General features: G+C 36.1%; 2 protein-coding genes and 1 long non-coding RNA gene across 6 annotated transcripts; all 3 read right to left on the reverse strand.

Moving 5' to 3' along the window:
* Positions 1 to 684: 684 nt before the first annotated feature.
* SCFD1 (sec1 family domain containing 1) lies at positions 685 to 44,745 on the reverse strand. Of its 2 annotated transcripts, XM_072338186.1 has the most exons (26): positions 44,588 to 44,743; positions 40,910 to 40,980; positions 40,050 to 40,138; positions 38,621 to 38,711; positions 37,779 to 37,901; positions 37,410 to 37,497; positions 35,012 to 35,101; positions 33,902 to 33,957; positions 32,854 to 32,939; positions 31,468 to 31,567; positions 28,011 to 28,150; positions 27,081 to 27,171; positions 26,671 to 26,744; positions 25,549 to 25,630; positions 18,053 to 18,149; positions 15,035 to 15,105; positions 14,053 to 14,132; positions 13,477 to 13,539; positions 12,586 to 12,661; positions 10,536 to 10,589; positions 7,508 to 7,560; positions 5,982 to 6,015; positions 5,503 to 5,568; positions 3,172 to 3,240; positions 1,236 to 2,207; positions 685 to 1,106 (listed from the first exon to the last, which is right to left on the reverse strand). In XM_072338186.1, the coding sequence occupies exons 1-25, from the start codon at positions 44,616 to 44,618 to the stop codon at positions 2,184 to 2,186; spliced, it is 1,899 nt and encodes a 632-aa protein (XP_072194287.1). In that variant the 5' UTR covers positions 44,619 to 44,743; the 3' UTR covers positions 685 to 1,106; positions 1,236 to 2,183. The 2 variants fall into 2 exon arrangements, with proteins under 2 accessions (XP_072194287.1, XP_072194286.1); XM_072338185.1 differs by lacking the exons at positions 685 to 1,106; positions 1,236 to 2,207 and having other exon boundaries at positions 3,100 to 3,240; positions 44,588 to 44,745.
* Positions 44,746 to 45,561: 816 nt separating this feature from the next.
* Positions 45,562 to 66,216, reverse strand: G2E3 (G2/M-phase specific E3 ubiquitin protein ligase). 3 transcript variants are annotated; one of them, XM_072338904.1, is made up of 17 exons: positions 66,109 to 66,165; positions 63,601 to 63,652; positions 62,802 to 62,916; positions 62,093 to 62,190; positions 61,256 to 61,357; positions 60,614 to 60,738; positions 59,008 to 59,173; positions 57,969 to 58,075; positions 56,560 to 56,676; positions 54,979 to 55,100; positions 54,740 to 54,872; positions 53,967 to 54,092; positions 52,574 to 52,884; positions 51,692 to 51,873; positions 51,330 to 51,502; positions 50,319 to 50,518; positions 49,377 to 49,731 (listed from the first exon to the last, which is right to left on the reverse strand). In XM_072338904.1, exons 3-17 carry the CDS (start codon positions 62,809 to 62,811, stop codon positions 49,499 to 49,501), a joined length of 2,205 nt encoding a protein of 734 aa, XP_072195005.1. In that variant the 5' UTR covers positions 62,812 to 62,916; positions 63,601 to 63,652; positions 66,109 to 66,165; the 3' UTR covers positions 49,377 to 49,498. The 3 variants fall into 3 exon arrangements, with proteins under 3 accessions (XP_072195004.1, XP_072195005.1, XP_072195006.1); XM_072338903.1 differs by lacking the exon at positions 62,802 to 62,916 and having other exon boundaries at positions 45,562 to 49,731; positions 66,109 to 66,216; XM_072338905.1 differs by lacking the exons at positions 53,967 to 54,092; positions 54,740 to 54,872; positions 54,979 to 55,100; positions 62,802 to 62,916 and having other exon boundaries at positions 66,109 to 66,216.
* A 37,184-nt stretch (positions 66,217 to 103,400) lies between these two features.
* On the reverse strand, positions 103,401 to 219,823 carry LOC140253588 (uncharacterized). The gene is made up of 5 exons (XR_011903907.1): positions 219,777 to 219,823; positions 178,262 to 178,361; positions 114,314 to 114,410; positions 103,871 to 103,991; positions 103,401 to 103,462 (listed from the first exon to the last, which is right to left on the reverse strand). It is a non-coding gene; the product is annotated as an uncharacterized lncRNA (long non-coding RNA).
* Between the last annotated feature and the right edge of the window lie 22,382 nt (positions 219,824 to 242,205).

Consider the following 242,205-nt stretch of genomic DNA (forward strand, 5'->3'; position numbering starts at 1 on the left):
TGCTCAGGGACATGATTTAGTGGAGGGTTGTTAGAGTTAGGGTAGTATGATTGGGTTGTGGTTGGACTTGATGATCTTGAAGGTCTTTTCCAACCTGAGCAATTGCTTTTTTGAACAAAAAGCTACCAGTGGGTTTTTCTCAGGACTTGGTTGTCAGCTGTGAAGTAAAAATGCTGTGTAGGAAGAGTATCTCCACTGGTGGCCATTTGGTGTCTTTCAGTTGGAAACTCTGGTCTTCCTAAAATTCCTTCTGGGGATGCTTTGCTGGGAACAGCACTGAACAGCCCTTCCCATCTCACTGGAAACATTAACAGCAGGGGGACAGTTGGACTGGATGATCTTGGAGGCCTTTTCCAACCTTGGTGATTCTGATTCAAGCCTCTGGCACAAACTGCCCCAGGAAGTAATAGTCATAGAGCAGTGTGGGTTGGAAAGGACCTTAAACCACCGAGTTCCAACCCCACTGCCACAGGCAGGGATGACGCACCCTAGATCAGGCTGTCCAGGGCAGCAAACCTGGCCTGGAATGCTTCCATTCAACTACATTAAATGTCATTTTTCCAAATGCTTTTGACCTTGTTCCCCTAACAAACAGTGTACGTACAGGGAATGAGAAGATGAAGGAACTGTGATGTTGGGTACTTACTGACTGATCTGTGGGACAACATTCACTTACAACAACTGTTATCATTAACACCACAATAAATGTATTTATTGAGCTGGCGAAGTTGGAAATATAAAGAAGTAATGTGGATTATCTTACAAGACTCAGCTTAGATGATTAAGTAACATTTTGAGTTTTGATAACAGAGTCCAGTTTATGTACATCTTCACTGACACATTTATTGTGATGTTTAAGGAAGAGCTCAGCTGTATTGCTCGGGTAGATGTTCTGAAAAAATTCTTTCAGGGGGGAAAAACGTACTGCTTCTGAAGCAGAGCTGGCATCAGCCATTGGAGAACAGTACAAAGAAATGCTGAAAAACATATACAGTATTTTCAGCAATTCTTAAGGCGTCACCATTTGTTAATACACACACAATAGATGCTTCCTTGTTCCTTATGAACATTGTAGACCTCTCTTTGAGAGGCAGAGGTGATGTTTTCTGACCCCAACCCCCCCCACCCCAATATCCTCCCACCCCCCAGTGCCACCCTGACCCCAAACCACCCCCCTACCCCAACATCCCCCCCCAGTGCCACCCTAACCCCCCCCCCCCACCCCAACATCCCACCCAAGTGACTAGAGGCAGAGACTCAAATCCATTACACAGAAATCCTGCTGCTGTCTCTCAATTCCTGCTCATGCTCTCTGGAGCTGTAAGTACTGGCAAACATTACTTGTATAATGAAAACCCTTGAGCTGCTGCCTGCTCCTGCGCTGGCTCTACCGAAAGCAATTGTTAAAAGGTGTTTTAAATGTGCTTATTAAACAGTTACTCAGCTGCACTATGAGTAGGGCCTGGTTTCTTCCCAAACATAACAGGCAATTACAATAAAAAGTGCAAAAGGAAATTATTGAAGGATTTATGGTTTAAACTGTATGACTGTTTAGACAATTGGATGAATATAAACACACAACCTTAAGAGACAAAGCGGAATTACTGTATCAAAAACTTGTACTGAAGGTAACTAACTTCAAAAACGTCTTCAGACCATCAAGCAAAGATGGCGCAGATCCCAGCAGGACTTTGGTAAAGAAAAGGATAACAGCGAGGAGCTGTAGTTGCCGTGCACTGAGGCTGTTTGTCTGTGGTCCTGAAAGGCAGTTTTGTCCATTTCAGTTTTGTTAAAGGAAGATAGCTGGCCTTCACCAGCACAGCTCCTGAAGAAAGACTTGACCTTTACTTCGAAATATTGCTTTGTTTGCTGGAACAGAAATTGTCTGTGAGATCTTGAAAACGCTGTGCTCGTCAGACGGCTCTGTCCTAAGCCACAGTTAATGCTGCGTTTAGAAAGTAATATGACTTAATGCTGAACAAAATATCGCACATTTTAAGGTTTATTTCAGAAATGTTGGTATACACAGGACTAATTACAGAGTAGAGAAGTTGCATTAAGGAAGCTGTTGGAAGTTTTAATATTGTGACAAAATCACAGATCTGAAGTTATCCGAATGCTCTCTGAATGCTGCAGCAGTTCCTTTATTTGTCACGCTGGCATCGGGTCGTGGTGTTTCAGTCTTAATTCTGGCCAAGCTGGGACAGCTACACGTGAAGAGACAGAAACGCTGAGGTTGGTAATGTTATTCTTTCAGTACATTAATATTCTGTTCATACGGTAAACATGTTTGTCCTACAACCCTTAGTTATTTCTCACAATCGAAAGCCTGCAAGCAACAGAATGCTTAATGCAAACCCTGATACAAGAGCTTCCGGGTTTCAAATCCTAAGATTTGAATACATCCAGCGTTAAGGCTGGTATGGACACCCAGAGCTGGAGGAAGAAGGAAATGAAGCTCATTGAAAAGCTGGACGATGACAAGCACCATTTGTTTTTCCTCCTTCAAGTACAACAGAACTTAGTGACTTTAGTTCTTCAAAATGTAGGTCTGAGTAATAATTTCGGGAGGAAGTAAAGGCACAGCTGGTGACAGCTACTGCAGGGCTGAGCACTGTGAATAACGTGTATTTTGCAGCTTTACTGGAGAGGGGCAGCAGTAACGGCATCAATGCCTTTCTTTTGAATGCTGTTTAAAAAAAGCCAAAACAACTGGGGATAACCTGAAGCTCCCACAGTGCCCGTCCTTCTGAACAGCAAAACTCAGGATGCGGATTTCAAGACTGCATTGAACAGCAATTTTTAACTCGGGGAGTAGCTGGAATAGCCTGGAAAGCTCCTATTTGTGGAGAGGTGTCAGAATTTAAGGACTAATTATTATTTTTCTCCCCCTCTCTAGGAATTATGTTAAGCCAATTACAAAGAACTGTTCCAGCTGCATTACCTGTTAACTCGCACAGACAACACAGGCCTTCCGAAGCTAACAACAGTGCCTCCAACCCCCCTACTTAAATCAAGCGTAACACAGGTAACAAAACCACATTATTTTTTCACGTCCATTTGTTTTTACAAAGACAAAAATCCATAGAGAGATAGAAGTTAAAATCCAGTCACAGAAGTTGTAGTCATTACAGTACTAAGTATTACAGAGCTACTATTAAATGTACCTACCTGCCTTATAAACTGTGCAGCATTGAAAAGTTCACTGCAGCCATAGAGGACGTGTTTGCCTTGTTTACCCTAAGGAAAAGAAAAGATGGGAAGAAATCAGCTGTGTAACAGAGTAGCAAAAGTGGCTTCAACTAAGGGCATTCCAAAACGTGTATTTCTCCATGATCTGCAAGTCCTGCAGTTCTGGCTGTGTTTGAGCAAGGAAGTTTTGGTCATTTATTCCTGTATGGCAAAAACATTTGAAGGAGCTTATTTTTAAAAAACAGTTGGAACAATATGATGTTGGATGTAGTTGGATTTAATGATCCCAGCATGTAGTGAATGGTTTGATAGTGCTTGTCTGACAATACAGCATTGCACAAGTGAAAAAATGGTGTAAGTAAGACGTAGTTTTAGACTGAGTTTATGCCCAGCATTGGTTAATAATCCCGCAGCTCCCCAGTCTGTCTCACTGTTGAATTACTTTGTGCTTTCCTTTCCTAGTCAGAGTGGATTCTTTTTGTTTGCTTTTTGTCACTGATGTGATTTTAAAACAACCACCACCACCAGAACACACCTTACCAGCTCTATGTGAGTGGTAAATGGTAGCAGTCAGGGAACTGGCAGGACAAAACCAGAATAGAGGACTCACTTTTTCTGATACCAAATTAGAAGCTGCTTAAAAAAAGGCAAAAAAGGAACACAGGCCTCCTCAAAATGATTCTGTTTCATAGCCGTTAACAGCTGTGCTGTTTCAGCAGACAGGCATGGAACTGGATTTTAACAGTCTGTGGCTGGTGGGCACATGCAAATTTGGGAGATGGAAATTCTGCTTCATCTCCTCATCTTTATTAATTTGGAGTGGTTTGTGACAAGAAGCTGCTCTTATCACTGAGCAGAGGCTTGAGCTTGGTTCTCCCGACCTTTCAGCCACGGTATTTAATCCAGAGGCCTGAACAGGTCTGGTTTTGATCTCAACTGGAATCTTAACACTCTATTTTCTGTAATATGAACAGATAGCACTTACTGCTGCGCAGTAACATAAACAAACACTAGAGATAATTCTGAAGTGAGACTGTTGCCTTTTTAGGCTGCAAAATACACACTCCTGTACAATCCCGGTCTTAAATGAATTCTTCTAAAAGTGTAATTGTAATGAAAGCGTACACCTACTCCACGCTGATTACTCTGCACACGTGAAGAGATGTATCACCCAGAAGTTAGCAGAGCCAGGTTGAAAATGCTTAGTTAGCCATGTAAATAACACAACAGCAGCGCTCTTTTAAGTTGTGTTGTATTTAAAAGCTGTACAGAACTTGATTTTCTTGTGCTAACTCGTAACGCCCAGCAGAGGCAGGCTGTCAGGCTGTACCTTTTCAACAATATATGAAAGGAAATGGGCGGACAAGCTTCATTTCTGTACTTTGAGATTTTGGTGACGCACTTTCTGTGCACTGTTGGCTGATGTATCTGTTCCAAGGCACAACATTCCTAACTACCAACAACATTTGATCTATCATGAAGTGATCCCAGCACAGAACTGGAAATAACTGGGTTTGAGGGTTCAGTTTCCTACAAAAACCCCCCAAACGCCGGAGCTGAACACGCTGCTTCCTGCCTCACTATGTTTGCACAGATTTTCTGTTTTCAGAAGCAAACTGGTAAAAACAGACTGTGCTTAACAAAATAAAGCAGTGAATAAAATCTTTGTTGTATCCGCTTGCGAGAACAGACCTGTTGGGTTCTTTCCTCCTTTTCGTTCTGAAGGAAAACTGATTGAATTTTAGAATAATTAATAAGCTACATCTGGTGAGACAACAGATGCTGGCAGTGTACCACATGCGTGGAAGGGTGCCAGACTGCACTGGCTAAGCCTGGAAGAGCCACCTGGGCAGCCTGGGCAGGCAAGTCTCCTGGGAGCAGGGTGAGGGGAATTAAGTTTTCCATAACTTCTCTTGCTTTTCAGAAGCAAGGGGCTGTCTAAGTAAAGGTGAGGGAGACTTCCCTCACAGAAGGTCACACCCCACTGCTGAAATAGCCTGCCTGGAGAACTGTACAGCACGTTTCTGCTTTAACCATCTATGAAGAAGAAACCACTTTCCAGAGATTCCAGAACAACAGCAAAGAAACTGCGTGTCTAATCTGTTCGTGTCTCTAAAAGTTTTGATTCCTTCTGTCCCCTCCTTGTATCCCTTCAGCTTCAGCTCTCCTCTTCCCAATTCTGACCAGCTTTGTTCCAATGTAAAAGCTAATTTAAGATTTCATCTTCCAAATACTAAATGTTACAGAAAGCCTGCTAAAACTCGTTCATAGCAGTAAGTTAGGAACTACAATCAACAGAAGCATACATACCTTTATGTAGTCAATAAGATTTTGATATTCAATATAGTTGCCTCCACCAACTACGAAGACTATTGCCTAAAAAACAACATGAACATAATCAGAACATGTAACCAAATTCTTCATATTACAGCAGTGAAGTATATACACCACATCAACACAACACAACTACCTTTGTCATGCTTCAGCTAGTGAGAACCCAGCACAGACCAACTAGCTCTCTGCCTGCCAGAAGATAACATGAGAGTTTTACTGGGATGCTAAAGTATTTCTTTTAACATGTTTCTCTGTCCTACTAAGGAAGAGGTGAAACAGAGGCAGTTCCAACACGCTGCATTTTTGTGTGGAGGTGTCTCCAGTGAGTTACTAGAGGTAAGCAGACTAAGCGATTCTTGCAAACCAAGGTCTCTCCTTTATTACCAACAAAATCTATTTTACTTACTTGTCAGTGTGCGTGTATTAAAAAAATAACTTCTACATGACTGACTTACCTCTTGGAATGGATTTTTGTTTCGTGGAACAGAGCTAGAAAAAAAGAAAACACCTACAACTTAATAGATAATTCTATTAGTATTTTCTACTGTGTACCCATGTTTATGAAATACTAAGTATTAGACAAAAATGTACGGTACAAGGCAGAAAGGCAAGTATTGTTCGGCAGAGCTATTATTTAAATTATTTTTCATGGAAAATCATCATTCATTTGGAAGGAACAAACACACAAGTACAGGACATAGCTTTACCTTCCTCAGTTTTAAGGTTGCTGTATGAATATCAAGAGTTTTATGACAACACTTCTTTTATGTTCAAACTCCAGTGCTGCTAGCTAGGAGCATAACCACAGGGAGAGACACAGCAGTCACACCTGCATCAATGTGATCAGCATCTTTGTGACGCCTGCATTTCTGCTTATGGATGCTTCAGAATCTCAGAAATGACTATCAGCAGCAGGTCCATGTTTTGCTGTCAGGTGTTACAGCCACGCCAGAATTAAAGAGACAGAAGGAAGAAGATCAGGTGGCAGAGAAACACCCCCAAGTTGCTATAAAAGCAGCACAAAAGAAAGCTGCAGTACAAATGAAACAAAATACAGTTTTTCCTTTGCTTTCAAAATTAAGTAACTTTAAAGGCTAAGTCAATCTGTGCTAATGCTTTGCAATGAAACATTCATGTTCTCTGGAATTTGCTTCCCATTATTACTTAATGCCATTGTAATTTACTTTTCATGATTCAAGAACAGATGGAATCTGGACACATTAAATTCTTATTTAAATGCGAATAACTAAAAGCAGAGGTATATAATATTCATTCAGTAATAAACCTCTAGAATTAAATGAGCTGGCAGCTCTCCCACAGCTCAAAGGAGTGTTGCTTTTAGAAGGTATGTTAGAATTGCCTTCTCTGTTACTGTGCTATTGGAGGTGAGGTTATCAGCCGTGGGTGCTGCTCCCAGAAGCAGGAGATACAAAATGAAAGCTTCAGTGCAATTCTTCTTTCGTTCTTACTGTTCACCAGTGAAGCAACTGCCCCTTCACGTACATGCACATGAAGTTACACGTGCACCTGTCTATACAAAAGCAAACAAAGCCTGTTTTGTTTTCAGAAAATCTACTGAATGGTCACAAGCCAGACTTGTTCTCAACCTGAAATCTTGGTGGGCTACTCAGGGACCTTTTAATTTAACAGTGTAAAAACATTTGCAAAGAAACCGAGCAGTATTATAAAAAAACCCACACCATTCTAACATGAATTACTGTTACAAGTCCTCACCCAGTCCTGTGACTGGTGTACAAATCAGCAGCACGTTCAGTCACTGCAACAAGAATTATTATTAATTTTTTTTTTTTACAGAAATGTATCTGGCTGATGGAGGCACCAGCTGTGATTTCCTTCAACATCAACCATCTCGTCTTAAAACGAATAATTAGAGACCTTACAGTATCAGCAATAACGTAAGAATTACTTCAAGTTTGCCTTTACACAGAGAAGGAAATGAGCAACCCCCCCAGAAACTCACCTGTCACTGCCTCGTAGCATCTTGGGGTCAAAGTATCGGTAGTCATCTGTCTCCTATGCAAAAGGAATGTTTAAATCTCAAAAGATGTGGATTTTGGCTCACCAATTTCTGCATTTGTTCCATGAAATGACAATCAATCAAACCGCCGTGATTTCCCAATTCAGCAGATACATCACTCCAAATTAACTGGGGTGTGCACACATAATATTTATATCTAACTGAACCAGCGAAGCATAAACAGAGGGACAGATAAACTGTTTCTGATTCAGCTACAATTGACTGTTACACAATTTCCAAAACACACTTGGGTTGGTTGCATAATAAATCCCAGCAGAAGAGCAATATGGAGAAAGAAAGATTAAGCTGTCACCAGCTTTAGAGGAACATCAGGCGGTTCGTTATGACTTACTTACAAATGCTAACATTTTCCAGGTTACAGAGATCTGCTTGTGATTTCATACCATGAACCAAAACACTTCTAAGGCAATGAATACTAAATACAAGATAGATCAAAATCTGCTACTGTTACGAAACTTACCCTTTTCATTTCATGATTTATGACTGCTATTAAACCAAAATTAAGTTTGTGAGGAAGAAATGAGTTCCACAAGAATTTGAAAAGTTTGACTGTCTAAACTATAAAGTTTTTTTTGTCCTTCATGCAAAACACTGAGGCACTTCCAATATTTTTACTGGCAACAAGGAGGGTTTTTACCAAGTCTTACAGATGAAAAACAAAGCTTCTTAATAACTGCTTCTGACAACTGCTTGGCTTTAGTCTGTTTCTATACTACAGTTTCATCCAGGTATTTTACTATATGGATAAAGTGTATGTGAGACTGAACTGGACTTCAGCTGGGTGCTTACAAGCAAGACCTCCATGTTCTGAGAATTCTGTCTAACAAATTATCTTCTAGTAGTACAAATTAGCTGGGGGATTTACCAGCTCACACAAAGCATAACTATACATAATGTTACACAATATTTTGTATACAGGTTGCCGTTAGACATAAAGAAAATATAATTTGGTATTACTGACCTCTGCCATTACATAAAACAAATATCCTATCCTCACATGTTATACTACAGTATTTAATCTCAATCTAATTTCACACCAGCTATAAATATAAAAACATTTATACTTTCTGCTGGAAATTTTAGCAGCGTTTGCCAAGTCTGCCCCCATTCATGATCTTGGAGCCTGGTTTGTAGTGGTAGTACAGCAACTCTAAACAGCCACAGCCAGAAACACTTGGAAAGCACTAGACAAGGCTGACAGGTATTTTAGAAAGCTTCAGCAGGCAATCTCTGATTTTATTTAGGCATTAGTCCATAATTCATTCTAATTATTGGAGTTAATTAAGATAAAAACATTTTTCTCATTATTACCTCTGAGTATTTCTCCTGTGGGAATAAAATTAAATAAATACTAAACTGACACTGGAAAAGTGGCCAACAAATAGCCATGTGTTATGCTTGTTTTCCTTCCTGAACTTACTCAAAGAGTATGTGTAAGGACTCCTCCTTAAAGGCTTGCCTGGTCTCCCATGACTTGCAAAGTAGGACTCCCTGTTCTGGATCAGGAATTCTCATGTCTGACACGGTAGTGAAACACAAAGTCACTGATAGAGAGACTGAAACAATCTCTCCTTTTTCAAGTGAGAAGATCAATGTTTTCTTGAAGTCAGCTGTAGCAGAAATGCTACATGGCAGCCTGAAGCAGTGACTGAGCACCTGGTGGGAAGGCAGGGTCCATCCAGGGAAGCTCTGATCAATGCAGTGCACCTGAGTGACCAGAAAGGGTGGAACCAGAATCCACCTCTTCCCAGACCTCATTTAAGGGTCAGCAGTGGAGGTGTGGGCATCTCTTGCTGGAGATCCCTGCCTACCTGAGGCCTCCTAAAGGTAAGAGCTTCTTGCCTTTGTTTCTGTGCCTGTTACATTTGATTAAGTCCTCACTTGATGCAGCCTGGGACCTTGCTGCTCTGCTGCTATTTGCTGTGCTTCCCATTGTACTACATTAGCAAAGTGATCTTGGCTGTCTTCTCCAAATACAATGTAAGAATGTCATGTCAACAAAAAGAGAGCACATTAATTGTAGGCTCCTCCAAATACGTTCCTAAACTTGCAGCCTGAGGAATCTAGCACTTATTTTCAAATTTTACGTTTTCACCTACTTCTGAGTTACCAGTTTTTAATCTCTGATTTCCATATTAAGTGTTCTGAGTGACCTCTGCTGGTTGACCAGATACATTAACCCTGTGCATCTATTTCAAGTCCTACAAACGGGGACAACAATCCACTTATTTCCACCTAACAATCTTGACTCACTACCTATAAGGTACAGTTAAACAAAAGCTACTTGCCAATTGGTTATTTTACCTATGCTTCTATTATTTATCTGCCTTTACGTGTTGTTAATATCTGAAGCAGCAAGTAGACTATTCTAAATCTACTCAATTTTGCTACTTTTCCATGACATCTACCTATGCTTCTGTCATAACCACTGAAGTGCAGAGTAGAGCCCACCATGAAATCTGTTGGCCCTGGATGCTCAGAAGAGCTGACAAGTGAATTGCTAACTCATACAAGCAAACTCAATTAAAGATGGATTGCTGGATTCAAATGGTATTGGCAGACCAGCTCTGGATAACACGAAAATTCAGCTGGAATTGCAAAAATCCATGTGTTTATTGTGCTACTTTTGTTGTTGAACTATTTTTCCTTAACAAATAAGTAAAGTTTCTGTTACTGAACTAAAACATTGTTCACAAGATGAATTCAAAGGGTTTTATCATACCTCTAAGTAATACAGATGAACAAATACCATTACCATAGATACTACTTTTATGCCAATTAAACTGTATGGAATTGTTACGAAAATGTTTCTGCTTGTGAGATTAAAGCAGTGCATCATTGTGAACAAAGAACAGGTATGGAATATTACCATATCTATTTCATTTGACAAATTATCTCTCTGACAATTACCTACTTGACAATTCTCTCTCATACTCTCAGTTATACTCACTGGGTTTGACTTCATCTCCATAAGGTTGTCCAATATACGTGTGACTGGCAGATTCTGTGAGACAAAACATGAAATTAATGGAATGCTCAATTGCTTACTAAGCCTTATTCAGGGGATTATCAACAGAACATTTGAAGCACTACTTTAGACTGTTTCACTGTAGTATTTTGAAGAAGCTGAACAGTACAGCAACTGTCCTGTACAGAAGGCAATTCAGGCGATGGTACTGTATTTTAAGTCACTACTTCTCAAAGCTAAAGAGCTTCCTTAGCACTCAACACGAGACCCCCTTCACATCAAATTCATTTCAAGAAGCTTCCAGCTTCACTTCAGAGTCCTGGAAGTTCAAACATGAACAGGTGCCCTGGAAGCACGATGTTGCATAGCTGTACATATACTGCTATCTCAGAACCTTCCAACACTGCAAACACAAGAAAGTTTACTTCAGTGGGCTTCAATGTTACACAATGGAAAGGTTTACCAACATGGCTTATTTGATATCGGCTCTTTTCCTATCACATTGGAACAAGCTGCCATTGCAATAGTCAACCACAACAGCATTTCTGCTGCTTACTGGAAAAGGAACTCCAGGAGTTTTAAATGCTAATGGTCTGTACAATGTACTGGTATGGACATAGCAGTACAGTTAGCAAACTACTGTTATTTCTAACAAGTGGGTCCTCAAGTGCTCTGCCTTCATTAACTCTTGTATTAAGTTATTTTGCTAGTTCCTGGGAAACTTCAGTTTCCAAAAGTGTGTGTGGAATTCAAAGTAATGCTGGGAGATCACAGAATCATAGAATGATTTGAGTTAGAAGAGACCTTTGAGACCATCCAATTCCAATCCCCCTGCTATAGGCAGGGATTCCTCACACCAGACCAGGCTGCTGAAAGCCCCATCCAGCCTGGCCTTGAATACCTCCAGGGAGGGGTCAACCACAATGTAAGATGCAGTAACAGATAGGGCAGACATAACATTGCATGAGGTTCATGTAGTGAACAGTGCTTTCCGTAAGCCAAACTAGCCCTCTGTTCAGCCAAGAAAAGTCTCACATCTAGAGGTGTTTTCTAGTGGCCAATACAAATACCAAGCCAGACCAGGAAAGTCAACAACTGCACTTGCCTAGAACGCCTTAAGGATTTAACTTGTAATGCAAAACAATATCCTGGAATCATGCTGGCAAACATTATTTTTTGCTACTAGTTCCAATTCAGCTTCAGTAGCAACATAATACTTCCGAATCTTAGAAAATATACTTTTCTTTATCCAGTTTTAGTAGAAGAGTGACTACCACAACAAGTGCTATATTCTGCTTCAGTCCTTTTCTTACAGCAATAGAAAGCCTTCCTGGAAAAACGTTTTTCCTCTTTAGTAAACATAAGTAGAGAAGTGGAGCCTCAGTATGTTGGACTTTTGTCAGCTGGAGATTTCTAGGACACTACTTCTTAATTATACCAGTAAAGCTCTAGATGATCTTAGATCTTAATGAGACTGTGATTCTAATTGTCCACCTATGATGCTTTCAATAAAAACTCACCACATAAACCTAATTTCACATTATGAATTATTCATCTGCATCATAAACATAGGTCACCCTGAAAATGGTGTCTCCTATCAATTTCCCCAGAAACTACAACAGATACTAAGAGAAGAGTAACTCTATTAACAGAGGAAATTCTCAGCTACAAAGCACTATTTTCAACATAGTTGACATTAGGTCTGCATTTTTGTCAGCCATGAACGAAAGCCTTCATGCAACACTTGTAAAAATCCACTGGAGGGGACCCACTGTTGCTGTGCTGAAACTGACAGCCCACAGCCCCATTGTGCTCACTCACATCCACTGTTTGGTCCCCATAAATATTCAGCAAACATCACTGAATGACAATGGTTGCCATTTTTTCCAGTCTCCTCCTCTTCTGTTGTGGGCCACCATAATAAAATAGAAGGCATTACTTTCAGAGCAGGCCTCATAATGTGACAGAGGTAACAGAAGGTGTTTTTCTCAGTGTTCACAACTGCTTGGCAATGCATGGTCTATAAACTTACTTGTTGCTTCAGTACCAAGTTCTTCACACCTTCCATCACAAACTGTGATCCTGTATTCATAACACGTGAAAACAGACTGAAAACCAAAACAACATTGCAAATGAAAAAAGAACATGTTACATACAATCTTTAAGCTTAAAATTAACATCCAGTTCCTATTAAAGCCAATGCAACTGAGGTATTAATTCAGTTTTTCATGAAATACGCTATTTTCCAAAGCACATGGCAACCAAGTGTTTGGGAATACACCTATAATTCAGCAGTTAAGATTCTCAGCTATCAGCAGGAGCCTCGTGTTCTACTCTCTGATCCACTGAACAGTTACAGCCTTCAGAAGTAGAAGGAGTTGAAGGCTCCTAGTTTTTATTCTTCCACAACCAACCTAACAAAACAGAAAGAATTCTGGTAAGTCACAGTACGGCTGGTAACAAGGAATCTCTGTGGCTTATGTACAGCCAGTTCCTTCTCATTGGATGTCTTAGAATAACTACCTACACTCTCTCCAGGAGATCCTAAGAAAAATACGTGTGTTCTTGTTGCCTGCCATGGATTAAATAGGACTAAGCATGTTGGTTGTCTTAGTTTCTCTCTTAATTCTCCTCCTGCGAGAGCCCATACACTTCACATGCAGGTACAGGAATTAAGTAACATTAAGTTACTTTCTGAATTCTGCCACGTTTTTGTTTTTTTTTTAACGCAAGTCCCACGCACTGTTAACAGGAGATAAGTGCTTCTCATTTGGCCTGTCATTTTTTAGGGTTTTTTTTTTTTTTTTTTCCCAAATAGGGAAATAATTTATTCTGGGCTACATACAACATGAATTACACTTTCAGTGCCACTAAAATAAACCAGAAGAACCCAAATGTTTACTGACAATTAATCAAAACATACCCCAAAGGTTTAGGCGTAGAGTTCCCATAGCTGGTCGGAGCTGAAGCCATCTTAGTGAAAGCCCTATGAAAGCAGGGGTAGAAATCAAATGCTTCATCTCACGGCACATCCCGCTGTACAGCATTCCACTCCAGTCACTTGAATGTGAAAATACTTATGCTTCTCAAACTGCTTCTGGAAGAAACTATCTCTCACATGCATCCCTCTTGTCTACATCTACAATGATTAAGGAGCTGAAAGGAATTAGATTTTGTATTTAATAGGAATTTATTGTGATAAGATGTACAGTCACTGATAGGCAGCGCAGCCCTCTGGCATGAACCACCAAATCTGGAGGCTGAGCAAACCCAACTTTTCACCAAATTCAATACATTTTTTCTGTCTTGGATGATTAAGAACACTGATATGCATCGCACTGAATAGGGTTCTGGCATTATTACATTACCGTAACAATGACAGCAACGATTTTGCCAGAATAAATGTTTACGGATAACTCCCGCTGTGTGATACCCACACTGAATTCTGTAAAGTTACCCAATTACAGCCTCACATAGGAAAAAAAAGGAAATTACTCACTTCCACTGTTTTATGTAGTTCAGAGGAGCAAGATTACAACCCGCATCCATCAGTGCTTTTTTATACTGGTCCAAATCAATCTGAAATCATAAAGTTGAGAACTGCAACAGGTTTAAACTACTCTTAACTCTCTCCACATGGAATACAAGATTACATTCACTTCATCATTGATAATATAACTTATTTAATATTTAAATAAAAAGCATTTATTAATCCCATCCTCTACTGAGTATAAAAATACAAGATGTAAGTGCACAGGATTTAATTCCACAAATACAGTTAAATTTAATGCAAGCTATTGATACAAATGCATTTTAAGGAAGTGGTTTGCAGTATCTGCATCCTTCAGAAACCTGACTGCGCTGTGGTTTATGTGAAGCGTCACAACAGCAGCCAGTGAAAATGAAGCACATCTTTGCCCAACCCAAGATCATTTCTTCTACTAGTTTGAATCAATATAATATTTCATTGTGAAATGTTTCCATGCTAACTATATTAATTTTATATTACAGTACTTCCACAGTATCATAGAGAACTTCCTTAAAATTAATCATGAGCTCTAAAGAACTATTAATAAATTGCTTCCTGAATTGTTCTGATCACAGCATTTCTACATCATGCATCCACTAGTCAACTAACCAAATTATCTTTGAACATACAAGGATGGAGTGAAAAGCGTCACATGAACTTTTAAAATCTGCTTATAGTGGAAAGCACGCCAAGATGAGTTTCATCTCATCATCTCAGTAACTCTGAACTGAATGTTCCAGAAGACGATCCTCTTCTTACTAGCCATGCTTATCCTTCGCAGTAGTAGCTAATGCTTGAAGTACAGATTCCTTGGCAATACCAGAGTAGTTTCTGTATTAGCTATGCTATCATACTTCTGTTCATAGAGAAACAGAAATACCTACTTAAGGTTTATCAAATACAAAAAAGCCTACTTAGTAAAATGCAGTGTCATGAGCTGTAGAGCACATACCTCTGATGGTGCCTGAGATGAGCTGATGTAATAGATAAGAAATAGTCGCATTTTGTCTTCTGGAGTTCCTGCTGCAGTGAAACACACAATAAAAACCCTAACTATGCAGCATTAAATGCCCTTCGATGTACGCATATAGTAACCATTACTATCAATAAGGGTCTGAATTATACGTGTATTATCTCTCCTCGTGGCTTTGTTCACTATACACAGCAGTAAAAGACATTCAGCAATTGTATTTAAAAACTATTAATAAGCTCACTGTTTCTGAAGGAGTTACACCTGCCAGATCTGTTCACAGCAAACACTGCTCTGCAGGTACAGGTAACATACAAAGTAAGTTACCTATTGACATTACCTCTAACTTTAAGAGGGAACTGCAAGCATTTAATAGGCAGTAGAACTGTGAAAGAGACTGAGAAAAGCATGAAAGTGTAAGCCGGGGCAATTATGGTTTTTCAGCTCTAGAATTTGTTTCTGCATCTCTGGAGTTGGCTGTATAAAACAGCTGAGGGCTGAAAAAGCACTTCTGTTTGAACCTTTGGTCAGGAAAAACACACTGAACTTCCAACTTGTCTTTGGGAAGGATTCCACCTCCGGAATTATTAGCACACCACTTCCTTGGAGAAAGAGATTACAACAAATACTCGGGAAGCATCTTCAGTAGGAATCAAAATTCACCTCTGCCAGATCAAACAGATGATCTGACCATCCTTGTGTTCCTTAGACTGTAACCAACTACATCAGACTTCAAACAGCATCTATTTTTTCTCTAGAAGAGAACCACAAATAACAGAGAACGCTTCTCAATACAAATATTTCCAATCTGTAATCCAGAGCTTCATCAGAAAAACTTGCTTGTTGTCTTTAGATGCAGCTCAGGATTTTCAAAGAATGTTCCATACTCATGGGGAAGAAGAAAAATACTGTTGTTTTTTTCCCAGCTACGGAATACAGATCATGACAACAAGGGATCACCTCATCCAACATGCAGCTTTTGTTTGTAAGCAAGCACATATTTAGTCTGGCAGAAGCCTCTCTCTTAGTAAATACTGTCATAATGAACATTCATAACTTGATTCAGTTGTTTCCAAAACAAAGTTTTAACAACCTTCAACAAATACCAGTAAGCTGGAAGATCAAAAACTGAAGAAGAACTTTGTATCATCAACAAACAGCTTTCATGGTACACATCCCTTTGGAGGCAACTTGGGTAAAAAAAGCACTCTGCACATCCTAAAGAAGATACTGTAAGAGAACCAGGTCTCTGTAACTGACTCAGACACTTGGTTTCCAACTTGCCAGTTTATAACTTGTGGCAATACCTGCTGGAACACGACAGCATTTCCCTCACTGAGCATATTTACCATGCCTGCAAAACTCCTGGGAGGTTTGTGCTCACAAAAGTGTCTTGCTTAGACATGAGCAGGTGATATTTTCTCCTACCAAAAAAAATAAATAAATTGAAAATAAATGCTTAGGTTATATCACGTCCACTTATCTAAAATCTTAGGAAAACACTTTTTTTTCCTGGCAAAAATACTTGAAGTGTAGTGCTGGTATAAAACACAGCTGTGATAAACAGCTGCAAGACCCAGCCAGGCTGCTTATAAAATGTTTCCCTATTTCTTCCCCCTAAGCCATGGTCTGTGACAGCCTGGGAGGAGGACGGGGATGATAAACGTTCTATTTGAGGTTTGTCAAGTTCAGTTTCCTGCAGAACAACTGTATTTTCAGTGGAAAGCCCTCAGGGCTACTGCTTCACTAACAGGGAAAAGCAAAATCAGTAGCTCTGGTTTCAGCATCACTCCAGGATATTATTATATCCACTGAACTGCGAGACAGCAAATTGCCATGAGTGGTAAGCTACTAACAAACTGCAAAAATAGGGGGACAAAGCAGTTAAGTGCTCAAGTCTGCTGCTGTGAAGAGCTCTGCAGGTAACACTGTCCGTAAGGCAGATGTCCCACGGATCATACGAACACATTCACCACTGAGTGTGCTAGAAGACTGCATCAAAACTAAGTGCTCCTTGTTGGCATCTAGCAGCAAATCACACAGCTGGAAGCTATCTAGTTTTGCAAGACAGCATACACTGAAAGAACATGGTATTTAAAAGTTAAATTCTTTTGGTTCATCAGTGTCTTTTATCTAGGCAAAGTATATGAAATGTTAATTAGTTACTACAAACAACTGAACAGCTTATAAAGAGAAGTCTAGCTTGGATATCTCATCTTTTTCTTGTGCAGCCCCATGATATTCATTGTTAAAAAGCTCCAGTGAAAGTTATGTGAGGCCACTGCCTCTATGCTACAGGCACCATGACAAGCTGAGAACACATTCTGGTCTCGGCCTTTTACAGACAAGCTCCCAGTAACTCCTGCTGATAGAGAACACAAGCAACAGCCAGTGTGTAAAGCTTTAGTATGCAGTAAACAGATATCAATCATTTGGGAAGCTGTTGCTGGGTGCTGATAACAGATCTGCCACAGCTGTGTGAAGGCACATCAAACCCCCATGTGCCTGTCAGCCAGCTGGCCAGTTTACAGATTGATTCCCTTTTCTCCACCACCTCCCACCCATCTTCCCCTGCCCCATCCCCCACAAGCTAAGTTACCTGCCTATACTACTGCCCCTTTAACTAAACAAATCCCTGTTCTGTTCTGGCTTTATGATGTGTGGGATTCTAAAGAACCAGCGCTGTTCACAACACACTATTCCATGCTGTATGAATCAATACTTGAGAAGCATGAAAGCTAAAATCTTATGGCCTTCAGCAACATAGAATTGGAAACAGATTATTGTGGGAGATGTAAAAATCATCAATTCTTAAAAATATATTACTCAGCCTATTAATAAACACTCTAGAGCACTACTGGAATTAATGACAAGCTGTTTCCTTTACAAAGTCGCACAGCTTGCAACACACTTATGCTCTTTACCATCCATAAGGTTATAGCACGTGTTTATTGCATCTCTAAAGCATGCTGACACCAAGTCCAAATCTAAAGTACTCACCATCTGGGTCAGAAATCATGTCCAGGAGAGATTTATCCAGAGTAGATTTGCTCATTATTTTTTCCTCGTATTCAAAATACACATCCAGCTTTCTAGTCTGTGTAAGAATAAGTGTTAGAATTTAGTAACTCTGATTCTTCACACTGTGACAAACAACTCTTTGCTCTTCAAAAGGTTTTAGTTATCACGACTGTTTTAAAAAATTACGTTTTTAAATAAATCGCCAGGAAAAAAAAAAGTTAATGCTTATCATTATCAGCCACAGAAAATGGACACTACTCAAAGCAGAAGTGAAAATGCAAGTTAAGCAAGGGAGCTCCAATGTACAAATATTAAACTGGAAAAGGAGCTTTGTTTTCAGCTCCACTTTTGCTGCAGCTGCAAACTTCATGCCTTCATACAGAGCGTCAAATTTATGCTGAACATGAAGTCTCTCAGTCAATGAGACAATTATTCAATGCAGACAAACAGGAAATTCCTAAATCCACTACAGCATCGTCCCATAGAAGACTGGGAGCTTTCCTTTCAAATCTGAAGGGTTGTTAGCATCAATGAGCTATTTCAATAAAGATGGAATAATTAGGTCACATGAAAACACTGGAAAAAAAAGTCTGATTATACAGCGTCTTATTGTGGCAGATTTCTAAAGCTACCGCATGCAGACCAAATTGTGAAAATCCTTTTTTAGGGAGGACACCACAGATACCACATGAAACTAAGGCAAAAGCTCTATGGAAGACATCACATGGCCACGCAACTGGTGACAGCAGTACAGTGCATCTGCACGGACAGCCAAGCTTTGCACATCTGATCAGTTTCAATCTGAACACAGAAGAATGCACTTAAGCACTGATTTAGAAACCTAGTGTTCCATCGCAGTTTTTGAGTTTAATATTAAAATGCAGCATTACAACAAATATTACAACAGGTCAGCTTACAAACCCTTAACTTCTGGACACTGACTAAATTCTGTTGCACACATTCAGGTATGCAACGACTCCAAAAGGAGGCTGGTAGAGTGGATCTCCATCTCACTGCCTTGGAAGCATTTCAGCTCCACATTGAGGTCACTGGGAGACTGAAATGATGTTAGCAGAGTGAGGCACGAGTCACCAGTTTTTCTCAAGTTAACAGATTCTGAACATTTTGCCCAACTGTTACTGAGGCATGAAAAATGGCTATGGCACCTTCTAACCCAGTGCAGTGCTTGTTCTAATGGCAGCAACAGAAAAACACGGCAAGTCTCACTTGCTTTGGAATCCTACTACAATGATTTCTAAGAACACAAATAAGCAGATTTAAAAAAAAAAAAAAAAAAAGAAAGAAAAAGAAAGAAAATTAGGATATTTCACATGTGAATATCGTAAGAGTTAGGGATGAGAGTACAAAATAAGAAGTCACAAGGATATTTTACTATTGAAAGTTGCTGGCGGTCAGCTTATGCAGGAAGCCACTTGCTTTACAGAACCGTACACATAACACTCCTATTTCTCATTTATTATCTATTCAACACCTTGAGAAGAGCTGTTTCCTGCAGAACAGCACCTCAACTTCAGTCACCCTTTGTAGAGGCTCATACTCAGGGATATTTTTATAAGTTCCATCTCTGTAGCAGTTCCCATTAAGTGGGGATCAGAACTGATCGCTTCCTGCTTCTAGAGCTAGAAGGATATCTTATTTTGTCTCCGTGACCCTCATTACACGAAAGCTGTATGGAGTGAGGAGAAAAGATTGATGCAGAGCTTTTCTCAAAGCTTTATTTGCCTTGTGCTCACATTGGGAGGGCACTCACATCCACAGTTACACCGCTGTAAGGCCCTGCGTTAATCATACCTCACTCAGCTGAAAGGTAAACTGACAATCAATGGCTGTGTTACACTGGTGCACAGTCAACAGAGAGGAACTGACAGCCTCTTTCCAGGTTTCTCATTCAGATGCAGTTTGGTACCTGGTGTGCCAGACTGTTCTGTGACCCATCTCCACAGTACTGGACAATGCTAATTTGCATTATAGTTTCCTTAACTGTCTCTAGAGACAGAAAACAACTGCAGAGAAACCACTACATTTTTTTCCCAGCCTTTGCATTATATTCACTTCCTTTTGTGTTTTAAGTAAATTCGAGTTCCTTACAAGGAGTTAAAATCAAGGTCTTTAGGTTTCAAATACTTTTCTCAGACAAAAGGCATCCTGCTAACAAAGGACTGTCACGAAATCTGGAAACTTCATCTCATTAAGATAAATATATTATTGTTGAATTTGGCCGTGCCTGTATTATCTTAGCTGGTGTTTCGTTTAAGACAAATTTATTCAGACGGCATGTAAAATTCTACAATGTAAAACAAATATGTTAATTCAAAACATTTGTCTACAGATGGATTTCTAAATAAAATAACTTAAACATGAGATACTTCAAATTGTACAAGTGGATTTACAGTTCTTAACTCATTTTCATTGCAAACTGCTTAAAATTCTTTGCAACACTGTGCTACTTTCTGACTGTCTGAGTAAGGTGAAACAGTAACTGCAGCAAAGAAAACTCACTGGCTGCAATACAGCCACAGTACTTCGAGCATGGACAGAAATATCACTGGCAGTTCCATACTTACTCTCCAAGATTTGGGACAATGGTTTTTGAAGCATGAACTTTGCACTCTTCATGAAAAGAAAACAGACTGAAAAGCCTAATAAACTCAGCTCCTTTATGTTTGCCCACATTACCAGCACACACATCGCCTACTGATAAGGTTCACTGCAGTGAGTCCATGCAGCTTCCTCATCAGCAGGCGACAAACCAATGTTACTAGAGGAAGTGCTAATTAGGGCAGTTGTTTTCTTATACAGGTACGTGAGGAATTAGATGGACACCAAGTAAAATTTCGCAGGATTACTGAATAGCCGCAAACACGACTAGTTACCTTTTGACAGATTTCCCAGATATGTCACATCAATGAGACAGTTACTTCCCAAAGAGCCAACTATTCCAAAAAGTGCTGATAAGAAGCAGATGTCCCGGTTTAGAGGAAAGTGCCATTTTTCTCACTCAATGACAAACTCTCAGACATGCCAAGAGTAAAAGCTGGGGAACGGGAGCTAAACAATCCTGTAGATTCAACAAGACAAGACAGCAAGAAAGAGGTCCTTATGGCTGCCAAGCTGGATAGCAAGGTGAAGAAAAATAAAGATGCATTTACATTTACATTCCTTCCTGCCTCCCGCTCTTTATTTCCTAATGTGACATCTTATTCCACACTAACACCATTCAACGACCTTTCTCATTTCTAGTTCAGGGACAGGATCTTCACTGTAATTAAAGCTCCATATTTCAGCTTTTTTTTTTTCCTTCCACATTTGTGAAAGCTTTCAGCTTAGCATCTTTAAAAACAATTTGTTAGGAAGCCAAGATTTATTACAGGAAAAGCTACCGAAATGCACTGAAATCTCCACCTGAACATTGGACCCCAAAACAAGTATAAAATTCCTTCATTTTTAAGGCAGAGAAAGGGAAAAGCAGGATTAACTGAAATCTCTCAGAAGGTCCCTTAGGAGGTTCTCCTATCCTCTTTACTGAGGTAATTCCTTTTAGAGAGAATGTGCAGAAAAAGGAAAAAAAGAAAAAAAATCCCCTTTTAACTTACTGGAAGGAATTTCTCAAAGACACTGACAAAAAAAAACCTGAAAAAAACCAGCCCCACAGAAGTCAATGGAGTGAGTGAGTCTAGCCAGGTGACTGAAGTGTGATGGATGTCATCAGGCCTATTGATGACAAAGCTCAGAGGGAAATAATGAAACACATGGGAGGTGTTCTGAATTCTATGAGAAATCACGTTACTTTAGTAAGTACAACAGCAGGAGAAAGCCTGATTTGAGCTCTCCTTGCATAAGCAGCGTGCTGTGTGGTAGTGAACCCCTCGGGTCTGGAAAGCCTCTCAGGGTTACTCCTCAAGGTTGAGATGCTGACTGACCACACTTGCTCCTGAGAGAAATATGAATTTTGAAAGGTACCTGATTTATGTTAAGATTCAGCAAATTGAACAGGTGGTGAACTAATCACTGCAACTCTCATAATGGTAATGAATTAATGATATCAATCTACCTGCCATAATAAACCAAATTGTGGCAGTATCATTAGAACTGTGTAAGGGTTGGATATCTCATGCAACAAATTGGCTTAGGCTAAGTCTGCTCCTTTCAAGTGGCAGAGGCACTCTAGAAGGCTGGGAGCAGCAGCTATACAGCCAATTCCCTCTTACTGAGTTTACAACAACAAAGTAATGATGGAAAGATCACGACAACTGAACTCAAAAAAACCTTATTTGCTGGGCAGTTACATAATTGTCTGTGCTGAATTAGAGAAAAACGACCTGGACCACTCTGACAGATATATTAAACTACGTACACATTTTTTGTTCATGTGGCAAGACAGAAATGTGACCTGTTTTAGAAGGGAACCATTAAAATAGTGAGATGCCATTGCAAAATATGAAATGGTTAATTTGGAAGGCCATGCAGATAATGGAATCCTTCACAGCATCAGGTCTTGAGATAAAAAAGAAAGAAAGAAAAAAAAATAAGGAGAAACATGGTAAGAAAATTACATGGGGATTCAACAAAACCCAAAGCAAACAAGGGTCAGTAATCTACGGCTTATCATAATTTACATAAAAATTCAATACTTAAAATTGTATGCGTAAAATTCTAGCAAGATGTTATCTAACACAGCCCTCTCGCTAATGAATCATTTTAGAAAAGCATAAGTGTACGTGCCATAATTTAACATACTTCAGTAACGCGAGCATTTGTGTGAGGCAGATGTGCAAAGATATGCATTACGATAAGCATTACTTGAAACTCTACGGTAGCTAGAGAAAGATTATCTGCAGTTCTAGTCTTAAATCTACCCTACCAGCTGTTGGGCACAATCCCTCAGTTACCAGCTTTTTCAGGGAAGAATCAATGCCTAACAATAATGCATTTGTTCTAAGTGCTGACAGTAAACAGTTGATGGTTCACTTGGTGATAAAAGTAATGCATTCTTTCCATCGTTTCACTAAACATTTAGATATGCCAGAAATGTGCCAGGACCCTTGAGTATGTGATTCATTTCTGGTTTCCTCTGGCTGCGTCTTAGAAAATGATCCAAGACCACATGGAAAGAAGATGTAAACTGAGCACTAAAATATGACCGTAAGAGAAATTGAACTCAGGCTAACTACAGCTGGTCTCATAGCACTTTTTGCAGTTATTCTCACACCTGAAAGAATAAAAGCACTCATTTACTGTAGTAAAAACTGTAACGGACAATGCAGAGAATCTATTTTAGAATCTGAATATGCTTCCAGATCACTGAAAAAGTGAAAGCGACTGGAGAAAAAGTGCAGTATCTCACTAGATCCTCATGACCTGTACATGCACCCAAATATGTATCTTTCTCTTATCCTAATCTGGTTTCTCATTTAACTCACATAAAACACCGTGCACCACAGCCTCAAAGCATCATGAGACTTCAAGTACTGCCTGAGATTATGTTTTTTTGTGGTGAAAGCACTTCTGAGAAATGCATGCAGTAAATCGTTATCCTGCACTTTAAACCCACCCGCCTTGCACGAGATATTTTTTGTAAAACTGGAGAGTGAAAAGGGGAGAAAAAAACAGCACAACGCAACTGAGTGGTATTTTACATTCATTTAGTGAGAAGGCTTTTGTGTAAGTAAATTCCAATGGAAGAAATAATAAAACTTGTTTCTGCGTTAGCCCGAGTTTATTTAGTTCCTAAGCATTTGGAGAAGGAAGTGATCCTTTCTAAAACAAAGAAACAGCGATAGAGACATGGATCATCAATGTACTGAAGAAATTACAAGCTAATTTGTCTCACAGCCTCCCACAGCTACATAACAAGAAGTAAGGAGCCAGAGCACTTTGCAGGGTGAGAAATAAGGATCAGTTATGGATAAATTGATTCATGCTCCCTGGGAGCTCTCCAGGAGCCTGCTCCTATCAAAGGAGTGAGACTAAGGCTAGCAGAGGGCTGCTGCAGAAAGACACCAAGGTAAATCCTTCCATCTTAAGGTGACAGGAAAAGTGTGTCAGAGACACCTAACCAAGTATGAACAAGTACATCTCCATTCAGTCTTTTGCCAAGAGCACACTGTTCATTAAAACTGCTGTTATTTCTATTCCACACACTGCTCTGAAATCTGGCTTCTGTCCTAACAATCCTATACATCATAAGTCCTGGTGCAGGCCTATGCTTCCTGTCAAACCACTGTTTGTTAAGATCAGCCTCCTTTTATCCAAGCAGGATTTTCTCCAGGATGCCTGGGCATGGCTCAAAATCATGTTGAAGGAAGTTCAGATGAGACACTAGGAAGAACTTACTGAGAGGATAAGTCAAACTCTGGAACAGACCTCCTGAAAAGATGGCTGATGCCCTCTGATTCTCTGTGTTTAAGAGGCAGTTGAATAATACTTTTAATGGTATGCTTTAAGTTTGGATCAGGCCTAATGCAGTCTGATAGTGGATTCAATTTTTGTAGGTGCCTTCCAACTTAAAACTACTCTGTGTTTTGTTCTGTATCTTAAAATTCAAAATGAATTCTTCATTTGTTTATGGAGCTTGGTTTAGAAAAAGTTCAGCACCAGTAATAACTGAGGATGCACCCTACACACTTGAGAAATGCAGAAGCAGAACGCAACATGTTTTGAAGTCTATCTCTTCTAAATAGCATGGGGTATAATTTTCTAAACTACTTTTCAAGGACACTTGGTGCTTGAATCACTTTCTAGAACAGAAATGCAATGTTTCTTGAAGTCTCATCTATAATTTCTCTTGGTCTACTGTGGATGCAGATGTATCTTCAAAATTCCCTGAGTAATAGCTGAGATCTCTACTTGATACCAAAACTATCTGCAAGTTTTCTGATAAAAGAGCAGCAGACAAACAGAAAAGTGAAGAAGCATCTTTCCTAAGAGTATAAATAACACAGAGGAGACATTTAATGCAGATCCTGCTAGAAAGACTTGTTTGGTAACTTGCATCATTACTGCCACATCTCTGGGTATCACTTCCATTTGGTGAACAGTAAACAGTACTCTTTTGACAAGTGCATAAAGCACATAATGAATGTAACATCAGTGCTTAGACTTCTGTCGTAATTTGCCATGACATGTACTAAAAATAAACACTTTTGTTGTAAACTTAACTTCGAAACAACTTAGCCCACAATAAAGGTTATGGCCATCATAACAAAGAACAAAACAGGAGTGTAGTAGTACATTCCAAAACAACGAAATGGGTGTTTACCTCTCTTCTCATGCACCGATATGCAAAATTCATTCCTCCTCACCCTTCAACACCAGGTAATGCTACATTGTGATTTACGAAAAGGATAACATCGTTGAAAAGGCTTTATTTTAATCCCACTTCACTTGCTCAAGCATTTTTCTCCAGGTAAGGAACACTAACTCATAGAACACTGAACTCAAGAGAGCCAACTTACCTTTATATGCTCCAAAACAGCCGTTGCAACATTTGTATGAAGATCAATGAGCCTCTTCTTTTCCAGAAGTTCTGGAAGAGAGCTGAAAAGATTAAATACAAACTAACCTGCCGAGCTGCAGCAATTAGTCGAACTATACATACTTGCTACAGAAACATTATGGAATACAGTACAGTTGTAACTAAAACGTTTCAAAATATAGTAAAAAATATAGATCTAATGATTCTCAAATAGAACACAGTAATCCACACACTCTTATCTTAGTAAGTAAAAAATACAAATAACACAGGTAATTTAGTATTCCTACCAAAAGCTCATCATCAACAACAGATATTTGCTCTTCTTACCTAAACAAGTCATCTACTAAAATTATGGCTTACATCATCAGCATTTGGTTCATTTTTGGTACAGATTAATGTTTCAATATCTGTCAAATAACCGCAAAAGAATATTAAATAATGTCAAAGAATCATCAAATGATATACTAACTAACGGAATGAAAAACAGATTCACAATTAGGAACAAGTCCAAATCTCAGATTTTTAGTGTCATTCATAAAGTTAAGCATCCAGGAGCAGGGAAGTAAACTTCCCATGTATTATTCTTAAGAAGGAACTATAATTTTGCCAAGAGATGTCACAGTAACTACATTACGCAAAATGTAACCAATTCCACTGTACAAAGCAAGGAATTAATTTGGGAAGTGGACTTCTTTTACTTTCTTTTGAGGAAGGAATGCAGAGATAATTGAGGTTTTTGTCATGAAAGAAAGCAAGCAAATCTATGATGTACTTTGGTTATTCAGCACTGCTGATGAAACTTTTCAAGGGCCCGAGGCAGGGGGGTTGAAGCAAGATGATTTTGGAGGTTCTTTTCAACCTAGGCCATTCTATGTTTATGTTTAAAGGCCTATCAAACAAATGCTACCGAAGCTGAACGCAGAAGCACTTGCAGTGAATATGCTGTCTTGAATCAAAGTAATGCAGCATCTATGTTTTATTAGTGAGCTGAATAGTCAATTTTGAAAAACATTTGTTTAAAAGGATATTATGAATGAAGTGACAGAAAGAATTAAAACCAATTCCCAACCAATTAAAAAATTATGCATTACTGATTACTTACCTAACAGCTGAAGTAAGCTTAGCTGTATTGTCAGAAAGCATGCTTATTGCTCCTTCATCCTCCCCTTCTATGCCCTGTGTTTTACGCAATGGTTTGGAAAGAAAAATGAAAGTAATTATGAGTGTGAAGATAATATACAGAAATACAGTCAGTGCATTTAGAACCAATTTTCTCATACTGATACTAATGTCTGGATTGTGTTTTACTACTAAGGACGTTACATAAATTTAATGCCAATATACACAAGAAGTTGAACTTCAAGTGAATTACGGTACTCCTAGTCCTAAATCTAAGTTCACATTATGCCTAAAACTCAGCATGCACTGACATTTTTGATCGCTGGCAGAGGGGGATGAGCACCTGTGTAAGTCCTATTAGTCTTTAAATGAAATGCATGAGGTAAGCCATACCATTATGCTTTTTAGTCTTTTGACTTCATCTTCTTGGGCTCTGTAGGATTCCAGCTCTTGTTGGACAGATTCAGCTACCTCTGGAAAAGGACTAATGCAATACTCTGCATTAGGTTCAGTTAAATCCACAATTCATGCCAAGAACGTTGTATAACCAAGGCGATGTTGAAAACACCTCAGAAGTACCAATATGTTAGTATTGTCAAACATGTGAAAATAACGATGTTTTATGATTAACTTTCCAAGCTAATTACTTAAAGCAATAACTATATACACATATTTTGATAAACAGTTTTGGTGCTCTGTAACAAAAGCCAGATACAATGAATGATGGAATGAATATGGACAATGATCATTCCAATAAAAAGAAATCTCTAAAGATATTTCCAAAGAAACTTAAAAACAGCATTACAACAATATGAAAGAACACTAAGAATTTATATTCACCTTCTCATTTTTACCTTAAAATTCAATAAAGGAAGTAATTTTACATGTAGAGAATCCTCCCCTTAAAATTTAAAGCATAAAAAGAAAACCACCACACAGTACAAGCCGTATCAATCACATTCTTTCTTTAAAAGCAATAACCTTACAGGCAGGCAGAACTCCATGCAGGTATTCGTTATCTGAGTAAGAGTAAGGACTGTGTACATTCATTTTTCTTCTTGCTCTTCCTAACTAAGGACAGTAATGTCTGTGCTCCAATCCTGCTATTTTTACAGGTCAAGTTAGATTAAAATAATTAAGTCTATTACAAAAAATGAACAAAATTAAAACCCATCACACAACTCCTAGGCACACACCCTAGTGTGTAAGCCTTACGTGTAGTACTTAAACATATGTCATCACAGTCAAACAAACTCAAGAAAGTCCTGCCATAAGAGCTGATCAAGCAAACCACACACGCCCTTCATACCTAATACTGCTTACCTGCCCTTATGCTTCTGCCAGAATTTATCAGATGCAGTTAAATCATAGGATTTCTTATTCTTTTTCTTAGGTCTGGCACCTGCGGGAGTACCTTCTGTTCCTGTTGATTCTTCCAAGTTAACTCTATTCAAATGGAAATCCTAAGAGAAAAAGAAAAGTTCTGTAAATATTTGACAGTTTCAAATCATTTAACCAGTCTTTTATATTCAGACAATTACTTTCAAGATTTTTTTTTAGCAGAAAAACTATTAATAAAGTTTTAAAGATTTCCCAAGATGACAGCAAACAGGTTGCTGGTAATAATGACTGCAATGCAAGATCTCCAAAATTACTTGCACTACTGAAAAACTATCAAAGGCAACAAGAAGCCTTCTTAAAACAAAATTACAGGAATACTGTTTCCCATACAGAAAATAAATTCTTTGGCAATAACTAAGTTCTAAATACTCAGGTCAAAACCTTAAAGTAATGGAAAGTTTATGTTGTAGACAAAAAATCCAAGGTTGAATTCCACTTACACAGTTACAGCACAATTAACAGAGTTGTGAGGAAGCTCACAACAGCACCTACTCACAAGTAGACTGGGGGGGGACTATTTAGATGAACCTTTTTCACACATTCTCCTCTACTTCTTTTTTTCCTAACCACCAGTGAAATAGCACGCATGTAACATAATGACAGCTTGCAACAAAATGACTATTTCTCCATGTAGCTTCTACAGATGTGCAGATCTAGAATCTACATCTTTCAGGTAGATGACAGAGTTACATTTGCATACAATGTTATCACTGCTTGCTTCCCTGTATGCCTTTTGTTCGTTTTCCCTTCTGCCAAGGACAGCTCTGTGCTTTCTGCAGCATAACCCCTAATTTTTAACAGAGAGATGAGCAAGAACCCTGCATGCCAACTTTATACTAACCCCTCTGAAGTACATTTGCGATTTCACAGGTGATCTCTTCTTGTGAAATAATGATTAAAGGAGCTAAAATATTGACTTCATAGTATCATAGTATCATAGTATTGTGCGAGTTGGAAGGGACCTTAGAGATCATCGAGTCCAACTCCCGGGATTCGAGCCCTCTGTGTAGCAGAGCGGCACTTCTACCCCCTGCTCCACAGGGGGGGATTCGAACCCAGGCCCCCTGGTGTTGCAAACGGGAATTCTACTTCATAGGAAGTGTCAATAATTTTTTTTTAATCCGTATTTTTTCCAGAAATAAAACTTATTTTCATTACAGTAGATCACTGTAAGCACAACTGTCAAATAAAAACCATTTAAAAATGTTTCTAGTTATCAGTTGGCACAGCTCACACTTTCGGAATTCCATTTCATGTCATCCATGCCAGAACAGAAGCAAAACTAAGTCACTTCCCAAAGGAAACACAATGCAGCCAATGGGCAGAAACCTCATGTTAGGCAGCATGCTTAAGGTTTCAGTAAAATAGAATATTTTTAATGTAAATTCGTTCACTACAAAGTTAAAGGAAAAATAATCATTTAACTGAAATCTCAGCTGTAATTTTTAATGGAGATCTATGTTTTGGCTCAATTTAACTCACCAGTGACCCGAGTTTCCATGTTAGGTTTGGCATTTACAAGTTTTACCAAAATGATTCTTATCGATTCCAGTCCTCCTCATTTGACCTCCACATTCTGTCTTTAAAAAGCCTTCTATCTGTGCCTCCCACTTTTCTGTAACCACTCCTGAAGGGTATTTTAGTCCGAAATGTGGATCTCTGCATACACATCTGTTTATGCGTAGAAACACCACCATTATCATCTCAAAGGACACAGAACTCCACTTTTTTGTGGCTTGGTTAGCATTTAGTTCAACACCCCACAGAACTCCTGGGATATTTTAACCAAAAGCTTCAAACGTGAAAATAAAATGTCCATAATTAACACCACAGTAACAGTTACAATTTATGGCCTTCTGAGTGGCTACCGTGGTCATTTAATAAAATCTTATGCGCCACCAGTGAAGAATCTGACATGTTTGAATTCAATGTGAGTAACTTGACTGGTTTTGAAATTAAACTTCCGCCCTTGACATGGAATCACAGGCCACTTGATTATCATTTTATTAAAGAAATACATGATCCTATCAACTCAATCAAAAAAGAGAAGCAAGATGCAATATTTAACAAGTTGCTCCAGAAACGTATGTATTACAGATAAACATTCAATGATTCTCAAACCATTCTTGTCACATTATTCCAGTATCTCTCCATATTTGTAAGTGTTCAGTTTTCACTACATCTTTAATCCCTCTGACCTCCTGATGGACCAAAGTCCTACACCAGTGCATTTCTGAGGCCACCAGACAACTTTAGCTAGCAGCTGATGAGGAGGCACAAGAAGGTGGCAGGTATTTACCAGCCAGTCACTGAGCATTTGCTCATTCATAGACGTGCAGACAATGAGCAGAAATAAGTGCTGACTCCATGCAATAGCATCTGCACCTGTAAAGTTCTAATTTGATTCTCAATTCCTGACTCTTTCACTCATTCTCCAAAGTAACCTGAAGAAATGCAGTATTTTTATTTGCAAGTCTTCAGTGTTCAACACTTAATGGAAAAAAACAGCACAAACCACCTTTTTTGATATCAGCACGTCATACAGAATGGCAAAAAAGTGTTCACTTGCAACAAAAAAATCCCATCCTTTAGGTTAATAGGAAGGGACTTCTCATGAGGGATAAAACAAAACAGAATTTAAAGGTGCACACAAACAGATTACTATATCTACATAGGTGCAGGTGTGTATTTTACACCTCCCTCTGACAGCCTCAATAATAAAAACATATTATTCCTCAAAGCTACGTACCAAAATGATTTGCATGACTAACTATACAACCCAAAAAAGCCTTCAGATACTAATTATTCTTACTTTTTGTATTATTAATAATATAAATATATATGAATTGCACAAATCCCAAGTAAAGAGTATTTCATTCAAATATTTCATTCAAGTATATCACCAGTACTGGTTTTATAAAATAAACCCAAGGAACGGGCTTAAAAATGATCTTTGTTTTTAGAAAAACAAATCTATTTTAGGTTTCTCACAGTAGGGTCAGGTACCACTTGGCACATCGATACTGAGCATCCACAACATCTTGTGAAGTAAAACAGACACGTTTTTGGAAATTCAAACTAATACTAAAATATAGTATTTCTCAAAACAAACGGAATGTCCAGAATTTGGAGTTAACAATTAAGAACTACTGAGGAATCATCTACGACTGCTGAGTTACGTGTAAGATCCCAAGTTTTTGACAACTTTAGAACTTATTGCTAAGGAAACCTTCTTAAACAATCCTCCAACCTCCCACCTACCCTCTACTTTCAAGTAAAAGAAGTGAAATTGATTTTGGGTTAAGAGAGAATCTGCAATTAAGTTTAGTAACAAGCTGAGTGAAAAATATTTTTGTTAACAAATCAGATTTATTCTTACCAGAACATCATGCACTAAAGCTTGGTATGTCCAAGTATGGTGTAGAGGAGTTGCTAAATCTATGTTTCTGTCAACAAGGACTAATAGGGGCCTTTGGAAGCTGAAAAGATGACACTTCATTAGTACTTCTTTAAATACATTCAGACCATCCCAGTAATACCCTGAGTGATATCAGCCACCTTCTACATTGCTTACTAAGTTAAAAGCCTAACTTCCTACTGAAGGATTCCACAAGCCCTCCCCAAAACTTCTGGTGCTGACCACTGCCTGTATTTTGTAGCAAATGACCAAATACTAAGCAGAAGTCAGAACACTACAGAATAAATAGCCTTTTAATATTAATAAATACTTCTTTGTGTGGATACACAACTGAGCTTCAAACAAGTGTTCAGTGTTATAAGAACCTAAGTGGGTCACATTTGACCTTATTAAGTCAAATTATCATATTATGTAGCTCAAACATAAAATCTCCTTCTCAACTTCTATTGCTTCATTTTATCTCTTTGCTTGCATATAAGTCCATAAAGAAAAAATCACTTTCTGAGATGCCTTGTTGTAACTGCATCACTAACTCAATTTTATGAGGAAAAAAACAAACACCAAGACTCCAAAATATCTTGGGTTATGGCCACATAAAAATTAACAATAGAGATGAAATACAACAGGTGTAACCATGTCCCTAAAGAACATAAAACTTACAGTGACAGCTACATAATTTGAAGTAATAATTCCATGCTCTGTGTAAGTATTTACATGCAGATATATAACCTCAAGAGCTGGTGTCATTGGGAAAGCAAACCAATCAGCCACCATTTAACTGTTAGAGGTTCCCATATTTTCTTTATGTTGCATCTTGATTTTCTGAGGGCAATAATGCTATCTTAACAGGAAAGCAGGCTACCCTCCTGAAGGAAGTTCACTGGTTACAATTCAGTTCCCATAAAAATAAATAAACTGTCTAATCATCCAAGTGGCTTATGCAGTCTTTCTCTGGTAGATACAGAGACCAGCTGACGTAATTACAACTGGTAACTGCTCAGAAATGGGAAAATGGGTATTTATTTCTTTTTAATGTCCTAAAGCTTGATTAACATATGTTCAGAAAAATAGCTGCATATAATGGTACTGCAACGTGACTATGATGAAAGGGCAAACAAAACTGTCTGCTTCATTGAGTAATTTCTGTCTCACTGTCTCAGCCATGTAAGTTTCAACCCAATTATACTAAGAGAAGGGCAATCTTGCTTTGGAGTACAACTACTTTAGTTAAGAACCCGAACCTAATCCTTGTGCTTTTCACCATACAGTGGTGACTTACCCTAGTGAGTTCTTACAGACAACTGAAATATGAAAAATAAGAATATACAGCTATTACTAACACCTCACCTGAACTGGCCAGCTCCAAGGGTATCACCTGTGAAAAGACTGTTTCTGGCATCTCTTAGATTCTCTCTGAGCTTCTTATCTAATTTCTGTGTGGAGAAAAAAAACCACAAAACAGTATTTAATGAACCAAAGATTTCTTAACCTATTTACTTCAACATTTAAAGATCATGCTGGATCTGCACTTCAGCACTTCCTATAGCTAAGACATTTATGGTCAACTTCACATTAGATCTGGACCAGGAAATCTCTTCCCTGTTTTTTTTTCTCCCTCCAGTTCTTATACCCAGACCCAAGACTCTCCAGAAGATATTTACTTTATATCCAGCAAAATTGCTGTTTGGTAATTAGCATCCTCTCTCTAAATGCGTGAATAAAAAAAATAAATACCAACACCCGCAGGGAACCAGAACAGAAGCAGCAGATATTGCCATAGTAAAGCATTTCATAACATTAAAAGTAGCCCTGATATGAACACATGCAGACTGAACATTTACCCAACATTAAGGCTTCAGTGATGAGGAAAGCGATGAGGAATACAGAAGAAATGAAGCACAGTGACCCCTAGTGAAGGCACTGCTGTAACAATTTTTAGTTGTAGTTTAATTTGGTAATTTCATTCCTATTTGACTATTGAGACCACTTTAACATTAAAAAAAATGTCTTGCACCTATGGAGTGTTTCAGTAAGAGAAGAAATACCTACATAGACACAGAAAAACCTCAGGCTAGACAGCAACTTTTTATACAATTTATTTATACATTCATGGTTCTAATTTCAACACCTGTCAGCAAACCAACAAGAACTCCAAAGTACGAATGATGCTTCAGATTTAAGTTTCTCATCAGCTGATTTCATAACATTACAATTTCTACATATGAGTTCCAGGGAACTAAAATCCTAACAGAAGGCTGGGGTACGTCTTTCCAGTTTTATTTCCTTCAGTAAGAAAAAGAGACAATGCCACTAGATCTATGTGGCAATGAAAAGAGCAAACAAGCCGTTAAGAAAAAATTTACAACAGCAGTACTATTAGAAAATCACTTCTTACCACTGCCACCATTTCAGCTGCAGTTCCTCTTGAGCATCTGATTATAGGAATAGCTCCTAATAAAAGATACATTGACTTCCACTTGTATCACAGTTTTAAGAATTTAAGTTAACGTACTTTGCAGAAAATTATTCTTTAGTAATATTTTGAAATTAAAATTCTCAGACAATACCAAACCTTATATTAATTTTTTCTCTCACACTCTCTAAATATGAAACCAAAAATACTCCATACCTGAAGTTTAACAAAACTAACTCTCATGCATGAATTTACGTAAAAGACAGCACATTCTAGAAATACAGCATATCATGTATTGGTTAAATTAACTCCAATAGGGAAGCACTAAAGCGTAGTTTCAGAAGATCAGAATTTACTTCAAAGCAATAGCAAGGAATATAACAAGAAACGCAAAGTAATGTATCAGGAAATGTCATTTTCAAAAGCATTTCCCGTAGGAATTCAGGTTTAAAAATCTTTAGCTCTGTATCTCACCTATAAATATGAAATAACTTTTTTTTTTTTTTGTCTTTTAAAATATGACAATCTAAACACCACAAGACTGCACCAAAGAGATCCCACACTCTCTTAAAGGAATACCATCTGAGATTCAGTGATCACAGCGAGAACTTACAGTAGATGGCATCACTACAAAAAAGAGTATGGGTTAAGCAACAACAGAATTCACAATAATGAAATTAAATTTCTCTTCCTATTCCAAGAAGTATTTCAGTTAAGCCCTTGCAAGGGTTGTGTGATGCTTTTCTCCTTCTTTTGAGATTACAAATCCAAACTCCCAGCGCTGCCGACCTTCAGAGCAAACTAGTATTTTCTAAAAAGAATGAATCTAAAGCCTTCAGTATTCCTCACCCATCAATGCTGAAGACTAAATATATCACCTCTCACATGGGATAGCCTTTATTTTCTTTGGCAGTGATGTACAGGAATAATTCTACGAGGTGCAATAATCCATTCAGCAAACCATCAAGATACCTGTCATGCACCTACTTCTGCCTTAAATTAGCTACATAAAAATAACAAAGTTTCTGTATCTTACTGAGCATAGGTCTCTTCCAAAAGGAATGGAAAATATGCTAGAGTTCGAAAACTTACCAAGTGTAACGAAAAAACAGAAGAGGCTATCAACAATAGTGTCCATTATCGTTTCCATTTCAGTGTCTGTTATGTCTGGTCTGTTAATGGCTGAAACAGTGTGGAAAAGAGTTAAAAACAGAGTGAAAGAAGGAAGTTCATGCCACATCAACACTAAGAAAGCAACTCTCTTCTTACGCAAAGGCCGTCAATTGCCAACAGCTTTTATAGCTGAAAAGATCAAAACATAAAACACACTTCTATTACTTCCCCCCCTCCCCATATATATATATATAATTTTATTTTTTTAAAGATTGAGATTAACTATTGGTCACGGTATTAGCCCAACATCACAGCCTTTCCCCACTGTCTCTTTCCAGATTATCTTTGTATAATTAAAAACCCCTCACAGTGAATCATGTGTTATGGAACAGGAATGGCCGTCTACTTAGAAACCATTTTTCAAAGTAACGAGTATTCAAATAGCGTCAAACAGGATGTCAGGTACAAGCACTTCATGCTATTAGCCATTACTCTCTCCTCTACATCATAGAAAAATAGAACTCTGGCTAGGAAAACCTTTTACGTAACTGAACAACGTTACCATCTTCTCTTTTTCATCTCCATCAGATTTATATTGACTTGGCAGATTATGCAACTATTTACAAAGTGGCAGTTTTCTGTTAGGACTGTCTTCTAAAAAAAAAGAGTTCACTCCTTCACTGCCATGCATTCCTTTTGCCTCCCTAGGTCAGACAGAGCTCAGAGATGATCAGCTCAGTAGATCAGTGCTCTACTGGAAAACTAATTACTTCTGTATGGGAGATTAGATTTCTGTTCCATCAGTGTTTGGAAACAGTCCACTTCTATATTGGTTTAAACATAGTGTGAAACTGCAAACTTCAGCAACCCAGGAGAGAAAAAACAAATCACACGAACTGACAGGTGAAAACATTTTCAGTCATTTCAATGCAAATTTTCTGTCAGCTAATAGAAATCTTATGAGGCACAGTCAAGAATCTTTATATATGCACACAACCCACTGCAAAACAATTATTACTAAAATTGCTAGCAATTGGTTTTAGTTTAAAGCAATTAAAAAAAAAAAACAAAAAACAACAGCTTTTCAAACAAAAAAGCCCCTCATTCCCTGACAAAGAAATAAGTTCCCAGTGTGAGGCCAAGTTCAGTACGATGGATTCAGCTTGCAAGGAAGACCTTGGAAATTGGACAAAAGAACCTCACTGATAAATGTTAAGTATACAGAGACTCCTCATCTCTCTACCCAGTCATTAGCGAGTACCCTGTGAAGCCAAATATAGAAATTGTGTGGCACTTGTGTAGACATTGACTATAGAAATGTAACAAGAAGCTGCTGCTAAAGAAAGCGCTGCATTGCCCCTGACTTGCATGCATCTTCTGTTGCCTTTGCATTGGATTTGCAGATAACACAAATGAGTTGCTATCTTTCACAGAATGAGTCAACTGAAAGAACGGAATACTCCGCAGCTCCAAAGTTACTGGTTCTGATGTAAGTTACTCTGCTAGTTTAGCACACTAAATGGCTCAGAAGTGAAAGAAGGGAAGAAATTTGTATGGATGATGTTATCAACTAGCATGTATTGTCAACTGAGACTGCTGCAGTAACAACGCTATAGAGGTGACTCAAGAGCATCCTCACCATTTTTAGACTAGGTTCCAAAAAGGTTCAGCAGAAGCCCCATAAGACAGCAAGAACAGTCCCATGAGACAGACTTCATTTTCAACTTGACAAAGAAGTGGACAAAAGTACATGGGCCTACATGCTTGCAGAAGCCATCTCCTTTCATTTTCAGTGATGCTTTTTCCAGATTCTTCCCTGTGCATCTCATCCCTGATCCTAAACACATCCCCTGCACACTGGTCACTGTCTAGACGATACATAAAACTCTACCAATTGAAGTTAACTTTCGTGCTTTGCATTACCTAAAGTAACTTGCTAGCTGACCATTCACAAAAAACCAAAACATTTACTTAAGAACTGTATATAGACTGTGACTGAACAGTGGTGCTTACACAAAGCAGCCACCCACTGTGCTGCTACAAGTGTAAATGCACCTACAAGTGTAAACGCAAACGCTTTTTCTTTGTATTGTCACACATACAAAAAACCCTAATCTGGGGTGAAGTTTTGGTTTCCTAAATTTGTTTTTTAAGAAAAACAACTATTTTTCAATATTATAATGGCTTTGCAGTAAAGATGACTAAACTAAGATCTATAAACTGCTTATTTCATCATACTTAACTTCACATCTGACAGATTATCCTGAAATCTGAGTAGATCAAAACTAAATAATCATTGTTAGGTGTTAACTGTAACTACAAAAGTAAACTTCAACTTTAAAACACTTTATCTTTCATACAAAGAAATTTTACTTACCACGATACGAAACAAGCTCTTTGTTTTGGTTACACAATACAAACATATCATCTTCTAACGTAATAAAATTAAGATACTGATCAAACACCTAAAAATAAAGGAAGAATGGTCAGAACAGTCCAGCATGAAGTATAAGAACACCAGTGATTCGTTGCAACTTCCTTTTGGAATTTATTTAACATTAGTGAGATGGCTGCAGATACTTTTCCCCAAGTAAATAAATCCATGCCTGTCATTGAACCTAGCTAAACTTCTATTTTGCTCACACTCCAGTCAGAAAAGCTGTCTGTGGCACAGATATGGTTACATAAGACTGCAATAGCTGTAACAGTAGTACCCTATACAGTACAGACTGAAGGATTTTCTTACCTTAGCCACTTGTGCTACAGCATTAGCACCTATGGCAGCATTGGCAATATCTTCCAGTTTACTTCTTGAAATGGCGGAAATGAAGTTTAAATAATAAGATTCATAAAGCTGGTTTCGAAGATCCTAAAAGAAAGCCAAACCATAATCTTTTTGCCTGAATAAGTACTAACATATATCTTAATTATTAAAGAATACAAAACCCTTTAATGTGCAACGTTCCAATAATCCAGTCAAAATTATTTTTCTGAAGTGCTTGGCTGTCTAAACATACAGCCCTATATGAAGTGTTTTGACTAATCTAACACAGAACTGAAGAAAAATGAGGAAATAATATTTAAGATACCATACAGCAGCTACTATTCCACATATTGCCAGCAACAAGAACTACCTTTTACTGTTTTCCCTTCCTTTGGTGAATATGGCTACCTGCCATCTGTTTCTCTCATAGAAAGTAAACAGCTGAGTCCAGCCCCTATGCTCAAGGCAGGGTCAAACAGGAGGTGGCTCACCACTGTCTCCAAGGAAGATGATTCCATGCAGTCCCTGGTCAAACTGACTGCCTGTATTTCAGCCTGTGCCTGCTGACTGTTGTCTTTTCACTCCCCAGCGAGAAGACATATTTATACTTCTACTTTCTGGGAAAGAGTTTTACATGTAAAAATTTTGGGTATTATGACAGCGGTGTGCTGACATGGATAAAATGCAAGCAAAAGTGTTCAGACATGCACAAGAACCAGATGTTCTTGTGCAGACATAAGTCATGCTGACATCAATGCAGGATTATCTCAAACACACTACTCCTGCTGCGCCCACTCATCTTAAATATTAACTATGCAAGTTACCTGGCACATTCTGTCAATATTTTCTTCTGTTGGCATTACAAAGTAAACAGCTGGAACATCTGGAATAGGATCCCGATCTGAATGCAAAAGCCTAAAAAGAAAAAAAAAAAAACATAGAACAAAACATCTCCACTCTATTCCTCTTTTGATTCATATAAGATTATGTTAATTAAATTATTTATGCAGACACAAATCTAATTTGCCAGAATGTATTCTTATGTTTAGTCACGTTTTAGCAAGAATAAAACATGAAAAATTATCAAAATCACATCTGCCTAATTTTTGATAACTGAATGTGTCAGCAGAGTTCTCTGAAGTTTACTTGAAGCTTAAGAAAAGGCTTCACAAATCTTAAAAAACAGATGATTTCATTCAGAAGATGATAAAATACTGCACCCATGAACTTCATACACTAATTATTAATTGACGTGTGTACTATTAACAAACATGCATTTAGAAGTGTGGTGTGGTTAGGATGTCATTTTACAGGTTTACAGTTAGAAAGATTATCACGGTGGAAAAAAACAATCAAAAATAAATGCTCTGCTATATCCTAGGCTCACAGTAGAAAAGCTCTAAAGGGAGGAATCTCCAGAAAGAGATCCTTTCCCAGTGGCAGTCAGCCCTTAAATGGTGTCTAAAATGTGCAGCCAGGCTCCACACCTTCTGGTCACACAGCTAAATCACCTTCACCTGTGCTCCCACAGCTGACTCAGTCCTTGCCTCAGGAGATCAATCAGTGGTTCAGGCCCCAACTCAACAGTTTCCATACAAAATGATAGGACAAAAAAACCTGCCTATATCTCACACAATTAACCTCTTCTTTCCTGCTCATTAATACAGATGTAGGCAAAGTGCTTACCTGTTTCTCTCACATTACTGCCGATACATGAGATAACTGTACATTGTGTTTTGATTTCCAGCTTTCATTTAGCTGAAGTTAATATATTTACAAAAACAAACAATCAAAACAAAATATCTTCCAACTTCCTTCCTGTCTATCACCACAGCTAAGGAGTGCCAGTGAACTGACTAAACATAATATGCAGAAAGAGAAATGGGGAAGCTCTTAAATTCACACTTAAAACTCCTTATCACAGACAGAAGACAAAGTTCTGTGTGTAAAAAGACGAGCAAAGATCAAGCACTGTCTCACGTAGCAGTTTGTGCCAAGATCATTTTTTAAAGATATAAAAGGAGACAGGGATTTGTCCAGGCATTCTCAAAAATCTTGACTAGATTTCTCATTTATTTTCTGAGCAAGAGCCTCCTCTATACAACAAGAAATCCTACTGAACACTGAATAATTCCTATTTTAGCAGTTACTCATTGAATAAGTTTCTTTTTGTTGTTGTTGTTGTTCATGATTTCAGGGAAATATTAAAGTTATTTAAATAATAAAAAAATTTGGTTTTAGAAAAGTACTTACAGATGCAAAGTGATCCCCATATCTCTCAGCTCTTTCACTGACAGCAAAGGCGAAATGATATCTTGGCCAAATCTGTCATAAATGAGAACCTGAAATAGATACACTTCTTTTAGTTTTTGTTGTTGTTTTTTTTTAAGCAGTAAACTGTGGATACAGGAGTTCAGGCTTAAGGAATTACTATCCTAACCTTAAAAGTGATAAACATGTACCAATTTATTACTTTGCTGTGACTTTCCATTTGTACAAAAATCAGAACGATAAGAAAATCCACTATTAAGTGAAAAAGACGTAAGTCAAACAGGAATCCTCTGTCAGAACTTGGTTACTATAAATACAGCATTTCTCTGACTACATGTGGGGGGAAACAATGGGAGAAGCACAGAGCAAGAAAGACACTAACGAAAAGAGAAAACAAGGAGCACCAATTTTTCACAAGTGACAAGTTATTTACTTTTTAAAGTTAACAAGGGCAGCCTGAACTCAGCTTGTCCTAAACTCAAGGCTCCCAACAGTTCTTCCTTTTCCACAGGCTTCTTTTTTTTTGGAACACACCTGTAAGGTATCTTGCAATTTCTTGCCACACACGAAGAATAGGCACACTTCAAAAACATCCTTTTTAGTTGCTCATTAATATATTGCCTAGAGAATCAATCAGTCATAGCGTACTTAACTAGCCAACACGTCAAATGTATTTTTCTTATTAACTCTGATGTTTAACTCTGTATTCATCTCACAAGGGGAAAATATTCTGTATGAGTTAAGGACACAGAGAGCGTACGTGAGTTAGTTTAAATCTGATAATCTGAACTTTTTTTTTTGACATTGTAAAATTCTCCTATTCCCACTCATGCAGCCCTTACCTTCCATACCGGCTCCCCTGTGCTGTTTTTAACAGGAGGAACATTGAAATTCAGCATACGTTTCAAAGCCACTGGAAAAAAAAGAGTAGAATAATGCTTTACCCTCTTTATACTTCAGTAACAGACACTAAACATGTGAGTCCTAAAACATGAAGAATCTCTGTCTTTGATTACATGGGCTATATTCTACTATATTTTGCCTTAAAACTCTTTTCAGACTCTTCCTGAAGGGTGTGTTTTGTATCCTACAAGTTAGTTTGCTTTACTGTAATTGTGCTTCTTCCTACCTGATCGGAACAGCACTACACACGCAGGATACCACAGAAGTACCTCTCTGACTGACTAAAGCTGACACATTTTACAACATTTTGAGCACTTATAAGAAACTGCTGCATAAGGCAGCATGAAAGCACCCCTAATTCACAACAGGAAAATTCTGTCCATGTGTATCCATTTAACTTCACATTCAATACACAAAACAAGGCTGATTTTTCACCTACCTCCACTTTCTAAGGGCTCCTAAGGAGCCATTCCTCATTCATCTGACTAAATACACCATGCACTGAGGCAAAAAGTGAAAAACTAACTGCATCAGTATAAGCTGGCAGCAATTCTCTCCAAAACCATCAACGCAATTGTCATAGACTTTTGCGAAGAGAAAAAACTTTCAGAAATCAGGGCTAACTAATCCACTTTACTCATAAACAGAAGCAGATAATAGAATCATTTAAACTGGAAAGGACCCTCCAAGGACATCTAGTCCAAACCCCCTACAATGAAGAAGAGAAACATTTAAATCTCCCCTCTTTTATTCTGAAACCCTTTCCCCTTGTCACATCAGAACAGAGCCTGCTAAAGAGGCTGTCCCATTCCTTCTTACAGCTCCTTTCACATACTGAAAGGCCGCTATCAGGTTCCCCAGAGCCTTCTCTTCTCCAGGCTGAACAGCCTCAGCTCTCTCAGCCTGCCTCACAGGAGAGGTATCCCATCCCTCGGACCACCTTCATGACCCTCCTCTGGACACTGTCCAACAGATCCATGTCTCTCCTGTACTGACTCCATATCAAGACACAGTACACCAGGTGAGATCTCACCAATGCAGAGTGGAGGAACAGGATCACCCCCCTTAACCTGCTAACTATTACTTTTTTTAATACAGTTGAGATCCACTCAACTGCAAGGGCACACTTCTAGACACCCTCAAGATCTTTTTGTCAGGGCTATGCTCAATCCTTTTGTTCTCCACATTGTACCAATAGCAGGGGCTGCCAGCCCCAGGTGCAAGACATTGTAATTGGACTGAACTCATGAGGTTCACCTAAGCCCACTGCTTGAACCTATCTAGGTAAAGATGGGTAACTTCTAACTCTCAGGCAGAACAGAGCTTGTGAGAGCACTATTGGGCAGCCAATGCAGGAAGGAACCCCAGGGGCTCTCAAGCCCAACCTCCTCAAGAAGGATGAGCTCAAGGCCAGGTCTTGTTGCTTACGGGGCAAGATACCTAGCCAGGCCTTAAAATCCTGCAAGGAAGAAGATGGCACCGCTTTCCTTGGCAGCCTGTACAGCATTTGACTTGTGGTAGAACATTTTTCTCTGTATCCAATTCAGACATGTCTTGTTTCAGATTATGCCCACCATTATGTCACCGCATGATCTCTTTCTTCCCAGACCCCTTCCCACACATTTCCCCTAAGCCCTTCCTGCAGGCAGGCTGAACCCCACTCCTGCAGCCTGCCTGCCTGAGGTGAGAGCTCTAACCCTGCCTATCACAGTGGCCCTCTGCTACCAACCCTCCTGTACTGGTGAGTACAGGACACACTCAGGCATGCCTCAGCCTGCAGGGATCAAGCAGATAGGTGCCTGTTCCCCTCCATCTGGCTCCGCTCCTGAGAAGAGTGCTGTTGCACAGGGGCATGATGCAGGCTCATGTTCATTTTGCTGCCTCCTGAGACTGGTAGCAATTGATGGGTCTCCCTAGAATCAAACCTTCTATGTTACTTAATACTTTAAAAACAAACAAACAAAAAAAATCAAAAGCAAAAACAAGCAAACACAGAGCAATCTCAGAAACTGCTTACAGACTGTTTCTGAAGCCTTTGTTCCCTTGCTGCCATAGCATCTTCCATCTCTCGTTCAGCTGTACAAGCAATTCTGTATAGCACTACGTGGTTATGTACTTTGGAACTACTAGATTTGATGCAACTTCCTTGCAGAGGAATTTATATTTAAATTAAAACTCGGCTTCAGCTATCTACAAAAGAGCAACAATCAGACTACCAACATGCTGTGACCATCACAAAACCTAGAGATGTACTGGCTGCTTATCTTTTCTGTTCTTGCTCTTCCACTTTATGCTAAATACTCTATGGGGCAAGGACTGGGTTTTCACAGTGGGGCACAGCGATACACTCTGATTATGGAGCAGGGCCACAGCACAACAGACACACACACACAGCAGTGTTCATCCTGCTGAACACCTCTTACTTGTTTCCAACTACCTCCTTGCAAGTGACTGCCCCAACAGGAGACAACATGGGTATAAATGCCGGTTGAAAGAGGGTGAGAACAGTGAAAGAGAAAAGAATAAAGTCACAGGGAATAAAGGCTCAGTGACAAGGGGCTTTATCAGGAAGGTTTAAGTGTGAGAAAAAGTACTGTAAAGGAACATGAATCAGTTCCATCGGTGGTAGATGGGCACTGGAATGTGATCAGAGAACATCTAATTATGGTACAGAAAAGCTGGAAAAATATTAAGTTCAAAAAGGAGGCTCGAGATGAGATTTTTAAACAGATGACCATAGGTATCCTATGTTAAATGAACACACCCAGAATCCTCTAAGCAGCTGTCAAGAGAAGATGACAAGACTGCAATTAAAACTTGAGACAAAAACTCAGTGAAGTGTGCAGGAATACAGAGCTGACTCACTCTGTGTTTTAGGGGTATGTCCACATGGGTGGCTCAGTGCCCCTGTACAGAGCAGCAGCAAGAGGGAGATGAAGGAATCTATTACGAACTCAGCAGGGCATAAGGAGGGACTGAGTAAACAACCCTTTTACCCACAGAATACCTCCCCCAGGGAGCCTGAGTTGGTAATATCCCAATCTTAATTTCTTAAAGGTCAGTAAACACTCCACGACCTCAGTCGCGTCTGAACAGGGGCAACAAAGCAGTTGTTTTACTTTTCCGCCTTTAAACGTTTCTGGCTGACCCTTCCCACAGCAGAGAGGAAGCCGAACAAAGGGAAAGCACAGCCCGGTCCCACGAATACGGCCACCGCTCCCTTCCCGGCCGCGCAGCCCCACCCTGGGGGTGATTTCCACATCGCAGCGGCACCTGCGGCCGCGTCCCTGGGCAACTGTGTTCCCTGGGCCCGGCGGGGGACAAGAGAGCCCCGGTCCCGCCACCGTACCCACCGCTGAGGAACACCGCGGCGAGAGGGGTTGGGAGCTGGAGAAAGCCGCCGCCGAGTGACCCAAACCGGCCGAGGATCCCCAGGTGGACCGAGGCGGCCCGGAGACGCCTCCATCTCGCCCGAAGGAGCCGTCAGGGAAAAGGCGGGGAGGAAAGCAGGCTCTCAGAAGAGCCCCCAGCTACACCCTGAGGCCTACCGCGCTCTTTCCCCGCTGCAGGCAGAAAAGCGGCCTCACAGCGCAACAGAAACCATAGGAACCGCTCACCTATCTGCTTCTCCCTGATACCGGCCGCCATCTTGCCTCGCCGTCAGCCCGGCCGCAGCTTCCCGCCCACTGCCGCGCACGCAGCAGAGCGGCGACGTGGCGGCCCGGCACAGCGGCGGGGCGGAGCCGTTTCTTCGGTGTCGTTGCTGGGCGGCGCGCGATGGGCTCCGCGCGGCCAGCGGTCGCGAGCGGCTGCAGGGCTGCGATTTGCACGTCGCTCTCAGCGTTAAACCGAAGTTTTTAGGCAAGGGGAGGCTGCACCTGTTTTTGTCCTACCCGCACGTTGCGTGCACAAACGGCAGCCGGGCAGCTGTGAGGCAATTAGGTCGTCACCTGGGGACGGCAGCCGGCGAAGATAAATTCATCAGCGCTGACTACGTTTGTGCATCTCTCTGCTCTTTGCAGTCTGTTGTAGTTACTATGCTCTCAGCTGTTCTGTGCTTAGAGAAAGCATTGAGGAGGAACAGCCCCGTGCAGCTGAAACTCTGACAAAGGTTTGAGGGTAAATGCGCACCATCTACTAGGGCTGCTCCAAAAGTAATACCTCCCATTTTATTATGTTGGCCTATGATGTCAGAGGTGGCTGCTGAGTTGGCAGAAGCTGAACTTTCCCACCAATATTCCATTCCATTTTGTTGCTATGCAACACAGGGCAGCAGGAGGTCAAAACGGCCTATGGCATGGAAAGGCAAAGAAAGAACTGCAGCCCCTTTTCAACTCTAGCAAAAATGCACAGCTAATGGTGGCGATTATGTCGAAAAATAGTGGTTTGTAGCAGATAATTTGCTCTATCAAACAGTGTTAATTGTGCTCTTTTTATCTGTTGTAGCCTCCACAGAAATCAACAGGAGGCATTACTTTGGGAGCAACCTACTCAGCATACAGAGCAAAAGCTAATGCAACTAGAAGAAAACAGCAACACTTCTAGAACTAAAACCCACCGAACAAAAGAAAAGCAGCAAAGAGTCACATTTAAATTACCACGTTGTATTAACTCTTTATTGCACTTTCAAACATATGCATGACATTTGTCTCCCACAATTGAGTATTTCAACACTGATGCTACATCTGTCACATATAACATTGCTTGAAGCTGCAGCACTTCAGGCACTGATTCTGCAGTTGATCGCGCTGGAGTTTTAAGTTTTTACACAGCTCTAATTAATTGCATGACATTCTAACAACAATAACTTTTAAACAGTTTATGCAAGTACAAAATATGTTTTTTTATTTTAAAAAACAAACAATATTATGACTATTAGTTTTCCATATACACTAAGAAACTTTATTTTTTTAAACAATTACGCTAGATTAAAAAATATATATAAAATTAAAAAAAAAGTAAAACCTGAGTTGTAAAATGCTTTGCTACAGAATAAGAATCAATATAAACTTTAAAAGCATATTTTGTAGCCTCCGGTCTCACGTGAATGAGATTTTGGTGTAATTTTTTAATGCTATTTCTAAAACATGCATGTGGAATATGACAGAATTATCATAGAATTGTGGAATAGAATCATATAATGGCTTGGATTGGAAGGGACTCTAAATACCATCCAGTTCCAACCCCACTGCCAGAGGCAGGGCTGCCACCCTCCAAAACAGGCTGCCCAGGGAAACACCAAACCTGGACTTGAATGCCTCCAGGGATGGAGCATCCACACACCACAACCTGTTCCAGTGACTCACCACTATCTAAGTAAAAAATTTCCTACTGAAATTAATGACTCAAACACTCTGCTCAGCATTTTAGTTTTACCTCCCAAAATTTCGAAACCTTCCAGCTGAGAAATGAACACATTAGTGGAAAAATAAATAAATAAATCAGGGCTTTAGATTTCAAGTAGAAACTGCTATCAATTCCTTCTCATTTTGCAAAGCATTTCTTTCACAAACCTATTTCAAATGCTGACAGTTTGTTCTAATTAAGCATCCTTTGCATAAGTGAAGGCATGGCCCTTGGTCTTCAGATACTAAAATATTTGTGTGGTTTTGAAGTCATATATGCTATATTAAGAGACCATACTAAAAACATGAGTACTAACCTAGAATTGCTTACTAGAAAAAATGATCACCCTAGAAAATAGCTTATTCACACAGATTCCAAAAGGAATTTGGGGGGAAAGGAGGGATGTTTGATGCAGAAATGGAGAAGTTCTTTGGCCAGTCAAACACAAGACAGGTCTGTAGTAGTTCTCCTAAGGCCCTAACAAATCCTACAAGATGAAACTCCTATTAAAACAAAAGAACGTGCAACCACTAATGCATACATGTTTGTTCTTCTGTGACAGTAATACTTAAATTCCCTAATTTCCAATGTGCCACAAGCTAACATTTTTTGTAAAGTAAGGAAATAACTCAATACTATTGGACTTCAGTGACCTACTCTACCAATTAAACTCTGGTGGTCAGTAGAGCGAAAGAAATTGCTCCAGAAGTTTTCAAATAAGATAGACTTTTCTGTGTTTTTGTGGATTAGAAGTCAGCTTGTTCAATGACATAATTTTAATTCGAAGTAAATTTAAGATTGGCATCTATAAATGCATGGTGAAAAAGAGCAGAAAAAAAGAAATTCTTCTCTACAATAGAATTTAGGAATACAATTTGAATAAAACTAGGACTCTATTGAAGTGTCTACAGAGCAAATCTCACCTACAAGGAAGGGAAGACAACCTTAGATATGCACACCAGTATTAGAAAATGACAATAAGAACAAATTATCCACCAGAAAAATGTTTACATGAAATATTAAAGACCAGACCAGTGCATTTTGTGAAAAGGTCAATACTTCCAGTCCAGAAAAATGCCATAAAATTACAGAATATGTTAATTTCTAGATTAGTCAAGGAAAAAGAATACTGCATTGAATACACTCATTTTTAAAGTAAAATACCCTATCTATAGGGGATTAATTGTGTTAAAGAACAGAAAGAACAAACCCAACACAAGCCGTCATTAAGCAAATCAGTTTGCAACAGATTGCCTTATTTGTGCTGGTAACAGATTATTCTGAAACTAAGTAAGAATTTGGTGGCAATTTAGCATTCAGAAATCCAGAAGAAGTGACAAACATGGCATACTTTTGGAGGAAAAAAGAAATCATAAAAGAATGATTAAAAAAACACTTGGAATGTAAATGAACCAAATTATATTCTCCAGGTCATTAGCACCTTCAGGTTTTATATAACTTTATAACACTTATGTTTCAGAACCAGGAAAGCACCAATATGCCTGTGTTATTTTATAATATTCCTTAAATTCAAATGAAAGGATTTTTATAACATTACTTTTAAAATAGCTGAAATAAATGAGAAATGTAATAATACCTGACCTAAGCTTTGGAATACTTTATTTAGACTGTGAAATGCAAAAATAGTGGCATACACTTTATCCAGTGAGTTAAATAGGTCCGCGTAAAAGCCAGAAGAAATGAAGATAGTATAGGAATTTAAGAAAGGTTTAAAAACACCCACATGATGTTAAATGGACTGCGTAACATAAACACCTAGTCTTTAACCTTACAGTACAGCCCCACCATATTTAGTGAAAGCAACTGCCATTTACACAGGTCTTCAGTTGCAGCACACTGCCACATAATTGGCATTCAGTAATTTATTAACGAGAGGAAAACAATGAGGAACCAGAACTTCAAACTGGATTAACTCAGTTTTTTTCTTAAACTACCTGTCCATTTAAGATCAACTGTAAGTGTACTTTCTGGCCAAGACACTGAAAAAGAAAGCAATCCTGCAATACAGACATATCCATCTATATACATATACAGAATGGCCTTTGCTAGGGATGCAGTTTAAATTACCAAACTGACAGTAAAGAAAAATGTAATTCTGAAGAGACCTGCATATGTTAAAAACAAATTTGTACTTTTTTTTCCCTCCAGTTTCATAGTTCTAGCATCACTGTGATAGAGATTTCACTACTTATCATTTATGGCTTAATGTTAATTATACAAATACTGCAGAATTACAACATCTCACACAGTTGCTTAAAATGCATCTAAAAATTGAAAAGGAAGCATTTAAAATAAAAGCTAGAGAAGCATCAGGCACTACTAACAGGCCTGACTATAGACTGCCTGCAATTCAAATAGCTTTAGTGCACATTCATTTGAAAATACTTCCATGGAAGAAAATTCAGTATCTTCTTCTAGTAAGCAATTTTTTTGTATTTAATTTTGAAGGATCATTTATAGTTGCATGTTAAAATCTACTTCAAGCTCCTAATTATATGTATAGTCATAATAGAAATGGCTATCATAAAGCAGCAGGATCAATAAGGGTGCAAATGCCAAAGATTTTGTTCAATAGCAGAAACTCAAGTTCAGCCAGACTTCTTTTCTTGCTCCTTTATTTTGCCTTAATCTTCTCTAAATTATCGCATTTTAAAGCACTGAACACAACAGCCTAAACCTTAACTTTCATAGGTTTAAGAATCAAAGCATAAATGAATCAACATGAAAGCAGTCAACTGAAAATAGTAACACAGAACTGAAACACTCATCAGTTTTACTTGAGACAAAACTTTAACGCTGTAACCTTAAAAAAACACATCTGCTTTGACTGAAAGAAAAGTGTGTAGGAAATTACTAAAATGCTCCAGAGTTCAGTAACATCCCATGTGTGTCTAGAACAAAAATACCCATTCTAAATAAGACTGCTGCTTTGAAAAGCCAATTTCTAACCAAGGAGATGACTGAAAAAACACCACCACCCAAACCAAATGACTTTGCCTGAAAACAGCTTTCCATTTTACAAGATTAGGACTCCTTTCACCATATCTTTGGAGGACAAATGGTAAAAAGCAGAGTATTCCATCAAAACATAAAAGGTACCTTGCCAGCAGACACTCCCACAGAAAACTGGTTTCCAGTGATCGGGTTAGTAGCAAAAATATTTATTCTCTCACGCCTCTTAATGTGTTTCTGATAGTGAATTCCATTTTATTTTTAAAATTCTCATACGTCCTTGTTATTGGGAGTTCTAAGCAATTAAGGAGTCTGTTTCCAATGGGATAATGTACAGGCAGAAATTTAACAGTGGGTTTAGGATCAAAACCAATAGGTGGTATAGAAAAACAACCAGTTGCGAAGAATAGAATATCCTGTAATGTCACTATGGACTCACCACCTAAAAAAAAAAATTAAAAATAAAAAAATAAAAAAAGAATTAGATTATATCGATACTTGTTTTTTGTTTTACCCTTAAATCCCATCCCTCCATGTGCTAGAAGGGAAAAAATGAAATCAGGGAACCTCAGATTAATATACTGGGTGAATGTTCAATACTGTGGCCAAAGAGAAAGACTGTAGCAAAACCAAAACACAACCAAACAAAAACCACCCACGCAAACTAAATACAGAAACACAACTAAGTCTGCTTTCATTAATTCTGAGAAATCTTAGGACAACAGAAGAGTTTTTTGGTTGTCACTGGTTTGTGAGATTAGTTCACAGCTGAGCCACAGAAAGGTGGTTAAATTTTCTTTTATGAACTGATCTCAAGTTTTACTATACGTGGCAAATGGTTTCAGAAATTAGAATCTGTTTGGAAGAGGCGGTGAGGGGGAAGAATTAAGAAGTGACAGTCAACTGAAAACTTTCCTCATCTTACTGCAGTAAACTCTGAAAAATCAATCCCTAAGTTTATCAGGGATTAAATGCTCAGGAATGGGGAATAAAGGCTGGGGCGTAGGGGGAAAGAAAGGGGTTACTCACTCTCCACATCTTGCAAATAACCCGTCCAAAAATCAGCACCTCCAACTTCGTTTACATCTGGTGAGCAATGGATTGTGAAGAGATCACTGAGAGCTTCTGCTGAAAGTTTTTCAGGTTTTTGGCAAAATAAGCTAGAGAAAGCATCTGGATACATTTCCATTTTCTCTAGTAAACCAAGAGTTTTCAAACCTTGCCTAAAACTAAGAGAAGGAGAGGGGAAAATAAAACCAAACAAGCATGCATCAGAAAGCCGGTAAGTAACTAACTGTACTCTTACCATCCTTAAGTTTATTAAAAATACAAACCCTCACATTCAAAATTAGTTTTTCACAGGTCTCAGAAATTCAGATGATTAAAATTTGTCAAAGATAACACTGTAAATCTAGATGTACTTATTCAAAAATTAGCATCCAATGTCTTTTTACTGAACAGATGAGTAATTTAGACCTATCAGGCCAGAGACCAATCAAAAAATAGTCAACAGTTGCAAGTGTTCTCCTCTAGCTGAATTCACATCGGAACATGAATGCAAGCAGCGCTTACACGGTAAGTCAGCCAATTTGTACTTGCACACGTTATCACCACTGTAATGGCATGCAGAGACTCCCTAACTGGAATTTTAAAGAACATTAAAATTCTAAACGTGTTTAAGCACTTCTAAAATTCTAAGTCTCTACATTTGAGTATTTATGAATTACAACTGAGTATACTCTACAGATCTAGCAAACTGTAGCAAAGACCTTTGCACCACAGCTGTCACCCTGTCCTCTTCATTATATTAAAACAAAGGACTGTGACTAAGTAGCAAAACAAACTAGGCTATCAAATATTTGCAACAAAAATTAAACAGATATGTAACTGATTCAGTCCTTCAGGTAAATTAACAAACTAGTGTGTTTCATTCATTTAAATGGAAAATATTCACAGACTTGTGAAATTTAGTTTTAGTAACATACGTTAGTTTCAGTGCGAAAAATAAAGGGAGCTTAAAAATTCACAAACAAAACAAACCTTTCTAAAGGTGAAATAATTCTTTTGATTACATGATGGATCAGTAAGTCATTCACCAGCAAATCCTTATCACCCAAAGCTGTTATGGGTCTTAAACATCCAGCAGCAGCAAGGAAGTCATAGCAGTCATGCACAGTCGACTGTAGGCTGGACAGACTCTCTGAATATTTTATCTGCATCACAAATGAAAGTAAGAATTTGTTTACTTCATGCCCATATATGTATATACACATATTTTTACGAGGGGAGGGGGAGTGAGAACGAACATTTTACTTTAAACTGAAGTCATATTCTATAAGCTCTTCTTCATATCCAAATATAGACTTGTAAGGGAATTCTCCAGTAAGTTTAGATTTATTTACCTTTTTTATTGTCTGCATTACACCAGCATCAGCAACATCATCCAAATTTGGCTTCACATTCTCTGGACCATAGACAAGACAATCAAACAATGTTTTGGAAAAGAAACCAGGAGATGGGCCACCATGAACTAGAGAAACGGCAATCATTTTGCCGGCTTCAAAATACAGGTTCTCTTTTAGAGCTGCAAATGAAACACAATATGCTTTACAATGTATCCCTAAAATAATTTATGATTTTTTTAAATTAAAGACTCAATCTAATTCAGTCTTACTATATAAGTATATGGAGCACTAGAGGTTTATCATCTGCTGTTGCCTGAGATAATAAAAACTACCTCTTTTACTAAAGAGTACCAAGGTTCTTTTACTGCAACTTCTCCAGCTGGCGTCAAGACTGGAGATCTAACTACAATTTCCACTTTGCATCCAATGCACATTTAATTATGAAATGCAAGAACTCAGGGTGGCTTTGGATCTTTAGAGATAAATGTTCTAGAAATTTCAAGGAAACAAAAGTAAGTAACAGGAAGAAGTTCACTTACAGAGAACAAGACCCAAGAAGTGTGAAGTCTATTAACATGCTGTATTTTTCTCCTGACAGTTATCAAGTTAAAATAAGGAAACACTTGGCTTGAAAAGCCAACAGTAGTGAATTGAAACATTTACAATTCCAGCCTCTCCAGCTTTTAGAAATGAAAAGCAAAAAAAACCCAAAAAAACAAAAACAAACAAACAAACAAACACAAAAAAAAAAAACAACCACCCCAACAAAAACTATTTCTATCCTTTCAGGGCTACCATGAATTAACAATCACACAGGCTGGACATTCAGAAACCTTTAAAGTAACACAGTTCTTCATTCTGGAAAAAGCATTTAATTACCTTGAGGGTCAACCAACAAGTTCTTTGCAGAAGAGCCCTCAAACAATGATGAATTCTGAATATGAAGCATTAGTAACTGGAAGAAAAGGTGCTTTGACCCAATAAGAGAATCTGTTTTTATTCTATTTTTGCAGTTTGTGAACTTCACTTCAATGGTGTTTGTAGGTCTGAAGTTACGCTGTCTAAATCCTTTTAAAGCGCTCTTCCAGATATTTTCTGTATTGATGTTAAGCCTTGTAGTTTTTGTAGTAATTTGTTGCGTTAACTCCTTCAGTATATTAGAAGCTTCCTCTCTTTTCATTCTTAAATGCCTACAAAAAAATTGCATATGTTTCCAGATCAAATCTCTGATTCCTGAAGAACAAGTTTTACAGGCAGCAACCTAAAGTCTTTTAAAGAAGAAAACCCTCTAAACATTTCATCACATTTAGGTACTGTCAAATTATACCAATAAAACATCTGGAGTAGATTCTTAAAATTTTAACTCTGGAGTGGCAAATTACTTTAAGCTATGACTAAGAGCTAGGGAAAAAAAAAAAGGTAGAAATGACTACCTTGGCATAACGCAACTGGTTTTCTGATTTCAGTTACAACAATGAGGCATCAAACAACTCTCATATTATTATTTTATGTTTGAACAATGCAGAACAAGTGAGAAATTGAAGAGCGTACCATGTTTGTGTTAGAGTTAGAATACCGTGAACTATTAGCTAATATACATCTTTGTCACTATGATCAAAAATGCATTTGGGTAGAGGAGGAAAAAAATGTTTCAATTCCCATATTACTGCACAAGCTATATTTTAAACTGACACCAAAACTACTTAAATGTGCACTCTCCACTGGAAGTAACTGGTTCTTTCATGAAAATTTGTGGCACATACAGGTAGAACTCACATGTACAAGCAATTTTGTATCATTGAACTGAATATTCTCTGTTAAAACATGTTACCTTACCTCTGATTTTAACAAAATGACAAGCTACCCTTACGGTGTAAATGCAAAAACACTAAAAATTCAGGATGTTTAATTTTATGGAAGCAATTAGAATTCTTTTTACTCCTTAAGTCTTTTCACAAATGGCTTGTCACGCTTCCTTAAGAGCAAATATATATTTTCAAGTTTTGATCACCTTGCTATCTTGCCTAAAAAAACACAGTAGGTTAAGATTCTTCCTTATCTGTCATCTAGCATTTGAAAACAGCAGAGGGCATTATGAAGTCTTCAGTGTACTCACTCCATCATTTCAGTGACTATAAACAAACATACACCCACATACACTTAACCACTATACATACATAGAAACACACGCAAGCACACCATGTTTTGCAGGAAATATGTATAAAGTCATGTGCTAGATTGCTTTTTGATGTACAAAAAAAGAAGAAAATACTTTTTCCTTAGGGAGTAGTTCCTGTTTGACATCAGTGGAGATAAAGACATTGCCACTCTATTGGATGTTGGAAGTTCTAGGAGTGAGCAGGGTGACAAGTTGTTCTGGCACATTATCTTTGGTGATCTATAAGCAAAAAAATACTTTCAGAGCTACAACCAAAGAATACATCATCACTTCTTACTTGAAGGCAGCAATATACTTTTCCCATTGTTTTACTACCAAAAACTCATTTGTTGTCTCAGTCAAATGAAGTCCACCAGTGCCTGAGTAACAATTTTACAAAGAAGAATTCAGTGTTTTATTATGAGGCGGTTTTAAGTTCAGTTTTAAGTTGCATCCTACATAAGAGATGGAAGTCCTGATTCTACAGTCTTTGGAAATTTTTATTACTGCAGAAGAAAACAAGATTTATAAACGATGTCAGTGAACTAGATTTCCAGCACACTTAACACTGTAAGATACCAGTAAAGAACCTTAGCTTTAACTTTTGCCATTTGTACATACAAAGTGACCTCTAAATTTTAAAGATTCCTTTTATAAACGTTTAATTTAGTCAAACTAAGAATTGATTTACATGCCATCCAACATGAATTACTGTAGAAAACTTACAGAGTTCATAGCTTACTCAGAAAACTGCAGTCACAAAACTTTGTGTTCAAACTTGAGTACTTTGCATATTAGTATATAAAGTCTCTCCTACAAAATAAGCCATAACCTCCTTATGTTTAAATACTATTTTATGTTACAATCTTTGCTATAAGATTACACACTGGAGAAGACAGTTGCGTTGAGATCCAGGTGACTGCCGCGGGAGCTTTGGAGATGGTTCTTCCAGCAAACAAGTTGTGCCATCCATCTTTTCTGAGGGAGCCAAAGAACGCGTTTTCCGTTTCCTATATTTCCCTGCATGGTGAAATATATCAAGTTAATCAGTTTGCTAGCTGTAAAACATGTGCATGTATTATTAAAAATTACTATTAGCAAGTCGCCATCACATTTATAACATTACCTTTTGCAAAGATGCTTCTGCATTCCATACACTCCCAGTTTTGCTCCCATGATTTTATGGATGAACAGGCCAAGTGAGTTCCACGGGAACCACAAGACTGACAACGCTTTATTTCCCACTTACTAAAATTAAAAACTTATTTTAGAATTATACGGAAGAATGAGACTGATGAAGGAACATTCAACAGGAAAATTCAACAGTAAATGTAATCGAGGCCGTAAATTCAGAAGGCATAATCCAGCAATCTGGTAAGACTAAACCATAAAGGGGAACTTCTTCAGACAACATGTACTTAGTTCCTAGATGCAAAGAAAAACAGTTATCCATGTTCTAGCTTCACGTATTAAGTGCCTATGAGTGGATGTGCTCCCCAGCGCTGCCTTGAAAGTCAATAGCTTGCTGCCATTATTTTGTCCTCAAGCTGACAGTCAGCATTCTCTGAGGACCCAAAGTTTAACTTTCCAAAATGTTGAGTTCTATATCTGTTGAGTAAATTATCTGATTATTTTTACACATTCTGTAACACTCTTCATTATTGACAGTATTTAAGTATCTGCTAGAATTATGTCTAGATTTATTCACATTTGCTTGAACATACTATAATGGAACAACATGACTAATACTAGTTCAAACACTGGAGGCCAAAAGGTACAACTCTTGAGGACTATATAAGGTATATGTACATTTCAGAACAAGAATGAACCAAGCGAAGCTTGACCAAATCTTCACTAAGTAAACTTAAAACACCTATGGGGAAAAAATCTGCCACAAAATAACATCTTCAAAGTAGAAGCACTGCCTGACATTTGAGTATACCCATCCCAATGAGAACATACATGTTACACAAGGCAATTAAAAAGAACACAGAAAATGAACTTAATCAAAAGTTAAGCAAGTGGTAGAACCAAATAATGCCTTTCACAGTATCACTCAGGCCTCCATAAGCTATTATCAGTATTCTAGCCATCTGCATGCAAAGGGATAGCACATAGCCTTTCTTTCAGGCTATAAAGTTTAGAACCATCCCCTGTCCGTAAAAGGAGAAGCAGAATCACCAGCAGAAAGATTTATCTGTTCACAACCCCATTTGTAAAATATCAGCTAATTAAATGAGTCAAATGCCTGGTTGTCACTTGAGAAATAGATTTTATAGGTAGATCTTATTTTGGTTAATTTTCACCTAGTTAATACTTTAATAAGTTTCTTGTAAAGGCATTAAGTTATTAGATGCAGTTAGTAAATTAAGCCGTGAATAAAAGATGTAACATTCAGCTTAGGCGCATGCTATTCCATTTTTGTAAATATACAGATTCTACTATAGCTTCTTTATGAAATGAGAATAGGGATAACTGATAATAGATAGGACTGGCTTTTATAAGCTGATGAAACCTGAGAAAACTGGTATTTAAACATTGCTATTACCAAGAAGAAAATAAACTTTATATATAAATAGTGTTGACTTGAAATTAAAACCCAATGCTGAAAATACTACAGCTTCTTTGTTTTTTGTTTTTTGTTTTTTTTTAAAATTTTTAAATAAGAAGTCCATCCCAAATTATCTTCCTGCAAAAACTACCATACCTATCAGGTTTGTTATAGTCTCTTCCATTCCTGCAGAGACATCTTCTAACGTCACAGTGTTGATAACACTGCAGTAGGTCTTGATAAGCGTTGTCTTCAAGTTCCCAAGATGCATCCCTAAAACAAGGCAGAGAGTCTGTTATTACAACTTTGTTTCTGATTATTAAAGTGCGTTATTTCATCTTTTGGAAAATGTGTATGTAATAACCATGTGAAATGTTCCAATTAGGTAACATTTTAGGCAACAACTAAACAAGTAGAGAAGGCAAAATAAAAAGTCTAGGATGAAAGAGAATTAATTGATGTCATTCAAGATACTAACTACATACCTACAAAAGAGCCCCTAAGTCCATAAGTGTTCACTTGATTTGTATTACTGCTACCACCTCACTATCTAGCCCAGACAACCTGACACCACATACACTTTTTTTTCCTGTTCAATTTCCTTTACCACTTCTTTGGATTCTTACAGCAGAAACACACTACTGCAATTATTCAATATCCAGGGAAATCCTGAAGTAGGAATAACAAAAATACTATTGTAAATACAAAGTGACAGACTGTTCCAGTGAAATGTTTCTTTGACTGAAGTGCTTCTTTATTTTTGTATGACCCTGGCGTGTATTTGCTCTGTTTTGTATTACTCTGCTTTCTCACAGCAGACAGAGGTACTTGTTCTGGCAATTTACTCAACATGCTGTTAAGAAAAACAAGTCACTATTTTCCAAGCCATGAAGACACATTTCATCACGTATTCTGACTCTTTGTTCTCTCTGACTCTTTGTCCTCTCCAAAACCTGGAGCTTGTTTCAGAGAATTAACAGTAGTCTCAAAAAAGATGCTAGTAGTTAAAGAATAATTCTTTCAATAAAGAAAAATTCTGATTATTTTTATATTGTCTTATTTGGGGTCCCAGCAAATGGTAGAAACTTGTGAAAAAGCAGCCCAGAATTTTAGAAGCAGTTTTTATACTAAACATACCCTCAGCAGTCCCTGAGAAGAAATTGCTAAGAAATCGATGGACTATATCACTGTTTGGTCAACAACTCAGATTAAGAACTTTGATAACAAATAAATTTTCTTATCTGTCTCCACATTAATGTCAAATGATCATATTTAAGAATTGTTTTAATCTTTTAGGTAGGTCCTCTAGTTTAATCACAACATTAAAAATGACTCTCCAGAGCTTCCTGCTCAATGTTTAACTAATCAAGCTTTTGATAATTTTGCTGCATAACTAAAAGGAAATGTGCTACTTCTTACCAAAACAATTCTACCATGGAAGGTAGACCTGAAGTTTCACTGATACAACTCTACAGAACAGCAATAAAAAAAAAAAAATAATTAAAGTTTCTACTACTTGTGAAATAAGCTTGCATAAAGCAGTGATTATTTACCAAGTTACTTACTTCTCTGGAATGTGTATGCCCATTCTCAACATTTCTTTCTGAAATTTGTCCTTGTTATTACATACTGCGCACCTAAAGAAAAATATCCCAGCACTCAAAGCTTGATACTGTGATGGGAGAAAAAAAAAACAAGAAACAGAAAACCAAATTAATTATTGATTATATTGTCATTCAGAGATTGGTAATGTGTTGTCTTGATATCTCAACCATATTTCTTACATCATTAATCCATGGACAGCATCCTAACACAGATTTTAGCTCTGATTACAGTCATGATGTCATTTAACCTTGAAGCAAATGCTATTTCATCTTCCTTTAAAGGACAAATGTGCAACTCTGGTGGCCTTTTATGATGGAACAACAGCACTGGTAGACAAAGGAAGGGCAATTGATGTCAAAGACCTTACATAAGTCCAGGTACAGGACACAACCCTACACTGCACTTTATCTCTAAATTGGAAAGGAATGAATTTGAAGGGACAACTACTCAATGCATGAACAAAAAAATTAAAAAAAAAAAATCATTAGGACTGTCACAGCCCGTGGGTTGTAGTCAACAGCTCTATGTCCAGGTGGAAATCAGCAATGAGTAATGCTTCCCAGGTCAGTCTTGGAACCTGTCCTCAACATCTTTATCAATGACCTAGGCAGTGATTCAGTAGGCTTGCTGATGATAGTAAGCTAAATAGTGCAGTTAATAGAACAGAAGGGATGCCATCCAATGCAACTTGGACAAACTTGAAAAGGAGGCTCACAAGAACCTCATGATGTTCAACATGGTCAAGTACAAGGTATCCAGGATTGCCCCATCCTGATATGTATATAGATTACTAGAAAATTCCTTGAGGGCAGCCCTTCACAGAAGGACTTGGAGTTGAGTCCTGCTGGACCAAAAGCTGGACATGAGCCAGCAACGTGTGCTTGCACACTATCCCCAAATAATTTTACATGATTTTAAGCAGCTGCTTGATTATTTTCAAAAAATCAGACTGTGACTTCCATGGATGCAAAGGAAAAAGAACATAAGAACCTGTGTTACCTGCAAGCATTCTCGATGAAACCAAGTATTTTTACAACAAGGACTTCTCAACACACTGTACAGTGGAAGATGTTCAACCAAATCCAGGCATATTGTACACTGCGAAGGTTCTCTAGACTCATTATCCGAAAATATTTGAACTGGTTTATGTTCCCAACAGTACGATCTACAAATGATAACAAAAGGTCCCCTCAAAAAAATATTTTAAGAACTTTCTTCATAAAAATAGAAGATAACAAAATGAAATTCCTATCACACCTGTTATTCACAAATAAATACACTGTTAGACAAGATGAAAGGCAAAGATAAATTGTTTAAGGCATCAAGGCGATAGAGCAACAGAATGGAAGAAACACATTGCCAACTTATACCTGCTATAATATGAAGATGCCATATTCCTGTCTGTCAATATTTCATTTGGTCCAAATATCATTTTTGTTGACATCAATGCATGATGTACAGGAAACAAGCAGGAGAAGTTGGAAGCCAAGGTGCAATCAGAAAACTATGACCTACTTACTACATCAAAACGGTGGGACAAAAATCTCACAACTGGGGCACAAGCTTTTCAGAAGAGACAGGCAAGGCACGAAGGGCAGAGGAGTTGCCCCCTATGTTAAGAAATAGATTGTGAAGAGATGCCTCTAAAAAACAACCACAACAAAGTTGAGAGCTTGTGGGTTAAGTTTTTGGACCAAAACAATAAAAGACATCTGATGGATAGAGAATACTAAAGGCCACCTGATCAAGGAGAGCCTGTTGATTTGGCATCCCTGCTTCAGCTTCAAGAAGCATCGCATTCACACGCTCTCATTCTGATGAGATCTCAACCACTCAGATGTCTGCTGGGAAAGCAACAAGGTAGGCTGCAGGCAATCCAGGAGACTCCTGGCGTCTGCCAAGGACAAATTCTCAGAACAGATAGGTAGTGGACAGACCAACCAGCAGGGAAATGTTACCAGACCTGGTACTGGCCAGTGCAGAGGGGCTCATTAAGGAGGTTAAGATAGGAGGCAGTCCAGGACATAGTAACATTGCCCTGGTTGAATTTGTGATCTAGAGGAATTTGGGCCAGGCAAAGAGCAGAATCAGGACCATGAACTTCAGTAGAGCATGAAAACATAAACACACAAGCTGTTGCAAAGATAATAGTAAAAGAGCATAGAACCTAACTTGAACATTTGACTCTAAATTAATTTCTTCTGCAATCAAATCGCAAATAAGTGGACTTACAAGTTTTGTTTGGAAACACAATGGAATGGCTTCTAACATACAAACAGTACAAACCAAGGGAAGGAATGAGAGGAAATTGCTATTTCCACACACAGGAGGCAAACAAAAAAAAAAAAACAAAACTAAAAATACACCCCAACCATTTTACTTCTTTAATAGTGCTGAAAGTTTACTTGATATATACTTTTCATGTACTGTACTTGCTTGCTTTTCATGTCAAGATTTTTTTAATTTCCTCAGATAATTAACATAATTTGCAGTTCATACAGACTATTCAAAGGTGGCAAATGAAAAAACAAAGGATCTCTAGCCTAAAAAGAACTGAGAAAAACAACAACAAAACCCCAAGCCAACACAAAATCCCCAAACTTACCTGAAGTCTTCCATGAACTGAAAAACACATTCCTTTTGTAGCCCACAAGGAAAATGGTAACTTCGCTTACATTTGGGAGCCACACACCCAATTGAAGCACCCTTTTTCCTGCAGATATTACACATCTGGGAAGGATATGTTTTAGAAATAAAAACATTAAATATCTGAAGCACAATAACTATTTTCTTATGTGTTACACATATTTCAAAGACAAGTCACATACTTATTAAATATAATTAGGTTTTGTTTTGTATGTATGTTGATTGTAACCTGCAAGCTGAAATGCAAATTATTCTATTTGTAGTTAATTTAGTTGCATCTATAGAATTACAGCAGATGAGTCTGAGACTCTGTATAATGTGATAAGAGATTATATGAAATGCTTTGCTCTCATTAGTTCATCTAAAATACACAGGAAATAAAAATATTAGCAAATTATACAAGATTTACAATCTCTTTGGCTCCCAAGAACCTAATACCCTTGATACTGAAATGTAAAATTCAGATGCTGGAATGGATTCAGGACATTGCTTGTTGGCAAAAATAAACCCCACAGATGATACTACATATATGTATAATGAAACACTACTCTTTCTTCCCTTTGTCACAGGTTACAGGTTATAAAGAACAGATCATTCTTACCAGTCTTGCAGCTCTGTTGACTTCTTTCCTAATATCTTCAACCAAGAACCCATCTACACCTTCATCTTCTTCCCCTCTCTGCCAAATGCCACTTGACATCAACTACAAAAACAAATTAATTATTAAAACCACTCATCTACGTAAAGACTTGAAATTATCTACACAGTATTGTCAAGAAGAAAAGACAAATTTAGTCAAAGCTCACACATAAACATTTGTCAGAGTAGAATAGCCTCTTTCTGGCCCCCAGTTCACTGCTATTTGTATGCCACAACTAACTCATATTACCAAGTAATATCTATGCTTTATATTATATACATCCGACCTGAAACAACAGGGAACAGTAGCCAGTAATACGAAAATAAAGTACTGATACTATGTAAATGTTTATGCCATCCTGCAAAGCCCAAGACGGAGTCTTATTTTCCATCCCAAAACACAGGGCCTACTTGGATAACTGTCAAGTAGATTCATCAAGCAAATTTTCAGAAGAAATTAAATTAGTTCAGTTACTGTGAATGACAATTTTGTTGGAAAGATAATTAAGCACAGTAGGAAGTATTTGTGCTGAAATAATACGTGAAGTATTATATAAGTGAATATATAGGTACAGTCTGTTCTCTTTCTCTTAAGATATAACTATTTTGCTATGACAGGTTGGGAGAATATACTAAGTAATTCATTGCAGTGTAGCAGTTGGCAGGTACAAGCATTCAGGGCTACAATACTAACAGTTAAAGTTTGTCAACAAACTGTTTAGCCAAGTTGTAGCTATTTAATACTTGTTGTACTTCCTATTCTTCAGCTAAAATAATAATACTACCACTACATACTTACCAAACAGTAATTATGAAGAGTGAGATTATATTCTACATAGGTCCTTTTTTCCCCATACTTTTCAGGGCAGTTATCTGTCCATCCACAGAGAACACAAGCTAAAACACAGAATCATGTTTAGGATCAGCGAGTCCTGGAATCAACATCAATCAGTTATAAAGCAGCAACTTATCGCTTTTAATCACATGCATCCTCAGGTAGCTTATAAGATAAAGGACAGTAGGTACGTAATGGGAAACTCAGAAATGGCAAATTGTGACCAAGGGGTGGTCAGAGAGGGGAAGAAGGCCTGGCTGCACAAAGGGTTAAACTGGCTGGAAGCAAGAATGCCAGAGACAGAATGACTCCTTGCTAAAGAAGTAGTTTCCCTTGGTGATAGGAAACACTCAAGGCACTGTCTGGTAGCATTTGCATTCCAAAATTACTAAGAGGCCACCCCTGGGCAGCAGAACTGAGGGGATGAACACACAGCTAAGGCAACTGATGCTGAAGTAAGTGTAAAGAGTAAGAAGGCATCTTTGCAGGGCTATTTACAATGGTAGGGATCTGTCCACTGCATAATTCATTACATTTGATTTCTATACTTCAAACATTTATTTGTCTCAAGTCATCCAGTAACAATTATCTATTAATATCTCTGTCTCAGAGAAATACTGAATTCAACTGTAAACAAAGAAGTAATGAAGTCTACTATTTATTCCTTCCTTACTTCCTAGCATGAAAATACTCCACTGGTTCCACCTGCCCGCTGATTTGGGAGAAGGCTATCGCCAAAGCAAACTCAGAAGATTTTGCTCACAACCAAAATGTTCTTCCCTGAATACCTGCAGAAGATTATTAAGCAGACAGCAATGTGCAAGTCTGTGAAATATATGACATCTAATTTTTTTAGTACAATACACAAAGATGCCACCACATTAGAATTCATGAAGACTTCTTTGTATTTCTATGTGATAATCTTCATGAAGAGAGTTAACAATATCCAGACTGCCAAGTTATAAGCAATACTTCAAAAACATATTAGTTTCAAAACATTTAAAAACTTGAGACATCAGTGTCAACCAAAGCCTTGAGGATTTCCCCATCTCTGAAGTTCCAAGCTCATCAGAATACTTGAGCATGAATAGGCAGGGAGTATCTTCCCTTCAACACTCAACAGATACATAAAATAGATTTTCAGTACACTAATATTAGGACCAATCACAGTAGTGAGAAGAAAAGAGATGCTGCTTCAGAGTAATAAAGTATCCTGGATGACACATCTCAAACGGCTGGATGAGATTTGGCACCCAAATTCCCAAGGTTATTTTCTCAATACATCTGCAGAAAAGGCTTCAAATATTCCAATTATAGCAAAGAAATCCAAGGAGGTTAATAAGTTATTTCTTTTTCATTCCAAGGCAAGTGGTTCCCAACACAACTTGATTACACAAAACACACCTGCTCTTTTAGACAAAATAAAGCAATTTATAATTGATGCTCTATATGCAGACTAAAGCCTTACTTACGTGGGCTTTGAATGTCAAAATTATTCTCACTCATTCTACTGAGTTCTTCAAGCTGTTTATCATGAAAGAGAAATGAAGAGTTAAATACGTCTAATGCATCAAGAATTAACATGATGTACCACTGCTACAGTTTATTAAAAAAAATAAAATAATAATAATCCCAAAGCTCAGTAAAGTTCTTAAAATGAAAACAAGAACAAAAGAACCAGTATTAGGATTCAGCTGTTATAGTGAGAGATGGACACTGAAAAAGAAGGATGCAGAATAAATACACCCATATCACTGGAATCTGTGTTGGTTATTTTCTCAAAATACCAGCAAAGTATTTTCTCTTTAGAAAGTAACTAGCTGCTGAATTGGAATTTTATACACAGACATAAATGTACACTCATAGTTATTTTCAACATCAACAATAATGAAGTAATGAGGAGTTCTCCAAGGAGAACTAAGGCAGTGGCAATGACTCCTGCTCAAATAGAGACAGCATTGACACAAGAAATTTAGGAGAAAAAAAAACTGGTGAAGGATAGCAACTATCCTTTGGATAATGAATGTAGTTCTTCACTGTTCCCTGACTTTATTGACTTTCTTGACTGTTCACTGACTTTATTCAAAGAAATCTTGATCAAACACTAAAAAAAAGTAATGCAAGGAATCCAAAACAGACAGCTATGCAGGGGAGTCGGCACAGGGCAGAACTACATGTTTCACATTTTGAAGCAGAGTATTCCATTTGGAAATACTGACCTGATCTAACCTGCGTTTCTTCCAAAGCATAACATACTCCTAAAAACCAGATCTGCAGGAAACATTAACACAGACAGGTAGGGAGCTGGCCTAGCCTTCCCCGAGTTCCACACTTCCTGGACTACATGGAGGTGAGTGGCTCATGAAGAAAGTAAAGGTAACGTGTTTCTTCAAGGTAGTCAAAAGAATATTGCTCTTCCTCTAGTGCAAAGCTGAAGGCTTACACAACTTGTAAACACACTGATTGCCTTTTCTCAGTAGCTGGGGAATGCTTTGTGTGAGATTTGCAAGGCAATCGAGGCAGGACAGTTGCCCCCAGGCCCACACTTGACCTCACAGGAGGGTGCACAACCTCCTGAATCTGTGCCAAGGGAACAAGGAGGCAGCTGATAAAGTCCACCTGCAATCTGGAAGTCTGATAGGCTCTGAGCTATCAGAGCTTTGTTATTTATAGTTTTGTTTGAACAGCCCTTATACAAACTTTCACAAATACAGTACTGCAGCCACGTGGTTGAAGTTGCAGGTTAAGACGTGGTATCAAGCAGCAAGAAAAAAATAATGGATAGCAGAAGTCTTGGGTTTGACTTCTGGTCTATGCCACTGCCATTAAACATGAACAAAATACTTCTGCAGGAGGTAGTCTAAAACGAAAATAAACATCATTGTAATCAACATAGGTTATGGCAAGTGGCAATTATATAAAAAAAAATAAAGACACTGGATTAGGGTCCGAGTGAAAAGAAAACGCAGCTTATGCATTTTCCCTGTTCTCAGCTTACTGCCAGTTCTCACAGTTCAGAACCTACGACAGGGTAATGCAGCCAACAAACCCTCCACATAAAGCCACACAAGACCGGTTTTACACCTTTCGTATTGCACAGAGCCATCCGAAGAGGAGAAAGCAGGTTTGGCTGGAAACAAGCGCAACTCCTTCCCCCCTCCCCTTTGTGCTGGTTCCAGCAAAACCAACCAACAGTGCTGCTATCCCTCTCCACATCTCTCGCACTCCTACAGGGAACCGAACCCCGCAGTTCTGATTGCAAGTCAAAGGAGATGTAAAGTCGGAATAAAAAGGGCTGACACGTGGCTTTCCCAGGGAATAAAGCGATCTCGTATTAGTCTATCTGCAGGACAGGAACACATTGTCTCCCATTGTTTACAAGAATGAAAATGTAAATAAAACATTTGTTCTGCCAAAGAGGGCTTCCGAACGACAGTAGTTCTGTTAAGGTACAGAACTTAACGGTTCTACAGAATGTCACGTTTTTAATTTTATTTATTTATTTTTTTAAGTTAATGGAAGAGAGGGAAACAAACAAGCACAACTCCGTGAGGGTGGATTTCAGGTACCCAATTAGTACGGAGTACGAACAAAGCTGCAAGGAACCCCCCCAGGTACCCTCGGCCTGCGCTCTTTGCATTTATACACGACAGAGCTCGCGGTTCGTATCACAGCACAGACCCACCACACATCAAAGAAATATAACTCTGCATCTCACGGGAACTCATCCCCGGCCCCAACACGCCTCTCCGGGCTTCGGACAGCTGAAGGCACGACGGGCAGCGCGGCGCTGGGCCAGGCTTAGCCGCACCGCTTCGCTCGCGGGGAAGTGAGGGGCTCCGGCTCTACGGGCGGCGCGTTTTAAATCGCCCTAACGCCCCTCACCCTGCTCTCACCGCGCCTCTTTACCCCCGGCAGCATCGTGAGGCCGGCGGTAGCGAGGCGAAGGCTTCGGCCTGCCAAAGAAAGATGTTACTTACCCCGAAAGCAGCGCGGCCGACAGCGAGACCCGGCGGCGGCCGCCCGCTGGAACCGCCCGCGGTAACTGACGGACAATTCAAACCACAACATCCGCTGACGTACCGGAAGTCGGGATCCCGCCCCTCGCCCCGCCCACCATCCGTTCCGGCGGCTCTCGGACGCGTTCGGCGGGAGGAGACTCGAGATGGCGGAAGGCGGCGCTCGGTTGGGGCTGCCCGAGGAGGGCTGGCGGCGGCCGACCCCTGTCTCGAGGAGAGTTTGCAGCGGGCATCCTGTACCTGATGGAAAGCTTGCATAGACATAATTATATTTGTGATGGCAAAATGGAATTTTTCAAATAAAGTTTTGTATTTAATTTTTACATGAGTTCTTTGTTTGAATGCTGCCGTCGTGGAACAGACTCACGCACTGTTGACAGCAGTGAACACATCAACTGTTAGCACATGCAGTAATAGAAGCAGTGACTACAGGTGGTGCATACATGCACACTGCAGCTGCACAAATGTGAACAATAGACGTGGCCTGGTCCTATTCTTAAACAGTGGCTAATTAGACTTAAAGCAGCTAGCAGATGGCCCACCTCATCCCACCATCCAAAATGGTCTCCCCAAATTCATATTCTCCCTGGTAACTTACTGTCAAACCTGGAGTCTCTGCAGGCTTCAGTCCTAAGCTCTCCCCACTCACCAGGTCCCCTATCCTCTTTGCCAGCTTTCCTGGCTTGAAGTTTGCTAGCCATGCACACAAATAAAGGACTTACTCAAGGAGGTGGGCTGGGAGTAGAGCTTAATAACTGAGAGGCTGAAGTGACTGGGTAGAGAACTTGGCAAGATGGCTGCTATGTGATAAATCAATTATTTTTAACAAATTATGTCAGTTTTCCTAAATACTGAGCATGGTGGGTATCCTGTTGTATCCGTACATCCTCCTGCTGTATGAGAAGTCCAGAACAAATTCCATCCTTCCCTGTAAATTTGAACATACTGTAATTCTTCCTGTACTCTCTCTGGCATCTTGACTATTCTAACACTTAAAAGGAAGTGAGGAAGTGGCATATTGCCAGTGGGAATGGTGAGCTTTTATTTTGTCTTTTGCGAGTCAGGAGTTAAACCCCAGCTTCCCACACTCAGGATAAACATCCTAATTAGTGATCTACTGCGTGAAGAAAGGAAGTTGTTATGTTACCCACGTATTTTGTAATAAATACATCCATTTCCTTTGCTGTATGCTGATAACCTTCAAATACTAAATATTCAATTTTGAGTCAGCTGACATGTTCTGTTTATTTATTTATTTTTTGTTAGGTACTCCTATCCAGAATTCTTCCTTCTAAATAAGGAATAGACATTTAAATGTGGGTTCCTCCCCCCCCCCCACACACACACTTTTATTTTCTATTCTTTTTTTGTTGGTATTTTCAAACGATGGAGCTGCAAACATTTTTCTATACTGATGTAAACGTCTGAAAAATAAACTCTAATTATTTGAATTATGGTGGCTGTCTAGAACTCCAGCCCTTGTATGGAGGTGCACAGACATGGCATAGCTTGTTAAGTTTTTAGAGTCTAACTGTGATGGATGCATGAACAGGTATTAATAACAAAATAATAAAGCTAATCAGTTCCTTATTTTTTGAATTGGCTTTAGAATAAGAGTGGACAAATTTTATTTACTTATTTATTTTACGATGGACTCTCTTTGTTCCTTTGCTTTCATGTAACCCTTTGAAAAGTATTAGCTCACTATTTACCACCACCAAACATGAGGTTCTGTTTCTGTTGTTGTTGCTGCTGTTGTTTTTCCTAGTTCTCCTGTTCTATTTTTCTGTTCCTTGTTTGAATGTTTTGATCCCAAATCACTTCTGACTGTTCTCAGTGTCTTTTAAAACTCAAACAGACCACCTCTTGGCAGCAGGAATTTCCTCACAAAACAGCAATTTCAGGTCTCCTGGTACTGGGCTGCTCAGATAATAAGCAGGTATGTGAGCTGCAGTTAGGAGTGATACTTCTCCTGCTGTGAGACCATGTGGTTCATCCAGCTGAGCTCAAATACTGCCTGCATTGCTGTGATCATTCTGGGTCAGGAGTTTAATGTGTCTATATAAGTGCAATACTACTCTGTTCAATTCCTTGACCTTTCAAACAGGGCATAAGTTGAATTGCTTATAATTTTTCTTCCCTGCGCTAGAAGTTTAAATGGTACTTTCCTTTTTATATATCTGAACACTGTGATCCATGGATAGTGCTTTTCTAAGGGTAAAACAGATGTATTTAGTAGACAAACCCTGGGAGTGTAACTGCAATATTGAGGTGAAAGTGATTATGTCAATTTTATCTTTTATCCTTTATGAAGCTGAGAAAGCACTTGTGCAGCACTACCTCTACATGTAATGGCCAAAAAATTGTGGTTAATTAAAGAAGCTTAAGTTTCTCCTTTATCATCTTGTAAACTGAAGGAAGGAAAACTTCTGCTTATCATCTCCCATTCCAACCGAGCAAACACTAGCCTGTGGGTATAAATGTTCAGTTTTGCTTGAATAGCTTATGTTTTGCTTTGTGTTTGAGTTCTATTTATTGTCAGGAAAATTGCTTTGCAGAAAGTATTTTGTAGAGTTCTTTATTGCAAACTGTATGCAACGATGGTGATTCTTCAGGAAGTCTTTGATTAAAATGCAAACAACCAGACACAATATCTTTTCAGCAGTGGGATGCATCCTCTTTTTTAAAGGGCAGAAAAACACTGCCCTGGCTTAGAGAAAAATGATTTTTTACATGATTTATTCAAAATGCAAGCATGTAATGGTTTTTGTTTTGTTTATTTTAGAGACTTCTATATAATCCGATATAATCCTATTTATTTTCCAATATAATCCAATATAATTCTATTTATTTTCCTCTACAGATTTCTGGGAAAAATGTTGTTAGGAAAATGCGGTGAGGCTTTACTCCTGCTTTGTTCTCTGAAGGTCAAGGGTTTCAGTATTTCTTAACTCTTTAAAACATTTTACAGTTTCTTGTGATGTTCATTTTTGGTCACAAGTATGGAATTCCTAAGTAATCTTAGGCATGTATCTTATGTATATAGGTTAAGTAGAACATGGGACATTTTCTTTGAGCATTTAAATCAAATACTTATTTTAAAAGAGGTCAGGGGATGTTCCTTTAAAGGGATATTTTCTGTTAAGTTTACTGTGGAAATCTTAAAGATTCTGTAAATAAAAGAAGTAAACAAGCTACTGAAGTCTACTGAACAAATGAAAGTTCAGAGTTAGGCAGACCATAGTCAAATAATTCATGAAGTAAAAACGAAGCAAGTCAGAAAACTGATTGTATGAATACTCTAGTTTACTTCAGTACCGCATGAATCAGGTTATCTTCAACCATGACCACTCAGGTGAGGAAGTAGTCAGTGGATGCAGAAAAAACAAATTCTCAAGCACCTGAAAGTCAACAAAACGAGTACCTTAGGTGATGGTTAGCTTTATTTGAAGACGGTTTTGTCTTTTCAGTTACTTGAATAGCATGTTATTTATTGTAAAAGCTCACGGAGAATCCTACTGGAGATATGATTGTTAAGAAAACAAACAAACACATGAACTCTGGACTTGTTGTTCTGCTTCTAGCCTTTAACAAGAATGTTATAAAGAGCTTCAGATATTGGAAACAATGGAACACATCTATGAACTGGCATTGGCACTTAACGATCACAGTTTACTTTAAATGCCTTTGCACTAATATCCACTTAGTCATATTTTCCTTTAATATTGATGCTGTGAACACCATTCACAATGAAGGCAGTTAAGACAATCAACATTCATAGGGACAGAAGGTCAAAGCTTCACTCACCAAAAAGGAAGCCAGCCTGATGAAGGGTCAATTTAAAAGCAAAGAAAACAAACAAAAAAAAAGGTTTTAAAAAGTAATTTGCTTTTAATTGTGATAATACAGATGCTAATTTTGTCTACTCAGACAACTGTAGATCGCCTTTCTTTGTATTCATGAGATGCAAACAAGAAAAGTGGAAACCGGGTTCCATTCCCACATGCAAGGGTTGTTGTACTCTTCGGGAAGAGTATGTAATTGTTCTGTGTTCTGCACAAATGCCTTTGAATTACATATAAATGAGGATGCAGATCATACTACAATTTAGTTAATTTCAAACACTTTATCTCTTTTCAAAAGATTTAGATGCTAATATAGGAATTTCAGCAAGAAGGATTTGTTCTGGAGTCAGACAAAAGCACAAGAAAGGTGGTGATGGCCCCATTGAACTCTCTCATAACATACTTGACTTAAGTAAAAGACAGGAAGATCTCAGGGAGTTATGATTTTATTTTATTTATTTGTTTTCGTTTATTTTGCAATAAAAACACTGGGAGGAAAAAGCCAGTGCAGTGCTGCACTGAGTTTATGTATAAATACAAGGAAAACGCCAGATGAGCCAACAATATAAGGGTCAATTATTCACTGGTGGCATACGAGTAATTTTTATGTTTGTTGTTACTGAATTGTTTTGCATTTACAGAGATAGTTAAGAGGTTTCAGAACAAATTTCCTATTTCTGCCTGAGCTCGGAGATGCCTAGATAACCTTAAATCTGGTAACCTTAAATGATGGTTGTAATTATTGTGAGATTTGAATTCAGCTCTGCTGTCTTCTCATTCTACAGAGGAAGATTTTCTTTGAAGAACAGAAATAAGTTTGGCTGAGTGTTGTCTCATTGCAGAAATTTAGAGCTGAAGCTCACTAACACAATCCATCCCTAACTAGACTTTTCTCATTTTGCAAATTGCCGAAGATCTGAAACTTTGTTAGACAAATGATTAAAAATAGCAGGAGATGACTTACTGAGTGCACACTTTTCTTGAATCACTTTCAAGGGAGTACAACATTTATTATTTTCAAATATGCAAACAGTTACAAATGAATAAATCTCGAAGCTTGGAAAGTTATTCCTATTAAGAATTATTTTTTTCCATTCAACATTTTTTCATTCTCTAAGGTAGGAATGTAATAGGAAGAAGATAGGAGAAGGTTCTAATATATAGCTGTAAGACTACTATATTAGAATTGTGTGTGGGGAGCAGCTCAGGAGTGTAATCTAAAATACAAGTGGAAAAGTTCAGTACTGGTCTTTTAAATACATTTTTGTAAACCTGTGCTTCTTACAACTCTGCTGCATAACTTGTAGGAAACAATATAGTATTCATTTATTTCAAGTTCTGCATTTAATGTGCTGATCTACAGCTTATTTAGGAAGAGTCAGAAAACAAGTGCAGCTGCAACTTGGGTTTGTATCAAAATACACATAAAACTAATCATAGCAAATGATTTTTCAGATAGAAGAGAGGATATTTCGAATGGTCGATCTCCTGCAGTTGGATCATATATGAAAATCTGAAGCCATTCTTGAAAATTCGAAAAGATGGACTTTTCTTCTTTTGTGGTTATGGAGTACTCCACAATGTATTGCTAGCTATTAAGTTAATAACTGTGATTTTTTTCTGTATTTGATTTTACATAGAATACAACTGAATTTTTGACTTTATTTATTTATTTATTTGGCTTGTGTTGCAAAAACTGGAGGTGAATATTGGTCCTACTTCCTGAGTTTCATTATGTTGCCTGAGCAAAAATAGGAATAAAATAGAAATTAAAATTAAACTTTTTTTATGTTCACGTTTCTCCAATGACCCAAAACAATATTAAAATGACTTCCATCTCTTGATCCTTTGCTTTTGATCACTGTAGTTTTCATTTACCCGTCACAGACCCTGTATAAACGTGCAGCATCCCAGTGCATACTGCTTTCAAGTGTCTAAAACTTCACAAGAATGATTACTTAGTATAAACATATCCAAAAGAATATCCAAAATGACTTCATCTAGATTAAAGACTTCCAGAAAATGACAGTAATTGCTCTGGAGACTTGGCCTGTTTATTTTCTTTATAATATGGTAGATCACTGGGGAATGGCAGTGTAAACTTCATGCCATGCTGCCACTTTGGTTCTATTGTACACCAGTGGGGACTGAAGAAACAGATTTGATTTTTTATGAGTGTTTATATTGTCTCAGTAGAATGCAAACAGGACTACTTGTAATGGCTAAGGTGGTGGTTGCAGTGATATAGCTTACTCCTCTAAATTATAAGACTTGTGGCATTATTGTAGCATGCCAGTCACTGTCAGTTTGTAGCTGATCCAAAGATAACAAAGGAGAAGGAGCCACTCTCATCTTGTTTCTTTGTGGGGAGAAAACTGACCTGAGCAGCTGGTGAGACCAGGGCTCTTTCTACATTCTAGCACTTGTTGAAATTGTCTAATTTTCCCCTGCCTCGGCTTCCCAAGCTGTACTGTGTGAGGAGTGATGCTGACTTTCTTTACAAGATATTTTGAGCACCATTCTTGGAAGAGATGTGGGCACTGCTGCCGAATGAGTTTCCTTAAATAAAATCTAAACTCTCAAACATAGGTTTTGAAACTAACTTCAGTACTACAAAATAAAATATAGCTTTTCTTTAATCAATCAAGTGGATTTCTGTTTGTTTTTGTTTGTTTGTTTGTTTTCCTGTTGTTTTTCGAAGTGTAACAAACTAGAATCATAGCTTGGGGCATACTCCCCTATGGAAGCGTAGTTGTAAGTGAAAATTTCAGAAAATCGCCACTAGATGGAGTTAATGATTTTCTAAATTATTCTTCTAGCTCTGTATAGAACAGAATTGTAAAATGATTATCATCACTGAGTTGTTAAGTGGAATATGGTAATTTAAGTAGCTCACCTGTATCTTGTTATAATTGCATTATCTGTTCTTCTTTAGGCTTTACAATTCTATGATTTTTTTTGACACCTCATCTAAAAATATTTTTTATATAATTGATGCACAATAACAATATTTTAATAGATTTCTTTATCAGATTTGCAGCATCCTTTATCAACGCTCAAACTCTCTCTAAACAATTCTTACTATTCTCTTCAAGTCTATCATTGTAAAGGGTAAGTTCAGATCTAGTAGTTTCATGCTTTTCAGTAATTATAAATGGATAAATAAGGTGAATTACCATACCTATAATTTTCATTTCATGCTTAAGATACACTGTTCTGAAAAACAACTCAGAAATCAACAACAATTATGAAATCTTATTTGTTAGGAAGTAAACTCTGCTAAATATACAAGCACAAAGATTCTTGTATCTTGCAGACTTCATCTTTTGATTATTTTCAAGTGTCATCATAAGGGAAATGCTATATATATTTTTTTTCATAGTACAGTACATTACTTAGAATAGTCCAGGTCATTCTTTTCATTGCCAAAACTTTAATCCATTTTTGTCCCATTAAATATAACTAGTTTTTACCAAAGAATATTTTAGATGTGGAGCCCCTTGCCATGGACCATTACTGACATGCCACTTCTGAAGTTGTGCAGAATATACAACCATTCTCAATTCAATGATTTTCAGAGTTTTTTGCCCTTCAGGACGATGCATTATGGCTATATTTTGTAGCGAACAAAAAAGGGAGTCAATATTTTCCTTCAGCAACGTTGCTTTTCTGGGCTTAGAAGTACCAGACAGACTTCTAGTGATTTGCTGAAGAAACCCACTTCATTTTTGGCAAAACAAACATTTGTCAGTTTTTCGAAGGGGAACTCTCTTACTATGTAGTGAATATAATCACAGGTTCACAACACTTTCAATACTATATCTTTTCTAACACAGCTGTAATGTTAAATTTTGTTTCTGCTTTTAATAATAATAATAATAAAAATCTGATTTTAAGCTTAAAGTTTCTGTTACAGGACATATTCATGCTTTCAGACTATTTTACTCTGATTATTAGAATATTAATTAATACTAATAAATGGGTTATTAATGCTGCTGAAAATCCAAGATAACAATTTCAGGAATGCATGCTACATAGTGAAAGTCAAAGAGAGAAATAGACATTATCTAAATATTTTAGAAAAAAAGGTGAGAAACGTATAGCTGTAAAATCCATTGTTGTCTCTAACTATAAAAAAATAATAACTATTTAAGGATTCAAGATAACATGCATCTTATTTCTAATTATTCCCAGGAAAACGAGATACTGAAAATAACTGAAGAGATCCGTATGAATCCATTAGTCCCATGCTTGCTTCATCTTGTTTTTACTGCCAAGTATAAGCAAATATGATATAAGAAAAGAAAAACAGTCGTTTTGAACCCAAAGTCTGTGTTTGGTTGTGTATCTATAATCTGAGCTCTATTATGTCTGTATAATATGAGTGTAGAACACAAGCAGTCATATTCAAGCCCATCTATAGATAAATTTTTCTATTCAGGTTGCTGAGAGCCAGAGCGAGAATTTCTCTAAACTCTGCTTATTACTTCTGGTCAAGTATTGTCCAAAGCACAATTAGTTTGCATAGTGAATTCATATTCTTTTAATCAGCTACTACTGCAGGGTGATAGGTTTAAAAATACACAGTACAATTACTTTCATACATAATGATGTAGCTAAGACTTTAATAGTTTGTGGTGCCTTTTCACATCTAAACAAATAAATGGGTTTATGCAACAATTGTGTTGAAAAAAGGTCACATACTAACAAATGAAATGCAATAAGCAATTCATATATAAGCTTTTTTAATTCTGTAGAGTTTACAAAGATTATTTTCAAACCGTGTGTAGGCTCAGAGTCAGCTATATTATGTATCAGATGATACCATCATTTCTTGGTATAGTTTTTTTTCACTATCCAATTAATTTCAGAGTTATACCATATGGATTTGACTTGTATGCATTTGTAGCTGTTATCAAGAACTTTAATGGCTTACTCTCCTATGAATAAAGCCTTTTCCTTTGTAAAACTAGAAGAATGTGGCAGAATAGAGAAAAGAAGAGTTTTTACACCTCCTTTTGTCAGTCTGAATGATTCACTAGTCACGGTAGGCTGTATGCTCTATGTCAATACAATTAAATAATCAGTACCTGTAAGTTAAATCACTTCTCACACCCACTAGTAAAAATATGACAATAAAGCTATTCCCATTATAGTTTTCTTTTTTTCATTGAACATAATTACATATAGTTTAGAGACTACAGCTATAAGACATAAAAAGATACCTAAAACTTTTTTCTCTGTAGGTGACATATTAAACAAAAGGAAAGATATATTTCTGCAGAAGTACAGTTTGTTATTTTTACAGGGACAAGACATTGAGGCACAGTAAAGTATCTTTTGTTTATTTAATTATAGTCCCTAAATTGTCATTAGCATACTAGAAAAATATTACTTTTGACTTGATAATTAACTACATGATGCAGTAGTTTTAAAATGGACATATATTTTTATATATGAAATGTTGGCTTAACACTTGCACTGTTTCAGTACAAAAAGGATACTCATTCTTATTATGAGTTGCATGGCTAGATCTTTCAAGTACCTGTAATGGATCTTGAAAGCTCAATGGATCTTCTAGCTTATGCATCTGTGATTCTGGAACTCTTTAAGAGAAAAGATTTTAAGCTTTCTTTAGGGAAATAATTATGGCATTTAGATTTTATGTCTTTTTATCCAATTTAGAAATACCATAAATTTCTAATTAAAAGGCAGATGACATTCAGTCTTAATAAGGATGAGTACCAGTTATTCAAGCAGTGGAAGTATTATATGAAAGAGAGGTGAGGGCAGTGCAAAGAATTATTAGGAATATACCTAAACAGGTAAATTTTGTTGGTTTGCAGTGAAAGTGACTTCAGAATTTATATACTGAAGTTTGTAAATAATTTAGCATTTGTCAACAAATGTTATGCAAGTTACATTGTGTGCCTCCGGTGGCGCAGCGGTAGAATTCCCGTTTGCAACACCAGGGGGCCCGGGTTCGAATCCCCCCCTGTGGAGCAAGGGGTAGAAGTGCCGCTCTGCTACACAGAGGGCTCGAATCCCGGGAGTTGGACTCGATGATCTCTAAGGTCCCTTCCAACTCGCACAATACTATGATACTATGATGATACATTTATTTTAGAACATAATTTGATGTAATATTAGAATGCACGATAGATCTTCAGTATCATAGGAAAGGAGATGGTCAAACTGGTGCCTTTTGAGACATGTTTGATACCCCATCCCTGGAGACTTTCAAGGTGAAGCTGGATCAGGTCCTGGGCGACCTGATCTAGCTGTAGTGTCCCTGCTCATTGCAGGGAAGTTGGACTAGATGGCGTTCTGAGGTCCCTTACAACTCTAAGGATTATATTTCCCCTACAGCAGGAATCCAGGTCATTAGTCCTAAAAACACAGAACAGGCAAGATAACTGACTATAACTAGTGAATTTCGTGAATGCAGTATTACAAACTGCACAATTGGCAGTATCTCTCTCTTTCAGTAGGCAGATCTCTGTAATTCTGCAGTTTCCGGGGGTAGCTAAAATTGTACTTTGCACTTGGACAGTTTTTTAAACAATAATTGTGATTTTTCCGATATTAAGTATGAGCCACGTTTACATCAATACATGACTCTTATCAATAATTGTATCCTTACTCATACAACTTATTGAGCACTCTGCTTGTAGTATTTAAATCAACTATTTCTTTTCTGATACAGAAATACACTGTGAACAATTCTGCCATGTAATTTGTGATCGTAATACAGGTTTTCAAAATAATTCCTATTTATTTATGGTTCGGATACTTTTCCCAATGCATTCCAAAATTCAAGGTATGTCCTTATACATTTGGGCCATATACTATGTATATATATTTTTGCCGTTTGGTTATTCAATAGTTAATATAAGCAGAAGGATACAAATTAAGTTTTTAGCTGGAGTGCCGACTGATTAGTTTTTCATGAGAAAGAAATCTGTGGTTTTACATATGGTTTTAAGATCCACAGCACCAGTGATATTTATGAACACATAGTAGGTGTTCATAATTGAGTATGTTTGTGTGCATGTAAAGTGGAATTTTATTGAAGAATCTGAGGTAGGTTGTCATGGAGATTAAAAGCTTTGAAATACTATTCGTTGGTTCTAGTTGTGTTTGCTGGGCTTCAGGATATTTGTTCCACTTATTGAAACTTTCATTGTAAGAACAGTTACACTTTTGTCTTCATTGCAAAAGCTACTCTAACAGGCTTAGTAAATAGGGATGTGGTAAGCATATCCCACTTAAAGGAACTAAATGCTGTAGTTTATTTTGGATTAACATTACAATTTTAGTTTCCAGACTATTTAGTTTCCAGACTATTTTTTTTTCTTTTTCTTTTTTTTTTCTTTTTCTTTTTTTCTTTTTTCTTTTTTCTTTTTTCTTTTTTTTCCATGGTAGTATTTCAGGATATTTAAAAGCTGTCAGAAAATTGTCAACTTCCCAAACTTTCTGAAACCCTACCAAGAAAAAAAATAAAAAGGAAGTTCTGATGATCAGCAAATGAAAATATTTGGTTTAGATAAAAATGATAAAGAAATGAAAAGCATCACGTATGTTTAGCTAGAGGTTGCTTTTACAGTATTATGTACATTTTCGACTTTATTTGTATGAAAAGGTAGATAATTTCTTAAATAATTAGAATAAAAACTTATTGACAAGTTTACCTTCAAAGAGCATTGTTTTCTTTATGAGATCATGGATGTTTTGTAGTTAGTATGGTTGTTTTCCTAACCAATAAATCAATGAATGCTGCAACAAATGCTACAGATGTACATAACATCACACACTCTTTGAATGAGTAATACAGTTTTCATAACAGACTTGAAGTGATGATTATTAACCAGAATTATATATATTTATATTTAAACTGACACTACAGAATTCTTTTGAGTCTTGACAGATATGTGGAATATTTAAATGGAGTAATTGTAGTTACCAGACCTCCTGGGATTAACCTGCTGGAAAGAAAGTGACATTTTGCAAAGAGAAAAATGAATTTATAATGTGGAAAAAAAAACCTGAAAATGAGGTTATGGCTTGCCTGTTTATAACCATTCAGGAGCAAAATATGTTTACATGGAGTAACTAATATGCTGTAGTGATATACTTCATTTACACTTAATTATGGAGGTGCTTTAAAAATATCTTTTTGGGCTTTGTTTCCCAAAATAGAATAAGTTGTCTCAGTTGTTTTGTGATTGTGTAGGTTCATGTTTAGAGTTGATTATATGCTTTTTTTTTTTTTTTTTTTTTTTTTTTTTTTTTTTTTTTTGTGAGATATAACTACTGAATCAATGTGCTCCGTGCCAACGCAGAAAGAATACATCCCAAAGGGAACAACTGCAAATTCTCTCTGGCACAAACTACTTTCTGATATATCTCACCCTTTCAATTTTTCTCTCAGTTTTGCTCAGATTTTCTATTAGTTTCTTCAATGACAAACACTGCCTTCTGATACTTTCCTTAACTGGAGTCAAATAAACTTTCAGAATCATCACATAATTCAGGTTGGAAGAGATATCCTAAGGTCACCTGGCCCCACTCAAAACTACACTGAGTTAAATAGGTTACTTGTCTGAGTTTTGAGTGGTGGTGATGCCACAACTTTGAATATTTTCCTTTGTTTGACCATGATATAAATATTTTCCCAAACACCTAAATGGAATTTTCCATGTTACAATTTGTGCCCACCACCTCTCATTATATTATTGAACATCCTGAGAAGATGCTGACTCTGTTCTCCCATACTCTCCTATTAGGTAGCTGAAAAGAGAAATAAGATCTCCCCTTTGCTTATTCTTTCCAAGACTGTCTGCACCTGCTTCTTTCAGCCTCATCATGTGGCCTGTACAGGTTAGAAAAATTCAGGATTAAGTGGAAAGATGTATCTGAGTATCAGTATCTAAGTAGAAGAGAGTTACTTCAGCAGTTTGTAGAGTCTCTAGTGCCAAGTCTATGCCTAATGCAACAAGATAATACCATCCATAAGCCAGCAGATTTTACAGAATGTTAGTTCTCATAGATCATTTCTCAAAAGAAGTCTTGTGGAGAGCATTACTTTATGGGATGTGAATCTTTTCAATCACTTCTGTGTTTTGGGCAGAGGCATGCATAGCTGCTAATGCCCTTATATGACCTGGAAAGCATGTTTTCAACTCTCCATCATAACCATACTCACAGTGGACTTGTTTACTCCATAGTAGTAGCTTGCTGACCTATAAAGGTAGTTGGGGTAGTAAAGGCAGAGAAGGTGATGACAATCCTCCATCCAGGTGGACTTGCTGAAGAAGGAGGGCTGATACAGCGCCACCTTGGAGAGATCTGTGATGTTCACTCTGTATTTGAAAGTTCTTTATTTGTCATTGTTCTTCCTTTTAATGTACAGTGGATTTCCATACCTAGAGCTCCTGTCAGCTGTAGAGGCAGCAGATGAAAGAGGCAGATGAAGAGACCTTCCAGGTCAGTGCTGACAACCTGAGTATGGTAACTGTTTTGTCTCTACCACAGAATTTCTGTAATACCATTTTGTCCCTGACAAAAAACAGACTCTCTTGTCCTGTTCTGGAAGATAAGGCAGAACTTTAGAAAACTGATGCAAGGGTAGTTTAATGAGGCCTCTTTAATTTTTCTCCCATCTGGAGGTGTCAGTTAGTGCACATGGAATATGCCCAGTTATATGTGGAAAAATGTCATTGCCAGACATTGTGGTGTTGTGCCTACAGAGGCTATTGTTGTGTCCAAACTAACAGACAAATCTGGAAAGATGCAACCTTGATGTCTCTTGAAGAACTCTTGCAGAACTCTAGAACTAAAGGAAATAATAAAAACATACATCCGTAAAAGAAGTAAAGCTGGAAAAGGCTCTTTGTAAACTGTGATTTTGACAGTTATTTTCTAACCTCCAGTTAAACCTGATTTCAAGCAGTGATGACTGGATGACCTTATAAGTATCCTAAACAGACAATGTTGTAACTTTTTTCAGTCTTTGTTCCTGTAACTGGAGCATATTATATCCTGTCCTTTCAATCATGAGAACAGAACAGTCACATCTCCACTGTAATAGTCTTCCTGTTGCAAGACTGGTCATTTTTCTTTTATTATTTTTTTTTTTTTAAATGAAACAACTTGTAGTCTTGGCAGGTGTTCTGATGATTCTTTCTGACTTTCTACAGAGGAAAACAAAATTCACTCTGCTTTGATGTGGACTCTTAATGCTGGAGACAATATTTCAGGTGAGACCTTTCCAAAGTTCAGGAGAATGGAAGAAATAGTCAATGTATCTTATGTCTCATACCTCTGCTGATGCATCCTAGTATGATGTTTGCCTTTTATGCAGCCAGACAACTTGTTCATAGCTATTATTTTTTGTGATTTACTGTGTTACAAATAACCCAGTGTAAGTTTGTGTATCATTTATATGATATACTTTGACTTCAATTTGTAATGTGATTCCTGTTTGCCATAGCTTGCAGAAACACATGCTGAGATAGCTAGGTTTTGTAAGTAGTCCATACAGTCTTCTGATTCTGATGATTTCAGGAGTTTGGAGCATTTTATTCTATGCTTCCTAGAAGTTTTGTTTCTTTTACAGAAAAATAATTATTATCTTTCTGTAGGCTAAAAGGAAAATTTAGACATAAGAAACTATGAAATACAGTTCAGGGGAAACTGCACTGATGAGTACCAAGTTGATCTCAACTTATGATCTGCAGCATAAAAGATACATAGTGCATGAAAACACTGTTTTCCTATGCTATAGAAGTTTCACTTCATTATAACTTCATATACAGTATTATATTTTTAAATTAATTTGTTATTTATGTTATATTTCCTTACCATCCTCCAATTACTTAGGAGAAAGTAAGCAAAGTTATTTTCATCTCTTAAATGCCCTGGATGAATAAATTTATAGCATATGATTAAAATTAGGTGAAACTCACACAAGACCCTCCTTCTCTTTCTTTTATAAGCCATTTAGGAGCTAAAACCTGAAGTTACTACCGCTGCTTTTCATGTAACTGTGGTTATTAGTTAACTTGAACTACTATTGGAAGGGATGAAAATACTGTCACCAATTTCTTTCAAGCAGCAGAAATATCTTCTGTTTTTCCCACAGCACAGTCATTTCAACCTTTACTTGCCCAGAATGAGAACCTTCTGCTGTACTCTTTTGTGATCTTTTCTGCTGACACAGGGAGCAAAAAGGGATTTCTGAGAATGTATCTATACCGTTAATTGCTGCAACAAAATATACCACCTTTTAATCAAATAGAAACATTTATTTGCAAAACAGTTGGCCAGATATTTCTTGAAGGTAGTTTCATGCAATTCCAATTATGGAATGGTTCCTCTTTTCCTCACAAAAAATTATAATATATAAATAAACTACCACATACCAAGTCCCCTTTAAAATATTTGATTCTGTTATCTGTTATCTGTTATCATTTACCTTCATAAGGCTAGTGTCAGCATCTTGTAGTTGTGCATTAAGTGAAGTATATGATGAGTGATTCATTCTCTTTCTTAGCTCCTCCTCAAGGGGGAGAATTAAATGTGCAGTCATATAACCCGTTTTGATAGAGATTTATGTTTTAATTTTTTGGAGTTTTGTTCAGAATGTGACTTAATGATAGAAAGTTTTTAGAATGAAGGACTCAAGGGACAAAGAATTACAGAACAGAACATTATTATGTATCCTAGTAACTATTCTTCTAATCCCGTCTCAGCCTATACAACCACAAAAGAGCATAAGAAGGAATAAAGACCTATTTTCCTTATCTCAAGAACAGTGTTGGCATTGAGATTCTTATATGTTGGAAGCCATGCTGGACAGTGAGGTCTTCTTCCCGATGTAGAGAAAGATAGGTAGTGCAATCCCAATTGCGAACTGTCCTAGGGGTTTTCTTTTTGAGAGCTAAATGTGGAAAAGGGACTGCAATATTCTTTGCTATTCAAGATGCTACCTACTAAACAATAGGTGACAGGTTGTATTTTTGAATTCGCCTTGTTTAAAGTCACTTTGCACAGATACTAATTTTTCATTGCTGATGAGAAGTTGGGCAAGTATGAGAATCAATGGGTTGAAGACTGCAGATAGTTCTGCAAAATGCCTGTCTGCCCAGGACCTGTTTTTAAGTTTTACTAAGATTTCTGTCATCTTCTGTATTTTGTCTTTTTTCATATCTTTGTCTTTTGGATTGTCACTGTGAAAGAAAGGTAATATTCCAACTAGATAGAATCTTTAGGTAAAGCTTAATAGATGTCTGTTTCTTCTCCAGTTTAATCTTACATGTTTTGCTGAATATTGGGAGAATAAAAAGAGAAGGAAAAGAGGGAAGTATTTGCCTAATATGAAAGAGAGAGTTACAAAATGAGCATTCAACTTGAAGAGAATGTCAGGGAACAACAGTACCTTATACTGCACTCTAAAAAATTGTAAAAAGTACAAAGGTTCATAACATATTGTAAAGAAAATTCTTTAGAAATTGCTCTGTTATCTTGGAGGTAACAGACACACCATATGCTGTGTCTGGCAGTTGCCATGGCAACCAGTTTTAAAATTTAACATGGGGAAACTGTTGCCTAAATTCTCTATGACTTGGGGCCAAATTTTCATGATGCTGAGCACCAAGGAAGAGTAAAAACGACATAAAGGGAACCTTAAAATATCTTTCCTGCTTTCTTTTGAAATTTTATCTTGAAATACTTATTCTTGCTTGTTGCGGGAGTTCGCAAGTCCTGGATTCCTGAGAGCATTCAAAAAGGGATTAATGGGTATGGTGCTTCAGCTTCTTCTGACAGGAGGATGATTACTAAATCTTTAATACTGTGCAAACTACATACAGTGAAATGTAGAAAAACATGAATTGTTCATTGAGGAATTCTGCGTATGAATTGTGATATTTATCTATTTGTCATTGTTTTTTGTTCTCTGAAGTTCTCACATTAAAGTCAGAGAATAGTAAAAATCTTGAAGGAAGTAGAAGTGAAGATAACACATCTTATTACTCTGCCAGTACATTTTCTTTGGACAAAGTTTCAGGCTTTGATCTGTGTTAGCGCCATTCCACCAGCTGTCTGCATAGTGCACTTCTGGAGGAAGAGGCTGAAAAGAACAGATAAATACATTTCTACAGAAAAATTAATGCAAGTTCAATTGAAAAGATATTGCTTACCTTCCCTAAAGAATCATAGAATCATAGAATTACCCAGGTTGGAAAAGACCTTGAAGATCATCAAGTCCAACCGCAGCCTAACCAGTACCCCAAATGCTGTTAAAAATAAGTCCAGGACCTCAACAACTGGGTTTCTGCAGCCAAGCTACATCATCAGTTCTACCTAATCCTCATACCTTTTACAGCACTTCATAGAGAAGTCTGCAAATGCAGGACATAATTTAGCCAAAATACAATAGTAATGTACCGTAGATGTTTGCAAAACTATTCATACAAATTGCATAATGTAGCCTGCAATAATTTATTAATGGACTGAAACAAAATTCACTGAATTGGATGGATTTTGTCTATAGACTTCACCAGACTTTGTTTCATGCTCTGCTTATGATGTTGACCTTTTACTGATACATACCAGACTAATCATTACTAAAAATATCTCATGTTTTGAGCACACATCACATAACACCAAATTTTTAAAACCAGATCTTTTTAAAAGGACTTACACATAAAAAACCAACCAAACAAGATACAACTTAGATTATGTTAGATCCTTGAAAGAAAGCTTAATTGGTCTCAAAGGGATTTATTTCATGCTGTTAGGTCACACAGTGTTAAGTACTTTCTGTAAGTTCCCTCTCCAAAATATTGTATCCTGAGAGCTATTATACTGTGATTTTCTCCATCACAAGCTGTCACAAAATTGTCAGTGTGTTTATTCACTAGGAAGAGTTTAAACTTCAGACCTATGTAAACAGTCCACTCAGTGTTCTTGGAGTGGGTTAATTTTTTTACATTGTAAATAAATGCCTGTCTTTAAATGCACACTGTGGAAGGGCATGGATTTTTTTTTTCCCTGTCTTCCTCCCTTCTTTATTGATGGACTTATTGATGACACCTTAACTTATTGCAACTTTTAAACTTTATTTTATTTTATTTTGTTTTACTTATTTATTTGTTTGTTTATTTTATGAACAGAAGCAGTGGGGAAGGATAGACTGGCTTGCAAATAATGTGATACTGAATAGATTATGAAAATGGCACACACTGATAAAATCTTAATACAGAAGAATTAGAAATGAGTAGCAGAAGTTGTGAAAAAGTATGGAAAAGCTTTTTCTTTTCTGTTACAAATCTTCTTTACGTTTTGGGCATACAGCAGTAAAAGGGCTGGAGCTTCACTGAAGGAGACTAGATTTAATGTGGCAGAGCCAGCTGTTAAAATCACAGCTGGTTTCTGGACTTATTAATAAAAAAGTTTAGCACATTTTGTTCTCTGCTTCTGCTTCATCTGCAGGGATACTGTGGTTGGCTCCTTTTCCTCTTTTCCCTGCCCATGTAGACTTGGATCTGGAATTTCCTGCTATTTCTGTGAGAAATATATTCCTTGCTGACTGCTTGTTCCTAATCCTGACCTTCATCTTTCTCCCCGTACTGTGGGACCTTCTCTACAGTAATGCTCAGAATTTCTGAAGAAGTTTACTCCTTCAAAAATGAACTGCAGAGTTTCACATGATTTTGCCACAGATCTGGCAATTCTATAAACTGCATCTAAGTATTTACTTGCAAATGCCAACCCACCGCTGAGTATACATTAAGGCACTGATGTTCACAGTATAGCTGATAGCTAGTGGAAATGAATTAATCTGTATTGACACATTTGGAAGTTTCACATCTTTTTCCACTTAACATGCTAACGTGATAATTGCTAGACTGATGATTTTTCCAGTGACACGTCTCCTTTTGTCAATATTTAGACCTGTGTATAGAAAGCTTATCTATCACACCTGGCTAATTTTCACTTAATTTAAAAATAAATGGAACATGTTTAGTTTGCAAGGTTAGCAGAACAAAAAGTGGTTTTTATAAACATCTTTCTTGAAACATTCTTTGAAGGATAGGAACAGATAACGACAAAAGGATACAAACTCTGGCTGAAATTAAGCTGGATTCCACAAAACAGTCAATTATTTTAATGCCTAAATAAATCTAATTGAATGTTGAAGTTGAAACTTCATTTCATTTACCTTTTAATGCAAATGAATGCAAAGATAATATCAAATAAAAATAGCAATAAATATCCAATAAAACCTATACAATTCATCTGGCATTCTTTTGTAGCATTTATTTGCTGTACACTGTTAGTGATTAGATAAGGTTTTGTCAGGGAATTAACATAGTAGTATTTTGAGTACTTGAAGGAACTCCAAAATTATTAGCCTTAGCTTTGTTCATCTTTAGTGCTATTTGCAGGACTGATCCACAGGAATGAGAATGACCCAACAGACTTGTAAGAATAGGTATCACAACCTTGAAATGAATAATTTAGCCACTAATTAGAATGGCTAGATAATTTTTTACATTAAATACAACATTTCATCTACATGCAACTCTCATTCCTGCCATAGTTTTTCACATTTGTTTTGGGTTTATATTTATTGGAGTAGAAGGCTTATTCTCTTTATTCACTTCTAAGATGAGTTGTGTTCGCGTTACTTAAGGCTTTTATTCTAAAGTAGTACTTAGATAATTTTGCTTTATTGTGGTAAACACTGATTTTCTACTCTGAAGACAGAGAATTCAGTCACAGTCAGCTTTTACTTATTTTAAACAGCTGTGAAATCTTGCATGAAATACAAGGGTTTCACAGGATTTTCAGTGTTATACCTATCATGTATCATAAAGTTTTGAGGTCATTGAGTTAGTTAAGAATTTTTTTCCCAACCTATTTCTTCAGATAATGAGAAGCCAGCCGCTTCTATATTCTGCTTTGGTCTCACACTCCGAAAGACAGCTAATATTTAACAATTATGCCACTGCAAATTGGCAACATGCGTCTATACATGAAAGATGCATTTGTACTTCTACCAGACCATTATTATCCGTAGTCCTTCTTTATGATAAATCATTTCCAATATTACGAACTTAAAACCTGAAAAAAACTTTTTGTCTTATGTATTTTTATGAAATCCGAGAGCCTTTCTTTGCATGACCATTCGTTATGACAGCCTTGCTGTCCAACTACATGCTTGTTGATATGCTGTCAACTTGCTTTGAAGCGCTTGGTGCAACTTGTGCTGAAATTTGGAAACTGACTGCTTTCACTGACACTGCATACTTGACATAGTGTTTCTTTGCAAAGCTCTTCATTGATTTGTAGCTAATTCCGTATGTTTTTGAAACTCTGAGCATTGCCATTTGCCTATACTCATATCCCATCTTAATTCCCATTTATTACTTTTTTATTAACATGTATTATTTCAGATACTACCTCCCAGCAAATTGTTTTAATTCAAAGTGTTGCATTTGCTTATGAAAAGTCTCAGACATCTTGTCTTTTATCAGATGTCAGACATTCTGTATGTCACTATTTCTGCTTGTGCAGAATAGGAGGGCTGCCCTGAAAGTAATGCCTCCTATTTTATTATGTTGGCTCAAGACATCAGAGGTGGATGGTGGTGGTATGGCAGTAGAAGTTGAACTTTCCCACCAATATTTCAGAGGCATTACTTTTGGAGCAGCTGACATACTTCAACATTATTGTGCAGGCCTTAAAAATCAAAAATGTCATTAAGTAGAAAGAAAATGTACTTTTGCTGTCAACAGTCTTGACCAAAATATGCTGAACTGTACTGAATTATTCTGTCTTGCTAATCTTGCGAAGGACTTTGCAAGTCTTTTTGATCCTGCTGAAAGGTTGTGTTGTAGCTTTACTATACCCTGCAGACACAGCTGAGTATTTGATTTTCTGAGCGGATAGTACACTTCTTTTTCAGAAAACTCTGAATTTCTTTCAATTCTCTGCCTGTTTACAACCCAGACTGAGAGATTCAGATGGCTTGTTTTTGACAAAAAGAGCACATTTTCCTGATCCCACCGATTAGAAGTGCTGGAATATCAGCAGAATGCAGGTTACTTAAAAGGTCAGGATTAGAACTGATTTGTAATATTTCACAGGACTGTACCCATAATCTTCTAGAAGCAATGAAACTAAACTGCAGCCCACACAATCATCTTTCAGATTTTGTCACAGTCCTGTGATAAATGCTTCATTTCTGTGTGTTTTATATGCTAAAATTATTTTCATAGGTGAGAATCTGAGGATTTGTTGTAACAAAGATATAAATCCTTAGTTTTCATGATTCTCACATAGATTTACCATTTCATTTAGATTTTCATAAGAGAAATGAAAATTAAAAGTCTAAAATGTATTTTAAAATTATTGCAATTTTGATCCCAAGACCAAGTACAGGGAACATTTGATGATGCTTGAATGCCTGTAGTTGGTAATGCTGTGAAGCAGGATATAGTTTTGCCAAATCCATGCTGCTTTTGGAATTACCAAATTTCTTCATGGGTTTGTTCTTCTGTAGGTGTATTTATACAGAAAGAGAACATTAGGACTCTGGTGGAGAAATACATAAAAACAACAGAAACTCGCTTTGCCTTAAGACTGGACAGTGTTATAATTACCCTCTACAGCTTTGGGAAACAAAACTCTTGGTTTTGCATTTAAATCTGTTTGGCAATATGCACTCTGTCTCCCAGCCATTTGGCTATTTGTAGAATTTGCTGTATTCAGGGGTTTTGAAATACTTTAAAACAAATTGAGCTGAATGGGGATCTTAAACCATTTCCTGATTGGTGTGTCTTCTAGCCCCTAATGTGCTTTTCTAGGTCTTAGTTATTTCCTTTTCATAAAAAAATAATTGCTCTTAAAAATGTCTGGTTGGATTTCTTTTGTAAAGAGAGCTGAACTGAGGAGCTCTAGGCAGATTAACTGGACTGCTTCGTTTAGTAGGCTCTGATCTTTGAAGAATGCTTCAAAAGTATGGAATAAAGCTCTTTTTCTTCCTATTTTTACATGGGCTAACAACTTCCCAGTCTTTTAATTTGCTGTCCTGTTGCATTAGAGTTCATTATCTTTGTGTTACAGTTTAGTAATTCTGTCTGAGTTCCTATCCTTTCTCTCTTCTGAGTCCCTGCTGAAAATGGCAATACAAGTAACACAGCAGAAGCTTGTATACAGACAGAAGATATAATGAGAATAGCACTTCTCGTGGGAATTAAATGCTGCATCGCAGGGTTTCATTTGCAAATATCTCCAATGGAAAAGCATATTTAAAAGTGCATTCAGATTCACTGTTTGGAGTCTCTTCTCTTCTGTACTGTGCTTGCACTGTTCACATTATAAAATAAGGGATGCAGTTTGAAGCTGGTTAAGGATTAGATATGTAAAATCAGAGGATACAAAGTCTGAATGTGGTTTTAAGGTACAATAAGGACAAGAGTGACTTTAAATTTACAATGGAATTCAAAAGTAATTTGCAAATACTGTTTAACAATATCTTTACTTCAGAACTGAGTAATTTAAAGAAGAGAAACTTCACGTGACTTTAAGTTGTCAAATGTTTTTTGGCCAGATAACGACAAACTACAGATCTTCTAATAACAATTCCTGAGATGATCATATTGGCTCTGAACGCACAGATTATGTTATGAGAAGTCCAGATGAAGATTTTTGCAACATAAAAAAGGTGGAGAGAATACATATGGAGAGCTTATACATGAAACTGCTGTTAAATCAGTGAAATGGCTAGCTATAATTGTACATATTCAGAGAGTTACTAACTGGAAAAAATAAAAATAAAATAAAAAAAAAGATAGATTATGTGGAAAAATTACAATGGCTCTTGTGTGAGATGAGTTCCCCGTGACCTTCAAAGGATTTTCAATCAAATCCTTTGCTTTTTTAATATGAAACTTTGGAAAACCTTAAAATGTCAATGTAGGTGTTTTTTCTTTTAATGACAAAGAATGCAAAACTTCCAGAGAGGTAATCTTGACTTTCAAAGAGATCTTGTCAGTACTGTTGATGTCAGTATCAAAAGAAGTTAATAATTATCTGAAGAAAACACATTTCTCTTAGTTACTTTTTTCCTCATACAGAATTTCTCAGGTTAATCACAGAAGCAGATCTGCAGGGGTATGTACTGTACACCTTCACTTTTGCAGCACGCTGTCTAAATGCTACCAAGATTCATACAGGCAATTATAGCATTTTACCTTCTCTGGCATGACTAAACTTACCTTTGATAGGCTGCGGAAAGAAAAACCTAGTAGTTATCTTAAACATATATTTCTTGTTCAGTATAATTATACCAAAGTAATGGGCTGCTTTTTTGATATCTATAGGTCACATGCTTGGCCATGTTGTATAGCAGAGACTATAGCAGATATTGAAAGTAAGCAAGAAACCTATAGAAAATTGTGAGTGAATTTCAGTTCTATGTGATTAGTTTTTGCTTGAGAGAAATAAATCTCAGCATTGCTGTAAAATGTCATGGGCATTTATTTAAGCCAGAATGGGCTCTTTTTTGTGGAGTACTGGTACTGATTTTGATCTGTATTCCACTTCTGAAAGCTCTGAACTCTTGAAGCTTCTTGAGGACTTCCCAACAAGAGTTTACTTTCTAAATGAATTGCCATCAAGATCATTCGGAAAATCTAGATGATGAAAGAACTTAAAATGCCTTGCTGCAAATGAAGCAGTGATCATTCTTTCTTTTCTATGAGGAAGAAATGAAATTCTAATACAGTAGTTCCCTTTGGATGCTTTTTAAAATTTCCTTCAGAATGCAATAGGATAGTTCTGCCTACACACCACTTTGGTTGGAATTGTTCGTGATGACGGAGACAATGACATCTTCGATTCTGCTCAACAGGAATTATCAGTGGAATAGAGCACAGCAACATTTATTCATTTATTTATTATGTTCCATTTTACAAAATTTTTTATGGTTTTAAAGCTTAAAAAGGCACATCTTTTGCCTATTATGTTTCTTTCAAAGCTACATCCATGAGAAGTAAAAGGAGCTTGAAAATGCTATAAATTCAAAATTTTTCACATACTAATTTTCCCTTCTTTGGATTTTTCATAAAGACAAATTAGGCAGCATATTTCTGTGCCTTAGTTTCCTCAGCTGGAAAAGGAGGGGAAAAAAGATGCTGTGCTGACTCCCACGTGTATTTGGAGGATAAATGCATTTGAAGAGCTTGTATAGAAATCTTTACATGAGGATATTTACAATAACCATTGCTTTATTTTGCCTGGGCTCTCATCAAAAGAACACAGGGTTAATTCTGGAAGTTAATTCTTCGAGCTATGCTGTTGTATGAATCTAACCTTGGTATTATTCAGTGCTATGTTCTAAAAAACACCACAGTTTTTTCTGTTTTTTGTTGGTTTTTTTTTCTTTCTTTTTTTTTTTTTTTTTTCTTTTTCTTTTTTTCCAAATAGTACTGCACAGTAATTACAATTGCCATAGAGGCAGGAGCTAAGCAATTAAATTCTCCATAGGTGTCGCATATAATTGTTCCTAGCGAATCAGAAGATTAAACAGGGCAACAATGCACAGCACAAGATAGCCTAAACTTAGTTTTTCCTGCAGAACTGCAAATAGTAGCAAATCAAAAGGCTGTTCTCTTCAATTACCACTGTATGAGGCATCAAGCTAAAAGCAGGCTCACTCTGTAATGTTTTCTATACAACTACAGTATGTACATACAATGCAAGCCTTTATGCACTACCTAATAGACAATATTATACACACAATTATTGCTAACTTTCATTTTACAGGAAGAAATCACTGGTGAGCCTAGGAAATTGGCCTCTCGGCTTCCCCAGCAAGCAATATGTTGACTAAACTAAGGGAACAGTTTTACTTCCTGAAGCCAGTAGATACTATTTATACTTAAACACATTTCTTCACAACTTACAGTGTGTTGTATTAGGTGAGAGTTTGTGCACTGGATGGACTGCAGCCTCTGTGAGGTTTGCAAGCTGGAGCTTGTGGAGCACTTCAACAAGTTTACACATTTCTTCTCTCTCTTTATTGGGAAATCAGCTACCCTGCTGATCAGGAGCCCAACTGGGACTTGAACTGAAGTTGTCAGAAGTCAAAAAGCTGGAACAATAAAACTGATGTAGGCTATGGAAAGAAAATGGACATTCTTGTACTTCATTGTAATGTACTGGTTCAGTCAGTAAATTTACATATATGTATTGCTCTGTGCCAAAATAAGTACTGGTGCAAGACAAAATATCTGTCATCTGCTTTTGCCAGGATTTTATAGTTTCTCATCATTATTTCTTTAATCAGCTTTTCAAGAGCTGTAAGGCAGCAAGCTATCCCAGTAATGAGTTTCTTCCTATTGTAGGTTAACTGCTTGTTGAGATTCCCATTCAGCTGGAGAAACCATCTTGCTCTCTGACATATTTTTACTGATTATCAGGGTTACTGGGTGCACTGTGCACTGAATTATAATTGGCAGCTATATATTTTTAGTGAGAAAAATGGGAAGTGCTTCTCATGAAATCCTTGGGAATTCAAGTGCTGTCTATGAGGCAAAACTGATTCATAAGATTTAATGATTCACAGATCAGACAAAAATTACAAATCAACTTTCCTATTTATGAAATGCTCACCTGAGGTATAAACAAAGGAAATGAAGTTGCAAAAATCCTCTGAACATACAATTATTCATGTTGTTATACTATTGTTTTAATTACTGTACAAAGTCACCAGCTTACAAATGGATTTTAACTTTCAGCATATTAACTTGCTTTATCTACATTCTGAAATAACTCAATTGTACTAAAAAAAAAAAAAAAACACCTAAAAATTGCATTTTATAAGTCTTTCTCTTCGGAATGCCAGTAACCACAAAGATGCACAGTATCAGATTCTATAATGACAGAAAGAAATACAATAGAGTACATCAAACTTTTATTAATTACATTCCAATAGGCAATCTCACTCATCTAAAAAGTATAGGTGCTATCTTTGCAGTCATAGTTAGGAAATCTATTAATTCAACGTCTTGAAAAGACAGGAATTATAGTGAGAGCCCTCAAATCATCACAGTCAAGCCAGCTGGGGGGAAAAAATGAATTCTCTAAAGCAGCAGATATTTGCTGCCAGTTAATTAAAAGGTAATGTCCACAATCCACAATTTCATTAGTAAAAGGCAGGTAATAGGATAAAGAGAATCATTAAGGAAAAGAGAATCATCAAGAAATACTGTAGCCAAGGTAACATCAGGTTTTTGTGGAAATGAGATGCATATTCTTTGCAACCATTTTATTAGTGATGACCACTCTAAGCAAAACAGAGTCTTCATTAAATGCATCAGCAATGAAATTGCATCTATATTTATTCCACTAGAAATGTTTTAAACGCTGGGGAATGATCCAGTCTAAAGATTAAATGCAATGTAGATTCTCTTCCTGATTTGCATGAGATGATAAGCCACTGTTAATCTAGAAATAGTAGAAAGAGAGAAATGAGAAATATACTAGTAAAGATATTGCAGTGGAACAATCTCCTCAATAGCTCAATGTTTCAGTCTGTTTTCTTTCAAATATAGCTTGATTTGTAGTTGTTTGTACAGTTATGAATAGAGCAATTTTATTAGTTCACTGCTGAAAATTCTGATTTACATCTTGTACAATTAAGTGATGAGTTAGATTCAATCATATATTAGTCACAATTATCCTAATGCAGAATTGAAGGTGACCTCAATGCATTTTTGACATTGAACATACAAAAGGCATTCTGAAAATCAAAATTTTGTGCTGTGTCTTGAGAAAAGAGACCTCAAAAGACATAACATCACTCAAACTTTCACTCTGAAAGCTGGTGGTATGACTAAATCCTGTTTCCAGCAAAACCATAACTAATTCTGGATTTACACCATCATACATTTTAGAAATGTAGCCTGTAGCCATCTGATAAAAAAAGGTAATCCTGCAAATACAGAAGGAGTATTTTAGGATGAGAAATAGTCTAACTTGTGTGCTGAATAGCTATGTGGGAATTTGCTGCAGTAATTACCCTCCTATCATTAGTGACAAGTAATTGCTATAGCAACCCCACTGCCACCTGTCTCACACACTCTTTCTCTCTCTCTCTCTTTCAAACACACACACTTGCACACTCTCTCTCTCTGCATATTCATAGTATTGAAACAAAAGCAGAAAAGCTAGTAGCTTAATGTCATTTATTGAATCACTGTTTTTTCTAATCAACAAAATATAACCTCCTCCTCCCTTGCCAACTCCTCATAAATATTTATTAAAAATAAAATGTTTGTGTTGTAGAAAATAGTGCTGTTAACCAAAGTATCTCGATTCAGCATTAATTCTCTGAGGGAAAGAAAAGAGAACTCTCACAGCTTGAGTTCTTTTTTACTTTATTGCTTACACTAGGCCTGAGACTGATTTCACAGGTAAGGACGTGAAGTCTAACAAAGACAACCATATAATATATGTAAAACTGCTTTAGTATTCACAGCCAGGGCCACTGAAATTGGTTCTCTTTCCTTTAGACTCATCTAAAAGACCACATAAATCTGTTTTCTGCGACATTCTGTAAGCACCAGGCATTACATGCAAGCACTTGCAATTTGTACCAAATACTTTAATCTCTTAAGCAGTAGGTGGGGACTGAAGAAGAGATAGCAAGGTTTCCGCATAGCATCACCTCACCCTGGTTCCAGTCCTCTGTTTTGCTACTGCTCTTGGCAATATCAATGGAACCTGATTTTGAAACCTTTAAATAATCTACATAGTATCAGTTTGTTGTGTCTGAAAACACTAGATATTTCCTATACCCTATATTTGGGCAGTGAAAGAAGAGGTGAGGACTGGTGCTGATCCTTCTCTTCCATAGCATCCAAAATTCCAGTCTTACACCCACAGTTACAAGCACTCGCCATAGCGTGATGCTCCTGTTACATCAGCATAGGACATAAAACTGGCTAAGAGCTTTATCTCCACTAGATGTCCCCAACATACCAATAAACAGTTTAGATGTACAAAATTAACAGCGCTAGATCTCTCTCTAACCCTATCACTCAGAATGTACAAATGTGAAGATGAGATAAAACAGCATTTTAAATACGAAAGAACTGTAAGGAAATGCAAGAACAGCATGCCTTGACATAAGCCATTTGTATCCCACATGCTTATTCTACATCTTTTAATCAAAGGAGACTATTCATATGTCATTCTTAATGTATATGGTTTTGTTTTTGTGTGTGTATGTGTTTTTTGTTTGTTTTTTTTTTTTTTTCCTTAATTGAGGACATATATGTTCTCATTTTGTTCACTCCTTTTGTTGTTAACACCACTGAAGAAGAGAATGGAAATCTCTACAAAATTGCAGTGGCATTCTTTTATTTTTGGGGATGAACAAGTCATATGAAATATTATTTCAGATAAGATCTTGATTGGAAAAGTGAATCTATGCTATTTATGGAAATGAGCCTTACAATTTCCAGAGTTTTGCTAAATAGAAAATGGATTTTAAAAATATCAGATCAATGTAGTAGTCTCCATTTTAAGATTCTGATACAAGATTTCAAGAAGAGCACTGTAAAGCGTGTGCCCCCTAACTCCACAGACCAACCCACAGACATCTGCTAGCCATCTGAATGTTTTGTCTATTTTGTTTAGAAACAAACAAGAGGAAAATTGTTTGCAGTCATCTTAGATTTTAGAGTGGAATGGTTGGCTTGTCTTGTGTAGTATAGGCAGCTTTCAATAAGGAAATCCATGTACTGTCCCTTTTATTTGTCTCACCTATATCTGATTAAATTATTCATTCTTCCTATCTCTAGACAATATGGCCTGTCAAAATACAGGGTTTGCAAGCAGAAAGTAGTATTCATTTTGCAGACACTTGCAGTTGTTCTGTGCTAGTTCTTCAAGTAGTATACATTAATCATAGAAATCCGTTGGTAAATGAAGTCCTATATTTGGTCACCCACGTGTCTTGAATTATTTCACGTATTTGAGAATTAGATGGATACTTATACTGTAATTTAAAAAGTTGTACCCTTTAACAGTCGGGAATAATTTAAAGACAAATGAACAACAACAAAAAAGAAAACATGAAACTTAACACGTTGTCTCAAAAACTTTACAGTAAGAGTAAAATTTTAGTAATGTAAATTGTTACATGAAACACTGATATCCCGTAAGAATTTCTTTTCATCAGAGTACTGATAATGTCATCAAGATTAAAAAAATAGATTACTGAAATTCACCCCCTTTTAAAATATATTATGTGTTGTTATTTATCAGTTTTACACATTCTGCTCACTGAATATCAATACCAAGAGGTAAAAATGTTAAATGTGCTGAAAATCATGTGTTATAAAAACTGAATTTTAACATTAGAATACATTAAACTAAAGCTCACATCACCTCATATTATACCACATTCCTATCAGAGCAACCTTGTATTCTTTACACTAGGGCATGATTTTGGATTCATCAGCCTACAGACAGGAAATGAATAGGTTTTCTACGTATTTTGCTCTACTCCCCTTCCAGTCATCTCTCAGATTCCCACCAATGACAAATCAGAACTTAATCCCAATAGATGCACATTGTTTTAAAATCATTTGATGTTCATTTCACCCTTGTAGCTATCTATTAACTGAAGATGAAAAGGAGATAGAGAGTGTTTAAATATCCATCAGAAATAATACTGCTGTATGAATGAGTTGCAAGAGATATATAGCACCCTACCACTGCATTCTTCACATTGTCAGTACATTCAGCCATTTCCCAGTGCTGTGACACAATAAGAGCTTCTTGTGACACCGCTCCATGATAAGTTGAGACTGTTTAACTTTTAATGAAAAATACCTGTCTTCTTATGGATTCAGACCCCTACCTGGAGTCCCTCACAAAAACAAATTCAAGATATTCTCCTGAAACTAACTTGAACAATTCGTTCCATTATTTCTGCTCTCATCTCAGTAATGAAGATGCATTTATAAAATTTACTTCCAGAACATCGGTGCCCAAATGAAGACAAAAACATGTAATGGTGAGCATTAAAATCCAGTAACTGGTGAAGACTCAAGTATTTAACAGCACACAAACTTGTTATTTTTGCCCCTCCAGCTGAAAAGCTTGACCTCATTCTGATTGCACTAATGTAACAACTCCTCCCAGAGGAAGTGGCAGGACTTTCCTAGGGTTTATTCTAGGAGATTGTACTCTCATATCATCAATCGATGCTTGCAAGAAAACTGACAACAGTGCTTCCTTATTTGTTGACAGAGAAAGTATTTGCAGCTTTTAAGTCCATGGGCAGAAAGGGTGGTTATTTCTCTAACGTAATAGAAATAACAGAAGAAAATATCCAGTTCACACCTGACTGTGGGTTCTGCAGACCTAAGGATCATTCTATTAAAGTCAAAGCCCATTAGCAGTGTGTAAACAACATCTTAGACACTGACTGTTCATGTTGAATATATTTTTAAATGTTTTCAGTTTTCATTCAAGGCAGAAATGTCAACACTTTTGCCAGACAGTAAAGGGCAGACATTAAAGGGTGCTACAATCTTGAGGCTGCCATCTGGTATGTTTGAGTGCCAGTCCTGATGGAAAGGAGAGGTGATACTTAAGAAGGATGCAAAAGGATAGGCAGTGGGAGGAACTGAAGGGGGAGAGTCTTTGTCAGGAATTTCTGTTGCTCTTTCACATTAACTTTTCACTAAAATCTTGCACATAGATGATAATTTTTTTTTTTTAATTTTTTTTTTTTTTTTGTTCTGGAGTTGAAAACTGCTGACCTCTCAAAATCTGTTTGTTATCTTATAAAATCTCAGTGCCTTATACATGTGATTCAAATACAAATAAAGGATTCATGGCATTTATAACATCTCCTACAGAAGGCATATTGATGGAGATTCATGAGTCACAAACAAATTGCACATGCGAAAGCAAACTGTATCGGAACACATTGCACTTCCATCTAGAGGCTGCTTTATGAAGCTAAATACTATGGCTTACTTATTATGGAGAAAAATTGTATTTTAAATGGTAGTGAACTATATCCCCTGATACAAATGGGTGAGGAAAGTTCTTTCCTTTTCCTCTGTTGCCAAAACACAGGAGAAGTACCACCATCCCAGTAGTATAGAAAAGGTTTGAGAATCCCAGAGAATGCAAATTGTGTTCTTTCCTCATGTATTGGTTGTTAATATACAGATGGTAGCAAAGATGGTAACAAATGTACAGAAGTAATAAGCAAAGGGAAACTCACCAGTGGTGGTGCCTTAGCCAAAGAAGCTGGGGCAGTCCTCACTGGAGAGCAATCTCCAAGAGATGCTGCCTCAGTGGGAGTCAGCCCTTAAATGAGGTCTCAGAGGAGGTGGAGTCGAGCTCCACCCCTTCCGGGAGCACAGCTAAATTACTATCACCTGTGCTCCCACAGCTGACCCCACACTTGCCTCAGCTGATTAATCAGAGGTTCAGGCTGTGATTACCAATCTCCCATACACTTCACCACCGTACTTACGCTTATAGTACATTCCAAAATCATGCCCAGGTAAGTAGGGACAGGGAAGTCAGAATGTATTTTACTTTTTCTGTTAGAGATCAGTGGTTCTATGTCCCTTTATGAACAACCACTTTCATCCTTAAAACATCAAATCTACATTTATATCCAGAGACATTTGGTGAGCTTCTGGAGTTCTAGCTGTGATGACAGATACTTGGAATAATTTTGCCCAAAACTTGGAAATTATTTGCCAGATATTAACCATTCATTCTGCTAATGAAGGCAGATGGATACCTAAAGGCTAGCCACTTTCTAGAAAAGAGCTGTCCCTTGCGATATGGTTGATCAAAATTCATAATAAATTGTACTTCAGTAGATTGATATACTTAACTGGATACTAGTTTATTTACTGTTATAGCTGAAAGAAAAGGTAATTAATATGGGAAACAGTAGGCCAGGATGTTAGTTTTATAAATCAGATCAAAAGTAACAGGCTACTTGGTGATGCAAACTTAAGCATTAAAGACAGATGTTTCCATTTGATTTTTACCTCAGAAACTAAGTTTAAATATCTCTCAAGACAGATCATTTAGAAAATGATGCAAAATTGACTGGTAAGTTAGTTACAATCTGCATATTACTTCCATCTCTTTGCAGACTGATCATATTTTTAAAGTGCAAATCTGGGGCGTTGTGTTCAGGGGTTCTCAGGGAAACATTCTGGCGCTGGGAAAAGGAAGCTGCCCAGGAATTTAAAGAAAAAAAAAGGCCACTCTTCATCTCATTTTCACTGCTAAAATAGAAAACTGGGACAGTTTGTAGTAAGGACAAGTTGGGATAAATTTTCATCACTGTATCACCTCTTCTATGTCTCCACTCCCAATCTCGTTCATTCACATCTAGCTCAAGTCTTGCCCTCTTGTATCAACACGCATGCAAACAATGTCAGTTTTGACAACACAAGTCAAACATTCTTAACTCAGAATCTCCTGTAATTTTCTAGTTATTAGCTTAAAGATCTCTAACAGAACTTAAGCTCTCACTTCAGAAATACGTCCCCATTTCACAATATGATTTTTTCTTCCTCTTTTTCCATCACTTGACACTTTGAGGCTCAGCATACTATTTTCCTCTGTCCTTTCCTATACCTCCTTCCATGATGAAAGCCTTTCCTTAGGCTTCTAAATTTATTTTCCTTTGTTATTAAGTCCATAACTCACCATACCTCTACATCTCACACATGTACACCCACTGTCCTTTACTTCCTCTTGCTGACTGAAAAGTCTGAACAAATGGCTATAAAAACAATAATGATTTTCATGTACAGGGAGGTTACCTGTGTAACTTAGATTTTATCTTTCTCCCCAACTCTCTAATAATCTGTTGTAATATGTTTCAGAGATTCCACAGAATTGGTGACTCTGAGATTCACAGGAAGAAGAGCATACACTTTATTACCAAATTCTAATATGTTCTCAAGGAAAAAATAGTAGGCAGCAACAAAAGGATTATCTGCCAGGAAAACTGACTAGAGCAGTAACAGCATAGGTATACCAATTTTTCTCCAGCTATAACTTGGAAAATGTATTAGACTTGAGAAGAAAATAACTGGCAGCCCACCACAGAAACAGCATCCATTTATAAGTTATCATATACAATAAATGCTCAAAACTTAGACTTTCAGGAAGAACATGATATTCAACAAAACATGATATTCAACACAACGTTCAACAAAACTGCAGAAAACTTTGATGGATTCTCAGAATACAAACACAGTCTCTTCAGTGCAGTGGCAGTACAGCCATTAACAGCAGAAAACCTGGATGCCTTGGAATTCAGCAGAGATAAAAATCCACTGACTTTTGTAACATTTTACATCTCTAGTCTCAGCACCCAGAGTAGAAAATGCAGACTTTAAAATTTAAATTTAAACAGTAGATGAAGAGCTGTGAAATCAGGGAATTGAAATCACAATCAAAATCATTGTAACTTTTATCCAGTTTTTAATCTGCTCCTTTTAATATTTGCTATTAGTTAACTAGTTTATTTGGAAAGTACTTCATTTAGTTTGCATTCAATTTAATATCGCAGTTGTCCTAAAAGTCAGTTGCAGGTTGATGAAAGCTGATAAATATTTATCCCAACTGTGTTGATATGGTTTAAACATTTAGCAAGAAGGACTTTTAGGAAACTTAAGAAGTAAATAAAATATAGAAATGAATATAAGCTGATCCAAATACAGGCATGTTAGTACAAGGAAGTTATGGAGTCTCCATTTGTGGGCATGATCAACTCATGGCTGGATACAGCCCTAGGAAACCTGCTGTAGCTTACCCAGCTTGAGCAAGGATTAGGACTTGAGGTCCCTTTTGACATCAATTATTCTGAGATTCAGCGATCCTCCTGTGCTAATTCCTTCTATATCGCTGATGACCTGAACAGGAAATCTTTGGTGTGTTCCTTATTATCTGGGTCTTAACATATGTTCTTGTGTGGGGCTGTTTGTAATTTACTGAAAATGATGAAGACACTACATTCCCAGCAGAAACAGGCAAGGAAATGAACTTCTCAGATGACACAGTGAACTGAGTGTCTCTAAGTGCCCATCTGAAACTTCATTTAATCAGCTAAGGTTTAGAGTTAGTTTACAATTACAGTAATCAATTCCTTTATTGGCTTTTTGCAAGTGAAAATAATATTGAAAGCACTGATGACATTTTTGATTCTGCCATTACACATAAATACTTTGGTGGAACAGAAGCTATCTGAACCTGGGCTTTTGATTGTACCTATGTAAAGGTATATCAAAACGATGAAAAAAAAATATGTTAAAACCATTAGCTGATTAAAATATCAAGAAGTTGTGAAATAATTTTGTCAGTATTAAGGAAGTCTATACAAGAAATTAAAGTTTTGAAAGAAATTAAATTGATCAAATATACAAGAGTAGCTAGGGAACAATGATTTTACTAATTTGAAAGAGTTTGGGCCTGATTTTTCAGAGCACTTAAAATAACAAGCAGAGATCTAACTCATTTCAGTCACAGCTGTGATCATTTGGCAGTTCTATGTATCTGCCAAAGATGACTCAAATAGGTACCCAGAAATGTGGCCATTTTTAGCTGCCATTAGCAGCCATATGACAAAATTTTGGTTTGAGCTACTCCATCACCATCACATTAGAATTCTGTGGTAGATTCAGTTCACACTGTCACAATTCAGATTCCTCATCCTTCACCTACCAGTTCCATGCTCCTATAGGCCTTCCCAGTTGCACGATGGATAAATCAGTTTTCTAGTGATAATTCATTTTCTTTCATAGTTTATCCTTGATATACACCCAGAACAGAGTGTAGTGTATTTAATCAGGCAAAATGTGAAGAAATTCTACCATGAACAGGTAAGTAGGGGCTATAATCTAAAACTTACACATCAGGACTGAACTGAGTGCTAAATCAATCTCATTTACTGAGTTTCCTAGGGTTGTTTTTACTTTTTTTTTTTTTTTTTTTTTTTTTTTTTTTTTTTTTTTTTACGTTTCTAGCTTAGAAAGTCATCATCCTTGCATGTAATCACCAGCACAGAAATTTAGTTAGCTACTGTCCTTCAACTGATGCCATTAGCCATTGTCTCAGCATGCTCTGTAGATATTTTTTTCACATTTTTCACAATTCTGGAACAATTAAAAAGGAAATAGCATACTTATGTCAGTGGATTGCTACCTGGTAGCTAATGAACTTGTGGTCTTAGCACACTTGTATGCAGTTTGTTTCTGGCATACCTGAACTACTTCTGGCATTGGGCTTGTCACTGTAAAACAAGTGCATTATACTATTTGGGCCTACCAGCTGCTGGGAGGAGCTGAAGCATGCCTAGCACTCACAGTGCCCTGCACTAAGAAGTTGATGTTTAAATTATATTGCCCAATTCTAAAACCTTTCTTCCTAAGATCTAGAATGTGATATTAGTTAGTTTATTTACATTTATTTACATTATTTACATCACCACTTTTTGGCACTATGTACATTATGAACAACTATTTCCAAAATCCTTGAAAATAGATCCTTCCTCCTTATTCTTCCTTATTCAAAGAAGGGTAAAATTTCATCAAAAACCTTTGAGCCTTGAGAGCTCACTAAGAACTGCAGCCACTTACAGTGAACTGGAATAATGTATTGGTTTCACAAAAACAAGGTAAAATATTCCACTAGTTTTATGGGGTTTTTTTGTTTGTTTGTTTTTAATACTTTAGTACAAAATATTTAAAAAATACTTTTTTTTTTTTTTTTTTTTTTTTTTTGCTTAGATACATTAACTGTATCATATGTTTTATATGTAGCCCAAGACAATTCCTCTTCATTCAGTGTGGCCAAGGAAAGCCAACACATTGGACGCATGATCTACAGGTTCATATACTGACTGTATCTACCTGAAAAAAAAACAGGTTTCTGCTTCAAAGCATGTATGAGCTAGTAATTTCACATTACATGCTGTGAGATTTTTATAATGTTAACAACTATTTCAAAAGTACTTAACATTCAACTTGAGAATTTCAGTCCAGATTTTTAAAATTAGCAAATTTAAATGAGAATCAAAATTGCATATTAAAAGGGCAGCCATAAGTCTTCTAAAATTATCTTCTAAAAATAGTGTATTTTATGTATAGGAGCACATGTGAAAACTATCATGTACAATTACTACCTTTTTGTTAGCCTACTTCTTATTCACTTTTTTTAATGTGTGTGTGTTTATGTGACTCCATATTGTCAAGGAGCTACTCTTGTATAAGTAATTTCAATAAAATATTAAAGAAAAGATTGAGAAACCTCTTGACTTTCCATATGGAATAGATACATATTCTCAAACAGAAAAATATGACTTTCTCAAGTGATGAGTAAACCAAAGACTGGGGAAGAAGTTTGGTATTGTTGTCTTTCGTTATATTAATAATATTTTATAATTTATGGTAGTGATGCATAACCTTTCATGCGTGTTTACAAAGTAATGACATAATTGTTCATGCTTACATGATAATTAAATGTGTTGGTGTTTACAATTAGATGTAATAACATAAAGATGGTCTGAACATTTGCCAATGTATCCTCTATCTGGATCTTTTAAAAATAATATACAGTAGCAACTAATTAGGTGACTAATCTTTATGGCAATTTACAAATGGTCTGTACAGTACACACTCTAGCAGACATACATAAACACATCAACATTCTTACCTTTCTAAACCTAATTAGATGGATAAAATCAGCACCTTAGTTCTATCTAAGGTATACTATCCTTACAGAACACCTGACTAGATTTAAATTGAAATATAATGTAACTGTGAAATACTTCATAATATCTTTTACATTATTTGACCTTACAAAATTTTTCTTAGCATGGTGATTTTTATGTACATTTTAGACTAGTAGCATGAATCAATCAACTCCTGTAGTGGAACAACAAAAAAGGTCATTTATATGTCTGATATAAAATTTACATAAGAATAGATGTTTTTTTGTATTTCAATAAAGAGAAAGGTGTTTCTTTTTCTCTCAGACAGAAAACTTTGAAAGATTTTTTTCTTGCAGTGACAGTATAAAGAACAAAACACTGTAAGTATTGTTGCTTCAGAAAAGTGTACAACACAATCTTTAACCATTGCAATTAGTCACAATTTTGTTACAGAAAAGGGATAAATCATAGGCTATTTAAATATCTACAAGTGAATACTAATATATTTCTCTTTTCAAATGCTCTTTTTGCAAAAGCTTGGTTTAAGTTTTCAAGGGTTGGAGATTAACGTGGCTGCTGCACATTTCTGAACAAACAAACAGTTTATTAAAACTGACCTGTAGGAAACTTGAACACAGCAGGAACTTAATAACCTTTGTTCGTTGCAGCTTTACGGAACCTAGGAAAGAGGACAGTGCGTAAGTACTGCTTAACACATTTGATATGTTACAGTTGTAAAACTGTAACCATGAGCAGCTAATCTAATTTAAAAAAAATCAGAAGTGATTATTAAGCTTCAAGGGAGCTGTGAACAAGTGTTAGTGATTGAAGAATATGTGGGACTTCCATTCAAACAGTCAAATTAAGTGATCAGCCCCTATTTAGGAGCCTTTTCAATATATTTTATGCCCCAGGGAATCTAAATCCAACCAAGAGCCATGGCCTGTGGTTGTTCTGCCTACATTTGCAACAGCTTGAGGTATGCCATCTCACATGGCTTAGGGAAATTGCTGCCAGCATAAACCAAATAATTCCCTCCCTCTGGTCCTCAAGAATAGCTGGAAAGTGTAATCTCTCATTATCAAACCTTCTGCTTTATTCTGTCCTGTTATAGCTCAGTGTCATTGGCCTTGTTCACAGTCATCTCATCTTATTTTTTTAATGTGACAGAACTGCATTCAGCGATCATGAGCTCGACAGATACATATCTGTAAAAGAAAAAATATGAAGGGTAAATATGTAAGGATTTCATTCACGTTTAATACAAAGATGTATGCATTTTTGCCCAAGCATGTTCACACATCTCATCTGAACAGAGAAAACATTCATTATGATGTAACTCTGTATATTCTTCTTTAGAATAAAAAAGGTGTCATTTTCCTTGAAATTACCTTGTACTTAATGCTCATTCTCTTAATTCTAATGATTTCCTCAAACATATTCTTTACACTACCTTCAAATTTCATCAGTAAGATCAGACCTTGAATTTCAGCTCTGTCAGGAACATTCTATCTGGAGCTAAGTCTACCGTAAACTAATAAATGAGTAACCATTTTCTACTGTCATAAACCAACCCAAAAGCATTATTTTATTGTTCACTGTTCATACAGACAATCTAGCATATATTTTCCCAGATAAGGACTTTCAGATATAATTACTTAACCTTTTTCAATTTACTTCACCTAAATCTAATTAGCAACAGGAATGTCCTGGTTTACCAATCTCACAACATCTCAGTAACTTGAATGCATTAGGCTTCACACCTTTTCTTCTCCTGTTACATAATCCTGAAAACACTGGAATGGTACAGGAGAACTAAGTTTGTGAAGCTTCATAACTGTAAAGAATGATGACTAGAAATAAACAGGAGAGAAAAAAGAGACAGCTGAATTTAAATACCTCAAAATTTATCCTGAAAGTTGACCCAAGTGGCCACCACAAGAAACTCAGTTCACTTAAACAAACTCAGTTGCTCTTTTCTTTGCAGTTGGATGCAAGTATTCAAGAAGATATCAGATGAAAAAGAAACAGTAAAAGATTGACAAACTCAGTGCTATCAGATCCCTTGAACACAGTGCTCTCTACCAAACATATTTTGGAACGCATCAATGCTAGTTGCTTCCACCTTCGTCTCTTTTGAGTAAACTCATTTAGTAACAACTAGGGTCAAACCTCTCCCTTTTTCTCTACCTCCCCTAAGCCATGACTGATTTTGAATGAGCCCAGCTTACTTTCCCCCAACAATCAGCATCTAGAAGCTATTAAGATGAAGTGAGTAAATGGAATGCCCGGGCCAGACCCTCTTCCAAACTCCAATTATTGCACATCAATTAATTTCTACTATGCATATCTGTTCTTCCTGCAGGACCAAGGCCATCTGGTGTTGTAGTCTCTGTTTACTGGAATAATTTTAATGTGTATCTATACCTTCCAAGTTAACTTATTGGACTTATTTGACTCATCATTCATTTTACTGCATTTAATCAGATCAGAGACAATGATAAATGAAAAAAACTTTAAGTACAGTAAATAATTTTATTATTCTTCTATTAAACATAATTTCTTATTTTTCTGTCCTTATTGGCACATAACTGATGTCCATTTACATGGTGGAAAAGCTTTCTGAAAAGCATAAATATATATTGCTGTGTTTTAAGTGTCAAATCACACTTTAAGGTTCATTAAGGGTTATGATATATTTTCTGTTAAAACGAAAGCATCGTTAAAACCAAAAATTGCCAGTCTGTGAAGCAGGATTATTAAATCATTTCAATTTCTCCATGCTGATTTCAGCAATAAACAGAAGGAAACTTCTGTAGGAAACAGTAGTAGTTGCAATCAAATGTTTGTTCCATGTCCTCAGTTTTATTCTTTGTTTTCCTTTTTAAAATTGCATACACACAGACAAACATCACGAGGAGCTACCACCAATGCAGGCAGTGTGATTAACACTCATCATATTATCTAGGACTGTTTAAACTTTCCCTATTATGCCAGTCATTTCAAAGTGGCTATTGTGGAAAGTTATATATCTTATCTTTAAATCAAAAGCCATTTAACCAACACATTCACTATTTTCAGCAATTGTGCAGAAACCTGTAGTGACATTTCACCAGAAATAAGATTTAATTCAGTAGCAGAAAAAAAGTTGGTCTCTGATTAATACTCATTTTGAGGAAGAACATATTGATAGTTTAATATTGGGTTATATTTAATATTTAGGTTATACCTGACAAAGATGTAGTTTGATGGCCCCTATAGTCTTTGACCATGCAAATATGCCTGGGTGAAGATATGTATTATTTAGAAATGATCTCTAGATTACTGACCTCTCTGTTACAATTTTTTTTCCTTGGCAACAGGAATTTTGTTTCTATTCTGCTACTTAACCCCATCACATACTTGCATAGCAAAGTAGATGATTTGTATGGATTGCCGGACTACAAACAAGACCAAAACTCGTCTGGTGTAATATCTCATTTTGACACTCTCCTTGCAATATTGTTACATAGAGCTATATTTTGCAATGACAACTGCTTCTATTCCCAAATGTCTGTGTTTCTCTATGTGAATTTTAAAATCTATTATTAACCAAGTTTTGGAGTGTGAGAACATGGCTATATGAACAACCAATGCTGTAGACATGGATTTCATGGGCTCATGTAAATCCATTCTGTAATTCAGCTTTTATGCTGAGGTTTTCTACTTGAAGTTGTGTGTGATTTTAGAGATTTAAACATTTTTTGGTCTTACAGTTTTTGTATGCATCTTTCAATGCAGTTGTTTTGGAGTACAAGGGAGAATCTGAAGAGCTCAAACCTCCATCCTATGTTGGATTAATAGTTTCTGCTTTTACTGACTTTTATGCAATTTTTAAATAAACCAAAATTTACAACGAACCTGTATAATCCTTGATGATTTTCTTATAATTGATTCTTTCCATTCACAACAATAATGTGATTTTTTTCCCCCCAGTTTTTACTGTGAGTCATATTTAGGAGCAAATCCGGTCAGTAATAAAAAATCTCTTTATTTAATTTTATCATTTAAGTGGTTATTATAAGTACTTCATCAGATATTAAGAACTCTTGAGTATTTCCTTTTAGAGGACTGTGGAAGGTAAATAATGCCTAGAAGCAAATACAAGAAACTGTTTTTCTGTGTTTCAAGTGATTAGAATCACACAAGCTAGGCCTTAGCAACAGAAGTCTGCTTGATACTGGAGACAAGATCAATATTGGGAACACAAGAAAATGACTTTATAATACTGGTCATCATTAGCTTATCAGAACACCCATGACTTATGGCTTCTGGCTAAAGGTATGTAGTGAGGAATTTTTTTTTTATTATTTTTTTTTTTCCATTTGCCCCATATTTTAAAGAAAATATCATAGAATGACATTACAAACATCACACAATTCTTTGTTAATCATCATAGATTAATTTTCAAAAGCACATTGCAAAATCTACTATGCATTTGGTTGAATGACTCAAGTTTAAGGGCACGGCTGTTGCCCAAAAGGGTCCCATCACTGGCTGGAGTTGAGCCATTGAGTGATATCAGTTGTATCTCTATGAGAGCAGATTTAGGAAAGGAAAAAAATGCTGTTCAGAAGCGGCTGGGAGAGAGAAAATATGACAGAGAGAATCCCGTAGACACTAAGGTCAGCAAAGGAGGGCAGAAGATGATTTAGGTGCTGGGACTAAAGCCCACAGTGGAGAATATCATAGCCCATGGAGAACCCCCCACAGGAGCAGCCTCAGGCTGGAGTGGCAGCCTGTGGAGGGGAACCTACAGTGGGGAAGGAGATCTCAGGGAGCTGCATTCCACAGGAACCCATGCAGGAACAGTGCACTCCTAAAAGGTGTCCCCATGCTATGGACCTGTCTTGGAGCAATGTTTGAAAAGCCACAGCCTTTCAGTTCAGGTCAGTTCTTCAACATCATTCCATAGGAGAGACTTCGCATGTGTCAGGAAACAGGAGTTACCAAAAAGAAGTGGCAGAGACAAAGTGTTATGAACTGACCACAGCCCCCATTCCTTGTACCCCTGCATTGCTCAGGGAGAGAAGTTAGGGGAGGGTGAACAAGGAGAAGGTGTATTTAGTTCCTAATTGCTCTAGTCTGTTAGTAAATGGGCAAAGATAAATTATATTAATCTCTCTACACTGAGTCATTTTCACCCTGAAAGAATGAGTTCCACAGAGTGCAAATCTATGTGAATATGGTTGTTCTGATTCCATATGTGAACTAGATCATGCAAATCAAAACAGATGCCTCTGCTGTCACAGCATGGATAATCAGCAAGCCACATAACTGGCCTAAAGGTAGTTTGAAACTGATGCCAACAAATCTATCAGTTGTGCTTTTGATTTATTTATCCTGTTACTTTTATCTGAACTATTATTCATTTTCAATGCAACACATCTTTAAGATCAGTTTAGCCAACATTAAAACTTCTCTACCTATGCCAATTTAAAAAGGTATCTGCTAGTATTTAATTATTAGATGTATCTTATATCATCACTCAAGTGGAATAGGGAAGCTGGAAGATAAATTTAGACCTAAAGTAAATACATTCACTGTGTTATTTTCATTGACATGCACTGAAGATATCTTCTGCTGACTGAAAACCATCTGCTTTGATTAGATCAAAACAACACTGAAAGGAAACTTTCTGGTAAATGAAAGATCAGTATAATGACGAAGGACAATATCAGGTAATGTGTAAAAGTAAGATATGAAACAGGAAAAGTAGGCACAGAAAAAGGATTAGGAAGGAATTCTGATAGGAAATTCAGCCGGCTTTGATAGAGACAGGGATAAAAGCAGGCAAAATAAGAAAGATTGAAACAAAAATGCTAGGGTGGATTTTTTATTTTTTTTTTTTTTCAGAGGTAGCAAGTAATAGTAAGTTATCCTTCCCATGAAACTCATTGGAATTAGGAGTTGTTTGGGAATTAAGAGGTGCTTCATCCCTTGATGTATTACTACACATGATGGTTTTTAATTCAAAGAGTAGGAATGGAGAATTTCCTTTTCCTACCACCTACATCAGCTATTGTAGCTAGGTTTTGGGGTAGGGAACGTGAGTTTGGGTGTTCAAACAACGCCGATCCTCTTAGTGAGGTTGTAATCTCCTTATGTGGAAATCTGAGTACATGGTAACTTTTCTTTGTTGTACCAGTCTTGTCACAGGTACTCAGTAAGCGATGGTTACTGATTTCAGTGACTATTATAAGGTAGATTTCCTCCTTTTTTTCCAGTCTTATTACTATTTTTAAATCAAGCAACTTAAACCTATTCCCCATGGGTTCTGGTTTCCATAAAGCCTGAACTACAATTTGCTTTTTATGAAACCAGTCAGTAATGATGGTGTCCTAGGCAAATGATGAATAGCTATTTTGGCTTGTTTCTTAAAAATTTTGCTTTCATATTTCATAGTGTGCTGAACAGAAGAACTGTACAGGAATTGATCTGAAACTGGTATTTTCTACAAGTCATTCTCTACTCAGAAAAAAGCACCATTCCAATGACTACACTGTTCCTAGTTGATTTCATCATCCACGTATTTAAAATTTTTATATCTGTTTTTCAACTTTCTGTTTTCCCCTCAGATATGCAGTGTGGGCTAAACTTAAGTAGAACTACACATAAGCATTCCCAAAGTCTTTGATAAATATATATATATATTTTTCTAAGAAAGTGTTTCTTTAACCTTTATTCTTACTGTTTCCTAGTACTTATTTTCTCCCATTACTATTTTTGCTTCTCCATACTTGAATGAGAGAAACTGCACCCACTATCACATGACCTAAATACTCACTTACAGAGAAATATTTTCAAACAGTGACCTTCTAGGGCAGGCTACAAATCTTAAAGTAAAAGCTATTCTATTGATGCTTTTCCATTCCTTTGTTCCTTTGTCCTAAGGAAAGTAGATTGGAAATATAGCAATTATTCTGCCTGAAAATTGAAAGGGTTTTCTGAGCAACCTTGCACAATTGAGCTGGCACATGTAAAAACTGTTTCTGACTCACTGAGCTGGCATATACTGCTAAATCAGCATTGGCAGGGCTCCAGACATCATGTCACCAACACTGGATATTGTACTAAGTACCAGTTCTGAGCATTGTATCCAAATTGGTTTTATTGAGTTGTTTCCTTTAGTGCTGCAAGGTCTGGCTTAAGAAACGAAAGCCTTGGACTAAAAATAAAGAGTTCAGAGTGTAAATAAATGCATATCAGCTGAGCCATGAGTAATTGAATATACTATTAATAAGAAGACTGCGTAAATTCCTTTCAATGCCCATATTTTCTTGCTCAGATAGACTTTATTTTTTTATCAATTAATTAAGAATCATCTTTATAAAATAGCTCAGAAGATTAAAAAAAAAAAAAATAGAACAAAATATTCAAGAAATGGTTACAAACTCCAATACCCAAGATCTACTGAAGCCTGGCAACCAATCTCTTTTTGTGGAAATACGTATTTTGTCACTTCATAGTTGAAGTCATAGGAAAGGATACCAAAGGAGCTACTCTTTGTAAACAACCAGGTAAATCTTCATATTATAGTCAATTTCTCATTCCATTCTAAGTGATGTCATATTTCCTGTCACTTCTTATAAAGTGGGAAGACCCACAGGGGCAGCAATGATAGTTCAGCTAATCATGCAAATTTATAAATTTGCAATAATTCAGTTGAATTTGATCTGTATGTTTAATATATAAAAAGGGACATTCACTTTTGACAATATTTGTTCCCTTTAAATTTAGCCCTATATTAAAGTGTACTTGATGGAATATAATATCCAAGTCTATAGTAGGGGTTATACATTACACAGAGGAAGAGGACAGAAGTAGAAACAGCAGGGAAACGTGGCATATTAGAATAATGGAGCCTGTGACCATGCATCCAGAATGCCAGAAAGCCTGTGCAGCTCTGTAAGGTTGTCATTACTCTTGCTGACCATGTTAATCATCTTAAAGGTAATTTGTGCCACCATTCATACTGCAATATCTATTTCAATTTCACAGTAGATATACACATACCCTCTCTGAAAATAGGAAGGGACCATAATAAATCATCTAATTTACCGTACTCTTGCAAAACAGAATGAACTCAATCTAAATTAGTCCAGATGTATTTTCTGAAATCTAATCCCCCCAAAAAAATCATCAAGGGATTAAAAGATGCTCTGACAGATTCAAATAATTTACTTGGTTAACCTCTGAAAGCTTGCGGACTTCTACATTAGCAGCTCTCCAGTAAAAGCAGAGACAATGTAAACCTCTAAAAATGCGTTGGGAAAAGATAGAACGCTTGATTATACCCATCTGCAGGTTTGGCACTTACTTGAATAATTTTGTAGCATAGAATAACATTGAAATTCATTGGCCTTGAGACAATGGGGAAATAAATGTATTTGTTTACAAAACAAAAGCAATCAAACAAAAGATAAGCAAGCACTAAGACAATAAGTACAGAAAAGATGATAATACCTGTACTTGTACCTGGTACTTAGTAGGTTCCAAAAGTTTTTCTCACTCTATTCATATCTAGCTGTCAAGCTAAAGCATGCTTCATAATTTCTGGCTGATGTTCAGCCCTGCATCTTCAAGTTGTATTAATAGAAAGGAATCTGACAGTGGGGAGTCATGCTTATTTTTACAGCAGATTATCTTTGAGAGCTATTCATATTCAAAATCCCCTTCCCTCCTTTTGTCCCACTCTTTCTGGTTTTCTTAATATTAACTCGGTGAAAATTTTCCTTTTATCACCTTAAATCCCTTCATACCAATCTTTTAAAATGTCAGGGTCTTCTGGATACTGTTAAATGACAACATAACCTACTAAAACAGTGTTGCTCAGAGGTGAACCACTGACAAACCAAGAAGAAAAATTTATCTTTCCCACATGCTAAAGCAACTGGTACTTTCATATTTACAAAGATAAACTGTACTTAGCATCCTATGTAAATGTGTAAGTTTTCAGCCAGACTTTTGTAAATGAGATTAGTGTATAGAGATTGTGTTCATTAATTATTTATTAAGTCATAACAACTGACTTTGTGGTGGTATTGAGTTTGAGATGAACAAAGCTACTAGTCTGGTCTTTATGGATCATGTAACTAATGTTGATTCTATAATCTGCTGAGTCTAACTACACCAATATGTTAATATACTTTCCAATTACATGGTGGTTTTCAATGTACAGTTTAAATTTTCTTTCCTGAAATTTTAACCTCATCTTTCTCACTATATCTGACATAGGGTGGGTTGCAAGCATACTCTCTCCTTACTGCCCCTCTCAGTCTGTTTCAGCTCCCTTCTTTCAATGTGTCACCATACATCAAGTTTTCTCTGTGCTTTAGTTTCTCTTTTTCTGTATTCTGTTCAGATTTGCATATCTTGATATATCCATCATTCACTATGACTAAATGATTTTCCAATCAATTTTGAACAGACCAAAATAATAATTCAACATGCCTTAAGCAACAGTGAATAGATTTGCTGTTTCAGATCTTGTTCTGCAGGCCCAGGCTCTGCTTGTATAGCTGATCATAGAATCATAGAATTCCTCAGGTTGGAAAAGACCTTCAAGATCGTCAAGTCCAACCACAACCGAACCATACTACCCTAACTGAGAACCATCAGCTAAATTATGATATCATGTCCCTGAGCACCACGTCCGGGCATTTTTTAAATGCATCCCAGATTGGTGACTCAATCACCTCTGTGGGGAGCCTATTCCAGTGCTTAACAACCCTTTCTGTAAAGAAGTTTGTCCTGATATCCAACCTAAACCTCCCCTGGTGCAACTTGAGGCCATTTCCCCTTGTTCTGTCATCTGTCACCAGTGAGAAGAGACCAGCACTGCTCACGCTGGAAACACCTTTCATGTATTTGAAGAGAGCAATAAGGTTTCCTCTCAGCCTCCTTTTCCCCTCACTAAACAGCCCCAGTTCCTTTAGTTGCTCCTCAAAGTGCATATTCTCCAAGCCCTTCACAAGCCTTGTTGCCCTTCTTCAGACCAACTCCAGCACCTCTGTGTCCTTTCTGTACTGAGGTACCCAAAACTGAACACAGTACTCGAGGTGAGGCATCACCAGTGCCAAGTACAGGGGTAGGATGACCTCCCTAGTTTTGCTCATCACTTCATTCCTTCACCCAGCAAAGCATATGCCCATTCAAACCAGCTTCTCCATGAGGATGTTGTAGGGGACAGTGTCATAGGCTTTACTGTAGTCCAGGTAGACCACACTGACAGCCTTACTTTCATAGACTAAGCAGATCACCTTGTCATAGAATCAAACCTTGTCATAGATCTTTGCTGGCTGCCTGCACATAAAACTGGCATTTGGTCCTCCTTCCAGCAACCTCTTTTCAGCATCACCTTTCCAGGTTATTAAGAACTTTTTGAATGTAATTCTGTTTTCTATTATGCTTACATTTTCTCTAAAATTGTGTAATATTCAAATGTGGGAAATATTTCCTGTTCTGTGATCCAAATTAATAACGCTACTGAATGAAACAGGACAGATTGTCATGGAACTTGTACTGATGTATCATTCTAGTTAGCGGAAGCCTTATATTAATATAAATTAACTCTCCCTCTTATATTTACATACAAACAAACTTGTATGTTTTGTCAACATCAGTGTAGGTATATTGAGTCAACATCTTTTAACTCACTACAGTTACAGAACATAAATGAACAAAAGTATTTCAGATGAATGAGCATTGTTTTAGTAAAAAATAAAGGTAAATGTTTTTGTTTATATTATAAATGTACTCTTCCAGGATTTGTTCATGTATCTTTTCCTACAAACAAAAGACTTCTCTGGAAAAATAAATATATAAGAATCTGACTTGAAGAAAACTTCAGCACCTTAACAGTCCATAAAAAATAAAAGTAGGCCTAATGGTTTCTGAAAGAAAAATGCCAAGCTTATCAGCAGAATCCTCAGCTGTAATTAGCACTATTTTGTGTGTATGTGTGTGTGTGTGTGTGTGGAATCACTATGTTTTCCAGGTTGAGCTGAAGAAGCTGTTTATGTTGAAATACTTTGAAACAGTTGCTCTCATTTTTTGAATTCTCACAAAGGAAGCAGCCTTTCAATCTCTACTGCAAAGAAACAACTTTTGTTGCCACTTTTGGAAAAAAAAAAAGAAGGGGGGGTTATCTTTAATAATTACATAATATAACATGAAGCATGATTCACTGTAAGAGCTTTGCTAACTAATGATGTGGTTATATAATAACTATAACTGAAATACTTTAATTATTTTGAAAAAAACAGTTAAAGAAGATCTTTATATGTCCTTGAAAGGACTCTAATGATGATCATACATAGCATACCAAACACTCCTGCAAATCACTCTCCTCTAGATTAGTTTTATTCAGAACACAGACTCCGATTTTGCTTTGGAAATCTTTAACTCCTGTGACCTATGCAGTTGGAAAAAAAACCCATCCCACAGCTATACTTTTCCAAAAGCAGAACAAAGAGAAGAAATAACATACCTTTCACAAGGGACTTGGTATTATCTGAAACCCTATAATCCAAATCTCATTCTGTTTCTTCAATTGGTTGAGTGATTTCAGTAGGCGTGCCTGCAATCTAATCAATTTTAAAACAGCTGTAAAAATAGATTTCATTCACTGAAGGACATCCTACTCATAGATTAACAACAAAGTTATTAAACACAAAAAGGTTGTGATGAATTACAAATATCTTGATAGTACCATATGACTTACCCCAAGACTGTGATATTTAGGGGTAACTTTTGAACTCTAAATGATCATGGATAAATAACACATACATATAGAAATCTTATTTTACGTAACAGCAGAGAAAGGTTTCCTCCTATGCCATGAAGGTCTTGTGAAATGCTGTAATAATTGCTTAACACTCATCTGGAGGGTTTAAAAGGACATTTCTATAGATAAAATATCATAATCAGACATGCAGAATATGTTATAGCTGAGATCAGCTGCACTAGCCTTGCTAATAGTTTTGCTAATGTATGCTTACTTGAGAACAAGAGATGTTTTTGTTAGAGCTAATTATCTGAATATACAATACATCTGTGAATGGCAACGGCAATCACTCTTGTTGCCTTACTAGCAGTAGTGCTCCTGGTGACAACAAATTACGTTAAAATACAGTAAGTTAGGAAGGGTTGAAGTTGGTGGAAGCTTAAAATAAAGCACCTTAGAAGAAACATTAAAAGTATTTTGCACTGAATATCCTCCTGTTTTCACAGATAAAATATTATTTTTACAATATGTGTTGCACTAAACAAACAAATTGGAAAAAAATTTCCATGCAGAAAATCCAATCTAGAATTTTTCTCACTCTCAGTATTCCAAATATAGAAGAATCAGAAATAGAAATGTAATATATTGGTGCAAAAATCAAGCCTGTACCTAGTCATACTTCAGGAAAATAATGTGAGTTTTACTTTTGAAAATGCATTCACCTATATATTTTGAATCAGAAATCCTCTACGTTTTCAATCTAATTCCCATCTTAGTCAATGGCAGTTACACCAGGGAAAGTTACACAAAACCATACCTGAAATAATCTACCTAGAAGAACAGTCTTTTTCTAACTTTCTGCAGGGGGATTTGGATTTAATAGCATGGAAGTTTATATGTCTTCCAAATCAGATATTCACTGGACTATAACTGTAACTCAGGGCAATGCATTCCCTAGGTTGAATTTCCACGGCATGTATTCTATTATTTGATTTTATTCTGCGTATTTTACTCTGTTCTTCTTTTCTCTACTGAAGCTGCTGATCAGATTTGCCAAGCCATTTACCTGTTTTCTGTGACATTTTTTGAAATCCCCTTCTATTATGGATCTAATCTTCTTTGAGATAAGATGGTCAGGACTGAAATCAGTTTAGCAAGTGAGTATGCTACTAATTTATATATATTGTGTATTATTTCCTTCTTCCTCATTATATACAGCAAATTTTATTTTCATAGATAACTTGCACACAGTGAACACATTTAAATCATGTATTTCTATTTCAATAGAGGTTTGTTTAATCCAGGATTTCTAAATGCTTCTTGTTTCAAGGTCATCATGTTTTGATGTCCTGTGCCAAATACCTGTTTCACATGAAAAACATTTTAATGAATTATCTTTATTTTCTATTGATTTAATGTATCAGCATTCAAAAAGTTCCTTCTACTAGTTACTGAATTTTTAACATCTGTGGAAAGATAGAAGCTTCTAGATTTTACATTATCTCAGTAGCAGCAGATGTCAACTTACTTGATAGATTAACAGAAAGTTGTGATATCCTTATCTCACCTTGTAGAATGATACAGCTGTGTCTAGTCTATATTTCCATTCAGATGGGGCCTGTTTTCTCTTAAAATGTATATAAGACTTTTCTAAAATCATTCCTTGCATTTCATAAAACTAACTGAAATAGGAAATCATAGAATCGCTTATGTAGGAGAGGACCTTAAAGCCATCTAGTTCCAGTGTCATTGCTGTGCATAGGGTTGCCAGCCACTAGATCAGGCTGCCCAGGATCCCATCCAGCCTGGCCTTAAATGCCTCCAGAAATCCACAGCCTCTCTGTGCAATTTGTAGCACCCTCTGAGTAATAAATTTCTTTCTAACATTTAACCTGAATCTCCCTTCTTTTAGTTTGAAGCCATCTCCCCTTTACCCTATCACTATCAGATTATGCAGCGTCAGTTCCCCTCCTGCACATAAGCTCCCTTCAAGTACTAGAAGACCACAATAAGGTCTCCTTGGAAATGCTGAGTTCTCTCTTTAATACCTGGTACACTTTACATGTGAAAGGGAACATCCCTTTGGGAACTAGTTGCCATTGTTTGAGAGCACTTCCCAGTATACCCTGTTATGTTGTTGTTGTTTTTTTTTTCTTTTTTTCTTTTTTCTTTTTTTTCTTGTACTCTATAGTTTTATCATCCGTAAGATCAATGAGAATTTAATTTGAAAAATTCATCTGAGATCATTTTGCTTCCAAATATGACAAATGAGAGTCCTGCCTGTTTACACTGTTAGAAGTACCAAACTGGTATAAAACCAACACCAAGCATATTACAGGATACGTGCACAAGCATGCCTCTACTTCACAAATGCCATAGTGCTAAAACTGAATGTGTAATAAATAAAAGGAATTTATAGACATTTGTTATCAGCTTTTTCCTATGCAGAATCTTCAGCTGACCAATAATTTAGAGAAAGCATTTTTTTCTTCACAGTGGTTTCTGAAAAGATTCAGTGTACTGAAGATCCAGTAAACTGTCCATGGATTGTCTATAACTTGGACAAACACTGAAGACCTTCATGTGTGAGTGTGATGATGGAAAAGCTAAAACTGTAGCCAATTACAGGATCACCTTCACATTCAATGCTGTCTGCAAACAAACAGCTTTCCCTTCATGCACTCTGCATTTTGTCCAATTGTTCTTACAGAGGGGGTAATTAAATTGTTTATGAAAGCTTGTTAAGAAGTAGTATATTTTCAGATATATGTGCCAATAACTTCAAAATGATTTATTCATTCATCACATATTTGCTGTGTAATTTAAAAAGAGTTTGATACACACTAGCATTGAGACACCTAGATTTCATTCAAGTTTTGAAATGACAGAATTGCATAGCAACAGCAGTGGTTCAAAGTATCAATGCTTTCTTGGCAACACCAATATCAAGACATTAATATCATTTTAAGACTCTGCCAGCACATATAACATATAGCTTATATTTAGAAAGAAAATCCTACTGAGATCCTGTTAATCTGCAGAATGATCACTTTCATGCTATTATGGTTCACTGCACAGCAACATTTGTGTGTGTGACTCAGGAATAAATAATGCTAGGTCGGCTTCATATAGAAAAGATGGAATATTTATTAGAAATGTGGTTTTTTTTTCTCCTTGTTATGAACAATTTTTAAATTTTGATTACTGATATGCTTATACCTTGTTCTACTTGTCACTTTTCAGTCTAACATAATTACTAAGGAAATTCTTTATTTTATTTTATTTCTTTTAATTAGAAGAAAATGTTTTATCTTAGATTTTCAGACTAAGGCAGTTTTTATCATTTGTAGAAAGGTGAGTTTTTTATTTTGTGAAACACTGGTGTCTGCAGTTTCAGTATAAATGTGTATCTTTGCGTAAGTGTCATGAAGTGACAGTAGAAAAGAATCAGTCACTTTAGATGTGGAGAAAGGCATATCATATTTGTTATGTATTTTTGCATTTAAGCAGCACCTTGCATATCCTGGCCAAAAGCTTACACTATTGTGCATCATTCAAAGTGCAATGCCATGGCTGGTTATTGAAATTCCCTTTAAGGGAGTTTCTACTGAGGCCCATTATTTACTTACTAGGTCTTACTCAGACCTGACCTACTTAACTCTAGCAGAAGTGTTGCATCAAAACTCTTATAACAAGCCACAGAGATAAAGTGAGGACTGGTATACCATACTACTAGACTTCATTTCTTGGTTCTAGGCAAAAGCACACCCTTCCAGCTAGAGGCTGAATCTCTGCTCTGGTATTAAAAAATAAACAGCTGTGATCCTCTGGGAATTCAGTTATTCTTATATTCAAGATATAAGCACACAGGCTCATATATATAAACAGAAACAAACAGTAGAATCTTATTGATCTTGGCTGGAAGGCATTTTGAACATTTGGGTGGTATTTGTTGAAATTCTTATGCTGCAACAACACCATCTTGCTCACTATGAAGGAATTCAGGTGTTCACACGGTAAGTATGTGCTAACCATCTGCTGTCCTCATCCAGAAAGTGCAGAACTTGCACTATTTTGGAAAAGAACACAAGTAGTTTGCTTTCTTCCTGACTTGCTAAAATGCAGAACAGATTCAGATGTTTAAGAACGCAAAAAAAAAAACAAACCACAGCCTTGTACTTAGAATCTATTTTCCTTTTTGAAATCCTCAAGTGTTTAATGAAACGCTTTTCAAAATAATGGTTTAATTCATTCAGGGGTAGATGCATACGTATTCCTTTTATTTATCTTGATATATGTCTGCTATTTCTGTGTTCTGTTAGGAAGACTACTTTTAAAATTGCATACATTCCTGAATTTGGCACTCTTCACTTTCAAAAAACCTTTTTACTTTCCTTAATTTTACTGGCTAATTGAACTTACTAAAACCAATATCATCATAAACACCATTCAATCAATTAGTTAGAAATTCACAGGGGCTTGGGAGGCTGTGGTCAGTCCTGTAACAGACAGCTAAAGAGGAAATAATTTTGTTTCTTGAAGAAGGAAATGAAAGCAGGAATATAATATTTGTATTGATTCATGACATAGGTATGTATCTGTTTTGTTTTTTGCATTCTATATGATTGATATATAAAAAATGAAAGACTATTAATGTAAATTCAGTTTCATTTTAGAGAATATGAAAATTAAAATGTTATTTTTAAAAAAAATCATACATGTATTAAAGTGTGTTTGAGTGTTTGTGCCAATGCGAGCCTTAATACAAATGTTTAAATGTATTGCTATATACATGGAACAAACTGAAACCTAAAGAGGATGAATGGAGATGTTCATCCTTAATTATAGTAGTTGTGTGATCATAGCTGTGTGATCCAACCCCAACCTAACCATACTACCCTAACTCTAACAACCCTCCAATAAATCATGTCCCTGAGCACCACATTCAAACAGTTTTTAAACACAGTCAGGGATGGTGACTCAGCCACCTCCCTGGGGATCCTATTCCAGTGCTTAACAACCCTTTCTGTAAAGAAGTTTGTTCTGATACCTAACCTAAACCTCCCCTGGTTGCTGCTTGAGGCCATTTCCCCTTGTCCTGTCACCTGTCACCAGTGAGAAGAGACCAACCCTGTTCTTACTGGAAGCGTTTTTCATGTATTTGAATAGAGCAATTAGGTCTCCCCTTAGCCTTCTTTTCCCCAGACTAAACAGCTCCAGTTCCTTCAGTCACTGCAGTTTCTTCAGTCAGTAATATATAAGTATATAATAATAATATATATACTTCTTATATAGAAATAACACAGCCAATGTGCATTTTATGCCAGTGTAACCTTAACCTGCTTTGATTTACATTCACAATGTAAAGAATATATCTTTGATGACATTACAGTGATAACTCAATTACTGGCACACAAAGGCTTGATCCTACATATTTACTTCAAAACAAACAAACAAACAAACAAACAACAAACAACAACAACATTTGAACAAGATTAAAATATTACACATCAGAATACTGAGACATCAGAGCTGTCACTATTCTCATTTGGTGTTCCAGTTACTGACTCCCGCACTCACAGAACTGCAGAATTTCTAGTGACACAGAAGTGCACAATAAGAAGAAATCCTTGTGTTTCACCCAAATTGTAAACTAATTCTAAAGAGAGTGGAGCAAAACACATACATCATCCTTGTCAGATGCTTTCTTCCTTCTAGCAGCAATCAAACTGTGTTCATGTTTGGCTCTAATAGAGACAAAGCTGCAATAGCAAGCTGTTCTGCTGGGGGGCCAAGCCAGGAGCTGAGGCAGCAGGGCTGCAGGAATAATGTCCTGGATGACAAGTGGCACAGTTGCACGGTAGGAGAACAAAGAGAGCAAAGCACATCTGGGGAAAGTCAGTTAACATGTTGGGACAGAATACAAAAGTCTATAAGCACTGAGGCAGGTGTGGGGTCAAGCAGGGTCACATCAGTGAGGTACATGGCCAAGCGAGGACCAAGGGCAATTGCCCAGCTTTAATGCAGCTCCTGAGTGAAAGGGGTCAGCCTCTGCTAATGCTTCTCACAGCTCTTTTTCAAACAGTTCACCAATTCAAGGCCACACAGCTGCACTGCCACTGCTGGCTCTAAGCCCAGGCATCCAAAACCCCAGGAGAAGGCTGTGACACCAGACTCCTCTTGTTTATTCTTTTCTATACCCTGATCACTGCGAGTAAGTGGGAAATCAAAGAAACTTACAATCTGGGCACTACTGCGAGAGACACTTGTAACTCACTATGATGAGCATTTGTATTCTTATTTACTTTAGTCACCCCACATACACATCAAACACGTATTCTAAAGCCTTACTGCTATCTCTCTGTAAACCTTTGGTTATTTGGTCAGTTACCTATAGATTAGATGATCAATTTGATCTCAAGCTGAGAAAAGACATTAGCTATCTATGAAAGTTGTGCTCAGTACTGTCTGTCCATTTCTTACCTAATGCTCATATAAATTAAAGTTTTTATTTTTGTAAATAAAAATAAAATAGAATGTTCACTTGTTGCTGGTTATTGCCTTCATATGCTCACAATTTTTCAAGCATGAGGTAGAGATGTGGCCTAAGAGCTTTTATTTTGAGTGGAACATGCTCATTGACAAAATGTTATTATAAACTATGTTTTTAAAATTTAAATGACCCTATCTTAATATTTTAATCATTACAAAGATACTGGGACGTCCTTTTTAATTTCTGTATCAGATAATGAAACTATAGAGTAATTGTTATTTTATTGTATGTGCTCGTATTCAAGTAATTCCACTTATTTCTGCAGTCTGTTAATCAGCTTCTAGACTCTACAAATTAGTAAAACACTAAGTGCATTGTGATCAAATTCACCTGAAAAAGGCAGATATAAATATCACATAAATCCTTGCAATTCGAAGTGACACCCATAGCTCAGGGCATTAGCACCGGATTAGATCTACTATATAATTGTTTATGCTGTTTTGCAGTGTAATACAGACAAGGCTACACAATCAAAGCTTTCACAGACATAAACAGACATCACACACTGTAATTATATTTGTCTGCAAGATTATAATAATCATAGATGGCAGGTATTATAAAGCAGTTCTTTTTCTTCTGGTTAACCCATTCAGTATATTCTTCTTAGTCCAAAAGTAGTTTTCAATAAGGAAGCAAAACCTTCTTTGTGGCATATTCTTGTGATTAGAATTTTCTATAAAATAGAGGTAAAAGTAAAATTTTAGTTTACTTTTGGCTTTTTCACCCAATGTTGTAGTGATAATATTCCCTTTTGATTCAAATCTCCTCTTTGACTTTTTATTTAGACTTTAACTCTTAGAAGTTTAAAGTGGAATACCCTAAAACCGCCTCAGAAATAATCCTCAGATAAAAAAGTTTTACGTATGACTTACAAATAGCAAAGTGTCATATTGTATCATACTGTGTAAGCTACCGGATGCATGGATGCGTAACACTTCTTATGCCAAATATAACCAGACCTACTTTGCTGTGCTGAGATTGCAAACTGTATAGACATCAAGAAATGGATGAAACTGAGAATGTCTTTATATACTAATAAAAATAAGAACTTAGTCTATGCTTCATTTTACTTTTGTGAAAAGAACCTTGACACCCTCTTGTGCAGACTCACTCCTATGACAGTGATGAGAAATCAAAGGAATGTGAGGAGTAAAAGAACTGGAACTTTGTAGAATTTGGCTTATATAGCAGACGTTAAAAATCTGGGAGGTGATCTAGAGAGAGAAGTTAGAAAAAGTAGTTTAGTTAAAACAGTTTGAGAAAAAGTATTTGATGTATTATGCAGAGGAGTAACAGGGCAGAATGGCATAAAACCAAGAAGAAATTGTTACTAAGTGAGGGAAAGTGACATGAATGAGAGATACATCAGAATTATCACTCTGCTCATTGCTGAACAAAATACTGCAGCACTCTGAGAAGTACTATTGTATAGAAAAAAACCACAAAGCAAGACTCTTCAAATTATTTCTAAGTAGTGCCACCTTGAGATTTTTCTTCTTTACCAGCAGCTTGATCCTTTTCAGGAACTTTTTTCTGCATCTGCTTCTGGAAATACTGATGCCAGATACCTTTGTTATATTAAGCATCCCTAAAAGGAACTGTAGCTCATATTTACCATGAATTGCCTGAAATTTGTATTTGGGTATTTGTATATGATCTTATATAGGATCATAGGATATGATTATATAGGATTGCTTTTTTTTCTTTTTTTCTTTTCTTTTTTTTTTTTTTTAAATGAAAACAGTTTTAAACACATCATTGACAAAGATTCCAATTTTTTTTTCAATGAGCTTTAGAAGTGCCAGCATGAAAAGCAAAAGCAAAAACTGTATCTTTCTTTTAGCAACTACGTGCATTTACTTTGGAGCATGAACTCATAAAATACGTTTTATAAATAGAAAAAGTTAGTCTGATATTTAAAAAGTAGTGTAAAATGTTTCATGTAACCATATTTAAGCTTTAAACATATAGTACTTGTGTAAACTTCTCCACAGACTTAACTGTCAGCACTTTCCTTTTAGGTCCGGCTGCTAATTAAGTCACACAGTTTTACTTTTATCTTTAACAATGAACATTTCCTACACAAGCATAATTTTCCCAAAATAAATAGGTTGCTTCCCTGTAAAAAAAGACTAAAGTAAAACACAGCTCTGCTGGATAGCTTCTGAAGGCTTACATAGGCTGCCCCTCTGCAATACCAAATATTTTCAACAACAGAGAGCCATTGCAGGACTATTATTGCAGTGTTCTTGTCAATCCTGTTTGCTGTAAGGACTTTCTGGCTCTCAGTGGTAACAATCCAGTCACAGCTGCCTATTGGTTTGCTCCTGGAACCTCTGATGTATAATGATTGTAACAAATGTGTGCAGTTTTCAGCTCTTGAGAAACACAGCTACTCAGAAGGAATACTTTACAGTAGAAACTGGATTCAACAGTAAAAATGTTTAAAGTGACCTCAGAAGTCTTTAAAAAACTACAGCCATAAAAAAACAACAACAAAAAAACAACACAAAAACACACCACACATCTACTGAGTATTATCAAAATAAATGAGGTTTCATTATTCAGCCTTACTCTACAGCAAGACTAATAAAATGGAAGGACTTTGAGAAATTATGGGGACATCTGAAAAAGCTGGATAATATTTATTTCTTTTTAACTCCAAGGGTTATTATTGAAAATACTCTTTCAGCTGCAGCCAAGACACAGAATGTGAAAAAACACATTGGATTTCTGAACAGTATATGTTGAATTTTCTTCACAAAAAATGTTAAGGCCTCAACACTAGTTAGTATACAACACTTTCCAACTGTCTTCTGAGAATGGAAGTAGAATATTGTATTTATTTGTCAAAGTATTAAAGAAGCCATTATCATAACACTCATTAATGTATTTCCTGATATGGAATATACTTTGGCTATAATCCTAACCTGCATCTTTTTAAACTAGATCATGGGTTTAGCCTTCCAAGTCCTGAAAAGTATAACAATATAAATAGGAGAGGCTCCAAAATGAGGATAAAATTAACATTTATTATCATCATGTGAGGTTTGATTGTGCTTGATATTATTATATGCATCATTTCATTGCTAATTAAAATATATTTCTAAGCTTGTTCACAGAAAAAAAGTGAAATTAATACAAGCACAATGGAAGGCATCACAAGATCCATTTCAATTAATGAAAAATAGAACACAAGGCTATTATTGTACATGTCCTGGATGTTGTTACATGACTGCTGATTAAGTTATGCTGCTCAAAACAAGGCAAAACACCAAAACAAATGCTTGAATAAACCCAATGACATTTAATAAGGCTTTCAAGGATGCACCTAATTTTAGCATGGTGTTCAAAGCCAAGAAGATTGGAGTTACCAAATGAAACTTGGCTAGAAAACGTGTGAGGGAATCAAAGGGACCTGAAAGTAATGCTCCATCTACATTTTCAGATGTGTTTCAATATCATTATTGTCTTACTTCTTATTCAGATTTTAGTCTGAATTTTAGACTTTTATGAGAAAAAACATTTATACTGAAAGGCCTGTAATTCCCTGGATTCTCCTTATGACCCTTCTTACAGATAGGCATCATACTAGCAAGTCTCTAGTCATCTGGGACCTCTACCACTCACCGGGATTACTGATCACAGAATCATAGAATGGTTTGGGTTGGAAGGGACCCCCTTACTTCCAATTTCCCTGCTATAGGCAGGGACACTTTCCACTAGACCAGGTTACTCAGAGTCCCTGATCTTGAATGCTTCCAGGGAGGGCGCATTCACAACATCACTGGGCAACCTGTTCCAGTGTCTTACAACTCTCACAGTAAACAATTTCTTCCTAATATCTCATCTAAATCTACCCACTTCCAGTTTAAAACCATTTTCCCTCATATAGACATATTGCTACATGCCCTTATAAAAAGTCCCTCCCCAGCTTTCCTGTAAGCCCCATTCAGGTTCTGGAAGGCCACTATAAGTTTCCCCTGGAGCCTTCTCTTCTCCTGGCTGAAGGGCCCCAGCTGTGTCAGCCTGTCCCCATAAAGGAGATGCTTCAGCCCTCTGATCACCTTTGTGGCCCTCCTCTGGACCTGCTCCATCTAGCTTGATGTCCTTCCTATGTTGAGAACCCCAGAACTGGACACAGTACTCCAGGTAGAATCTCATGAGAGCAGAGTAGAGGGGCAGAATCACCTACCTTGACTTCTAGTCACACTTCTCTTGATGCAACCCAGGATAGTTGGTCTTCTGGGCTGAAAGACCATATTGCTATGTCATGTTGAATCTTTCATCAACCAACACCCCCAAAGCCTTTCCTCAGGGCTACTCTTAAGTCATTCTCCACCCAGCCTGTATCTGTCCTGACCCGGGTGCAGGATCTTGCACTTGGCCTTGTTGAACTTGATGAGGTTGGCATGGGCTCACCTTTCAAGCCTGTCCAGGTCCATCTGGATGCATCCTTTCCCTCTAGCATGTGTACTGCACAACTCATTCTGAAAGCGTACTCAATCCCACTGTCCATTTTACCTACAAAGATGTTAAATAGCACCAGTCCCAGCACTAATCCCTGAGGAACTTGTCTCCAACTGGACACTGAGATGTTGACCACAGCTTTATTTTACACCTGCCTTAGTGGTGGTTTTCTTCCCTGCAGGCATGTGGGGACAGCCTGTGCCTGTACCTGTAGGACTTCCTTCTTGAGAAGCATTCAGCCTTTGCCCTTCAGGACTGACTCCCAAGGGACCATCCCTACCAGTGTCCTGAACAGTTCAAGGTCCGCCCTCTAGGAGTCCAAGGTAGAAGCTTTGCTGACAAGAAGAATCTCAGTCAACATATACATACAGCCTACCTACTATAGAGAACCTGCTTTATTTAGCAGGGGGGTTGGACTTGATGATTCCCAGAGGTCCCTTCCAAACTCCTATGTGATTCTGTGGGTATGATGTCCGCCTTTGTGGTGAAAAGAGATTTCCTGAAGTTGCTGTGTTCTGGTCAGTGGCCTTTGGTTGCTGTTCAGTACAGCTGTGCCTCCACTGACAAAGGATGCGCAGTTTTGTACAGCTAAATTTTCAATGTAAACAAAAAATTTAACAAAATATTAATTGCTATGATGAAATAGAGGAACATACTCTTGAGATTTTTATACTAGATTCTGTCCCACCAACAACTGTTCTGTGAAGAACTCAGCTGCTTATTCCACTGTGGCATGGGATGAGTGCTTCTCCTGCAAGTTTTGTCCTAAAGGGTCAGTTTTGTCAAGATAATTTGTGCAAAATTTGCAGTGAGAATATTTCTAAATATTGTCTTACCATAATTCCTATGAAGCAAGACAAACTTTCACCAAGACTGAATGTACACATTAAATTACAAAATTGAAGGAGGCAATTACAGACAGAAAATATAGTAATAATGGCAGAAGAACAAAATAACAATTCAATTACTAAAATAACAAATGCTGTGTGACTATCAAGACTTTTATCTGAAAAGTAAGATTACACTCACACTGTCTCCTGTAATAAATCCAGTCTTGTGGGTTATGACCTTTGCTTTTAGGTTCTCTTAAGCTAGCAAAACTATGCAGTATTACCTTGATTCAAGTAAGAATCAGTATTGGTGAGGAATAGATTGAGAAAACTGCAGTCTAAACAAATTGAAAATCAACTAATAAGAAAAGAAGTGAAGAAACAGAGATGGGGTTTTGTGTGAGTATCTCTGAGAAGTAGAGGGGAAGATGTTAAATCCACAGATGCTGAGGATCAAGAACAGCAACTACTGTCACACAAAGCAGAACCTCCACAGGCTGACAATGGCCCAACAGATCTGAGATGAGAGTAGCATGATACTTTAGGAGTAATTCTTAAAACTGAGAGGTAGCCATGATGCAAACATGTAGCTGATACATATACATGCCCATTTTTGAAACTTACTCTCAGTACACTAAACTTATGGAGCATGACAGTGCTTTTATGTCTATATTTCTAGACCTGATTCATTGAAACATGAGGAAAAATGCTTGACTGGTTTCTTTTTTGTGAAGAATGGAAGTAAGCTTTTCTTCTTAGTTCCTAGCCTTCCTTCTCAACCATCTTCAAGTGCACTGTTAAATGATAAAGAATGCTGAAGTCAGAGCTGACACTCAAGGACTGGGCCCAGTGGAAAAAGATAGCATTACAGCTGAACTGTACAGCAATAGTACTTTTGAAGTAGATTTGGTGACCAAATTTATCTAAAGTAAATATCATGGCAGGTATGACAAAGTCAATTCATGATTTAGAGGGTAAATGCACAAATATACAAAAGCTGATGTTATATGTATATACTGAAATGCATCTCTGTGTGTTATTACAATATATATAGGTAGAGTTGGTCAACTATTTCTAAAGACTGTGCAAAAGCGTATGTTCAAATTCTGAGCAGCAGTTCAAATTAACTATACATATATATCTCAATATTTGCTGTTTACAAGCATTCATATTTCTACCAGAACTTTGGAATTACTGTTCTTCAGAGAATAAATCCTCTCAAATTGAATTAACTACTGTCTATTCACCATTTCTCTTAAAAAAATGTAGATATTCAACATTATGGTGGAAACATGCTATGAGCATTCATATACCATAAATTATAAAGAACTCATAAACAGCCTTAGACTGAACTTTGTTAGCATAAACTGCTGTTAAAACTTTCTAGTGACAAATAAATCTGACCATGTGAGTGTCCAGTGTTTAGGATTCACTAGGCTGTGCTCACTAGGCTACTTGAGGCACAAGAAGAAACATTAGAAGTGACCCTGCCACCACTGCACTAACAGAGCTCTAACAAAGTAGTAGAGACTGCTTTGACCTCATGGCACAATTCAAAATTACCTCAGGCTTCCCTTAATTTAGGCCACCCTGCAATAGCCTCTGGCAGTCAGGGTTTATTGGATGAAAGCAAAGCAGCTTGCTGTGAATGGGAATTCAAGAATTCATTCAATTCTTGACTATACCACAGAATGTTTGAGTGATATTCGGAAACATTAGTCTTTCTGTGCCTCCTGCTGCTGTACGAAGAAGCAGCACTCACTAACATTTCTGTGTTTTATAAATGGGCTATAAAATGAATGTATTTTTATTTATTATTTTTAAAACGTGATGCACAAAGCTAGAGAAGTCTGCTAACAGTTCGGCAGCCTTTGGTTGGTCTGTGACAGAAGAGTCCCCATTTACAGTTTCAGTTTAGAGCTTGAACTGCAATACATGAAATACTTTTTCAACTCCTTGCATCTTTTTAGCATTCAAAAGGAATGAAAACAGACAACCACCTGTAAAACCACATCCAATAAACATTCTCTGAGTATATCCTTTGATGAAATTATCTATATCTATATAGATATGAATGATATTCATAAAATAATATCCAAGGAATAGATTTACACACACGAATGGATTTGTTTCCAGGAGTGAGGCAAAAACTCAGCATTTCTGATGTGTTACAGTTATCACATTGTTCAGAGAAAATTTGGAAGAAATATGAATGGATTGTTTTGTTAGGAAAATGTTAGTTAACGTTAACTAAAATTTTATTACCACACACTAATTGCGATCTTTACTTTTAGCAATACAAAAATTAATTACAAAATGGGGAATTTAATGATTTTTATTAAGTTTTAATAAAAACCCTCACTAATATTTCAACCTCACTTGTATGCTTGAATTTCATAGAAGCAGAATGAAATTTTCTCCAACTGAATTTTTTGCTGCAGATTGATGCATTATCCTTGTTTACTCAGACATACTTTATTAAATATAGTCATAAATCTTTGAAAATAATATTTCAATTCATTATATTACCCATAAAATAATCACATCATATGGTGTATATAGACATAATTTTTATGTTCTACATAAAACAGAGATAATACTTGGTATACCTAACACAAAAAAAGCAGAAGATGTGATATCAATATCAAATATTTATGGGCTTACCATAACATCAGCGGTACTGGCAGACTATTCTCATCCAGTGTGGAAAACTTGAACATAACATTGGGAATATTCTTGTATTTTTACCCTGAGGAGAAATATATAAAAGACTGGGCCTATTTCCACTTAATGTCCCTCCCATGAATAAGAAATGTGAGAATGGACATCAAAGAAAAATCTAAATTTTGAAACAGCATTCTGGAAGTAGATTTGTAGATTTTGAGTCTGTTATCAGTTTGTGTGAATTCATGAGACAAATTATGTGACCTTGATTTTCTCACCTAAGTGATGCTTGCCAAATTCTACCAGAAATGTACTTCCATTTCTTGTATAAGTAGGGAGCACTGAGGGCATATGCGTACTTGTCTGTATGCACATTAAATCAGCTTTCAGTTTTATGATTCCAGTTTGTTCCCTGCAACAACTGCAACCACGGATGTTGCTCTATAGCTGATCTATCACATTATATGAAACACAGAAAAATAAGATATATATTAATATTCCTTCCTTCTTTGTCAGTTACTGCATCTCAGCAAAATTATTATCAACTCTTAGAAGTTTTATGTTGGAGCAGCCAATCTTTTGTGAAAATGACTTAAAACAAAACTCTGTCATATACATTTAAGCAAGGAAACACTGAATGCAAAGATATTGCAGATGCAGGAGTCTTGTTTCATAATCAGCAATTATAACTTTTTTATTATTTATGTATTGCCATAAGTGTAGATAGGCTACAAAGTCAAGGCTTATGGAATTATTAATGAACCAAACAAGAAATATTTTCAACACACTCAGAAGACCTAGCCTCACTCAAGTCCCAGCTGAGGAAGAAAGTGAGCTCAGAGCAACTGGGGAGCTATAAGAAAATTAAACATGCTATGAATGGAGCAGACATAGCCCAAATGCACAGCTGTTCCATGTGGCTACAAAAAGCTAATGCATTAAATAGTTAATCTTTCATTAACAGTGTGTAATCATTTAGCATGACTTGTTCAAAACAGAAGAAAATTGGTGACTGCCCCCCTGAGAGCGTAGATCCAAGCCTCAGCATTATCAGTTTTTGGAGAAACCTTACATAGCTGTTTTAGACATAAAATATGGCAACGACGTTTTTCTTTTTTTTTTTTTTTTCTTTTTTTCCCCCCAAATGCATGGGATAAAAGAAGGAGAAAAAAGAGAGGAAAAGGGTAGAAATCAAGAAAAACTTTTCACCTTTGTTGGCATTGAGTGAAGGATCAATACTGAGTTATGAAAGGACTTTGCAGATTAATCTGTGGATTAATACATTTCGTCAGCAGTGCCTGCCAATTCAAAGGAGCAGGAAAAGGCTAAGGGACCTAGTTCAAGGCAAGAATATTCTTCAGACATGCCTCTTCCTTTGGAAGAATGCCTTTATTTACTCCCTAAAGGAGGTGAGTCCAGCTTGTGGTGTTGGTGTTGATGTAAAAGGAGGAGTAAGAAGGAGTGAGATGGGGGATGGGACTCCAGGAAGACTCTTCCACAAGTTACAGCCACTGGGGTTTAATGCGATCTATAAACTCATCTGTCTGTTTACATACCAGCAAATGATACGTCTCTCTGATCCACTTACATTTTCAAGCCTAATGTATACACAGGGCACTGATGCTGTGTATACAAGACACAGAGATAGCTGGGGGCTGTGTGCTGTCCCTGCTTTCACAGCACACTGTCACTCTTATAAATAAAGCATTCGCTCGGGAAAAGAGTCTGAGAGCCGGAGAGCCACATTGCGTGCAAATCCAGCTCAGTGCATAAGCTTACTCGAGGTTGAGGCTAATCCTAACTGACATGTTACAGTAAAAGTACTTTATAAAATCAATATTAAATTCACAGCCTTTGACATCCTGGGACATCAAAGATAAAGGGGAAATAAGCCGTGGAGTAAACAGTCCTGCAGCTATGCCAGTTGCTCAAGGAGAGAAGCAAAGGGATACACAGGAGACCATGGGGTAAATTAGTACAGTGCCAGTCTTGTTTTTATACTAAGGTCTTGACATCAATGAAAACATTATAAAAACAGCACGCAAACTCTTACAAACAAGAAAAAAATATAAGCAAAGAATCACTCAGTTACAAATTCAGACAACCTTTTAAGGTTAAAGGGCTAAAATGCTACCTATGCAAGACACAGTATTAGCTTCCTCTTTTAGTAAATTATACCTAGGAGTGATAAGATAATAAAAATACCTGGCAACACTAAAGAGCCACTGGAGTAGAATTTGACTGCATCATTCTAGCCTGTTAGTATAATTCCCACTTTCTGTGGTGTAGACCCATGTGTATTCTGCAATCGTCCAAACTGACATAAAGTCAGACACTGTAATGTTTGTCCTATGTGTGAGAAACACAAATTGTGTGGGTAATTGAGCCAAGAGGAGAAGGGCTTGTGGAGCTGTTTGCTGAATCTTGGATCTTATCTTCCATATGTAAAATGACAGGAGTGATAGTATAAAAGATAACAATGGCTTTCAGTAAGAGCAAAAGGAAGACCAGAATAAGTTCATAACCGGAAAATATCTTTTCTCTCCCTACCTTCTCCAAGCCATTACTTATTGATGGATAAATACAGCATGTACTCCTGATGCAATGTTGTGTAAGTCAAGATGATGAGTAGATGATTCCTTAACAAAGATTGCCATTACACGCGTTGAAAATGTTCCTTGCCATTTTGTGGCTTTTGTGTAGCCAAGTTTGCAGCTCTAATGACTCTCTGTGGTCCTTGTGCCAACCTTATGAACAGACTTGTTTCACTTAGAGTGTCTGATATGCAAACACATCTACTTGGAATAAGCATTAAAAAAGGGGGAAAAAAATAATTCTTTTGCATAGTGAAATTTGCTAAAACTACAGTTTATGAGATACAGTCACCAACTTTCCACTGCAAACTTCTAATGTGTTTCTTACTACACGGGAAAATGAGACACAGTGACTTCCTCGGCTATGTCTCCCTGGTTAATATTTCTGATAAGACACTAGTACGGTTTAGAAAGAGAAAATTAATAGGTTTGTTACAATAAAATATGAAAATGAAGACACAATAACAGCTATTTTTACTTCATGTTCCTTCAAGACAGATTCTTCTCCCCAGTACTTAGGAAGACCCATATTTTCAACAATATTCAACCCTGAATTTAGCAAGAGCTAAGCACTTAAAATGACTCTGAAAAGCTTTATTGCAAATAGTTGAGAGTAACGGAGTAAATTAGAGGAGAAAGGATTGTAGAAGTGATGCTGAGAAAGCGGTAGACCAAACCAATAATTAATAGAGGAAGTCACCTTGTCTCTCCTTTCAGGAGGATACACAAATTTTCAGTCATGTAAGTGGATAAAAGTTTATTTAGTTTATTTTTTTCTACTGATATCAATATTTATGAGATAATATAGACAGAAGGAGAAAAAATATTGCCACCAAAAATCCTTATAGCAAAGAAAATATCAGAAAAGTGCATTCTACTGTCTCCTCTCAGAATCTATCTGTGATGGAGTACTATGACCAGACCTGGGGACCCCAGCAGAAGAAAGCTGCTGAGCTTTTGCAACATGCCCAGAGGAGGGCCACTAAGATGATCAGAGGGCTGGAGCACCTCTTTGATGAATAAACATTGAGTGAACTGAGCTTGTTTCACTTGGAGAAGAGAAGGCTCTAGGGAGTCCTCATTGCGGTCTTCCACTACTTGAAAGGAGCACATAAATGGGAGGGCGAATGGCTGTTACATGGGCTAATAGTGATAGGACAAGGGGAGATTTGGGTTAGATATCAGGAGGAAGTTTTTCACTCAGAGGGTGGTGTCACACTGAAACAGGTTGCCCCAAGAGGTTGTGGATGCCCCATCTCTGGAGGCATTCAAGGCAAGGCTGGATGTGGCTCTGGGCAGTTTGGTCTAGTAGCTGGTGACCCAGCCTGTGGCAGAGGGGTTGAAACTAGATGATCTTTGAGGTCCTTCTCAATCTAGGCCATTCTATGTTTCTACGAGTCCATGCAAAACTGGTTTTATCAGAATAAATGAAATCTTTGTCAGTAAACAGAAACATTTTAAACGCTATTACTAAGACCAAACAAATCTGTAGTCTAGGGCTAGTGTCTTCATGTGGGAAATAAAATAAAACCAACTAAATATAAATCTAAATATATTGCTGGGTCTCAGCAATCAGCAACAAGTAATAGGATCCATGCCTGCCTTTTTGGATCTTTCATGTGCTTGGCAACATGCCAGTTACAGAATTAGATGAGAGCCAAAAGATGGATCAAATAATTACACTAGGCACAATTTTATCACTGTAGAACAAAACTTGAAATTGCTGATGGTAACTGCTAAAAGTGAAGGCTTATCAGCTTGCTGTACTCAGAGGCATATGGGATTCAGTCCAAAGCTATCTGATGCCTCTTAAAGAACTGATTATATCTGACCTTGTAGAGGATTCATGATGAGAAATTTAAGTGTGACAGATAGCTTAAAAGGTACTTCTCACACCAAATGGAAACTTAAGAATGCTAAGGAATTTTTTGAGAGCAGAGCGGAAGGCAGGTATTTATTCAAACCTACTGAAGACTTAAACAAGCTTCCTAATTAGTGGATTATAAAGAGTTTATTTTCCAGTGCTGACTGCTGCTACTCCCACACTCCCCAAAAGAAAAAAAAAATGTTACTGGGACTTAATCTTTTGTATTCTCTGTGAAGTTTTATGGCATTTCAGAAATGATAAAACTAATTCATATACAAAAAATGGAATAAAATATTGAATTAGATTTTTGTTTCTTCTTGAGGCGACTACTGTTCATCTTACCAGGTACTGTAACACATATCATAAATATTTTTGTCAATGGTCATGTTTCTGCTTTGTATATATTTACACACTAATAATTTCATCTGAACAGCTTGCAGCAGTGTACTAAACAACATGAATAACATCTGTTACATATTGTTTGCTTTTTCATCACCAGAGAGGGTAGCATTAGAAAAATCTTCTATTTGGATGGAAGATTTATGGAGATTTTAGTTTCTTCTGTGCCATCACTGTATGATAGCTGAGTCCTACAGAAAGTTTGCGTAGGTCTACTGAAGATTAATTGACAGAGTTAATAGAGACCAGTTTGCTTAAAAAGCAGATTAAATATTGCTCCATTGTAAAGAATATCTTGTATCTGGAAAGCTAAATTAATAGAATTGGTACCATTTATGCAGTCTCTCAGGGATATGTGTCTATTGTTTTGGGCTCAGATTCAGAATCAATCAATATAAAGTCACATTAAGTTCCTGCAATTGTAAGGCTGTACGATAGTGACAGTGAATCAAGAGTATGAAGTATGTAATTAGTTAAAACAGCCACTTGAATTATATTCATGTTGGATATCTGTTTGATTTTAATTGGAAGAAAGTTTATCTAGACAACATCTACTCAGAGATGAGGACAATTACATGTTTAAGTAATAGCACAGAAGTTTCTGCTTGTTCCTTCAGGAAATAACACTTCAAATAAAATGTTTTCTTCAAAGTATCCTAGAGGGCATAACAATATGCTCAACATAAAATAGATAGGCAATAAATATTCAAAACATTACACAACATTAAAAATTCATATAACTACAAATGCTAAATTGAATTGTAACAAATAATTTATTACAGCTCTCAAAGTATTTTTGTTCTAAATATCTACAAAATTAGAATAGTAAATACACAAAATAAAGACTTCAGCGTAAAATTATATACATACTTGATAATATATAATATTCAGAAGGAATACCTTCTATAATATTCAAGTCTGCTGAGCTCTGTCCCTTATTTTCCTAAGCAAGTTTTGAGTTAATATTATAAAATCATCCATTGACCAGCAAAAAATTACCACATATTCTTGCTTTAGCATGGAGAAAATTATTTCCCTCTGCTTTATGTATCCAGTTCTTTGTCTACACTAGTAATAAGCAATCAGACAGGAGATTCAGATATAGGATTTTGGTTGATAGTGCTGTTTTTAGCTCAGCAAGCCATGGTTATTTATGGTTCATTTCCAGGCAGTCATGCGTAAGAAACTCAGCCATAAGGTCTATGAACTGCCGTGGACTATTGTACTAAGTAGCCTTTTACTTTATATTCTGAAACCACAGATGAAGAGCAATTTTTCACTACTTCACTTGTGCACAGAAGTGGTCCAAATTAGGTGACGTATTATCAAAGCAGTTACTAAAAAGTCAAAATTTGCATATCGTTATTACAGATACATTATTCAGGAATATGAAAGAAATCAAGGCTATACATAGGGCATCACAACTGTACCCCACTATCACTGAGCATTAATTAAATAATCTGAATCTGAAGTGACATTCTTTAGCAGAGCTGTGTGTAGGAAGCCCATATTATTAATTATACTCTTGAATAGCAATTATCCACTTTTACTGATACAAAAGCTTTCTTCTTCCTGAAAGGGATGAAAAAAATGCAAACAAGAAAATATTTTTCTTTTTCACTGATATGTAGTCTGTCTTTAACATTCAATATTATCTTCTAGATAATACTTTTTCAACCCAGTGAAGAAAATATTATCACTTCATCACTGATCAGTTAAATCGTGACTCTCTCCTGTACAGACTGTTCATTGATGAAATATTAATGTGACCTCAAATATGCTGGAAAATTAAAACTATTTGTGAATCTCTCACAGTGAATCTCATTCTAAATAACATCTCTATGGTAACTGTACTTTTACAAACCAAAAATTGGAGTAACAGTCAACTGTATGAGTATGATAATTGTAGTCAAATATGTTAAATTAAGATATGCCATGAAGTGTTGCCTATTTCAGAATGATATTAAGAAAATTAAGCCAAGCGTACATATAGATGACTCATTCTGTGTTTCAAATGTTCAAAGCTTTGGTCTCAAAGTCATTAAGTTTAATCCAATTTCTTTTCAGTATTTCCTCCTTCATTCCAGGTTTCCTTCTGCATTACCAGAAAGTATGAAGTGAAAAAGTCTAAAATGCTCCTTTCACAATGCATGTCACTGTTTGCATACTGTAGCAGAGCACACATAGCATCACAAATAACACTTGCTATAGCAAATGCTGTTGAGTTTACAGTAATATTGTAGACTCCCTTCCAATATGTTAATGCATTAGTAACATCAAAAACAAAGACTTTTAAAGTAAAAAACTTGAAGAATTGTAGAAATATTAAATCTAAGTTATAAAGGTCTAACTACCTCTCTGGATAGCAAGTAATCCCGTGTCTTTCTTTGAATAGCTTATAGAAGAAAACAAAAAGCAGAACAGTCTTCCCTCCCACAGTTATGCCAAAGAAAAAAGCTGCCTAATGACTTCTAAAGCAGCAAAATTCAGTAAACCTATACAGCAATTGCTTTTTGAAAGATAAGCAATTGCAAGTCTCAGGTTGAAATCCAGCCTATGTCAGCATATAAGAAACAGAATTATCACTGAATGTCTGTCTAGTGTGAAGGTGGTTTCCATGCAGTTTGTCAGAAAGTGATGGCCACAGAGAACACTGATTAGGCCCCAAGTTTTCTTATAAAAAACCAAACAAACAGGTTTTCTTAAATGTTTCATAAAGTGTTAAAAAGAAAATGGTTATGAAGAAAGCTGTAATCCCCTCTAACTCCCTAAATCTGGGTCACTCAGGGGCGTGCTGATGCCTATATTAGCATTACTTCTGCCTTCATTGTTACGTGCACAAAAAAGAAAAAAAAAAAAAAAAGTGCTTTTAGATATCCTAGAGCCATTTATATGACATTCTCACTCTCATTCTCATTCTCATTCTCATTCATCAGTTCCTACCTGGACTACAGTCTAGTAATGGTACAAACACCTGCAATCAGCTTGATCTTCTGTGTCAGTTTTCTCTATTTAGAACTGTTTTTTTTTTGTTGTTGTTGTTGTTTTGTTTGTTTGTTTGTTTGTTTGTTTTTTTGTGATCTTTTAACTTTGCTTGAGTAAGATTGTTACACTTTCTGGGATAAAAAAACATTACTTATCCTGGTATAAGAAAACTGCTGATAAAACCTAGCTTTTGTGGCATATAGGGATATACCATTTAAAGTTCCTTTTGCTGGCTTCAGACCATACTTTCTCAACTACAGCACCTTTGTAAAAGAGCTTTTTCCCTTTGGTTTCATAGCCACTATCTTAGAAACTATCAAGAGCAAAACACTTCCTCAAAAGTAATTTCTTATGTTAGTCTCTCAATGCTTTCTTTAGAGTTTTCCCAGAAATTTAACAGAGCTCTTGTGGCCACTTGGCTCAGCGTATTCGTGCTTTCTTGTCAAAATAGAAAGTTCTTCCTACATCTATATTTCTGTATACAGCATAGTGGACCTCAGAGATTCTGCTCTTGGAAAATGCTGGAGTAGTTTACCTGTAGAATACTAGAGCTTAAATACTGCACTATGTTGGCTTGCAGTCTCTTTAGGCTTGTATATTTGAGAAAGACTGCAGCAGAATCTGCTCTGCTTAGGACTGGTTTGTTTGGCTGGTTTGTTTTTATTTTCTCCCAGTGAAGGAGTGATTGCTTCTGCTTCATTTTTGACTGGGAAATCATTTTCTTTACCTTCTGGAAATAGAATTACTCCTTAAAGGCTTGTCATGTTCCATGGTTCCAAAATAAATTCCTACTGAAAGTCTTGATAGCTACAGATCAAAATAATAATTTCATTAGTGGAATAAGTATCTTGAAATGGATTCCTTTTGGGTACTTGAAGGTGAGATATGGAATTTCATGTTTTATTGTGTAGTAGCAGATAATACTGACATACCTTATATTGCTGATCTGTTGAGCACCATTTGTCTGAAAGCAGTACCAAGCCCTATAATTTGACTTGCAATTAATAGCTCTGAACTAAATCAATGCTGATTGCTACTAAATTCCAGGGAACAGTTATCCAAGAGTGTTACTCAGCAGATGAGTCTCAAGAAGCATGGACTTTTCTCCTGGCTCTGCAATTGATCTTCTCAGTGTGAGTCCAAGCCACTATACATCCCTGTTTGGTCCTCCTATGTGTGGCTCATCTTGCTTGCTTAGGCTTTGGGATCAGAATTTGCTAAATTTTACTCCTCTGGCAAAGCCAACAATGGCATGTGTTCAACTGGGATTTTGAATGTCAGTATAGAACATAGAAATTAATAATACAAATATAAAATAGTAATGCTGGACAGAATGTGGAAATTGAAAGATAGTCTTAGATTTGTCCTTGAAAAAGGAAATAAACTGCAAAAACTAGCTAATAAAATTAAACCACAATATTATTATTGACATTAAATATTAACATAAATATGTGCACTACTTATATATCCTTAGAAGAGGAATTTATTTTGTTGTACATTGAAATAATTGAAGTTGAATTAATATTTTTATTTTTTCAAAGGGACTTTGTAAGCCAAAGCTGCATAGCAGGGTTGCAGAATAGGATAGAATTTATCATTTCGCATAAAGCACTTTAATCATCGTTCATGATACTAAATACACAGTAACAGCAGGGAGAGTGGGAGATGCATGAGACATTGCCTTGGCCTGAATGTACCTCAAAATCTTCCATGGTCTTACCTATCTAGTAAGTTACTTACTTATCATGCATTTGTATCATTATTCAAATTTCACTCTTGCATCAGATTTCATAACACCTGTGTAAATAATTATTTACATGCCTGCATGAATAACCAGCACCTGCACTTGTGAAAAGAGATCTCATCACACAGTTTTAACAGCAGCTGGATGTAGAACTGCATTTATTTCTTAGAACCTATCTTTTTACATACTAAACATTTCACTGAGCTAGTTTCAGGCCCAGTGTACAGAGGTTGCTCCATAAGTAATGCTGCCTGTTTTATTATGATAGCCCATGATGTTGGTGATACAGCAATAGAAGTTGAATCTTCCTGCCAACAGGACAGCATTTTCAGTAATCTTCACTAAACATGTAGGATGTTTCTTACTGTTGTAATTCCCTACATATAAAACACTTAAAAGCACATGAATTTATTAGCACACCAAACCACAAGGAAGAACTGGGATGGAAAAGGTCAGTCTTTGCTCTACTGGAAAGTGATATTTTGTGTCAGTTTAGAAACAGAGGCATCTGCTAACTGCAAGGATAGAGACATAAACTGGTTCCAGTCAGAGTTACATCATCATGCATTTGACACATTGGCTATCCATACACTGGGATACCCAGGACTCCCACTGTTTTATCCAGCATGACTCAGCAGAAAGTGCAATCACGGGCTGAAATGATCATGTTCTGCTTTGGATTTATTAAGTTTTCCATATTACCGTGGTTTACACGGGAAAGCTTTATATTAGGGTATATTTTTACCTAGGAATAAGCAGTATGGAAACATACTTAAAATCTTTAAATTACCCAGTGTGAAGAAAACTCCAAATAACAATATCATATGACAAAAATACCATTTTATTTGAGCTGTTATCTCATCAGCGTGTATAGATAGATTATTCTGTTTGAGGTCACTGTCATCAATTATTTGTAACTGCCATACAAAGACTAGAAACTGTGAACTCTGTGTTGCATTATTTTATAAACTGGCTGTTGAAATAAGTAATATAAGGATTATGCTGTGCAAGAATGTCAAAGGACATAAGACTTGAATCCGATGTCCTTAGGTATTAACAAGACCTTAAGAAACAGAACTCCACAGCTGTGTGGTTCTCCAGAAATAAGTGACAATTTTTTGTCAGAAGGTCTTGGTCAGAATTAATGAATTTACTCATCCTTGACAAGAAGATTGTTGGTGAATGACAAAGGACAATTTGAAAGCTTCAGAATGAAGTATTTCATTAAATTCTTGACTAAACTAACATTTATTAATTATCGGGCTGATAGGCTGATTGGGTTGTTAGCCAAGGTTGTAATCTTTAATCACTCATATTTCTGTTTCTTCATTACATCATGTATCAGTCACAGACAGAAGTGGGATGTCTCATATTATGGAAAGATGTCTTAGAGGGATATGACTGTCAGGGAGAAGCCCATGTGGTGGCTGGTTAATAGCAGTATCTATCAAGGGTCAACATCAAGGAAAATAGTTTAGTGATTTTATTAATTGCCTGGATTAAAAAACAGAACAAGTGCTCAGCAAGCTGGGGGGAGCAATGGCCATATTGGAGAGCAGACTTCTACTCAGAGAGTGAGTGACAGCCTAGATGAATGCTATGTCTTATGGAAACTTTTGAAATTTAACAAAGGAAAATACAACATCCTCCACCTGGGATTAAATAGTATCACTGAATCATAGAATGGCTTTGGAAATTATGAAGGCTGGGGTTGAATGGATAAAAGGCAACTTTGTAGGAAAAAGTCTGGGTATAGACAAAAAAACTGAACATCGCTGACTTCTGGCAAAAGTGATCAACTTTAGACTGGGATAAATGAAGGAGTGCTCCCAGAAGGCAGAGGGAAATAATTATCCCTCATTGTTGAGCTTTTATGTAACTATCTAGAATATTATGCCTAGATTGGGGTTCTCCAGCACAAGAAAGACAGTTACATCCAGAAATGAGTCCAGTGGACAGTCACCAATGTGACAGGGACATTCAGAGCTTGACTTATAAGTACAGGCTGCCAACTGCATTGTGTTGCTCAGCTTGGAGAGATGGTAAAATATTATAATGAGTTACACTGACCAGACCATGTCTAGAATACGGGGCTGACCTAGACAATCTTCAGATGTATCTCCCAAGAAAAAATATTTAATTATTTAGTAATTTTATTTTATTTTTTTATCATAGAAGAATTGATTTTTTTACTCTCACCACACCAATAGATGTGTTTAGAATTTAGTGTTAACAGTCCTGGTTTATTCTACCTTCGAAGCATGAAATAATGTGTTTCCTTTTACTTCTAGTGACTGAGTTTTTCAATTATTGTCTAAATTTCAGGTATGTTATATTTTTCCCTGAATGTCTGCAACAGTGAATGCTAAGTGGCAGGGTTGCCTATTGATAAAATTCACTGACACTTCACAGTATAATAGCAGTTTGTTATGCCTAATCACTCTGAAACTGTTAATGTATTTGAGCAAAAATTTTACATGAATGCTGTCTATTTTAGTAAATTTTCCTTTTTCTAAGTTTCAGCCAGAAAAGTAGAGCACTTTGCGAGAAAAAAGTTTAACAAAATTGACTTCTGTTATATGTAGCTGTTGCATTACAAAACTTCTTGTTTAGGAGATGGCATTTGTGGAGAAATGCTCCTTCTGCTGCCCCTAAAATATCTTCCCAAATTTGACAATGTTATATAAGGCCTAAAAAACCTTCATTTTAACTGGAAAGTGTTCCAAGAACTAAATTTCTAATATTTACAACTGAACTTTACTGAACTCATAGCAGATTGAAAACATGCTGCAGATCTTTTGCAGCAAATGCTATTACTAATTGGAGGAATGGTATTAAAATACATAGTATAGTCATTATTTTATTTGTGCTTCAGTGGATTACCTAAACAGCAGAAATGAGTAAGACTGAGAGACAAATGAAAGATAAACTACTTGATAAGAATATTCTGGAGCTGGTGCTCAAGAAGCCTAAAGCAACTAAAATGCAAAAATGACTAATGAGAATCATACTCTTCAAGCAGTTAACCAAAAATAAGAAGAAAGAATAACGTAATACAGTCTAGTATTGTATGTACATAACACAAAAATACTGGCCTAGAAACTGGAGAGTGGGGTAGAAGTAAAATCCATAGGATATGAGCAGGAATACAAACCAAATACAATTTTCAGAGTCTGAAGTGAAATCGAATATTCTTCTGCTATTAGAAAATACTAATAAAATTAATGACTTAACTATGTCTTGCATACGCACAATCCTGATAGGGTATGACAATCTGCTATTTGAGACAGTTACTTCAGAGGCTTAAGAAGACAAAATCTTTGCAGGGAATCTCAAATTAGAGATTCAGCTGGATTCCTGGAGGTCTGATTTACTTGAATGTTAAGCACTCAGATTTGCAATAGAAATAGTTGCACTGTAAACATGTAAGATGTTCTACATAAAAGAACTGAAGACAGGTTTCTCAGATTTGGGACTCTAATGTTTAAAGTGTACTTCTCCCTTTGTTGCCTGATCATCTTGTTTTCCCACCTGTAAAATGGGGAGCCTATCCTCATTGTTATAAAGACAAAATATATATAAATTAACTGTTGCATGAAATAATCAACTAGCACACCAATGAATGCCACAGAAATACGTTAACGAATACTGTCTTCTAAGTTTGAATAATGCACAGTTAAAAAGGCATAGGACCACACACTGAACAATGATCAGAAACAGAACCCTGAATAAATGCTCATTAAGAAAGCATTGTCCATCCTCTGCAGGGAATGTGACAAAGGTCCTGTGAAAAACAGTGTTTGTGGTGCTTTAATTAAGCAAAATAGTACAATGCAATGCATGCAAAGGGAATGATGATGGAGAATTACGTCTCTACAGGCATGTTTAAACAAGTTTCATAGAAAGAACTGACTGCCTGAATTTGAATTTTCATATACATTAATCTATTTTAGATATTTTTAAGATATATTTATGATATTATATTATAAAAGGTCTATTTATTTGCAAAGTAATACAGGATGGAAAGATGACTTAAATAAGAAAATACATATGCTTTGAAATATGTTTTGTGTAACCATAAATGTATTCTGCTATTTATCTCTTAGAGTAAGTAGGAATGGGCAAAGACCAGCACTAAATGATTTTTTTCTAAAGTCTCTTTTTAGAGAATTTTAGAGTGCCAAGAAAACCACACATTCTGTTGTTGCTTCAAGCTTAATTTCCCGAGCATCTATTTCTATTCATTTTTGTGCCCTCTTTTAAGCTATCAACACGTCACACCTGACTTACTTCTGGGAACTTTCCATGAAATAGAACTCTTCAAATCTCCCCAAATAATTAAAAGCTCCAACTCTAATATAATCACACACACACAGAGATAAAGTCAATAAAAGACATTAGTCTCCGTTTCCCTTGCTTTGCAAGAGCTGCAGACAGGGGCAAGAAATAGCATTGGTCTGCATAAAACCATCTGCTCAGCATTCACATTACTTGGCATTTATAACATGTACACTGCTGCAGATGCAGTGACCTAAAGGTTTGTGTTTAGCACAAGCATGTGGAAAGAAATAAAATCTCAACATAAAAGAAATTACTTGGCAACTGGAATACTGTACCCAATACTAGCTGCTTACTTGTTATCAGAATGACTGGAATCTGATTAATTTAGAAGTACTTAAAAATTACAATTGAGAAAATGACTCATTTACATATCCTAGTGATATTAACACTATTGCCACATATTAAAATTTTCTTTATTCTAATTTCTTAATAACAGAACTTTGTTTTCAATAAACTCCAGGTGCTCCAGATGTTAGCTATCATTTGATTTGCACAAATATGCCTGTTTAATCTTGAGTGCATTCTCTGATGGTTTGTAAGGTTACTCTCTATTAAACACATGTTGTAAACACAAATTTGAACTACTAATGACCTGGTTAAATAGTCTGAAAGCCAAAAGACTGAATATTTACACTTTGTTTAGAAGAAACATAAATGAATATGATCACTTAATATGATTCAAAAATGCCTGATTGTATATATGAAAAGATTTAAGATAAATATGAATAAAGGGCAATCACTGCTATGTGGTAATGCACCGTTTATAAAAACTAAAAGCATATTAACTCCAAAGCATTAGCCCACCTTAAACTCAGAAAAAAATACCCCAATGAATACATCTTTCAAAACTGGTCTGTATGGGATTTCTTGAAGTCTCCTGCCAAGCATCTGTTACTAGCCATTACAGGAAACAGGATACTGAACCAGATGGACCATCAGTCTGTTTTGAGGGAATTGGTATCTGATGCAATACCAACACTTAAATTAAGTACACCAGCACAAAATTGCTAAGAGGACCCAAAAGCATATAGAAAAAAATAATAAATTAAATCCAAGTTAAATTTATAAGTACTTATCCAGAAGATGTAGAAGGCAAAGGGACAACTGTAAAGACAACCAGAAAATGAGAAACAAAAACTTGTAAAAAGAAATTTTTAAATTAAAAAACATGCACAGAGTACCTTTTTTTCCCTCTCTTCACTTGCTGGCAGATTAATTATACCTCTAGTACAAAAGCAAGACCAAGAAAATAATTCCTTAAAATGTCTTTTCCAAAGAAGTAACTACCCAGATTGAGATGTAACTTTTCTTTTCATGGCTTTGTAAGTTTTCTGAGGAATTTTTCATAGATGTGAGATTTACTCATGTGGTCTCCATACATTTTTACCAATTGCAAGATGGTTATCTTAAAGTACAGGGTATATACAAAAAAACCCCAAACAAACAAACAAACAAAAAACACCCAAAAGACAACAAAAAACAAGACTAGAAAAACGTGTATCACTATGGAGATTAAGTATAATATACCACAGTTCACCCATGAGCAAACAGGCTATCGCAAGGGAAAAAAAAACACAAAACCCAAGCCAGCCTGTATCATGTCAGGTTAAGGAAAAAAAAGGCAAGGCTGTGTCCGGCACTGCAAACAAAAATCCTCTTTGACTGCTCCACCCTCCAAAGTGCCTCTCTATAACAGACATGGGGCTCTGAAAGTGGGAGCCCCATCTGAGTGTGATAACAGCCCACTCAGTCCTGACATGCTAACAAAAGCAAATCAGGAAAAGCCTTCCCTCAACATCAAGACTATGCCACTGAATAAGAGACAGGTATGAGCTGTAGATGATCTCCCTACAGGGAACCAAACATCCAATAGGCTGAGAAAGAAGTCTGCTGTCTTCCTGGGACTCAAGTGAGAGATGTCACCAGGAAACTATCTAGCCTGATATAACTGATGGATGACAATCCCTTACTGCTTTCCATATAGGGAGAGATGTTGTGGCTACATGTGGGTCAAGGGCTATCAAAAGGGATTTCAGGGCCTTGGGATGATGGATAAAGGAACTGATTGTGACTGATCTTTTCATCCCTGCCTCCTTTATTGGGTAAGGACACAGTAACAAACCAAAGGATAAAATCTTTAAATACCTGGCTTTGTGGCTGGTGCCATCTCCAGAACTTTGGGTCTTCTGACAGCCAATGAGACTATATGGCACCAGGTTTGTGGGCACTGGATGGGGTTTGCCTTTCTCAAAGAGGGAGAAAATGATGTGAATTCCTCAGTACAGGAGAGAGACATAGGCCTATGGGAGCGCATCCAGAGGAGGGTTACAAAAGCAGAATGGAACACCTCTCCTACGAAGTTATTCTGAGAGAGCTGAGGCTTCTTCTACCTGCAGAAGAGAACACTTCAAGGTACCCTGCTAGCAGCCTTTCAGCATCTAAAGGAAAAAAGGGTGCAGCCTCTTTAGCAGTGTCTGTGGTGATAGAACAAGGGGAAATGGCTTCAAACTCAGGTAGGATAGACTTAGGCTAGATATTAGGAAAAAATTCTTTCACAGTGAGGGTGGCAAGGCACTGGAGCAGGTTACCTAGTGTGGTTGATGCCCCATCTCTGGAGACTTTCAAGGCAAGGTGGATAAGGATCTGAACAACCTGGTCTAGTGGTACGTGCCCTGTTCACTGTAGGTGAGCTGGACTGGATAACCTTTAAACATCCCTTCCAACTCTAAGGATTTGATGATTCTATACAATTCAGACTGCTTGGGCCAAGGGTTAATCTTTCTGCATTTTGGGCCCGCTTGTTACTAGAAGAGTTTAAGTACCAGAATATCATAAAATCATTAAGGTTGGGAAAGATCTCTAAGATCATATAGTCCAACTGTCAGCACATCACCACCATGGCCACTAAACCATATCATCCAGTGTTACATTTACCCTTATGTAGAAAATTTTGGGGGACAGAGACTCTACCATTCACTGGGCAGCCTGCTCCAATAACTGACCACTACATCTGAGAGGAAATTTTTCCTTATACCCAGCCTGAATCTCCCAGAGCACAATTTAAGACCAGTACCTCTTGTACTATCACTACTTACTTGTGAGAAGAGACTGAAACCCACTCCACTAAAACCTTTCAACTAGCTGTAGAGAGCAAAATGGTGTCCACTGTGCAATCTCTTCTCCAGACTGAACAGTCCCAGTTCCCTCAGTCATTCCTCACAAGGTCTGTGCTCCACATCCATCACCAGCTTCACTGTCCTTCTCTGGACCAGTTCCAGGGCCTCAATATCTTTCTTGTAGTGAGGGGCCAAAAACTGAACACAACTATGAACACAACTGACCTATATTCCATGAAAGCAGTAGCATATTTGATTTGCACAGCATTGTGGACTGAACAGAGGCAAATGAGTCCATTTATTTTAAGCAGTTAAAAAAAAATTCTACATAGATTTGACAATCTTTTTTGTTACCTGATAGTTATATTATATTCTTCCTGATCATGGATTATAATAACAAAAAACAGAAGTTGAATATATCCTGAAAAAAAGCCAACTTTTTCTTATATTGTTATTTCCTGTCAAGTATATTCAAATTTATCTTGACAAATAATAAACTTGCTGTATTGTATGAGACTAGATAGACACAATGTAAGTGGGCCTACTTGCCTTATCCTCAGTAAAACAGGAATCTAGTTCACACATAGACTTCCTCTGGTGTCCTTTAATTGACATTTGAGTTTAAATTTAACTGCCAGAAATCATCCCACTCATTGAATAAACCTGGCAATGCTGCAAAGAACTGTGACCTCAGATCCCAAGTCATACGGAAATTGCTTTGGACTGTGGTTACTCAAGTAAAAAAACAATACAGCAGAAATGACTGCTGTTCATTGACATGCACTGAGCCTTGAGAGATACTTTTGCAAATGTTTACTGAGCTATGTATCACTTTCAACAGTGAAGCAATTTCTTCTGGATATCATTTGGTCATGCTTTGTTCTCTTCTCCAGTCCTCAGAGAAACAAAATAAGCAAGTCTTAGTAATTCTATGCTCTGGAAGCAATATTTTAGATCTTAAGCAAATGAATGGTAATGGATATGAAAGGGAGCCTGTCAAAATTCTCTCATACCCACCTGCTAGAAATCAGCAAGGCTGAGGATAAATGAATCATTTTAAAGCAGAGTCATTCAGAGGGAAGAAAATAAAAGTAGTGGCTGGAAAAACTTAAGGAAAACATGAAACATTTCAAGGTACAAAATGGCTAATATTTTTATTGCAGTAAGAATTACTTATCTGCATACTACCCACATACATAAGGAAAAAATAATAAGTACTTCAGTATACATGAACTCTCCAATATTTTTAAGTTAAATGTGGTGTTTTACATTCATAATTAAGGATGTAGAACAAGAGAAGTTGAGCAAGAAAAGGTAGGGGAGATAAACTTCAAGGCAAACATTGACTATCGGTGTATAGTAATACCTCACACTGGAATTTGCTACATGCAAACTCAACACTACATTCATCCAATACTTATACCTGTCTAGTGTCACCTAGAGGATACAGTAATCTGCTCATTAAAATGAGAGCTAAAACAAATCAATTTTGTCTAAGAAAATATTAAAAAATAAACTTTTTACATAGACTATACAATTAAAAATTAGCAAAATAAGAAATTGTATGGATTATTTTTAACAAATTTGAAAATTTTATGTGTCTTCTTTACAGCCACTTACATCTACTTAGTGCTTAGAAGTGTTTTGTTTTTGCAGTCTCCCATATTTGTTATTCCCTCTCTATGTTGTTGCTATTTAATTGACTTTAGTGTCTGCAGCTGTGCCTGGTCCATATTTCTTATGTTACCCAAAGTCCTTCTTTCTTGAAAATACTTCTGAGGACTTCAAAATTCCATCCTAAATCCTTATATTTCCTTGTATTTGCCATTCTAATTCTAAGGCTATTTTAGTACTTTTTGAAATTACGAGCTTGACAGTGGTTTATCTTGACCAATACCGCTTTCTTTTCTTCACAAAGTACTGTTCTTTTTCAGCTAGAGGTAGCCTTGTGAACCAGAGTTAATTGCAGATAAGGGAGATCTTAAGTATACCACTCACATTTCAAAGTTTAAAAACAGTCTTTGAAGGAAAAGGAAAATTATACTTCAGAAAAAAGAAAGTTATTATTTACATAGACTCATAAAATCTTTATGCTGAACCCAAAGTCCAAGAACTCTGCTACATTTAATTACAGTTTTTGTTTCTAATGACGTAGATTTAAAGCTACACTTCATGGTTTCATCTAAAACAACCTAATGAGTTGAGATATCAGCAGTTGTGGTGCATTGATCCAGACAGCAGCAAAGCATCCACCTAGCTGCCCACTCCAACCCCCAGAAGAACAGGGGAGAGAAAAGAAAGAGCAAAAGTGAGAAAGCAGGTGGGTTGAGGCAGTTTACCAACAATCACTTAGTACCTCCCACAGACAGAGTGATACACAGCTGCACTCTCAGCAATCGAGTCTTTAGGGATGAAAATGCTGTCCCATCTTCCCCTATCCCAGTTTTTACTACTGAGCAACAAATATCTCTATGGCCACTTTGAGTCCAATGTATGGCTGTGTCCCATCTTACCCACTCTAAGCCTTCTTGCTGCAGGGGCAGAGTACTGCAACTGATGTATTATTAGCATTGTTATAGCTAGAAATCCAAAACACAGCACCATATCAGCTGCAACAAAAAAAGTTAACTCAGTTCTCACCAGACTCAGTATGGCTGCACAGCCTTAAGTATTCTTGGTCTGCCACAATGATTGCTAGAATGAGATGAGAGTATGCCAGTGATGAGCACTGAGAGAAAAGCAGATATTAATGCACTACAAGAGCACTCAGAAAGACTTGCTGAAATTGTTTTTAGTAGTAGATTTAACCATTTGGGAGGTAATTATTTTGGAATTTAAATGGCATTTTTAAATGAAATTTTAAACTTAAATGAGACATTCATTCGTGGAATTTAATAATTTTTAAGGGATTCTTTTTTTAGGACAAGTCTTTATTTGACAAATGTAAGACTAAATAACTTGTTTGTTTTTGTTTTTTGTTTTGTTTTGTTTTGTTTTTAATATTGAAGTTGTCACCATTACTGCAAAACACTGAGTAAGAATTCACACATTGAAAGTGATTTCTGAACGTGTCAGTTTAGTATCAAAACAACTACCATGAGAAGCATCACAGTTTGTCAGGTTAAAGAGAAAGATATAAAGGAAATGGTCTCAGGGTCTGGATATAGGCCTTGGAACAAGGAATTACATCTTAGTTATAATCATCCCAGTTCCTTCAATTATTTCAAGGAAATCTCGATTAATCTTCTTGTTTTCCTTCAACTAAAAGAAGGTAACACAGCCTGCGACTCTATATGGATGTGCACATATTTTGAATGATCTTGATCCTTAGGATTGCTCTCTAGGCCTACTGCTTGCTGAGTAACTAATGTAGCAGCAGCAGACTCTCTAGGAACTCAGCAAAAAAAAAAAAAAAAAAAAAAAAAAAAAAAAAAAAAAAAGCCATTCTCAAGAGGTTTTTGAATAGTATTAAAAGAAACTAATGAAAATTCTACAGAATTAACTTGCTCCTGCAAGCTCCATCCTTCTGCTGCTCTCCCATCCCATATACTATCCAATCCTACCTCCTTCCAAGTTGGAGAGAAATTAGTATTTGTATGCATATGAATACTCTAATCAGTCTGAAAACATTATACACTGCAGGCCCCTCTTCCTCCACACCTCACTGCTCTACCGCAACTTCTCTTTGAATCTTTATCTCCTCACCACCAGGTACTGCAAACCAGAGAAAAAACTTGCACCATTTTTGGAGAGTGTAACAGGCCTGAAAGCAATTGAGTAGGGTTTATTGTTGTTGCATAAGGAAAAGAAGATCGTTTAGTTATACTGTTCAATAAAGAAAACAATACTTCTTTGTGAGTGTGTAAAGAATTGAATAGCATGAGTTAAGTTGGAAAAACCATTAAGGTAAATACCATTCTTTTATGAGCCATAATGGCAACAAATTAAATAGACCTGTCCTTCTTAGCTAATCTTTCTTTTCTTAGTAGCATTAGATGCACCTATCACCCTACTATCTTTGCTCTAAATATAGAACTGATACCTGTACAGAATGTGCTCTATAATCTGCCTTGTGTCATTACTGAGTTTAGCTCCTTAATTAGTGCTATTGCCTCTGAGGTTTTGCATGCACCAGACAAAATATTACTGACTGTAAATTCACACTGGTCTTTCTGTTAAAATCATTTGTTTTTTACATTCAGTATTATTTGAAATAATCTCCCCAGATGAAAAAAAAAAAAAAAAATTTTTTTTTTACATATTAGATTGTTTCTTAAAAAAGAATATATATATATATATATATATAATTCCTATTCATAACATTTCCATGCTCTTGGCAGTCCCATTTTCCTCTTAAAATGAAATGTCACAAATCCTTCATCACTAGATAGCGTGACATTTTTTCCCCCACTGCCAGTTCTGGTTCTACCTACTGTGGTCACTTCTCTAAAAGAGCACAAATCATGAAGTCATCAGGACTTGTATATAATATCTGGAAAAAAATCATTTAGCTATTTTTTACCTCCACATTTGTTTACATAGCCCAGTTCTTCAACTACTTGCATTTCATCAGCTCCTTAATGACATGATGACTTCACTGTGTTGCTAATCCTGAAATCGAATCCAGTAGAGCACTTAAAAGCATGAAAATTTTCAACTCTATCCTCATTTAATGATGGATTTACATCTGTTGTATGTCTTTATCTGTGACATATTTGCAAAAACAATTTTTGTCCTTTAAACTAAGTACTAATAAATTCTATCTTGAGCTACACAGTGGCTGTTTACAGAAGTAAAGCAGGCTACATAACCATAATCTGCTTTGGACACTATCTTCAAGGGAAAGATCTTAAAATGTAAGGAAATGAGAAAAGGGAAGGGGAAGCAAAAGAATGGTGAAGAAAAAGAAGGGAGAGGAATAAAATAAAAGAGAAAAGAAATGTAGACTTCAGAGTTTTGTCAGATGTTCTTGTTTTTATTGCACCAATTAAACTGACATCAGAGAAAATTGTAGTGAATCACACATAATCAGACATACAAATAAGAGACCAAACTTTGCTTTGAACAAAGTAGTTACAGGACAAAATGCAATTGTAAGGCAGCATGGATGGGCCCAACTATGTTCATTTTATCTAGAACAGATAACAATGGTAGTGAATAGCAGGCACATCAGGAAAGCCATCAGTACAGTCTAGATACCAGAAAAAAACTGAAAATCTACAGTGTGTACTGAAGTTGTTGGCTTACACAACAGTATGCTCTTTGCTTTTTGTTCCCTAAAGCACATAACTTTTAACCTAACTTATTTCCCTTAATTCACAGTCACCTGTTATGTTGGCAGTACTTAACAGTCTTTTGTGTATTCACACATGAAAAGTATATGACTTTTTTGTAGTGCAGCCCAGTTCATAAGGCTTGCTTCTACTACTATCAAAGATGATTGTGTTTTGCTACTGTGAATCCTCCTCTTATAAGAGACAAATTCACAAAACAAACAAGCTACAGCAACAAAAAATTGTGATGGTTCTTCAGATCACATAGTTAAGAAATACAGGACGGAGAAAATTTGTTTGACCCAGACAGTGCAAATAAACCTCATGGGATTTTGAATTAAGTACCTACACAGATTTTTTATGTGGGCAGATTGGTCTGTTACATCCATTCTGTTGCTCAGCACAGACACATGGACATGCTTGGAACTAGAAGAGATAGTCTAATATTACTTTTCATTTCAAAACATTTCCAAAGTGGACTGTAGACTGAAATGCTGAGTATAGAAAAATTTAGGGAAGGCTTCCACTGAGTCATCAAAGTTATTGTACTGCTTACCATACGAGCTCAAGTTGCCTATTAAACCTCCTTGCTGGATAGCCTCAGAAACCAAATTATATAGTTAATTGCACTTGTATTCCTGCAAGCTTCCTCTTAAATGGTGGTTTCCAGATAATGTACATGAAGTTTTCTTGTTTTGATTTCCTGAGATTTCTTCAGTGTTTACAGAGATTCTTAATCTGTTCCTACTTTTTGGATTTTTCAGTCTTAATAGAACTGTAGTCCACAAAACTACTACCACCAACAAAAACCATCCAAAAGTCCAATGGTCAGGGTATCTGTCAGCCTTTGATACAACAGGATTCCACCACTTCTGTACTTTGATACGCCACCACTTCTCTACAATGTTAAAGACTTTCTGTATGTCAGAAGTAAGTTCAATAGACGCTTTAGATCCAGCCTTAGGCACCATGCCACACTGCAGGATTCAGGTTTGCCAGTTCTAGTTAATTCCATGACTGGAATCTTCATTAGGAGAAGCCAGTACTACAATACTATGAGAAACTTCTGCTTTCCCTGAATTTTCCTGAATTTTAGACAGAACTGTGAGAAAATCTCCAAATGTTTTCTTACCACACTTGGTTGTCCAGAAGACTTCAAGGATGAAGACTTTGAGCATAATGTGAGAATACTAAGAACCTACATTTTAGGCTTAGATGTCTCAAGTTGCCTTCTGACTGATATTTGTCTTATCTACCTTGTTTTCTTTCTAAAAAATAATGGAGATATTTTGTCCAAATAGTTTTTTTTTCTTGCTACGATGTAACCCTCGATTCATAATTAAAGCAAAAATAAGACATAAAAGGTAGATTAACCATACAGGTCCCATGTCACTGAATACCAACATATTGGGTAAGGAAGTGTCTGTACAAGAAGGAGTGCATATATGTGTCAAAATTAGGCTGAAGTCTATGACATTATTTAATGGACTGTTATTACTGTAACATATGGAGGCACAAACAACATATTTGAAATGAAAATACCTCTTGATTTGAAAGTATTTATGCCACTGTGTTGTATTCCTAAACCTGAACACGTTATATTTAGACATAAGACACAACAGGGTATGAATTATTGCACACTAATTCACAACTAATGTGTTACTGCAAATGAAGCTAAAGGCTGAGTGCAATCAACTCATTTTCATCAGTACAACATTAATTCACACACTAGAAGATCCTATTGCACTTATAAAAATATTTTTTCAAAAGGTCACAGATTCTAAAAATAAATGGTAATGAAACCAGGGTCAAGTTCCAAGAAAAATTTAGCACTGGTCTGTTCTATCTCTTTTAAAAATAATTGCATACATCACAGAACTTAGATGAGGAAGACCCAGACCCAAAATTTCCTGATTTCAGCAATAAACTTGCATGTAAACCCACTGAATAGGGACTTCATGGTCATACCTGGTAAATAATAATAGAGAAGAATATATCTGTTGAGTATGTTCCACCAAAGCAGTTTAAATCTCTGTGATGTACCATGCCATTTTAAACAGAAATGCTATCTGTGAAGGATGTTTCTGGATTTACTGATGGGCGTTATGAACTACGCAGCTTTCACACAGATAGGCCTAAGGAAGATTCTAGCTTTGATTTGTTATTCCATCTGCAGCTTTTGAGATGAAATACCTTTGGACTTCTACAGGACAATATTTACTCAGGTCTTACACTGTATTAATTAGACAATCCAAAACTAAATATTATATGGGTTGTAAGTATGCTTTTAGGTAAGCCAATGCTATCCTTTGCTAATGTTTAAGAATAGAGTGTGTGCAGCTTCTCTGATTTTGGTAATGCCTAGTATTTATTTATTTTTAAATAAATAAAAATATTGCAAAATACCTTCAGATTCTTATTTGGCCATATCATGATCTCTGTTACAGAATAGAACAAGAATAGGTTAAGAATGAACAGCGAGGAACCTTTTATTAAAGGATAGCTGGGGTTCTGAGTTTCCTGGGGATGAAGAGTCTTATCTTACCTTTTTTTTTTTTTTTTTTTTCCTTTCTCTTTTATTGGGACTAACAAGAAACAGAACTATAGAGAAAACTTATGCATGTGTTCCATTTGGAGGTCTGCTCTAGGAAACGGTAACTCCAAAAATAAGAGCCTCGAGGGAGAGAAGAGTTCTGAATAAGCCCAGGGTGCTGAAGAACGCAAAGGTGAATATATAGGTACTATATTGTATTTGTGAAACCAATGTTTCTGAAGTGACATTTATTATAATGAAGCAAACAGATGTTATTCCTAGTTTAGACACATCTGTCAGGTACAGACTAACTCAAACTGTCCTCTGTAAAAAATGTTGTCTGTACTATCAAACTGGTAGGAAATTCCTAAAGCATAGGCAAAATACTGTTGGTTCTACACTAATGAAAATAATTGTCTTGCTGACAAGGGAATAGATATGTCAGAAGATGGCAGAGCTGTGCCACACGAGTTAAAGGGCTAAGATGCTGTCTAGGGCCCTTGGTGAGTTAATACCAGGTTTCTTCAGAGATGAAAAATAATAATTAAACGCTGCTTGTCAATTAATGCCAACTTAAAGAAAAGTCCTACACTTAGATTAAGTGAGGAGATTGGGTTGCTTGAAAACAGCAAGAAAGGAGGAAGAAAAGGACTATGAAGTAATGAAAGATGTAAGGTAAAAAGGGAAAATAATTAAACACACATGCACTTACGCAGAGTTGGAGCACTCATATTTCTAATTAGAATTTCAGTGCAGGAGCCCAATTGAACCTTAGGGAGTCTTTATTGTCATGTCAGTGTTGTGCACAGCACTCAATCTAATGCTGATATACTAGCTTAAATTTTCATATCGTATTTAGCAGAATGCTATTCTTTACATGTGCAACAAATATTTCACTTTTAAGTGTGATATAGTGGATGTCTATGATATCTGTAAGAAGTACTGTTTACTGGGGCCATGACAACTGGTCACCAGAAAACTGATGACCGGAAAAGTTAATTACTTTTTCTAATACTGACTCCATTCATAAATGAATACAGAGGGCTTCCATATTTCTTTGATCTCTTTGACAGAAATCTGAGATATCTCTGAGATATTATGCTGTACTGGCATCACATCAGTGGCAAGTGTTTATGAATATATGATATAACCAGCAGAAAGAAGACACAAAAATGCTCAAGCATTTAACAGGTGAAAAATGTACTGAAATGCAGTTATGTTATGTTATATATGTTATATATGCATATATATATTATGCAGTTATATATGTTATAACAGTTCCAGAATAACTGTGCCCTACAGCATGTTTCAACCTCTGATGAAATCTATGAATTTGAAGAATTGTTTTCCTTATTTTGAGTCTCCTCTGCCTAAGCAGATTGAAAAAGCAGTCAGGAAATAAGGAAGTTAATGAGACAAACTAAGTGGGTCTGAAAAACACTACATTCCCTAAAATACCTTTTTAGAAGTTGTGGATATAACTCTTATTAACTGTTTTTAGATCTGTCAGAGACCTATTTCTCATTCCTAAAGCCCACTTTCTTAAAAATACTTAAGAGGAGCTGAAAATTGTAAACTATAACTGAAAATGTACATTTCACAGATATTTGGGTTTTGTCTCAATTTAGATTAACAACATCTTTACTCCCTCCTGTGTAGCCTGATTTATCATATTACTTTTGACCAAAATGTACTGTAGTTACTTCAACCACTTAGACAAGTTTTATTCAAGTTTCGTAGACAGCAGGTAAGGTGATGCTGGAAGGGTTAATTTTCTGTTCCTCCACCAACAGTGCTCAATGGGGCATATGTGCTTCTGGTCATGTGATGCAATTACAGCTGACAGACTGCCCTGTCCCCTGAACAGCTGGGTCTGAATCTCAGATTAATGTACTTAAAACAGTAAAATCTTTGTAAAATGTAATGATCAAAAACGACAACACTTTCTAGAATATATCCTGCTGACCAGTTCCTTTCATGGGAAATTACTGGCATAGGCCTAAGCAAAATAGAGTAAAGGAGCAAAGGAGCCAGTGAAATTCTTATTTCCTGTATATTTTGTGAAAATATTTGGTTTGTAGTTTCATGTCTTTATTCCAATAGATGGATTTTTAAAATTACCCTTCTTTAAATCCCTGGAATGTTTACACGCTTCTTGCACACTAACATCTGCTAAGTCTTTTTCTGCTCAAGAGGAATAATTCATGACTCTTGAGTTTGCACACGTTTCCCAAATGTCTAAGAAATCATATGCTCTCACTCCTTTCTTGTCAGAGATTTTCATTCTCCCATACATTTACCAAGGAAGAAAACTGCAAACGTACTTTATTTTCACAAGTTTTTCACCAACTGCTTTACATTTGGAATCCCTATACATTTACAAGAGTGTTCCTATGGAAACCAGAAAGTAATTCTCTCTACTGGCAAATGAGTACATGTAAAAATGCATTTAATAATTTTAGCAGAAACTTTCAGTGATATAGTTGTAGCTTAGATTTCTAAGTCTGTATTTTGAGTCCTGTGTCAGGAATTCTTGAAAAAGGCAGGGGGATCTAGTAACACTCATAGAGATTCAGATGCTAGCATGGATTCTCCTATAGGCTTAGTGTAGCCTTAAGTGTATCCCTCCTTTTTTTTTCTTCAAGTTCTACACACGCAAGAAGTTACATATGTCTTTTCTCTGATACTCTTCTACTCCTGCTATTTATGCACAGGGAAATATTGCACAAACAGGCCTATATGCACCCATATGTTTAAAAATCATAGTATAATTTGAACTTTCTTGCCAATGGCCAGTACCAGTATCCTTTCCACTACAAAAGTGCTACTCTTCATGTCTTCTCCCCTCTGTGGAGCATTTTCTCATAAGAATGACAGTGTTACTAGGTTTTTGCCAAATCAGAATATGAAAACAAGTACTGTCCCAATAACTAATAGAAGCAATCACTTTTCAGATCTTTCCATTATTTGATCATGAGTAAAAGGACTGTGAATAATAACATGGTGAGTCACCGGCAGAAACCTAGTTCATTGCCAGTGATGTTCACAAAATTTATTTGCAACAAATTATTGATAGACCACCTTTTTCCTTCTCTACACCTTCTGTTGTTTTGTACTCTTACAATGCAACATGTTAGCTGAATATATTTATCACATTATCATAGAAAATCTGATCAATTATGGGCTCAATGGAGGTGGGTGGAGAATGGACATAGAGGTGGGTTGAAAACAGACCAAATGGCCAAGCACAGTGAGCAATGGCACAAAGTCCAGTTGAAGACTAGCTGCCCTTGGTGTCAATATTTGCAGCATAGATGTTTAACAACCTAATTAATTATAAGGGCAGATTTTGCCTTCAGTAATTTTTCTGATGATGCAAAACTGGAAGAAGTGTCTATCAAGATCTCTGGCTGCGTAGAGTGTATTAGTCTTTCACTGGCATTGTGGGGAAGCAATTAGAACAGCTGTGTGAGGTGAGAGAAGGTGGACAATCCACTCTGCCATATGGTGAGGCTACTGGATAAAATATATATAGATTAAAAAGATTCATAGGGGACAAAAAGAAGGAGCGAGAAAGCCACAGTTCATCCATGCACAAACAGGCTAATTCAAGGGAAAAACAACACAAAGCCCAGGGCAGTCTGTATCACATCAGGTTGAGGGAAAAAAAAATGCAAGGCTGGAGGTAAGAACACAAAGGATTGGAGTGTGTGGAGGCAAGTCTGTACTTGAAGCAGCATCTACAGGGAACCAAACATCCAATATGCCAAGCAGATTCTATTCAGGAAGGTGGTTGAGTCACCATCCCTGAATGTGTTTAAGAACCATTTGGATATGGTGCTCGGGCACATGATTTATCAGAGAGTTGTTGAAATAATATGCTTAGGTTGCATTTGGACTTAAAGATCTTGAAGGTCTTTTCCAACCTGAGCAATTCTATGATTCTATGATTCTATTCTTAAAGAAGTCTGCTGTCTTCCTGGGACTCAAGTGAGAGATGTCACCAGGAAACTATCTAGCCTGGTACATCTGATGGATGACAGTCTCTTACTGTTTTCCATATAGGGAGAGTTGTTGTGGCTACATGTGGGCCAGGGGCTATCAAAAGGGCCTTGGGATGATGAATAAAGGAATTGATTGTGCAGCTCGTCTTTTCATCCCTGCCTCCTTTATTGGGTAAGGACACAGTAACAAACCAAAGGATGACTTCTTTAAATACACGGCTTTGTGGCAGGTGCCACAAGATGGCTGGTGCCATCGCTAGAACTTTGGGTCTTTCAGACCTCCTTGGAGATCTTTAAAAGCTGCCTGCATAAGGTCCTGGGCAACCTATTCTATGAGACTTGGCTTAAGCAGTGGAGGTTGGACCAGACAACTTCCAGAGGGCCCTTCTAAGCTCAGACATACTGTGAATCTGTGATTCTCTGACCTATCAGCTTAAATGATTGCTCTAACCTGCCAACTGGTTTCTGACTGGTTTCTGACAGCTTCTGACTGTAGGAGCAATTTACTCCAGAAATGAACTATAAATTTGCTAGCAAGGATTCAAATATTTCTGACTTCAGCTCTCAAGAATCAAAGATGACATTGTGCAAACCTAGGTCAATCTGGATCCATGATAGAAATGCACTGAAATAACCTTAAAATCAAACAGCACATTTAATAAATATTTTAAATTTGCAAAATATAAGTATGCACGAGCTCTAAGTATAATTTTCCAAAGGGAAAGACACATTTTCTGACAATTAATAGGCAAAAGTATAGGAATTAAGGTAACTAAGAGATCATCCATTTGTAAAAGTAAAAACAAAACAAAACAAAAGAAAAAACAAACAAGCAAAAACCAATAAAACCAATATCATTAACATATCCCTCCTAGAAGGTTTCTGAAAAATCTCTTCACTTGTAGTGACATTTTTTATTTTTTTTCCCCCATTCTATGATTTCTCAGGTTGCAATGAGTCATGTCATGTAACTGAATGTGTCACACCCAACTGCAGCATGATGAGAAACAACATAACAAAAAGTGACAAGATTTAACGTTACAAGTAAAAATGAAATACTAGAGTAGTAAACACCAGTTTTCAGCAATTTGGTATGCCATGTTTTTTAAAAAGGACAACCTAACGTGTATAATGTTCACAGCAGCATACCGAATTCAGAATTACTACATTTTCAATGTTGTTTTTTGTTTGTTTGTTTGTTTTTTTCCAGATACTCCAGTGGTGATTATCTGTTGATATTCAGTTGAAATGTATATATTTATCTCAGTTAACATTAGTATACTCTCAAAAATTAACCATCAGTTGATGGTGATGAGTTTATTGTAATATTTACCATAAAATTGGGAAAATGAGTTTAACTAATAATTGCATTTTATTTTATGGATTAGGAAAATTGCTTAGAAGAGTTTAACTTGCTTGTTTGGCAGTGGCTCATGAAGGCATGTAATTTCTTATTTGCTTCAGGTATAGCTATTATTTGGGAAATATAAGAAGATTCCAAGTGCTGAGAGGAGAGATAAAATCAGAAATCCAAATATTTTTGAGTTCAATAGTGTACAAAGAATGCTACTAGAAATTTTGAACTCATCTGGGAACTTATGGGGCAAAAACATTAGGCAATGGAGACAGAGGAAGAAAAAGTGGACAAACTGGGCAGGACCAGCAACTAGCTAGGAAAGATATTTATTCTAATAAGGAAAAATTTTATTTTGGAAAATAACTGTTTGTTTGTTTGTTTAAATCTTATTCTTTTGGTTATTTTAGTGCATCTAGTGGTTATTTTAGAGCATAAAATGTTTAATATTTAGGTTACACAGTAGAGAACGCTACTATGCTAACGTGCCATGCTGTGAAATAGTGCTGTTGAATAAAATATCTACAAGGGCTGCTCCAAAATTAATGTCTCCTATTTTATTATGTTGGCCCACAGCAACAGGGGTGGATATTGGTTGTATGGAAACTACATCAACCACCTCACTAGAAGGCCTATTCCAATGTTTGACTACCCGAATGGTAAAGATTTTTTTCCCAGCTTTCAGTCTTAGTAGGGAAAAACTGGTTGAAGGTGGGTTGTTGGACTAGATGATCTTGGAGGTCTTTTCCAATCTTAGTGATTCTGTGACTCTATTAGTAGTGAGTGAGAAGGTAATTTTTGTTGTGGGTGGTGTTTAAAGATCTGGCTTTGCACGTTTTGTCTGGAAAAAAAACAAAAACAAATGCAGACTAGAAGTCTTTCAGACTTAGCCACAGAAAAAAACTTGTATAGTTACCAAACACTACCTTTTCCTGCTGTTACACATGCAGGGATGTGGAACCTCTCTTAGTCTTATTGGAGGTGAAACATTAGAAATATCAACAACATCACATTTATTTTCATATACACACACTTCCTGCAATTAGGCTATCACATTGGCAAGCAACAGTATTACTGATTTTACAGCAATATGCAGAATGTTACACATCACCAAGCCAAAGTTATCCAGGCTTTTTTCTTTCAGTTTGCATGCATGTATATATAATAGGCACATCCTGGGCTGAAAATTAGACTCAATTCTACCAGCCTGCGAGGAATGTTTAGGTGTAAAGAAGATGTTCAGTTTAGGTGACATCATCATCAAGAACCACGTAGCATCTATCTCAGAACTGCCATTGCATTAGTTCCTATCCGCTACAGCTTTCTGTCTTTGCTTCCTCATACCCATTGCCAGGATTGCCTCTGCTGGCATGCTGTAATCGTGTTGATACTATTGAAACTGAGCTTAGAGCAAGAGCTTAGATCAGAATATTTATCTAGCTTCCTTCTTGAGAACAGGTCTACCATGTGCTGTCAGTATCTGCTAACTTGTTAGAGGTTTCCCAAAGAATTCTGGTATGTTTCTTTGTCTATCCATAATTTCTCCGAACTGCCAAAAAGTATTTGGCAGGTACCCCAGAAATGTGCTTCCACAAGTTCTGCTGAGATGCTCACAGCAGATTTGCCTATCTAGAGCAAAATATCAGGACATGAACTGTAGTTGCATAGCTAATGTGAAAACCTTTTGCCACTGGCTCCTAAAGATTTTCATCTTTATATAGTATAGTATACCAGTGTTAAAAGCTGTGCAACAGAAGTCCAAGATAGCCTAACTTTTACATTAGACTTATCTGTGAATATTTTCCAACTTTCCTAAAGTTGTGCTGCCATTTATGAAAGAGTAAAAAAATCAATGTCTCTAAAAGAGCATGGAGATAGGAGTATGGTTCTCTGTCCCAGTAATATAATCATACGAGGAGAATGACTCCTGGATTCTGGCACCTACAGTGAGCTGTCTGCATGTTTTATGGACCTATCATTAATTAAAATGCATGGAGAAAAGGGTGGTTAGCAGATTACTTAAATTAATTTTTAAATGAAAAGAAGTTTCGTATCAGCACATTCACTGTGAAAATACTAAATTCAGTATCAGATACTAAATGAAAAACAAAGGTCAAAAATGGTATACATTTTAAAATAGATTTCCACTCAAAAGTTTGTCCAGAGATTTTCTACTGTCATGAAATTTTAAATTATTTGTACGACACAGAAATAGAAGCTAAGAAATGGTCAGTTCTTTGGTGGAACTTCTTAGAGTTTTAGAATACTCTTAGCAGGTCTTTTAAAAGGGTAAAAAGAATAAGCATTTTCAAAAAGTTTAGAAAAATACTTTACAGAAGGGGTTATTTATCATAATATTCTACTGTCTTGCTCTTTTACCCCAAAAGAATGCAGAACAAGGTAAATATCTAGTAAGGAGGTATGTAAGTATTAACAAGTAATGGAGAATTACCACAATATTGACTATTGCTTCTATTTTGCTGGTCCAAGTAGTGAAAAAGTCAGTGATCAATAGAATTTCTGGTCTTTATCCAGCTATATGAGATTCAGAAAGCATGCAGGAACAGGGTTTCTCAGCCAAGTCTGCTCTAAGGAAAAATTCTGTGCAAACAGTTGCATATATCTACACATAAATTAATGTAAATATTTAGCAATGATAAATTAGAATCCCTAGTCAAAATGTTATCAGCAATATTTATAAATGTAAAATTATTTAGAAGAAAGAATACTTATTTTGCACTGTGAGTATTAGTCTGGTGTTGAAGTAAAATAAAACGTGAAAATGTCCATCTCAGAAGGATTGCCTTAGAAGTCTTAACCTAAAACTCTCTTCGAAAACCGAACAGAATGAAAGTGAACCTAAACTGTGTAAACACTTTTGATCCCTCTACTTATTCTTCAGAAATAAATTTGAAAAAAGAAGATATATTGTCATATTTGTTCCAGGCTAAAACTTTCCTTTTTCTATGTAGGTTGATTTTAAAATGCATGTTTATACTCACACTGTGACACTAAAAGGGAAACCAGTTTTAATGACTGGAGCTCAATAATCAGTAGTTAAAGCAGCAACTATAATGTATGAGATACATGTATTATTTCTAGTTCTTTGAGTTCTTCTATATCTATACACCTGTTATGCCTTACATTATTGGGAAATGCTTAGAAAAAGCTGAATCTTGTACAGAATGGTGAATTCAGGAATTCTTTTTCATTTTAGAACCAGCAGTGTCACAAATGCTTTTAAAATAAAAATTAATATACGAAGTTTTTCATTGGTTCCCTTCTGATTTCTCTCTAAGTGGGAAGCTGTTATAACTGGCCAACTCTGAATGACGCTAGGCAGTTATGGGCTAAGGCTTTTTGACATATTGTACTGATATTTTTCAAATATGTTTTTTGTTTGTTTGTTTGTGTTTGTTTGTTTGTGTTTTTTGTTGTTGTTGTTTGTTTTTTGTTTTTTTTTCCTGTAATCTTTGCGATCTGAAGACATCCAGACATTTATTGGGTAACTTCTGTCTGATTTGTGAATGAGGAAGACGTCAGAAAGTTCCAAGTGGTAATTCTGACTTAAAAGAGTAACAGAAATGTATCTTCCTCTTTTGCCCTTTTAAATGTAAAAAATAATATATATTTTATAGTAAATGTTAATTTTTATTGAATATTTGTCAGATCAAAACCATAGGACCAATTTTCATATACTTAAAAATAAAGAATATAAATCTAATTTTGTCCCCTCCTCTAATAACTGCAACCCTTCTGCACTTTCTATTTCAACTGGACTGCCTAAACAATTTTTTATGGTTATGTAAAACTTGAACTTTTCTTTTTGAGTCATGCACACCATTTTACCATTTTTAATCACTGACTGTAGTTCATAAAAGAAAAGGAACAGCCTGCTACTTGTATGAGTCAGAATCTAAACAGAGCTATTTAAAAATCACTTGGAAGATATGTTATTAGCTAATTAGCATAATTTAGTTGTAGTGAAGATACACAATCTAACATGTTTCACTGAATCAATTCATAAACAAAAACTGTAATTAGGTACTATTTCCTATGCATTAATATTTTTCTTGGGTTACTGTAATATAGTCAAGTCAAACTAAGAAAGCTGACAGTAAGCTTTCTGATATTGTCTACTTAAAACACTTGCACAAAATTTAAGTTCCAAGTCTTCATAATTTTATAAGTACTGTTATGTATGAGAAAAGATACCTTATTCAATCTTATTTCCAGAGTTTAATTCAGCAGAGATTGCAAAATATCTGGTATTTCCCTTTCTCGAGAATTGCTGATATCAACAGTAAAGCAATAATGCCTGAGAGTTAAGGAATCCTTTCATAGCATTTATAGAGTATCTCTACATTACAATTACAGTATGTTTTCTAGACTTTTGGAGAAGAAGGAGAAAAGCCTTTTGGTGATCATCTAATATTTTCTGATCTTAGCAGAAGAAACAGCCCAGATACCATAACAGAAAATAAATGCCATTATAGATACAAAATCATTTTGGATTTTGAAAGGAAATTTTACAGCACTATACAAAAATGATACCATCTGCAATCAGACCAAGCACCACATTTATTTCCAAGATAAACAACAAATTTATTTTTAAACAAATCTCAAGGGGACACTGATGCCTCATTGATATTTAGTATGCTACTGCTGAGACAATGTTCAACTTCAGATTACAAAAGCATCAGAAATATTGAATGTTTGTCTTCTGTGAAGCAGAAACTATTATTTGTCAAAAAGAAAAAATAAGATGAAAAGCAATTACCTGTTACTGGGTGTTTGTGGGTAATAAACTGTTCCAAACATGTCATTGTGTGTAACTGTGGCTTATGAAGACAGAAAATAATTAGTTTTCCACCAGAAAACTAAGTATTTCAGATGGCAAGTATCTGAATTTTCTGGTCTTGTGCATTGTGTTCAGTGACAACGCTGCAGATGGTCTTGTAACCTTGCAGATAAACTTCTGAGATCTTACTCTGATTCGGTTTTTTGTTTTGTTTTATTTTGTTTTTTTGTGAGTGTGTTTTAGTGTTTCCCAGATGAAAAGTATCATCATGCATCAGGTTGACTGCAGTAAAATTCAAATTGGAAAGGAGAAGAGAGCCACAAAAGTAACAAGTAAATCAGGTGGCTTAGAGGAATTATGACCTCAGTTGATCCAGCATATTCACATTAGGGAAAGAGGTTAATCAGTTCCAAGATGACACTCAATATCTTATCCTGCTTTTTCCACTCCTTGGATAATTTCAATGTGCTTTCTGGAGAGAAAATGCATAGCTTACCTTGAGGAATTTTATAGTATCTAATCACAGAACTCTCACTGGCAATGTCTTAGGACTGTCTAAATCATCTGCAAATTTTTTTGTTACCCAAAAAGCCATCTTCCTCCAAGTAAAAAAGACTATCTGATAATATCACTATGTAAATAACTTCATTAATAACATGTCAGTTACAATGAATAATCCTCAAAGTACAAACAAACAGTCCATACTAAAATCTTTGATACTTCAGAGTTCCAGCTTGGACATACTATCGGTTTTACATCTACTGTGAAACACAGCAGTATTACCTCCAACAGTGAATATGTTTTAGCATTTGTCTGCCATTCTAGCACCAAAATATAGCATTTTCATAGCCCCTTTTAAAAAAGAGATTTTAAACAATCAAGGAGACTATGTTATACAGAAAATATATCTGTAATGTTCTCTTAAGACTTGGAATCCCTCATCAATTACCATAGAAATTCTGAAAATCACTGCTTTTTTTGCTTATGTCTTCAAATAAAAACCACACTTGTTTTGAAGATTTTTATGATGCCCCAGAAATCCAAAGTACAGTCTTCAAGTGAGAGATGTAAGAATGTATATGGAAGAAATGCAGAACTACTGTGGAAATAACGGAAAATCATTAAAATAATTAAATCTGTTTTCGAAGAAGATAAAGCCTATTATTTTTTAAATGCTCCTGTTAACAGTCATCAGAGCTCCCATGTTTCAGTTCCTATGATTCGATCTACTGTACCTCAGAAGTAAGTGTAAAATTTGACACTGCATCGGAATTGCTGCAATACCTGCTCCCTAAAAATGAAGCATTAAAATCCTTGGATTTTGTACTTCTTTACTTCATGAAATGCTTAGAATTCCCACTGGATGATAAGTGAAATCACCAGTATATTCCATAATAAAATCATGCAGATAATCAAAGGAGATGCTGATGAAGGTACATTTCTTAGAAAAGTTACATGCCATCTATTGTGTCTCAGCTTTGATTCCCAGGAGGATCCTACAAGCCTATTTACTGGCTTGTATTTGAAAAGAAAAAAGTGATATAAAAAATCATGGACTCAAGATGGCAAGTGTAGAGTCTTACATCTGGAGAGGAATAACTGCATGTGTCAGCACAGATTAGGGGGCTGCTCTGCTGAAAAGGAGCTTTCCGAGAAGGATTTGAGGGCCAGTGGTATTCTGGATTGCAATAGGCAGGGCATAGCCAGTAGGTTCAGGGAGGAGAACCTCTCCTCACTGCCCTGGTGAGGCTACATCTAGAGTTATGTGTCCAGTTCTGGGCTCTCTACTTCAAGAAAGACAAGGAACTTCTGGAGAAAGTCCAGAAGAGAGTTGCAAAGATTATTAGGGCCCTGGAGCATCTCCCTTACGAGGAAATGCTGAGACTTGTGACTGTTCAGCCTGGAAAAGATTTAGTGTGAAAATCTCATCAAGGTTTATAAATATCTAAATGGCAGATGTCAAATGGATGGAGCCAGACTCTTTTGCATGAGCAGTGACATAAGAAGGGGCAACAGGCACAAACTGGAGCACTGGAAGTTCCATCTGAGAAGAAACATCTCTACTTTGAGGGTGACAGAGGGCTGGAAGAGGCAATCCAGATAGACTGTGGAGTTGTCTTCTCTGGAAGATATTCTAAACCTGCCTGGATGCTTTCCTGTGTAACCTACTTCAGGGAACCTGCTTTAGTAGGAGATCTGGACTAAAATCTTTGAATTCCAATCCCTACAATTCTGTGATTTTCATCAGTTCTGATACTGAAGAGAATCCTGTTATCCAGGATTTTAAGGTAGAAAAGTCTTTCTACACTCCTTTGCCAATACTGCCAAGAAACCAACTCATATATGCTAATCTAGGCCTGAGAAAGGTGTGTAGGTCACTGGCAGAAGTCTGTATACCTTTTCCTCAATTATTCAAGAATAAGCAGTGCATCTCCATTTCATTTATTGCAGCTTCTTAACTAGTAACTCTTTCACACTCCCAACCTGCACTGTTCGTAAGCAGGGAGAACAAAGCACAAAGGAGATTTGGTGGAGGATCACTGAATCCTGACAGTTCTGAGATGTTCTTAGTTCATCCCCATGGCTGCAGATCAGTAGTCTTTGGGACTGTACTCAATATTCTGGAATGAGAATCCCCACCTCACCCCTTGTAGTTTCTCAAGGTAGATAGTGTACATCCCAAGAGATAATGATGGGCTTTAATTATCTGCAGAGTATTTGGGACAAGAAAGGGCAAAATAAAGCATTGCTAAATAGGTAAAGTCACTGGCTGATAGTAAAGTATGAAAATACTGTTTCATACATCTGAAACAAGAAACACTGCAGGAAATTCTCCTAACACGGAAAACTACAAAAATCATCATATAAGCTTAGGTAAGATCTTGGTGGCAATGAATACACTAGAAAACACACCTTAGTTTTCTTTCTGCAATAACAAACATCTGTTTTATTTCCTCTTTTCTCATATATATTTTTTTAAATCCAGAGTTTATTTTTGGATTTATTTTTTTATCCAAATGCAACTAACATTTTACAAAATAAATCTCCAGTTTTCTATGGATTCTAGATGAAGTCAGTAATCCTAAATATGCTACATTATGAATGTCAGTGCTTTGACAGGAAGATGAAATCAGGGTCAAATAGTTACATTTAAAGTAGCATACACACTCATAAATAATATTTAGTTACACACATAAGCATACTCACAAATACACACTGAATCTAAACATGCAACTGCTATGTAAGCAATGTAAGCAATAGACCAAAATTCCTCTCAAAAATGTATAATAGAAGGTGAAAAAAATGAGCACAACCTTAAAAAGCCCTGCTACTTTAATTATTATATAAAATATAAACTGGGTTTTAGATTATACTCTACACTGATGCATGATAGTCTGAACCTAAAGTTTGTAAGATCTAATTTTCTGTTGCTATTAATGAATATTACAACAGCTGCCCCCTGTGGTTTGGTATAAAAAGCAGTGCATATACCTAGCACAACATTTGCAGACTTCCTCAGTTTTGTGTTTTTAATGTGATGAAAAATTGTACAAGTAACAAAGGACAAATGTCATGGTAACTAAAACATTTCCTATACATGTATTTTAGAGGGAAGCTAAATCAAAGGTCTTCAAAGAATTACTAGGGTTCTTTCTAGGAGGTTATTGACAAATATGTAGTTTGTCTTCTGAGTTTGTGCCTCTTTCACAGATTGGTGTATTTGTGATCCCACAGGCAGGAATAAGTGTCTGTAATTCATTTCTCCTTGTTAACTAGTGTGCTTTTGTGTGTAGGATGATTGACAGCAAACTCGGCTTAGTCCCAACGGATGAGCTTGTTAGCAAAACCCTAGCATCCTATCTCTAATAAAGCATATCAGCAGTACATTTTGTCCTATCTATTAGCCTCTCTGTTTCTTTTTTGTGAAAAGCTGAGTGTCCCTTTGAAGCAATGACAAATAAACCCCTGAACTGAAGTGCTAGGCTGCCTTATGGACAGCTGGATAGTAAATGTCACACCGTGTATAGAATGCCTATTATCAGAGTGAGCCATTTGTTCCATTCCTTTCAGTATCTTAATGTAATACAAAATTGCTAAATCAAGCCCCATGTCTGTGACAGAACATAATTAATGAGAAAGCAGGAGCCAATTCAACACTCTTTATTGGGACCTAATTGGCTCAGGCAACAGAGTTGTCACTCAACAAGAGACTTCCTTTAAAGCAATTTTGTTCTTGGTTGTATTACAGAGCCTATTAAATTGTCCCCTCCTTGATCACACAAAGAAGTATCTGCATGCAATAATTAGCTTTTCCAAGGGGATTTTTTTTTAACTCTTTCAATAATAGCACATTTTCAAGCTCTGCTGGAGGAAACAGACAGCAAAGGGAGATGTGCAGCCTCTGGACTGGAGTAAATGTAACACATGGATTTTGGGAAAGCCTATAAGGAGAATATCAAAGCTACAGCTAGTGCATAATGTAGCAGCCTGACTTCAGGGAGGGTTGGAGGTCAAGCTGGGCATCTTATATTTGTAGTCTGAAAACTGTTCAGTTAAAGGACTGAGCAAAATGTAGACGTATGGACTGTTTAACTGAGTGCTTCTCTCTTGACATAATATCGAGGGCCATCACAAAGAATGAGAGATCCTATTTCCTATTGCCAGTATCTGGAACCTCTGATATCAAGATTAGCAGCAGTATGTTTTGAATAGGAATCAAAACAGAAATCTTTCGTTGATACATCCAACAGAGTTTCATGGACTGCATTTTTATTAATCAGCAGATTATTATTGCAGGATAAACCTCGAAAAAATAGAGAAAGATTTTTTATTTATTTTTATTTTTATTTTTTTCTGCCCAAAGAACAAATTTTATGTTTTGAAGAAAAGTAGTACTGAAATCATGCATGAGCAAGATGGAAGTCCAGAATCTGTTTCTATAGCATCTACTATCAGATAAAAGAAAAACTAAAATGTTTCACTTGTCTTACCTGAAGGGCAGTGATTTAGTCACCATCAAAAATATTCAGATATGCTCATTCATGCCTGTAGTATACAAGAACTTATTTTTCCAACATATTTGAACTGCTGATAATAAGCCTCATAAGAACTTATGTGAAAGCTAAGCAGTAAAACTAAGAGGTTCCTGAAGCAGTTGAATATGTCTATATTTATAAAGACCTACCATAAGAAATCTTTACACATTCTGTTCTGTTTAGAATTAAAAACAGTATCATAATGGAGGACTTGCAGATGTTTCAGAAAAGTGACAAATTACTTTCTCCATTACTATTTTATGATTGTATAAATTTCCCAACTAAAAATACCGGTAGAAAAGTTTCAGAAATACAATAAAGATAGGAGACTACATTGTATTTAAGTTTATTTTTTTAATAAATAGGCATTGAATATTCCTTTCTTAGTCACTGCTTGCTGATAATCCCAAGTGAAAGAAATCAATGCACAAAGGTAGCTCTGAAAGTAATGCCTCCTATTTATTTCCTTAGAAACCACTACAGATACAAGGAGCTCAATAGCACTATTTGACTGAGCCAATGCTCACTATTAGTGCTTTTCTTTTAGTCCATATTAGTCATTGTCACCACTGCAGAAAGGCATTACCCACTGCCTCACTGTGCTCACATCCACTGTTTTGTCTCCATAAATGTTCAGCAAGCATCAATGAGTGCCAGTGGGTGCCAATTTTTCTGCATGGAGGAATTCAATGACACTGCTTTATTTCAGATGCACTTCTGTGTCAGATGCCATTTTGTCAGACTGCCCCTCTGCTGCCATCTGTTGCATGGCAACAAAATGTAATGGAATATTGGTGAGAAGGTTCAACATCTACTGCCATAGCACCAGCATCCACTTCTGACCATGGGCCAACATAAAACAGGAGGCATTACTTTCAGATCATCCCTTGTAATTTCTTCCCCCTAAAGAAAATTCCAAGTATTTCAAAGGGAATGATTAAAGCCCAATATGAGAATGCAAAGGTTTTTTTTTGTTTGTTTTTTTTTTTGTTTTTTGTTTTTGTTTTTGTTTTTGTTTTTGTTTTTTTCCCAAAGAAAAACATATTTAGCTGGTCTTTGCATATGTTACATCTGAGGTTTTATTAGGTAATTGCCATGAACACATTTTGATATGTGCATTTCACACAGCTGTTTCAGTAGTACAGGTTCATTGACATCAGCTTGAATATACATGCAAAATTTAGCATTTCTGTCATCCACCCCTGGATGACTGAAGACTGAGCCAGAACAGAATACATAAATACATTACACATCCAATTTTTTTTCATATTTAATAGGACAATATTCTATCTAAATGGAAACGTAAACCAACAATGTTCTTTCCTGAGTCACTCATGAACACTGCAAAAGCATATATTCTCAACACAGCCTTATTAGCTTATTCTAGTAACAAATGATAATGATTACAAAAACTGCTATAGTCTAATTTTCTTTAATTAATCATTTGCAATCAATATTCTATAACTAAAACAGTGTTATGATTAATTCTATACAGTAGAGAATACTAAAGAATGCTGAAGAACTGTAGAGTATACATTGTACACATCTACTGAGGAGGTTTGGGCAAGTGAAATTAGAATATTAACAACATAAGCAGTTAAGCTGAGATATTACACAGCAAAGAAATATAAAGTGGAAAAATAGCCATGTAAAAGATCCTTTAAGAGTATATTCAACACAGCACTTGATTTAAATGTTTTATCAGATAAACCAGTTCTCCGATATTTACTGCTCATCCAAAAAATACTATAACTCCTAAGTCAATTGCCAAGCTTCTGTAGTTTTGGCCATCATAACTGTGTAACATGAGTTAGATGCCATGCTGTTTGAATCTAACACAAGACCAAAAGGCTGTTTCTAATGTATTAGAAAACCTTGGACTTCATATATTGGTAACAGCCATCTGACAACACATAGCCAGAAGTTACATATCCCCGTACTTGAAAAGTCACTGTCACTGATGACATAAAAGAGGGGCCTAATCAAGAACAAAAAACAACATTTGTTTGTATGCTCCAAATAGAACAAGAATGTGTGATTACATGACTAGTGGTTATTAATACTGCAGTAACTTTAAAAATGACAATATATATTAGTAATGGATTATTTCTCTATTTAATCTACAGGGATAACTTCTTGTGTCTGCATTAGCACACACTGGCTAGCAATAATACAGGAAATAGACAACAGCCTCTATGTATTTTACACTCAAGTTGTTATGGTGTACAGGGAATGTTATTTAGTTCTGTAAGATTTGTCTTCTTACATATGCAAGGACATTTCAACAAATGTGTTTATGCAATGGACTGTTTCCTTGTTTTAATAAACAAAGAATTGTTACTGTTAGTAAAACTGGAAACAACAGTCTTGGTTAGGAAAGAGAAACTTCTGTCATTTTCTCTATCATAATAATGCAATACCTCAAAATTTTACTTCACAAAAAAGATGCCAAATTCTTTAGCGCATTTTGTTATGAAAATGGTATATTTATCATGTGAATACTGCCTGCTTTCTTCATTTTCTATACAAATATAACAACATGCCGTAGTAATTTGGTCCCCAGTGGTATACTTCTACACAGGTCGTTATACAGCAGAAACAAAAATATTGAATACTCAGAACAGTCTTGGATTTCAGACACTAACACCGAAGAAGTCTGCAACCTCTGAATCTGTCACACAACCAGACTTTTCTTCAGCACAAAGTATGATTAAAAGTAATAACACATGTCATACCACTGTGGCAATGCCAACACAGAGGATGCGTTTCTACAGAACAGATGGTACTTGCAATGCTAAGAAGTCTATTCTCTTCATTTTACCTCATTGTTACTTGGCTTATGTGCCTTCTCACACACGTCACACATTTGAAAGTGTGCACAGTGTCCTTTTTCAAAAGGGCTTGAGCATATGAACTCATATAAACAAGATCAGAATGCAGATTAATTTGTCTAGAGTGTAATTCAAAGTAGTTTTAAAAACAAAAGGTATATCTGCAGAAAAATCCCTAGCTATTATTTTAGAAACAGAGATATTTATCCTCTTGTAAAGCTGGATAATGTAATTTCATATTAAACTTAACAGAGATAAACTCACCTGCTAGTTATAGATGGTAAGGTGAAATGCAGCAGTTTCAAGAAGTGCTGAGGAAACTTTGTCATAATGTAACACCAAACCTAATTGGAGAATAATTTTAGAAACAAAAGATGTGTGATGTAGGCAAAACTGCATCTGATCTCTAACCAAAAATGAATCTCTGGTTAAAAAAAAATCGTGGGACACTCAATGATTGTAAGTTTTTTAAGGTTTAATTCAGAAGTTGTCCTGTCTAGTATTTCAGTAACCATCAGTACGATACAAAAGGAAGAAGCTACATCTATAGAGTACCAGAGGAAAGAGTATCATACACCATATAATCAAAACAATATATTGAAGATCTTGATTTATTTTTTTTTTTTTTACAGTTCTATAAATAAATTCATGTTTTTGCAGATTCAGCAGATCATAGTCTGAAGAAGAAAGGCTTCAATGTGTGTAGAAGGAAGAAAATTCTCACTGTTACTCTTTAGGGCTATAACTCAGAAGGTCCAGATCCTGCTCTAGCAGAGACTGTTCTGCATGTTTATTTCTCAACTGTGCAAGGTTATGTTCATAAACATGTTACTCTAAGACACTGTGTCGAGAAAAAGAGAGACTTAAAGTACTTCCCTGAGCAAGCAGGGATGATATACTGTGAACTTACCAAAATTAGTCTATAAAGAAAAGATAATAATAGTAAAATCTGGTTTCTTTCTTTATCAAGCTGAGGATGAATAATGGCACTGCAAGCCAGATTACACATGCCTTTGGCAGCCTGAAAATGACACATGCAGAATTGGCCAAAATTAACTGCCGTGGTCTATCCATCCTCATGTAATCTGAAAAATTCTGACAGCCTGCTCAGTTCTCTGCTATATCTTCCTATGGGGTTGCCTATACTGAGAGATGTGCTATATTCAGCATGAATAGACTTGGAAAAATGCTAACATACATAGAACTTACATTTTAACGTCATCTGCAATATTCTCTGTAAATTTTTCTGCTATCAGTCTTATCAACAATCAGCCTAGTATCAAAAGACCTGTTATAATAAATTGGTCAGCCTGTTACATCTGCCTATCTTGGTGGCTAGACAGAGAAGACTGTTAATTGCATGGCATGTGCAATGGTTTTCATGGTAAATGGTACAGTGTTGTGTTTCACAAATTATACAAATAGCTTCCTGCGTCTTTATTTCTGATTATTAACTCTGTTTTCTCTCTTTTTTATTCTCTGGAAGAGAATTATGTTTGAAATTGATTTAGAACAGAGAGTGAGTGGAAAATAAACTGCTATGCTTTTTGTTATGCTCTCAGTTGAGGGAACTTCTTAACAGTTGTGAACTTCACTGCCTAGACAAGTGATGCTGAAAGAAAATGCAGCAATTTGTGTGACTATTTCAGAGAATAATAAATTTTCCTTCTTAATCAATGATTAATTATTCAAAAGTAGAGATCTCAAGACCTCAGAACTATTCAAACTTTTTATTAAATCATCATAAATTCTTCAGACTGCAGTCTCAGTGCTGAAAGTGCTTATTATAAATGACAATCTAAATGGAAGGCAATTAGTTATGTCCACTCTCCACTGTCTTTCCTAGTGTGACATTTGAAACTGACTCTGATGTGACCTGTTGGTAAGCACAATGATTTATTGGTGAGGCAGAAAAAGAAAATGATTAGGAGAAATATGAGGGAAATTCCTTCAAAAGCTGGTATAGGCCTTCACTATGGGTTTGTTCTTCACACAGCTCATCAATGAAGAGAAAAAATGTCCTAAGCACTATGCTTCTTTCAGACTCTAGGATACACATTTCACTTTGCATAGAAATTCTATGTGAAATGGGTTTTATTGTCTCAGCACAGTTTCTAAAATAGCTGTGCAAACAGTTAATCCCCAGGCAACACATAAGGTTTTACTTTGGGGAGAGAATTTCTGTGATAAACCTGGCAGTCACTTGTTTTTAAAGATACATGTAGCAAGCTGTTACTACTTCTTTTCTGAATAAGAAATAGGAAGAAAATGATACTTCTCCGAAACAGAAGTCTGCTTGGAAACAGAAGATTAAGAAGTTTGTTTGGTGCTAGTAAGAAGATGTGAGTATATCTGTGTACAAATCACCCAGGAAACGACAGACAAAATTGGAGAAGAACAGTCAAAAGTCTGAAGAGAAATTAAGTGGCCTGAATGAAAAAGAAAGAATGAAAATCATTCCAAATAGAGGAATCCTGGGAAAAGGTTGTGAAATGCAAGAATACAAATTACCTCCAGTTCCTTGATTCCTGCTGTGTTCATTCCAACAAGGGTTTTAAGACTCTTTCTAAATTGATGATCTGTATCAAATATGTAGGTTGCTCTCAAAGTAATGCCTTCCAGTTCCTCAGAAATACAGTAAATAAGGTACAATAGATACAGAGAGCTCAATAGCACAATTTGACAGAGCGAATTCTCAGCTACAAAATGCTATTTTGCAACATAGTCACCACCATTAGCTGTACATTTTCAACACCTTTGAACAAGAACCTGCATGCCGCACTCATAGAAGTCTGCAACAACACACACTGTCATTGTTACCACTGCAGAAAGGCACCACCCACTGCCTCACTGTGCTCACATTCACTGTTTCATCTTCATAAATGTTCAGCAAACATCAATGAATGCCAGTTGGTGCCAATTCTTCTGCATGGAGGAATTCAATGACACTGCTTTATTTCAGATGCACTTTTATGTTAGATGCCATTGCTACTGTAAGTGAAATATAGCTAATACCATGTACCTGGACTATTTTACATTTATCTGATGCAGTTATTGTATAATTTAGATGCCAAGGAAAAAACAGCAATGCTGAATCATATCTTTTTACTTGATCTTATCTATCAACCTTCAGTCTTACTGTCTATCTTTAGTAGAAAGAAAAGCATATTCAAAGTGTTGCAAAATTCCAGCATTTTACCAAATTTTATTTAAACTATCTTTGAGGATATTCCTAAATTCAAGAGACTTCACTAGGGGAGAAAAATGTAAAAATTTAATCTAGGATTTGGTACTGCTGTAACAATGTATTTTAAGAATGTTTCCACCAAGAGTCCGAATGGCTGTTCTGTTTAGTAGAGGGGGGGGGGGTTGGGAGATATTTATAGATAAAAAAGAACAATATAACTTGTAGTGGACTGAATCTAATATAAATGTGATGTCAATATAATCAATATTATATATATGTAGTCTGACATACTGTTAAGTATTTTTAGTAGCATACTTCTCAGAAACAAAGTTAAATCACTGCTATTTGTATTCAAGTAACAGCAGCCAATATATTTATTTATTTTTCTATCCTAGCATTCATGAAAACTGGAAATGTTTCTTGGTTCTGCAAAAGTATTAATATCAACACACATGACTGTGAGGTGACTAAAAAAAAAATGAAATTACTGTTTGCTCAGGAAAAAGAACTTATCAAAAATGAGATTCTTGTTTTATTTTGACAGCATTGGATGGGCTATTGTCATGGTTTTATGATTTCTGTTATTGATATTTCACATCATAACATCATGTAGTGCACTGGGAGTTAAAGACTTAATTCTTCAGTTCCGTGGATTGCTGATATTTCTGGGTACCTCTCTCAGAATAGAAGAACAACTACATTTCCAAGAAGACTTCACTGTTACATTTCCATTTTCCCTTTAGTGTGAAAGATAAAACTGCTCAGGAGTCATGAGATTTTCCTTTTTTTTTTTTTTTTTCCTCACTGTTCTTTTCTGTGGTGTGTGCTCCCTAGCATTTTTGCCTTCAGCATTAGAGTAAGGCCTTCAGTTTTGAACACCTTCCCTCTCAGTTTATTTGGTCTACTGTCTTCAATTTCAATTGCATTATATTGTGTTATCTCAAATTCTGCTATTTAGTAAATTAGTTTTCTTCCTTAGCTTGTTGTGGCTGTTTTGTTTTTATGCCTATCTCCTACTTTTCTCTACCCCCTTTCCACTTTCCTAGGTCATGGGTCTGTGAGTCCCTCTGCCCCATTAGTCTCAGAATTGGACTTAACCAGCCCAGAAACGATTGACAGCTGTTCTCAGATTTCCTAATATAAATTACTCTATGACAAGTATTTCTATAGTTTTGACATGCAGTCATGCAAACAGCTATTATTTACAGAGATGATAGAAATAAAGACTTTAGGAAATTAACAATGAAAGTAAAGTGTATCCATACTAAACTGATATTTAAGAAACTACAATGCAACTTACTTATGTTTTTCACTTATTTCCATAAACTCTGTTGCTCTTGAATGCTGTGCCTCTCATTTTATACTGGACATTACTCTTACAAACCACACTTTGTTTTCACCTTCAGTGTAAGCTAATTTTAGAACTTTACAGATCTCACTGATAAGTAAAATTATCACAAATACATGCTTCCAAATCATTTTTAGGGACTCTGATCTCAGCAAGTAGGCTTATGATAGAAAGCTGGGGGTAGTGGCTGACACACTGGAAGGTTGTGCTACCATTCAATAGGACTTAGACAGACTAGAGATTTGGGCAGGGAGGAACCTGATGAGGCTTAACAAGAGCAAGTGTAGAGTCTTGCACCTGGGGAGGAATAACAGCATCATGCAAATTAGGAGCTAATTTATTGGAAAGGAGCTCTGTGGAGAAGAATCTGAGTGTTCTGGTGGACAATAGGTCTGCCATGAGCCAGCAGAGTGCCATTGTAAGCAAGAAGGCCAATGATATCCTGAGGTGCATAGAAACGAGTGTGGCCAGAGTGGCAAGGAAGGTGATCCTCCCCCATGAGGCCACATTTAGAATAGAATACTATTTCCAGTTCTGGGCTTCCCAGTTCAAAAAGCACAGGGGTCTCCTAGGAGGAGTCCTGCAGAGGGTCACAAAGGTTAACTTTTGTCCATGATGCTAAAGGTCAGACTTTGTCCACACTTAGGCCACCTTATCTGCATGGCAACTGCAAATTAACCAGATGAGGAGACAGACATGCTACAATCCTCCATAGGAGTAGTTGTAAAAGCATAGTAACATCATCGTATTTTGATGTCCAGATCCTCAGCGGGACTTGGTTGAGGGTTTGGAGCATCTCCCATATGAGGGAACACTGAGTAACATGGGTCTGCTTAGCCTGAGGAAAAGAAGACTGAGGGGGTATCAGATTAATGTTTATAAACATCCAAATGGAGGTAGAAGGAAAGTGGATGAACCCATTGTAGACATGCATATTAACAACCAAGAAATAATGGAGATTAACTACTGAGGTAAAAAAAAATCTTAAAATTAATTAATATTTTTACTTCCAATCGTCTCTGTAGTCTTACATACATAATCACTTTTATCACAGGAAGATTAACAGTATGATCTTTACTTCTAAGTGCCTATGCTACATTACTGAAGTCTCAAGCATATTCCAAACCTGATTCATTTCTGAGTGGGTCCTATTTCTCATTCACATCAATTTCAAACTTTGCAAAACTGTGCTTTACTATACAGAGCTTTAAAGAAATAGCCCTTCTACCATGATGAGGGGAAAAAAAATGAAGCAAAATATTTAACAAAGCATTCTTTTTTCAATAACTCTTTAATTTAATAAAGAAAGCAGATTTTGATCAGGAATAATGTCAGGATCTTGCTCTTACAGTATCAGCATTTCATTTTGTGACTATGCTTTAACATTGGATTAGAAGGAATCAGTGCAGTTAAAGTTAAGAAATAGTGACATAACTGCCTAAGCACCCATTACACTTACATCCTCATGCAATTTTTCTTTCTTTGGGAATAACATTGTGTAAATATTGGTAAAATTACAGCACTAAAGTATTCTGTGAAGTACGTCATATTTAAAGACTTCTCAGAAATAAAGCTAATATTAAAGGAAGCAGATATCAGCAAAGAATCAAAATATTCAGGAAAAAAAACCAAAAAGGATAGTCTGTTGACTATATCATTTGCAGTTTATGTGTTATGAAACTTCTAATTGAATGGCTGTGAGGCAAGACAAATTAGGTTAAACTTTAAATAAGAAACATCTATCTTTATAGTAGATAGTAAGTAGGGGTAATAGAGCTTACCTTTTTTCTTCCTCCTGGTTGGCCTGGAGTGGATGAATTTATCCATCTTCTATTTATCACAATATTGCTGCAAAATCATGACATTGATTGTGTTTCATCTCTATGGAGACAAGAAAATATTACTATACAAGTTAGTTAAAAATGAAAAGCATCTGTAAAAATACTTTAATTTAAAAAATCAGTGCTCTAATGAACTTATTATTTTGTGTTATATTGAAATAGTTGAATAAAAAACATTCCATGAACTCTACTGACTGATCAGCACTTAGCAAAAGCATTTTCAACTTCCAGTGGTGATGGTTAATCAAAATTGCAGGAATGAATAGGCATAAAAAAGTTATTATCATGACCAGTTAAAAAATATATATAAAAATAGTTGAAAATTGCTCAATGCAAACACTTTGAAAAAGGCTATATCAAATTACATTTAAAATATCTGTTTTGATATACTGTAGCATCTCTCCACAATCATTTTATGGAAAATGTATAATAGTTTAAAATTACACTGTACCACTACTGTCAATGAGGTTAATTGTCCTTGGTTTCGATTTAAAAAAAAAAAAAGTTGGTGATAGACTTTGAGTCATTTCTGTATCATCAGAAGAGTAATACTGAAAAAAATGAAGGGTAGTCATGAGCATAAAATTCAGCAAGAAATGGGAACTACTCTTAGATAGACTGCAGTGTTAGAACCTATCCTATTATACCACAATGTATCCTATTATACCACAGGTATAATCATATGAAACTGTAAGTTTGTATCTATTGTGGAAACTTAGAAGCGAATGAAAATAACTCCCACTAGAGCCTAATAGAGGAACAGAGTACAATATGTTTCAGATCATAATTTCTAAGTTAGTAAAATTAGAAAAAAGCAAATTGAAATTAATGTTTAGGAGAAAAGAAGGAAAAAATAGGATCTTGCCACCAAAATATCCCTTAATATATAAACTATAAACAAGATTAATGCACACCAAGTCTAATACATGAACAAATGTGTACATTCAAAACACCTCTGTAAATCTGAGTTAAAGAATCCAATAGAGCTCCAATAACAATGCCAGTTCAGTAAGTATTACAATTCATTGGACCAAGGAATGCAATTAGGATTCAGTAATGACCTTGTTTCTAATTCCAGACCATATATAATGTCTATGAAGATATTTTCGTCTTCTGTTCTCCTATCAAAATATTTCTGGCAGATAAAAGAATTTAATTTAGTCTCAATGGCTGAGATTAAAGTGCTTATTGTTAGGGACACATGAATAATGAAGGTTATGGTAGGAGACTCCAGCGTTATTACACAGAAGGAGGACAAGAGACAATGATATTAATACCAGCTTTTTGATTTTGAAACTAAATCCAAACTCTTTTAAGGCAAAAATGATCTCATTCTAATTTCCAACTGTTCTTATCACAAAACCATTACTCAACTGGCATGACATCTTGTTGACAAAACCCAAGACTGACTAACAGGGATAGCATAACTAGCACTGAGATATACCTGCAAGATTGAGGGATGCTGCCTGAAACTGGCTTGAAACAGTGTTTTTCTTCAGTTTAATATCACAGAATTTAGTGATTATCTAACCTAGAGGAAATCCCATGTATTTTTGTATTAGTGCAACCGATCTGAAATGAATAAAACCAAAAATTTGCCAATCAGCTATTAATAACTGCCAGACCTGAATAATTATCATTGTTAATGAAGTTATCTCAGATTGTTTTGGGAAGGATACAGCATGTCATCAAACTTCTTGGTAAGGACAGTTTACAAGCTAAGCTAAATGGAAGCCTTGTTCTGTGGAAGTAATACATAATACTGTCATTATAAAAGCTTCACGTTTGGCAGAACAATCATTTTCCCCCTTGATCGTTCATTCTGGGTTTTGTAAGACCCTGCAATTTTCAGATAGCAATGGCACAAGATCAAGGTTATTACAGTTTTTTTGTTATTTATTTATTTATTTATTTATTTATTTAAGATAGCACTTTTTAACAAAAGGAGAGAAGGATAGAAACAGCCAGGCAGCAGTTGCACATGTGGCATTCATGTTTTGTAATAATTTCAGTCTGAATCCTGCCAATATCACTTCATCTCAAGCCACTTGCTGGGACGCTGAGCACATCCATCCTCTCCTGTAGGCTTTATTTCTACCCAACAAAGAGACTATGCTTGGCTCCAGAGACTGTTAGTCTTCAGTTTTATGGGCACAAAAACAACTCAAAATCTAGTGTGAATAGTGAATGGGAAAAACAAAACCCTGAGCAGTCAGTAGCAGGCACAGCGTCACGGAGGGCCTCTCCATTAGTAAAGAGAAGCCTTGTAAAAATAATTCTTGGCAGAAACAAAACTTGCAGCACATTTGAGCATTTGAGAAAGGAAATTTTCTAGAAAGATATCAGGATTTTTCATAGTTTATTCCATGCTTTTTTTTTTTTTTTTTTAAACTAACCTCCAATCTTTTTAACGCACATACTGTACTCCCAGGTATCATTTACATCTTAAAAAATTCTATCAGCAGTCTCCCAGTAGCTTTGGTGGTGTAGTAATTATTGTCATTAAACATTATGAAAACCCAAGATATTACTATAAGAAAGGACACTGCTTTAGGTTAAAAGAGCTATCATTCTTAAAAATGTCAGTATATGTAAAGAAATACAGGTTTGTAAAAGTCTGACAAAAATATGACAAAAGTACAGCTACAGCAAAAAGAGTGTGAAGATAAAGTATTTTGAAAGACACTTTAGATTTATTTTTTACTTTATATTTTGTGTAACACAGAGTTCATGCATATCTCTGCTGTGACTGGTATCGCTGCTGATACTATTACTGGGGTTGCAAGAGCTGTTGTGGCAGAAAGCACAGGGTTTCATGCACATAGGACATTGAAGCATTTAGTGATATACCATGTACATCACATTTCCTTTTCCCTGTGGTCATGTGTAATTTGAGGGCTATTTCCACACTATCCTAAGGAAAGTTCTCTTAATTCTCAGTGTCCAGAAGGACCAGCACATGACATGACTGCTTCTGAATGTTCAGCTAGTGCAGAAAAGAAGCAACACTAAGGCTCTTAATGGCCTTGACTAACTCCACCCATAGGACCTCCACCCATAACCTCTGCCAGTACACTCCATTTAAACTTGGGCCTGGGTGTGGGCCTGTTCAGGTATCACTGTGCTATGTCAGTTTACCCTCTTTGTTTCTGTCCTGCCTAGGTCTTATGGGACCTGATGTAGGATGGTGAGGCATCTGCCTCAAGGACGGCAACCCTAGCTCTTCTTTGATAGACTCTGGTTATACCTTAAGTAAATCTATGGAGTTAGAACACCTAATTTTACTCTTTGGATACTAAAGCTCTTCACAGCATAACTTGTTATTAGCAATAAAAGACTGAAAATACAGTACTCTTGGGGTGAGAAAGAAAATTATTCCATGAAGAGCCTGTGATAAAAGAGGCAGAGAAATATACAGCATAGGGCTCAATATCTAGAAAATGGAGAGCAAAGAAACCTTGTTGGTTTTTGTTTGTTTGTTTGATTTATCAGAATAAGAAATGCAGCACTAGCAGTTTGAAGATTCTTTGGTTTTTAGATGCTTCCCCTCTTACTCCCAGTGAGTATGATGAGTTGGAACAGATGGTAGATCTTCCCAAAACCAAAAATCTTGTTTGTCTGATGTGAAACTGTAATAAAAGTTCTCATGAAAGATTTCTCTTTCTTCAAAGAACAGCTTGAAGGAGAAAGTCCAGGAGGAGGGCTTTTTCAATTACAACAGAAACTTCCCCTATTTTCCCAGGAAGAGCACCTTTAAGAAAAGCATCCTAGAAGGAGTCATGTATCACGTAGTAGGCAATACCTATAGAATATAGCATGCCTTATTTTAGGGCCAGACTGTGTTTTGCGATGCTCAGAAGAGAATCAGTTGGTGCTCTATTGGACCTTAAATCCAAAACCACACAGCTCACAGTCCTGGGAAGTGATGTTTGTTTTACACACTTGTTCTCTGGTGTTTAATCACTTCTTTTTATGTGCAAAAAGGAAGCAGAACAATGTGCATACACACAACCTTGTGTAGTTGTTGAAGATCTGGCTTTTTACAGCCTGTTGGAAGTGAGCTTTACTCTCTTGCAGCATTATCATTTTTGTTGGTGATTATAGAGAAAGAAAGAGCAGTTATTAGATGAGGGCTACATAAAGGCACATAGCTTTTTATGCATTGTAAGTTACATTAGCTCTTAGTTGGCATAATCCACTCCTGTGATTTAAGCTGGTATAACTGATGCATAAATCATAAGGAAAAAGACAGATAGCCAATCCTAGTTGTAAATACTGCATTTGATTCGTCTGCTTGGAATTTCTGAGTCACTCAAGCAGTCATAATTGATAGCAAAGCAATCTAATTGTTTGCTGCTAAACCTGAAAGAGTTGTTATTAGAAACAAATTAGGAAGAGACTTTGGATAATTCTACCACTCAAATTGAAGTCTCAGTCAATTAGCTATCTTAATAAATAACAGCTCCCTACAATGACACAGGAAAAATTGACTAAACAAATGTCCGAAAAAACCCCCAAAAACTAAGATGAAAAATTTAACAATTTGCAATTTACCAAATGTCAGGATGGAAGCGATCATCTAAATCAGATGATTTTTTTTGTTGTTGTTGTTTCTTTTTCCTATTGTTTTGCCTTTCAAGTGTATTAAAAAGAAAATTGTAGCAACGTTTTTTCTGTTTTTTTTCAGTTTTTTGTTTGCTTGTTTGTTTGTTCTTGTTTTTCCTGCCAGACTCTGTATTCATGCATCTAATGTGGAGGTAGCACAGAGCAAATATTTTGGTCAGAAGCAAGAAGTTTGGTCATGTAACCAGAGGCTTTTGTGACCCTCTAGCTGTCTTGACTTTTTTGAATGTAAGAACAGATGATCAGTACAATGATGGTTGTCTTATTTATGACATTAATGCTTTCTTTAGCACGAAATACAATTTATCATCTACATGAATAGATGGTTGACCTCAATGCCCTCTGCTTTTATTTTACCTAAGTTGCTCTGGTCATCTGCTTTTTAACCCAGCCCAACCGTCAAACTGACATGTTTAGTGGAAGAGCAAACCAGCTATTCAATTTCCATTGCCCAGGATCATGTCTATATTCTACTCCTGCCTTTTGGGAATTGTAATGCTATGTGTATAAACTTGTATTAAATATGTAGTAGAAGGTAAATAGGATGAGTAACTTGAAGTAACTGTAACTATTCAGTTACATGATGCTGAAGGATTTGACAAAACAAGATTTGAAATTCAAGCCAGAGATAGCTCCATTATATTCTGAGCAGAAACAACCCTTAGCCTAGTGCTCCTCTACTGTACTAAATAATACTGTACTAAATAATGTGGTTTTTATACTTGCATAGGAAAAACTGAAGTTTAAAGCAATGACTTGGCTGACAAAAAGCACTCAGCACAGAGTGTCTACATTTCAGCCTTTTTAAGATCAGACTCAATGAGGAAATCACGTCATAAATCACTCCACAAGTGGTGACTGGCACTGGCAATATGTACAAAATTCACTTCACCTGATGACCTAATTCTCTTCTGTTAGAAACAATAGCGAAATTACTGCTGCCACAGAAATAAAACTAAGGAACCGATAACATGATGCGTTATCAATTACAGTGCAACACCCATTTCATTTTAGCTGATCATCATTCACACTTTAACAATGTGATTAAATAAATTTAAATAAATCCATGCTTTTTTACAAAATATTCTTAGAATTCTTTTTGAATCTGAAAATATAATTCTTTGCTCTCATTTATGAGACATAAGTGCCTGGTCTTTGGTCATAACAATTTTCTGCACAGATAGGATATTGTTCATAATGTGCTTCATTCATACTACAATATAAACAATATGTATCAAAATATTTTAAATTAATTTGAATTTTCAGTTTTATATACATTTATTGCTATTCATTTAAAACTATAAAAACTATAAAGAGCTACTTGTTAGATAGAACTGAATAGATTTCATGAAAAGAACTTCAGTTTATGATGTTTAGTATTACACATTATAGAGTGGTTTGGGGTTGTTTTTTGGTTTGTTTTTTTGTGTTTTTTTTTTTTTTTTTTTTGCTCTGTTGATCACGTTGTGAAGAATTCATGAATATTTAGCTATTAAATGAAATGCAAAATTTTCATTACCATTTTATTGAAAACCTGACATCTTAAAATACCATACATACCATTAGTATTATATTGCATTGTCATCTTATTGAAAAATGCTTCTAAAAAACAATATCACCATTCAGAGAAAAAAAAAAATTGTCCGCCCAAGGCTATTAACTATAGTTCTACACATACATTAGTGACAAATAAGTGAAGCAGCCAATGCTCACAAAAGATGTCACTAAAATGCTAGGAAACAACTGTAACCATAGAAACCATTTCACACTGCAATCTGAACATCTTTTGTAAGTGTTTGACTAAAAATGAGATGCTGAAAATCATTAGGCTATCAAAAAATCTGAAGTCTCTTCATTGAAATTTACATATTTAAATATTTTGAAACCTGCAAAAACTTCGACATGATACTTTCATAAAATATTGTTTCAGCTCCTTGCCCTCAACCATCACTTTAGATACAACAACATGGATTATACAGACGATTACTTCCTCTCCTGAAGTCTCCCCCTCCTGACCCTATCCTTAGTGTACATATACTACAAGAACCATTCCATTTAAAAAACAACAACTGAGGCGAGGACTGGAGAAAATTAATCCAAAACTTCTAAATTCAAAATATTCACACCTTTTTTTAATATTTATTTATTTATTTATTTATTAATATCTTAAGGATTAGCAATATTTTAAACATTCATCATGTTAGGTACGAAATTGTCCACAAACAGAATGATACCTGAATATGTAGTTTTCTCCACTGGTTTAAAAAAAAATGTTTGAGATCTTAAGAAGATTGCAAATGTCTCTGGATCCTCTGTTATTGGCTTATTGCTACCTAATAAAAATGGGCCACTAAACTCCTGCCTACACAATAATAATTCCAGCCTTTCTATACAGTGACTGATCTTGTTCTGCAGGACTGGAAACACATGCAGGAACTCAACTTTAGTTGTTTTTGCAGTAGGATTCTATGTTGGATTAAATCTAATTCAGTCTGAAAGTCTACTGTAGAAAGGCAAACCAAAAGAATATATGATGAAGATTAATTCTTTAATATAACACATTTTAGTGCTACAAAGCACAACTAATAACAGATGTGCTTTTGTCTGTAGAGAAGTTTTGCTGATACTTACTGGGAAAATGTGCACTAATTTATCATTAATGAACTATGATATTTTGATATATGGATAATTTTCATTAGAATTGCTAATTACTGAAATAGCAGCACATTTACCTTTCCTTTCCTTTCTTTTTCACAGACCCTGAAGTTTTGGGTGCAAATGGACTGTGCTAGTTAATCAAGACTATTGTTTTTTAAATATCTTTATGCAAAATTTAGCGGTCTTGCAAGGAACAGACTTCCCAAGAATCAGAAGAGAATTTCAAAATCCCTTCTTTCCCCACCTTCTATTATTTGGTGGTAGAAAAAAAGTCAGACTTCCAGGCCATCAATCACAAATATTACAGTTAGTAAAAAAATATTTCCTATGACTAACAAACAAATTATTGCATTTTACAGCCTTTATTATTTTTATCAACAAACTAGAATGCAAATGGAAAAAGTCACAAGATGGAGACATGAAGTAGTATGCTCTTACTGTGCAATATCTTATAGCATTCACCACATTAAGCCAAAGATTCCAAGAGCTAAGCACAAGAGAAATTATGAGTTTTAAATAGTATCAAACTCACTCTTTAATCAGTAATTGGCCAATGTAATATAGACATCAATGAAGTTTTGTTTGTATGAAAATTATTCTTTGAATTTAAAAAAATAACTACAGGAACAGAAAATGCAAGATTCTGAGACTGTAATCTAAACAAGTGTAATAAACATAAGCATAAAAATTTAAAAATCTTTTTTTTTTTTTTTCATGCTTTTTATGAAAATCAATGTCAGCACAGCATTTTACAGATCCAGAACATTTCAAGTAGTGGGTTGAAATATTCTATGTAAATACCCAAACATTTTTGTTTTAAACTACAATGACTTTTAACTTCTGAATCCAGCCTTTTCCTACATCATGTCTACTCACACATTTACTATTTGTTTTGATAATTATTGTTTCTGAGCATTAGAAAGTGTGTGCAGATGCTGGGGAGCTAGAACAGAGAGGAATGTGGGATTTGGACAGGAATATATGCTTTTAGTAAACATTGTCTCCTATTGCTTTCCTTGTTGAGACAATATTGTTCTTCATGGCCCGTTTCTGGATGGTCAGCAGGGCATGCCTTGGGCATGTGATGTGAACATAAGGACTTCTATTCACATAAATACTTGATATTCCAAAGTCTTCCAGCATCTTATAACAATTTCTTTTAAAATAAATTATTCAGAGATCGTACCTACTTAAATTTTTACAGATCCTTTTGTAACTTTGATTTGAAAAAAAAAAAAAAGAAAGAAAAAAAGATTTAGATAGTTTTACCTCAAAGCCTTTGTGTTCATACTTGCAATAAAGATATTTCACATATTTATTACCATATGAATGATTCAGTGAAACATTTATAAAGATTAATGCCATCTTGGCAGAATATGTACACAGTAGCATTTCAAATATTTTGTATAGACTCAAAACTGATGGTCTGGATTTCAAACTTCCTGTGCCCTTGTATCATTAAAAGATAGCATTATCATATATATGACAACTAGGCTGATTCAAAACAACAACACTCCTGTGTTTTCTGTGATATGAAACTCACAGGAGCATTTTCTGGTGTGAGATAAAGGTTTTTGTAATTTCTCCACATGTCAATCTTTTTAATTGCTTTCAGTGCTCTGCCCTATTCTATCACACTCACATGTCAAAACTTTTTTCCTTGTTTAGGATAGAATATCAGTCTCCAGGTACATTTCAGACATGTACTGTCAGCATCTACAATAGTGAAAGTGGTCTTTGGGCAAAATCTCAGTCCAGTTGAGATGTTTTAAAAAACACCTGATATGTCTTCAGAAAATTCACGTCTACCCATATCAAGTGTTGCAACTCTATTTCCTGTACTCTTCTAACTAGATTCCTGACATTTGAGTGATTATTTCAACCTTTTTGGTCTTCATAAAAAGCTTGAGCTAGGAAGGCTGACGTAATATTTTGTCTGTAACAGATCTATAAAAGGACGAATATGAAAAAGTTATAAAATGGCTATATAAGAATTTCTCGTAACATCCATTCACTTAGAATTTTACCACCAGTCCAAGTTATTATGCAATATGTTTTGGAAAAATAAATTATTTCAACCCCACAATCACTGACTAAGTGATGCCTCTTTTTCATAGAATTAAAGAATCACTGAGGTTGGAAAGCTCAAATCTCATCTAGTCCAACCATCAACCCACCACAGTCATGCTCACTAAACCATGACCCTGGCTGCCACATCTATACTTTCCTTGAAGACCTCCAGGGACAGTGACTACACCATTTCCTCTGATAGCCTGTTCCACTGCATTACCACTCCTGAGGTGACTTTTTCCTAATATCCAATCTGACCCTCCTCTGGCACAACTTAAGACAATTACCTCTTGTCCTATCACTAGTTACCAGGAAGAAGAGGCTGACAATCACCTTGCTATGACAACCTTTCAGGTAGTTGTAGAGAGTGATAAGGTCTCCCCTGAGCCTACTCTTCTCCAGAATAGATAATTCTAGTTGCCTCAGCTGTCCCTTCTAAGACTTGTGCTCCAGAACAATGCTGTGACTGTTAGGTCAATCCTGATATGGTGTAGAGATCTGATTTTGCCTCCATAAATGTGATCCAAATAAATTAAATAATATCATTCTACACTGCTCAGTATAATGCCTCTACCAAGACAAAACTGTCTTCAGAAACTGAAAGCTAATCGAAGTGAAAACACATTTTCTCCTTCTTAACTTTATTAATACATGATGAACCAATGCAGTTAAGCAAGGATCTCATTCACAAAGCTAGACACTATTACATAAAAATACTACAAAGTAGGCAAACTCTACATAGTGCATGGAATAAACAAATTACTTTCTTTTACCAAATAATTCATCAAATGTCTACATCACCCAAATTGGGTTACGAAGAGGGGTGATGGAAAAATATATGATATGGCTCAAGGAGCTTAACTGCACTGAGTTTCCAGCTTTTAAACTTTCTCATACTTAATATTTAATATATTAATATTTAATATTAACAGCAGAACCAAGCAAGCAGAGAAATCTTACTCTTATCCTTAATTTTAAAAATGGATCTAGTAATTGTGGTGATGGAATATGTTGAAACAAAAGATTTACACTTTTCCCCAGCTCTCATATGTCACTATTAGTGCAGTAATTTCACCAGCATGGAATCATGCCGGTGCATTTTAAGCGTGGCAACATCTGATTTGACTCCCAGAGTGTCTTAAATATCCATTATTTATGTTTTCACAGTCTATCAAATAACTTCACACAGCTTTTCTACTCCTTGAGTAAAAGTACTGGTGTCAGTGTTAAAGAAGTTAAAATATTTATATGATAATTCAGTATTTAAAATTCTATGTCACAGAATCACAGAGAATCACAGAATGACCCGGGTTAGAAGGGTCCTCAAGGATCATGAAGCTCCAACCCCCTTGCCTGTCAGGGCCACCAAACTTCCACATTTACTACATCAGGTTGCCCATCCAACCCGGCCTTGAACACCTCCAGGGACGGGGCATCCACAACCTCCCTGGGCAGCCTGTTCCAGGACCTCACCACTCTCCTAGTAAAGAACTTCCCCCTAATACCCAAGCTAAATCTTCGCTCCTTCAACTTAAAACCATTTCACTTTGTCCTGCTATTACCAGTTGTTTCATCAGAGTTCTGAAACCTGTACTCATAATGAAACCAAACCTTCACTGTGAATTACTGGTCTGCCTGGTCATCTGTGTTGCTAAAGTCAATGGAATCAAACTAGAGCATATGAAGATATTATTCCATGTTTCAGCAAGAGTGTAGTTATTGTATGTGGAAAATATTTTATTCTTAATGATATGGGATTGTCTTCTGATATTGAAATCACATTCAGTACATCACTGGGTAGGCAAAAATATTCAATAGCATTCATAAATATTAATCTTGTTATTTCAGTCTCAGCTGTTATTTACTATCAAGCTCACAATAATAGATTCAAAGCCCAACTAGAAATATAAGCAGAAATACTGAAAAACTCTTCTTTTTTTTTCACTCAAAACTATTTTCACTGAATGTTTTGATCACATGCAATGAGACTGTCGAGCAATTTTGATTCACAGCAGCAGATATCTTTTTTCTCCTAATAACAGAAAAAGAAAAGTGTTTTACTCCAGTTATCTACATGCTTTCACTTCCATAAGATATCAGGGACAACCCAATCTATAATCTGTTATGTGAGCAATGACTAAATCTATACTAGTTAGCTACACGATTCAGGGCTTGAGTTCTGGTGCTGACATGTGATCATCCACACTGTTTAATAGTTTGGTATCTTTTTGGTCTAGATCAGCTAGCAGTCTCCTTGCCAGAAAGAGGCATGATTGCAAGATAGAATGAGTTGGGAGCTGCTTCCTGGGGAGATTTGTATGGGTAGGGGATCTGGATCAGCCCTTATTGAGGAGGGTGTGAGGGAGAATTCATCTTGCTCTGTGGGCACCAGCCACACTTTGGTCTTGCCACTATAGATGATGGAGAATCAATAGCAGCAGATACAGTCAAACTGAGCCACATTTTCAAGAAGAGAAGTTCTTTTAAAGTGTTTCATAGTGTTATGATGTCTAGAACATAGGAAATAAAATGGTGCTAAGATTCTTCCCTTACACTTGATCTGTCATTTTCTGGTACTGAATGCTACCTGTCTATAGATACAGTAGTCCAGTGTAGCAACTTTCTCTAGCATTACATTGTACATAAACAAGTGAACATCTCAGAACCTTTTTCTCATAAGTTCAAGGAGCCTGGCTATCATTTTCTTGTTGGGGTATGCCAACATTTGAGAATGCAATCAGACTGAGAAACAACAAAGTGGCAATTCCATTTTCCCTCATCATAGGTCCAAGACAGGCCTCAAACACTAATAGTTTTGTTAACACTTTGGAAAAGAGATGGAAGGACAGAAAATACTTAGAAAATGGTATTATACCCTGACAATAATTGTAGATCTAGATCTTTCCATCATTTCCATTACCCATGAACAATTAGGGGATAAATGCTGACTTAAATGAGGATGACCCATCTCACTGGCAAGAGTACACTTAATTTTTAATTCAGCCTTGTAGTCTTATAAATATAAATCACAGGAGTTTATAAAATGAAGACCAGAATCTTTTAAATTTGAGTCTTTCACTAACTTTAGTTATTTGTTTTGCTTAAACTGATTCATGCGCTATTGCATTGCATTTCCTTCTTCAATGTGCCATTCTTTCTTTCTCTCTAACTGTTTGCTTGTTTGTTTGTTTTTAATTATTAAGGTTGTTGGCTCTGTAGAAAGTATATTTGTATTGAAATTGCCTTCTAAACATGGAGACATTAAATTAGATTCTAAATTTCCCACACATTTGATGAAGACTCTAATAGCCTGCTAGAATAAAGAACACTCTTTCCTGCTGTCTTTTATGCAGTGTGCTCTCAATAGCTAAAAAAAGCCCCACATAACAAAACAAAACAAAGATACCAGGTTGATTTATCTATCTGTAGTTGTCTAGGTGTAACACTGAATGATGACCTCAAGATTTGAGTGACTTCATGAAAGCTCAGCAGAATTTATGGAATTTAGATTATTTGAGGAGGGTGAAACAATGATTGGGACTTCTGGGGCTCATCAGCTTAAATACTGAATCTGCTGTTTAAATATAGTCAGGCAATCACACCCTAATTTTTTATACTATTAGCATCATTCAAATAACCTCATTGCTGGATTCCAGAAAATTCTCAGAATGGCACTGTCAAAAAGTGTAAAGCATAATGACAAACAGAGCACTGCAAATATAGCTTCAGAGTCTGAGAGAGACCATCAAATTACACCACTACATGTTCTTAGAACATGCTAAAATTCATTATTTTGCTATCAGTGTTCTGAATCCAACCCTGCTGCCACTGGTTTAAAAAGCAGTTTCTGAAAGTGAGATCTAATTCCATCATTAGGGAACTGATTGTTCTAAGAAGCTGGAATAGAGCAGCATCAGCATGAATTTCAAAAACTTGCATGGAGCTATAAATATAATGTGCAATATTTTGCAATATCTAATGTGTTTTGGTCTAATGTTGAACATTCCCCATTGTTAAAACCAGCTGTGTTCTTTCACTTTTCATTTCTGTAAAGCTATGATAAAGGCTGTCAAAGCAAACCCTGCAGCAACAGCCTTTCTTGATAAAAGTTCTGTGTACACAGTACATAGTAATCTCAAGATGGAACTTCGTTTCAAACCAGAACAAAATCTTCAGCTAATTATAAGTGAACTATATTAAGCACAAAAGAAAATTTCAATTTATACTGAACAAAGTTGCGTTTTACTCTTTCATTTCAAAATGCATTTGTCGAGGTTTCTGAAACTAATTGAAAATTCATTTTGCTTAATTTTCTAAGGTTATTTCTTTTATTGCTTTTAAGTAGGCTGTGTAATAATGTAACATCTAAATCTCCCCAAAAGAAGATTAGTGGGGCTTTTTTTTTGTGTGTGTTAATTTGTATTTAAAGCTTTAGAATAAGAAATGAATCATTCTTTTCATTCCTTACATCACATTAGTGCAGCAATCACTAAACTAACACTCTTATTATGAACACATTCAAAGCACTTGGAGGAAAATTGCCAACAGAAGTGCTACATAAAAATAGGTCTGCTGCTGAAACAGAAGAGGATTAAAAGTAATACTGTAGCTTATAGGTTGACCAGTTAAAGAGGGGGAACATGTGCATTTTTATTTGTTTTAACTTTTCTGCGTATGATATAAAAAGACCTGAGGAGCATTTTTTTTTTTTTTTTCCTTTCTTATTCTTCTAGCTAATTTTACAGCCATATTTTATGGAAAACTCGTGAGAACCTTTTTCTGAAAGCTCTATAACCAGTGTATAATTCACTCCTTTCTTCATAATTAATCACAGAGTTTGACCGGACGCGGGTAAAGACATAGTGTTTTACATGTTCTAACTCTGTAATATCTCAGGTCTACCTCCCTGAATAAATTTGAGTACCCAACTGCCCTCCTCCCCCCCCTCCCCCCCCCCCCCTCATTATAAGCCAGAATTCAGCCCAGTTATAAACGTGAACGTTTAAACGTGATGAAATGTATTAGCACAAGATATGTAAGTAAATGGAAGGCCACCACATGGGAAATGTACTCTGCTGAAGGAATATAGCAGCTGGGGTAGAATTTGAACACCTCTAAGAAGCTTGGAAATTGAATACATTGTTCTGTTTCTATTTTCTGTTCAGAGGGAAAGATAAAACTGCAGATCACTAGACATGCTCTCTTTTGTGCTTAGCCCAGCTAGACATCTCACCTTCAGCATTAGAGTAAGGCCTACAGTTTTTGGACACTCTCATTTTATTTGAAAGAAAGCTGAGACAGGACCTGATCCAGGTTTTTAAATACCTGAGGTGTGGGAGCCATAGTGTCGAGGCTGGTCTCTTTTCAGTAGTGCATGGGGACAGAACTAGGGGTAATGGGCTGAAACTTCAGCATAGGAAGTTCCACACGAATGTGCACAAGAACTTCTTACGGTGAGGGTCACAGAGCACTGGAACAGGCTGCCCAGGGAGGTGATGGAGGCTCCTTCTCTGGAGATATCACCTGGACGCCTACCTGTGTGACGTATAGGGAGCCTGCTTTGGCAGGGGGGTTGCACTCGATGATCTCTAGAGGTCCCTTCCAACCCCTACAATTCTGTGATTCTGTGTGTTTTATTAGCTTGAATTCCAATCATACGGTATTATATTGTATTACAGCACTGTGCTATCTTATATTCTGATAGTTTTTTTTAGTAAATTAGCTTTCTTCCTCAGATCATTGATGCTGTTTTGTTTTTAGGCCCATCTTAATATCCTTTCCCCCTTTTCCCCTTGCCCTTTACCCAGGACATGGGTCTGTGATTCCAGCTGCTCCATTAGTTAGAGCCAGGTGTTACCAGCCCATAAAATATTGACAATAGCTAAAGAGGAAACTAAAGACCTGAGAATATGCGATAGAATGGGAGACACAGAGAACACTGATTTTATTTCTATCATTAAAGGATTAGAAGAGATATTTGTTTTTGTTGATTACTTCAATTTCAGGGGCTACAAAAACAGCTAAATGACATTATCTGGATGTGCATCAGGAGGCAGAGATGAATAGGCAATTTTTCTACTTTTGCCAAAGAAGCAGCGTTTGAAACCTGCTTCTGTACCTATATATCATGTTAAACTACAAGTATGAAAGCAGTAATTAGATTGGGTAGCAGGCAAGAATACAGGCTAGGACCACAGAAACATTTTTGATTTGTCCAGATGTTAGCAGTTCAAGTGTCTTTACTGGTTTGAGATCTAAAAAGCACCGGATGAATGTTGGTTAATTTATCATTTTTTGCTTGCCCAGTAATCTGCTGTTAGGTAGATGATACTATACACTATACACAGCTCTACTACATTGTTCATTTAATTTAGTCATGACTGATATCTACCATATTATTTTCAAGGTGGCAAATTATGTTCTGTTCCTGCTAACTCACTCCTTCCATTTGAAAATGTTAAGTTAGAGGTTTGTAAGTCAATGCTTTTCTGATTAGATTACCATTTTCCATTTTTTATTTCAGTGGCATAGCACAATGCTGAAAGAGGCTGAGTTGAAAGCTGGGAGCTACAGATAATTCATGGTCTTGAGAACTACATATTTTCAGTCAAGCTTGAGTCTAGCAAGCATGAAAGTTTCCAGCTTCTGGCCATCAGATGTGCACTATGAAAAGTGATTTTTTTTTCTTCTTTTTCTTTAAGAAGCAAAAAAGTATAAGCCTGATACCCAGATTTATTGAATATTTAATTGGAATCTAGCTTGTGTGAATCATATCTCTGATAGAATAATAAGTATTCTTACAGCCATAACCTTGGGAGTAGATGTGGATAGAAAAAAAATGATAGAACATGTAAAGGTTCTTCTGCAACCTTTCACCTGTTGACAGCATCTGGTAGAATATTTTGCGGTAAATTATTGGTGAACACTTTACTGAAAGATGTGTTTACCATGTCAGATGGAACAAAGTCTTCAGGATGAGTCTGAGTGATAGCACTCTCTCCTGTGTTAATAAAACAGGGCGTCACTTTGGCATTTAGATTTAAGCAAGCAAGAAAAATAGAAAGTGCTCTCAAATGCATCAAGAAATATAATTTCTATAAGCATTACCAAACTGAGTTGTCCAAGGATACCCCAGATGCCCAAGCATGCTTGGACATTACTGAGTACGAAATCTTACGTTGATAAAATTTAATTTTCAGTGTGACAATAGGCAGGCAACCTTATTGGTCCTTCAACTAACAAAAACTTTTCTGATTCTGTATCCAGTCTTACACGTGCTCTTCTTGAGTGTCATGACAGCACAGAAGGAGCTTTGTGTCACTTTGAGAATGACTGATTCAGTAAGTTCTCCCAGAGGCATGGAAAACCCTACCTGTTTTTTCAGTGTTTTGCCAAATGTGTTTAAATTTCAGACTGTGGTGTAGGTAGTCCTTTTATGGGACAACATGCCATATCACACACCTCAGGGTAATGGATGCATTCATCTTGTTGAGTTGGTTAGCCCCACTAAATTTAGATTGGGATTAACAGGGAATTAGAACAAATACCAGACACTAAAATTATTAGTTGAAACTGTTAAACTGTGTAAGGATATGAACATGTAGAACAAATCTACTGAGAAGGTGATTTGTATTCTCTCAGTCACTTTGTGACTCAAGCCAGATAGGAAAAATCCTGTGCATTAATCTGGTAACATTTATTTAAGCAGTTATTATATATTTGTTACTTGTACAGAATGTGGTGATTGACTTTTATATAATCTCTTTTAATCATTTTATTTTGTTTGCTTATTTTTAAAAAACAGTTCAACTGAGTAGGATGTTTCTGCCATATTATTTTGAAAGGAAAAGCATGCAAGATCCAGAGGAAGGCCACAAAGATTATAAGAGGGCTGGGACACCTCCCCTACTAAGACAGGCTGAGAGAGGATTGTTCAGCCTGGAAAAGAGAAAGCTGCAAAGTAACCTTACTGCAGCCAGTACCTAAGGGGACACTACAAACATGGGGGGAGTTGACTCTTTCCAAGGGTGGATAATGACAGGGGAAATGGTTTTACATTAAGGGAGGGAAGATTTATGTTTGATATCGGGCATGTTCTTTACCAAGAGAGTGGTGAGGTGCTGCAACAGACTTCCCAGAGAGGTTGCGGAAGCCCTGTCCATGGAGGTATCCAGGACCAGGTTGGTTGGGGCCCAGTGCAGCCTTGTCTAGTATTAGATATGGAGGTTGGTAGCTCTTCCTGAGGCAGGGGGGTTGGAGTATTGAAGTCCCTTCCAACCCATGACATTCTATGATTCTATGATTTATCAAAGATACTATGTAAGAGTACTGAAATCTGTGGATGACATTTGTCTTTCTGTAGGTACTGGGATGAAAGCCTAACCCCCTGCGCAAATGTGCAGGAAAGGCCACACAAGGACATTTTGCCTGTAAAAGAACTTTGATAGAGAGAAGAAACACACAGTTTACTGTTGTGATGTTTTTGATTACAGGCCAAGATCAGTGACATATAGGTACATGCTTAATTGTAATAGTTTAACTTGTAATGTTATTATTCAGATTTTTATTATAAGCATTTTGCTGGATTAGCAATATTAATATGTTGAAATACATACTAATATTTATTCTTTCATTTTTAAGATTACTTTGCATCAACAAAATAACTATTAGCTAAGTTAATGTTAGCACTTTTCATGTTCTACACTGCAGATTGTTAATGCAACTCCTGCAACTTTGGATATTAAAAGAAATAATAATATATAAATAATAATATATAAAAAATAAAAATCTTTGCTTTGCTGTGTGTTCTGTTTAATGGTGAACACTCATTTAATCCTCATTCTGCTTTGAATATATTTACTGGAAGCAAAATATTATTTTCCATTTGCAGTTATAGACTTATTCTATGAAAACATTCTGTGATGTTTACGGAAACTGTATGTGATTTGTTTCAGCAAATCAGGTAGCAGGAAACATTGATTTCTGACAGACATTTTACTGCAACAAAAACGGTTCTCCCCCTCATTTTGTGTAGAAGATACAGCATTGGATATTTTTCCATTTGAATCCTTCAATTTGTATATGGCTTTCTTCAACCAATAGATACAGTATAAATATCCTTTATTTTCACTCTAGTAGCCAAATTTGGGGTGGGAGGAAGGGGATGGAGAAATGAACTTCACATTCTGGTGAAAATAAAAAACAACAAACAAAACAGAAAGAAAAAAAAAAAAAAAAGGCTTCAAAAGGATTGTTTTATTTCCATCTGGAACTTCTACCTGTTCTAGAAATTAGATTTCATTTCAAATTGTTCCAAACCCATTATTATGTTTCTTGTTGATCTTCAGTCTACTGAAAATAGGATAATATCTTCTACATTCTTATACTACTTTTGAAAATTTTATTATGATGAATATTTGCACAGTGTTCTAAGGAAATTCTGTCTATGAGGTTGAAATTATATTCATTTCTAATAGAAAGGAAGCTTCATCTTTACTCTGGGGGCTCTAGTATTGCTGTAAGATAGATGGATAGATGAAAATTTCACATATTCCTTCACTTGACAGAAAATACACATTTCATTTTTCTCTCCAGCTGTTTCACTTCTGTTTGTCTTCTTGGGATATATAAGGAAAATATCATAAATGTAGCTTCCCATTACATGTAATCTGATTTGAGCCTGATGACACATTTTGTTAAGACTTCTAAATGACTCCTTAGATCTTAAAAGACATTTATATTTGTGTTTAATCTGTAGAAGTCATAAATGTTAATCATCAATTCATACACCTAGACTTAAGCACTGCTATATAAGGACAATTTCAAAAGTGCTTTACTTTATATAAAACCTGCTGTATCAAATATTCCATTACATCTTTCCAGGTAGTGTGGTAAATGGGATGTTTACTGCTAAGCAGTAAAGACAATAATTTTTATCTAAAATGAGTTTTAACCACCCATGTCATTTGCATGATTTCTAAATATAAATAGTGTCACTGTGGGAGATAAAGCAGGATAAATAGCTACAGTAAAGTTATGGTTCATGAGTCAGTAGTATACATCTTAAAGCTAGAAATGCAATTGTCCATCCAGGTGAGAAAGATGTCAAGAGTCACTTCACAGGACTAATGTGCACAGGTGAATCTTTGACAAGAGCAAAAACAGGAAAACCAAACAGGTTCATGAAGAACACACACAAAATAGAAAAGAAAATTTGCAATTCATACCAATTTTTGGCAATAGACTTCTGCTTTTAATCTTTCATTTTACTAGCTTGGATTTCCATATATATGATGAAGGGTCAGTACAAACAGGCAGAAAAGTGTAGGATATACCCTGAATAGATAAAGTCTATTTCATGTTTCACTGTAAGTGAAATTATTTGCAGATTTTTTTCCCAGGATGCCTCAAATATTCTGTGCATTTACACAGCACTTATGCATATGTACAGATATGTGTCTTAAGAGTTAATATCTCGGATCCACTAATTTTGGAGAATAGACTCATGGTACCACAGCATTGAGCAGGAGCATAACATGGCCACCCAGGAGTAATTCAGGTATGCCCCACCTTTTGCCTGGTGAACCAACAAACTTCAGCATGGAAGAAGTGAGATACCTTCCTTTTCTTCCCTTTGATCTCTCATCAGCTTCAGTGTCTCACACACTCCACATGCTCCATGACTACTTGTGATGTCAAAAAAACAAGCAGCAACACAGCTTCGCTGTAGTTTGAGGCCCTGTAAGCCTGCCATAACTTCTCACAAATATTATATTTGCAATATGGAAATTTGAGAAATACAAAAACTAAGAAGTTCTAACTACTAGAAGATACAAAGGATTCTCCTGACACTTATCCTTCTCATGAGCTGAAACATGCAGGGTGTTTAGTCAGCAGAAATATATAAACTTGAACAAACGTGGTATGTAGGCCACAATACTGTTAATTGAGTATTAAAAACAATAGTAAGGTAGCTAGAATCTATCAAAGAGAGGAAATATTTCAGTTGATCGTAGGGAAAGTCTCCTGAAAAAATGATACATGATATGGTAGAGTGATTTCCTGAGGGAAATGGTGAAAAATGCCATCAAAAGAGAGCTAAACTAAACTTGACAAACAGAAATGTGCTTCAGGAAAAATTCTGTATGTATCCTATGTCAAAGAAATGGGCTGAGTATGTGTCTATTTCTTAGATTCCACTGGTTCTGCATCAATTTATGCTACATATTAGAAAAACAAATACTTGTAGAAGCTGACTATACAGCAAAATTATTTTTGTCATTCATAATAATCTTCCTAGATCCTCCCTGGTGGCAAGAAAGAATTAGGGAATCAGTTCAAATTACTAACAAATGTCTTTTAGGGGTTGAACTTGATAGTCTATACTATTTACTTGATCCTTAAATGAATCTGATCTTTTATTTTCTTCCAAATTAGTATTTTGTGTTCCTGGCTTTCTTGCTTGAGTTTATCTTTTCCATTACCTCAAAAACCTTCATTCAGTATACATCATTGTTTCATGATTCCAATAGTTCGTAATATAATCTAAATAATGACAATAAGTTGGTGTAAAGTTCAATTGCTCAGATAATATCAGAGCCAAATACAAGGTAGATCAAAGATATCACAGGACATACAGCCCCCCCAGAGAGTGAAATTTCTGCAGTTACAGACTGTATTGAAAGACCTCACACAGAGAAGTAGAACTAAAATTATTCTATGTGATTGTCTTGCTCTCTCTCTGCTATTTTCCATATATTTCCTTGTTAACCTGTGATATAATAATCTATACTGTCATGGAATTAAAATCTTCATCTCATTTCCAAAGTTTGAATGGCGTAAGAAATTTGGGTTTTAAGAAAACTGGTGAGTACTAAAAAAGATCAATAGATTACTTTGTAAACTGCTTTGCAGGTATGTTATTCATCTCAAGCAGTTCTGCTGCAACTGCTGTCTCTTACGGAAAAGTGCATGTTACAGAACTGTTCATAAAAATTAATAACTTTAAATTTTGCAGTGCTGCATTACAGAAGCAAAATGGCAGCTTCTTTGTATTTAACAGATACTGTTTAACAAGTGTGCTGAATAACAAACAAATCCCCAGAGAGCCAAGTACAAAACTCAGGAATTTGTTTAAGAGAGAGCTGAGATGATAGTTATTTTTAGAAAATTGCTGCATACGTAACTGGCTACATTAGTTTTACAGAAGTGGAGATACCTGACACTAAAGGGCTTTCTTTTGTTAAGTAAAGGAAAGACTTATGTGTTCATGTTCCTATGAACATGCTCTGCATTATGGTAGTTTTTCTGTTTTAAAGATATTTTCTCCATGGAATTGGCTTACTGTGTTAACAGTGGAGAGAAGATGAAAGGAAAATGGAACAAAATAAAGGTTCTTCTCCACATGAATAGTCCACTTAGTGTGATGTGGAATTGTGTTTGTCTTACTAGATTTAAAAAACCTTTTCATTCTTCATTTTCTGCAGTGGAATAGTAAATGGTGTGAGCCAAATCAGAATATCAAACACAGACGCTGGTTAATGATTAAAATGACATTAACCTTATTTAATTAATTTATATTGCATTTTTTAAAATGTATTGAGTTACATCTAAACTTTGTCCACAAAACAAAACAATACAAAACAACTGCAAAACATATATAATTTATTTTAAAACATTCATTTTTTTTAAGATCACAGTAACCATATTTTATTCCTATTTTATGTAAAGCATTAAGAAAAGAGGAGATATGACCCAAGAGAAAAATCTCTCAGAGAGATGAGTGAAACAATTGTCTCTTAACTCTTGCCTTTGTTACTTTTCTTTAGTGACATCTAAGTCCTCGAGGATTGTGGGTCTAAACTTCACCTACTAACATAGATGCCTCAGATATAAATTTTGGACAATAGAGATAAAATCCAGTTTTGTTTTGTAAAGAAAAATATTCAATATCAATTTTTGGTGTTCAGTGGATTACTATTTTAAATTCAGGGCAATTACTTAAAACTGTAAGCATTGTGAATTCAGGCTCCCACTAGATGTCACTACAGGACATCAGTTGAATTCAGCATCGCGGCAGGCCTCTGGAATTCTGACAGCTAGAAGTGATACCTGTGGTTTTGTGTATAGAGCTACTGTAACTGTTTGCACATTTAGAAAAAAAAGTGTAACAATAAGTTAAACTTAAAGAATAATGTTCTTAACAAAGACAGTGTCGGGCTGCTTTGGAATACCAGGTGTGAATAATGTGCATTCAGACTGGCTTACTACCATAAAAAAAGAAAAAACAGCAATTTGAATTAAGAACTTACATAACCTTCCTAACAGCACGAGAATCTGAGTTTTAAAAAGCTGAACCCAAGACTTAACAACATTTATATTGTTGTTATTTGTCAGAGATAATGAATAACTAAGGTTGACATAATTTATATGGGATTCGTGTATCTTTTAAAGAATCAGGACTAGCACCACAATATTTGTTATTAGCATTGGCATCTAGGGATCTTTCTATTTAGAACGATCTAATGAAGACCTTTAAAAAATTTATGGTTTGAGATCTTTCACTAAACACATCTTTTAAAATCTGTCATGGTGAATAGAAGTTTTGTGTCAAAACTTCATCACAACTTTAAGGGGATTTCCTATAGTGACAAAATAAAGAGAAAAATAATACGTGGTCAAACCCATGGAAAATCCTTCACTTCTTTTCTGTTTTGTTTGTTTGTTTTTTGTTTGTTTTGTTTCAATTGCTTCATAGTTGCAAGTAGACTCAGTATCCTACATTGCAAATGTTAACTCATTGTAGAAGCAGGAAGCAGAAGTTGGAGAGGACTAGAGTTTGAGCTGAGAGGCCTTGAAATAAAGGACATTAATGAAGTCTCTGAGGGAGGCTCTAAGAAGCTAGATAAAGAGTGTGCCAAGGTGTTGTTTTGCTCACATCTTTACTTATGTAATACGTCCTAACAGCTGAGAATGTATGCAAAGTTTACTTATTTTTGGTTTTTTTTCTTTGTCATTTTCATTTAGAAGATTACAAGAAATAATACTAAATCTGATGTCTGCTTTCTAACAATGTGCTAAAGCTAGTGGAATTAGAGAAATCTCTGGAATCTGTTGAATTCCATCCAGTTTGATAAAGCACAATTATTCCCAAGGCTAGGTACACGTGAAAGCAGCAAGAGCAACATTTTCCAGGAAGACTTTTCCAATATGTAATTATCATAATTGAGGTCTTAAATCCATAAGAAATGGACTACATTACCATTTTACATAGATATGACAGATTTTTTTCCTCCTTTAGACAAGTCTTAATTAACAGTGTTAGAATTTGTAAGTAATACAAGTTACTGTGACTTAAAATATTATTTCTCACATCAGATATCAAAACAACCTAATAGCAGGTGAGAATTTTGAAGTTAACTTCAAGAATTTAAGAGCATACCTTTTATTAGAAGCATCTTTCAAACCTGAGAAATTGGTACAAAGCTCAGAAAAAAAAAAAAAAAAAAAGACAAAAGCTGTCCAGAAAAGCACAAGAGAAACTTCCTGTACCATTTTATTTGTTCTTCAGAAGATACTCTCATGAAACTGCTGAATTTAATAATACTTGATAGCAGCCCATGGTAATACTAGGCAAGGAAAATGTGATGGCTGTGTTTTGCAAAGCATCTGTCACCTTTGCCAGCAAAACCTAACAAAACATGGATATTCTATAACTGCTACACGAAGAAGAGAAATTACAAAAAGTAGAAGTATTCTTTTGCAAAGTATGTAGATAGTCCTTTTCATCATAGTACTTTGCTTTCTATCTACTTGGAAAAAAGGGGAGCTGGAAATCTATAAAATTAATTGAGTCAAAAATCTGAGCAGTCAAGGTTTTGAAAAACAGAACCTATATATGCTGTATTGATTTAAGCATCTGTTCTTCTGGCTTTACTGTAACAAGATGTTATTTTCACTCGTGATGCTGTTCTAGTAAAAGTCTCCCAGAAGGCAAGTGTAATGTAAATAATAATAATGAGGAACCGAGCAAAACATTATCAAACTTATCAGTAAGAAATTCAGCTGAAATACTTCTGCTGTCAAGAAAAAAGAATCTCATTTAGTAAGCAGACTGATTGATTTTCTTTATCATCACTTTTTGCATGCATGTTTGCATGTTTCAGTTGATGTACTCCACACCTGAGTTTCAACAGAACCTATGTATTAAATAGCCTATGAGCTCATGCATAACATGTTACTACCTTATACATAAAAGCTGTCTTTTTTTCCTTGGCACGTGGCATATGATCATCATAATATCCTTTCTTTGCTGACAGGGCACTTTGTCCAAATTACTGTATTTTATATCTTTTATTAAGTGCTGCTGTATGTTGATATCTAGGAGAGATATGTTTGACTGTGCAAACAATATGGAAAGATAGTTTATGTTATAGCTTGTTATGAACTATACTTAAGCTAATTTAAAAAAAGAAACAACAACAACAACAAAAATCAACATAACAGCAACATTTTGTTCTATTGTCTCAAACAGGTAATTGTTTAAAAGTACTAAGCTGCTTTCTCAAAAAGCTCTGGTTAGCATAAGAATGTTTAAAAGTACATCAGTGAAATGTCAGGAGAAACACTGGAGGAGACTGTTATCCATTTTGCATAGGTATTATTTCCTACTGAACACCAGCCAAGTTTTGCTGACTTTTAGAAAAATCAGCATAAATCTGTATTGGCTATGTGCAGTCAGCAATTACTGAAAGCATTTCTTCTTATAATTTTACTACCTTGAGAAGCTAACCTTTATATCCACGTGCTACTACTGATACCGAGTCATTTAAGTGAGAGTCAGTTTGTTACTAGTTACACTCACAGATAATTGCAAATAAACTGTTCCTAAATTTAAATGCTGAAGAGGTGAAGTATAACCAGTTTCCTAGCCAGCCTTCTCTATGTGGCCTATTTATTCTGTATATGGTCCAAAACAAATTTTCTTGAAGATCTCAGGATATTTTGCATGGACTGTAGCATTTGCAGATATCTAAGTAGTAGAGTTTACCCTTTCAGTATCTAAAAGGGAGCTACAAGAAAGAAGGGGAAACTTTTTAGCAAGACCTTTTGTGACAGAAAAGGCGACAAGCTTCAAGAGAGTAGATTTAGGTTAGATATAAGAAAAAAATCTTTCACAGTGGGGGTGATGAGGCATTGGATCAGGTTACCTAGTGTTGTGTAAACTGCAACAGTTATATAATGTAACAAAATTAACACACTCCCTCCCTCCCCCCCTCCCTCTTCTTCCTTCCTTCCTTCCTTCCTTCCTTCCTTCCTTCCTTCCTTCCTTCCTTCCTTCCTTCCTTCCTTCCTTCCTTCCTTCCTTCCTTCCTTCCTTCCTTCCTTCCTTCCTTCCTTCCTTCCTTCCTTCCTTCCTTCCTTCCTTCCTTCCTTCCTTCCTTCCTTCCTTCCTTCCTTCCTTCCTTCCTTCCTTCCTTCCTTCCTTCCTTCCTTCCTTCCTTCCTTCCTTCCTTCCTTCCTTCCTTCCTTCCTTCCTTCCTTCCTTCCTTCCTTCCTTCCTTCCTTCCTTCCTTCCTTCCTTCCTTCCTTCCTTCCTCCCTTCCTCCCTTCCTCCCTTCCTCCCTTCCTCCCTTCCTCCCTTCCTCCCTTCCTCCCTTCCTCCCTTCCTCCCTTCCTCCCTTCCTCCCTTCCTCCCTTCCTCCCTTCCACCCTTCCTCCCTTCCACCCTTCCACCCTTCCTCCCTTCCTTCCCTTCCTTCCCTTCCTTCCCTTCCTTCCCTTCCTTCCCTTCCTTCCAGCAGTGATTAGGATCCATCTCCTGCTCTCCTGCTGAGGCTCTGAGATTAAGTAAATGACAGTACTACTCCTTGGGAAAAGAGGTTGAAGATAGAATATTGGTAGCGGTATTGCATCCTCTTGAAAATTTGAATTCAGTGAAACTGATCTTGCTTGTGAATCTTGTGCTTTCCACTTTTCACAAATTTCTATACATTTTTGATTGACACTGAATAAGGCTTTTGTACTTTCTGCTTAAAATTTATTAATGATGATCAGTTAATTTGTCTCCTGCCACTTAGTTGTTGATGCATTTCAGTGTTTCTGTTCATGTACAGCTTGCAAACGTTTTTAAGAAAACAATCCTGATGAGAGAAACTATACACAAGTAAATGTCAAGTATTTGTAAAGAGTATCAGTAAAAGTGCTGAGTATCTTTGCTCTCTGAGTTTAATTATGGATCCGATTAAGATGCATTCTGAAAAATTCAGAATATGCCAGTCTGACAGAATGCTACTATTCTAACTCACAGTGGCAGAATCCATCATCCTTCAGGATGAGTATTTTAAAGTAACTTTGTTTTTGTTCATTATGCTGGTTAGAAAGATGTTCAATCTTTATGTTTTAACATTAAGATACTCCTTAATCTGTTATTTGACTGCTGTAACCTGGATAAACAACTTTGTAGGCTTTCACTTGAGGTCCTCTTAACAAGATCATGTGGATAGTTGCCTATTGATCAACATCTTCAGTACTGCAATGTTCAATACTGATCAAGCTTCAGTATCTAATTAATTATGCATTAGTAAAAACAGTTTAAAAAACTCGTTGAAATCTGAAGTCCACCTTGTCATTTTTGCAGTTGAGCACTTAACCAATAACTTACAATGACCTTATAACAGGTTAAGAGCCAATGGGGAATTCTTTCTACAGAATGAAAATAGCATCCTTGCCATAACTGACCTCAGTCTCAGTTTCTTTTATGCAACAGATCAGTCAACAAGAAGAAACATATTTATATTCAGATCTCTTATTATGTGTTCATGGGTATTCAAAATTTTTACTCAACCATTTTGATATTCCCAGATCGATGCTTACTCATCGACCATTCCAGAAGAATAGGCAGTAAGAACTTGGTATGAGCAGATACACAGACTGACTAACCACACTGGGAATTCACATAATAAACTGATTCTAAGGCCACTTCTCAAATATTTTTAACCAATAGAAGAGAAAAGAGATGATGGTTTGAATCTAAACAAGACTCCTTTGGTAGAACAATGGGAAGGTTTCTTGAGCACTGGCAGCACCAGCTTTAAAGCAGTTGTCCCTGTAAAATGGAAATACGTGGGAGGTATTTGGAAATACTGAAAATACTGAAAATAATTTTGACAATTCCTTTTTTTGTTTGTCTGTTTGTTTTGTTTGTTTTTTAATGATATTTGCCTCTGCTAGAAGGAAGAAAAAGAGAAGCGAAAGTGAGGGCTTATAAAAAGTTTTTTAAATTCACTATGAGCTTCAGCAGTTTTTTTTTCTTCCCATTCTCAGTTCCTGGAGAAGTGTCAAGGTTTTATGATTTTTGGTTAGTGGCATTCCACATCATAACATCATGTAGTATTGTATAGTGGTTAGCACTTTGCAAAATCCCTCCGCTCCACTAGTCACGGAACCGGGCCAAACAGGCCCATAAACTGTTGACAAGAAGTCATGAAAATCAACTAGCTGCTAGAACTAGAAGAATGAATGTCTTTAAATGAGTATGAACACATACACAGGCAACAAACAATGGGCTGGTTTTTTTTTTGTTTGTTTGTTTGTTTTTTTTTTTCTTTTTTCCTGTAGAACACAAGATGTTTAATATTAGATGAGTACTTAAGAAAATATACAAATAGAACATGCCAGCCCCATGCTGTTAATGTCTCTGAAGACCTCCGCAAAATGACAAGTGCATTCAAAGACACTAGCAGTATTCCATGTCTGAAATGCTTTACAGGAAAAAAAGACCACATAAATTTGATCTAAGCGACTAAGTCTAGCTACTGCATGAGCAAATCAAGATGACAAGGTGATGTCACTTCATTAAACAAAGTCATTGTTTTGGCATGCTTAATTCAACCAACGGTAAAATGAGTGGCCTTCACAGTGTAGAAAACTTGAAGCTGACTTGATTTCATCTTGTTTGGCACTTAAACTGTGTATTAATTAATAATGTGACCTCTGCACACATAAGGCAAATTTCATCATATGCTAACAAGCAGCCTTATAGTGTCTCCTCATCAACACTATCTTAATTTTCTACTTCCATAATCCTTTCAAGTGCTATGAAATGATAACACCCTTGATTTTTAATTCTTTTCCAACTGAGATTTTTTCCTCTCAGAAAAAATACTGAAAAAATAGTTAATTAGAAGCTTTTCCTAATGTTGACAAATTCTTAGAGCTTACTCTTGTAGAGGCATACAGTAGCACTGTAAGTTCATTTGGTTTCAAAATCAAACCTCTTTTAGGAATTTAAATGTCACACAATCTATTATCTCAAAGTCTTAATGTACTAATAAGTTTCTAATGGACTTATTGTAGTTTACTTCACTTTTTTTTCTTATTTACATTGTATTGCAACTGTAAAATGAACACATATCCTCTAACTCTTCACATGAGCATAGCTGCAGGAGTGCCTTCTTCCAGGACTCTGCTGGTATGACATATTGATGTGTTCAGACCACGGAATTCATGTAGACATGCTAACCTGCCTTCCACAATTTCTTGATTGTTTAGGCAGCTGTGTGAAAAGATTTCAGAGTGCTCATTTTTCAGAACTAAAAAGGTAAAAACATTTTTTTTTTACACAGAAAAAATAACTTGTTCTTAAGTAAATATTTGTCTGATAGAGAATGCAGAATGCTCAGGGAAATGAACATCTCTTGAAGCAAGATTTGTCCAGGTTACACTCAAGTAATCTTTCTACACTGTTTAGTCTTACAACAGCTACATTTCATAAAACTGCCACTGACCGTGTTTACAGTTGTGCCATGAGTGAACTTGTTTTGGTAATAAATTTGCAGATCATATTTTAAATATATTAGAATAGCCACCTCCTCTAAAGTCTTTAAGCCAAATGCAATATGTATTCTTCTGACATCATCTTCCTTTGAAAAACATTGATGTATGCGGTTACAGTCTTCCTGACTTGTGTTGCATGGACAGCCTCCAAGCAGCTGATGCGGTCTATGGGTCTTGTGTACTTCCATGATTAGTGTGCCTGAGCAGCATTCAAGAGAGAGAATTTGTGCTGTCTTATCAAACATTGCCACAGCTACAAAACCAATACTGGTACAGAAACAGTCAGTGTATGACCCAAGACTTACAAGTCTAGGAATTTAAATGCATTCCTTCACAGAACCTTTACTCAGCAAGAACCTAGATTATATTTTAATTGGTGAAGTAAGCTTCATGAGGATAACAAATGGGTAATGTAAAGCCATAGAAAAATATGAAACTCCTAATTTTTTTGAGTCTTCATCCAAACCTCAGGTCTCCTGTTTCCCAAAAAATCAATAATTCTTCTTCTTATTCTCCTGTGCGTGTTTCCATTCTGGAGCAGATCACTCATGTCACAGAATTTTCAGTTCAATATTTATTTGTCAGTAAATACTTTCCTCTAAACCTCTCTGCCTGATACTATGGATTAGCAAGACCTCACCTTCCAGTTTCTAATAGTAGTAGGACAATGTTATTACATTATATATAATGTCAGTGCCTTTTCAGTTATAGGGGAACCCAGCAGAAGTAAAGTCTTACTTATTAAGAGATGAAAAATATACAAAAATGATGATCAAAAGATACAATGAAATAATTAGGGATGTACTCAGATGCTTCTTAAAAAGATAATAGAAGTCAATTTTCAAGCTACTCCTTAGATTCCCTGACTGAAAAGAATATCTATGAATTAATCACAGTTTAGAAAAGCAAGCCAGTTTTTCTTTGGTCTATAGATTTCTCAAAATGCTATTCAGATGCATGGTGGTATTGTATGTTTTTCTGGAATTACATAACTGAATAAGGTTAATTTGTGTAAACTATTACTGGAGGTGTCTGAGTGGTTCTGGAGACAAAAAGTAAAGCAAGAAGACACAATTTCAAGGTTATTTTTACATATCTGGACTCTCTTCTAAGAAATTCCAAACTCCGAAATGAAACAGTCAACCTCAGTGACTCCAATTCATCTAGTGAAGCTAGATCCTAAAGAAACACTGAAGAGGCATGAAACAAAGTACTATTGCTTTCACTGAACATGGAAGAAGAAAACTGAATCATAATACATTTTTCCCCCAGATTTCCAGTGCTTTGAGTATCAGGCATTTTCATTAAAAATCCTGTCAAAGAAATACTTTCCATACATACAATTTCATTTAGCTCAAACTGTGCTTTCTTTAATGGTTTGAAAGGTAAATTTCGAACTAAACATTTCTGACAACCTTAATCATTAATTCCTTTGTCTTCCATGTTGATCAGGATGTTTTTATCCCAGAAAACAACTTTCTCTAAAGTTGTATGTCAAATATCTGTATGTCAATGACATTTGTAAAGCTGGTTGACAGATTGTATTGTATTTATTTGTGTACCTTTTAAAGCTGACTCCAGCCCTTTTGTGACGGAGTTAGAACTTTTTTAGAAATGCCATGATCGAAACAACAGCGTGTTTTGTATTCCTTTGACCCGATCCACACTAGCATCAGTGCTTAATTTCTTGAAGAAAAGGAACAAGAAAGATCACCCAGATTGATTCCTTTAAATTTATATAAAGATAAGATAAACATCACCATGCCACAACATCCTTTGTTCTAATTTCTTATTTGCTCCTTACATGGAGAACTCAGTTTAGGAAAAAAACAACAACAAAAATCCCAACACATTTCTTTATTTCTCTATATTAGGGCTTCTCAGGTTCTACTTTATGTTCTGTTTTTCAGAACACTAAGGTTCCACCAGAACAATTTTTCCAACCAAAATATAACCATCTCTTTTTAAGAAGCAACTGAAGTGTTTGCATCTGTATTGAGTGTTGCACCTGAAGCCTATGTTGGAGGTTTCATCCTGCCAACATTTATATGCTGATTACTCCTATAAAACTTGAGAGTCATTTCTCTAGCAGCACCTGGAATAATTGCAGAGTGACTGGCAAACGAATCATGAAGGTACTGTCAAGTGTGCTAGTCACTGTGCAGCTAATAATCTCCCAGAATCAACATGAAGTGTCTGCATATGACCTTTTGCTTTTCTGTAGCCCTGTTTCCATAACCTTTTTTCTTCAATTTCTGTGTTGTATGTAACGAGAGCAAAAGGAAGGACCACCCACTTTTAGGTGTCTTTTCCATTGAAATTAAGCTTCAGATGTATTTACAATCCTTTACATTGGCATGCACTTGTTGTGCTTTAGTTATTCTGCTGAACAGCAGTTATTTAAAAGTATGAAATGCTTTTAAAAAACAAGTAAAATGCTTAATTCTATAAAATAGATATTCTAAGTTCTCAAAGAAAAACAGATGCATAATAAATTCAAGATCGTTGATTTTCTGATAAGATTTTTATTTTAAAAGTCTGCATGAAAACCATGTGGCCTCTGTTATTTTACACCTAAGGAGGATAATTTTTTAAAATTACCTTTGCAAGTCTAAACAGTTCTCTTTTAAAAGAAAAATCAAGCTACTTAATCAGGTTAAGAGGCTAGTGGTTTTAGTCTTTTTAGGGGCCATAATGTGTAATGTCCATGACATTCACCTGATATGATGAAGTGCTAGCTACAGCTGCTTGGGAATGCTTCAGCAATGGGTTTCTCATTAGAAAACCGTGATTCCCTGAAAACAAAATTTCTAATAAAAAATATAATCTCCAATAAAAGAATCATTAATTCATATATATGTAATTCCTTCATGAGAGCAAAGAGACTTGCTCAAGTTTGCAGACAAACTGCCAAACTGTGGGCATCCCTTTCATTTGCATTACATTTCCTCCTCTCATATTACATTTATGGTGGTGTTTTTGAAATGATTCACTTTCACTCTAATGCAGGATAAAAACAATTTCACAAACATCAAAAATATCATAAGAATAAAAACTTGATTTTTCTTGATTTATCCTGATTTGTATTATTTCTGTAACTACCTAGTAAATAATATGAACCATCACTTATCATCACTGCTGAAATAAATGATTGAAACTGCTGATCTCTGTTCTTTATTGGTGTATTTTAATGGGAATAAGAGAATAGAATGTGGAAATTAGGATAATATAACCAATGTTAGGTGTAGGAGAGCACATGAATGTTGTCCAAGAGGACAGTTTCCACCCATGCTTCTATTTGTATTGCAACCCCATAGCTTCAGAAATGGTTGCCACAGGGCTTTCTTGCTTTGCTGTATTTTAGAGCAAATTGAAAAGACAGAATAATCTAATTAGGAAAATATAAATAATGCAGAACATCCCCCCCTCCCCCCTCCCTTCATTCCCCGTTAATCCACAATTAAAACAATGCTTTAAAGTAGCACAATTAATGTGACCATAAATAAATGATCTTCCTTTTGTTTACCTGTTTGACAGCTGCTAAAACTTAAAAAGGAGAATAAATACCCTAGTAATCCCAGAAAATGCAATAGTATGGGTATTTCCACCAGCTAATTCCAAGATGCTTTCACCTTTGGTCCTTTTCCAAACAACAGCTTTCCAGTCTTCCACTCCCATTCTTCACAGGGTCTTTTCAAACAAACTTTGTCACACCATGCCCCAAGTGCTCCTGATGTCATCTGCTGAGCAGCAGCCACTGCTGGCAGGCTACCTTGTCAGCTAGAGAAATCTGATCCTGATTGTACACTGTAAAGGAACCTTGGGAGGCACACCACAACACCCACAGCTACTTATCTAGTGACTTACAGCTCTCTTTCCTTTGTTGTGTTAATGCCCCCAGCTTCCTTGGTCCACTAGAATTGAAGTTGCATAATGCAACTTACATAAATTATAGGACAGACACATTCATAACCTAATGTATTCCTAGGGAAATATCCTGGGAATGTTAACTACTGCAGCTTGGGAATTTTATCCTGTTAGTTTATCACGTTATTTATATCATCAGGTTACAAAGTTCATGATATATTTCAGAATACCTTCTGTAGCATCTCCTACATGCTTTTTCAACTTTTTGAGAAACAAACCACAACTTCAGTATCAGAACATTGTCTTTGAATGATTTCTATCAACAAGTGGAGTACGTGAGAAATGGTTCTAATTATGTTTAGTTGCAAAATTCTCCAGGACAACACATGCTTTAAAATTAACACAATCTGGACCATACTGATTTTAAAAAGTGGGGAGCGCACATAGATGGCCTTGTGGCAAAAATAAACAGATTCCATAGAAATTATACAGCAAGGTACTTCAAAATTTCATAAGTGAGAGCAAGTCAGAAAACAAATGATTTACCACCAAGAAGACACTAGTGTTTATAGCTTAGTCGAAGTATGAGAGTGGAGAAATGTGAAGCTCATAACCCCTGCTTTCTGCTCCTGTCCCTGTGAGACTAAAGCACCCTATCCCATCTGAAAACATATTTGCAGTACATTTGGATGGGACATGCTGGCTGCATTTGGCACGTAGATTATAGCTTGAAGAATCATGCTAGAAATGATACTGATGGGAATAGAATTTTAAGTTCATATTTTCTCCTATACTAATAGAGAATATATACTACTAGAAACACTTATATGACTGCTTTAACAAATTGCATATGAATTCTGAAAGATCCATAATCTTCCCATTCATAATTTAAATCTATTGCATAAATAAATTTTATTATTAGAAGGCACAATGGTGAATAGTAAGGTGCACAGTTTCTCTCTTATTTCATTAAGTACAATATTTAAGTTTTCATATAGTTGTCTGGTTTAAGAGGTTGCCATGTGTAAGCTGAATGTACTTGTGCCAGCCAGTCATTCATCGAAGTTTCAAATGCTCCTTCATCTTCCAAAAAACATCTCCCAATTACCTGCTTCAAAATGACTATGAAATCCCTAACATGATAATACCAAGAAGTACAACATTTGCTGAAGATATTTTGATATGAACAGAACTGGTAGCAGTAATACAGCAATAATTGTTGGCTCATTTACGGACTATTTAGCTCGTGCAGTGAACCAGATGAGAACAGCTAATGAGCACAGCTTCTTACTGTAATTAGTAGAAGAGTAGTGACTCACACATGATTTAGTTTGCAAAAGTCTGTGTATTTACTGAAAAGATTGTGTTCCTTGTGAAGTTGTGGCCATATAGCGACCTGAGGTTACCATGCTTTACTTTCAGATAAACCATTAGATTGATTTATAACAACAGATTTATAACATCAGAATTTATGTAAATCAAAAAGAAATACAACACGGACAATTTGTATGTGCTCTTTATCACCTGCATTCTAGCTTATCTGAACCTATGAGTATTTTGCTAGTCAACACTTCTTTTTCATTTCAAATGTTGTTGAAATACATTTGAAAAAAGACTAACTCTAGTCCTTCTGGAAGAATGAAGACAGCACTGGTGAGGCCACTCCTAGACTGCCCAGCTCTTGGAAACTCTGCTTGGTCCAGACGTTACTACCAACCTGCACTGCCCTGTGATTGTGTGGTTACACATGGCATTTTACTTTTTAAAACTATGTTCCAAATCAAGAACAAATATTTATCTAACAAGCTCTGATATATTATGTTTCAGCTGGCTATACAAGGTATCAAACAGACTCAGAGGTGCTGTAAAATTCTAAACAGTAAAAAAACCCTGTTCTTCACACTTCAAACTTCTTTCTGTCTTTCAATGATTTATTTGTGTTTTCAACACATGATAGTTGAAATGCTTCATCAAGAGGACTAGCAGGAAACAATGAACAGGGAGGCATAATTACTATGCTATCACAAATCTGCTGCATATTGTTAGCTCTTGCCCATTTCTTACACATTTCAAGCTGGAAAGAGTTTTCACAAAATTTAGTAACTCACAGAAAAGATAATTAGTCTGGCCAGTGCAAAGAAACAATTACCCAAAGGATCAGAGAGACTCTAACTGCTTTAAAATGTTTTATTTGTTGTTGTTTTCTGTGGTTTTTGTTTGTTTGTTTATTTATAATTTGTTTTTCCCACTGGGTTCATTAACTTGCCTGTAGTCCATTACCACCATAATTTCTTTCTCATTTTTTAATATTTTAAAATTAGAAATGTCATATTTGTCTTTCCCTGCACTGTTCTCTCCCCTTCCCACTTGGACACCCAGGGATTCCATTTGTGATTGTGTAATGAATAACGCTGTCACAATCCAAACTCAGATCTCTCACTTCGCGCTGCTGGAAAATACCACGTCAGTCCCAAACACTACTGAAATTTTTGCCTACAGACCATGCCTAGTCCTTCATGCCTGACCTAGTGTGCTCAGATGCATTGATTATGTGCTTAAAGGTAAACAAGGGAGAAGACTAATTTGGTATTAAAGCTGCACAAAGGCAGCTTCCTGTTTGCCAGCAAGAAAACAGATCTTTTTCTGGGTTTGTTTGTTTTGTGCCTAGGAAAAAGATAAAGTATCAGGTAAAGAAAATCAAGATTAGAATTTTTCTGTGCTCTGATTACTTGAGATTTTGGGCCTCCATTGTTTCAAGAACATGATCTTTTTTCTGGGGGGAAAGAATGCTAGGGAGTGCTAGCAGGGAGGGTTTCTTGCAAGAGACTCTTTGTAGTCTTTCTATCAGAAATCATTGAAAGTGTGCCTGTCTTAAAGATAGGTAAATATATTTTCTTAATTTAATTGTCTAATTTCTTAAAAAGAAAAATAAAGTGTAGAATTCAAAGTCAAGAATAATTTCTAAGAAAAAAGATACAAGATAAGAGACAACCCTACATATTCTTGGTGAAGGACCACAGTCCTCTAAGTATAATATAAATACAGAATACTACACCAGATACCAGGATTATAGAGTTATAGGATCATGGAATCATAGAAGGGCTTGTGTTGGAAGGGACGCCAGGGATCATCAGATTCCAAAAATCCATTGCTAGGGTATGAGACCATAGGATGAAAACCTATATGCTCTTTTTCCCCAAAGAAGAATTAGGAAAGGACCAAATAAAAACTTCAGTATCTTCCAGTTTTCAGTAGGTCACTGGAACGCTGGCAACTTATTTTAATTAGATCAGCTTTGATTATGAGCCATGGATTAACAGCTAACACTGAAAAGCAAACCTTGCTGGAAAAGAGTAAAGCATTTCTCTGGATGGATCAAAGATGCTTCTGTGTGCATTTGCATCTACTGTAAGAGTCAATGTTGATTAAATAAGTATTACAAGTATTATGCAAAAAATATAATTACATCTTGAAAATGGATACTTTTTTTTGAACTTCCTTATCACTTGGACAATACTAGTATTTACACCCTGCAATTGCAATTGGATCCTCTTAGTGAGAGAAATACAGGGATGAATATATTTTTGAAAAAAGCTGTTTTCTAAGTTGCGTCAAAAAGGTGCACTTGTTCAAGGACAGTATTTTCCTTCTGTAAATGAACTTCTTAGCTCCTGAATTTTAAACCTGAGAAGAGGCATTCCATTATTCAGCTGAGTGGCTTTGGTATTTCTTACTTGGGTTGGAAAGGAAAGCTAAGAAATAAGCTGGCAGAATGTTAAGCAGCAGCCTTCATGCCTGCAGTTGCAGGATAATGAGCATAATGATTTCACAAGCTTTGCACAGTATGCATCTTGGAGCATACATGAGTACATTCAATCTTAAAGTCACATATGAACAACGAAACAAATAATGAATCGTGAGATGCTGAAACTGAACAGACAGTGAGGTAGAGATTTGATTTGCCTTATTTTTCTTCAGTAATTCTTTCCTTTTAGCCTGAGACACAAGGAGAACAAACAATTAGTGCAGTAATTGATAAGCTGTGCCTTCAAAGCTTCTGGTGAGCATGGCTATGCTTTACAAGTCTAACAACACAAACAACTCTTCCTCATGATTAGCATGTTGACTGTGATTGAGATGTACTCCTATATCAGTTTTTTATCTGCTTTTTTTTTTGGTTAGTGAATCTCTAATAAACAGGTGTTTTTGATTTTAAGTTTGAAATGCACTTGTTCATTGAACTGTTGAAATGCTTACAAATGTATCTTGTTTTCAGAGAACTAAATTTGCCTTCTGATGGGATTAAGTTGCAGTTGACTGTGATTTGCAGAATAATGCTGTAGTGCTGAAAAAGTTCTCTGATTTTGTGTCTCGTTTTACATTTCTTGAGCTAATCAAATATTAATGTTTCTTGAGTGAGATTTCATTCAAAACTAGTCTATTGAACTTTTATTTAAGATAAGAGAAATAATAGAAGGTTTTTTAAAAGCCCATAAAAATTGAAGATTTCTGTTGTTTTTGTAGTCCTAGAATGCAGACTTCATCAATAAATTCTAATATAGTATAAAATGAAATCATACTATGTACAAAAAGTAGAATTAAGCAGAAAAAAAAGCATAACATTTGCAAGCTGTCATGGGTTAGGCAAATATTATGTCTGAAAGATGTTTTGTGAAGAAATGAAAACACCTTACAATTACATAAAAATGAAACGTATTATATGCAGTGGACTTTTCACCAGTGATTTCCTGACATGTATGTCCTTCTCTAAGCTTGTTTTTGTATATTAGACAATAAAGTCCCAGACCTTAATGGACCTCTGAAGATCATATGGTCCAAACTCCCTTGCTAAATCAGGTTTCCTACTCTAGGTTGCACATGTAAGCCTCCAGGCAGGCTTTGAATATATCCTGAGAAGGAGTCTTCACAGCCTCTCTGGGTAGCCCATTCCAGCACTCTTCACCCTCAAAGTATAGGTTTTTTCTCATGTCCATATGGAAATTCCTGTTTTCCAGTGTGTGCACATCACCCTTTGTCCTGTTGCTGGGCTCCTTTGAAAAGAACCTGGAGCCATCCACTTGACCCCCTACCCCTTAGGTATTTATAAGCATCTCTACAATGCCCTCTCAGACTTCTCCAGGCTGAGCAGTCCCAGCTCTCTCAGCATTTCCTCATAAAGGAGATGCTCCAGACCCCTAATCATCTTTGTGACCCTCAGCTGGACTCTCTCTAGAAGTTCCCTGTCTTTGTTTTTACAGATAGAATCACAGAATTGTTCAGGTTGGAAAAGACCTTAAAGATTGTCAAGTCCAACCACAACCAAACCATACTACCCTAACTCTAACAACCCTCCACTAAATCATATCCCTGAGCTAAAAGCTCATCCTAAAAAGCTTAAGACTTTGGATCCATGAAAAAATAGCTAAGATTTACAACCTTATAATACATCTTGACCAAGAAATTCATCCACATGAATGCAGATATGTTGTGCATGGGAAACCAGGATCATTTGAAGTTACACATCTCAGGATTTTGATGGTTTTTCCAGTGATACGTAAAATGTTCAACAATATGAGTTTAAAATACAAGCAGAAGTTGAGGTGAGGCGAAGTTTGGGCAACAGTAAAATTAGATCTATGTACACCTGACTAAGTTATGAGCTTGTTTTTCAAATATTGTTTTTAGTATTTTTCTTTTATTTCACCATTTGTCCATGAAACAAAAATATTGTACAAGAAAAGCTTTCTTATTGCACTGTTTGGTACTATATTCAAGCTTTTCCTGACTGCTTACAATTGCTGTAGTTAAGCACTTAACATTTTAATTATTTTTTATTTTTAATGCATTTCTTTACTGTGGAACGATCTACTGCCAGTATTGCAAAATTTCTTGTCTTGTTTCGTTGCTTTCCAGTAACCAAATGTCTTCCTATGCAAGTCTTTTTCAGTATTTACCCTCTTCTATAGAAAATTTTAGGAAGGATTGAAGGTATTATTTTAAAATGAAATAAACTTAAAAAAATATTCAATTGGCTCAGCAAAAAGAAACTCTTTTCATTATTAATTAAAATTCATGTAAAGACTGTCCACAGCTTTAAATCACTGTAAAAATGAATGTGAGTGAAAAAGCACCACAACCTCTTGAAGACATACTGTAGACTGAGGCTTCATGCTCTGCCAAAGATCAAGTCCTCAGGACTTGTAAAAGAAAAAATAAAAAAGATATATTTTTCCCAAATGAATTGATGCTGAAAATTTTCCATTGCTCAGAAAAGCAGATTATTTATGCTCTGTTGAATTTCAATTTCTAACACAGTTGCTCTCTTTCTCTCCTTTTTTAAATCTGCTTTACAGTACTTTAAAAAAAAGTCTTTGTGATTCACAACTGGAAGTTAATTTTAAGTAGATTGAACCCAGACAAAATTTTTGAAGATCATAAATTTACTCTGAAAACACAAGGGTAAATATTATTTAATCTACTAAAGATTCAAAAAAGTCTGTATAGTATTCAAATGGAAATACAGCTTATTATATCAAACAATTATGCATGATCATGCTGGGTTCATATGGGCTCTTATATACAGGATGGTTAGTGAAACAAAAGCTTAACTAATTCCTCAGCTTCATGGAAAATGTGATGGTCAGAGGTTCTGTTCTTGTCCTTGATCCATGTTCACTTTCCTATTGAATGGCTGAAATTATCCTTGAGATAAATCAAAGCTAAAGCCTTTCTTGCTGATTTGATTTGAACCTATTCTATTAACCTTTGACAAGAGTGAATATTCCATTGAATAGAGATAATTTTATTGTGCTTAGTGGTACAGTGGGGTATTCAAAAAATAAAAGTAAAGAAATACCCACTAGCAAACTCCAGTCGCACACAATGAATTATTGTCACAAAAACTCTACCTTTCTAAGATTTGTTCATTTTTCTTAAGCTTAAAAATACAGTATACTAGTGGCATGTTTTTGAATGATTTGTGGAGGCTTTTATTTATTTATTTATTTTCTAGATAAAGGAAGGCCAAGCTAAAACCCTGTAGTGGTTGCTTGCAGTGTGAGGATGACCTCGAGTCTACTAATTCACAGGAGTATCAAATGCCTATAACACAAATCAGAACTTTCTAGTTTTATAGCAAGACTTTTTAGCATTCATTGGACCCTTTTCTGAAAATAAAACTCTTCTGTCATGCATATGCTACATAACAGGCTGATGGTAACATATCATCTGTTTAGCTTAATGGTCAAAGTTGACAAAACCCTTTGATTCTGCTTTCTTCCATCACTTCAAATTACATCCTGAACCAGCAACTTAGTGTTCCATCCAGGGAAACAGGGATGAGAAAAGAAGACAAATAGGATAGGGAACTCAAACATAATTAATCTCCATCCTGCAGAGAAAAAAAATGCTAGTGAGAATGCTGCTTCCTTTCTCAACCTTCAAGCTAACAGATCTCCCTGTGAAAGAATTTTGTTTTCTTCCTACTGTATTGTTCTCTGTTGTGACAGTGAAGCCTATGTTAAAATTCTTTGCTAAACTTGCAATTGCTATTCTCTCCAGGAGAGCCTCCTTCCTGAAGGCAAGAATCAACGAATCTCACAAATCTAGTCTTTGTTAGGTGGAAAAAACTCATGTTCCAACACGACAAACTAGAGGATTAGCCTCAACATACACCCAACAGAAAGCAGAGATTTGCATACAAATATGTAAATAATTAATATAAAATATTATGAAATCTTCAAAGAAGTTTTAAGAGAAATAATGTTATATTCAGCATGAGGAAGAAACTGCACACAAATACTATGGGTATGAAAAATAAAAACATATTTCATCTCCTATTTACTTCAATCTGTCCAGACTACATTTGCAAAAACAATCAATCAAACAAAGAAACAACAACAAAAAACAACAAAAACCAAGCAACCAAACCAAAGAACCTACTAGTTACTGGACAGGATAATCCAAAACTCATTAAGATTAAGGAAAATCTATTCCTGTTTTTTACAAGTTATGAATTAGTAAATATTTGCTGGTGTAAAGGCTGCTGCTTTGGTGACTTCTCTTTTTATGAAAGCTAGCCTCATATCTTAACCCACTGTGTCAGCTGCTAATGGTTGAATACATTTGATTTTTATGTTTCAGATTGACTTAACAGCAGCAGATAATCTGGTTCATTTCATATTGGTCTCCTGCCCAGAAGCCAAGAAATCTAAACTTAAATTATAAGAACCTCAATTTTAATTTTTTTTTTTCAGATCACACTTAGCAGAGGTACGTCATCTTTCAGTCTTGGTAACTTCTTCATCAGTGACCAATAGGATGGTATATAATGCACCCTCAGCAAGTTTGCGGAGGGGCAAACAAAGGAGGAGACAAGGAGAAAACCAAGTCCCAATCTCACCGGACGGGCTGTGGGAGGCGGGAAGCTCCAACCACGCTGTCTCCTCGCAGGGAACCGAACGAAACCCCGTCCCCTTCCCGACCTCCCCTCCGGTGCCGCTGCCGCCCCCTCCCCCCATGCCCATTTAAGGCAGTCCACAGAAAAGAAGAAAATAGGAAAAAACTTGTCTCCTTGACTCCCATTATCCCACATGATTTTCTGATGTGGAATAGCAACACGAACCAAATTACAAAACCATAACAATAAGATATTTACAAAAAAAGATGTCCTTCAAGGGTAGTTAGCAAGTCTTGTATCCTTACTGCATATTATGGGGCTAGGAAACGAGCATATTCTGTCCTTTATGAATACAGAACATGGGTAGGATTTCCCTTCTGAAGAACTATTTACTTTATCCCAGAATGTAGCTTGCATGCATATTAACATTTATGCCACGAACAAAAAATAGAGAATTAGAACCCTGGCATTATAGAGTGTGCCAAGACTGTGCCAATGGGATGGTATAAACATGTCTTTTGAGTCTCCAACATTCAGTAACATTCTATAATTCCTCACTTCCATCTTGCCCAAACTAGCTTCTCTTGGCTCAAAGCCATTTTTCCATGATAATGTCAATGGCTTTAGCAATGCTAAACAGGCTGTGCCTGTTATCTTCACTTCTTTATTTTCCAGTTTTTCATTGTTACAGCTGCACAGCCAAATCATCAACAATTTATTTCCCACAAACAAATTGAGCCAATAACATTGTAAACCAGTATAAATAGAGAAGCAATTGATTCCAATTAGGCAAAAGTTTCAGTGTTTCCAGGCTTGCAGCCAGTTTGTGGTTTGTGAAATTTAACTAAGTTACAGCTTGATCAACTTGCCACTAAAAAACAAATGCCAGCCAAAAATATCCAGATGATAAAGGAAAAGCTTGAAGAATGGATAAGAAGATCTCGGTGATAAGGTTTTACAACAGCCACATCCAGCTGTTGTAAAAAACAACCAACCAAAAACAAACAAACAAACAAACAAATAACAACCTCCTGTCATTCGTGAGGTAACCTGCAGGTTCACCAGCAGGTACAACAAGTCACAAAGGGGTCTGCCTTGCTCTTTGAGTCTTAGGTACCTTGACACAAAAAATAACAAGGCATATGGGTACACTCAAAGGGTTGTCTTGCATTTAAGACAATTAATAAATTTAGAAAGCTACAGCAAATGAAATCCTTAAAAGTGAAATTATTATATTGGTGCTGAAAACCTGAAAATAAATTGAAAAGTTGTTTGTGTATAGGAACCAATGGGGATAAAACTATTAAAATGAGAATTTAATGTTTATGAGGAGATGGAAAAATAAGTGACTCCTGATGATACCCTTGAAGAAACATACTGTGTACTCCAGTGTTCACACTATTAGACAATACCTGCAATGCTTTCCAGATTATAATACAAGCTACACTGTTGTCATAACAGCTGGATAACAATTAGAAAATATGGGGATTATACTCATAGAAAATTAATCATGATAACTACCAGACAGAAATCCAAATGAGAATACGCTTCTTTTACAGCTACTTCCCCACAAGCTAGTCTCAAAAAGTATTTAAAAAGTTGTTGAGAGGCCTAAGCAACCTGCTCTGATTTTTGTTACTCCATGTCCATGGAAAATACAGAAATTATAAGGCACCCTGTGTGAAATTTTGGATCAACTGTTTTATAATAATTGGATAAAGAGAAAAATTAATACTATGAGGCTAAGTTAGGAGGTAAGGATCAGTATTCATAGGGACATGGAAGGACAAGTATGAATGTATGCCCATGTAAACCAAAAGAGGAAGAAAGAGAACAACCACAAAAGAGAAAAACTGAGAGAGCTTCATTGTAGATTGCCCTGGGGTCTGACAATTAATCTGCATCCTAGAAATTATATTCAAACTATTCCTCCAAATCAGGCCGAATGGAGATTTAAAAATAAGTTGCCAGCTCTGAATATTATTGGCATAATGTAACAGACACAATTCATGTTTCCTCTTTTAAAAAATTATTGATCACATCTTATCATCTTACATCACACTAGAGACAAACATCTAGATCCAGTATGGCTCATAAAGTCACCAAAACAGCCAAGATATCCATCTGACATAATGGCTCTTGTGAATGTGGTTCAAAGATGTACTGCAAAGACTGCCTGCATGCTGAACTCAACTGGCAGCTAAAAGCTGCAATTTACCTGAGTCTCTCACTAGTGTAGCTTTCAGTCTGACTTTCATGGCAAATACTTCCAAACAAGGTTTAGTGAGTTCTGAAGATGTTTGGTGTAACATAGCAGGAAGAAAAGAAAACATACAAGCATGATATAATGCCAAAGACAGAAGAGATTAAAAATAAAAAAATAAAAAAATAAAAAAGCAAGAAGGTAGTTTCTGTCCATCAGTTGAAAACATAGCTCTTTTCAGCAGAATTTGTAATAGTCTTGGTGAGACATAGTAAAGGGATCCAGACTTCTTTTATTCTATCTAAATCTACACATACAATGAGATTTGAAAGAACAAGGAGCAAAAGAGACTAAAATTCTAGGCAATGCTGCTATGAATTATTATTATTTCCATTATGTTCAGAGGGCCTGTTGAGAAAGATACTGTAAAACTACTACATTCAGAGAGAATCTGCACAAAGAGCTCTGTCAGCTACTGTACTGTAATATAATATCTTCTTTACCTAACTCAAACTTTAATATAAAACTTGATTTATTAAGGGTGTTCTGATTTTTCCACAAAAAGACACTACAAAAGTACAGTGGTACTATTAGAATGCTCATACCTGTACTCAAAAGATTTTGTCTGTGTAATGGTTTCAACTGTACACCAACAAGTTTGCAAATACAATTTGAGAAAATGCTATAAATCCCCCCAAAAGTCCCAGCTGTTAAAGCTCCAAATATCTGTAACACTTTTAAGTGTTAGCAAACCTGTTCTCTTTCATGACTAGATTTACTTCTTTTGGGGCAGTATTAGACAGGAGAGATACAAAAACTGTTGAGGACTTATTGTCTTAAATAAATAATTTCCTTTCCTTGAAATGCAAAAGGTACTTTTCACTTCGGTGTGGCCCTAACCTTATCAGGGGCAGCAGTGGCAAACACATTTCTCTTTGCCAGAGAAGTTAAAACACTTGCTTTAAAAATATGACCGGCCTTATTTAACATTACATGCAACCACAATTATTCTAAACATACAAAAAAGATCTGGGGAGCCAGTGAAAATACGAAAATAATAAACAGGATGATAACAGCACATTAATATTACTTTCAGAAACTCTTTAGATAAAATTGCTGTTTATTTCCAAACAAAAAATGGTGTACCATAGAAAACAGAAAATTGGAGTACTTTTTGGCACGGTAAGTCAACACCGGAGTCAACAGCTTCATTCTTCATTTATCAAGTCTTCCTCTCAACAGTGAATTAAGAGACAATATAATAACTCTTCATCAATCTAGCTTTACTTTTATACAAACTGAGTTTTACTGTGTCAGTCTTGTCAACACTGCTGAATATTAATGTGAATAAAGTTAATTGCTGGGTGGATAAAGGTCTGATGCAGTCAAAGAGAAAGGAAGCACCTAACAGAAATCTGTCATTTATGACAAGCTGTAATTTATTTCTACTTCATGATACGTACTGACAGGTTTCAAACCTTACTCTAGTCTTTACCATAAATTGCAATTATTATAATTCACAGTGACATTTGACCCAGAGGTTATGACCTAGTTCAACACATATAAAAGACTTCACATCTTAGGGAATTCATCTGCAAATTCCTGCATGTATTTCTCATTGTAAATCCAATTATTTGCACTCAGCACTAACTACGCACAGAAAATTTTGTGACTTGCACTGCTTAAAAAGCAAATATCACATTGCTTAAACAAAAAACATGAAATTCTTATGACAAAGTATTTACAAACATTTAATGACTAGGATTAATTATTTTTCATTAATTGTACAATAGTTTGTAAGTTGTACAGTATTAGGCACTGGTGACACAAGGGCCTGATGAATTTTGCTGTTTTTGTAATGAATTGTCAATTGTCGGCATCACAAGCAACAGGTGAAGTTAACTGAGATTAGCTACTAAAGTTCTGCTCATCTATTACTTGATATGTTTAAATAAAAAAATACTGAGGAGTATTCCACTTTTGGAGCCATGCAAAATTTTTATTCCGACTGGGATTAATTTGAATCTACATCTGTAAATATAACTTTGAAGTCTGAGCTTATTAGGTAATAGCTTCATAAATGTCAATTAAGAATCTCTCTTAAAAATAATATCAATATTAAAAAGATCACAAAGAATTTATAGATAATCAGATGATACAGGTGATAACAACTGTGCTACTCCTAAAAGACCAGACATTTAAAGACAAATTAGGACTCTTCCAATTTAACATGTTTTTCATATTGTTTCTAAAGCTACTGATCTTTTACAGAGTCTTGAAAAATGAAGTGCAAAAAAAAAAAATGTCTACTACTCTACTACAGGTATCAATAAGAATATTCATTTTCTCTTTCCTTCATTTTTAAAATACAGCAAGATCAGTAAGGAGAGTTTTGATGTTTATCTCCCTGGCTTATTCTTTTCCTTGTGTTCGACATTTTTATCTGATCTCTGATACAGGTAGTAGTACCCATGACAGTCAGACTATGATTTCTGATATCTGAGAATACTTTTAATTAACTAATCAGCTTTATTTGTCTTGACTATACATCTAGCTTCTCAGGCCCGTATTTTTCTGCTAAGCATCCATCAATGTTCTTTCCTCTCTAAGTGTACCTTTTTGCTAAACATAATAATCTGCATTTCTGCAAAATCTTCTCCTCTCTTCATAGCATCAGAATTACTGCTTTGTTCTTACTTCACACAGTTGAGTTAATGGTCATAGAAACAATTAAAGAACTGGAAACAAAGAAAATTAAAAAAAGAATGCTCCGATAGCATTGCTTAAAGGCATAGAGATATTGACTTCTCTCAGCAGAGCACTTTTTCTGTTGCTTTTGAACTAACAACTTTTTTCTCAAAAATCAGTAGATATTTCAGCAGCATCACACCAGGGGAATCATGCCTGAAGCACTATGTTCAACTGAGATATTACACAGTCAGCAAGTCTTTGAGATTTCTGCAAATTCCTGCCACTGCAGAGCATAGACTTGTAAGCTAAAAGTACTACTGACAGAGCATAAATTGGTGATGAGATGAGGAATGGTGTCTGAGGAAGGTGGAGTAGGAGTGCCAGTCTCCCAGAAATGTGGGTTAAACACAGAGAAGTTTAGGGTTAGCAGCAGGAGGGAGAAACTTGAAACAGTATACACTCCTTTAGGTACAGCTTCCTAATATCACAAGATTTATTCAACCATAGCACAGAAAAATCTAGGCTTATGGATCTAACAGCTGGCATAGTTTTAAAAATGGTTTTAGCCAACACTCTTTCTGCCATTCATTCTTCAAGTCGCTATGTGAAAAATAAATTCTCTAAATAATTAAATATTCTAACTTTTAAAAAATGGTACAGGGTTTTGATCTGTTTCTCTGGCTGCATATTAAAGAACAGAAGCTTTTGATAAAAAGCTTGGAATAACATTCTAGTGAAATTATTTTGTCTTAGTGACCAACCATATTGTTGGTTTCTCCGTGAATTTTACTTAAAATACTGAAACTGTCTTGCAATAAAAACCACATGACTGCTTTTTCCACACATTCTCTTCCTAAGTGGTGCTAGAACTATTAAGATTAAAAAATTGCATCTTGAAGGTATTCATGGTTTATGCATTATTTGAAGGTATATAGAAAACAATGAAAGGAAAGAAATACTGTAACAAAGACAGCAGGAGAAAATCCATACCTGAAAACTGACTCAAATATGACCTATTTAAAATAATTAGGTATTCCAGGGAGGATTCTGCCTTTCACTTTAAACACCCCATTATGTGCAGTACTACAATCCATCTACAAGTCTAACAAGTGGAAAAAACACAAAAATAAAAAATAAAAATAAAATAAAAGCCAGCACTGACTTGAGTAATGATGTGGGGTCAGCAATATCTAAAACACATATTTTCTCTGGATTTTTCAAAATAAAAAGTAATCTACAGAACAGTCTCTGATTTCCCAGAAAAAGCTAAACCTGTGGTTTAGGGCTGTAACAAACCTTCAGTGCAAGATACACCATATCCTTTTTAACATGTCACTCAGGTATCCCTTGTCACAAGCAAAAAATTAACCATGTGACCAAGAGTGTCTTTATGAAGATACTGGCATTACGGTTCCCTATGGCAAACAACCAAATGCAGTACATCATAAGATTCATATTCTCTCCCTTTCTGAATTACTTCACTTAAGTGTGCATGTACTTCTTGATATCCCAGTGATGCAATTATAATACCCTGGAGTATTGCTCTGAGCTAGAACGAAGTGGAAGATATGTTTATTGTTGATTCTGGTTTAATTAGTATGATCTAAAAACATTTTGGCAGAGACTTGTTCTCTATCTTTACCTATGACAAACTTATTATCAGACGTACATGTATGGAATCCATCTTATTCTACTGCTAACAGAGAAAGTGTCTGAATTAAAAATGGATATAAATTCTGTGCTTGCTAAAGCAAAAGTATGTCAAAGTTTGGACAGATGCAGTATGTAACCTATCCTCTCCTTGTTGGTTGGCCCTGCCAAATGAGGTTATGAAATATGCCTATTGCAATACGGTTCCTGAATCATCTTCTTTGATCCTGAAAATGGTTGTTACTGAGAATAAATCACATAAAGAACATCTTTTAATCAGAATTTTGAAACACTTATGAAATTAAGCAAAGTCTTCAGCACTTGTCCATGGGATCAAATCTACTATACATAAACACCTTATAAATCTGCCAAAAGATATAAATTTGAACAACAAAACTTGTTTTTTTCCTAGACACATATTATTCTTTTAATAAGGACCTGGCTCATTTTCAGCCTTATCTTTTTTGTTAAGGCAGAACTGAAAGCAAAAGCCTTGAAAGTAGTTAGAAAAACAGTGTAATCACAAAGATACCATTATCCTGTCTCTTGTAGCTTTTATATTTGACCTTCTCAAAGCTATGGACAGCAAATTACTCATTTGATACCTGAGCTGCATAAAGAAGATTGAAATCTGGGCTATTAATGATCTTTTCACTCTGTTTAGGATATTCTCGGTAAGAGCTCATGTGTAGTACAGGTGCTGGCTGTCTACATTATTTCTAGGCCCCCAACAAAATACAGAGATGGGAAGTGTCATTTATCCTGGATACACTAATGCTGAAAAAAAATCTTATTACTGTATGAAAGCTGCTTGAAAGGAGGAAATGGTTTTCTACGAGACCAGACACGATTTGGAGAAAAAAAAATTGAGGTCCTTTTCCATAATTTTTATAGTAAGTGGACCAGATTGCTAGATGTCATAAATGAATAATCAACTGAAATGAAACAGCCATTTTTACTGCCGATTAAGGTGAAGATTAATTAGAGAACAGAAAAATAAATTGTTTATTCAAAACAAGATTACACAGTGTTTCATCCCTACTCTTTGCAAAGTACTTTAGATTTAGATGAAACTTATAAGACAAAAGAGCACTACTTCTCATTTGACTAAAAGCACAAAGCAATTTTTTAACTTTGGTGTGTCATTCCTTGGCAGAACTTCTTGAAACACCTGGGAGATAGGAAAAACATCCGCATCACAGGTGGTAAAATGTTGAAGCATGTGAAAGACAAACTGCCATGCTCAAAGCTGAATGAGTGTGGGAGATCTAGAAATTCATTTGAGCATACAGGTTTTATGCAGTCATAAAAACATAACCACCTTCCTTCTTCCAGCTTTTTTCCCTATACCTTTTTGTTAACCAGGTTAACAGGCTCCCCCAAACTTTTCAGCTTTAAAAAACAGATCTTACATTCCAACAGACACATAGTTCCTTCTAGTAGGAAAGCTTGAGGAATAAATCACAGTTCAACTGCTTCTCTGAGTTTTTACCAAGATTTAACACACAAAATCTACACAAAAACACCCCGAAGTGTCTTATTACTAATTGAAATGTATACAGGAAAGTCCTGTTTTACTGCCCCAGATTCCTTCTCCAACAAAATAAGTTTAGCATTAAAAGCCTCTGTGCTATGTGGATAGTTACTTATTTACAACATTGATTTACTAAGTACTGATAGACGAATACCAAAAAGAAAAAGAAACCTAAAATAAAATCCCCTCCATGATAAAAGCAACCTCAAGAAATCCTTCTGTTATTTAAACTCAAAGGTACAGTAACTTAGCAAACCTAATTTGTAGAACCACAGTGTTAAAGGGGGCAGCATACATACAAAACTCCAATTTCTAACCATATGCTACTAAGTTTTGTCTAGCATCTATACCTAAGGTTCTACAGAAAAGAAACTGAGGTGCCAGAAAGTAAAGAATCTACACTAATTAACAATAAATGAAAACCAGCTTACATATTTTAGGCTAGTTTAGTTTCTAAGAAATAAAAGTTTGTATACAATATGTCAATGATTTTTATTTTTTTTTTTCTTTTGCATCTCTTCTGATTTTAATGAAATCTAACTGTTGAGACTTCTGCATGCTTAGGAGAATATCACACAGAAGACCATGAACAAAAAGCAACTTCAGATGGCAAAGCGGATACAGAATCTTAAAGAAACATTTGGGGAAAATCAGCCAAGCAAAGAGTGATGGGATTTTTTTTCTATCAGGTGGCAGCAGATGAACATCTGTGAAGAAGCCAATAGTACCAAGCAAAACACAGAAGTTTACCGACATAATGTAAAAGAGCAATTCTGATGGGGAAATATAGAATGAGCATATGTCTGCTCCACATGGATATTAAACTTTGGATGACATTTTCTTTAGAAAAGAAAAACATCTTTTAATATTTCCTCTTCTACTGTGGACTATCTGCTACCCTGTTTGTAATAATTTGCGAATCATCCTTCAGGCATCACTTAACCTATCTAAATGCAAAGAAATGAATCTGGAATACTATCAAAGCACATACTGAATAAAAAAGAGCCATTCTGCTTCAGCAGCAACATAAGAGACCTGGTTTTGATTATGCATGTGAAGTGTTTAATTTAAACTGCTAATGGTTAACCATGTCTGGCCTAAAGCAATGTAAATCTAGGAAAAAAATACATTAAAAAAAGCCCCTCAATCTCCCTTTAATTCTTTCTTCTCCACAGTCAAATAGACATAATTTTCTGAAAGATATGAATACTGCTTATATGAGATTTCTTTTATCAGGAATCTTCAGAGAAAGAAGGTAAAAACCTTTTAGTTCATACTGAAAAAACCTAGTAGTCTTAGGGTTACCTGCATAAAATGTCTGTAAATAGGAATGCCTCACAGCAAGACAGATCTTGCCAGGGAAGCATATAGTTACCTATATGTTCCAAAAGTCACTATGAAAGTAGTGCCTCCTATATGTTTCCATGGAAACTACAACAGATACAAAGAGCGCAATTATGCTATTTGATAGAGCAAATTATCAGCTAAAAACAGTATTTTTCAGTGTAGTCACCACCATTAGCTATGTATTTTCACCAGCCATGAACAAGAACCTGCAAGCTACACTCGTGAAAATCTGCATTAGCGGAGGTGATCCACAATTTGCACTGTTAAAACAAAACTCATTGCTTCACCACTCACACCCACTGTTTGGTCTTCATAAACATTCAGAAAGTGTCGGTGAATGTCAAGGGATACAATTTCTTCTGCATGGAGCAATTCAGTTCCACACTTTCACTAGATATGCACTTCTATGTCAGAAGTCTTTTTGTAAGAGCGCCCAACGTCTGTCTATCATGTTGTAGGTACATAAGAAAACAGAAAGCACTGCTTTCAGAGCAGCCCTCATAAAAAACATTTATGAAAACAGTCTTAGATGCATATGGATTTTAACCTGTCTAGGTGTACATAGTCAGCTTTGCTTAGAGGAAAACCAGCCTCAGCATAAAGCCAACTCCATCTTCCAAGTTAAATCAATTTGCCTTTATTCAAAAGATTTTTTTCATATTTTATTAAATGGCACTAACAAAATATACTTGTTATGCATAATGAATAAGCTTTTTAACTAAGCAAAAACTATTTCTACATTTAAATTTTCCAATAGAATCGCATTTAACAAAAAAGGAATTCTTCTTTTCATACAGCTTTCAAAAGTTTCCAGAAATGTTCTGGTTTTCAACTTGACATTTGATCATCTAGAAGATGGAAAGATGCCAATGTAATTTACCTACCACAGTAAATTAATTTTAAATTTAACATTATAGAATCCAGACATTGTGTACCGTTCCATATTCAAACTAGTTTATGTATGGTTCAAATACAAGACAAATGTTCAAGATCTTTGCCTAAAGCATTTGTATTTTCCAATGAAAGCACCTCTAGTCAAGACTGTCTGTTTTTTACATACATAATTCCTATCCCAGTCCAAAAAAACCCAAGAAATTGAAGTTTAGACCTAAAATCACTGTATGGGCCATTCCTCCTCCAGAGAGGTGCTAAAAAGTCCTACTACTTGTTAACAAACTAGTAGAAAACAAAGAATGCATGTATAATTTCCTGCTTAGCAACAGTTATAGAAAAGGATAGCAATTACCATCATACTTCATTCAGAATGTAATGTGAGATTATCTAATAAAGGAAAATAAAACCAGTGCCACATTGTATCCAATAGTAAATGGTATCCAGTATTATAATTATAATCTTGCTAATGTGTGTTCCCAGGTCTGAGAAGGTTTATTTCCAAAATAGTTCCCTAGGAATCAAGAAATACTTCCCTGATGACAACTGCTGACTTCCTTTGTTTTTTGTTTTTTGTTTTTTGTTTTTTGTTTGTTTTTTTTTTTTTTTTTTTTGCTCTGTCTTGCTTTGTTTAACGATAGCTTTTAAAAGCTAAACGTGCACTTACATATACAATTTGCTGTGATGGAAACCTAGCTTATTGAAGAACCTCTGCTGTTAATATACTGATAAAATTCTGTTTCTCACACCAAAGTGAATTCTGTTGAATTTAATGCAAACTTTGGAATTCACATCACATAGCAGCCATAACTAACCATTAATTTCTTTTCTTTCTGTTGCCAAGGACTTTCGTCTTACTAAACTAAATCAAATAATACCTAAGGCAGACTACCCCAAATCCAATAGCAGAATAATAACGGATTTCTTCTATTTTAAGTCACTTTGACTTTTATCACCCAAGTAACCATGCTGCAATTAAATTACTGTTGTTTATGGGGCCAGAATAGGGAGTCAAGTAGAGATGACAATGGACTTAACATAATTTACCAATCTCTTAACTATGTGCCCCATGCTAACACAAAAATAAAGACAAACAAAAATAATAGTGCCCGTTTCATACCAAGGTGCATTTTAAAAAAATACTGTAACCTTTCCTTTCCAAAAAAGTAAACAAGTTCATTTCTGGAAAACTCTGCCCTTATATATTTCACCCTATTCTGAACACACCTTGTACAGATTAAAAAAAAAAAATGTATGGCCACAAGAAATGGGGTAGAAGAACAAGCAAATATTTTTCTTACACTGGACTCTAAGTACTGTTTCTGTTTTTACTGTGGGTTAATAAAAAATCTGTGAAAGCTGAAGAGTTAAAAAGTTGTTAATTTGCAAAACTTCCACTTTTAATAAAGCTATAGATGAAATAATACTGACTAGTGTTACTAGTGGCTTTTTTTTTTTTTTTTTTTTTTTTTTTTTTTTTTCCTTTTCATCTTTTTCTGGAAAGATTTAAGTAATAAAGAAGAAGAAGGTTTTGTAAGGCTGAACAGTTAATACAGCTTAAATGCACTGTCCTTGTACTTCCAGTAGATGGCAGGTACAGTACTTTCAACATTTTAAAACTCGACAAAACTTTGTTTTCTTCTTCTTCTTATTATTATTATTATTTTTAACGGTAAGATGCTATCTCAGAAAATTTGTTTTAGGCTTGTATTCTTCCTATAGTATGCATTTTTATGTTCAATATACTTACAGATAAAGTAATAAAAATAGAGCACACTGAGAAAAACAGAGAACAAGACTGCTGAAGATATTACTTAAAGTAAAATAGAAATGATAAATGATAAGCTTAACACATTTGAAATAATGAATTATTATTATTATTACTATTATTATTATTATTATTATTTTAGGCAAGGGAGATTATACACACACACACACACACATATATATATATATATATATTATTTTTTTTTTTCCAAAAACAAGCACTCAGTTTTATTATGTATCACAGAATATTTGAGAACCATGAAATGATAGTCAATGACAAATTCAGATTGCACCAGCAAGGCTACTTTATTGTCTTCTCATGTCAGTTTACCTGACAAACTATTTATTTCATTTCTCCCTCTAGATTCCAAGCCAGGTTGAATCTTCCTCTGTAGTGCCTATGATTACATTGACTTTCCCAGCAAACTGTTATCCTCTTCCAATCTCACTATGCATCCTGTTTTGGTTTTGGCTTTTTTCCACCAGCTCCTTCAGTAGTTCACAATTTAGACACCTGACTCCCTTTTTCTAATTTCATTATTTCTCCTAGACTCAAGTGCTATGATCCATCATTCCTCCCCTTGCCCCAAGTTCTAAAATCTAGCTTGAATGAGATAATTTCTTTACATCATTCAGAAATCATAAAACAAGGAATTATATTCAATCATGAATAGACTGACAGATGATCATGAATACATCAATATCTACTATGCTCTTCAGTCCAGTGCCTAATATTGACTCTGTGTTAACAGAGAAGCTCATGCAAGGAAGTCTGACTTCTGTCACGTACTCTAAAGTTTGCATCCTCAGTCCCGCTGTGAGAATGGCAGATGACCAACTTTGTGTGAAATAAGAGGCGAGAGGGATGAAAACAGTGATGGAATCAACTCTGAGCATTATGAAGCTTATACTGAGCATGGACAAACTGATGTGTTCTGAAGGTCTGTTACTTGAACAAATGTGGGTATTTTAAGAAAATGGGAGCACTTATGGAGAAAACAAACAAACAAACAAACACACAAAAAACAAAAAACGTTGCCAAACCTTATTTATAAGCACGTGAGTTATAGATTTTTTTGAGGAAAAGAGATAAAAGTTTTCTATGTTGATATATTGCCTTTTGTTTCATTCTTGGAAACCACATAATTATTTTTGTCAAGACTAGAATGTGATATAGAATTTTAAAATATTCTCATATGGGCGACTACAACAAAAGGCTTCAGCCAAATTGGTAGATTAACATTGTAAGCAACATAATTTATCTGAAAAAGCAGGAAACAGGTGGTGCTAACACTTCTGCATTTAATATATATATATATATGCATAGCACATGTGGTAACAATAGTCGTTCAGAAAAAAAAGTGGTCTTTGTACATTTTCCAGTGTTTCATCTGCTCTCTGCCTATTTCCATTGTTAGCATATGTAATATTACTTCACTTTGTCTACTGCGCTCAAGCAATAGTTTGGATGACAAGAGTTGGGGACTGGTTTGAGTAGGAGAGGATTTTTTCATGAGGCCAGCTTTTTCATGAGGTAATCTCATTTATTAAAAAAAAAAAAAAAAAAAAAAAGTAAATAAATCTCTTTCTACACACAGGAGGAGAAAAATAAGATATTATCTTTGTATATGTTGCCATGTATCAGTTAGCAACCAGAAGGAGAAGCTTCTCTCGTGCTTTACTCTTTCTTTGCAGATCATGTTTCCAGTGGGGTCTTTTTTGGTTGTTCTTGTTTTGATTTTTGCAGCATTTCATTCTTTGTGATATTTTTTGCTCTTTTCCTCTCAGACACTTGCAATATGATCTCTTCACTCATCTACCCTAAGACACACTTTTGTTAAAAGCACTGAGAGGTTTTGTACAATTATAAACCTCCTATAATAAATAGAGACCCTCATTATAAATAACTTGATCTTTTTAAAGTGTTTAGGTTATATCCAGTTTCAGTGTAGAAATGAGAACTGAGTAACTGATAATTAGAGCTTTTTTAAAGGCGGGACATTTTTAGATTAAAAGTTTGAGTTTTCATAGTTAATAAGGAAGTCTAATCAATTCTTATTTGATTGGCTTGTTGCATATAGGTTACATACACATATGCTGTGCAAGATAAGAAAACAGCAATGGCAAGTTCCATACAAATGTAAAAAGGACAATTATCATTCTGGATAATAAATACAGTTAATGCTGATGAATAAACATATTTTTTCATTACCATTGAGTAGAACTATTAACCTCAGTCACCTTCCATATTTTTGGTGACTTCTTTTCACATGGTAAAACTAATCTTTCCCTGAGAATACAGAGAAAAAAAATAAAAAAATAATTAAAAAAAAATGGTAAGCAATGAAAGACTAAAAGAATCCAAGAAGTAGGCCAAAATAAACAGTGTTCACTACTTAAAGTTATTGCAAGACTTTGTCAGCCTGATTCAGTCCAGAGTCCTGAAACGATTCCCTGTGAACATATTTCTGTTAAAAAAAAATAAAAAAATAAATAAAAAGGAAGAGAGAATGGAGTTGTAACATGGCACTCTGTAGTCACTGTAGTCAGTTTATTTCACAAGTGTTGAAGGCTGGTTGAGAAAGTGGAAAGTTTTTGAAGCTCTTGTCACATGCTCCAAATATGTCAAACAAATCTAGAACTAAAACTCCAAATGTGTATTTAGGGACAACGCTACACAACAATAACTTTTTTTACACCTCTCTTGCAACATGGTAACAGTGACTGCATTCTGAATGCTCTTTCTTAGTTTCTCACAAGCAATTGGAAATATTCTTGAAGAATCAACTTCCACAGCAGGTTTTTATTCATTTTTACATTTCCACTCAGCAGGACCACTACAAAGAAAATTTCCTACAAAGCAAATCCATAAAATATGCCACCAATACACAAAGCAGCAGGCCTCCAAAAGGGCTAACTATAGCACATGATAAAGATTAGTCAAAAGAGATGAAAAGGAATATGTGGATTCAACTGAATTTATCGAATATACTGTGCATTTTACATTCAATTTAAATATTCTGCTATGTTGAATCACTGTTTAAAACAAACAAGCAAACAAAGAGACATAAAAAAAAAAAAAAGTATTTAAATATCATTATATTAATATGAAGCTCCTGAAAACAAGAAAAATGAAACAGAAAAGATGCTGCTTTTTACTTCTACAGCCTACACTGAGAAAATGCCCTGTATTTCCAGCAGCCTAGGGGAAAAAAGACACACAATAAATTATAGCTCCAAATCCCTTCAAATCATGACTGTCAGTGTTTTCACACAGCTTAATGGGAAGCTGTACAAACAATTGTATTTTCATCTTCTTTCCTATGGCACATTAAGTTCCTTCTTATTTCATCACCTTCTCTAGTATCTTTCAGCAGAGGATACTAGCTTCTCTTTCTTTCCTCCAAACAAGATACACTCTATCTGAAATATTGCAAGCTGCTGCTCATATGTGTTGGTAGCATGTCTTGACATGGTAAGATTTGCTCCTTATCCGGCAACAATTACAGGTGGAGAACATCCCCACCACTGGGCCTCTCAAGTGGCCCAGGCCTTCAGGTTCGCTTGCGCATATCAAAAGCAACTTTCCTGTTCTTTAGAGGCTTAAGCCAAAAAGCTAATCACCAACACATGCATGGAAGTGAGAGCCACACAGTAAGAAATTAAGACCCTGAATTATGACAGAAAGAAAAAATAAATAAACAAAAATTAAAGTAGAAGTTTAGTGGAATTTTCAGGATCATTATTTGGAATACAGCAGTTCTCTCACTGATGTGGAGAGTGTGACTGGATTAGGAGGATCATTTTGAAACACTATCAAAACTTTAAAATCTTGACTACTGGCACAAGTCCCCGCAATAAGTGAAGATGAACAGAGGCTTGGAGATCAGTTACTTCAGAGTCCCTGCACAGACAATAGAGAAAGAAGATGCTCCAGAAGGTGATCCAGTTCATAGAGCCTGAACAGGTGCATATTCCTCACAACTGAGTGTATAAGGAACATCAAATAGTTGGTTTATAGGAGCCTTTGCTCCTTTAAGTACTGCAGGATTTAAGACACATGGGGTCCATCTGGGCCTAACAGATAAGAGGCTCTCTAGTTCCATGCATACAGAAAGTTTAGGGAGCAGGATATAAACTCCTCCAGCGCTAGTGTGGATCAGATACAGGATTCTGAATGAAAAGAACAAAGACAAACAAGCTTAACGTGCAATGATGGTACCTGGGATCCTAATAATCCAATTGCTCCTGAAGTCACTGTCAATCAATTTTTGCTAAAAAAAAAGTTAAATTATAAATTAATTACTTGCATTTTTTTCCCCCAGGTCATCTAGTTTCCCTGCATGCTTTCAGATTCTGTTGTTTCTATTAGAATCTTATGTGTGATATGCTGAGATGTGAGAATTCACTCTATCAGATAATGATACTGTACTCTTCATATCTGTTGATCTGTTGTATTTTCCATGGAAATAAGAAGCAGTCATTACTTTCAGAGTGACCTACGTAGTTTCTGCGGAAATAGGTGGCATTACTTTTGGAGTGACCTATGTATTTACAAGGCCTCAGTGTTCTTATTTCTTATGATTACAGAAGGATAATGAAATGTATGAATACTTCTTATACTTTCATACATACTGAAATATGTGAAAGTTAACTCCATTTCATTATTTGGCCAGTGATTATTTTCAAGATTTGTTTGTTTGTTTGTTTTTACTTTTAACATTGTTTTTACTTGTTTTCAATGACTATTTATCATTAACAGATACTAAAATATACTATCTAAACTTACTGCTTAGGTGTAAGATATAATTTGGGACATAATTATTTTGATTTATTGTAATTTATACTACACGAACATTCATATGACTGTGATTGTTGAAGTGCAATGCATTCTTGTGAACTTGTAAAATACATAGCACCGGGGAAAAAAAGCAGAATATATAGGCATATGAGTGAAAATTCATTTATTCAAAGTTTCAAATATACGTAAGGAGTATTTTTGAAATCTCATTCAAATATTTATGTAGAATGTTTGAAGATACTGCCATGAAACCACTGCAAAAATATTTGAATCCATGTGAAAAAAAAATTAGTATAATCCCACAGACTCAACTACTTTGGAAATGCATTTTCAAAATATTATAAACCTCTCCCTTCTGCAAATAGCATTTTATGGAAATATCATGAATATCAGGGTATATACAGTTTTCTACTCACGAATATCAGGGTATTCCTATCCCTACACGTAAGTGTTATTGTACTCCTGAGAGGAATAAGGGAAGCAGTCTCAGACAAGCAAAGTAGGAGCAGATTGCCAGGAGACACAGCAGTTACAACTGAACTTTACCCAGGCAGAATAAACTTTTGATGGAGTTCTTGAGGCAATGTTGAACATCTAACTTTATGAACAATGTACTGGAGAAGCAATCTAAGCGATCATATTTCAAGAAGCACTTTGTAAGTGTTAACAATAGAATTCAGAGTTTAATCCAGCTTATTACCATACATTCAACATAAAGATTTAATCTAGTCTAGTGTTATAAATGAATATTCAAATGTGCCAGAGTCAGGAAATCCAAAATGCAGATCCTCAAAGTCGCTGGTATTGAGTTCCCTTGTAGAGATGTAAAAATGTATTAGAGCAATGCTGTGAGAATATGTTGCTTTGGCTGTGATGCAGTTAAGTGACGGCTGCTGTGAAAAATAAAAAATTCAATTTCATAACTTCTGCAGATTGTCCACATCCCCTTGATTTAACATAAATATTTGCAATGAATATAATATTTGGCATTCCATGATGAACTGTTTTGGTTTTTGGAAAAACAGACAATTATTCATTTGAAAGCATGTATGTAATCTAGTAACTACTGATTCAATGTAATGAAGTGCTTTTAACACTTCAAATCTTAAAAGATACTGATATCTGATATTTTCAGTTCACTATTTGTATGTTTTGCCTATTTCAAAACATCTCAAAATGTAGCATGCTCAAAACTTGACCAAAAAAAACCTTGAGGAGAGGTTAGCTGAAACCAGAAAAAAGCATCTTCTGATCATTCGCTGTCCTCTTTTTCCTCCATGGTCTCTGATGTGGTTCCAGTATGGTTTTCTACCAGTAAGATTCTCAGTTGTTCACACACAGATGCCGTTTTCTTGTTGATGAATTATATGAGTTGTGAAAATTAACTGAACATAATTGACTATTCAGGTGAATACTGAGAAGGAAGAACATGATGAAGACCAGATGCAATGGTTGACAAAGCATAAAGATCAATCATCCTAATATTAAAGATGTGAGTCACTGAAGTGCTGATAAATATAATTAACTATTTCCTAGACCACATCACCTGAAATTAGGTCAAAGTAATATAGACCAGCTGTTCCATGATCTTCTGACCTCAACTGTCACTGCTGTAATTAATATTGACCAGCCTCACAGGACCACCTAGGATTTTAATGAATCAAGATTTACAAAGATGCCTGCTTTTTTCTGCATCTGGGAGGACTTTCATATTTCTGCATCTTAAAAGAAGAATGTATCAAACTCTGTAAAACTATTATTTCATCAAATTTCTGCCAACAAATCAGATTTATGAAAGACTTGAAATACATTTATCTGGATATTTATAAAGAACTCACCACAATGACACATGCTCAAGTCTGAATTGAAAGAAGCAGTTGGAGTTTTCTTCCAGCATATATATGCATTCACAGATACACATTCAGTCTCCTTCTTAGTGGAGAGCATACCAACGTCTTTTTGTCAGGTGAGGCTATATACAAGATAGGAATTCTTCACCGTGAGGTTTGTGAGACACTGGAGCAGGCTGCCCAGAGAGGTTGTGGGTGCTTCCTCCCTGAAGGTGCTCAAGGCCAAGGTGGATGGGGCTTTGAGCAACCTGGACTACTGGGAGGTGTCCCTGCCTATGTCAGGGGGCGGTCTTTCAAAATGATCTCTAAGGTCCTTCCAACTCAAACTATTCTGTGATTCTACATTATATTTGTTTTCACAAAGTACCAGAAATTACACTTGTGTTTCATTCCACTGACCCTCAGTATTTCTGCTGTTTTGCAAAACTTTTGTATAAAAATACTTACAAACCAGCAAGGTATCCAGAAAGCATGGGGTGAACAGTGTCTAAAATACGTTGGTATTCTGATACCTGCACATTAGGCAGAGGAAAGACACTGGCTTGTGTCCTTACCAAACATGTGTCTTCAAAGTAGGTCTGGATAACATGAAGAAAATGGATATAAATATGTATATTATTTCTTTAGGAATACTGAAAATTAGTCCTTATCCTAAGCCATAAATACAATCTGAAAATGATGTGTTGGCAAAAGGGCAAAAAATATTTTAAAACCGTAGAGAATGTAAGCTGGAATAAATCACAAAGTTATATTATCCAGCCTCATCACATTAAAACTTGAACATATGTATACAGATTGTCCCATTATAGTCCTTTTGGAAGCAAAATCCCTTTCTCAGCCATACAATTTGAATAATTTAGCAGTTGCTGAATTACACATTGTGTTTTGTATTGGTAAGGCATGAAAACTAACTATAACTGCATAAATATTACTGAAGGCTCTCATTAGTTAGAATAAATAATACAGGAAAATGTTAAGTCTTCTTCTGTGCTTTATGCCCCAGTGTTCACTACAACTTGCCCTTTGAAACATGTAACATTTAAGAAATAAACAATACATTATTGTGTCAGTGCAATGGAGAACTATCCACCATAGCGTCAAATTTCTGAAAGTACAGCATTGTCTTGCAGTGTCTTTGATATTAGGGGTCTTATTCTACAGTTGGACCTAAATTCACAAAGAATCCAGCAGAGTTATTTGCTACTCTCCATACCTATACAGTTAGAAATTGGGTTCAAAACTTGGAATAACAATATATATATATATATAGTTATTATATATATATGTGGTACATATATCATCAAGATTAAATAATGTACATTTTTTTTCTTTAAATTTGATAACAACCTTCTGGGGTATTTTAAAATCATTATTGGGGTTTTTGTTTGTTTGTTTGTTTTTTCCCCTCCAAAAATTTCATTTATTCTTGATAATATTTAGCATGCTCAAGAGCAGATTAATTGCAATATTCACAATCTCTTGTTTGTCTATCTGTTTCTGCCTAATATCACATTTTTATATTCTCTTATATTACTAAAGAACATTATTCTAATGAAGTTATTTTAAAGACTCTCTTATCAAGCTTCATTGTGTCAAGATCCATTAAATTTAAGTAGAATCAAACACAGCTAATCTGTCTTCCTACTCTGTCTTATGGTTTCATTGTTTATATAACCAAGGATGACAAAGCTGCAGCACTGTATAGGCCCTCATGCTGAGATGTTTGTCTTCTAAGATGTGAAAAAAGATATACTTCTATTTTCTGGATTAAGTCTAAATTGTGGTTTAAATGAAAGTTATTTTCTTTTATTACTTAAAGAAATTCTCAGCAATTAAGTAATCATTATGTGCAGAAAGTAATTGCAAATGAAAGAAAAATACAGTTCTTATTATCTGAAAATCCAACCTGCTGAAATGAGTTAAGGGTAAATTTTAAATTCTGAACATTTTCAAGAACAAAAAAAAGGTTATGTACAATTGTAAAACTCCCTGCAATAAATGCCCTTTCTTCTCTTTCTTCTCCTTTCATGCAAATATTTCCTCTTTCTATTTTAACCTTTCTCACTCAGGCAGGTTCCTTGGTATCCTTTGCACCATTTCCTTTCTTTACCCCTCTCCTCTCCCATGTAAAATAAGAGGTTCCCCTATTATTCTTAGCTCTCACAATTTCACGCAGCAAAACCAAAGCAGCAGTAGTAACCAAGTCCAGTAAACAGTAAAAGATCAATGACAATTTAGGTGATAAATCTATTGCATTCCCTGTTTCAATGTGTAGTCTCTCTCACCTCATTAAATCATCACAAGTTTGAAAAGTTTCACAGAATTAAGGAACAGTGCTTATCAATTGTTTTATTGCTATTGTCTCAGTAATCCCTTGCAGATGTTATCTGGGCCTGCTTATAGTCCTTGTATTCAAGTAGCAATTGTTAATAATTTAGGTTAACCATAGTTTAATTCATTCAAATTATATTGTACACCAAAATAAAACCACATAAAAGTATGGTAATACTAACTGCAGTGAAACTAGCTAATCTGACAAGCTCAATTAGCATCATTTTAAACACCAGAGCACAAAGTCAGCAGTTATTACAGAAATTTCTAGCTCCTGGATAAATTACTAGCTCAATTTTAAAATTGCCCGTAGCCTTGTATACTTTCCATACTACCAGATGTCTCTTAGATCATAAATAAGACTCCAACATCCTTACTTATTACCTGCTAATCTGCATATCCACTATTTGATGTGTTCCATAAGATTTGGTGAGAACTGCTGATGGATAGCTAGCAGCTTTTACCTCTTTTTTGGGGGGTTCTATCTATCTGCTCACAGAAACCATGTGACACCCACTCCTACAGGTCAAATTCGTATATAAATCACAACACACATATCTGACTCTGCATGGACAGTACTCTCATTTCTGGGATCTGGATTGTTTATTGAACTGCCAAAAAGTGTCAGTGGAAATGACATGTAGGCCTGGACAACAGCCAGAGAAAAAATATTAGTGTTAAGAAATGATATAACACGTTCCTGATGAGTAGAAGAACAAGTCTGACTATCAGACCTAGAAATTTGAGATCACAGCAGCCCAGAAATCTGTAAATTGTATTGCACTGACACTGAGGAGACTGTTTAGTGTAACAGTACTATGTAAGCAACAAAAAGTTGGTCTTTGAAGAAAATACTATATTCAGAAGTCATCTGGGAGGTAGCAATAAGATAATTCTGAGCAAAACAAACTCTCTGCCTTCCTTTAAGGTACATTGCATACCTCAGCTTCAGTATCTTCAGAACTGGAAACATAGTTCTGAGATGACATTTTTAAGTAGCAACATCTGCCTTTTTTCCGGAAGTCCTGAGATTCTGAAGCCAGAGATCTAGTGAGGACAGTTTGCACAAGTATGGACAAGCAATGCCAAGATAGTCATGTTTATCTGAACATACCAGTTATTCTGTTGCCAAGCCATAGAAAATATTCTCAGAACATACTCTGGGATAAATGGAGCCTGTTCTGTCCCAGCATATTTCAAGTATAGTTCGCTCAGTTTGGAGCATATATATTAAAAAAAGAAAAAAAAGCAACAACGAACATCAAGCCTCAAGTATCAATACACTATTTTCTCAAGCAAAAGAATCAGAATATGGAGATGATATCTCTATACAGTCTTCCGGATCCTATTTTGTCCTTGAGCTTTTA

The sequence above is a fragment of the Excalfactoria chinensis genome, chromosome 5 (assembly GCF_039878825.1).
Source record: "Excalfactoria chinensis isolate bCotChi1 chromosome 5, bCotChi1.hap2, whole genome shotgun sequence".
Lineage (NCBI taxonomy): Eukaryota > Metazoa > Chordata > Aves > Galliformes > Phasianidae > Excalfactoria > Excalfactoria chinensis.

What these genes read in the sequence shown, in the direction of transcription:
- SCFD1 (XM_072338185.1), bottom strand. Translation starts at nt 44,618, where the DNA reads ATGGCGGCCGGTATCAGGGAGAAGCAGATAG. An exon ending in ATATTGACAGAATGTGCCAG is followed by an intron (nt 37,902 to 38,620) that starts GTAACTTGCATA and finishes GCTTTCTTTTAG; the next exon opens with GATCTTCGAAACCAGCTTTA. An exon ending in ACTTGGTACTGAAGCAACAA is followed by an intron (nt 10,590 to 12,585) that starts GTAAGTTTATAG and finishes TTTGTCTCACAG; the next exon opens with AATCTGCCAGTCACACGTAT.
- G2E3 (XM_072338903.1), bottom strand. Translation starts at nt 63,634, where the DNA reads ATGAGTGAGAATAATTTTGACATTCAAAGCCCAC. An exon ending in TCAACAGAGCTGCAAGACTG is followed by an intron (nt 60,739 to 61,255) that starts GTAAGAATGATC and finishes TATCCTTCCCAG; the next exon opens with ATGTGTAATATCTGCAGGAA. An exon ending in TAATGCAGACAATAAAAAAG is followed by an intron (nt 51,503 to 51,691) that starts GTAAATAAATCT and finishes TTTGTGATGCAG; the next exon opens with ATAAAATATTCAGAGAGTCT.